We start from the raw sequence: 288,358 nt of genomic DNA on the forward strand, positions 1-288,358 counted from the left end.
GAACTCCAAGATGGGTCTAAAATATTTACATATGTTTGCAGAGTTTGGAATCCCACTTAGAGAGTGATTTTGATAGCCTGGGCTTTTTCCTTCAGTTGAAAGATTCTACGTTGACACAAAATGGCATAAGCAAGTTTTATTCTTTCCTAGCTCAGGGTTGGTTTTCCTTTCATATCACTCCCTTTCACATAAATAAAATATAAGATACAGCTAGAAATGTAAACATTAACCTGTGAAAGCATCAAAAATAAAGGTTAGTTACTTTACAGAGTATGAATAGCATAGAAAGGCGTGATTCTTGTGTCCAAGAGCTAAGACCTTAAATGAAGCAGATAGTGTAGAAGAGAAACTCAGTGCAGGGGATAATCAGCAGGTGCCTTCATCACAGGCCAGCAACGTCAATACTTGCGTTCAGGTTTTATACATATACATACATAAATACGTGTGTGCTGGATTAATACTGACAGAGAACAGCCCTGACAAAGTTCCCAGGAGAACAAGGTTGTTGATTTCAAGCTCCACTCAGTCAAAAAAGGCAGCAATAAAGCCTCAGGAATATTTATCTTTATTTTCACTGTGTGTGATGCAGTGGCATCGTTCATGGCCAACAGGATGTGCAAAAGACCTTGTTGAAACCAAGGCTTGGGGGAATATTTCAGGGTCTCCTGGAAAGTGCTGGGACCCTCGTTGTTTTGCATAGGAACTCAGGTCCTTCCTAACCTGAGGAACACGGAGAATAATTAGAATAATCAGGCACCCCTGGAGAAAATCCTGCTGCTCGAGTCTTTCCTGACCTAAAAAACCCATCTGTGTGAACCAGATAGCAGCTCACTTCTCAGCTCCATGCACTTATTAGGTTATTAGCTGAGATTGTTAACGAAGCAGCCAGTGAGCCATGGCCACAGTGTTGGGTTTTTTGGCCACCTGTGCAGTAGGAACAAGGCTGAGCCCAGCGTCCGTTCATCAGACGATGGCAACAATAAGTGACTGACGTGTTGAGCTGGATTTGAAGAGGCAGCACAAAGATGAAAGCCTCCAGAAGCCCTTTGCGATTCCCTTAGTCATCCATTCCCACCAAAAGCTTCTCTTTTGAAGTTTTAGGAGGCCTGGTGCAACCTTTGCTCGTCCTTTTGGTCAGAGCTCTTATCTGTCTAGTGCAGACCCGGCCTCTTTTTTGCTTGTCCTACTCAAACCCAGTTATTACGGGATAAACAAACTGTATTTGCTGATGCACGTTCTCAGTTTCCTTATCAGGCGAACAACACGCTCCTCCTGCATGTTGGGTCGAACTCGCTGCTGGTCCAGCTCCAAGAATTCCAGGGTGACAGCACCACAGCTCATTTGGCACTTGTTTTTACTTACCAACTGCAAAACATAATACAACAACAACAAACATAACCATGTTGTGATTGGAGCCTTGTCTTACGAGCCAAACGAGAGTTTCCCGGCATTGCAAAGCATCCTTAGGTTGATGATTGCAGGTCTCGGATCTTCTTAATGAGATATCAACGCGATGTCTAAGCACTGTTCTGGGTAGTGGTCAAGATGCTTTGGGATGTTGTCAGAGTGAAGACTACCACGTGTTTTATTGTAGAAAATTTTCAGTTTTATTGTGATTGTCTCTTTAAAATGAATGTAAATGACTAAATCATCCATATCTCAAAACCAGTTCATAGCTGCTGTGAAAAACATTGGTAAAGTTATCTGATATGAGATGCAAGACGCATATCTGAGAAGAAAACCAAACCCCTAATCCCAGCACAGAATCAGGGATTTAAAAAAGTCAGAAGGCTGGAGACTGAAGCCAGGGGCTCAGCTGTCACAGCTACAAAGCTACTCCCTGTACTAACAAGCATCCAAATCTACTGCTACAGAAAGAGAAAACACATCTTGTCACTGACATCTTATGTTGTGGAAGCTACACACAGAGTGCAGGAGATATTATACAGTATTTTAATAATAATTTCTTGGGTTATGGCTTTAAAAGGTTATTCCTCTCTCAACACTGCAGAGCAAAAGCTGCTCTCCCCTGCCCCGGTCACAGCATCCATCCCTCCTTACTCCCCGTTCCAGCACCTCCATCGAAACCAAAGCTCTTGCAGTTGGTTGCAGGCCTTGCTGTGTTACACCGAGGTATAAATGTGATGAGAATATGCCGAGGAGAGAGCAGAAATGATGGAGAAGCATTCAGCAAAAAGTGTATTCCACCTTTGCATTAAAAAAAAGAAAACTCTTTCCCCTGAAAATCTTAAATGGGTTTTTCAGGCATGATCTATTTTTCACAAAAAACAAACAAACAAACAAACAAAAAAACCATAAAACAACAACAACAACAAAACAACAACAAAAAAACATAAAAAAACCCCAAACAAAACAACCAACCAACACAACAAACAAAACCCTAATTTAACAGGAGCTTTTTGTTCATCCCTTTGTTGTTGGCGAAGAGCACAGATAAGGGGGCTCAAGGGTGCTTCAAGCATAGAGTATCGCTGCAGAATGAAATGATGGTGCTCTCTCTGTATTTGAAGAATAAGCCACAGGTGTCATCAAATGCTCTTATTTTAGCTGAAGTTCATGGGTTTTTGCCACCCATGCCCAAGTGTTCCCACAGCCTGTTAACTCCTCATTCCGCAAACACAGATGGGGTTTATAAACCAGCTTGTCTGTCATGCAGGGAGGGGTGTATGTCACTGTCAGGCATAATTCATAGCGAGTATCCAAATAAAACGCCATTTGAGACTGTTGTCCGACATTCAGAGTGTATTTGAGATCCCGTGGGACAGGTCAGGCCACGCTGTACCCGCAGCTGCTTCCTCAGCGCTTCCCAAACGCTCCTGGGTTGAATGGTCCCACTCAAGCCAAGAGATCAAACTTCTGCTCTCGGAAAAGTTTGGCCGAGTTACGCTGTGATTTTCAAGCAGGTCACGTTCACCTTGTGCCTCATTATCCCCACCTATGGAGCAGGGTCCGGAGCTTCAAAAAAAAGGAAAGACTACTAGCACTGCATCGATGCATTAATGCTTGCAAGGCACTTGAAAAATGTTAAACGGAACACAGAATGCTCCTGCAAAATGCGTTTGTTAATTAACCATCAGAGATCTGCTGGTTTATTAGGAACCTTTTGGAGATGCGCCTTCTCATTAGCCTGGTACGAAACAACCCGCAGCAGGAGGGAACAAGTTGCTTCAAACAAGGTTCAGCTTTCTGCCAGTTTAATCCTCATCTCATTGACAGGCTTCTGAATCTTAATTTAATTATAATTCCTTAATCGCTTGCTGGTATCGTATCTCAATCTCTCTGTTCTGTGTCTCTTTATAGCTTCTTTTTTGTTGTGGGACACAGGAATAGATCATTTTTTCCAGCGTCCATTAAAATTCCCTTTGCCTGCAGTGCAGTACGCTCCATAAAAGAGATGAACCTGCTGCAAGTGAAATAAGCTGATGCTGCACTGTCTTTTTAGAGCAACAACAATCTTTATAGATTATTTTTTCCAGGTGCCATGAATCTCCTTCAAAGTCACAAGTGACCGTTATCAATTAATATACTTAATAGTCACATTTTCAATTCACATTCAGGCCGTACAGTCGATGCTCACCCTGGCAGATGCTTGAAAGCTTTGCTTTTCCGAGATAAAATGTTACCTTGGATGCGATGGGGGCAGCAAGGGGGGGCGATTCGGGAGCAGAAAGACGTGTTAAAGTGCAGCACCTGAGGCCTTCTTGTTTTCTGAATTTACAGTCTCAGGCTGGCAGTCGTATAAATGAGTGATGCTCTCTGATGTTCCCTTCCAAGCCGGCTGCGAAATTGGCAGGGAGTCTTCGCTTTTGTGCTGATGTGTCCAGAATTCAAATAATTTGATTCTTGGGTATAATGACAATTGGAGGCGCAGTATTACCTTGAGAAAAAGAGATGGGAGAGACAGCTTCTGTATCCTGTATTGAATTAACAACCGATTCCCATTTACTCTCTCCGCTGAAAACTCTATTATGTGGGGTTCTTATTGCCCTTATTCAAGGGCATGGAATTAAAAAAGTGATATCGATGGTAATGCGCTCATCTTCCTACCATGACATTGAATAATGGGGACAAAGAAGGGAAATCTTGAAGGATGATACACCTTTTAAAATACTGCTGATATTGAAAGCATATAAAGGACAATGCATTTGAATATTGGCTGATGAAGTCGTATTCAGATTATTGTGCTTTTTGCCTATGCCTTTAAATCATCTTTGCTTTTATTTTCGATGTTGTTATTGAAACACTTTATTTTCTTGTTATTTTAGGAGACAGTCCTTACTGTAAGGAACATACTTTAGGTGAGGATGGAAGTGAAGTGTTGGTTATGCTAATTCCTAGAGAAATCTGTTCTCTCTTCACCTGGATCCCAATGTGGGAATCTGACAGGGATCTGTCAGGGAAAAGTCCACCAACAGATTGCTCTAATTATACACGTCAAGTAACTACTACTCACGTGAAGGTTCTTCTTCTGGCACAAACTGTCATTTTCCAGTTCAGCTTAAGCCTTCTCTGAAGTTACATAGACCAGATAAAACTGGAGGTCTTATAACAAAATTAAAATATCCACCATGGACCCTGCAGCATCTTTTACAAAAATATTCATGTAGGTTTTAAAATGTATTTTCCCGTGCAAATGATACCTTACACAAAATAACGAGTGTATTTCCATTAGGAAGTTTTACATGGTATTTTACAGAATATGCGATAATATCTCCATTTTACAGGCGGGCAACTGAGAGGCAGAATATTCACCTACGTTGCCAAAAATCACACAGGAAATACTTTCTGAGGTGAGAACAAAACACGGATCTTGCTCTTATTAGTTCAAAACCACAGGGCCTCCCTGAACTATTGACACTCTTACCTAATCTCAACCCAGATGTTAACGAGGCCCCTTACACCAGGTTTTCAGCCAAATGTCCCTGTGGGGTGGGATCATGGAAACGGGCTCAGAATTGGGTCTGAGCACGGTTAAAAATTACACTGCAAAGGGTTTAGGGAACATGCGTCAAAACTCTTACCTGTGATGACCTGAGTTGATTCTGACCACATTGATGCTGTCGTGATGCTGGTTTAACTCTGTGACTGCAGCTATTTTAGAGTCAGTCACACCTTCCAACTGCATGAGCTCAGGATGCGGCTCTAAACATCTTCATAGCAATCCTGAAAAGCCCAAATCGTGGCTGATTTTGCCAAAGGGAAGCTCGTTTTATCTCCCCCTGCCCCTCACACCCTCAGGGCCATCAGCAGATGGTGACCTGTGATCTAAAACACATGGTCTTTGTTCAGAGACCCTTCAGCTGGCAGCACCGTGAGATGGAGCAGAATTGCAGTCTCCCCAGCATATGACGCTCCTTTTGATACCTGTTTGTCCCCATCATTAGCGTGTGACTACAGAAAAATCAGCTTTATAGCTGGTTGCCATCATTTGCAGAATTTTCTTGCAATGAAGTAGTGGGTGTTCACAAAGACGTAAGCACTCGTGCCCTGCTCATGCAATACTGCTATTGATGTATATTTTTAGGGGGAAAGGAGAAGGGGTGAAAGAAGAGGGGCTCTGAGAGGGACATTGCATGACATAGCAGGACGTGATGACCTGGAGAGCTGGAAAGGCACCTGCCGTGAAGCTGTTGGTGCCGCTCACTGGTGATGCTCACTAGTGCGTATGTGCTCCGACCTGAAGATCGACTGGGCATCTCCACCCTGTGTTGGCATCCTGGTTACAGCCACCAAGCTGCGTAAAATAACTGGGAAAATGATAGTATGTTTCCTCTGGGTACAGAGTTTTCTTGCCTGTGCTGGCAGGGACACATTTTAGGCTAAGAATTAGAATTATAACCAGCTGCCTGTGGCCTCCAGAGGTCAGTGTATCACTTGAGAAGAGCTAAATCACAGAGCCCTCAGACTAAATTTTTCAGGCTTGATCTTGTTATCTATAGTTTCCAGTATCACTGATAATAAGGCTGAAAGGTTTTGTCCCCCACGCGAGTTGTTACGGCAAAGCAAGGAAAGAAAAAAATGGTCTCAGGATATCCATTGTAAAATGCAAAATGTTGTTATTGGTCTGTGCTGCCACTTGATGAGAGATCCCTTAGGTGGTGAGTTTATGGGAAATAATCAGCTAAATAGATATCCAAATGCTTAGGTGCTGTTCCTCACCTGTTAATACTGATGGAGTGAATGGACATGTCTGTCTTCTCAGTGCACTGCCTGACTTGTTCACCTGTGTTATAAGCTTTATTTTTTCAGTACATTCGAACACAATGCGCAATTCTAGTGACACTCTCAAAAAGAATAATGCAGAACCAGAAAACATGCAGAGATGAGAAACAGATTATCAGAGGCATTAAATAGCTTTAATGCAAGGAGGAACGAGGACTATTCATCTCAGGAAAAATAAGTTTAAGGGAATGTGATATAGGTCTTTAAAGTCAAGAAGAGTGAAAAAAAAAGGTGAACCATTATCTCCCACAATATGGTTGTCAAACAATGAGGCAAAGGATTTCGGAAAAAAACAGCGTAGAATTAAACTGTGAAAATTGTTGCTTTGGGACTTGCAACAAAGAATAAAATAAACTCCAGTCCAACTCCGAAAAAAAGAGAAATAACAACACTAAAATCTTCTGTTATTTTTATTAAAGCTGCAGAGTCTTGCTACACACAACAAATATTTTATCGATATAATCTAAGTTAATAAAATAGTTAAGCAACTCTTTAGATTTATATTTGTATAGAAATGATCTGTGGAACATCTCATCTTAAACAGCAGTGCCTGAAAACAACTATTCAGCAGGATTTTCTCCAAGAAGAGTTTGGGACTAGAGGATGCACTGCTCATTCTCAAATAAAAAGAATACCATGCAAAATTAACAGCCACCCTCTTCCCACTTTCTCTCCTGGCCAAAGTGTAAGGCCGTATAGAATGACCACGTAAGTGATGGCCCTTTTCTTCCAGTGTTCTTCCTCATGTCTACATTGGGAACTGTCCTCTAAACTCAGTAACTAAAACAAGACAAAAAGAAAATTCAATTGCACAATCCTAGTCTGCAGGTGACAAAGTCATCACATCTCTTTACAGAAGTCTCTACTCTTGTTCCAGTTACGAGAATTCGTTATCGTGTTGTGTTTGCTCCCCAACTCTCGCCTGCGCGGCTGATGTCAGTTATTGTCCGTACGCCCTTGTGAACAGAAGTCAGTCTACCTACTATTGCTTCGGTCTCCTTCACCTATATGTCGTTTATATTCTACGTAGCACTGCCTGCAAAGGGCCGACTCCGTGGTATTTCCCCCCCATTTTTGACAAAGCCCATAGCTCAAGTGATGATCTCCTCATCGGTGTCACCCGTGACATGTCTTCTAGACCAAGGCATGTCTTTGCTAGATCATTCCGTTGATCTTAGTCCACTCGTAGATGTCCTGTTCACAGACTATGTCCGAGTTGATGAGGAGGTATCTGTCCCCAACACAGAAATGTTTCTGGCAGGCAGCACATTTGAAGCATTCGAGGTGATACACTTTGTCCTTCACCCGCATGGTCATCTCATAGGCCCGGATCCGCTTGTCGCAGGAGGCACAGAGGCCGTCTTGGCCAAAGAGCCTAAAACAACAAGAACAGAGAGGTAAGTAAGTAAGAAGTAAGTAAGTTCCTTGGCTGGAGAGATGGGGAAAACCAGATCAAAACAAGAACGTAACATCAGTGCCCTGATCCATTAGTCATGGTATTGCCAAGGTAGCCAGAGGTCACATGGAAAGCTGAACTCTAAACTTTGCAATATGAAAAATTGAAATAGAAAGTCCAACGTCCTCAGCTATTTTCAATATAATTGACTTCTCTGATCAAACACTTTGCCCTGAATTGCTGAGCAGCTCCATAGTAAAGGTTTCCCCAGATCACAGCATAAAGTCATGCCACACTAATATTTCCATTTCTGTGATCAATAGAATTGAATTGAATTCTAAATTTCCATACTAACTCTGGAAAGAGTATTTTCCACCTCCTACACTTCATTACATGTGCTGTGCCTGCTTCATATCATCTGAACTGGAAAAAGAACACCCACTGTATTAGGAGAGATCTTGAAGGGGAAAATACATCGTTTCTTCAGTCTACCAGGAGATGTCAGTGTTTACTTCTGCCCAACAAAAGTAATGCTGAGGTTACACAAAGGTTGCCAATTTTTTCATTAAGAAGGTAAGATACTATATAGTGCATTATTAAGTAAATAAAAACATTTAATTTCTCTTCAAGAAAATATATTAATTGTATTATCACACTTCCTGTTGCTTCCATTTTAAGATGAAAAGCATTTGGAAAGTATAACTAACACTGGGGCACTGCTGGAGCGTTCTATGTGTGGAGTACTTACAAGTGGCCCCATTACCAGAACTCAGTTCTTAGTTTCTGCTTAGTAAAATTCTCATCTGTAAAGCTCAGGGACACCATAATTAGGAACTCCACTGAATTTTTGGGTTAGTTTTTATTGGCAGGTAAATCAGCCTTTGGTAAGGTTGCTGAAAAAAAATCTCAAATACCATTATTCTGTTCCACAGACCTCCTATGACATTAGGGATCTGTTAGAAGAAATGGTACAAAACCAGTACAGCAAAGATCAATACACTTTAATAGTCATCGAGAATGTAAAGATCCTTTATTATAAATTTTTGTGAAATATCTAAATGTCAGTTTAATCCCTCTAGTTACAAAAGGCTGTGATTTGAGACGCCAAGGAGCTGCAACAGCCCCGCTGGCTAGTGGAACCAAGCATCTCATGTAGAACTGATATTACTGATCAGGAAAATGAATTTAATTCAGTTACCTTGGATACCGTGTCCTTAAATGAGAGAACTAAATGATTTTTCATCAGTCGCCGATCTTGGCACCTGTTTTTCTACATCTTTCAGCTCCAAAGCAATGCTTGGAGAAGCACAGAACTTCTTAAAACCAACTGGGGGAACCAGTTTATTGTCAGCTCAGGGGGATCTTGCTGAAATTTATCACCTTTTCCCAGTTTCTATTTGCCAGAATCCCTCACTGATGCTGCACGGTTCGCCTGGAGCTATTGGGTTATGTCTGTGCAGACTGACCAATGCCAAAAACTCCAAAGTCCTGGGAGCTCTCACTATATTATTCACATTTTCAAGTTGTTCTCCTTTGTCCACAACATGTAGCAATGCTTTCATTTTCATTTAAAAATGCTTTTTTTTTTTTTTTTTCCCCAACAAGATTTTTAACATTTAACCTATAAACAACTCTAAGTGATCTAATCAACATGGACAACCTCTGGATTTATCTTTGACTTACTGAAGAGCCATAGCAGTACCATAAAGCATCTGTGCATGAACCCTAAAAAGATATTTTATATATATATATTATATTTTTAATATTTTAATACAAAAGATTGCAAATATATATATTTTATATATATAATAAAAAATATATAATACAAAATATTGTAAACCCGAGCTTGCATATGGTGCTGTGTTGCAACTGTGATTGCTATCAAAAATGAATTTACTATGGATCTCTGCTCGCTAGCTCGGCTCATTAAATGACCAAGCAAAGCCGCAATGATGGAAAGAAGGGGAGCGAGGGCAGAAGGAGCGGGTTGTGTACCTGAGATAGTCCCTCCTGCAGAGTTTTCTGCCCAGTTTGTAGTACAAGCGTCTCCCCACCTCTCCGAGGCGGCAGCCGCACAGGTCGCAGCTCAGACAGTCCTCGTGCCAGTACTGGTCGATGGCTTTGAGGAAATAGCGGTCCCCGATGCTCTGCTGGCACCCACCGCATGTCAGCAGCGAAGGGGGAATCTGCAGAACTTCATCCACCGGCTCCCTGGGGGAAGGAAAGAATCATTGGGAGAAGGAAAATGGACTCTGGAAGCATCCACATCAGAAGAAGAAGAAAAAATACACAAGATGGGTCAAGTTAGAGCAGCGATTGCATCCTCATTTTCCATCCCAGCAGAATAAATGATTTATCCAACTTTGACATGAGAGGGAGAAGGACTTCACTCTTCTTTTGCTTTCTTGGCAAAAATAACAGCTTAAAATACAAGGAGTTAATAAGAACATTTAAATATTTGCAAACTAATGTTTTTTTTTCAAAAACGAATGTGCAAACATGCCAACCCCCGTGTCACCCGTGTGTATTCATTGCTATAAAGGCATCTACTATATGAGGACATTGGTGTTTGTGTGGATACATCATTTTTCTTCTACTGGACAGAAGATGAATTGTCGGTCCTGTGCCTCAATCCACGCAGTTCTTATAAAAGAAATACCTTTCCCATAATGTGGTTCTTCCAGAATTAAAGATTGCACTTTTTCAAAAGTACGATCAAAAAGCTGCCTGGGTTTAACATTTCATGGAAATGCCGGTTATGTCTGTGCAGGCTGACAAATGCCAAAACCCACACATTTCTTACTATATTCTTCACATTTTTCCAATAAATTTGGTTCGTCCATGACGCATAGCAATGCTTTCATTTCCATTTAAAAATGCGCTTTTTTTTCAACAAGATTTTAAAGATTTACCTATAAACAACTGTAAGTGACCTAATCAGCCCAGCCAACCTCTGGATTTACCTCTAACTTATTGAAGAACCCCAGCGGTACCATAAAGCATCTGTGCATGAACCCAAACCTATATGAGCTCCTATTATAAACCTGAGCTTGCAAACTTTGCCTATTAGAGCTGCTGAAAGCGAAGGGAATTTCAATCTCACCAAGGGAGAGATTGTTGCCCAATTGATTTAAGTTTTGCTGCTGTTTTTAATAGTCAGAATTTTACCTCATAACTGCAGGGCTTCTTTCTTTCCTTCAGCTAAGAACATGAAGACCCTGGCCTGAGCCTTTGCCAAAATAGCTCAAACAATTATTTAGGATTTACACATCCCTGTCTGAAAAGAAGCACAAACCTTTATTGTGATATTAGCACTGACAAGTCATGCCTGACGTTTTTGTTCCTTTTTATTAAAAAGCTCTAAAATCTCAGATGGGTCTGGTAATACCAGGGGACAAAACATGAATTGTCTTCAAAGCTGCTTGCTTAAGGAATTCTCTTCTTGGCCTTTTTGTGTAATTTTATAAGTTCTGCAACAGTTGCGGTGACCTGGTGCTGCCACCGAGGATCTCACGCAAACCCCGGGGAAGTTAATAAAAAGACGATTGGATCAATCGGATCAATCCTTTAAGTACTTGTTTAATTTTAGACCTGGGCCTAGCAACAATGAAGGCGTTTATTTGCACATTTACACTTTGCTGGATTACGACCACAGTGCTCAACATCTGGCAGAGTGGAGCCCTGATTTTTCCCATGTATTTTGGGTTCTCGCTACACTTCATTTCTGTCGCTGCTCTGTCCTCCCTTCGGCTGGTGGGGGCAGAGGAGACCTGTGCTGGTGGAAACAAATCAGGCTGCTCCCAGTTTCCAGCTGGCAACAGGAAAAAATTCTATTACTACTGCTTATTCACCTGGTCAGCAGTTTTCTGGGCAAAAATTACTTTCTTCAGCAGGGAGGAACAACCAGCGGTGAAGAACTGTGCTGAGAAACTGATCCTGCAGTTTTTATTTAGGCAAGCGGAGCCCTAAGATATTATCTGATTATATCCTGTTCTGGTTTTCACTCTTCTGAATTTGAACTGCTGTGCCCTGCGAGTTGTGTCATAACATCCCTCCCCTCCCAGCTCTTCATCCTGGGAGTTTTCACTAAAATCACGGGGAACTCTGTATATTATTAGGCCCTAATTTTTCCAAGTTTATTCTTTTGTGCCCCATACAGCCTTTCCTAACCTGTGGGCTCCACTCTTACAAGTTCTGAGAGCCTCCTAATAGCAGGAAATGCACATTGTTTTCCTTTATTACCCTTTATTTGAAACTTCAGATGTAACCCAAAATATTTCATCTTACGAGCGTTCAGAAATCACAAGCCAGGTCTCTCTGAAAGCTCCAAAGTGCGGAACAGCCCAGAGGATGTTTACACAGAACAGAATTGCTGTTTTATGCATCAGCTTTTTGATGTCCATGGATTTCTGAGCCAGAACTTAAGTCAGTATTAATAGAACACAAGGTAGGTAAATAAATAAAGATTCCTTAAACTCTGCAGTTGAAACCTGGGCATCATCTACCTAGGAGCTTGGATTATTGTTTCTTATAAACAGTATAAAATAAGAGAAAATGTCACATACGAAACAAGAGATGTGACACGGAATGATTGATTGTATCCCCAAAAGAAACAGTTCCCATGCGCTCGCTCTGGGCTTCAAGCGATGGCATTTTTAGTATCTCACAGGAAACAAACCACGAATGACTCAGGTTTACTAAGAGCAATGTTTTAAATGCTATCTGAAAACGGAGATTTTATAATTTGGTTTTTTTTCTTCTTCTTTCTTATCATGATTCCGGACAAGCATAATCACAGTTATTAGCACGTACAGGGCTGAAGTGACTCCCTGTGGTGCCTCTGGGATGCAGAAGGGATGGGAGAGCGGTGCAAACCCGAAACACGACACGAGAGCCGGTCAGCCCCCCGAGTGGGAAACGCAGGGAGGGAAATTCTCATCCTCTGCATCCCATCAATAAAATCTTCCTATAAGACGTTTGCCAAACACCCTGCCCCCCACCCAAGCAGTTTGAACAACCTCTTGAAAGTTGCATTGTGAAAATGTGGAAGTTGGGCACCCACAAATAACAGCTCTGACCTTTCCCTAGAACCGGCTACAGCAAGCTGGGCAGATCAAAGATGGGGCGAAGAGGGTCCCTTCAAACGAAAAACACCTTCAGATTTGGAAAGCGGGGTGGTGTCCCCTGCCCTGAGCCGTTCCCAGCACCTCCGGATGGGATGAATGGGTGGAAAATGCCCGGGGTGGGAGGGGGGGTGCCGCTTCTCAGCCCCCGCACGCTGCTCCCCCTGGTCTTTCCCACAAATTGGGGTTCTCCCATCAACCGACACCCCCTCCGCGGGCCCCCCCATGGGCCCGGGGTAGCAGGGGCCAGGGCAGCGGTGCCCGGTGCTCCCGGTGTGCGGTGCCCGCTGCCGCTGGTGCACGGTGCCCGGTGCGCGGTGCCCGATGGCGGGGAGAGGAGCGGTGGCGGGGGGTAAAGGAGCGGTTGGGGGGTTAAAGGAGCGGTGGGGGGATTAAGGGTGTCGGGATTACAGGTGGGGGCTGCTGCCGGGCACACAATGCCCGTGGTCAAGTGGCTCCGGTGCGGACGCTGAGTGGCCACCGACAGACACAGGGGGAGATGGGGGGAGAAGGAAAAGAGGCCACTTACTCGGAAGGATCGAGGCTTTTCCTCTCGATGGCCGATGACATTGGCAGGGATTGCTCCTTTGTAGCGTGCCTGTGGTGGGATCTGCCCCCGCTGCCCCCGCAAACGCCGTCTGCCCTCGAAGCCTTGTCACCAGCTGAGCTCCCCCTCCGCCCCCCGATGACATTCACAGGATTTCCTCCTGCAGCACCAAAGAGAGAGAGAGAGAAAGAGAGAAATACGGGCTGAGGCTGCTGCTGCTGCTGCTGCTGCTGCTGCTCCAGCCCCGCCGGGCTGCGGCTCCGCGGGGCTCTGACCTCCCATCCCCGCCGCGCTCCGCGCCGCCCGCCGGGGCAGCTCCCGCGGCCGCGCCCGCGGCTCCGGTGCCCGGTGGGAAGCGGCGGCTTCGGCTTCCACAGCTCCCCGGAGCTCCCTGGGCTCGGCTCAGGCTTTTAGCCTGGGCAGCTGTGAACATGCTCCGGAGCCGGCTGGATGTGCTGTAAACGGAGAGATCGGCATCGCTATTATTATGATTAGTCGGTGGCTCGGCCCAGGGTCTCTGGTTTCATTTCCTTTTTCCTGATCACGATTCAAATACAATAGAAGGAAATCACACTTAAAGAGACAGCTGCCCGTTTCTTAACTGGGCTCCTGGGGGTTTAGCAGTGCAAACAGCAGCATCACGACTCGCTGGGTTTCTTAAAGAGACAGAGCTGGGGCTCCCCAGAGCCAGGGCCGGGAGCTGACGGTGCATTTTCACATAAGAAGGGCATTTAATGACACCTGCTCGGTGGACAGGGTGGGTAACCTGAGAATGATCCCAAGGGCTGGCAAAAAATAGATGCCTGGTTCTGTATTACTGGCTTCTTCTCAGCTCCACGCAGGACCAAAGCAGCAGTCGCCGTCTCTGTCCTCTCCCTCTCTTACATATATATATGCACATTCCCCCACACACGTATTTTTGTGCAGCACTTTGATTTCCACAGGTAAATAAACCTAAGTGTCATTTTTCTAGCTAGGATTCAAACTGGTCAACTAAATTGTGCCTCATTTCTCCCCCCGTGTCTGCTTCTAGACATCCCCTAGTTCTTGGCAAGCAATGTAACAAATTTATATCTTGACCGCCGCTTGATGTTAATGAGCTATAAAAGCCGAAGAGTATGAAGTATCGATCTGTAATTAATCACAGAGAAGCTAAAGATGGGGAAGCCTTGCCTGAATATCTCCTGTTTCCCCTCCCTCCTCTCCATCAGCTCAGCACATCCCGGAAAGGTCTGATTTACAGCGCCAGAGCGAAAACTGTTCCAGCAATCCAGCAATTCGAGCATTCCCCAGTCTCTGTGGCGTTCGACACCGGCCGCTGCTGCAGGCAGAGTTGCGGGTGAGATGAACTGCTTGGCCTGTTAATTCCTTTAAAAAGAGTGAGAAGATATCTGTAATAAAGCACCAGTGAATAGTAGTAGAAATCCGTCACTTCTATATTAATCCCCAGAAGAGAAATGTATTTTATGTCTATTTTTATGACTACATTCTGATTTTTTCAGCTTTTTTGGCAGCTAGGGATATGATATCTGCAATACATTAATGAGCCCGATTCAAAGATTAGTAATGTCAGCAGAAGGCTGTTATTCATTTCAAGGGGCTTTGAACCAAGTTCTCACAATACTTTAGAGCCATCACTGGTCATTAGAACACATCTTTCTTATTCTTTAAAAACATTATCTCTGATGTATTTTAAGCTATTACAGTATGACAGTCAGTCTTATTGCTGTTAAAGGAAAAGGTTCTTTTGTTAGCTTTTAGCAGGCAGGACTGAATTATGTGATGACTGTTTAATTTCTCATGTATTTACTTTGGGATCGGAAGAGTAAAATGTAAACCTTTCCAGAAGACTGAATAACTAAACTATTGCAAGACCCTCCCCACCCTATTTGTGAGGAACTTTATTATGTTGGTTTGAAAAAATCAAAAATCCCATTGAAAGGTGGGTCAAAAACATGCACAAGGGCTTCAAACGTGTTAGAAAAATATAATAAAAATAATAATAAAAGACACTTCTATAATCTTGGTTTCTCCTGGCTCTGTGTCTCAAGGTTTAATGAAGTATAAACTTGGAGTCAAAATGTCCCTGGTGATTGGGATGTTCATGTTCTGAATAGCTCCTGATGGAATAATGGGAACAATTCCATAATACCAGGTACATTTTCTGGTTTCAGATGACACAGTTGTGCCTTCACTACAGACACGCTGCCTCCCTTCTATTTATGTTTCCAAAATTCAGAGGCAATTAATATCTTCAAGGCCTCTGTCCCTTTGTCTATCTAAAAGACATCAGCTGCTTCAAAAGCTTTGGTGAGGGAACAAAAACATCTACACTGACACATAATTAATTACTTCATTCAGAAAAATAAAGACTTACAATACACAGTGAGCAAGTGATTACTGGAAAACACAATTTTTAAGCTCTTGCAAGACCTGGATTCCTTGCTTGGGTCAGACCACCCCAGGTCTAGCAGATAATCACCCTGAAGCTAATGGGATATTTCTCATATTCATGGTTGAGAAGATGCATCACTGGACAGACCAAGAACCTGCAGAAAGCTTTTCTGCATAAAAAGAGTGGAACAGTGTGCAATAGAGAAACTGAAGAGCACAATTTATTTTATTGTCATTCTTTTCAGCCAGATCCAGAACAAACTTTCTTAGAACCAGATCTGTAAGCACAGTACTTGTGGGAGTGCTGGGATCACCCCATGGTCCTGTAGACGCCACCCGTCTCCTCCTCCAAAAAGAACTGGAATCAAAATTGCAAGATTATTTCCTGTTTTTCCTCCGTTCTATGAAGCAGAGATGCCAGGCAAAGTCGTGAGCTAAGAAAAGTGAAAATAAAGCAGCCAGTTTGCTGGTATCTAAAATAATATATGGTGTTGTTCCACCATGCTTGATGGACAGTGCTCGAACTTGATCTGCTTCAACAAGGAATGGTCAGAAGATGCGGTGGGAGGATTATAGTGGTCAGAGTATCTCGAAGAAATCACGGAGCAAAGACACCAGGCAACACCCTGCGTCAGGTGGGGTTTCAAACCAACCCAAGCCCTGGCTTTGCAGGCGCTAGTGTGGAGGAAGATGACCAGAAGCTGCCAAGGAGCTGCGTCCTGGCCCAATGGGGTCTACCAAACTGCTGGGGGGTGTTTCACCCCAGTGGTGTTTCTGCAAGAACATTCTCTTCACATTTCTGTGCTGGCATTTAGTGGCAGTTCCCACTGAATTCACAACTAAAAGCCCAGCAAGAAGGTCCTCAACATGTTGACCAAGAGACGCATCTTCTAACACCTGGGAGGAACAAAGTCATATACTTTTTTGGGACAATTCAGTCTTCATTTATTGGGTTTACATATAATAAACTCTTGCTCTGGACAGTGCAATTGAGCACTTCCAGCTGAGGACACTTGTGTCTCACCAGAAGAGATGACCAGTAATCAAGAGTGATTTATTCTTTTCATCTTGGCCAAGTCCCTTAATGCCTCTTTGCCTCAGTTTTCCCATCTGCAAATGTTTACTTCCCTCAGCAGAACTGGCTGTTGATTTACTTTTGCCTCCCGCTGAATGACGTTCCCAAAGACAAAACATTATTTAGGGCTGGAATTGGTGGTGCCGACATTTCCTGCACAGGGACAAAGAGACCAGCACTATTTTTAGTGACGGCTTTTCGTTCCATTGTCCCTTGCTCTGTGAAGCTGTATTTTCCAGTGCTTTTTGCTGCAGCTTTTTTTTTCTGTCTTCATGGACTGAAAATCCCAGGGGATGAATTTTGGTTTCAATTAACTTTTATTAATAAAAATCACGCTATAGTCTAATTCCTGTCACGTCTGGGATCAAAACTGTTAGTAACTGCGTTCAGCACTCAGTGCTTGGAATAACATTCCATTAATAAATTGGATGGACTTCTCCGGATATTTAACAATAAGAAAATTTTTGTAAAACTGCATCATTTCTATGAGTGAAGTCATCTAAAGACATAACTCAATGTGCGTGTTTCCAAAGGAACACCCTCTCTTGGACTCAGTATTTTCAGCTTGGTTTTGGAAGGCCACAGGCTCATCCTCATCATCACCACCACTCAGGTTGCTCCTACTTTTACTTCTTTAGAATATCCCAGCTTGTTTCCCCCTCTTGCTTGTGGATACTATTGAACTATTTCAGGTCACCCTCCTCATTTAGAGAAGTCTGTGCTCAGTAAGATTAACTTTGCTGCCCTTAATAACCACTAATGCTGGTTGCCTAAAATGCAGTTTATGAAGAGTCTGCATAGATAGAAGAATTAAATCTCAGTGACAGTGGCCTAGATTTTCTGTTAATGCTTTGTGTGGGATAGAAAATTCCAGACCATGACTAAAGGTGACTGATTAACATGAAAGGTGGCAAAGAGGAATAGGATTTCTGTAATTTGGGCTGTGTTCTGCCTCTGAGCCACCATCTCCTATTAGAATAATCACCACTCCACTCCATTCCTCAATTTACCTCTTTGCAAAATGGGACAATCCTCCTCTTTCCTACCACACACTGGATTGAAGCTTTGACAGCACTTTTCCAGAAGCGGGAAGTTTGGGTTGGTTTGGGTTTTCTTTGATGCTGCAGAACGAGTTGGGACCTTGGTCTCTGTTAAAGAACACGGGATATTTGAGGAGGAACATAAACCAGCTCCTGCTGAGGACTTTTGACTATGCCACTGGAGAATCAATGCCATATCCACAGTTACTCACACCGCCACTATGTAATATTAAAAGAAAATATATGTACTTATTGCCTTTTCATGGATCTGGGCATTTCTTTTTTAGCAAATAATTCCATTTCTGTTGTGTGGAGTCTCCACAAGTGCTGCTTTTGGAGCTTTTTTCATATCAAAGACTCCACATCATTCTGCTAGCTAGCGCATTTTCTAACCCCTGAGCACAGAAGTGCTGATAGGAAGGATAAGGAGTTTTCCTGGAGTGATGACCACATGCACGAACTTGAATGTACTTTGGAAGCTTTTGGTAAAGTGTGACTCAGAGAGCTTAAAGACTCCTGAGCAAGGACACACTTCTCTTTTCGGGGTTAACCTTCCTTTTGAACTGGAAGAAAACAAACCAGAACAATAAAAACCACGGCCAGGGTGAGGTTTGCCCTGGCACCGTGAGGCCCAGACATTAGATAAGAAGCCTGGTGCATGAAGAAGTTTGAGCGGTTACCAAGTTTTGGGTTGTTTTGCCTTATTTTCTTCGGCAAGCAACCAAGATGAAGAAAAAAAAACCCCAACTCTGTGTTTATAGCTGAGAGATATCTTTGACTGCAGCTCACACCACGGATGATGAAAAGTAAGTTACAGGCAGTCAGATGAAGGGCTATTTCCCTGTAAAAATGTGAAAGGCTCCCCCTCCCCATTTCCTCTCTCTTCTTTTATTGATTTCTCTCGCTCCCATCCAGCCCTTGCCGCCTTCCACACAAGCCAGATCCAATTACCCTGTCATGGTTTTCATAAGGCTACCGCTCTACAGTAAAGTCCTTTTAAGTAATTTTGCCTTTTTCCATGGTAAGTACTGGGGATAATTTTTATTTTGGTGTTAGATATCTCACCCCAACCCATACACACCACAGCAGAGACACATCTGAACCGAAATGAGTCAAACCCACAAATACATTCCATTTGGAAAATAACTGGTGACTGGGAAAGCAATTCCCTCGGGGAAAATTTCAGAGGGAGACACGGAACAATAAAAAACTGTAGCTCAGGCTCCCCTGTTTATATATACATATGTATATATATATTAATATGTTTATGTTTTTATGTATATACACATATTTCTACCTATGTGTAATGTGTGTATAATTATACATTTGTGCATGTTTGCGTGTATTTGTAAACACACAGAGAAACATACAGACTTTTAAGTCATGTAGTTTCACATTTCGCTGCTTTCCAAGCTGTTTCCCAAACAAAAGTAGCTTTTCAAGGTTACCGCCAGCTCTGTCTGACACACTATTTCGTGTTATCATCTGAGAGCGTGGCCGTGCAGCTGGAGTAGCCTTGGCACTGGCTGGCAGTCCACCAGAAAGTCTCTCATCATTCCAGGAATACATTGCTCCTCTTGTTCCCATATGTGATGTTATTTCTGCTTTTAATTCCTCCTGGGGCCTTGAGATGCAATAAAGCAAACTTGCCAAATTAAACGTAGTTCTAATGAGGAACTCTGGTGTCACCTACTTCACATGGACCATCCTGGTGCCACCAAGGAGGCAGAGCAGCCTAAGTGGCAGCAGGTAGGACAGATGAGTTTTGCTGTGCAAATACACAAGTTTTGTGTGCAAGTACCAAGGACCTTGGGAAAAAATAACACCAGAAGAAAACCAAACAGCCCAAGCCACTGTTGTTACACCAGCTTGAATGAAAATAGCAGCACAGAGGAGCCAAGCTCATCTATTCATTTCAGAAGCTGGAGCTCAGCTTCAAATCTCAGCACTCACCTTCCCATATTCTTTATAGAAATCCATCTAATGTGTGCCATACTGTGAGTCTGTCCAAGCTTCATCCATAGACTGGCGTGCTGGACTACTTCATATTCACTAATTCAGCCTGATTCATTGGCCACCTTCAGCAGATCTTCTAATGCTCTGCAGAAATTTCCTCACTTGGGAATGCCTGATGCATCCTTTAAATGATTTCCTTTTCTTTCTACATAGCAAGGCTCTGTCACAGGCATACCAGCCGCCTAATTATTAACCTTGACCTTGGGGAAAAAAAAGAAGCAGAATGCATTTAATAACAACCCCAGTGAGCTGAGGCGGCTTTACAATTAGGTTGCATAATGTAGTCATGAGAAGAGGGTTACCAGGGAGATAATGGTAAACATCAGCCTTAATTCTGTCTGAAAAATAATTGGAGTGATCTACCTTTGTGCCTGGACTAGTGGAGAAAATTGGATGGGTACGTTTCCAGTTAGCACAGATGTTAGTAAAACGTGCTGCACTCCTCTGCTGACCAAATTATCAGCTACCTCTCAGTGCTGTGGGTATGAATTGTCCGGCTGCCTCTCCGTGCACACAAGTCTGAGGGTGAGAATCATTCAAATGAGAAAACAGAGGTGGCTGCAGCACAACTGGCATCTTTCTACTCCATTACTACATCTCCTCTTTACAGTGGTCCTATCAAACCCTTCTATTTGTTGGAGTATTCGTACATTCTGACCCATTTTAAGAATATATGGCCTTTACACCCCTTTGTAACCTTGTCCATGAGGGTTGAAATTATCCTGGTGCATCCCAGCTCTTCTCCTTTGACAGACACCTGACTTCTCCACATCCTGCCAGAGCAAGGACACAAAATCACAGAGTCATTTTGGGTGGAAAAGACCCTCAAGATCATCGAGTCCAACCATTAACCAACCTCTGGCACTGCCCCATGTCCCCAAGAACCTCATGTCCGTCTGTCCAACCCTCCAGGGATGGTGACTCCAGCACTGCCCTGGGCAGCCTGTTCCAATGACCAACAGCCCTTTGGGGAAGAAATTGTTCCCCAGATCCAACCTCAACCTCCCCTGGTGCAACTTGAGGCCGTTTCCTCTCATCACTTGTTCCTGGGGAGCAGAGCTCGACCCCCCCTGGCTCCAAGCTCCTTTCAGGCAGTTCAGAGATCAGAAGGTCTCCCCTCAGCTCCTGTTCTCCAGAAGAAGAACATTAGACATTTTGCTGTGGAGTGCACCCTTCCCTGGACCTCTCCTTTCTAGTTTCTTAGTCCCTTTTGGGACATTTAGGCTCTTGATGTCACTGACTTAAATTGTCACCACGAAGCTGCAGCTTCTCTTCCTGGTCAGCAGGAACAACAGCAAAGCTGGGGAGAGTCCGGCCACGCTTGTTGGGACTTTCTGCCCCAGCCAGAGCCCCCACCTGGGGCCAGGTGCCTCCCTCATCCCGCCTGTGCTACAGCTCTCCCTCCTGATATTTTAGACACTGAGTTCTTCAGCCTTTATTTATCTGTAGAACAGGCATTTAATTCCACAGCCGCAGGGCTGAGTGCTTTCCGATGAAACTGTGGTTTCAATTCCCCTTTGGCTCGGCTCTGGAGGTAAGTAAGCACAGCAACACGTAGGTGCAGCAGCTCGTATCACACACGTATCAGCTGGCTTTGACTGACTTCTTCACTCAGACGGCATCCACCAAGGTCTCAGGGTGGAATTATTCAGCATCTCCTGTTAATATCTCAGTGAAAGCAGAAAGTTGCCTGCATTTTCCAGCGTGAAGTCTCTACTGCTGCTCTGTAGTGTCTTTGGAGAAGCAGGGGCTGACATAGGAGGTGCTGGTGGATCTCCAGGGCTGGATCCCAGCAATGCAGCAGGTAGCACTGGGAGTGCTGGTGGTTATGTGGCACGGAGCAAGAGAATGGGACAACCCGTGGACAACCCATGGTGGGCATGTACTTTCCAGTGCCTGCAGCTCTGGTGTCTCCCATCTTTTAGGCAATTTGTGAGCTCGAGTCCCATTGACAGGACACAAAGACCTCTTTTTGGCCATCTGCTTCCCACTGCTTCTGGTTCCAGTTGAAAGCTACACATAACCTCAGCACAACCAAGCTCTGCTGGCTGTAAAACCCAGGCCAAGCTGGGCTCAGACAGCATCCAGCACTGCAGTCCCTCTCCACTCCCCCTCTCCATTCCTCAACAGATCTCTCCTGGTGTCGAGCCACACTTATTGGCACAAACACCTGCTTTAAGAGCTGCTTTCTACTACCCAATTAGAAGGCTGTCAGCGACAAGGCCATCACTCCTCTGGCAGCTTCTGACAAGCCTGGACACCACAATCCTGCTGCAGAAGATTAAAGGAGTCTTGCTTTTGTATTCCCCAGCAGCTGTGTGCCAGCCAGAAACTCATTCCCCTTCCCAATGAATGTGGAACAACTAATAGGCTCTGTGAGCCTGTCTTCATTCCTTATTAAAAGGAACACACTCTCTAAAGAACAGAACTGTCTAATACACATTTCTCCCCCGTTTCCCTTTTCACCGAGCCTCAAGAGAGTTGCAGTTCCTGAGAATTAGAGGCTTTTGGGGGCTGGAGGTGCTTTCTAGTAGTTACAGCAGGGCTGAGCATCAGGAGTCCTCAGTGCTTTTTAATGATTCGTTTAGAAGCGATGGTGATTGTATTTGCTCTCCAGTGACTGCTTCCTGCACTGCGCATCCTCTAAAACTGAGGAACAGATGGGTCTGCGATGCTGTTCTATGATTCTATGATTCTATGATTCTACGATTCTATGCTTTTGCCTCTAGATCGCTGGCTCAGATCTGCTCCAGGCTGGTAGCCACAGAACCTCATTGTGCTCTGAAGGCTCCTTGGCAGCCAGTGTGAAATGAGTTGAACGACAATCCCGTACATTAACTTTACCACGGAGCATAAAGATTACTGGGTAGTAGGGAAGAAATGTTGCTTTAATCTCCTGCGGCAGCACAGAGGTGCGGGGATTTGTGAGGCGCTGGCAGAAGGACTGATGGTCTGGGGGGGAACCAGATCTCAGCAGCATCCCAGGGTGCATCCGAGAGTGCACTTGGCCCATTAACTTCCAAATTCTATCTGCATTACACAATAAACCTGAGTGATGGAATATGTAGAGCTGAAACCCAACTAAAATAATTGATTACCTATAAATTCCATATAACCCCCCAAGAAGGGGAACAAGCATGTACGGACTACTTAAAGCTTGTAAATTCACTTAGTGTCAGGTAAAGTGCACCTACTTCCACTGGTGTAAATCTGCAGTAATTCCACTAAAGTATAGGAAATGTAAGGTCAGTGGAGTTGACTAGCATTAAACTAGCATCGTTGAGAATAATTTTTTAGCTGTAAAGAATGACAGATAAATGTCCTTTGAATTCCTGACCCCGCTATGAAAATGAAATACAAGATGTGGAAGCTCTTTGAAACTGATAGAAACGTCTTCGTCTTAGATCTCCCCCTGCTAATCAAAACAAGGCACTGTAATCAGCTCCGATTCCAGGTCTATCTGTAAGGAATAAAGCGAACTTTGAAAATTAAATCATTTAACACATTATTTCCTTCCTCATTTCAGCGCCGATTGAGCTTATTGCACAATTTCTGCCCCCCCATCCTGCAGCTGGGTTATTCTGCAGCCTCCCAGGGCCGTGGGTGCTGGTGAAGGGCAGGAAGATCCCCCATGTTCCTGTTTTTGCTTTGAGAGATTCTCCTTTAGACTCAAGGACTACTGCCTTCCTGACGTCTGATTTCCTATTTCCTTTTCTACCTGCTGCGTAGGAAACTTGGGGCAGACTTAAATGGGGAATATTTGCTTATTCTGTTACGTCGTACCAGCAAAATACTGATTTTGTAGCCTAAACCTTAAGCATCTTCTAGAGCAGTTTCTTCCAGTCTTACTTGGGTATAATTTTGCTATGATGAATTATTTCATGCCACGAGCTTTTGTCAGCACTGCTATGTTGATTTGGCATCACTTGATCCTTCCATCTTTGAGCCAGCCTAAGTTTGCACTGTAGACTTAGAGTTTGAGACCAACCTGAGGCCATTCACAGTGGGTGAACACAAGGCTGACTCCAAAACCTAGCGGTCTTCCCCACAGCAGAGTATGGCAGAAACAATATACTTCAAGTTTACTTTAGGTTTGTATTTGGGGAAAAGGTGAATTATTGTATTTTTTTAAGATAACACAAGTAGAATCACCAGGCTGTTAAAATACCGTGGTCTACGTTGAATTGATAAACCTTATTCTATAGATACAGGGTGGTTTAGATTTTAGATTTATTTTATGGATTTACAGTTTCCATCTAGGAAGATTTTTATGAATAGCAATTGCTCAGGGAATATTCTAAAGATCTTTTGGTTGTCTTATGCAATAGGAAATAGAACAATTACATATCCAGTGGCCTGGGCAGAGGAAAAGGATTTCCAAGGCGGGATAACTCCCATGGTATTTCAACAATGGTTATGAGCAATGTGATAGTTTGCAAGATCCGCATAGTTCTCTGTATTTTCTTCCCACCACCCTATGGGTGTTGTAGAATTAATGGCCATTTCAGTCATTATTTAGACATGGAAAATACATAATTTTAATTTAGAAGGTGGGGTTTGCTTTGCTTTCTCAGGAGAGTGTCCACTGAGATCCTGCAGATACATTCTGCACTATTGCTTTTCTGTGACTCGTTTGAAGTTTTCATCAGAATTGTCCACTAATTGATTTCTTTTTCCCCCTATTCTCTTCAGCCCTCTTTCTAACACTTCTGTGTTATAAAGAATTCACCAAAACACTGAGCATGAACTTCTGGCCAGACAAAATTACTCTTCTCAGGAAAAGTTGAATGGTTGGACTTGATGATCTTAAAGGTCTTTTCCAACCTCAATGATTCAACGATTCTGAAAGTGCCCACTGTAGTTTTCGAATTATTCCTATTTCAAATAGATTTCCTGTTAACTACGTCTACAGGAAATAAATGCAAATCTGCTACGCATTGGTTTCTTAACTAAAGTGCTTTGCATTCCACGGCTAATAATAAGTGATGAATTTCAATTGACAAGTCGCTTCCTCCCCGGTGTCGTTTAGCTAACGTGTCAAGGAGAAAACTGTCAGGGAGAGAAATAATAATAAAAAATGGGTGCTGGCCTGGCTGGGTTTCCTGCGAAAGCTGCCTCTGCACAGATGGTTTCCTGCGATAGCTCTTCCCAGGCACCGCAGCTCGCTGGGTACCAGAGAAGGTTCGATGGCTGGAAAACATCTGCAGTTGGGTCATTTGGGCCTCTCGGACCTGTGTTAGAAAAGGGATGAAGGATTTGCCGGTGTGTTTCTCTGCTTTCTCGCAGCCAAGAAGGGTTAATGGTTTAAACCTCACAGTTTGCTGTGTTTATACGGGATGGATACAAAGCAGTAAGTGAGGTGTGGAGCAACCAAGTACTTTGTTCCAGAGCAGAGGTGGGCAATGAATGATGCGACTTAGCGTGATGTGGTAGCAAAAAGCTTGTATTTCTTATTTCCACTGTGCTTTCCTGGTAAACGTCTGCCTCTTACCTTCACCATTTTAGTCGAAGGAAAGTGGGACACATCGCTGTTGTCACAAGTCTTTGTATCTTTACTCCAGGAGTTGCTTCCCTCCTCGTGTTCCTCTTGCTTTCCAACAAGAGTGGGACCACATCTTGTTCGGTGCTGTGACATGAGCATCAAGATCAGACAATTAAGGCAATTCCTCCATTGCTTAACAGTGAAAACTCTTTCTTTGGAATGATACAAGCTGTCTAAGCTATTCCTGGGACTTCAGTGGCTTTTAGCTTGGGGAACAAGATCCTCCCCCCAACCTGCAAGCTAAAGCTACTGACATGTCCTGTGATTGATGCCAAGAGGACAGGCTCAGGAACTAACAAAAATTCTGGATTCTTTGACGGCTCGGAAGTAGATCCATATCTTGCAAGCCTTTCCTTTTTAAAGGATCATTGACTCACATATTTACAGCAATATTGGAGAAATGGGAGAGCATCTGACAATCCCCTACCAAATCAACAGCAGCCGCCAGCTTATCTTGAGGAGATGTTGCTGGTATTCATGTCACAGGATCACTATTTACCAAGACTATCTCAGCTTTATTAAGGTTTGGGGATTATAAAATTACTTCCTAGTTGACATTGGCAAAATTTACTCTTCATACCGTCCTAGTTTGTACTCATAAACTTAGCAGTAGCTGTTGTCCTCCTGCCTCTGGGGTGAGAAAACCCCTTCATCCATGTACACATATTATGCATCCCTAGCCCTACTGCAATGCTTCTGCTATGGCTTAGAGAGAAATCCTAGTTCAGAAAGACTTCCCAAACCATTCTGCCAATGGTCTATGGCTTAACAGCTCTGCAGGATTCAATTCTTCTTATGCAAAGGCTGATTTCACAGTTTCCAGGTCTAAAGTGAGTTTAATTGTGCTCTCAGTTACACCTTTGGTAACTCTAATACAGAATTCATCTTGATATTCCTTGAGTGAGTGCTTATGTTTCATCAATGATAGGACAATTGTGGTCTTGTGCAATGAAAATAGTTGAAAGTTAGTCTAAGACCATGAAACCAAGCCAGATTTTCATGAGGAAAAAAAGCTTCAGTCCCACTGGGTACAGCTCCAACAAGGCAGAGTTCATTCTTTATGAAAGCCTGATTTCTCTTCCTTTTAAAGCTTTTGTTTTGTTTGAGTTTGAGTGATCTCATGATAGATTGTCAGGGGGATGCTATTAGGGACAACCCCTTCCAAGCTGCCTTGGCCAACTCTTACCTGAATCCCACCACCTCCTGCCTGTACGGGCTCACATCTAACCCAACTTACCGAAAACTTGGGGGAGCTTGGGTTTCTGGCAGAAAACACCCAGCTTGCATGCACATATGTATCATAAATCTTTACCACTCTGTTTTTCACCTCCTTTCTCTGGCATTTTAGTTTTCTAACAAGCTGCCCATTTTCCTTTAATTACACAGCAAAATCCCGTACCTTCGATATCCACACTGGACTCTTTTATTGCCACGATATTTATTGCTAGCTGACCCATGGAACCTATTCAGCATATAACCCTTTTTTTTTTTCCTTTTGACCACAATCCATTTCCCATGTGTGCATGTGTTTTTCTCTCTCCCTGTATCTCATCCCATCCCATTAGCTCTTGGTGCTGAATAGCCTGTTCCAGGACATCAAACTTTAATTTAAACAGAAGATGATCAATAAGCTTAGCAAATTGCCTATGGCAACATCAGCAGTTTGAATCAAAGGGTTTTATAGGTAATCTAAAGGGCATCCTCTTTCACTCCCACAATGTGGTATACACCTATTGCTTTGCCAATTACAGCTCAGTTGGCTGAACAAGAGGAGTAAGAGCTTTTTCTCCACAGCCGAGCTGGGAAATGGCACACAGCGTCTCTTCCAGGTGGTTGTGATTGTGTGTTTTGAAACCACAAAACACAGGGCATCTCAGGAGGGAAAAAAACATCTAACATGCAAGACTTGTTAACAAAAAATACACCACATCGGAGCTTAGAATCAATATCAGCACTAAAGAAAGAGAGATGTAAAAGGAAAATACATGTACAACCCTCTTCTGCTGTGGCTGTGGCTTAGGACCACTATATTTTCACATAAGGGAGGAGAGACTATATTTTAATCTGTTTCTAGATTTTTGCCTGTTTGATTTTCAGACATCCTGGGCAAATCCACAATGTTTACATCAGAGACTTTATGTAAGAAAAACGACACCTGTAACCACAGTTTTGCAGACACTTTGTTTGCACCAAGTTCCGTGTCCACTGACCTGGATGATGATAATTTAAATTCGCAAAGACGTTTATGTGGAACTTTCTTTGAGGACATAAAATAGCTGGTTTGGATACAATTGTGAGAAAAATGAGTAGGTGAGTTGGACTGATGGTTCAATAAAGCTGCCTGACACATGGGTGATAGTTCCCAGCTTCCTTCGTATTTCATCTTCTGTACCAGCAGCAGGTGAATATTGAACTTGTCCTACCAGTTATCTTCTATTTGGAAGAAGAAACCTGTTACTGCATATGGGAGACAAGAAATGCCATGAAAATGGGCATCATTCAGAGAAAGCAAAAGCCTCTTGAGAAGTTCTTCTGCAGGATTAGTGAAATGTTGTGTCAAGGAGCGGGGTTCTTGGGATAGGGACCAGCAGAGGCAAATGTCTCTGGTCCATGTTCCAGATTCATAAACATTGTGCCCTGTTATTTAAGAGCACAGGGGGCTGATAAGGCCCTTGTAAGCGGGGATATACGGTTCTCAAGGCATTTAGCTCCCAGGCGGCTCGAGGTCGGAAATTACACAATGGATGTTGAAATGTTGCCTCGTTGAAAAGTTGTCATTCGAGTAATGGATGCTTGATTTCCTGTTTTTGCTGAAAGCTAAAGCGAAACATAATTAGCAAGCGAGAAAGCAACCTTGGCAGCCAAACAAAAAAAGCACATTTGGGGCGCCTGAGCCAATTAAAATTGTTTATGTAGCCCATGAACAATATTTTTCTCCAAATCATTGTAACTGAGAGAATCCATCACAAGGCAGCCAGGCTGGCTGCTCTCAGACCCAGCTCCAAGGATGAACTGAGGACACGTCGCAATGGCCAAGACGCTTGTAGGGATGAAAAAGAAAAGGCTGGTGACTGGGAGGGGAACGTTCAACTCCCATTTCTCTTGGTTTTGGGTCAATCCTGAGCATATGAGAACTTTAATTTGCCTTCACGATTGAAATGTAAATTAATTTTAGATTACAAATCTCTTTTTTTTTCCTGCATGTCTTACATTGCAGAAGCTGAGATCATCTGCTTTTTGCTCTGTAAACTCATAGTTTAACAAAGCCACACTGTTCTTTTCAATACTTGAATCCATACCCTGCTTGATTCTCATGTGGATGATCAGAGACTGAGTTTCTGATGACAGATCTGGCTTCTTTTCTTGCCATATAAGAAAATAATCCCTTAGGAAAAAACAATAGGTGGACAATTACTGCTATTTAGGATGATGCTCATCTGCTGCTCTTGTAACAAACTATTATGCTTTCCATCTGTCTCTGAATTCCCAGTTTTCAGTCCTGGATATTTAGCCATTTTATGTGCACTTTTTAAAAGTATGTTTATGAATTGACCTGTTTACATCTTCTGCTTGTTTCTGAAGCAAAGTTAAATGTGGTTGTGATAATTTTCACCATCCTTTAGTAAAAGTTATACACGTCCTGAAATAAACAAAAGTGAATGGATCGATACAGAGCATAAACATTTTTTCTACCATGTAGCCCATTGCCAAGCAATAAACATTAAGTGCACACACATGCAAAACGAATGCTGTCTGTGTCTAGACTTGCCCAAAGTCGTATTTTTCTATAATTGTGTTTTGCTTGCTGCCTATTTCTGGCCGTGTTCAGCATTTGTGTGTTTATGTTACCGAGCGCAGCTTGTTTTGTTTCGAGCCTTCCAGAAAGAAAAATGAACTGGGTGTGACTTGCCCTGGGAATGTTCTCAAAACAAGACGTGGGGTGGGTGTTGGGGCTGTTTTGACTTGCCCTGGGTACAGAGTCTGGCGCACAACTGGGGTGAGTGGACTCATGGATCATAGCTGCTGGAAGCAGAAAACCTCATAGATTGGTAATCATAGAACGGTTTGGGTTGAAGGGACATTGAAAGCTCCTCCAGTGCCCCCCCTGCCATGAGCAGGGACATCTTCACCAGCTCAGGGTGCTCAGAGCCCCGTCCAGCCTGGCCTGGGATGTCTCCAGGGATGGTTCATCCACCGCCTCTCTGGCCAACCTGGGCCAGGCTCTCACCACCCTCGGTGTCAAAAAATACACAGGGATGAATTAACCATAACCTTAAAGGATGTTCCAGTGTGAGCACTGAATGACCAGGAACAATAAAGGAAAGGCCATTGTGGTGGTGATATCTGTAGGGGACAACAGGCATAAATGGTGCTGAGACCTCCCCTTCACATCTCAATCAGCAGAACTGGGACCAGTTGGCTCCTCTGGAATAACCAGACTCGAAGTTCTGGCTGACAAAAGCAGTGACATGGACCATGCTTAACCTGGCGTGAATCTTCTTAAGGAAGTCTCCTTGGTATGTCTCTCCACTTCACTCAGAAACATGTTCCTAGGTCCTGAAAATAATGTCTTTACTTTGTTGCTGCTCTGCATAGGAAAAAAAAAAGCAACATAAATTGTTAATATTTCTGTCAGTCACAATCTGACATAGCAAGAAAGGTTTTAATCCACAAATAAACAATATTACTTAGCAACAGAGTAGTAAGTATAAAATCAGTAGCGAAACACAATGTGCATGTTCTTACCTGGTCAAACAAGGTATTTTTTTCTATTAGTGGGTCTTGGCAGTTTTCTTGGATAAATACATCTCACTGAAATAGCCTGTGATGGGGCAGAGAAAGGAGCAGACTGGTGAGCCCACAATAGCCTACAAACCACTTTGAATGAAACAATTGCTTGTCTAAAAGCTAATGATTTGGCTATTGTGGGGTTATGGGTTTCATATTACTGTCATTGTGGCATTAATACACTGAGAAATTCAGATAGTTTATCAGCAACCATTAAGGAATGGAAGGAAATTAGGACAAAACCCCTGTTGTTTATTCAAGGTTGTGTTTTATTTATCCTCTGGCTTTTAAAAGCCTCTTGGTTTATGTGCCTTCTGGGCACACAGGCTTCAATTTAAAAACATCACCGCTAAAACAAACAACGAAACTGACAAAAGTCATCTCAGGGAGAGAGGAACGGAGATGTAAAAGCAACTCAGTAATCGCAATAGCCCTTGAGGTAAAAACCTTCTGCTGAGGTTGGAAGGACGGTGACCCCAGATCAGACCAAACGGGGAAATCGTGACTCAGGCAAAGAGGGTTTTGTTACTTCAGCGCTTCAGATTTTATATCCGTGAACTCTTAGTGTTCTGTGTTCCCGGGGTGGAGGTCAAGAGGTTGTGTGGGGGATGCGGGACTGGGGGATGCGATCACATCCCTTTGGGTACCACCACCATGGGGCTCAATGAAGCAGTGAGCGCTTCTCTGTGTAAGAGATGGGAAAACAACAGGAAAAGTAGAGGTAAAAGGACAAATATTGAGGTTGGGAAAATTAACCTGAAAATAGTGATGGGTTTACCAGCTGAGCAAAGGCAGAAACAGCTCTGCAAACCGCTGAGGTAAAGCCTTCTGCTTCTGGATCTGGTCACCTGCCATCAGTGGAGAAAAGACCAAGGCCACTAGTTCAGGTAACACGATCAGAAATCAGTAATAGCAAACACTGTTGACTCCTAAACTAGAGCAAATTCAGATTAGGGACCTAGAGGGTAAAGATTTCATGTTCTCTTACAACTGATGGGCACCAAGGAAATCCCAGCTCCCAAACCACGCAAGTAGCAGGAGATCCTGATCACGTAGGAACATGGTAGATAAGAACAACTCTCAGCTTCTCCTATCTCTTTGATTTTTGTCACGTATTGCCATGGGAGATGCTTGAATGAGCTCAATTCGAACCGCGGCTTAGCAAGAAAATGTCCCTGTTATCACTTCTGAGCTAAAACTGGGTTCTTCTAAATGTTTTCCCTTTTGAGGTACAGTAATTGCTCTCCGATTAGGCAGGAAACTGTACCAGCATTATTGCTCGAAAGGAGCCAGCGTTATCAAAAAACAACACATCAGGGCCTGTCCTCACAGGAAGGGAATCATAAGTAATCAGCAGTGCCATAACGCAATTGGCTGCTGGTCCCTGCATGCCGAGGGGACAGAGAGCAGAAAAAAAGCATTTTAGGACTTTTTGTTTGTGGCCAAAGTATTTTAAAAGAGCCCTGGTTCCTCTTTGCCTCCCTGCTTGGCTTCTCCAAACATTGCTGTATTTCCTCAACAGAACATAAAAGAAAAGCTCAGCATCTGCAAGAATGCAGAGCGAGGTCCTTCCACACAGAGGGTTATTTCCACCCAAAGGGTTATTTTGCAAACTGGTGCCAACCCTCCCCTGAATGCTCCACCAGTTTGCACTGGGAAAGTTGTCCTCATCGGTCAACATTAGTCAAGGGGAAGAGCTGCCCACGCTTAGCAAGATGATGATGATGTTTGGGTGCCACATCCGTTTAGGGTTACCTCCCTCGGAAGCTTTTTATGAGATAGATATGCCACAGCGTGTGTGAATATGGCACAGGAACAGTTGGTGTAAAGTTAATTCTCTTATAAAACTGGTTGACATAATGGCCTCTTCACACTGTCCAAGTGGTTAGACAGCTTTATTTCACCTACTCTCCATCCTGAGGTACCTCAATATCATTTGACTGTACGCTGACCAGGACCTACAAATCCATCCATTCATTCATCCACCCATCAATTCATCTATCCATCCATCCCTTCATGAATTCATCCATCCATCCACCCATCAATTCATCTATCCATCCATCCATCCATCCATCCATCCATCCATCCATCCCTTCATGAATTCATCCATCCATCCCACCCGTAACACACCCACCCACCCTCAAGTACACACTATGAGAACTGTGCAGAGTAGTTACGTTAGGATTAGGTGGGGAGAGCCAACCTGCTCTCAGCATGTTCTACAAAAGGGAACAGAAACACTTGACTTGGTTAACAACACAGAATCTGACTGGGAAACTCCCCATATCTGTCAAGTTAAATTTTACAGAAGGGTTGAAAATTTATTCCATCAGAGTGGTGTAGCCAAAGACAGTATTATCTTGTAGTTTTGAAAAAGGGACTGGCAAACAGAACATTTTTTGGGAAAACAAACAAACAACGAAACAACCAAACAACCAAACAGTCTCTGCTTGGACTCCTGGTGTATTTGTGGTGATTCAGTGGTTTCTTTAGGACTCAGGCGTTTCCACCTAAGGCCGAGCTGTGTGCTTTGAGCTCCAGGCTGGAGAAGCCCCTGGCCACAAAGGGTGTGTGTGCGCGGTGAGAGCAGCGCTATCGCTATCGAGCTGGAGTCGAGCAGGGAAAGGAAATGACTCAGTCATCAAAAGGCCCTTCTTCCTCAGGGAACCGTCCTTAATCAGTATTATCCCGTTACAATAATACTATTTCAGAAGGACTGCGGACCAGAGCACGGCGTAGCCATGTAAACTGCTTCCTGTATTTGCCAAACAAAACAGCATTCGGCAATTAATAGAATTTAGCTGTTAGTCCTGCTATGATAAAACAACAACCGTGGCTGTTCGTCCTGCAACCCATCTTGGTGCATTCCTTCTCCCAGGATGAGTCGTCTTCTTCTGAATCTCTGTTACCTGCTGCCCCAGGAAAGAATAAACAAGAATAAACAAGATACCTCGCGTTTTGCTTGGCTTAAAGTGTCGCAGCCATGAAAATTGTCCTCATTACCCTTGCAAGAGCTATTGCAAAGCGTCCTCCTGGGATCCCCTGATTAGTCATTGCTTTAGTATTAAGCTGGGATACTTTGTGTTGCTTGCCAGGGATCCTGTACAATCTCTACCTTTTGCTGCTTGATAATAGGCAGCTCCAGAAGTTGGCAGTGGAAGCTGCAGAATAAAGTGGTGGGTCCTGCAGAGCTCGGGGACCAGGAGGATTCCAGCGGCTCAGCTCATCATAATTAACTCTGATTAGACACAGCCACAGATGGGCAGCATGTCCGCAACAAACGGACCATTTGTTCTTCTTCAATTTGATAGGAGAGCTCATAACGCAACAAGAAAATGCCACTTGTAACTTGCTCTCCCCTCACCGATTCCCTTTTAGCACCTTATGCAGAAGGTTTGCAGGTTGACTTTTCTACATTTCAGAGGTGAAATGAAATTTTCTGTTGCCGCGATCAGGACTCTTGCTGCTGCGTTTGCATTTGTAGCAGCATCACAGGTGTGATGCAGGAACCGAGACTCCATGGTTTAATCGTCCCATGAGCAGCCAGGCTCTGGTTTGGAAAGCTTTTAAAACAGTACCAGAAGGGATGCAACAGGTGAATACAGAAAACAAGGCTGAGTAAACGCTAAATAATAATAGTGGACAGAGTAATAAGCGTGTGAAACACAAACTGGGCAAAAAATATTCCTGCGTAAGTTAATTTTGACAGGGAAGTTTTCAAATTTCAAATGACACGTGAAAAACCTGCCTAGTGCAACCTAAAGCTTCTTTATTTTGTCTTTGCAGATGCCAAAAATAAATTGAATATTTGTCAAAAATAAAAAATCATTCAGGATGCCCCGTTACCCAGGATGACTTCACCAGTGTGGGTTTTACCCCGAGAATAGATCAGCTGATAACCAAACAGACCCCCTATGGGCATTTCAATATGCGTCAGAAATATTGGCTTTGAAGCCTCTTGGTAAGCGCAGGCTTAGAGAGGACAGACTGTTAGGACAGAGCTTTGACCGGGAGCTTTCAGAGCAGAAACCACAGAGCCAGCCTTTGGGTTTGCTTCGAGTTTGTTGGTTTTCTGTGGGTTTTTTTTTGCCAAATGTAGGAATTAGATGTTGCAAATGCACAGGGGCTAAAATAGGAATAAGACAGAGGAAAAGAACATGGGTCTTTACTTTTCTTGGAAATACCGGCTACAAATTTTAGCTGCTGGTTTCTGGTTTCTACCTTGATGGGAATGATAATAATGCAAAATCTGCACAGTGTGTCTTCTCATTGCAAGACATGAAATGAATGGCTTAAAATGATGGCTGTTGTAATTTCACTGAAGTCAGTAGATTTACGCTATAGTCTAACCATATGTTTGGGCTTTTTTATACGTGATGAAGTTTAATTATGTTCTTGATATCGTGATGTCCTGTTTCAACTCCAAAATGCCTCAAAATTTTCCACTGTATAATAACCTGGGGAGGGGGGGGAATAAGTTGCATATTTGATGCTCAAGTCTGTATATTGGATTTGCAAAAATAGCATCACGGAATTTGTGGAAAACAGACTTTCCTTTAAGTACTTTGTATATGAGATGAGAGCTGAGGAAAAAAATAATCTGAATTCAAACTGCAAGGTCCAAAACGAGAGAATGATGGTACCAATGTAACCCATGTGAGACGTGGCTAATAACAAGAAGTGACAAGAAGAAATAACTGTCTTAGTACACTGGCTACCAGCAAGGGTACAGAGCTCCTGCTCATCCACCAGGAACTTCTGGGCAACAGATGACAAAAGTAAATGTTAAAATGCTTCTCTGCGTTGGATAAGGTCTTATCTTTATGTTGTTTGGGAAAACAACCATGGATTTGGGGGGGGACATTTGGGACTCAGTTCAAACAACCCTGAAATCAAAGGGTTCTTTCCATTGGCATTGGATTAGAAAATCAACTGCTGGGGTGAGGAAGGCTCGTCTTTGAAGGACTCAGGAGATGTTCATTCAGCTCTTGGCTGTGCCAGAGGTTCCCAGGGTGATTTTGGGACGACTGTCTCATCACTCTCTGGGAGTTTTAATTTGTGTATTAAATGATCCTGGTCCCTTTCGACCACCTTTTGCCTCGCTTGTCCTTGGAAACTATTTGTGTAGGATCCATCTCAGACTCGAGTTGGTGCAGCATCTACCACACCGGGATGCCAGCTGAGGTCAAATCACAAAGAGGGACATTGGAATGAATGGAATAAGTGAACTGGTGGGAAGAACATTAATTATGAAATACTATTTTTAAAATGGGTGGTCCAACTAGCAAAATGTTAGAATATTTAGTAGTGGATTAGTATTCTTCATTTTAAATCCTTGAGTCAGATTGGTCTCACTTGCTGTGCTGCAGTTAAAAAACTAGAGACATATCGACAAGAAAATATCTTTAATAAATTCTTTCTTAACATTTCATCACGTTCCAAATGTCCACCAGAGGATTAGCAAATGCAAACTTTTGGTTTAGTTCCCATCACACAAATACTTTAATACGTTTCGATAATCCTTCATAAACAATTATCCATGTCTTACATTACAATCTCAGAGGTGAAAAAGAAGGCTGGGATTTCATATTTTGGTATGAACAATATGGATCCAAATGTGCTTAATGTCTATAAACACCCAAACCAATTTTGTAAATGAAACTTTTGTTTATTATGGCAACTGATCAGGAAAATCTTCTTTCAAGATAATAACTATGTTAACTCAGAAAGAGAAGAGACACAACAAATCAAAAGGTCTGGCAATACAAAGGGGGGAAAAAATGTTGGCACTCTTGGATAAAAGCTACAAGCAAAGGTGGGCAACTATCACACCTACCATGATACAAAGCCAGTCTTTCCTGGGAGTGAAATGGTGTTTGGCAAGATAACAACAGAGTTAAAAGCTAAAATTTTACTAGCTTTAATGGCAAAGAATACAAAGGGTCAGATCCATTGCGTCTTTGTTAAACTGAATCCGCAGAGACTTTTCTTGACACAAAATTACTTTGAAAATATCTGTTCTTCAATGCTAGACTGGCTGTTAAATACCTGCTCAATTGTAGAGATACTTGAAAGATTACCCGGTGATAAAACTCAGAATGAAATAAAAGGTTTTCTAGTGCAGGCTGATATGTGTATATACATCTACTATAATAGATCCTCTCCTGATGGTCATACAAGACAGCATGAAAAGCACTCAGGTGAAATTTGTCTACGCTTAAGTTACACAGTCAATGTAAATTTAGGAAAGCTCCCTCTGGAACGACGATAATAAAACAGTTGCTGGCCTAAAGCAAAGCCCAGTCCTACAAAGATTCTCACAATGTGCAAATATTTGAGCAGAACTCAATAGGGCTGCATAAATTCTCTTGGTTAATTATGTGCCTGTGTGGCTCCAGATGAGGAGCACACATGGTACTGATACCAATAAGCAGAACATCAGTTTTCTGTAACCAAAACTACTATTTAAAAGAACTACCAACATGGAATGTCTGAGAAAGGTAAAATATGTCCAACTGTGGGCACTGTGAGTGTGAGCACCCAGAAGACATCTGGTTGTTGTTCCCACCAGGTCCCAGCTGTGGGAACATGAGAAGAAATCAGCTCCAAGTCTGGGATTCCCTTGAGGTCCTTCCTTAGAGGGTAAAAGCTTTTGAAGAGGGTTGGTGGGAGGATTAAAAGAGATTTCTGGCACGTCCCTGACTGATGAAGGAAACTGCCAGAAGGCAACGTGGTCTCGTGTAAATATAGTGGAGCAATCTCGGGACATGGGCTAGAGGTGGACTTGGCAGTGTTGGGTTAATGGTTTGACTCGATCTTAAAGGTCTTTTACAATCAAAATGATTCTATGAATCTAAAATGTGATATTGCTGGCCGAAACCTACCATCCTAGGTTGAGAGGAGTTCTCCTGCCCCTCTACTCTGCCCTGGGGAGACCACACCTGGAATATTGTGTCCAGTTGTGGCCCCTCAGTTCCAGCAGGACAGGGAACTGCTGGAGAGAGTCCAGCGCAGCCACCAAGATGCTGAAGGGAGTGGAGCATCTCCCGTGTGAGGAAAGGCTGAGGGAGCTGGGGCGCTGGAGCTGGACAAGAGGAGACTGAGCTGACCTCATTCATGTTTACAAATATATAAAGGGTGAGTGTCAGGAGGATGGAGCCAGGCTCTTCTCGGTGACAACCAGTGGTAGGACAAGGGGTAATGGGTTCAAACTGGAACACAGGAGGTTCCACTTAAATTTGAGAAGAAACTTCTTCTCAGTGAGGGTGGCAGAGCCTGGCCCAGGCTGCCCAGGGGGGTTGTGGAGTCTCCTTCTCTGCAGACATTCCAACCCGCCTGGACACCTTCCTGTGTAACCTCAGCTGGGTGTTCCTGCTCCATGGGGGGATTGCACTGGATGAGCTTTTGAGGTCCATTCCAACCCCTGACATTCTGGGATTCTGTGATTCCCACCTGAGGCCACCCTTTCCCAAAATTCTGCATGCAGGGGGCTGTAGAGCTTCCCAAATACGCTGCAAAACCGTCCCCTGGGTGAACTCCCCGCGTGTCGCTGGAGGAGCTGATAAATGACTTAACAACAGAGCTGGAAACACAGGGTACAAACGCAGGCGGGGGAGCTCGGGCAGATGTTGCCGGGTGCTTTCTCTGCAGCCAGACGATAATGAGGAGGCAGCTCTGCCTCCTCCCGTGTGTCCTGGCATCTCAGAGCGAGCGAGCGAAGGAGGAGGAAAGGGAAAGGCCGTGTGGTCAGCGGGTGGGGTGGGACCACCACCTCTCCCCCGTCCTTATCGGCCTCCGCAGAGACACCGACGCGCCGTTCACAAGGGCGTGTAAAATAGTCCTCAAAGCGATAGCAACGGAACCAACTGAGAAATGGCCTGTAAAAAAAGAACTAAAAACAAAAACTTCTTTGCTTTTTTCCTGCTCTTTAGTCATCCTGAACGCAGAGTGACCCTGCATAATAAAACATCCACGTTAAGCAAGTCACCTCTCTTATTCTTGGGAAAGGACACCCCTGTACACCCTTCCGTTGAATGCCATAGGATGTGTCACATATATATTCCACACTGACAGCAAAAAAGGGAAGTGTACAAGATGTACCGAGCTCTGAAAAACCCAAATACTTGATCTGTGAATTGTTGACCACCTTCAACTCCATTGCAGCTTCTTGAAGGCACACAGGGATATCATAAATTAGGGGTTCTCAGGAGAGAAGGGCTCTCGCAGCTCTGAAAATTAAAATATATATAGGCAGGGGAAGATGAGAAAATAATGAAAAGATGTAAAGGGAGCTAGGAGAGAGAATAGAGAGAAAACTTCAGGAATGAGATGCTGTATGGGATTAAGACAAAATATGTAGCTGGAGCACAATGAAAAGAAACCACGTGTTTTACTGTCACAGAAGTAATTGTGTGCATCTGCTGTTGTAATCAACATGTTTATGGGAACAATACACAGAAGGACTTTAAACACAAATCATAAATACTGAGTGCTAGGGTTTTTTTTTCCCATAACAGAGATATGAATAATAACGAACAACAGAAGTCACAGTAAAGGCAAGGTCATTGTCCAGTTTGCCCTCTCCATAGTACAAAAGTAAGGACACATTTTGTAACATTGAGAGAAAATACACTTTTTATGGCCAAATATATATATATATATATATATTTTTTTTTAACCCAATGAACAGTTAATCTACATAACTTGTTGCCATGATATTTAAAACCCTGTATATACAGAGATTTCAGACTGGATCTGATCATACTTCTATAAATAAGGAACGTATACATAAGGAATGTATACATACACACCAGACCAAAAAAAACCCCACTTTATTTTTAAACTGTTTGACTACTAATAGACATTGAAAGGAAAATGTCCTGGTGGTGAGTTTTTTCATTCTATAGTTGCTCCCTGAATTGTTAAGTTCTCTTTCCACCCAGACTGTTGTTATTCATGGACTTAAGGGAATGGGGCCATGGGGGTGACATTTGAAAGACTAACATAGCATTTCCATCCATTTTTTGAATAGTGTGATAGACATCACTTTAAGAATTAAGCCACACTTTCTTTTACGGTGGTCTCATTATATCTCTTTTGTTAAAGAGGATCAATAGCTGCTGAAGACCCCCAAGAAACACCTGTTAATGGCAATGACTCGGTTACTGTGAAATCAGTTTAATATTAAGCACGAAGGATCAAAGGCAGCATTGGCACGGTGAACATCGTCCTGTGTGAATGATTTAACGACACTTTGCAAGAACAGACTTGTTGACTCGTAAGGCAGCGCTGAATCAGGATTTAGCCAGGATGAAACCAACAGTCAACAGATCAAAGCTGGTTTTAATGGGAATAAGGAGAGAAAAACCACGTGGCTTCAGATCAGGCTGAATTGCATTAATCAGATATGCAGATTTTTTACAGTTGGTGGGGAAATAAAAGGAAAAATTGGGTTCAAAAGTGCTTGATATTTTCCTTGATGCTATGAAGGCATTTGATTTGGAAGGAGCCATTACAGAACACAGCAAAAATGATGCGACATTCAGCCAACCCCATTAGTGATATAAATGCTGGGAACTCCTGCAGTGCTATAGGAATTGATGGAAAATTAAGCAACTGGTTCAAACCAAGGCTGGTAGGAAACAAAGGGCTATGAATTCACCAACGTTTTCATCGTGTACTTCAAATGGACATTGGGATGGTAAATTAATTAAAGCACGTGACAGTGGAAGATCTAAATTTCACATTATGCAAACGACGTTGTCTAATTGTCAGATAAATGAGGTAGAGTTGATTGGCTTTGCTAATTGACGGAATTGCTGCAGTCATCCTGGGTTTTAAAATCTATCAGTACGAGAAAGTGTTTCTATCTTGGAAAGAATAGGCATTTTTTATATATGGCCAGGGAGCTGAGTTGGTGCTAAGGACAAGGAGGAAAAAGGGAAAAGCTGGAAATATGAAAGAGAGCACTAACAGGCCTCCGTCTATAGGTCTAACAGTCTATAGGCCAGAAGTGGCTGCATTAAATAAGAGAGATCTGAGTGCTGCTGATGCACGAGCTCCTCCAAAGGATTTATTTGAGGAGGGATCCTGGAGAAAGGACTCGGATGAGAGACCAGCAAAGAAGACATATTAAAGTCTCTGCCTTGGCCAAATTCCAACTCAATTAATTAAAATTCCCCTTGAAGTTTCAGCTAGATGATATATTCTTCCATGCGTGTCCTGGGAGGCAGGGAGCACGATTGCTGCTGCAGTGCTGGGGTCAGGTCGGGTTTGTGAAGGTCTTGGGACCCCTGGAAATGAGAAGCGCTTGGTAGACGGAAGATGGTGAAACCGGAGGAAAACAGAGGCTCTAAATCTTCCTGATGCGCAGCTTTTTGGCAAATGTGCTCATGAAACCTCAATTCTGCCTTCTAGTGGATAAAAGGCGGGACATTGCAGCAGAAAAAGAAAAAAACTGGAAGGAAAATTAGCTCTGGATTCCTCAACATCATTATTAAGAAGCGCTGAAGATCAGACTCAGGCAAAAACTTGTCATTTTTACTCATAAAAATGACTGTTGCATTCACTTCTCACCCTGACTGCCACTGATTGTGAGGGTACAAAACCCAACACCTCTCTTTTGATATGGACCAAACCCTATGTGGAAGGCCAAGGATACACAGATGTTCAATATTTGGCCTCCTCCACATGCTCTTACTGGTGAAGAAGAAAAAATAAGACCAAGTTCCTCTGGCCAATTCCACTCTTACCATCTGATACTCAGGTTTAAAGCTGAGTTTACTCTTCCTATTGCTTCCCATTCTATCAGATGATAGAATTCCCGTTCTCTCTTCAGTCCTGACTTGGAAACTCTCCCTTCTCTGGTCAAACTGGCATGGTCAAACCGATGGAAATTTGTTTGCATTTAGTGCTTATGTCATTCTTTGTCATTGTTGAGGAATAAATAGTGTCACAGGACACCAAACGCTAACATGTATTTGTATTCCTATAAAGCCGCTGGTCTGAGTGGGCAGTGAGGACTGGAAACACATTGGAAACTGATGTTTGGGGCCAGGAAAGGTGAGGGGAAGAAGGGGTTTTATCTGACAAAGAGCATAAACCTCCCAAAGGCCACCCAATATATTTGTACAGGGAGGAAGAGATCCCTCCTGAACATGCAGGTTGTGGTTCAGAGCTCTTTACTGCCTTTGCTAACGAGAAATATTTGGCTTCTTTAATAAAACCGGCTTTGGAAACTGCACTTTTAAAGTGGGAGGACAACGTGCACATTTGTGGTCACAAATTATGAGCAAATTTCGTCTCTATTGAGTTAATAAAATGGAATTGCTTACTCATCCTCAGCATATTCAATGCATATCATGTCTTAATAAAACTAAAATACAAATGCACTTTTCAGGACAAACACTTCCGAGATGATTTTTCCTTAGGGATCGACTCGGATGTGCTGGGACTGTCCCACGCACCTCAGATCTCAAGGGAGGACTTACAAATGGATTTTTAAAGCAGCTCTTGAACGCTCTCTAGTGGTTACAATCGCCAATATTTCCAATGTCCCCACCTTTTCAACTCGATAAATCACTCGCAATGACTCATGTCACCCCCGAGTTAAAAAGATTTTTTAATCACGCCTATAATTATTATAATATTTTATTATAATTTATTCTTAGGCACTAGAATAGTGTTTTTCACTACACGAAGTACAAACAAGAAGTCTAATATCGCACCTGTGCACCAAGTAACATTTTCATTCTCCTTTGGCCAACTAACAATTTTCAGCCCAGACTGCGTTGGCAAAGTCAGTGGTCACTGGAAATTCACCTTATCCACAAATAGGAATTAATTCCTTCCTTCACATTTTCCCGCAAATGTCAGTATTCCTTGCTTTCTCGAGGAGCTATTCAAGCTCCTCATAGAAGCCCTGAATGTATGTCACAGAAAATGCTAATTTTTCATTTCACAGCAGAAAGCGAAGTTGCGAAAGAACTGGGTGACCCAGTTATGGAAATGTGGCAGCTCCAGGACCAAAGGACGGATTAAAGCAAAGAACAGGCCACAGACAGTAATGACAAAACGCTTGTCTTGTTTCTGAATAATTAATAGATTGCCAGCCTGTGTCCAAGGGAATATTTGCATGAAACATTATTTACATACTTTTTCAAATGTTAATTGCAACCTGCCTTGCAAAAACAAACACACAGTTCCACAGGCATACGCTATTTGAATGTTTTCTTTTCTCTGTCTGCTCTATTTAAAGACTGTCTTGCTGTTTGTCTGCCTTTCTGATCACAGTCACTATCTTAATCATCATCAGATTAATCATCAGACTGCTTTTCAAGCAGTCTGAAGCAACCTGGAAAGTCACCCCACTAACAATCCTACACAAAATTCCTGGGTCATATAAGGCCCTTGGTAAGCAGTGTATCCCCAATATTTATCCCAATCAGACGTTGGGCAGATTTAGATTCATTGTGGTGTGATCCATAATCTACCAGATAATGGCATCTTCGCAGGCTCTTGAGATCTGGACCAAACCACCTCTTGCCACAGCACCAAACACGCCTTGAGTTGGTCTAAATTACATCAGCTCTTGGTGAATTCCTGGGAAAATAACTGGAATTCAGTGCTCCTCTTTCTCCAGTCTCATTTCACTACCAGCTTCCTCCAGCTCGCTGTTGGACCAGGCTTTTCTCTCTCTCTAGTCCTACCTCCTGCTGCCAACCGCAGGTCTCAGCTTCTGGGGTTCAACAAGGGCTCCTGTCCCCAAACAACGTCTGTTCCAGACCCGGTGACACCGCACAAAACGTACTTTGTGGGGACCTGATGTAAACCTGCTTCCAAACTTCATGTTTGCGAGGAAAATGTTCTGTTAACCAGCAAACCGCACTCCCTGATAATTCTTCGTGACATTTCCCAGCCTTCATCCCAATGACCATTTCTTGGTTGTTAAGTGATTAAAACGTGATGTAATTAATTTTACTTTCTAAGTAGATAATTGTTCTGTCATTGCAATTCTCAGAGTGTAACATGTTATTACTGCAATAGGTTAGTTATTAATGTCAGTGAATCAAAATAAATATTTTTTTTAAAACATTAAATCTTGTGTTGGTCCTCAGACAAACTGAGTCTCCTTAGGGAAAGCTCTTCCAAAATTTCTGTTTTCCCCAGCTATGGCAGAGTCATAACCTGGGTGTTCGTGGTTCATATATCTGCCTGGTGAAGACCTCTCATGCTCTTCAAAGGTGTTTAGAATCCATTTATTGCTGGGGAGTAGAATTGGCCAGTGGATTTGAAGAGTTTGGACTTGAAGGGTCACAGAATCATAGAATATCAGGTTGGAAGGGACCACAAGCATCATCTGGTCCAACCTTTCTTGGCAAAAGCACAGTGTACACAAGACGGCTCAGCACCCTGTCCAAGTGGATCGTGAAAGTGTCCGATGCTGGGGAATCCACCACTTCTCTGGGGAGATTATTCCAATTTCTGATTGTTCTCATTGTGAAAAAAATCCCCCTTGTGTCCAGTCGGAATCTCCCCAGGAGTAACTTGTACCCATGGCCCCTTGTCTTTTCTACATGACTCCTTGTCAAAAGGAGTCTCCATCTGCTTTGGAGCCACCCTTTAAAGCCTGGAACATACTGGGTCCTCTTTACCCATTTTTATGTGATTTTTATGGCTCGAGGCTTTGGTTTGGTTTTTCTGTTTTGGTTGGTTTGGTTGGGTTTTTTTGTTTGTTTGTTTATTTGTTTGGTCTATTTTTGTTTGGGTTTTTTTTGGAGCAGAAGCATTTACAATTCTTCAGTGGAATTGTTCAGCTTCCCTGGGATGCATATGGCTCTGAGGAACAGATTTGTGTATATATTCTAGAGTTTTGAGAAGCCAGGAAGGGGCCACATTCCTGAAGACAGCACGCCTTTGACAGGTAACTGTAACACCAACATATTTGGAAATATTTGTTTAATAGCACCACTGTTTTCTCTTCAGATAAACCTTTAGTGTAAGATCTGTGCTCAGTCTTCCTCAAAACAGCTGAACCTGAAATACTGACTTGCAGTGTGAGAATTATCAACCCGCGATATTAAAACAATCACAAACCATCCAGTGATTTTCTTTTACTTCGTGGTTACATTGAGAGGATTTAAAGATTGTACAGTGGAATCGTTATGTACAACTTGTATCTGTCCTTGGTTAAGTTTCAAATAGTGTTGTTTATGGCAGCTCCCAGTTCTTTTAGTCATGCTTACTAAGCACACTTTTAATTTCCACATCCGAATATTTTGTGTAAGAGATTTTAAGTCTTTCCTGTTCCTTTCTGACTATGCTGTACTGGAAAACAGACATTAGGATAAGAAATGTAAATGATATGATAAAGCCTGAGATAAGCAGGTCGGTATGAACAAGTACACAAGAGCCAGACTGCAAAGAGGTGTCTTCTCATCTCAGTGCACTGGGATCTGCACATCAGCACATTGGGAGACACTTTGCCATTTGAAAGCTCGTAATAAAGAGTTTTTCAGCTGGGAAATGAAAGCAATACGTTGATCTAGCCACTTGAAAACTGAGCTGTATACTCGGTCTTTCTAAATTAAGTGAACTCTATCCCTGTTCTGACTGTCAATGAGATTAGTCAGGAAAATGATGGATGAATAGATCTGTGATAAAGTGAATTTTCATTTTAGCTTTATGGATCTTACTGAAATATAAGCCAACAGATAATAAATAGAAGTTATGATCTTATTTTCCTTATATTATTCAGAGTAATTCTGAGTATGAACAGGGAGTAGATGTGGCATTTAAGGAGAGAACACTACACACTGTGGGTCAGAGTTGCTGCTGTGGGGAGGCAGAAAGGATTGCAACAGAGTGGGAAAGCTGACTAGATGTAGGACTGCTTGATGTTTTGGAGAAGTGGGTAACAAGGAGATGGAAGGACACAGGCTGAGAGGAACACGTCTCCTTTTATCTGCTTCGATCGCCTGCCTAGGAACGGCCAGAACAAGGCAGAGCTGCAGGGAGACACGGCCTGTCCTCAGACCTCACAAGGAACTCACATGAGACCTCAGTCTCGCTTAGAAGTAGCTCTCAGGACACTGGTGAAAAGCAATTATCTCCCTCCTCCTTTTCCTTTTCCTTTTCCTTTTCCTTCCCTTCCCCCTTCCCTTCCCCCTTCCCTTCCCCTTCCCCTTCCCCTTTCCCTTCCCCTTCCCCTTCCCCTTCCCCTTCCCTTCCCTTTCCCCTTCCCCTTCCCAACTTGAGCAATTCTGTGGTCTAGAAGTCTGTGTTTGTGGAAGTGCTCCACGTGCTTTTCCAGCAGGGACTCCTCTCCTCTCCTCTCCTCTCCTCTCCTCTCCTCTCCTCTCCTCTCCTCTCCTCTCCTCTCCTCTCCTCTCCTCTCCTCTCCTCTCCTCTCCTCTCCTCTCCTCTCCTCTCCTCTCCTCTCCTCTCCTCTCCTCTCCTCTCCTCTCCTCTCCTCTCCTCTCCTCTCCTCTCCTCTCCTCTCCTCTCCTCTCCTCTCCTCTCCTCTCTTTCTCTAGTTCAAGTGTGACTCCAAAGTCAGCGGCTCCAGAGCTGCCTTCCATTTCCACAGCTCACAAACACAAAATACAAACCCGGCTCCCTACAAATACAAATATTTGATCTGCACCGTAATTATGCCCGAGTGTGATTCCAACCAGCTCGCTAACATCAAAGATCTCAAAGGCGAAGAGGCACGAATCCGGATTTACAGGGAGATCATCCCTCATGAGGTGAGGGGGTATTTATCTCTAGGAAATGTAGAGGTTGAGACCCACATGCTAATTACCAGTTTGGCATGGTAGGAGTTGCCAAGATAAACCTTAATCATGTATCAGAAGGGGTTCAACACTCCTTTAATTAAAGGAGTTCTTTGGCAGTGGGGAATTCTTACACAGGGTTTTCTCTGTCAGGTACAGATGATCAATATTATTGGCATGGAATTATGACAAATTTATGGTCCTTTTATTTTTTGAGGAATGATATGAAAGAGGTAGATGAATATATGACAGCGTGACCTGCCTAAAATTATAAGCACTTTAAGTACCAAGAGATGTTAAGTTTGACTGTGCAGTACAGCTTGTTCGTGTGAGAGTTTTGTTTCAGTATAATAAGAAATTCCTCCTTCTGCAGTCCCTGTGTAAGATAAGTACTTAATGTTGCTTATAGTCACTTATGCTTTAGCATGTAAACTCAGCCATAGTCTTGGTTCCCTCTTTGACTCACCAAAACTGCATCCAGTGGAATTACAAAGAGCTTTGACGCAGTAATTGCCACATAATCAGTGCTCATGTAATAACTGTTCTCAGGAGCAGTATTTTAATTGTTTTTGAAACCATTAACATTCTCTATTTGATATTATGCTTTTCCATCAAGAATGGATATCTCATGTTGGTGGACATGATCGGGGCTTTATTCTAGTTCAACATGTATTCTTAATTTATTGTCATCAATTCTCCCATCAGCTCTGATTTTTCTTTTATTGCAGATTTTTTTAGCTCTTCAGTAATACAGGTTTTGAGTACAAACTACATTAGGATCCTATGACTTGGCTGAAAAACTTGCCTAAGCTGTTGAGTGCCCAGAATTTATGCAGAATTGCAATGACAATGTATGAAAAAGGAGAAATTAATAGGGATGGATGAAAGAATTCTATATTATTTTAAAGCATTATATTTTGTGGTCAAAAAGCCTCAGTGTGTTCACGAAGAAACTGCATTTGGCTTTGGAAAAAAGGTCATTTCAACCACTGTGTAAAGGGCTTGGAGAAGTAAATGAGTAAAAATTAAATGTTGTAAGTATAATGGTATTAACAAAATATTCTTGGTGAACAGAAACAGACTTCTAACATTTGAAGATATTTATTTTATATCTCATTTCTTGAACCGAAATAATTGGGTTGGGTGATTTACTACAGTTGTCTTATAACCTGTTATGCAAAAAGAGGTGATTGGGAAAGCAAATAATTCAATATAAAATGACAGAGCATTGAGCTGCTACAGGAAATGTAGGTGTACACAAAAAGTAGGAGCATAAGATGCAGTATTTACAGATGGAATGAAATAAAACATCTGACCACTCAGAATTTGCTACAGGATGAGGTCAAAGAAAGCAGTTTCTTGCTATCAAATTCCTGGGAAGCAAGAACCACGATGGAAACGAGGACTCTGTGATTATTTGCGGGGGTTTGGTGAGGAAAGGTATGAGAGGTCTCTTGGTGGTGGAGAACCATTAGGTTGGCTCGGTCGTTCAAAAACCAGCGCTTTCTTGTGTTAACGCAACGGATTGTGTGGATCCACAATTAAACAGACGAACGAAAAAATCAGCTTTAAAAAACAATGTAAAAATGTAATATTAAGCTGGTATTACAATCCAAAATCCCACCTCAAATCGGCAATTACTGGGAATTGCATTTTCAGGGCCTTATATTCCCAGAACCTTCCATCCACTAATTCCAGAAAGACAAACACTAAAACCTTTCCAGTGTTACTTAGACGCCTTGCCCACTGAAGGCTGGGGTATCTCATTTTCAAGCTGTACCTCTCTGAAAAGGCACAGGGACATTCCCAGCTCCCCCAGTGCCCCCCCTGCCATGAGCAGGGACATCGTCACCAGCTCAGGTTGCTCAGAGCCCCGTCCAGCCTGGCCTGGGATGTCTCCAGGGATGGTTCAGCCACCACTTCACTGGGTGACCCGGGCCAGGCTCTCACCACCCTCATTGCAAACATGTAAAACTGAAATGTTACATAGCATTCATGGATTATATTTGGAGGGAGATGCAGGTCACTCCACCGCAAACCCCAGCAGAAATGAGGCAACTTTCCCGTGACTGAAACGCAGTTATTAAGGCCCAATTACACCTGCGGCACAACCACCCTCCGGAACACCTCCCACAGCTTTCGGGACGTGCCCTAAAGGCACGAATAGGCAGAAAACGCTTTTTGGAGCCAGGCTTATGGCGGGAAGGACTCGCTCCCAGGAAGGCGGGAACGACACGAGGGGCTCGGCTGTGAGGAGACCCCGCGGCCGCCTCAGAGCCAGCGCCTCAGCGGGGCCCAGCGCCTGCCCCACAAGGGCGGCCAGAACCAGCTCAACGCCGCCGCCGTCTCACGGGACCAGAGCCAAGCTGGGGTGCAGGGGGTCTGTCCCCTCTCCCCACGGGGACCCGGCTCGGTGCGGAGCTCCGGGCCCGGCGGGGACGGACGCGCCGGCGGGCGGGGCGCTGGGCCCGGCTGCCCCGCCTGCCTATTGTGTCTGGCGCTGAGGCGCCCGCTGCGCGCCTGAAAGACCCACTGGAGGCGAGCCGAACGATGGCGCCGCTGCAGGAAGCGCCTCCTCCGCTTGGGCAGGGCCGGCGGGCTCAGGCGTTCTCCGCGGGCGGCCCCGAGCGGCGAGGACCCCGCGCCGCTCGCTCCCGCGGCGCCTCGCCTTACGCGCCGCCGTGCGCGCCCCCGCTCTCTCCCCCAGTAGCGCGGTGCAGCGGTAGCAGGAGCAGCGCGGCTGGAGTCGCTGAGGCGGCCATTCCTAGAGCGAGAGCGCAGCGCACTGAGTCCCCCCCTTCCCCCGGGCCACTCACGCGGACGGTGAGGAGGGCGGCGAGGCCCCTCCGGTCACCGGCGGGAGGGGAAGGGGAAAGCGGGTCGATCTCGGGGAAATGACCGTTGGGGCTTCGGCGAGCGGCCGTTGAGCGGCGCGAGGTTGCGCGGTCACGTGACACCCCCCCCCCGCCCCCCGAGTCCATTCCGCGGGTGGGTGGGTGAGGGAGAGCGCGCGCCGGCAGGTGCGGCGAGCGCGCGCGCGCGCCCTGGGCGTGGGGAAGTGGCCGCGTGTGCGCGCCCGCCCTCCCGCGTGTCCCCTCCGGCGGCCCGTTCCCCCGTGACGCGCGCGCTCTCTCTCGCTCTCTCCCTCACACAGAGATGCCCTCGGCTACCAACAGCACTATGGCGAGCAGCAGCGGGAAGGCGGGCCCGGGCGGGGAGGCCGCCCCGGCAGCAGCGGCGGCCGCCGCCCCCCCGCAGTCATCGGGCGGCAGCATCACCTCGGTGCAAACCGAGGCCATGAAGCAGATCCTGGGAGTGATCGACAAAAAGCTGCGCAACCTGGAGAAGAAAAAGGTGCTTTCCCCGTCCTGCTCGGCCGGCGGGCTGAGGGGGTCGCCGCGGGTGGGCGCAGGGCCCTCGGTCGCTCGTCCCCTCACCCCGGGAGAGCTGAGGGAACGCTGGGCGCTCCCATCCTATTTCCCCCCTCTCCTCAGCCGTGCCCCACCGGCCGAGCCGGCCTGCGGGTTGTTCCCGGCGTCGCCCCCAGGGGCCGCCCGCTGGAAGCTTCCAGAAGGTCGAGCGCCTTTCCCCTTCCCTTTTCGGGGGGTCCCCTTCCCCGGGCCGATCTCTCCCGGGAGCCCTCCGGGCGGTCCCCGTGCGCCAGCGCCCGGCGGGCCCGCGGCTGCCGCCCCCCCGCTCCCATCGAGCCCCCCGCCGGCGCGGCTTCTTCCGCCTTTTGTTCCCCTCGCTGGGGCCTTCCCCAGCCCGGCCCTGCGAGCAGCCCCCCAGTTCCCTTCTCCCCCAACCCTCCCCACCCCGCTTCTCTCCCGCCGCGGGGTCTGTCCCCTCCCCGCCCCGGCGGGGCTGCGGCTCGACCCGCTCCCCCCGAGTCCGGGCACATGGAAGCGGCGCTAACATGGCGGCGGAGGCCGCCCCAGCCTCCCCGTGGAACCGCATTGTGCCAGCAGCTGCACAAAGCCGGGGGCCGCCGGCCACCCCACCCTCCCCTTGCTTCTGGGTTGTTTTTTTTTTCATCTCTCATTTTTCATCGCCTTAAGCTCACCCGTTTCGGAGTCTTAGGTCAGCTGGAAGCGGCCTTTAAGGAGTTATTTTTAGAAATAGCAGCTACTAAATCCGTGATCCTCAGACAGTTCGAGTTGTGACAGAAAAGAAAGGGTGTTGTGGTTACTTACGGTTTATGTGGCACCTACTCAGTGCTTGGTGTCGCTGGATTAAATGAGCCTCACAGGGCTTTCCAAGCTACAGAGTGTAAGGTGTCCATCAGAAAAATACTAATGCACATGTAGCCTGAAGACTTGCTCAAAATGCTCGATTACTAAACTAAAATTAAGGAATGCTAAAAAGTAATGTTGTGTCTGCATTTTAGCCTTACATCTATTTTTGCTCTTAGAAGTAAACAGGCACAATTACTGTTTGCTTATCTTTAACTAGCACTTTAGTTCCTAGTAGCCAAAGTATTCCATATTTGTAGAAGGTGGAAATATTACCAGAAGGTTAGTCTGTACAGTCTGTTGCAAATAAAACACTCTGTGCTTTATCTGTAAATGTGTGCACAGTGTAGTGTCCCACTTTAAATGGTCATTGAATTTTCCTATTTCTTGAAAACGAAACTGCAGAAAGCAGCAAGCCAGGAGCTCGTTTGATAAGTTTTAGAATTGGAGGATCTTTCCTTGATCCTTGTCTGTGCATAGAGAGGACAAGATGTCTGTCTTAAACTTGTTGTTAATACATATGAATGTGCGCACACAAGAACACTGGTACTCAACTTGAGAAAGTGCAGATCTTTCTGTACATCTCTAGTTGTTTCAATAAAATAAAATGGTTTGAAATCATTGTTGTATCTAACATACACAAAAATACTCAAAAATATTTGTCTAGGATGTTCAAAATGTATAAAACCTAAAATTAGCAGGTGAACATTCTTCTGATATGTTCTATACTTGTAATGAAGAAGATAAGCACACTTACTGGTGTGCGCAACAACTTTCCTTTCTAGTAGCATTTTTATTTTTAAAATAAACAATTTACCCCTAATTTACACTTGGCTTAGCCATGCCATTCTGTTTGAACTTTTAGTAAACTTCGACAGTATATTAATTTCAGAGGCTGTGTGGGAGACAGTTATTCTGGCAGAAGAGAGTGAAAATTGGTGGTCTCATGAAGACCTTTGGTTTTGGTGGGCCTTTTGTGTGTCTGTGGCTGCTGACTTTTTGTAACTATGATGTCATAGGAAGTGAATACAGGGGACAAAGTGTCTTTTTTTTTTTTTTTGGAAGTGGGTTATATTGAATGATTTTCCATTAAAATTGAAGTATCTCTTTGGAGTACTCGGTGCTAGCCAGTGTGGTCTTAAAAAAGAAAAGGCAAAGGCTGGATCTTGAGCCAGATGTGCCCTCATGCCGATGAATTAAAGTTCAAAGGTTTCTCTTAGATCTTAACGGGTTGAAGAAGTTTCAAAGTGTATTGAAGTAGGACTCTTGTGTAAACACTGTAAAAGTCATGAGATAAATTGTTCTTGGGTATTAAAGCAGAGTTACTCGTTTTCAGGCTTGAGCCTCCCCTGTGGTAGATGAATTGACAGTTCTTTACTAAACTAACATGCCTTAATAAAGAGAGCATTGTGTGCTTAGGGTCCTGAAAACAAATCTTACTGTACACATGGGGCAATCAGGATTTTTTTCTTTTATTACTTGGTAAATTTATTTTATAAAATTCATTTTCCTTTATTTTGAACCTTTTGATGAGAATATATATATTTAACCATGCATAAGTTGTACTGGATACTACACAGGCAGGAGAGGGTTGAAAATCCAATAAATCTTGCTGAAAACTTATGCTTAGTTGAACATTTAATCCTTTTTTGTCAGCAGCTGGTAGTGAAGGACAGTAGAGGTGATTGTGAGAGCTTTGTATTTGAGGATGAATACAAAAATATACTTGACTTAGACATATGGTTTTGAAGGATGAAAAATAATTGCTCTGTAAGGGGCACCATTTTGGATTTTAAATGGTGTGTGGAGCTTTTAGTGGAGAAAGGTCACCCTTTATGAAGAAATTAGAAATTTTGCAGTACATTATGTGGTGTCATGTTTCCTTCTAAATTCTGAGGACAAAAATGTGACCATCAAAATACAGTACATAAGTTCAAACCATATTATTTCTTAGTTCTAGAATATTTTGACTCTGTGTATAAACTGAAAATACCAGCTTATTAGTTATGCTTTCATTTTTCTCTTTCTCAAAGTGACCTCATTATTTGGAAGCATGAGTATTGTGTTGAACTAGGAGAAATTGAACTGCTGCTCATAAATGTGTGTGCAAACATGCCCTGAAAATGTCTATTCTCTCTTCAACTCTTTCTATTTGGAAATGATAGAAATGCTGTCCTGTTTTCTTCTGTTCTTCGGTGACTAAGTATTTGTGTGTGCATGGGATGGGCTAATTGAGGGGTATTTTCTCTACAAAACTTTCAGACAAGCAAGTTCAGTATATGTTGACAAGCTTAGTTAATTTAAAAGTTGTATGGACTCCACTAGGTTTTTGTTAGTTGTCTGAGGTTAGAACCCTGCTGGCTCTCCAGGTTCGCTAGGAGACAGTTCTTCAGTAAGACCCGCGTTTTCTTCTTCTTCCTGCCCCTTCTGCTTTTTGTTTTCAGAGAGAAAAACCTTTCCAAATTAAGCTGATTGAATGTAGATCAAAGTCACGTCCTGATACAATGACAACCGAAGAAAACAAAGTTATTTTTGCTTTCAACTTGTGTAATAAAGCATGAGTTCTGTAAAAACAGTTTTTAAAACCAGCTGTTCTGTAAGAGGGACAAAATAATTTGCTGACACATGATTTAAGGTATGGGCAGGTGATCACAAACGTTATTTTTGGGCAGCTGTAAACATGAAGGAAGCATGTTAGCTTGAACTACTTAAAGTGACTTGAATGTGGCGTATACAGTTAAAACAATGGCACATTTCAGCTGTAGCTGGTAATTTAACATGCTGTTGCTTTATCAACCCATCTCTGAATTCCCAATTAAGTGTAATCCTGACTGGGTTGAAAAATGAATACTTAAAAAGTGCCTCTGTCTTTATTGGGCAAGAATTTTCACTGGATGGGTATTTCAAGTTGATCTCACTTGGTTCAATAAAATGTGGGATTTCCTGTAGGGAACAGTTACAAACCCACAGCAAAAGCCGAGGTCAGTTTTCTGTTCTTGTAGATGCAGCTAATGATGACAGGAAGCACTGCGCTTCAGGTTGCCCGTCCATCGCAGCGCTCTTAAGTGCTTTTGCACCATAATTTAGGCCACTTGGATGTTCAAGGCTTGCGAGTGTCTCTCCAGAAGCTCTCCTTGAGAAGCTTGGTTTCAGATTTAATACACGTGACATTGAAACTAAAAAATGGCAAAATTGGTATGAAACTGTGCGTTGAAAGTGCAGATCTTTCTTTGAAACCTCTTTCGATAGCGGTTTTGGGTAACCAAGCTTCATCTCTTAAACACCAAGCAGGTTTATTTGTGAAATTATTTGGTGTTTGGTACTTCCTGGTTTCAGCTTGCCCTGGTTTGTTTTTAGCTGTTGAATGTAGCATAGAGATTATTTCTCATAGCAAGTTCTGTTAACTAGATATGACTCCTACAAGCTGTGGAAGATCATCTGGTTAAGTTTTTCAGATGCTGCTTGAATGTTTTGTTGATGCCTTTCATTTTCTTCTTCTTTCAGAAGAAAAAGCTACACAGAATGTATTGGGAAACCCCAATTTATGTTCTAGAATTCACTTGCTGTTGTAAAAGTAACTCATTTTGAACATAAATTATGTGTAGAACAAAATCCAGATCTTGGGGTGTAGTCAACTTAGCTGTAGATTCCTCTTGATTCTATAAGAAATACGGTATGGTGGTTTGGGAAGAGAACATCTATATGCAGCCACCAAAACCTTTAGGAGTTTCACTCATTTGTGGCTTAAATTAGTTCAGGTTATGGAAGAAGCACTTTATTGCTTTTGAATTTAAAAGACTGCATGTACCCACCAGTTCCGCGTTTCTTTGGGAAGGAGTGGGTCCCGCCCCTGGCCATTCCTGTATCTCTGTCACTGTGTGTGTGGTGGGCTCTGGGATCTGTCACCTGCCCACACAGCTGTCCTTGGTGGCATGTGGGGAGGGCCAGGAACATGTGGTGAGCAGAATTCCCCTTTTGTGATGAGCTGATCATGAGACTGCAGTGTCAGAATTGAGATGTCACTGAAAAACTAATGCAGATATTTTTTCCGAAGCTGTCAAACTTAATACACTTTGGGAAAAAAAAAAAAAACAAGAATATTTACTAGTGCGATTTCAAACATTTAATTTAGTTTAAACAGAAGACCCATAAGTGTTTCATGTTCTGGAGTATTGATGCTAATGCTTCATTACATCTTACTGGTTATACCTTGGGACTGAAACAGCTGCTTGGGACTTGTGTTAGGTGTGTATGTATAATAGGAAGTGTACTCAGACAGTGAATATGAGAACTGTGGGGTTTTTTTAAGAAGTTCTGAACTTCTGTGCTTCATTCCTGATACAGTTTGGGTTACCTTTTTGATTTTTCTTTCCTGTCTGTTTTTCTGAGGAAATGGGAAGACTCTTTTTCAGTAATTTCTGGGCAGTCCTTGCTGACGAGTTAAACTGCTGAATGAGTGTGGAGATGATGGTGGAGTGGGAACAAATGACAAATGTAAAACAAGTTAATGCTGTTAAAAAGAATGCAGTTTTGGAGAGATCTCAGAAAACAGGCTTGGAATAGTCCCCTCCATCTTTTCTTTGCTTGTAGTGAAGTGTGTGTTACAAAATGTTTATTTCAGCTGGTTGAAGAGGTTGCCTTCTCCCCTTCCACCTTGTCATCTACACTTGTGCTGCTGTAACTGGTATAAAACACACTATTGAAATGATCTCATTAAATATAGTGCCTTCCTCCTCCTAGTCCCCCTTTTTAAGGGTTATTTTTAATCAGATCATTCCAGTGATCCAGTTTATACCATAGCACTGTAAATGATTGTAACAGCACAGCTGAGTGGTCAGGCATTTTAAAAACCAATATTGTTTTGAAGCCAATGTCATGTAACTGTGTTTTTTTTTCCCACTTAGGGATGACATTTTTGAGGCAATTCACTGAAGGTAATAAGAACTTGAGTGTGAGGGGAAGGTATCTGTTACCATAATAAAGTAACTCAATTTTGAATTCCTATTAAAATGTAGGGCATATTTAAGCAATGAACAGCACCAGCTTCCCCCTGCACTCCCCACCCTGGCAGCCTACACGTACAGCTTTTCTCCTAGGAAACTCCAAAATACTTAAGGTATCGCAGTAGAAAAAGAGCTGAAGCTCGGTGCCTTGCGCAGAATGGGGGGCTGCTGACTCATAACCTGTTTAATAGTTTATGGGCTCACTTTACCACTTCTTTTTTTTTTAAATTTTTCTGCTGGCCTAACTTTTATGCTTCAAGATGTATATCCATGATGAGCGAGGGCGAAGTTGTGTAAGGGGGGCTAAAATTAAGAAAATCTTGCAGACACTGCAGTAGATTTGTGAGCAGGGATTTTACTGCAGTTACTTTACAGCCCTAATGCTGCTCTTAGATTGCTGTTGACAGTACAGATTAAAAAGAAAGCATTTTGCTTCCTTAATATTTTTGTGTAATGCAGCATTTGGATCTCACAGTGTCTTTGGGAAAATAGAAAAATGCTTACTTGGCATTTGAAATTTTTGTGATAACACGTAACTAAATACACATTTGCTTGTCCTCTGCATTGCAGCTGAAAGAGCTTTCCCTCTTTCACTTTTACCTTTCAGATACAGATGTTTTTAAGGAAGAAAAAGAGAAGTAATTTTTCTTCTTAGTGGTTAGAAATAAAATGATCGCTCTTTGTTTTTTCATGGATGAATTGCTGCATAAAATTTAACAAAGCATCTACATTAGACCTAAGAATATTTGACCATTTAAGAAAAACTTATGCACCGTTTGAATAGTTTATTGCAGTATGATACATCTGAAGGTACCGTGCTGACGTAAGGCTGCATGGAAAAACTATGCAGAAACAATTTTAGTTATTTAGGGTGTTTTTGTCTCTTGTGCCCTTAGCCACCAAGATGGATTATGTGAGTGTTTTGCAGCTTAATTTTGCAGTATATGTTTCCTACAACAAAGTTGATATAAGTAGTGTTCTCCTAGAATTTGATGATCCATCCTGTTTGTTTTACTGTTATTGTTTTGTGTTTGAAACTGGATCACAGAAATTGTTAGGTTTTTTTTTTTAAATACAATTTTGTCGACACTGTTTAAACTGGCTCACATTAGCAGCCTGTTTACTCTGCAGCCTCACAAACAACTGCATCAGTGTGACCAAGGGAATTGTGATCTGCAGCATGGGAGTAAGTGGCCTGAGCAAGTAGGAACTTCTACAAATTTCTTTTTCTGGAGAGCCCGTTTGTCTTAGGATATAAGGTCCCTTAAGCACCAGAGGTGTTGGTCAACTGGGCTGGCTTTGCCCTGGGGCGTTGCAACGTTTTGAGCTCCTTACTCTGCAGTTTGACTTCACAGCTCAGCTACAGTCTCTCAGATCATGAAAACTACTTCTGTGATTGTCCAACCATATCATCATCTATTCTCAAATGAGTATGTAGAACAGCAAAATGACCTTACTTTTGTAATGTTTTGTGACACATTTTCAATATGCCAGATGCTCTTCCGGGGGTATTTACATATATATAGATAGATAGATATTACCATGGCTGCTGCATTTAACAACTACTGCTCCCCTAGTGTCTGTCCCCAGTGTGAAATTTCTAGTCATGTATTTTTGGAGCTCAGGAAATTCTTCTTTGACTTTGGCTAGGCCGTGACTGTCTCTGATGCGCTGAAAGATGAAGCAGCTAAGTGTTGAATCTGACCTGTAGGATTTCCAAAGAAATAACCTGTGCTGGCATTAGGTGACATCAAAAGGACCGAGTCTCTTGATGGTGGTTATATGTTTCTGTAAGGGATGCTGGGCATCAAATCCTTTGTAAGAGGAGCATTCTTATTAAACTGTTTCACAGACTTGGATCTTTCTGAAAGGTTTCAGATTGAGCATAGAAGTTGAATTAGCTAGAAAAATATCAGTAAAATTGAACTGAAACGTCCTGAAACAAATACAGTAAAGAACAAAGACCACCACCACCAAAAAAACATGTCGCTCTCTGGCAAGTAGAAACTCTGAAGTGATGGCTGCACCAGGGTTGTATTTTTTTTTTTTTACATTTCAAAATGAAGTGTTTCTGTTTGCTTTCATTTTTGTGGTGCTGTTACGCTAGATTGGGAAGATAATTGTAAAGGATTCATTTGAATGGCTTTCTTTTAATAAGACCAAGGCAAATATCATAAAAAATACAGTCATATGTGGTAATACAGAAATGGTGAAAACTTAGAGCTTAATATTTAGATATGTTATTTTTACAGACTTTGCTTCCTTTCTATTTAACCTGTAGGTTCTTTGTCACTTGGGCGTGCATAAGTTTTACCTGCTTTTGCCTAATGTCAGTGGTTTGTGTGGTTTTGTATTTAAGCAGGTTGGAGAACTGATCCTGCTGAAAATTACCTAGTGATATTTTTTTTCACTTTCTCTCTATGAAAAAGAAATCTCAGTGCTCCTGAACAATAACATTTTAGAGCTATTAATATGAATTGTGTTGGTGGGCATTCTTGCACAAAGGATTGAAAACTCTTTCAGATTCTTTAAAACTATCTTAACTGATGCAAGTAGAAAGAAGTACAGTTCTGAATCTTAATAGCATTGACTTGTTTCACAGTCATGTTTTTGTTATTGCAGCGATACAGTGGTGATAAGCTCTGACTTAGAATCCAGTTCAGCTCTGTTGTTTGGACTGAAGAAATGTGCATTGGGAGTGCTCTCCCCATCAGGAAGAATATCTCTTTCCTGTGAAATTGAGACTAGTTGTGGAGGCGGATTGTGGTAGCCAAATAACATTAAAATGTTTGTCTCTTGGGCAAAATATTTACATTTTTTTAACCCAGAAAAGTTTTCTTGGGTACTGTTACATGCTTGTGGGATGTGTTTCAGTTTGTGTTTACTCTAATACTACAGTACCTGATTTTCTTAGCACAAGTAGAATAAAGCAGTTATTTGCTTTTGGCTCCTCATAATAGCATTTTTCTTTCTTTTCAGAGCAAACTTGATGATTACCAGGAACGAATGAACAAGGGAGAACGTCTGAATCAAGATCAACTGGTAAAAAGAAAAAAAAAAAAAAAAAAATATTAACAAGATCTGTGTTAAATTGCTTTGTGATCTTTGTGATCTTGGTGGGGAAGGAAGGGATGAACTTCACTTCCACTTTCCCTTTGTTCTGAGTTCTGACTTGGCCTCAGCTTTTTATCGCCTAGAACATCTCAGTTTTTCTGTTAGTCAGAAACTGAAAGAATATGTACAGGAGCATGTTATAATGGTTTATGGTTGTTGAGGTTAGGTTGTAAATAAGCTGTGGTGAAAATTTGCACATTCTAACCTAGAACTGTTGAAAGAGCTAAATGATACCTTAGTGGTTCTGTGGACATCATCCTTTTTGTTGCAGAAGTGTCCCCAGGGAGAACCTAAGGAGCTTAGTCACTTGGTGGTAGCTTGTAAATATTGTGCAGTGTAGTCAGAGATGTAGCTTAGACCAAGTTCTGAAGGGTTCTCAAAATAATCTGCATCCATGTGTATATCACAGCTGTCAGTGCAGCAGATGTGACATCGTGGTTTAACCCCATGTGGCAACCGGGACCACGCAGCCACTCACTCACTCTCTGATCCTCCAAGTGGGATTGGAGGGACACCCGGAAAGGGAGAAAAAAACTCGTGAGTTGAGATGAGAACAGTTTAATAGCACAGCAAAGGAAAAGAATAGTAATAGACTATAGAGTATGGGAAGCCAAAAAAATTCCTTGACTACCAGGCAATAACCAAAACATCAATGTGTTACAATGTTCTTATACTAAATCCAAAACACAGCTATTAGAAAGGAAATGAGCTCTATCCCAGTCAAAACCAGGACAGTGACGCTGTATATAAGCTGGTCTTACTGGGTGTATGCTGTTTGGAGCTCGTTCTTAAAGTAGACTATTGTAGAACTTGACTTAACAGCAGCTTTTCACTTGTAATTAATATAAAGCAAATATCAAATTAAATTCACATGCATGATGCAAACATGCATATTGATACTTAGAGATTACCAGATGCTTTGTAATCAACAATATTTTGTTGATGATTTTTGATACTGAAAAGAGTGAAGGAAAAAAATGTACCCAGCAACTATTGCAGCTGTTCACAATTACAAGAATTAGCTGCTTGCTTTGGTCCATGTGATCTTTTCAGCTGTCTGGGTTTTGCTTTGGTTCTTCTGTGCTAACTGAAATATCACTAATCAGTATAATTTTATTTTTTAATGGTGTATTTTGAAAATAATCCATGAGAAGTATGAGAAGTATTCGGTTTGAGCAGGGAAGGAAGCTGCAATTTCATATTGAGGAGGGAAGCTCATGATTTGAGTTTTATGAAGACCACAACCTCACTACCACACTTCATATAGATGAAACCTTTTTTGGTTGGAGAAATGTGAAAGGATTTGTTATTTTCCCTTATGTCTTCTGCTTCTACACATCAGCCAAGAATGATGAATTTTGCAAATCATCTAATGTATATGTGTATGTTTCTTACTTGGCTGTGTTACAAATGGATATTTTTTAAAAAAGGCAAATACAGTTCATGTTCCTTGTTTTTCAAGGAAAGTAGGGCCTTACCTTTGGCTTAGATGTTCTTAACAAGAATGTATCATAATTTTCTCACAGGAGTGTAAATGTCTCAGCTGTTTGTGGGTTTTTTCCCATTATCTGAATCTCTGTAATTTTTCAGTACTGCAAGGTGGGTTAAGGACTTTGGATTCCTTTAGTGCAAATCCGAATGTTCGATTTAAGAAAACAGCAACTAATAAAGATATCTGCAGAAGGGAACGTTATGCTCAGTATAGCATTTTGATTTTGGCTCTGATTCAATAATGCATTAATTCTCAAACCTTTATCTCTTGAGCCGTTTTGAGTTGCCAGATTACTCTTCTTCCCGATTCTTCCAGCCTGCCAGTTTTTGTTAGAAACTGGCTAAAACCAAACTTCAAGATAGTGTGTCGTGCATGTGAGCATATATATGCATATGCTTCAACATATTTACCTGAGAAACTAGAGGCCCTAAAGATGTACACGTGTCTTTTCAATATTTTGGCCAATAAAAATAAAAATTTGACTTAACATTGTTGCAGTTCCATTCAGGGGTGTTGTGTTACACTCAGGAACTAGGAATGTGGGAATTTGTTTCTTGGAAGTACGTATTTTGTTCTATGATGATGGTTTACTTCTGTGTTTTTTGTTTTTAAAGGATGCGGTGTCAAAATACCAGGAAGTGACAAATAATCTGGAATTTGCTAAAGAACTGCAGAGGAGTTTCATGGCTCTGAGCCAAGACGTAAGTAAAGAGCAAGTGGTGCAATGTGGGCTCTCAGCTGCCATACCAAACACTTGGGCTTTGAACTCTCTCACTAATCTTAGATGTAGTAGTTGCCTGTATTTACAGAAATGAAATGCTTGTGATTTCTAGTGTGTTTTCCTGGTTTCTTTTACTCTGTGTACTGGTTTGCATCAGGTTTTCTGAAGTCTATTTCTAAAATTTTTCTGATGGACTACATAAAAATAATGGAATTTTCTGACAGAGTGTAACTGCTGAAAGCAGTGCGATTGCGGAAGAGGCTTGTCATGCAATATCGCAGAAAGCTGCTTACTACAACCAGTAACATTTTCTTAAAAGAAAACAGATTTCACAGGCCTCCACTCTTTGGCAAGTGGCAGAGGGTTTTCATTTTTTTATATTACCATAGGATATCAAATCTCAGCAACTGACAGCATTTCAGTTCCCTTTTCAGGATTCTTGCTGTCTTGTTAATTGCAAATACAATCTAAAACTACAGTGTGGGACATGAGTTTTTGTGTTGTCCATTCAATTGTAGCATCCGCGATGGTCAAACTGAGCATGTTATACATGTGTTCCCATTGCCTTTAGTGTCTTTGGACCACGTGTCCAAGAATTTGCTTAAATCCTTTTTATGAACCTGCTGATACTGTCTTATCTCCCCAGCCTTTCATGGCAAAACATTCCTTGAGTTCCCTCCCATGGTGTGTAAGAAACAAGAGTACTTTCATTTGTCTGTTTAAAGCTGATCTCGTAGTTTCGGTGAATGCCCGACACTGTCATGGAACATGATGAATAACTGCTGTGTTCGTGTTACCTGCTGGCCTTTGTGGCCTTTATGGAAAAAGTGGGTCACCCTTACTCTTTCAAATTGGAGAACCCAGGACTTGGGCTCCACTAATGGGCCAACTGCTCAGTCCAGTTAATTGATTGAGTTGCCCTTCTCTGTACGTTTTAATTGCTCCAAGTCCTCCTTGAGTTATAAATAGTCACAATGCTTGTTTAAAAGGTACTGAATTTTGTACATTTTTGCCACTTTCATCTAGATCAAACCCATTTAGTGCTTACAGAATAATTCCTAAAGGAAGCAGATACTAGCAAGCTGGGTTGATTTCAAATAACACATTTGTCACTGAAGCTTTAGACATGGTAACTGCAGTTACTTGACTGAACTGCTTCTAAGTCATGCAAATGAGTACAGACTTCAAGTAGGAATATGGTCGAGATCCTATATGATCCAAGGTTTATGGCATTGATTTTAAAGTTTATTTTAATTTGCAGGCTTTGTACTCTCCTTAGAAGATACTCCTTATGTTTCACGGGTTATTCTGTAATGTTAGATTGATAAGTGGCAGTTCAACATCTGGCTCTACTTAGCAAGAAAAGACATTCCTAATCTATTTTTTTCCCCTGCATCTACTACAGAATCCAAGTTTAAGCAATTTAAATTTTATTTAATTTTAAATAGATCCAGAAAACAATAAAGAAGACAGCTCGCAGGGAGCAGCTGATGCGAGAAGAAGCTGAGCAGAAGCGTTTAAAGACTGTACTAGAGCTACAGTTTATTTTGGACAAGTTGGGTGATGATGAAGTGCGCAATGACTTAAAACAAGGATCAAATGGAGTGCCAGTACTGACAGAGGAGGAGCTGACAATGCTGGATGAGTTTTACAAGCTAGTTTACCCTGAAAGAGACATGAACATGAGGTAGGCCTCCAGTTAACTACTTTATGATTGGCAGTCAGTTAACAATATGTTTGTACTGTGGTAATTTAAAGACTTGGTAAGAAATTAACTCTTATTATTTTCTTTAAGGTTGAATGAGCAGTATGAGCAAGCATCTGTTCACCTGTGGGACTTACTGGAAGGGAAGGAGAAACCAGTTTGTGGAACAACCTGTAAGTATAGTCTCTGTATTTAGAGGTAGCGCACTGAATTTGTGCTTGAACTAAAATACAGTGTCTGATATAAGAGAACTTTGGCAGTTAATTATTTTTCTACTTTTTTTTTTTCTACTTTTTTCAGACCTTAGCTGGACTGTTAACAGAATAACTTACTGAAATGTGAACTGACTGTGTGGTGTCTTTTTTTTTTTTTAATTGATGCAGCATTAGTATTTCAGCTTAGCCCGTTCCTGCTATTTCGTCAGTATTCTGCTGCTGTCGATGCTTAGTAGCAATTGTTTTCTGGAAACGTGTGCACGGACAAGGAGCTTTGTCAGTAATATGACCTAATATATAAACTGACATGGCCTTATTTAGTGTGATGTTCTGCACCCCCTTGTTTCCTGTAGAAAGCATCGTGCTTTTGCCCTATTTTGATTGATTAACTCTGTAAATTGGGGGTGAACTTGGCAACGTTGGGTTAATGTTAGAACTTGGTGATCTTAAAGGTCTTTTCCAACCTAAATGATTTTATGATTCTATGATTGAGGAATGAGACACAGGAGATTGTAGGATACTGTGGCCTTAATGCTAATAAGACTTTCCTTGTTTGTGGCAGAACTTCAAATTGTTTATGTTGTTGAAATGAGATTTTGTGAGGAGCTACCAGGTTAGGATTTTCTTTAGTATTTGTTTTGCAAGAACTCAAGTCTGAAGTGGTTGTGATGTTAGATCTTTGTGAGAACCCAAAGACAAGTACACATACTTTTTTGAAGAGACGGAGGAAGGAGAAGGTACAGGGATGGTTTACAGGAGAGAGCTGGTGTATGTTCCTTGGAGACCTGGTTATTCTCTTACTGGAGGAAGTTGGGCTGGGTAATTGTATCTGAATCTTGTGATGAGCTCTTGGTGATGCTGTGAATCTTCCATTTTGAGTCTGGTTTGGGGTTTTTTTGGCCTAGATGGTCAGTGATGCTGCCTTGCCAGTGTGGCTGATTTGTTTTGGTTTAAGACACCCCAGCATTCATCTGAGGCAGGGAGTGCATGTTTCGCTTCCAAAGACTCTTCTGAGCCACTTCACCTCAGGGGAAGTACCTTCATGAAGGTGATACCTGTGTAAATGTGTTTGTACTGAGAGTTGTTTTGTATGAAATAGACTTAGAGCAAGGTTCTTTATTTAGGAAATTACAAATAAATCAGTAGTTACAGTTGAAACTTCACTGAGTTCTAAACTGAAATCTAAGCAACCAGCGATTTTTGAAATAGCAGGAATAAAAGTATGGTAATTCAATTAATAAAGTTCACCTCACTTGGAAGTGTTTCACAAATATTTTGAAGGGTATTATATACACTCTTAAGATTCTCCTTGCCCTTCCGATTTTTCTGGTTTATTAATATAACCTGGTAGAACAGAAGTAATTATGTAACAGTAGTGTACCTGAACTAGGTTGGGGCACCAAGATCTTCCAAGCAAAAGGATAATAAAATGCATGTGGGACCTTCAGGAAGGAAGGAAAAGATAATTATGATTGAGTTACTGTTAATCTGTAACTTCTTCCTTTTTCCTAGATAAAGCGCTAAAGGAGATTGTTGAACGCATTCTTCAAACTAGTTACTTCGATAGCACCCATAATCATCAGAATGGATTGTGTGAGGAAGAGGAGGCAGCGCCCGCACCTGCAGTAGAAGACACTGTAGCAGAAGCTGGTAAGAACATGAAGATCCCCCATGACCAGCATATTTGTTTGTCTTGTACTGTAAAAATGATCTTTCCTTTTTTGTTTTTCCTATGGAACTTCTCATTATGATTTAGAAACAAAATTTAAGACCTAATCAAAATCCTACCCCCTTGCAGATGTTTGACAAGGCAACTCCTTCCTTAACCTGTAGCAAACTTATAATGTTAGGTAGTAACGTCACTCAGGGGTAAACGTGTGTCCGTTCCTTCTTAGACCTAGCTGGACTCCTTGTGTACTAATAGTTTGTAACGCTTCTTTAAAGTCAATGTTTTTGATAAATGTTGACTGCAGAAACACTTCACACTTACTCAAAATTCCACTTTTATAAGGGGAGGTTTTTTCATCTAACTTTGTATCTTCTAGGTCTGTAACAGAGGTGGTTTTCGTTGTTTGTTTTTTATGTAAATGCTATATTTTTTTCTTGCAGAGCCTGATCCAGCAGAGGAATTTACTGAGCCAACTGAAGTTGAATCAACGGAGGTATTATTCACTGGAAAGACTGTCATTTTGTATAGCTTTAATGCCACTTACTTTTACTTTCATACCCTTTCTTATTTTTATTTTAGTATGTAAACAGACAATTCATGGCAGAGACTCAGTTCAGCAGTAGTGAGAAGGAACAGGTAGATGAGTGGACAGTTGAAACGGTTGAGGTAAGATCTTGTGTACTGCAGGTAAAATCGCAATCCCTGTTTCCGCTGACTCACAATTCCTGATAGGTTTTAGTATTGCACCCCTTCTCCCCCATTAAATATATCAAAATACATATATTTAAGTAGGCTTGGACTCACTACTCATTCTTCAATTATGTATTTAGTTCAGCAGTACCTCAAATAAAAGCTACACAGTCTGGCTGAGTTTGCAGGGAACTTGCTTTGTTCAGTAGTGGCTTGCTTGGGAAAACGGGACTTAAAAGTCTTAAGCTTAAAAAGACTTTTTTAAGACTTTTTTTTTTAAGAGAACTTTGCAAGTGTGGAACTGAAGTATATCTGCACGGCTGCCGACAGCACAGCATAGCGTTGTGTTTCATTGAGCAGTTCCATGGAGAGGGAGCTGAAATCCGTAACTCAACTAATACCTACTCCGGATTGCAAATGCACACAACTTGATGTTAAAATACGCTTGTCTGCTCACCTCTGCTTTCAAGAACTGTAGCTCTTCAAGTATTTAACTTGTTACTCCTTTGCAGTTGAGTGGTGTTCACTTGTGACTTTGTGGTGCATTGCTGTTAGGATCCATTTCCAGCTTAATAGTTCAGACTCTAGACTTAATTACATGCAAAACCCCATTTTATTATACTAGAATTTGTGGTTTTCACGTATTGGAAAGGACAAGTCACATGGAGTCATTCAAATATTTGGTATGTTGCGACTTAGCTGGTATCCATCTGTTAGGAACAAGTGTGAGCAGTGTTATTTAAGTGGAGACTTAATTTTTGATTCACTTGGGCCTTCTCTAACAGCAAGTTAGAGATGGTCAGTTTTTTAGACTCTCTTCCTTGGTGTCTTCAGGCTCTTGTAAGTGTAGGAGCAGACTTAAGTGTTCATAATTTCTTAAGGTGGTGAAAAAGAGAGGAGCCATTTTGATATGAGTATCTAATACGCCAAATTTTAAATTCAGTCTGGCTGAAGTTCCTATCTCAGGTTGCTGAAGACCATCTAGAGATTTAATAATACTTAGGGTGGGAGTGAGGCTTCTATAACTAGACAACTTTGCCATGTATGTGAATGATTTTGGTAGTATCTTGTCATGGTATTCAAGTCCCTTAAAAAAACCTTAAAGTACCTTTGCTATTAAATGTGATTTAAGAAATCCTTTCAAAAAAACAACAAACCCTCCAAAAACATACATTAAAGTTATGCTTTATTGGGATATTCTTAAAAGACACAGTGTTTTAAAGTTAATGCTTGATTGGCTTCGATCTCTCTTGAAATACACCGGGATTCCATCTGATTATACCAAGTGTCCAGAGTAGTTCAGAGGTTCAGTTCTCTGCATGAAGACATGAGACGCCAGGAAATATTGTTGTAATTAAAGCCTGTTGTGATTCTCTCTGCTCTCAAACTATGAGGCTGCGTTTTGCAGAGTTGAAAACTCAGAGGCTTCCTCATGGGAATAATAGTAATATGGAGAAACTGTACTAGTATGGTAGAAGAATTCAGGTTGCATTTTTGTATCAGACTGGTGTCAAACTCCTAATTTTCTACACGTCTTCACTAGTTGGCTGAATCTGGATTATATCAGCTTTGTTTTTGTAGAACAGTACAAAGACTGTATACTTCAGTTCTCCTTTGCGTCCCGATTTCTTGCAAATGAGAAATGTAGAAAAGTTTGGAGTTGAAGACTGTTTGATAATTAAGACTCTTATTTTCTCAGATTTAACACAAAAAAAGAGGAAATTCAGAATAACTGTCTTTGAAGTGACTCTTGCAAGCACCAAAACGCCATTCCTCATGGGAATGCAACCCAGTTGTCCTTAGGGAAGATGACGATACACCTTGTGTAGAGCCCTTGTGCTCTCCAGCTCAAGGTAGTTGTGGTGTTAGTATAGTAGGAGCTGTGAATGACAGCTGTCAGTTTTGGAAGCTGATAGTATTTACACAGAAGATCTCCATAATTGTTTATGAAGAGGAAGACTATCCCAAACTTGTCTCTTTTTCAGTAACCCTCAAGTAGAAGTGATACATTTAAGGTTTCTGTGCTGTGCTACGTTTATAGTTGAAGTGACAGTGTTTTATAATGACATTATGAGCCTTCCGTAAGTTTTAAACCAAAGGATTTGCTTGTGGATTCTCAAAGTGTATTTGCATTTGGATTGTATGATGATTTAATTTGGTGACAATGGCCTTTATTGGTAATAGCAGTGGGGGTTTTGTTGTGGTTTCGGTTTTGAGGAGAGAGTCTCGTGATGGTGGCGGGAGGGGAGGGTGTTTGATTTTTAACTGCTTCCTTTGGAAGCAGTTCCTGGAGTAAGTACCTGAATCTGCTTATATCCAAAGCTGTCTCTTGGATTATGGAACTTTGTATGTATGAGGCAGGGTGTCAGAAGGTGAGCGTGCAATTGGAATCAATTCTGCAGAGAGGTTCACCTCTTCTAAAAGAAAAGTTTCAACTTGCTGCTGTCCCCACAAAATGAATGGAGATGTATGGTTGGGTAATAATTTGCTTTTTGAATAGTGAGCTTTGTATTTGAGTAGTCTGGACCTTTTTCATGCACCAGACTGTTGGAAAGCTGTTGACTTTAGCCTGTCCATTGGCAACTTCATATGCAAAACTTCAAACTTTTTCAGTAGGTTCTTCCCACTATGATTATAATAGCACCAAGTACCTGGTAGTGACAGTAAGACTCAAGGGATAGGCCCTAACCAATTCATTTTGACGTTAAAAAAAAAGGTTTGAAGAAGACAATGTAAAATATTAAGCACTGTCTGAAATTAGTACTGTACTATTTGTGAAAAAGGGAAATGTTTGATAGAATTTTGTCCCAGTTGCCTGTTGATTATTCCATCAACTTGCATTTTCTTGAAGATACTGAATTTTTATGAATAACTTGAACTTTGTAAGTTGCGTGATAGTACTCAAATAATTAAGAACACTTTTGGTAACAATTATGTAGTAGGTGCGTAGCTGCTTGTTTTACATACAAGTTTCACCTAGTCAGCTGGCTTGCTTTTTATCTTTCCTTTTAAAGCTTTGTGATGTGTGAGAGGTCTGCATATGTGCTCTAAATAACATTTTCAAAAAGGTGCTTTTTTCTACTCATAGAGCTTAGTTCTTATTTTGGAAACAGTCTGAAATCTGGAGTCTGAGGACTGTATAATACAGCAGAGCAATTGTGTTTGATTTCCAGTGTGGATATACTTCATGGGAATTGTCAAATTCCTTCTGTTTGGATGGCTGATAGTGGAGATTTGGATCTGAAGGGACTCTTGAAAAGGAATGTATGTTGTGGTCGGTTTTTGGTTTTGTTTAGAGATTTTTATTTGTTTTCTACTGCAGACAGCTAGGGATATGGTCAAGGAAAGAGTCATTTGGGTCCGTGAGGCGATTGCATGTGTGGAATGTCACCTACAAACACTATATGTGAGCAAGGAGTAGGAAGATGCTGTACGTTTCTTTGAGAAGTTTAAAAAAATGTACAGGCTTTGAGGATGGATGGGGAGAGTTCACGTTCAGAGTTCAGACCTGTAGTTATAGAATTTGTCTGAAATAGGACTGTTTGGCATCTTGTCACAACTGCTGTACAAGAGTCTGTTCCACAGCTCTAATCAGAAACCAGATATTTTATATAATTATTTTGAGCTTTCTGGTGCATGTATGCTCATTTATATCCTGTGCACCTCTAAGTTGAAGGCTTGCCTGTTTGTTTGGAAGATTATTAATAATTGAAAGCTTATGGGAATAGAGAAGTGATAGATAAGTTATTGACAATGATCATCCTTTTAAAGAACCGTTGTTGCCATAAATGCAAATTGCAAAGGGCACTTCTCTGTTGTGGGAGTTGCCTAAAGAGCAAAACTGGGAATGCAAAAATGCAGCTTTGTGCAGCTCGACTGTCCTTGTAACGGTCTGTTTTCAAACTACTTGATGCTGGATGTTATTAGATGCTCATGTTGAAGCTTTCCTAGTTGCTCTGCTCTCTTTGAGGTGGTATTTGAAAGTGTGTTGCTGTTTGTTGTACCTTTATTTCCATGCTCCATATTGGAATATGTCCAGTGAATCAGTGCTGCTGGAGTGTCCCTGCAGTGCTGTCTTGCAGTCTTCCCATCGTGCAAACCTGCCTGCTGTTCTTCGAGACCATGAATCAGCCCGTTAGGATAACACCTGAGAACTCAGGTCTAGACGTGGCTGCGAAAATGTCAATTTTTGAAATCTTAAGAAAGACCTGTAAATTCTGACACTACTTACATTTACCAAAAAGGGATGAGAAAAAAATTGTTTTCCATGTGTGCACATTTCTGAAACTTGCTTTTCCCTTTCTTCAGATTTCCAAATGTTGATAAATTGCTGTCTCAAATCCTGTAAAAAAAAAACAAACCCTTGTAATATTGAACAAAATTTTTGTTAGCACTGTTCTTAATGAGGAGTAGACTAGATGGAAAGAAAATAGAGCACGGTCTGAGCTTTCTCATCCTGTGGAGTGCTCAGATCATTAGTTGGCCACCAATATTGGCATGACTATAGAAGGATGTAGTATTTTTCTTCAAGAATGCTACAGTAATTACGTCTGTAATGAATTAAGCAATAGCCATAAATGTCAGGATTGACTGAGTCACTTCTGTGCGGTGTTATCTTAAGCTGAAATTTCAGTCGGTTGCTTGTTTCTTGCTAGGTTGTAAATTCGCTGCAGCAACAGACACAAGCGACGTCTCCTCCCGTTCCCGAAGCTCACACGCTCGGTGCCGTGGCTCAAGCGGATCCTCTGGTGAGGAGGCAGCGAGTACAGGACCTCATGGCGCAGATGCAGGGCCCCTATAACTTCATGCAGGTATGTGAACCCACCGCAGTGCTGTGAAGACAGAACCAAAGAAACAGAATAGTGCTTTCTGGCCGTTAGTCGTGATTTTATTAGAGAGTCTGTTGTAGCTTATTTGAAAAGTAAAATGGTCTTGCAAATTGTCTAGTGCTGTCTTGTCCAAAGCCCACAAACTGTGTTACTGTCAAACTGCAATTAGGATGTTATTGAGCTTTTCAGTCCTTGGTTGTACTAAATCTACAGAGAAGGCAGAACAGTGTGCATCACTGGGAGCTGTAGTGTATTCTGCTGAAGTGAGGTCAGCCATAAAATATCCCTTCTAGAAGCTGGTTCTGAATTTTGTGCTATGAAAAACATCTACAATGCATGAAGAGAATACTTTTTGGGTTGCTTCTTGAAGGCTCTTTTTTAACCTCTAAAGTCAGAGCAACTAGAAATGCGTTGGAAGATAATGGAATATAGAAAAAACCTCTTCTCAACAAAGAAAGGTAGACACCTTGGTAACAAATGAGGCATACACTTGTGTTCCTTTATTTGTTTCTTCTTACAAAGTGCTGATTTAGGGTAAAAAATAGATCACTGCCTGTTCTGCGTGGCCATTGAAATCTCCTTCCAATTATCGTTTTATCAGATAAGCTGCAATCTGTATACAGGGACTGGATTTTTGTTGTGATAAATGTTTGGGAAATTTTATTCTCTTAATTGATGTAAAATATATTGTAGACCCAACAGCTGTGGACTAAGCTTCAGTTGCAACTTGATCATTTCTGTATTCTGAATGTTAATATTTTTAAAGTACAGTAAATTAGACTTGATTTTATTTTTTATATTTTTTTTTCCCCAGGACTCTATGCTGGAGTTTGAGAACCAAACGCTTGATCCTGCCATTGTATCTGCACAGCCCATGAATCCAGCACAGAACTTGGACATGCCACAAATGGTTTGTCCTCCAGGTTTGTAATAGTAAATCCTAAACATAAATATTGGGGGAGCCTGCAAGTTGTCTCTTAGAAATGCTTCAGTTACTGCTACGTAAAAAAGGGCCTGTCTCAAGTAATAATACAATACTATTCAAGTGTGTTTATCTCAGAAATGTGATTGTACTTTTGAAGCATACTGTTTGTAGGCTTGAGATTCTCACTTGCTTCTAGATTTTGCTTGGAAGCATGAAACATTTTAAATCTTTTAAATGCACAAAATGTGGTTCTGCTGAGCCTTTTGGAAATGGCTGGGTTATTTTGGACAACTGGAATAAAACGTACTTTGCATGGAAATAGTGATCTTTTGAGTATAGTGTTGCCATGCTAAAGGCATGATCATCTTTACGATGATGAGCTCTCAAATAACTGAATTAGTTAAGATGGTAGTGAAATTCTGTAAAAGCTTTGATTGCGCTATGTAATAAGTGAAATTACTTTACTTCAGTTCATGCTGAGTCAAGACTTGCCCAGCCTAATCAAGTTCCTGTGCAACCAGAAGCTACACAGGTAACATGTTTAGTAAATTGTATTTTGGATTTTAAATTGATTTTTTTAGTCGTGATGTTATAATAGGATTTAATTTCTAACTATATGAGAAACTCAAAAAGCTGAAGTTCTGATTTTTGGGAAATAGGTTATCTCGGTTATCTCTTCAGCACATTTGCTAAAAGCATTATTATATACAGTTTTCATGCTACGCAGACATTGCATGTTTTGTGGAGTCTCACCAGGCATTGGCCTGTTTGGAAAACTGGTGGGTTCAAGGCTGAAGTACAAGTTTATTGGGGAAACTGCACTTCTAATTAGGCCACTTAAGCTGAAGGGCACAAGCACAGAAGCAGTTGTGGTTTGCGCTGCCCATTCTAGTGGCCCAGTGTGGACTTCTCAGCAGTTAACAGTTCTTGCAATCTCTGGAGTTCACCTCAGCCTTCAAATTTGGTGTGTCAGTGTAATTTTTGGTGCACAAACAGACTTGTGTATGCCTGTGTGTTAGGCTGCTGTCGCTTATAATCTGTATTCCCTGTGACAGTGGGGAATTTTAAGTGTTTTCCTTTTTTCTCCATAATGAAAAAAAATGGAATTCTGCTCTAATATAGCAGTTTAACTTGGTGTTTCTCTGTGCGTGTAATAATTTCACGTCAATATTTGCATAGTAGCATTCTCTTCCCTATTAAACTATGTGTAGAAATATAATGAAATTTAGATAGAAGCAAGTTGTCATTGCAACAGAAATGCCCAAATCAAAATTACTCAGTTAAAGGGCAGTCTGTGTCTGTTCTAATGGTGTCATACTACAAATAGATTTAATGGATTAACTAAATAGTTTGTAGTGTTGTTTTTGACTTGTTCTATTAAGCGTCGGTCCCAGTTGCTTGGATAATATTTTAATACTGGAGTTGCAGAGCAGTTGGGATGAGTTTGAATTCTGCTTTCACTTGAGCTTTCCTGAAATTTCTGTTTAAGTAGAATCTCTTAAACTTGCTTCTGCAACTTATAAATGATGTGTTCACCTTTTCACTTAAGATATGTCAGGTTCTTACTCAATTGGTCAGTGATTAAAGAACGTCCGGATTTTGTATTAAGCATGTGTGGCATTTCTGAAGGACTCTGATGGTCTCAAGTAATCAATCTGATCCCTGTGTGTGTTTAGAATTTATGTCAAGATGAGGTGGTTAAACTTCTACTTTTTAACAAGTAGTTAAGTTTTAATAGTTGTAAAGATTTGCTGGAATACATACCATTCATTCCAGAGTTCTCTGATACTTTTTTTTTTTATAAAACTGTGTGTGAGTATCAGCTGACTTTTGGGGGCTTTGGGGTTTATTTTATCAGGTTCCCTTGGTTTCTTCTACAAGTGAGGGATATACAGCCTCCCAACCCATGTACCAGCCTTCTCACACAACAGAGCAACGGCCGCAGAAAGAATCAATTGACCAGATTCAGGCAAGTTGGATTTCACAGGGGTGGGAAAGACTCTGCAAGTGTGAACAGATGTTACTCTGTGTTTCTTTGTAAATAAAGTTCTGTAATTTTTAATTATGGGGGCGCTTCGGTTCTGTTTAACTTCAAAACTTTGAGCCTGTGACCAGTAAGTCCCTTGTAATAAGACTTTTAACTTACTGGATTGTCTGATTAGGTAGAAGTAACATGCCAACATCAGCATTTGAGAATGGGTGGTGTTGGTTTAAGAAATGCGATTTATTTTTTTACATTAACTAGAGGTTAGCTCAGGAACTTGTTCATTTCCCTTTGTAGTTTTTTCTAGTTGTGTTTCAAATTAAATAGATTGGTTTTTCCTCTCCCATTGTTCTGTTGTGAATGAGGCTTTTCAGCTGAAGTAGAAAACACTTGTTGAGGTGAACCTGAGGTGTTGCCACTTTTTTTGGCTTTAAAGGGAAGTTTTCAAGTTGAATCTTTTGTGTTATTAAAAAGCTGCTAAAATGTTGTTTATTTTAATTATTAGGCTTCAATGTCACTGAATGCAGACCAGACCCCTTCATCATCATCACTTCCCACTGCGTCCCAGCCGCAGGTGTTCCAGGCTGGATCCAGCAAACCTTTGCATAGCAGCGGAATCAATGTTAATGCAGCTCCATTCCAATCCATGCAAACAGTAAGTAGTAAATTAATACCGAATCCCTTTGTTTTGGTAGTCATTCCTTTCATTGTTGGAATCAGTCGTGTAATTAATTACATAAAATGGTGTCTGGTTATTCACGTTTCTCAGACTTGCATACTTTTACAATTCCTCATCACATCATGTAAAAATGAATTGGAGCAGAGAGTTTCATTTCTGCCGTTACAGGTTTTCAACATGAATGCACCTGTTCCTCCTGTTAATGAGCCAGAAACCCTTAAGCAGCAAAATCAGTACCAGGCCAGTTACAACCAGAGCTTCTCCAATCAGCCTCACCAAGTAGAACAATCAGATCTTCAGCAAGATCAGCTCCAGACAGGTAAGCTTTTTTTAGCAAAAACTAAAATGGCAACAGTTTCAGTAGAGCAGATGATCAGGCTCTGAATTCCTACTAGTATCGGGCTAAATTTCACAGCTGTTTTATACAGAATTCCTCTTTTGTTGTGCTTCCTGAGCCTATAGCTCTTGGATTGCTTTTCAAATCCACTTCATTCCTGACGATTCTGTGACGATGCAGTGCCATACTTTACTGCAAAGATGCAGGTGGTCTCGAGTTGTCTGTTCTGCTCTTGCCTTTTCATGCACACATCCTGGAGAAAGAAAGAATCCTCCAGTCTCTACAGGCCAAATGGCAGCTCTCTTAAAACGTTCCCATCAATCTCACCATTGTCAGCACAACTATACCTAACAATTTAGCGAAAGCGAGGATTTCTTAGTGGTTCTCTGCCAGTTCAGAGGGGCGGAAGTTACAGAAGTGGGTTAACTTACTCTTACTGTTTTTTTCCAGTGTGGTGTTGATTTTTAAAGTGTTTGGAATACCACAGGAAGTGTGTACGTGCATTAGGAATACTTGTTGCTGAACTTGCATTATAGACTCCTTGAGACTGACTTAAATAAACTCTTCACCGTTTCTGGGTGGTTCTAATATTGTGGGACATCTGAGTAGTAAACTTGAAACTTAATTCTACAGATAATTTTTCTTTGAATGGCTGAGCATTTATTGATGCATTCAATGATATTTCAAAGCTTTGAATGTTGAGTTTGAAGAGTATATGTGGGAACGTAAAAAAACGCAGACTTTTTATACTTCATTTTTTCTCCCCGCTTCCAATATAGTGGTTGGTACTTACCATGGTTCCCCGGACCAGCCTCACCAAGTGGCGGGGAACCACCAGCAACCTCCCCAGCAGAATACTGGATTTCCACGCAACAGTCAGCCTTACTACAACAGCCGAGGAGTGTCTCGTGGTGGATCCCGCGGGGCTCGTGGCTTAATGAATGGTTACAGGGGACCGGCAAATGGATTTAGGGGTAAAGAGCTTTATTCAACTCAATCATTTGACTTTTATTTACATCTTGCTGGGAACACTGTGTCAAGTGTTAAACTGACCTACTGTAGTAGTATCTCTGTTAAGATACTTAAGCTCATAGTGATTCCATTTGCTTTAGCTAACTTAAGCAACTTACGTGCTCGGTGTTTGGTTAGGCTTCCTAGTAGGATGTTAAAAAAATAAAGCTTTTTTTCCTGTTCTGTGCTGAAGGCTTAGTTTGATTAGGCATCTACTGCAAGTAGAAATATCCAACAGAATTTTGCAAACATCATCTGAGGGAATTAACAGGAGTGGAGGAATGACATTGTAGTTCTGGATAAATGAGAGAACTGTTAGGATTTCTGGAGATTATTATATGTGGGTGTTAATGTTATGAAGACGTGTTTGTTAGAATGAGGGAGAGAGACCGTTTCCTTTTGAGGTATTCTGGCATTAGACTGAAGGATACGGCAACGTGTTTTTTGCCATGTTCTTTTCCTCTCGTGTGGCTGGAGAGTAGAGGAGAAACCTGTATAATAAAAATACAACTGATAGCAGTAGGGAATGCAGTGGTCACTTTTTGCCTGCTTAAAATGGATGTGGATGCAAGTGTTAGGTCATCATTCTTGTTTCTTGTAATAGTATTAGCACTGGTGTTGCAAACATTTGCTGGATTTGCAGGTCAATAGTACGTAAAAGGGTGTTTTTTTCCCCTCAGGCAAAGGTAAAATACTGCTACTGTTTTTCTTTATATGGTAGCATAATGTAATACATTATTGTTTCCAAATGAAAGACTTGTCCCCTGTTCCCTAGGAGGATACGATGGCTACCGTCCTTCCTTTTCCAACACTCCAAACAGCGGTTACACGCAGCCCCAGTTTAATGCTCCTCGGGATTATTCAAACTACCAGCGGGTAAGTTACTGTATGTTGTGACATTCTAGAAGTAGAAGCAAAAAGTACCTGTAGTGGAAGTGCTCAAACAAATCCGTTAGTGAAGACTTTTCTAAGGACTTTTTTTATTGCTAATGAAGACAAAAGTTTCTGGTACTAAACAGATATTTAAAACCAGCAGAGTGTTAAATGGCTGGTGGGAAATGTGTTCTATTTGGCCAGTTGATCTCTGTAGGAATTAGTGTAGTAACTAGAGCAAAGTTGAGTGAATTAGAAAGAGCTCTTAAATTATTTTCACAGATTTGTAAGAAAGTAACTTAAAGAAGAATGTAAATCTGTTGAAATTAATGTTTCAAACTTCTTTGGGATTGCCCTGAAATTTATGTAGTTTTGTTCAGAAGGAGGTATGTTGTTTGCTCAAAGCTTAGACTGACTGGAGAGTGTTTAACTCTGCTTATCCCCAGAAAAATATTTATGAGCAAATGAGATGACGGATTCTGATCCTGCCCTTAAATCGTCACTTCATTCATTTGTTGATGGGTCCTTTAGCAAATTAACCTGTTTGACCTCTGTGTGGTTTGAAAAATTTGAACACTAAATAGGTCATCTTAAATTTCTTATTTATATTGAACAATGTATCCTGTAAATGGAGAGAGAACTTGTTGTCGTATGTTTTATTATACCTGCTAGGTACTAGCAGGACTAAGAATTTATTTTTCTAATATTAATTTACACAAATAAAATGCTGTATGTTGAAGTCAGAGCTGTTTTGCCCAGTGCACATTGTTTTCAAAGCCCATTGTTGTATTGACACTTAACAGCTTCCTGAAAGAGTAACAAAATGCCTACGTTTTATGTTGTAACCTTTTTCATTTCTTTGCTTCAGGATGGATATCAACAGAATTTCAAACGTGGCTCTGGACAAAGTGGACCCCGGGGAGCTCCTAGAGGTAATTCCCAATAGTGAATAATTGATTAGGGCTGAGTGGAAGTTTTTGATTCAGCTTCTGGAGTTTTGGATTTAAAAGCAACCTTACTCCTTACTCAGCAGGTCGCAATTGAAAAATAAACTTACTTTCCTCCGACCTCATGCTTGACCCTGTTTTAGAGCAGGGGTTGGACTTGCAGGACGTCCTGAGGTTCTGTGGTCCTTTGAACACGCGGTGGAAGTTTAATTGGGTGTCAAATGAGGAATTCTATGAAAACAAGTTACAGTTGCTTTTGACCCTTTAAATGTAGAACTATATAATTGCCTTTTATTAATGAAAGCCTTGAGAAAGAGATTTTGTGTGTGCGAAATTTATCATGGCTTAAGATAGTCTAGTAGTTTGCAAGTAGGACTTGCTTATAAAGCAGACGTCACAAAATTGTACATTACACTAAAAGTTGTCCTTCTGCAGCTGTTGTGGAGGTCGGTTCTGTTCTAAGGATCCAAAACTTTCCTCCACTTTGATCTGGTCTTTGATCCAATGGAATTGTTGCTTTTAGCTCAGGGAGGTGTGTTGTTCTGTAGCTTCAGAAGTACTAGACACTTGTTCTTCTGAGAAACCAAAAAACGCCACATATGTGATGAGGCTGTAGTTGAACTTCTGTGTTTTATTTTCAACACTATTTCCACTGTTCTTTTTGTAGTAGATTTTTGCTAACGAGACTCTTTGTCTTGATACAGATGTTTCCATGAGAATCTTTAGTTATTAGCAGATCTTGGGGAAATAAGTATTGGGATAAAGCTGAAAACTGTAAAGACTGTTTACATGCTGATTAGTTTTGATTTGAAGGAGCTTTTAGAACCGTATATAGTCTAAACACACCTGGGAATTCTTACCTAGTTTAGACCGGAGCTTCTAGGGGTTTTTTAAAAGAACCCGACTTTGTGCATAATTCTAACGTCTTTCTCTCTGTTTTCCAGGTCGTGGAGGGCCCCCAAGACCAAACAGAGGGATGCCTCAAATGAATGCTCAGCAAGTGAATTAAACAAATTCACAGGATTACATTAAACGCCAAAAACACACTGGCCAGTGTACTATACATGTTACCAGAAGAGTTATTATCTATTTGTTCTCCCTTACAGGAAGTTTGTTGTAAAGGGACTATTTTCATTACCCGTAATGACAGGACTACAGTTGCCAGCTTTATATTACCTGGATATGGAAAGGAACAAAACAACGTTTACTCTGCATGTTCTGTCCTAAGCATCATCTTGAGCCTTGCACATGAGATTCAGATTCCTCACCCTTGCTAAGAGTAAAGCAAAAAAAAAAAAAGCAGTTTTCAGGGTGATCAAATCTCCATGGTTAACCGAAGTGGCAGGAAAAAGCAAAGACTCACTTCTGGCATTTTAAAATGATGTAACTTACAATTTGGATTTGCTGTGGTGGCAGTTGACAAAACTTAATGTTCCCATGATGGAAAAGGTGAAGTGTGGCTTGGTAAAGCAACTGCATTTCAGCTTTTTCTTATTAAATTGAAGCACTGAACAGTTAAAGATGCATAGCAATGTATATTTCCCTAAATAGACAGATAGGCTTCTAGCCAGTTTTTGACGAAGCAGCAGCACCCTTAGCTGCAGCACTCCTCTCTACTGTGGCTGAGGACTTAAAATCGCTTGTGTAACTGCTAATGTAATTGTGTAATATTTTTTAAAAAAAAAGAAAAGCTTTGATTTGGCACTTCAGCAAAATTTTGCGACAAATGTGAGATATAATCCGGATGGCCACTCTATTTGATGTGAAGTATTTAGATATCTCTCTTGAAACACTTCTCAGTTTCTTTGATGGCAATGACTTTTGTAAGGATTGGTATTCTCTATCATTCCTTATGACTTGCACATTGTCTGTCACTAATACTTGACCTTGCTGTATTCTCACCTAAATAACTGATGCCGGTACTGATGGAAATCTCTAATGGATAATCATAACACTTTTGGTCACATGTCCTTTTGTCTTTCCTGCAGCCTTGAAGGTTTTAAGAAATCTCAAATGCCCGCTGCTGCTGCCCTTTTAATTGCTCTCTTTTGAAAAGCACCAGTCTGTGTTTGAATTGATTTCCCCTTTGAAGGGAAATGACAGCCAGCAGTTACAGTTCTAATGATATAAGCAAGACAAATAAAACATGTTTATAAAAATTGTATCCTGGAACACTGGTTTTCAACGACTGAAACACATTTAATGTACCGGGTGACATTTCCTAAGGTTGGGTTGTTTCTTTGTTTTCTTTTTATCCTGGTAGATTCTTTGTTTTTTCCCCTGAATAGTTGCAAACCCTCCTCCTGTTTGTTCTCATTTTATTCTAATAGCTGTGACTTCTTCTGGGAAACTTTTCTTTTTACGGACTTTTCATCAAGGCAGCAATGTATAAAAGAAATGGCATAAGACTAGGAGCCGGAAAATACCAAGTCTTATTCACATTTTACTACATACTTGTGGTATAATCTTTGGAAACTCACTTGTGCCTACCTTTTGTGCACATGCACTCTCTCTGCAGTGGGGAGAATTTATTGATAGCTGCCTCCATAGAGGTGTTGGTAGTTGTGTTGCATTCTATAGCACGTGCAAGAAGAACAGTGCTATGGATGTTAAGTATTGCTCATTAAATAATTTCTACCTGTGGAAGGGTGAAATTAAGGAACAGCTACATGTTAACTGTGTTATGTACAAAACTGAAGGTTGTTTTCACTCAGAGGGTCATTTCTACTTTGTATCATAACTGAACTTTCAGAACTTTTAGTCAGATATTTTGACTTCATTGTGAAATGATCTGAAACTCTATACAAATACATGGCGATATCACTTTTCCATGTTCTGTGTGAAGAGCACAAACGAGAAATCTCTTTACCGAGGGAAGCAATAAGCTTGTGAAGATGATATTACACGCTTGAAATGCTGCTGATGGCTGGAAGCGGCAGTTTTGGTCAAGGCCTAGAAACATTCCGTACCGGTCCAAGACAAACTGCAGCCCGATGAGAAATTGCTGTTCTGTGTCTTTTTTAGGAAGCTATTACTGAGATAATGGTCCCGACTGTTTTTTAACTGGAAAAATATAAAAAAAGAGAGACCTTTTAATGTTGAACTGATGTAGGAAAACAGTGAATCCTTTTCTAAATTATTTTTTTGTGCATCAGCTTTTTTAAGCTATTTGGCTTTTTCCATTGCACACCAAATGCTTCTCAAGTAGCTCATTAATTGTTGTTTGGCAGTAAACCTGCAGCATACTGAATTAAGGACCGCTCAATGGATCAGAACATTCCACTTACAGGTTTGGGCTTGTGGGGGTTTTTAAACTTAAATTTATTAATGAAAGAGTGGGTAGTTGAGAGGCCTCTTAATTGAGACACAACTTTGTAAGCCTTTTGGTGTATGAAAATGGTCTTTAGAGTAGTTGCTCCGCTGTATGCTGATAGAGGGAGATGTGTTCTCATAATAACCATCAAACAAGTACGTAAAATGTGTTTAATCTGGGAATTTGCACTGATTCCTTTAATCTCAGTACATGTGTCTAATAAACAGTATACCGAATTATTGGCTCGAGTCCCAGTATGGCACATAGATCCACCAACTGCTTTCCTGGCCTGTTCAGGGGAGTTTGGAAGTATCTTCATTCTGTAACTTCGCTCTAGATCTGAGTCACATCCAGATCACAAGCACTACTAGATAAGTCTTTGGAAAGAGATTATCTAATATTGCTGGGCTGTGATCATGGCCAGCGGTATGTGTTTGATAACAAACTAACAGCTTCAGCATCTTCCTCTTGGCTGTAATACAAGGATTCTTGAGTAAATTATTTAGAAATCACTTGAGTTTCCAGATGTTTCTACCTAATGTTACTGTGTCTGAGAAACCTGGCTCCTCCACAGACATCCTACTAAAGAATTTAACCCAGAAAGTATGAGCTGTTGTCTCATTCCCAAGGTCAGTTTTGTGCTACGTTTCACCTCTCCCTTGTATACAAGCTGTCTTTTTAAGAACAGTTCACCAATGTGATTTTTGGATTTTGCTGTAGAGGGAATTGTAGATTTCAATTAACCCCTGTTTTCTTTCCAAGGTACTTTTGTGTATAGAAATCTCCAAAGCGTTATCCAGAGTAGTTGGAAAAGAAATGTTGACTTCTTGTTAGCAGCCAGGTAATATATTCTGCTGGGACTTCACAACTCTCAGAGAACTTCGTGATCTTAAAAATGTGTCTTCTGAAAACGTTCTACCAACCTTATTTGTTAGGCAGGTTCTTGGATGGGCTCACAGGTCACCCTCACACCTGGCTTTGGAGAATGGATCGAGCTTCCTTCTTTCCCCCAAGTAATTACTTAGCGGAAGAGTTATTGATTAAAAGCAAATAGGGCAAAACCTTTGTGGTCCTGCAGAATAAGATCTAAAGCAAATTGGTCAGAAAAATCTTGATTTATTTATGTTTTTTTTTTTAAGTTCTAGCATTGGCTAAGCTGAGTAGTTGACTTTTACCTTTGGTCTTTTAAATCTACATGCCCGTTTTTGCCATGTTCCATCAGCATTGAATATGGATGAGACTAGGAAGGTTTTTAATGGCTTGAAGTTCTACAGATGGGGTGGGGAGGTGTGTTTCACCACCAATTTGACCAAAAAATCAGTGCTTCACCTGAAAAGCCAGCACAAAATGGTCCTAAACAATAAAACTTTATTTTGAATTCAGAAGATTATTTCCTTATTTAAATCTGGGCTTAAATACAGTTCTGATTATTGTCTGGAACTTCACTGGAAACTCAATTGTAAAGTCGTGTAGTTTCCCTCTTAATTGTGGTTTCCTCTAGATGATGGAAATGGTTGCAATTTCTTTGTTCCATCCCAACGTGAGCATCTGAGTGTTTGGGCTCATCTTGGCTGTTGTGAAGTCAGTGGCAGAATGTAACAGAAAGAGCTTTCACACGAACTTTGGGGAATTTCCGGTATTATAATGTGTTTTATGTTTGGTCGATTTGTTTTTCCAGAGGAAGGGAAATGGGGGAAGGTCCTTCAAACTTCCCAATTTGGAAATCCTGCTTGATTTTACCTTCAAATGTTGTTTTTATCCCAGTCAGGACATTTTCCACGAGGAAAGGTTCTGTGATTCGAGCACCACGGAATTGGCATTGCAATCATTCAACGTCAAAGGGAAAGAAAACATCCACGTTGTAGTAGACCCTTGAAGAAACTTAATGTCCCTCTATGTAAAAGCAAAGCCCTGGCCCTTGTAGATTTCCTCAAAAGCTTAAAACCAGCATCTTTGATTTCTCAGAAACTGAGCTTTGTTGAATTTTTGGTGTGTTATGGCAGCTCTGATGAGAAACCAATTTTCCAAATGCTTTATCTAAGGGATGAGGTGCTCTCCTGTTAACCACTTCCTTATGCTTTTTGAATATAATGCAATTAAAATTATTTGTGGCTCTGTAGATGTAGCTTTCATGGAGGGAAAGAAATCTATGCTCCAAAATCCACATCCTGAGGCAAATTTTAGAACCGTATTGGGAAAACCTCAGCCTAACTTGACATTTTGTTCTGAAATGAATCTGTGTTGCCTCTTGCAATTATTAACCCATTAATTTTAAAAGGTAGGTTCTGTTCCCCCCCCCCAAACTCTTGTTGATGTTCATAAAACAACCAGATGGGTGTAATTAGCTCAGTTCTAATTGTGATGGCCAGTTTCTCCTTTCTGTTAAATGTGCTCGAATAGCCAGCAGTGGATCAAGAGTACACCTCGAAGTTCAGTATCAAGATAAATCTTAGTAATTACCCATTAAACTTTTAAAAAATGCATTTCCCTTTATGAAACTATTCAAATTAGAATAAATTTTAGTAATGCATCTATCATATAAAATAAGTCTTCAGAATTACGTTTTAGTTAATTGTCAGATTTAAATTTTCTGATGGCCTTAAACATACCTGTATATATGTCTTTGCAGTTCTTTAACTCAGCGTTTAAAATAAATTGGTCCGTGGCTTATGTAAACACTTGAAAAATAAATCTATTGAAATGTTTTATGTCCTTTTAAGCAAATATTTCATACCTACACCTGAAGGGATTGTCTCGCTACACTTCTGTTGCATTGGTGGTTTTGTCTTGGTAGCTGGATCTACCTGGGTTCACCTCCTCAAAAAATACTTTATTAATCCAATGGTTTGATTTAATTTTTGCTATATCTCAAAACTTAAATATATTATCCCAAAATACCTCCAGTGGTATTAAACACATTTTTCTTACAATGTCACCTAGTTTCAACACCTTCATTGTTCAAATGTTCGAAACTTTTCTCTGACAGTATTAAAAGCTAAGAATAAATACATCTATGCAAATAACTTTGGCATTGAAAGGTCAGCGTTAGAGATTTCAGGTTCCTGGGAACAGTTTGGTGGTTAGTTTGAGAAGAAATTGTTTCCGAAAACCTTCACAAAGCTCAATCAAAATAGTTTTCCTGTTGCAACTCCACGGTTGCGCAGTTTGGGATTTTGTACAGAAAACTTGCAGATAGTTGTGGTTTTATTGGACAGAGGAGCTTCAATGTTTAAAACTCCCTCATTTTATTGAGAAGCGAGGTTACTAACATTCCCTGGGATTTCGTAATTCAGTATCAGATGACACTGTGTTCTAAAGATTTATTTTTCTGTAGATGTGCTGTCTTTGCTTTCTGTGGTCTTGTTTCCATAGGAATATGGTGTATCCAGATGCCTCTCAACAAGGGACACCTGGTGACAACATCGCTAATGTAGAACTGGAAAATCTTATAAAATCATGGGGGGCACAGTGTTTACTGCACCAGGGCTGGCTTTTGCAATCACGATTTATTTAAAACAAAGCATTAAAAGAAGAAAAATAAACCAATCTTGCCGTTGAGATTGAAGTTTGGTTTATCGTGACACAAAAGTCACCCAACTAAAACACAAATAGACGTGGAAGTTCCTGGGCCGGGCGCTGAACTGGTTTGTATCTGTGCTTTTGGGAGTCTGGGTTATTTCTTGTTTTGGTGTATGTGGTACGTAACAGAGTAGTTTAAAAAGGGGTATTTTAACAAACAGCTTCCAAAACTGCATTTTTTTTCCCTTCAAGGAGCCCTTTAGAGTGAACGACCGTAACCAGAAAAGGCTTAACACACCTCAAACTGCAAATTAATAAATGCTCAACGCGTGTTTCCTCAACTCCGCTGTGGAGAAACTAGCTTAAATTGTGTTTTAATAATAATTATATATAGATATGCCGCGCAGGCGAACGGCAGGGGCAGCCTCGGGGTGGGTCCTTTTGCTGTGCGCGGCGCGCGCGCCCTGGCCCGTGCCGCTCCCCACGTGGTGCGTCGCGAGCTGCCGGCTGAGGGCGGCGGGAGCGGGAGGACGCGGGAGCGGGAGCGGGACCGGGACCGGGACGGAAAGGAGCGGGCGGCCGCAGCGATGCAGCGCCGGAAGGTGGACAACCGCATCCGGGTGCTGATCGAGAACGGCGTGGCGGAGCGGCAGCGGACGCTGTTCGTGGTGGTGGGCGACCGGGGCAAGGACCAGGTAACGGGGGCTCTGGGGATAACGAGCGCAACGGCTGGGCTGCGGTACCCAGGCCGCGGCTTTTTCCTCTGTGACAAAAATATATAGTTTTAAATAATTAAAGTAATAATTATTAAAAATAAGGAAACTCCGGTATCAGTATGGGCTGGGGGATGAGCAGTGGTGGAGTCACCATCGCTGGAGGGTTGGACAGACGGACATGAGGTTCTCAGGACATGGGCAGTGCCGGGGTGGGTTATGGTTGGACTCCATGATCTTAAAGCTCTTTTGCACCCAAAATGATTCAGTGATCCTATGAAGAGACGGAGAGCAGCCCAGCAGGGAAGGATTTGGGGTGCTGGTGTATGCGAGATCGGCCATGAACCGGCAATGGGCGCTCACAGCCCAGGAGATCGATCGGATTCTGGTCGTGATGGTTTTAAACTAAAGGAGGGAGATTCAGGCTGGACACGAGGAAGGATTTGTTGGCCCTGAGGGTGGTGAGAGCCTGGCCCAGGTTGGCCAGAGAGGTGGTGGATGAACCATCCCTGGAGACATCCCAGGCCAGGCTGGACGGGGCTCTGAGCAACCTGAGCTGGTGAAGATGTCCCTGTCATGGCGGGGGGGGCACTGGATCATTTTGAAGGTCCCTTCCACCCAAACCGTTCTATGATTCTATGAAACAAACAAGAACCCCAACATTAAAGCCGGCACAGCCTAAGGCAGAGCAATGGTCTGTCTCAGCACGTAACTCACCGCCATGCAGAAACACTATCAGAAATGCTTTAGGAGACTTTGACCTTAAACATCACCTGTTTCACAAGCTCGTGATTTAAATAAAATCTGTTACTGGCAAATCGGGATTTTTTTTTTAAACTGGGTCAAAAAATATTTAATTTTTCTGGCTAGTAGGAGCTTTATTCCTATTTCAGTCCTTTGTAAGATGTTATGTTTTTGCACTCAAGCCATGTTTTATGTACCGAGTCATCTTGTAGATGTCACCACATCAGAGCATAGACTGGACCTACCGGTAACATTATACGGGAGAAGTTATCCAATAAACTCATTTCTCATCTGAGACTCTGGGCTTGTGTTTTTTGAATGGAAAGGGGGAGAACAGCACGGCAAAACAGTAACATTTTAGGATAAGTCAGTTCAGGTAGCTCCAGTTCCTGGGGAAGTAAGATAATGAGTTGATCAGGTGGCTCTTCAATTAAGTATATATGCTCTTCGATGTTTGCTTGTCAGCACAGTTGTTCAGGAGCATTTCTGTGTGTTGGCAGGTGGTCATACTTCATCACATGTTGTCTAAAGCAACTGTAAAGGCCAGACCCTCTGTCCTGTGGTGTTACAAAAAGGAGCTGGGCTTTAGCAGGTAAGATGCCACGTGTGAAGCAAAACTCCATGGCTGGTCTGCAGGGCTTAGGTTGCGTGGTTGTGTTGTAAGGAGAAACAAGATCAGTTCTTGGAGGAGCTACAGGAAGTTTGGTCTTCCAGAACCTCAAATTTGGCTTCCATAGTGTAGTTGACACCAGCACCAGGTACTTCTGGTGTCTTTCTGTAGCTCTGGACCAATCTCCCCCCTCAACTTTTAAACCTCAAAAGACTAAAACTTTATTCCTCAGCTTGTTAGCCTCAGTATTATTTAGGACTGAGTGCAGATGAAGCATTAGCATGCCTTCATTTTGAAAAAGTGGTTAAAATTGTATTAGATTTGTGTGCGTACTTGCAGTCTGCACACATAGTCAAGAAGGAAGCGCTACCTAAAACCCCATCATTCCAACCAGGTGGTTTCTCGCAAAACCAGCTGGTTCTGTGTGGAATCCACCACTTGAGGCACATGGGAACATCTCGTGAAAGGAGCAAGTGTGATCCTGGATGTTTTTCCTTGGAGGCTGCGCTGTGACTTCCAGTTTGACTTGAACACAGGCCTGAATTCTCAAACCTTTTTCCAAAGAAATTTCTGTGCAATTTTGTTCTCCAGCCACCGGAAGAAGAGGATGAGACAGCTACAGAAGAAGATTAAAAGTGGAACTTTAAACATAAAGGACGACGATCCTTTTGAGCTATTTATAGCAGCCACAAACATTCGCTATTGCTATTACAACGAAACTCATAAGATCCTTGGTAACACTTTTGGCATGTGCGTACTTCAGGTAAGGAGTTAAACTTCTGATTTAAAAAGGATGTTGCACTAGTATAAATAGCTTTCAGTTTAAATGCTGCAGGAATAGTGTTTGTTGCTTCTGGTATTTCAGTTTTGAAGCCTTTGCGTATTTTTGCAAGTTTGTGAGGGTGAGACATCCCCGTCAGTAGAACTTTAATGTGATATTGGTTTATGCAGATGTCAAGTGTGAATTAAACTTTGAGAAATTATGTTTTTAGGCTTTCTGTTCCCTTTAGTAGATGCTAATTGCACTGATGAACTCAAAGCATCTTTGAAGTTTTATTTGTTTCCTAGGATTTTGAAGCCTTGACCCCAAACCTGCTGGCTAGAACTGTTGAAACAGTGGAAGGGGGTGGAATCGTGGTGATTCTGCTGAGAACTATGAACTCGCTGAAGCAGCTCTATACAATGACCATGGTATGTTCAACATAATGTGCCTGTTTTATACGCTTCATCGTGATTTTAAGTTTTGCTTTTATTATGGGCTGTGGTCTTCCTTCCATTATCTTTCCTGCTCCTTCATTCATCTATAATTGAATGATTAGGCAGTTCTGCCAGCCTCCGTGGCCTGAAATGCTGCAAGGTTACCAGGGAGAAACACCCGTCATTCACAAATGTAACCGTGTGCTTTTGTTTCACAATAGTTTTGGAAAGTATTTCTTCTATTTGCCCATGTAACAGAAAATTTAAGTAAAAAATAGGCCTTTCGAGTGTTTTGTGACCTGTTGCTAGGTGATATCAGCTTCACAACTACTCTATATTTCTAGATATGACCCATACTTACACCTAGAGCAGGAACTCTTTCCATTAGTAATAATGCCAGTAGGTGAATTAAAGTGCTAGACTATTTTTCCGTAGCATCCCTGGGGTGTTTGAAATGTTCTGTACCTGGCAGAGTTGACCATTAGGTCAGGCAAGAATAAATAAGACCATTGTGAAAACTATGGGTGGGAAAAGTACGTTTTTAAACAAATATTTGGAAAATGTGGATGTTTCACAACAGGCAGAAAATCAGAATCCTCTATGGATTGTGGTGTTGAAAGAAAAGCAGACTGGGATCCACAAGAGTGGAAAAGAAGTTGGATTGTCGCATGCATAACAATCGTGTAAATGTCGCTGTTACTGCTGTTCCTTCTCCAGATTGACTTTTCCCTTTTGTTTCAGGATGTGCACTCTCGATACAGAACAGAGGCGCACCAGGACGTGGTGGGACGCTTTAATGAGAGGTGAGTTATTAAGAGCGCAAAGGATCTTGTCTGGAACAACGTCATGTCTTGAGATTGGGAGAGCAGCCTGTAGATTTGCGTTGGAATGGAGCTGCTTGGCTGCTTTAGTGAAGTTTTCGTGTACTGTTCTGGAATGAGTACAGTTTGTTGTTGGAGGAATTGCTTACAAAATTGTGGCATATGTTACAAGGATAGGCCCAAATCTGTGAAGTGTTCTGAGTCCCTTTCTTGAAACGCTCTGTAGAAACGCAGGCTCCAGATGCACCCAAGTTCAGATACTTATTGTACTACTGTAAAACTGTTTAGTGTGGAGTGTTCTCTGTGGTTTTAGAAGTGTCTTGTAAAGGTGTTTTCTCTGCTTCTATCGTATCGAATAAGCAGCTCTTATTGAGCGAGTGTCCCTTAGAATGCAGGTCGGAACTTAGAAGGATGAATAAGCCAGCACTGTACAGTCTTTAGGGGTCAGTATTTGTCACAGTTTCTGTGGATTCACATCTTAGACTTTTCTGCAGCGACCTCCTGCTTAAATGCTGCAAATCACTTTCTAGTTCTCTTGCTAGATTGTTTTTAGTTAGTGTTCTTTGGAGACATCCTGCTAAGTGGGTACCTATTTTGTGTAGACGATCCTGATTTTATGATAAGTAACATAAGTAGTTGTAAATACTGTGTCTGGGTTTAGAAAAGAGTTTAAATTAACTACCAAAATGCAATTGTGTCGCTGGTGTTCTTACGGAGTTGCCTTTTCTTGACTGCTCAGGTTCATTCTGTCTCTGGCCTCATGCAAGAATTGCATCGTGATTGATGACCAGCTGAATATCCTGCCCATCTCCAGTCACGTTGCAAACATCACACCTGTTCCACCACGCTCACAGGTCAGTGAGTAACGTCACCCTTGGGAAAAACTGCTCTGAGGCAACCAGGGTGTGTTAAAGGTTTAAAAAAGGGGGAGCTTTCCCTTCACCCTGATTTGTATCAAATAATGATCTTGCAGAGAAGAAGTAGAATGTTCTGCAAAAATAACACCTGGTGCAGGTGAAGCATGGGAAGCTGTCTTTTTTTTCTTCCTTGTTTTTTTTTTTTTCTGTCACAGCTTTTGTTTTGTGCTTGCCTGTATTTATTGATTTTGCTGTATTGCTGTTTAGTCTGGCAAGGTGGAGCTTAATTGCTGTGGCTGCTGTTTCAGAAGTGCACAGAGAGATTTGAAGCTGATGGGCCCTTGGGATGAGACAAATCAAAAGACCTTTCAAGGGCTGGAGGGTGGGAAAACACTGGAAATAAGTATATTACAGGCTCAGGAGACACCTGGTGCTCAGGAGCTGTGGGAGTTGTTTCAGTTTCTGAGTTACTGATGCCACATCTCAGGAATCATTCACTGAGTATAGGCAGACATAGAGCTTGTACTGTTAGAAATGTATCCTTTGTGTCACTTTCAGAACAAAACAAACAACCCAAACCAACCAAACACACACACCCAAGCAAACAAAAAACCCCCAAAACAAACCAAACAAACCACACAACACCAAATTCCGCCGGCGTTATAACAATATTGACAGCAGCACAAGTGCTTATCTGTTGGACGGACAGATTGATGCCTTTGGAATTGTAAGTGACAATATGGAAAATCAGAATTCATTCCCTTTTAAAACAGATTGTCTTTGTCTCCTAGTTTAGTATTTGGCTTTGCAAATGTTGATATTGGTTTGAAAACTGATCTATTGCTGCTGCAGTAGTTTTTCCCCATACATGGCAATATGTACCCCTCCTATGACAGGTATAATAAAGATCATAAAATGTTGGTACAGCCTGAAGACTGAAAAATCAATTAAATTCCTCAGAAAATTTGTCCATGGTCTCTTCTTCCCAGTAATGTCATTCTCCAGCTACCATTTACTGAAAAATCCTTTCCTTTTTTCCCTCTAAGCTTTGGGAAGCCAGGATATCCACCTCTGTGTAACCATTCTCCTGAAGATGCATTAAAATTGAAGCGTTAAATGTGTGTCCATTTTTCTGTTTCTAGGGAGTGTATTCAACTTGTGGTAACATTTTCTTTCAAGAGATCTTTCTCCACCTGATAAAAGATACCAGAAGACATCATAAAGGTATAATTGTGCCAAAGCGTCCTTAACTAATCCTGTTACATTAAATCCTGTGCTGATAGGAGGACAACCTGCGGCCACAGGACCTGGAGCTGAGAGAACTGAAGGAGAGCTTGCAGGATACCCAGCCGGTGGGAGTTCTGGTAGATGGCTGTAAAACCCTGGATCAGGTTGGTGAGGTGTTGGAGATACGATGTGTCAGTCGGATGGGCTCAGGGCAGGGGTGGCACTGGATGAGCTTTCAAGGTCCCTTCAACCCAAACTATTCTATGATTCTAAACACAGCTGATTTTTGGTTTCCTTTATTATTTTTCCTGATCATCAGGCAAAGGCAGTTCTGAAGTTTATTGAAGCCATTTCAGAGAAGACTCTGCGCAGCACCGTGGCATTGACAGCAGCCAGGGGCCGCGGGAAATCTGCTGCCTTGGGACTGGCTATTGCTGGAGCAGTAGCTTTTGGGTGAGTGATCCCCCCATCTCCCAGGCTTTATTTGCACCCATGAGTTTAAAAATGGATCTGAATAGATTTGTAATTTCCAGTCCTACATCCCTCCTTTTTATTTTCATATCTTTTGATTGCTGAATACACTGATATTCAAATTCTTCTATTTCACAGTACTAAGAAAACATCAGTCTTTAAAAATCAAAATAATCACACATCAGTTGAGATGTGTCTAAAGAAATCTGGTGTGTTTTGATTATTAGGTAAAATCAAGCCCTCATATAAAGAAAACATTCTACTTAGTACATATATGTACATCTTTTTAGAAAAAGAGTTAAGCTCTTGTTTTATTTTTCTGTGCAGTTACTCCAATATCTTTGTCACCTCTCCAAGCCCTGATAACCTTCACACTCTCTTTGAGTTCATATTTAAAGGCTTTGATGCACTGCAGTATCAGGTAAGGACCACAGACTATTTTACAATACTTCACACCATTCCTGTTCAGGAGAGCTTTTGCATCTCATCTGTGATTTTATGTTTTTTTTTAACATATATTAGTTACCAGCCTTTTTAGTAAAGTTGTGCAAACATGAATCAGAATACAGTTATGTTTCCTTCTCTATTTTTAAGTTGGGAAAATCTTTTTTGTGAAATACTTTTTAACAGACATAAATAATTTAGTTCTCGGGCCTCTGAAGCTTTTGCTTTAAGAGTTTTTAAGTACAATCTGAAATAACAGCGTACTCTTAGCAAGCTTATTTTGATGATAATGGTAAATGATATTTTTCTTAGATCTCGTTCATGCTGTTTAACAGTGTTTTCTTTCAGGAACATCTGGACTATGAGATTGTTCAGTCCTTAAATCCGGAGTTTAACAAGGCTGTTGTCAGGGTGAATGTGTTCAAGGAGCACAGACAGACCATTCAGGTAACTGACCACTCTTGTATTTCTACTTTTTGTTCCTAACTGTTGGCTTTACCATTGCTGTAGTTATTTGGATTTAAGCAGGTTCATTTTGTGTGATGTGTAATTGTCCTGATTGATTTTGCTTTAAGACCTTTTTTTTTCTGGTGGGTGACTTTCACAAAACATCTTATTTCTTTGTGTGAATAACTTGAAGATTACAAAGCTCCCTTGGTAATTGCATGTGGGTTTCTTGAAACAAAAGCAAAGAAAGATGAAAGAAACAGTGAAGGAAGAACATATGTTTCTAGTGATTAGATTTCCTTTATTTTCATGATCTCTGCAGATAAATTTGTGTGGAAACGTGCAAAACAAGATGTGTGCGCCAGTCCTTGTTAGGGTAACATGAACCCTCTCCCAGCCATTTGTTTTCATGGCTCAGTCTCTGGCTTGATGATTGTGGAGAACAGGGACAACAAACAGCTTTCTAGAGCTCCAGCTTTGCCAACTGACATTTCCCTAATTCCCAGGCAAGGTGTTGCTGACAATGACAGTGTCCTCTCATTCCTTGCAGTACATACACCCCGCTGATTCTGTCAAACTGGGTCAAGCTGAACTGGTTGTGATTGATGAAGCTGCTGCCATTCCTCTGCCCCTGGTGAAGAACCTGCTAGGCCCTTATCTTGTTTTCATGGCTTCTACAATCAACGGGTAAGGCTTGGGCAGCAACTCCCTACCTGGGAAAGCAGTTGTGTGGACTATCTCTTGTCCGCAGTACTTATTATATTACACACTCTCACATCAGGTCACACTGATTCTTATCTGTCATGGAACTGCTCCTTAAAATAACCAAGAGTCAGTAGTTGCTGCTTTCCTTTGGTTCCACTGTGGATTCATGAAGTGTTTGACTTGCACCAGTTCTGCTACAAGGAGCAAATACTTAAACAGGATTGCACAGTCTGTTAGGACAGAGGGAAGAATGACATTTTCCTTCCAATATGGAAGCGACAGGGTAGGCTGCCTCGTCCTACATGCGCAAGAACATCAAAAGGCAGCGATTCTCCTGGAATCACAGCCCTCAGGATGTCACATAGCTCTGGATGGCAGCCCAGTTCTGCGCTGGAGCTTCCCTGTGGCTCCGAATTGCTGTTTGGTTATTTGCTTCAGACTTTTGCCTTCTGCTTTTCAGGTACGAGGGAACTGGTCGCTCATTGTCTCTGAAGCTCATTCAGCAGCTCCGTCAGCAGAGTGCACAAACCCAAGTCACCATGACAGCGGAGAACAAATCTACAGCTACAGCTAAACTCACCTCAGGTACTGCAGGAGCTTTTAAGGGATGAAACCTGAGCAAATAATGATTTTCTGATCTCCTGGGAGAGACCTGGGGTTCAAAGGAACCCCATCCTGTTGGATTCTTTGCTAGCTGCAACTTCCAACACCAGATGTTCTCTGAAATCTGTTTGCAGCTCGTACTTTGCATGAAGTCTCCCTGCACGAGTCCATCAGATACGCCCCTGGGGACCCAGTTGAAAAGTGGCTGAATGATCTGCTGTGTTTGGACTGTCTCAACATCACCAGAATTATCTCCGGCTGCCCGCTGCCTGAGACTTGTGACCTGTATCCTTACTCAGACGTTGTGCTCTGATCAAAATATCTTACTTTCAGGTGAAGAAAAGGGGCTTTTTCAAGCTGATTAGTAGTGGGCTCTTCAGCTAACGTGATGCCATCAGCACGTGATCTTTTGGCAAAGGTCTATTAAGACTATACTATGGGAGTTGAGCTGCCTTTGTAAGACTGGTGCTGTGTGTTACCAGGACATTGCCACACTCCCCTTTTATTGCAGAGAGAATCCTAAGGAAGGGTTGAACGACTGGAAGTCCTTGCTGAAGTTATAAAAGGTTTAGATTTACAAATTAAGGATGTGAAAGCTGGAAACACTGCTCAAAGTCATTCGTTTTTGCCGATAGAGCTGTAGAGCCTAAGAGCAGAAGCCAGCATGAGGCTGCACTGAGAAATATTACTCCTAAACCAACAATGAGCTTTTTTTCCATGTTTCCAAGGAGGTTCAGTCCTTAACCCCTCTGTTTAGATACTACGTGAATAGAGACACCCTTTTTTGTTACCACAGAGCATCGGAAGTTTTTCTGCAGAGGCTCATGGCCCTCTATGTGGCTTCACACTACAAGGTAAAGCTTGTGCTACTTCTGCCAAAGTTTCAGCTAGGAATTTGCTGGAGAGAGTCTGATTGAATTGATCTAATCACTGTTTTCTGAACAGCTTCAGTTATTGTATACAGTATTCTCCCTTCTCGGAGAAGATCTCTGCCTTGGTCTTGGCCGAATACACCAGATTTACAGACAGCTTGAATATTTTTGTCTTGAGAAATTCTGGAGACTAAATTCTAGATGAGACTACAAGCTTATCAGAGTAGTGTCAATGGTGAACCTCTTCTGGATTTCTCTTTACCCTCTTCTAGTAGCCTCAAATTAAGCAAAAGAGTGGTACCATTGTAGTGCTGAAAAGGCGAATCGTTCATCTCAAGGTTTCAAGACCATAGGTGACTAGTAAATGTGAGTGGTGAAGTCCATAAGTACCAAAAATCTGACAGTTAAAACAGAGTCATTTAAGGTTTGGTAGCTTGAAAGCAGCTATATAAAAATGGAAAGTTAAGTTCCGTGCATGTGAGAGCAAGAGGTTTCACTTGAGAAAAACAGATGCTGTCTGGTTTAACAGCCATGAACTTGCCCCTGATGTTCCTCAGCCATTAGTATTGTACTAGTTCCAAGTCTCTTAATAGCCCTGAATTCAGAAAGTGGAGCTACTAACATTACACTCGACTTGGAAGCTCCTCTCATGGAGTAATCCTGCAACTTTCTGATACATCTTTACCCTCCAGAACTCGCCCAATGACCTCCAGATGCTATCAGATGCACCTGCCCATCATCTTTTTTGCCTTTTGCCACCTGTTCCACCCACCCAGAATTCGTTACCAGAAGTACTTGCTGTTGTTCAGGTAAGAGAGCAGCTTGTAGCTGTGAACTGTTCAACAATGTACGTGCCTAGAGATGTGGAAATAGTTCAGCCTTTGACTGCTGGGCATCTGACCATGTGCTTCGTTCTTTAACGCAGATTCTTGATTGTGTTCGGTTCTACTGTTTCTTAAAAAGGCCCGTTTACGTGAAAAATAAATGACATTTAAAGAGAAATATTGGTGGGACAAGCTTTTATGTTTGCTGTTGATGGCCTGCAGAAAATTCATAGAGCGCTTTCGATGCTTTAATCTCTTGAGGCTTGTCTTGCCTCGCAGTGTAATTCCTGCTGCGCCAGATGTGCATGTCAATACTGCATCAAGGATGCAGCAGCTGAGTGTAAATTGTGATTGTGCTGCAATGGAGTGACTGTAGGAGAAAAGAGGTTTTCTCCATTAATGGTCTTTTACCTTTTCCGGCAGGTGTGCTTGGAGGGAGAGATCTCTCGCCAGTCTATCATGAACAGCCTTTCCAGGGGAAAGAAAGCTTCTGGTGATCTTATTCCCTGGACCGTTTCAGAGCAGGTGAATGATTTGGCTGTGTACTCCCACCCAAGATATATTTCAGCACTATTTTTTATTTTTAAGAGTACCCACCTGTGTTCTTTACATTGACTTTTGTCTCTTATGCAGTTCCAAGATCCGGATTTTGGGGGCCTCTCTGGTGGGCGTGTTGTTCGTATTGCAGTTCATCCAGATTACCAGGGGGTAAAGTATTTTGGACCCCGGTTATTGTGATAAATCAGCGTTGTAGCCTGTCAGCATCCCAAGCAGCAGTATACAGTCAGGCTCCAATGAGATTTATTGTGAATTCCCAAATGTTCATGCTGATGTTTGGCATTTTCTGAGTGCCAGAGTTAAGCACCAAGAATTATTACGAGTCCTGGACTAGCAGCCGGGTTCTCATTGTGATTTGGGACATCCTGTTGTACCCTTCATGGAGCTGCTGCGTAGCAAAGAAACCCTATTTTTGCAGTGACTGAGTGATCTCTGGCCTGATGATTGTTCATGGGTTCGTGAGGGGTGAATGTTGTTGCTCTGCCTTAAAAACTAGATACATTTTTTTGCTTATAGTGTATTGTTGCTGCTTCACAGATGGGCTATGGCAGCCGAGCTCTGGCGTTACTGCAGATGTACTATGAAGGCAAATTTCCATGTTTAGAAGAAGAACCAGTTCAAAAGCCAAAAGAAATTACAACTGTAAGCGGTGAGGTACGGAGCTCAGTGCATTTCTTGGATTTTCTTTTGTGCTGTTTGTTTTTCACTCTGAGCGATGATTCCTCTGTGTAAGGAGAAAATACTCGTATTTATTTTTTGTACAAAATAAGAGATTTAATTTGCAGGTTTCTGTGAGGATTGCCACTAATCCATTTCCGCTTTCTCTTTCAGACCGTTAGTTTACTAGAAGAGGTTGTGACACCTCGGAAAGACTTGCCCCCTTTACTTCTTAAACTGAGCGAGAGACAAGCTGAAAACCTGGACTATTTGGGGGTGTCTTATGGCCTAACACCAAGATTACTCAAGTAAGACATTAGGCTACTTGCTACTTACATCCAGTGCAAAATATAACTGTATAAATTATATATATTAAAATAATATATATTACATAATATACGTAGATAATATAATGTGTAAATATAGATGCAGATATTTTAGCCCTTGGACATTATCTCTGCATATTTCACTCGATTTCTAAAGCTTCTCCTCTAAGACCTTTTCTTGATGTACAGTCGGGCTGATCCTAAATGCAGTTTTTCCTCAGACTCTTTCTGAGGGAAACCCATTCCCCTCTTGGTTGTCCCTGTGACGCTTCTAAACAGTTAATTAGCTTTAATTGCACAGATTTTCCAGGCTGGAGAAGAAATAACAGCCTGTAATAAGTAGGGAGAAGTTAAACAGTACTTCATGTGACCTGTAGAATCTTGAACTTCTGCTGGTTGTTAGTTTCCCGTCTAATGTAAATGCTTTTCACCACAAACTGCAGCTGCTTCTTTTCTGACCATGGGGGAGCTGAGTTACTGCAGCACTAAATCATTTATTAATTTTTCCTAAGTTTTGGCTCCACTTTACAACATGGTTTATATAAAAACAGGACCGTATAATAAATTCTCTAAAATTCAACAAAATACCTAGATTTCTGAGGCTTTCTTAGCCGTAGTGTGGGAAGTAGCGAATCAATAGCTTGGGACAAAGTTTCAAAATAATGCAGAATTCTTCCCATTGCGAATTGTAGAGCAAGTGGTTCCAATGTCTTTATTTGAACGGTCACTCTTGGGGCAGAGGGGGGAGAATAAATTGTTCCACTGCTACTTTCCTTAATTATTTGATGGTTAGTTGAGGTGGAATAAATAAAAGGACGAGCAGGGAGAGGCTGGGGTGCAGAAGTAGGGCTTTTTGCTGAAATTTTGAGCATCGTGCGCAGCTGCTGAGCCGTCACATCACGGCCTGGGGAGGCAGGTTGCCAGTGACAGTTGCTCTTGGGTCTGGCTTCTTTCTTTTGTCTGGGACACCATATGTTTGGTCTCAGCAGGTCTTTTTATACTGGTCCTCCTTTTACCAGGCAAAATGAATAGTAGGATCAGTTCACAACTAAGATGTAGGAAGATCAGCAGGATTTTGCTGATCAGTGTGGGATTCTCTCTGGTCCACAAGTGACTGTTTGAAACCTGGAAGATTCCAGGAAAAATGGTCATTTGTTGAAGAAAAGCAGAGTCTCTGAAGTGAGCTGTAAATCCTCAGCCCCTCTCCTGGGCATCCCTTAGGAGTCTCTGAAATTATTGGGCAAAACCTGTTCGCCTGTTTTTAAAGGAGGCCCTGGAAGCACGTCAAATACAATAATCTTGTGTCATGGCTGTCGGCCTCTGACAGCTTGTTCATAGCTTGATATCACAATCATCACTTTTCACTCCTCTAAATTAGAACCGCAGTCTGATTGCTGTTACTACTTTACGTCAGTGCTCATTTTCATCAGTTGGTGGGCTGTCTTAGACACTTTCGCTTACTTTTCAACAGTTGTTCCTGTATGGATTGAATTTAACCACAAGCATTGTTGTAGAATCAACACCTCCATAATTCTCAGCGCGTTTTCTCTTTTCCCTTTTCCCAGGTTTTGGAAACGTGCTGGATTTGTGCCAGTTTATCTAAGGCAGACACCAGTAAGTAACCTACTGTTTCTGAATGAAATCCAGCCCTATTGAATCCACTGGGCATCTTTCCATTGGCTTCTGGGAGATGCGATTTGGGCAGGAAAGTTTTCTGAGGGTACATTTGGGGGTTGGCTTATGTTTGTTTTTCTCCTTTGGGCCTATAGTTAACCTAAAGGTTGTGAATATGGTCTTCTAAGTAGTTTGCACTTTAAAAATTACAGCCAAGGTGGGTGTTATTAATGAGGTTATTAGTAAAACATGCAAGTGGCCCTTGAACTGCCTGCTCTTGTTTTTCTAGGTGTTTATAAAAAATAGCACTAGAAGTTATAGTATTTTTCAGGAGAACAATCTGTTGGTCCTGTGTCACCGCATTTTTCTCTTTGGTTTTTCTGGCTCTTGAACTGTACCTGGAATTTGCGCTACTGGTTACATCAAGAAACCAAAATCCCTTAGCACTGGGATTTACCAAATTCTAGAAGCTCATCGCTTTTACATGAGGTGCTGGTGACCAGTAGCAGTTGATACCTGTGCTGTTGTTGATTTAGAAGATCTTTACCTTCTTCAGTTGTACACAAGAGTGCAAAAGGTTCATGGGGATGATCGGAAATAAATCTCATTTATTAGAATGACCTGACGGGTGAGCATTCGTGCATCATGCTGAAGACGCTGAATGAAGAGGACGCTGAACAGGAGTCTTGGCTTATTGCCTTCTGGAAAGGTAACTTTCATTTTGCTAACGCTAGAAGAATCTTCTGGGATATTTATTCTAGAGGTCCACAGGAGTAATTTATTTTATCATCCTGTACTATAGATTTTAGGAGGCGGTTCCTTTCTCTGCTCTCGTACCAATTCAGCACGTTCTCTCCATCGTTGGCGTTGAATATTCTGCAGAACAAAAATATCAAACAGCAGCCACAACCGCGTGAGTACCCTGGCTCACCATGTTCCGTCGGATTGCAGTTTAAAGTCTATGTACGTGTTCCTCAGAGTTCTCAGAAACACGCATTATAGGATGTCTCCTGTGAAGTGCCGTGAATTCCTCTTGGTCAGTTACTGTGTTGTGTTCCTATTATCCAGGAAAATGCTTGTGCTTCTTAGTGAAAGCTAAGAGGACATTTTCTGCCACTAAAACCAGGTAGTGGCTTTTTGGCATGTTTCTTTTTTTTCCCGCTTTTTTGATTGAAGATTCAAGTAACCCAAAACTGGAGAGCTCCTGACTATAACAGCCAAAGGCATCGCAAAACATGGATGGATACTGACGCCTGCCAAATCCAATATGGAATTAAAAGGGAAGTGTTGCATAGGAATGGTCAGTAGGAAGAGAGCTTGCTTAGGATCTTAGCAAAAATATTGTCATCAGAAATTTGGAAATTAGAACGTGATCTTTCTATGAGAGAGGCTTTAGTGTGTTGAAATCTGAAGCGTCTTGGGAAGTGAACATATGAGGTAGCAGTTGGAAAAGGAACGTGTTTAATACTGAGATACTGGATAGCCCTGAAGAACAGTCTTGACATTGCTGTCTTTTTGTTGTAGCCATCAGCCGTGCTGAATTAGAATCAGTTTTCATCCCGTATGACCTGAAGCGATTAGAGATGTACTCTCGCAACATGGTGGACTATCATCTCATCATGGATATGGTCCCTACCATTGCCAGGATGTTTTTTCTCAACCAGCTGGGCGATATCTCTCTCTCTGCTGCGCAGTCGGTACGTGTCGCTCTGAGAACCAGCCGTGCTTTACCTCTTTTTGGAGATATATTTGGAATAGTTTCTTGTTCCGTGTCATCTTTAAAAAAATATTTAGCTTCAGTTAATTACTCCTTTGTAGTCCTCTTCGTGGTTTCTCCTGCTTGTAGTGTTTTTCCACCTTTAGTTGGACTTCAGGAGAAAGAGATTTGTCTGTACGAAGTATGGAATGCCACCTGCTGTCTACAGAATAATTGAGGGGTGTTCCACCGCGTCTTTAGCTCATACCGGGGAAGTCTTGTATTACTTAAGTAGAGCAAGGACTTGGTAAAATGTAGGGAGTGCAGAGGGTTATATATATTTGTATTTGCTCAAAAAGCCTCTGTAACTGAAATACATGTCGTTTTCTCAGGCCCTTTTTCTAGGGATTGGCCTACAGCACAAATCTCTGGACCAGCTGGAGAAGGAGGTGGAACTGCCCAGCAGTCAGTTGATGGGCCTCTTCAACAGGATCATCCGCAAAGTGGTCCAGGTAGGAGCATCCCAACGAGCTTTGTCTTGGCTTTATTGGACCCCAGTGTAATTCCAGTACTGGGCCTGGCACTAATAGAAAGCTGAATCGGAGCTGTGTATCTTTAACATGTCCCCAGCGATTGACTGTGAGCTTCTTTGTAAGAAATCCCAGTGGAAAATCAGATATTTATAGCATTGATTTATACAGCATTTTCCCAAATAATAGTGCTTGTGCTATGTTTTTAAATGTTGAAATATCCCGACTAAAATCCTGAGCACACAGCCCATCTTGGCAGCTGAGCCCGAGCCACTTGGTTACAATTGTTCACTGCATTGTTGGCATCTCAGCTTTTCTTGAAAAAACACTTTTCGAAGGTCATTTAGAGGTAAACTTGAAGTCCAATGAAATAACTGCAAAGCTTTGGGTCTGGTTTTGTGTCTGTGTAATAAAGTGAGTAACGTGATGAGTTATCACACGGAGAGAGGGACAGAACTCGTGCTCACTATAACACCCTTACAATTATCTTGAAAAATATAACACACAAAACAACAGTGCAGCTTTTATCTGCAAATGTTAATCAAATGATGCTGTACTAATAAAGTCTGTTGTAAACTAAGAGTTCTCTACATTTATGTGAGTGACATTGAGTGCTGACCGATCTTAGTTTTATACTTTTTATAAAAGCTGTGAATAATTCTGCCTTCAGGAAGCAGCCTTGAGCTTATATTTCAGGATGATTGAATGAATGCGTCAGAAATAAACAACTGCCTGATAGTATTTGCAAGGTTAGAAGGGTTTCCTGGGGACAAACAGCATTTCTTATATATTTTAAAGTGATAACCTAGAAGAAACATCAGCAAGTCTTACATATGTTGGCTTATTTCATTCTCAGTTGTTCAACACAGTCCAGGAAAAAGCTGTGGAGGAGCAGATGGTGGCAACAAAGGATATTGTGATGGAGCCAACGCTGAAATCTTTGAATGACGATTTGGTAATTATGAACAACTTCTTCATCCATATGTAAACGCTTTGTGGAGTTCCCTTGAGTGTAGGAGCCTTGTAATCTGAATTTTCTTGGATGGAGAGAATTCCACATCGTGTCTGTCACTTTATGGTCGTTAAAACCTGACAGCTTTGCTTTACATGCTTGTAGTCAGGCTTTGTTAATCTGCAATACAGATTTTTTGCGGAACCTACTGAGATGTTTTTGGAGTTATACATTACAAGTGTATGTAGGCGAGTAACACCATAATGCAATTATATAAAAGAGAGATGCCTTTCAGGATCATCTGGTATTTATTTTAGGGGATGTATTTCTCTTTCAGTGGGAAAGGCATTTTCCTTGCATTACATGGTCACTGTTGCACTAAGAACTTAATGCATCTGTTGTGCTGCCCTGTTGTAGGAAGAAGCCGCAAAGGAATTCCAAGAAAAACACAAGCAAGAGGTGGAGAAGCTGAAGGGAATGGACCTCACACAGTAAGGATTTATCTGTATGAGTCTCAAATCCAGTTTTCCCCTCGTATCTGTTTGAATGCTGCGTCACTCGTGCATTTTGCCGAGCCTTGTGCACAGGGCTGTTGCAATATGATGGTCTCAAACCATCCTGGCTATGTACAGTATGCATATTACACATACGTAAGTTATATAGTTCTATAATACGGAGTAATAAAACAAGCTGCCTGGCTGTGCGCTGTTTCTAATTTCACAGCTTCCCGTGCTTCTAGAAATAGTCATTATTTCCTCAAAGCTGGATACCCGGCTTCTGTTGTCTGCTCTCCAGCTGAGTTGTGTGTGCAACTCAGGTGAAAATAGCACCTGGCTAATTTTAATATTCCCTTCTTTAATTAAAAAAAACAAGAACAGCCCACCAGAGCTCCTTTTACTACCTACAGTGTGCCCAGTTGCCTTTGAACTGCTGTAGAGCTGGGCAGTTTGTAGGATACCGAGTTGCTGAACCAGCAATTTACTCCAAGTGTCAGCAGATGTCTCTTTTCATGGGCCAGCAGGAGTTACACGTGCCACTCTGATTCTCTCCCTTCTCCTTCTACATTTTATCATATAAACCCTCTTTACTGTACTGACATCCTAGAAAACTTGTCTGATTTGGCTCTGGATGAATCTCTCTTAAATTTGAGGAAAGGAATAAAAGCTTCTTTGAATCTTTGGTTGTCTCATTTGAAGGAAGGACAAAAATGAACGCGACTGGAAGTGACTTGCAAGTCGGTCACATTAGGAAAACAATATAACCAGAATGTTTAAAGAGTTTTAATTCCATTTTTTCATTGGTAGTGTTACATACCAATTGGTCATTTTGGACCACGTTCCCTTTTTTCACCCAGAAATAGATTTCTGTTCTCCATGAGGAAAGAGAGATAAAAACCTATTTTGAACACTTTTCAGTACAGGTTATAGAAAACTAATAGAAGAGCCAGAGCTGTTGGGTTTGCAAGGTTTTGGCCAGCATTGTTCAGCCTCGTGTGGACAAAGGCCACGGGAGGTGGAGACCAAGCGCTCAATTCTGCTCCGTCACTCAAATTTATGTGTAATTTCCAGCATACTTGAACACCCACACCAGGGGCACAGAACACGAGCTTATTTGAATAGCAATTGTTGTCTTCATTTCTCTTTTCAAAAGAAAGCTGCAGATCTTCAGTTTTCCCAGGACTGATGCAGAAAAACTGCACCATTCGAGCCAAATGCTGGTCTACAGGCAGCTGCTAATTTAACTATATGCATATATATATAACATTATAAGCCATTGCTTTTTGCATCCTCTTCCTTTACCACCCCAACCATCCTCCTCTCTTTTGGAGGGGGAAAAGGGAAAAAAAAAAGCTCTCAGGCTTTTATAAAGAAATCCATATAGTGAATGTAGATCTGATTGTGGTTGTCAGGCTGTAGCGACTGAAGGTTTATCTTCTAAGAAATCTGGTGGCCAAAGGAGAACTGTACACCACTGCTATGGAAGGAACAAATATAACCTTTGTGGCCTCATTCTGTGCTTTCCTGACAGCTGCGCTCTGAGCTCAGCGCTCTGCGCACTCTGCTTTTTTGACAAGAGGTTTGCCCAGAACAGTTTTGTGATTTTTACAATAGAGGCTCATGCATGAGCTTCATTTGACACTGCCCAGCGTTGGATGGGGACAATTGCTGGTTGCTGTTGACCTAGTTTGGACCAAGTCTGCTGGCAGGGTCGTGACAAACCATTGTATCCCTCTGTTGGTCTAGTTTTGTGTGTATTTCCAAATCTGGGTGGGTGCTGACGCAGTGGCTTTGTTTGCAGAGTAGTGTCTGCCAGGCAGTATAATCACATTATTATTATTATTATTATTATTATTATTATTATTATTATTATTATTATTATTATTATTATTATTATTATCTAGCAGTTTTACTTGGATTTTCCTTTTTTACTTAGATATATTATCCGAGGTGACGACGACGAATGGAATGAGGTGCTAAGCAAAGCAGGACAGAACGCTTCTGTCGTCAGTGTGAAAAGGTTAAGAAAGCTGAAATACTCCACAAAAGTCTCTCTGGTCTTTCTTGCTGCCTTATCATGATATTTTTCAAAAGATTGAAACTGAACAGTTAAAAGCAGATAAAATGAACTTAGTGTCCTCAATAGTTGCTCAGTTTTCCTGGAGAAATCAGGGTGTGAGGACCTGAGAGCTCTGCTGGGTACTCAGGGGTTGCTCCAATGGCCGGGCTGCTCCTCTCAGTTCTGTTGTTCTAGAGTTTACTCCTGTCTTCACGTAACTCAGTTGCTTATTGTAGCGTTTTTCTGTTGACACGGTAAAGTCTTGATCGTGGTCACACACAGAAATTGGTGCAATTTCTCCCTTGGGTCACTTTTAAAGAAATAACTTATTCAAATTGGGTTAGAGAGTGTGAAGACACTAGAAAATCTTGGTCATGCTCCTTTTTGTACTTTCTCTAGCACCAGTTTAAATGACCTAAGAATTTGAAAGCGCTTTCCCCCAACCGCATTTCTAGACCCTCACCCCCCCTCTTTTACAAAAAAATTTCCCAGCTGGATGAGAATCACATGTGTTTTTAACAGATATTTTGTTCCTGTTTCCCAGTGACAAGAAGAGAAAATTAGAAACAGCAAGAGGACCCAAGCCAAAGAAGAAATTTCAGAAGACTAAAGATATAAAGCAGAAGCGGAAGAAATGACTTTAAAGCCCATCAGTGGACTTGAATTAACCAGTGCTGTACTTAAGAAGTACTATTCTCCTTTAAACCAAAAGACTTGCTTTTTGGGGGTGAGAGCTGGAGTGAAGAAAAAGCTTTAGAGGCGTTTTTAAGGTGTTTGTATTAGGGGAAGCACAGTGACAATGCCAGGAGCCAGTCTGGGAAGGCTTTGATGGAGTGTGGCTGCAGAGCTGGAGCGAGGCGCTGTGCACGCTGCCGCATCATGAGGGCACTTCAGCAGCTACGGACTTTCCACTCATCAAGCTGTAAACTTTCCTGCATCTTAATGGTTGGTGTCTTTATTAAAAAAGTTTGGACAACAAAGGATAGAAGCATGGAAGGCTTTGGTTTGAGGCTCTGCCTTGTAGCATTTCAGCACATTTCAGTGGTACTGCTGCTCCTTTGGAGCAGGAGGGAGTTTTTGGTGTGAACAACAACTGATTTTATATTTGGCTGTTCAGGGGGCACAAATCACACTGTCAGTTTAAACTCGTGATGTGGTTCTTGCTCACAGGGGTATATAACAAACACTTCCAGTTTGGAAGGCAGCCTGTAGTTCCTACTTACTGTCATAAAAGCTGCTCTTGTGCATTCACACTTGCAAGGTGTCAGCATCCCCCCAGCTCAGCGGGTTCCAGTTCTCGAGCAGGGTGGCACCATTCGCAGGTGCTGGGGAAGCTGCTTGGGCCACCCTGTCCCCGACCTGGAGCTGCTTGGCTTTGGTAGAACATTTTGTGTGAAGGTCACAGAAAATCAGCACTATTGTAAACACGTGGTCTGGATGATCCTGTCTTAGAGCTCAGGGCCAGCTGAGCAGACAAGTCCCTGAACTCCCCAGCTCTGTTATTGGCAATAAATACATACCAGTTTGGAGCTGGGACTTCCTGTGGCTGCAGACTGTCAGATTCCAGAGGCTTCAAAACCAGGTAAAACCTTTGACACAGAATATCCTTGTCCTAAAACTGAGTCCCCCCCATTGTCTTGATGTTCTGGCTTCATACCCTACAGATTTGGAACAGAGAAACTTACTACAGCTGCATTACGTTTACTTGTAGATCTCACAGCTCCTTTTTTCAGCAAATCCTTGAAGAAACAGTTTCTTGCTAGGGAAAAACAGTATTTCTTCTTTAGGAGGCTGGTTTATGAAACATCTGCATTAAGGATGGGCCTTGCACAGAGCAGCCTGTGTGTACCTTGGGTTAGAAGGTCACAAAATGAGAGTTGGTGGCAGCTGCAGCTTTTAAAAGCCTGATGAGGGGCTCGTTATCACCCAGCTGTGGGGATAAGGTGGTGGCTGCCCTGAAACAGCACTAAAACACTTGCAAAAGGAGCAGGCAAGGAGTTTGAGGCTCCTCACAGCTTCCCAAGAAGCCCTCGGGAGAAAAGGTGAGTGAATTCTCTCTGTTTTTGCTGTTATTGGTAAAAATATGGGGAGTGGTGGCTCTGCAGGGAGAGAAGAGCCACAACCCATTGCTTGACTTGGTCCTGAGAAACAAAGAACCACAGTCGCTGGGCAGCAGTTGTAACAGACTGGATTGGAGCGTGTTGTCCAGCCCAGGGGCTTTGCAGTACCAAACCCACATTCCCCACGGATACCTGGAGGATTATGATTTTCTGATGTCTTGCTTAGCTTAATGCAGGTGGGTTTGGGGTGTTTTTTTAATGGATTTTCCTGATCTGATCACATCCTTTCGCCATTTGAGGAAGGGACAATGAAGTTGTACTTGAAGTGATGGTCAGGCAAGGAACTGGTATCAAACGGTTACTGACTGAAGAGCGTTGGTTTGTCCACTTGATGCACTCTGCTTGGCAAGATTCCACTGGTCTATCAGGCTGCAAATCAAAGCTTTAAACTCTAAAGAGTACTTGGCTTTTCAAAACTTTGCACTAAGAAAGCAGCAGTAATTATTTCGCATTCTCTAATTATGCAAGTTGCTGGATTTGTTCACCCGGGGGTTGTTTTACTTGCTTTGCGTCTCATAGGTGACAGTATCAGAAAGGCTTTTTTTCCATTGCATGTTGTTTCTTGTGCTAAGAAAACGGTGGTTGAACTTCTTTAAAAGGTAGAAATGGTGCAAATTATAATGCACCTCTTGGGAGGGGTGTTAAACTCTGGTTCTGCTAATAGATTCAAAACTGGTATTTAAGAGAGGTTTTATTGTAGAACACCCATGTGCTGTTGGGGCTCGGGAATCAGTTTGTGGTTTTTAAGGGTTAAGCTGAGGATCAAATGGATAAGAAGTTCAGAAAAAGTTCACATTTATATGAAAAACATGTCAAAGTTTCTGTTTATTTATAAGGGCCATGCTGAATAGCCATGAAACAGTGTATGAATGCAACTGTTGACTTGTGACTGTCTGTGAATCAAGGTGGCAGATAGTAGGCGAAATTAAGCTGGGCTCTTCAAGCAAATGAGGATTTTACTATTGAGCTGAATTCTTGCAGTGATTCCTACAGGCTGTGGTGATCCTTGCTCTGTTGTACGCGAGCTGGGTGTATTGTAGTTGTAATTGTCTTGGAGGATGTGAGCTGCGTGTGCCCTTCCGCTGCTGAGCTGGAGTTGTATGTAAGGAGCGTATTCAGCCGAACTGTCCTTTCTCAGGTTTTCCATGTACATTTTATGATTTCTGGCAGCTTTTTAGATTCCTCTGCCTGTCTATTGCTCTGTGAACAGTGGAAAAAACAAACAAACCTTCAGATGCTAAAATAAGTGAGAGATGTGGATTTTTTTATTGTTTTAACAAGTCTCATCAAACCCCATTTTCCTCCGTGCTTTCCGTCAGTCGAGCTGGGTACAAATCCCAGCTTAGAGTCAGGGCTGGTTGAGTGCAATCCAGCAACAAAGCATGAACGTGTCTTTTTGCAACCAGAATTGTGCTAAAAACTCCGTGTGATGTAGGAGCTGAGGGGGGCACGAGTTCTGTACCTTTGAATTTTAGGATTTGGTTGCTTTTGAGCCTGTTTTGCGCTGCCTGGAGCTGCTTCTTCTGTACCTGATGCCCTGCGGATGGGGACGCTGGAGGGAGCACACGCTCCCTGCTCCTCCCGTCGCACCCCAGGGGCACATCTTTGCACAACCCAGTGACGTTTGTGTCTCGGGCCCCATTTTAAACCTACAAGGTCAGTTTATGGCCTTTTTTTCCGCGTCTCTTGGCTCGCTGACCTGTCACATTGCTGCAGGTTCACTCTCTCCTCCTGTCCCGTAACCAAGTGATGGAGAGTGTGGCTAATTAGAGGAAGACGGGGAAGCCCCGTGGAGCCCCCGCAGCTCTCGGCAGGTGGTGGGGAGACGTGACCTGGTTGTCAGTGGAATCATCCCACTCGCTTCGAGCCCCGTGAGCTGTTTTGACAGCTGCGAGGTGCCCGGGAAGGGGTAAAACCAGCGAAGCTGAGCATCATCTCGCCTCCCCCAGCTCTGTGAGAAGTGAGCAAAGGAAAGGAAAGGCTGGTGTACACGGTCGGGGCAACATGCAGACAGGGCAGGAGGAAGTTAAATCTTTTCTATTTGGCCATTGTGATATTCCTGTGGTAGTTTTTTTTTAATTGCTTCCACAGCTGGATTTTTGGCTGTTTTCTGTGAATCATGAGCCTGTCTCTTGGTGTGTGTTTTCTAACGACTGGGCAACAAAGGGCAACAAAGATGATTAAGGGAGTGGAGCACCTCACTTACGAGGAAAGGCTGAGGGAGCTGGGGCTCTTTAGTTTGGAGGAGACTGAGGGGTGACCTTATTAATGCTTATAAATATATAAAGGGTGAGTGCCACGAGGACGGAGCCAGGCTCTTCTTGGTGTCAAACAATGATAGGACAAGGGGTAATGGGATCAAGCTGGAACACAAGAGGTTCCACTTAAATTTGAGAAGAAACTTCTTCTCAGTGAGGGTGGCAGAGCCTGGCCCAGGCTGCCCAGGGGGGTTGTGGAGTCTCCTTCTCTGCAGACATTCCAACCCACCTGGACATGTTCCTGTGCGACCTCACCCAGGCGTTCCTGCTCTGGCAGGGGGATTGGACTGGATGATCTTTTGAGGTCCCTTCCACTCCCAAACATACTGTGATACTGTGACTGCTCCTCATTAGTGGAGGATGGAGAGAGTTGATGAGGGACCCACAGCACCTTCTGCCTGAGCTAAATGTGGTCTTGGGCAGAATCCTGTCCTTGGTCTAGTGAATTCCCCATCCAGTGAGTAGCGTACGTGAAGCTTTGTGTACAGGGGTGGTCGTCTGGTTGTGAACTGACCTGCTTGGTCTCTAGTTACTACCGGTAGGAAACTGGACAGCACTGGGATGACTCGAGCTCTGGGGCCGGGCCAGTCTGTGCTGCTCCCAGCAAATCCCACCATGCTGGGATTTCTTACCATTCCTCCTTTTCTGCCTCTTTTGCTTGGGCAACTAGTGCCGAGTGCAATATCAAATTCTTCCATGGATCATTGGGTCCCTTATACTCAAACCCGCCCTTTCAAATCTGCTTTTTGAATCATCTTCTCTGCCCCAGGCAGCGGTGAGAGCAGCTTTTCTGCCCCATTCCTCAAGGGAATCGCCACTTTCCTCTTTGTCCCCTGGGTCTCCTTGGCTGTCGCCGCTACGGCAGGTGCAGGAGGCGACGTCTGGTCGCTCAAGCAGCGTTTGGTGAGGGCAAAGGGCCAGTTCGTAGCAATGCGACATGAGCCAACGCTCACCTGCTGTGCTGAGGCTCACGTTAAAGCAATAAAAGCTTTTATTTTAGCCTGGAAGTCACCCAGCGTGTTCAGGCAGATGTGTGAGCTCTGTTCACCTCCTCTGCTCCATGAATTGATAGAATGGTGGCCAGCAAAGCTTTGCAAACTCCGCTCTGTTACTTTCTAGGGCTCCAAGGGGCAGCGCTCTATAAAACAGAGGTGATGTGCAACTAGAAAGTTCTAGTTGATCTACTTGTCAGGATGAAAGGCAACCTTGGGTGTTTGTATTCCGTGATTCTTGAGAGCAGGTTGGTGTTTGTATTGGTGGGTTTCCAAGCGTGCTGGAAACAATGCAAGAAGCAGCACCTCACTCAGATCATGTAAATCAAATGCTAAGAAATGCTTGTGAGGGTAATTTGTTATACAACAGAATTTTAAGTCTGTTTTAGACACTACTGTCTGCTGCTTTTCAATGGAAAGCAGGTCAACTTCAGCAGGGGAAAAAATGCAAGTTAAACTTCTTGTTACTTCAAAAATGTTTGAGCCTAGGAAGGGGAAATTGATGCCTATTCATCCCTTGCTTTAAAGGATAAAATATATGTTTATATGTGTGTGTGTGTATATATATGTATATAGGTATATATGCCAAAACAAATTTAAGATGCTAAAACTGCAGCTGCCTTCTCCACAGAAGCGCCTTTCAATATGTTGTTTTCTCATTGTTAGAAGAGCAGACAAGCAAAACCAAACAAAACGCAGCAGCTGTGTATTTTAAAATGTTGTTGTTAATAAAATCCTGGTACATTTACATACATGACAACAATTAATGTACAATTAACAAAGCATTGTAATATTACAGCAACAAAAAGAGGACCTACATATTTGTACAGGTAGCCGGAGCAGCTACTTGAAAATACTTTCCAAGATAAAGCCTTTTGTGGTATTTTTCAGGCTGGGCTGATGAGAATGTTGAACCCCCTGCATGGGTTTCTGATAATAAATAGGGTTATTGAAGCTGGTGATGTTCAGAAGTGGCTGCAGACCTAAAGGATAAACTAGACTGTGCCAGGACCAACGTGTCTATCGATTCCTGAGCCTGCACGGAGCGTTTTCATCCCTGCCCGCAGTTTGTTTCTGGTGTAAATCCCTTAGGAATGAGGCAATGTCAGACTTTGATGGGTTTGCTGGGAGATGCTGGAGTGTGTTCTTCCCTAAATCTACATAAACCGTGTCTATGTTGCGCTCAGGAGCTTAGGCTGAGCCTCCTCCTTTAGTTACGCCATTAACAGTTGAATTTCTAAGGAGCAGCAGTTCACTGAAAACCCGGCTGCTGCTTCTCCTTCACCCACCTATGACCAGTGAAATGCTTAGCAAAGGTTTTGGGGGTTGCTAACAAAGGTCTGTGGGGTTATCTGAAGGTCTGTCTTAAAGCTACTGGTAAGAGCAAGGTCTGTGGTTTTACACAACTGCCTTCCTAAGGTTGGGCTTATTTAAAATTAAAACCCAAACCCACACGCAAAAACATCGCTCCCAGAAACTAAACTGTAGATTGAACTGTCTCTTTTTAGTTTTAGTTTTAAGTTGTCTAAAGGACTATAATGAGGCCTTTTGGACCAGAAACATCTGTCTGCACATCTGGCTGATGTGAATCTTGGGCATTTTGAGTTGAGGCATCTTAAAGGTTTAAGTAAGTGCTGCCGCCTAAGTGTTAGACCGCAGCCTACCCACTGAGGTAGCAGGTCTGTAGAAAACAACATCATTCCATGGAAAACAACATCATTCCATGGAAAACAACATCATTCCATGGAAAACAACATCATTCCATGGAAAACAATGTCACTCCGTGGATGAGGCTGTGGAAACCAAGACCAGAAGTCAGAGCTTCTGATCCCACCTTGCTCCAGAGAGGGAACAAACCACCAAGCTCTATGTTCTTCAGGGTCTTCGGGAGACTTTTATTGCTCTTTATGCTTTTGGACAGTTTTTCAGCATGGTGGTAGCTCCTCCTACTTTTAGAAAGCATCTTTTATGGTGTCAGGTCTCACAGGTAACGTTCAGAAACAGGTGTTTAAGGTGGAAGTGACTGAGACTATCAAACCTTGATAATGAAAGGGCAGACAGTCTCTTTTTTCCTTCTCGAAGATGAATCCAGATTAACAACCAGCACAGTGAAACCGTATTTAAAAAATGCAAGAACACCCCCCAGTTTCCCCCTCCCAACTCAGTTCTTCATATTAGGCTTAAAGAGTAATTTCAGAGTTAGTATTAGTGTCTACTCAGCTTTGAACATCTACAAAATCTCTCTCTCAAGGTGCAAACAGTTTGGGGGGAAAACGTACATCGGAGTCTCTTTCAACGTATAGACACTGGTGTTTATAGTCAAGTAGTGTGTGCACCAGCCTTTGTGTTCAGACAGGATTAGAAAACTCCTCCCGTGCAGCCTTTTTACAGGTAAAACACCCATCGTGTGGGGACAGATGCAACGACACGAGGCGCTGGGTAAGTCGCCTCGCTCCTCTCCAGCCCTGCGTGGTGCTGGTTTCAATGGCAGCATCGATCTTCCCTTTGGGTTCTTCGTGTCCTCGGTTCTCCCGTGACAGTGTTTCTGTGACAGCAGTGGCACAGACAAGCCGGCTGCCCCCCTCGGCGGGACGAGGCGCCCTGGGCCTCGGTCCCTTGGTGATCCAGAAGGCGAAGGGGAAAGCGGCGCCTCCTCCTGAGCGCGCGTCCCCGCGCGGTTCGAGCTCCCGCGGGCGCCGCGTCCCCGTCACACGCGGGAGGTGACGTACACGGCGTGCAGGCGGGCGGCCAGCGCCGTCTGCAAGTCCCGCAGCGGGTCCAGCCCCTGCACCCTGCTGGTCCTGCTGGAGATGAGCTGCCGGAACGAGTCCTGCTCCAGCAGGGAGCTCATGTGCTTCAGGAAGAAGCCTTCGCAGAAAGAGGCCAGTTCGGGAGCGTTGTGAATCTGCGGGGGAGAGGAACGTCAAATTAAGCCTTTGCTGGATGTCACAGACCTAAAGGACACGCTGAGCCTCTTCTCTTTTGTAGCACTTTTCCCTTTAATGTTTTCTAAGCCAGAAGAAGGATGGTAGTGACAGTGGCAAAGCACCGAAGGTAGGACCGGTGACGGCTGATAATTTCTTCTGGTGCTTTTTTGAGGCATTTGAGGTTTTCTTTTAAATTATTCCCCCTGATTTCCTGCTGCTGGCCCCTGCTCAGTCTCCTCCTCGGGCAGGAGACACAGCAGCTGCTTGATAAAGTGGCCAAGATACCCATTCAGCTGGGCAAAAAGGGAGTTTTTGTCCTGTGTGTATATACATATATATGTGTGTGTGTGTGTGTGTGTGTATATATATGTGTGTGTGTATGTATATATATATGTGTGTGTGTGTATATATATATGTGTGTGTATGTATATATATATGTGTGTGTGTGTGTATGTGTGTGTATATATATGTGTGTGTGTGTGTGTGTATACATATATGTGTGTGTGTGTGTATGTGTATATGTGTGTGCGTGCGTGTATGTGTATATATGTGTATGTGTATATATGTGTGTGTGTATGTGTATATATATGTGCGTGCGTGTATGTGTATATATATGTGTATGTGTGTGTGTGTGCGTGTGTATGTATGTGTGTGTGTGTGCGTGTGTATGTATGTGTGTGTGTACATATATATATATATATATATATATATATATATATATATACACACATACACACATACACACACCGTGGTGCCAGGTGACACGTGCTGCTCGTGTCAATGGGGTTCGTAGGATGAAAAGGAGCTGAATGGGGGGGAAATACTTCTAAACCACATCAGGTGGATTTCTGGCTGTGACCTGGTTCCTTTGGTTTCAGAACCGGTGGGGGAAGCTCAGGAAGAGGAGGAAGTGAACCTGGAGTTCAGTGTGTAGGACTCCGTGCCCCTGTTTCTGGGACCTTTGTGCAAACAGTGATTTAAGGAAAAGTACTAAAAAGGCCAGTGGGGAATGTTCCCTTCTCCCTCTCTACCGCTGCGTACTGTTAAGTTTTAGGTCCTGAGAGAAACCAGCCTGAGTTCCATGGAAGAAGTGGCAGAGTCAGGAATGGAGAAAGAGCAGAGTGGCATTACACGTGCATCACTACCAGCCCTTCGTGCGCCCTTTCTAAGGGATCTGACCCGGCAAACTTCCAGGAATGGCAGAGTATTTCTATATTATTCTATTAGTAATGTGAGTTACTTGCTATAGGGGTGAATATCTATGCCACACAACAGAGTACCTTTGCGTATTTATAGATGTGAACGGAGTTCTCCAAGCTGATGGTCTGGGCGCAGAGGATTTCACAGTGTCGCTGGAGCCCGTCCAGCTGGAACAGGCTGGCGGCCGATAACAGCTTTGGGGACAAGAGACAAGTTATTTGAGATCATTAGTTTCGAAAGGCCTTTCCCCTCCTCACAAAAACCCCGAATAGCTGTGCATAGCCTTTAGCTGCAAGCTTTATTTGCACCAGGCTGCTTGTGCCACCTCCCCCCAGCATTTCATGGACATAATAAAACATCATCAGTAGTTCTTATTTCCAAGCAAGGGTGTTTTGAAACTTTAAGCTTGTTTCAAAGCATTAAGGATGCTGTTGGTTTGGAGTTTGGCTGTTAACTCCTGGATTTTGCCTTTCGAGCTTTGCTTATGCCCCCGTAGCCTTAGCAAGATGTAGAAGAAAACGCTCTCACCTCTAAGATATCGGTGGTGGGAATTTCCATGGATTCTGTTCCTCCGTAGTATAAATACTGCATCAGCATCTGCAACGGGCAAGCGTGGAGCTGTTAGCACTGCACTCACGAGATGCTGGGAAGGGCTGAGCTCCCCTTTTCCACCCCCCATTGCAAATCTGCTTTCTAACACGTCTTTCTCCCTCAGGCTCAGGATTTTAGGCTGTGACAGCGCGTGTGTGAGCAACACGAACCTCCCTGCGCACCCCACCAGCTCCCACCCCAAAGGAAACGGCCTCATTGTGTGCGGGGCGAGCGAGAAGTGCCACCGCCCCCGAAAACGGCACCGTCTGATAACGGGAAGGACGGGGCTTGGTGGTGGGAAGAGAAGCTGTGCTGGGTGAGCAGGAGTGGGGATGGCATGGGTGCCGGCTGCTGCTAACAGGGGTGGGAACAAAGCAAAGCTTTGTTTTAATTTCATTGTATCATTTCATTTTTAAAATTTTATTTTTAAATTTTTAATTCAAAATTTTTAATTTTTATTTTTTTAAATTTAAAACTTAGAATTTTAAAATTTTATTTTTGAAAATATAAATTTAGACTGTTAAAATTTTGATTTTAAAGTCAAAATTTGTAATTGTCAACATTTTAACTTTAAAGCCAAAATTTTTAATTTTAAATTCAAAATTTTAATTTTAGATTTTTGATTTTGATTTCCAAATGATACTCTTATCCTTTTAATTTTAAAATGTTAATTTTGATTTCAAAATGGTACTCTTATCCTTTTAATTTTAGATTTTTAATTTTGATTTCAAAATGATACTCTTATCCTTTTAATTTTAAAATGTTAATTTTAATTTCAAAATGATACTCTTATCCTTTTAAGTTTAGATTTTTAATTTTAATTTCAAAATGGTACTCTTATCCTCTTAATTTTAGATTTTTAATTTTGATTTCAAAATGATACTCTTATCCTTTTAATTTTAGATTGTTGATTTCAAAATGATACTCTTATCCCTTTAAGTTTAGATTTTTAATTTTAATTTCAAAATAACACTTATCCTTTTAATTTTAAAATGTTAATTTTATACTTTTAATTTTAAATTTTAAACCCAAAATTTTAGTGTTAAAATTTTAATTTCAAATTTTTAGTTTTGAATTTTTTAATTTTAAAATGGTCTTATTTTGTATAATGGAATTACAGGGGAGCGAAGCTGCTTTCCAGCAGAACCCTGAGCAGGACGTAGATCTCTAGTGTCTCAGTGTTCTCTGTGCATCACAACTGAGATTGCTGTCGAACACCATCATCTGATTCTATTTACCATCCAGCTGTTTAACCCCCTGAAGTATTTCACTGTTCTTTCTGACTGTTGCTCTCTCCAGTGAAGCAAACGTTTATCTTTAGGAAGGTTTTGCTGTAAAACTGTTGTTAAGGAGGCTCATTTCAGTTACATTTTCTTTCTTCTGTCATGGCCTGAGCTGCAAAATTTGGACGTTGTGCATCCAACACAAAACTGGCACAGCCCTTTCCAGCAGGAAAAAATGGTTCTCATCGTTAACTTCATTTTCTGTACATGAGATGACATTAAAATAGTTACAGAACCAATTCTGCACTTCAGATTCCCCAGTTCTGTTCCAAATCTCAAACGCTGGAATAACCGAATTATCCCATTTCACTGATTTGTTTTCTTCCTGGGATTTCCAACTTTCTCTCCATCATGAATGACCCTCCCTTAGGTCCACTCAAGACAGAGATGTCATAAAAGCCAAGTGCAATTCTCAATTTTGAGCCTTTTTTGGAAGGATTTCTGATCATCTGATTTAATACAAAGCCCGGCAGTCCACCTGCTGTAATAAGTTGACTTTTTGCTCAGCACAGCAGGCAAATGGTGCTGTAAATAGTGCAAAAATGGTGTCTTAAAAGCACAAAACTACTTTCAGTAGAAGATTAGTTTCTCCTGCTTAATGGAAGAGTCGTCTGCCTGGTAAGAAATCAGAATATAGGCTGGAGGTTTCTGCTTGAAGGTTGGTCCTTGCTGAAATACAGAATACTCCTGAAATACACGTGTGTGGAAATTAACTCCAGCTCATAACAACTTAGAGCTGATATTAAGCCTTGGCCCTTTGGCTTCTAAGTATGGGAGAAGATGGAAAGGGTAAAGAAGAGGTAGAAAAAGCTACATACCTTGAAAATATTGTATTTCATATCACTGATTTCAACCGTCTTGCTGCCATGGCTGTCGTGGTCTGTTTTATTGGTCATCAGCGTCTTAAACCTGAGAATGGTTTTAACAGATTTGTGTATTAGTGCTTCACATACTCGTCACCTATTGACAAACAGCCTAAGCAAGGGGAAATGAAGATCCTTCCTGTTTGCAAGTTGAAAATGGAAACATTTCTTTCCATTTAATACAATTAATTTAGAACTTCAGGGACAACTTAGCTGGAAATTGCTTGGGTTTGATCCAATTGCACCTTGTAATGGTTGCAAAACATGGTTATTGTGCCAGTAGGGAAAAAGAAACGAGTAACCGCGCAGGTTTTTAGGGATAATTACTGGTTATTTCTGTCCATACGGCTCTGGGAGTCTCTAACACATAGTAGAAAAACTCCTCTTTAAACTCTTGTTATTAACACAAGCACAGAAGATGCAGCTTGGTCCTGCAGCCCTGAATTATGGTCTGTAGTTGCATCCTTTGCAGGTAGGAAGCCACTCACCTGTTAGACGCAGTAACCAGCAGGACTTTGTGTGCATAGAACAGCTTTCCTTCTACCAAGAAAGTTACATCAGACATTTCTTTATTGTTTAGAAAGTGAGGATCTGTTGGGGCAAGGAAAAAATAAAAAGAAAGAGGGTGAATGTTTTTTGAAACTGAAGATGCTTTGAAAAAAGAGCCAAGAACGTCGATGTTGAGGTATCTTACCCAGCCGAGCCGGCAGCGTCTTTCGGATCTCGGGAATGCTGGGGATGGGGCTGCTGCCGTAGCAGTGGGTGAAGATGGACGCGAGCTGCTGATTGATGGAATCGTTCTGCAAGGAGGAGGGAACAGGTATCAGCAATGGGCACTTTGCGTGGAGCAGGTTTCAGAGGTGCAGTGACAGTTCCCTCGAGGCTTATAGCGACTGCGCCCCACAAGAATAACCTCCCGAGAGAGGGACAAGCGCGTGAGCTGAGCAAGGATGTGCTGGTAGAACGTTGTGAGCTACAGGGGAACAGGAGCCCAGCAGCAACAGCTCGTCCTCCACTGCTCTGTAATGGGAGCCCACAAGCACCTTCTCAGCAAGATCTGATTCATGATACCAATTTACTGTCAGATATCAAGTTCTGGGTCCTTGTTTGCAGTTTTATTTAGTTAGCCAAGTTGTATCTCTTGCTTTTAACGTAAGGGACAGTTACAATGCCCAGTACCGTGCTGGCAACTCTTCCTCTTGCATTCACGTGGTTTCAAAGCCGGTTGCTGACCTGGACTTCACCAAAATGACGTTCACCGATGTTGAAATTAATGTCTATACTGTGAGGGCTGCCTATCAGTTTAGAGAAATGCCACCAGGGCCATTTTCATACTATAACTTAGCACAGGAATTGATTTGTTCTTGTTGTGCGCTAGTTTGTACAACAGCAAAAAAACCCAAACACTTGATTTTGATACCGTTACAAAAAGTACTAATTACCTTGCTGGTTTTGAGGATATCAAACATGAGCTGCAACCCTTCGTTAACCAGTTCTTCATTGTAGTCCTCTTCCTTAATGGTGACGAATTCCCGTAAGAGGGTCTGCACGACCGAGTAACGGGACTGGTAGAAGGTTGTCCGGAGTGACTCGATCCACACGTGGAGCTTCCACGGGACTCCTGTGGCCACAGCAAAAAGGAGAGTGAAAGATGACAATTTGCTGAAGCACCTGTGAGTAGATAGTTCTGCTGCCAAAGATCTTTACCTACATCCTAACAGCACGTACATTTTTGTCTTGATGCTAAAGACGACTGAACCGGGTCATTGACAGATCAAGTGACGTATCTACAACAGCAGAGGTACCAGGACTGTAAGGTGGAACTTTCTGCTGATCGTTAAGGACCAGGGACTCCCTGTTGTGTATTTAGCTTCACGGTTAGTCAGAACTACATAATAAATTTGATCTGAACCTGTAAGAATCCCTAACCCTACACAAACAGGGTGCGAGGTGTCTTCTCCTGGTTACCTGTAACAGACTACACATCGAAAGCTTCAAAGCTCCTCCTTCCTACCTTTAGATCAAATCTGTTCTTTCAGATTAAACCATTAAATCTCTGCTGTTATCTTTGTTTTTGAGACCAGCCTCTTTAACACTGAATTTTAGGTGTCAGAGCATCGGATGAAGAGACATGGCCCTTGCTTTTCATACTTGGGAACAGAGGATCCAGCCCAAAGTAAGGGGCATCCCAGATCAGTGGGAGTTTGAAAAAACACTTGTGAAGAGCCTTAAACACGTGTTAATTTCAATGAGACAGCTGGTTCCCAGAAGCTTGGGATAGCTTTGCAGTGGGGGTCCCAGATTTCTCTCCAAGTGAAAGGGGCACAGAGAAAAAGCTTTTTGAACCTTAAATACACACAATGCTTGAAGTAAACATCTTACCGAGCGCCCTGAGCTCCATGGTGATGTCCACATAACCGTGCTCAGCGCTGTAGTACATGGCCTCCTGCAAAGCCTTCATTCGCGTTTTACAAAGCCGGACTTGGCCCTCGCTGGAGCTGCCCTGGCTGGAGGTGTCGCTCTCCACCCCCTCGGCCAAAATCTCCTCCAGGGACAGGACATCTCCCTTCAGCTGCTGCGGCTGCGTCAGGAGCTTGCGCAGAACGTTCCTGGGGACGGAGAAGAGATATCGCTTGTTAATAAACGAAATATCAATTGCTCAAACAGGACTGCGGTGATTTGGCTTAATAAATTGTAATTTCCTTCCCAAAGAAAGGCAGCTGGCAGAGATGAAGCAGCGTTGAAAACACTCATCCTTCCTTGTCCCACATGCTATAAATTGGTAAGCAATATTAAAAGATTTCAATATTTTCTTGTACTTTAGTGGTACCAGGGCATATTGCAGAGTGTTGGGGCAAACAGGGTTTTTTGCAGTCTGTACTCTGGCACAGAAGCATCTTAAGCTCTGAAGTAAGACTGGTTTTAACAGAGAGCATCTGTTAGAACCTTTGCTGCTTCCCCAAGTGACCATCTTGAAACACTCTTACATTGCTTTGGTCAGACTCGCTTCCTCTATCACTAAATAGAAACCATTAAAAAAAATGATAGTTCTGTATCACTAAATCCAGGGAGAACTTTTGTTTGTTTGTTTGGAATTTCACACAGTGTTTTCTTGTTTGTGTCCAGCCAGTTTACAAAGCTTTCATCCCCATGGTCCAGCTGGAGCCACCTGCAGCATTTGGATATCCCCATCCCAGCAAATCCACCCCAGCACCGAGCGGTGATGCTGAATTGCCACTAGCTGGTGCTCTCTTTGCACCCAAAATAGAGTTAATTTTGTGCTTTAGGATCATCCTGTGCTACTCAGTTGGAGAATAAGCCTTGAATTTCAGAGTTTGCCTGGGTAGGTGTTGCAGAATGTTGGGGGGGGGGGAAAGAATTGGGAGATGCTGCTTAACGTGCTCCTCCAAGGGCCGGCCGACCTGCTGAGACCCTGGGGATCCCTCAGCCCATCTACATGGGCGATTTTAGGCCTGGTTTAATTAATTGGTTCATTACACTAACATTTTTTTCTGGGAACAGAAAGATTTCTGGATGATTTTGTATGTAATGTCTTAGTTGTAAATAACTACCCTGCAAACAGGGTTGGAAAGCCCAGTTTGTCTTTTCAGTGTTTTAATGACTGATCTCTTGATCGACCATCCAAAAACCAGAGATGCAGTCAAGCAAATTCTGTCGCAGATTATTTTTGCCATCTTAACATGATTAGGGTGTCTCAGAACATCAACCATTACCTATAACCTGCCCCTACGTGGAACTTAGTCTGCTCACATGTGGTCTAGAACCAGCTCCTACTCGTTCTTAGTGCTGCAAAGCCAGACCAGCAAGTGAGAGAATAAGAAAAAACAAAGATATTCCTGTTTTCCTTTGTGATTTTGACTAAAATATAATCCTTTCTAATCATAGTTGCTGAATAATGCAAGCCTTGCATCACTTATTTTACAAAGTGGTGTAACAAAGAGCAATTACCGGTTTAAAGAATCGTTCCGTCCCCCAAAACTCTTAAAAGGTTTTACCTACATCCAAATCGGAATAGCCTGAGAAAGTGTGCGGTACTAAAAAATAGTTGTTCTCAGGAGAGTCTTAGCATCTTCTGAACTGCACACCCAGAAATTTGGGTATAAGACGTATATATGTATATACATAAAGTCACGGGAATACCTGCAGTGACAGCCTTAGGTGGAAACAAATAACATTCTGAAGACAAAGGGGGTTTTACCTGTGGCCGTGTGCAGCAGAGTGACTGAAGCAGTTCATGTCTTCATGCAGCGATGAGGAGACGCCGTTGACTTCCAGCATGCTGAGGAGCGGATCCGCGCCCCTGCTCAGCAGTAAGCTCACCAGCTCGTAGTTCCCTGCGAAAACCACACACAAACACAATAATGACTCCCCGGTACCTCCTTGAAAACATAGCGCTGGCACCGGTAACTTTTTACGCTGTTGAGGCTTTCAGAGCATCGTGCAAATCTCCGTTAGGCTTCGTAACACCTCGGAGAATTAAAGTGAGACTTAAACTGGTCTGGCGCTTTTAATACATGCCAGCAGAAACCAGTTTAACTGGGCGAGTATATTGGTGCACGCTCGGCCAGGCCTCTTTTCTTTCATTAGCTGTGGTATCGAGCAGTGGCAAGAGATGAAGCACAACGAGTGTCCATCCGGAGGAGCCTGGTTTGTTATCCCTTCCATAGAGCCTGGAGCAGAACAAGCCACAGACTTGTCTTAAAAATGCTCAAAAATGAGGCAGAAAGAAACAAAGAAAAAAAAAAAAGTAAAACCAGTTGGAGGTAAAAGTATTGAAAAACAACAGGTACTTTTAGGCCAGCACAGACTTGTTCACGGAATGCTCAACTCGTGACACTTCAGTAGAAGAAACGCAGAATTTGACTTGTATGTAATAAATTAATACAACTAATTTCTTTCTATAGCAAGTTATTTCTCCCCAGGCTGGATTTAAACTTGTTAATTTTTACATCTGGAAGTTATTTAGATCCAAGACATGCCCGGACGAGACAGTAGCTGGTTTATATTTCTCGACAGAGCCCTGCGCAAAGGCGTTGTAGCTTTACTCAGCGTCGGTACGACTTCCAAAAGCTCATTTAGTGCCCACCGAGCTCTTGCAACGTGACGCCGCCTCTTAGTCGCTGCCAACCCTACTAGTGGCTTAGAAATGAACAAAAAAGCTGATTTTGTTAGTAGCCAGCTCACTGCGCTTTACCCATTTGGTATCCGTGTGTCCTGGTTTTGTTAAAAACAAGTTTCTCTTTTAGTGAATTTGCCTGTCAGCTAAAGCTTCATATTAACTGCATTTTCCTGGAGAACCAGACCCATGTTTTGGTAAACCTAGCAATGGAATGCAAACTTATTGATAAGCATGGATGGAGATCTCGCGAGAGGGGCAACGAGAAACAAGTGACCAAGAAACTGACCAACTGTGTATAACATTCCATTCACGTGAATACTTCATATAAAAGTGGGAGATCACGAGGATCTCGTCCCTTTTTTCCCTTTTTGCCTTTTCCCTGCTGCTTATGGCCGACATTAGGAGAGGAGCTTGCTAGTCATCCCTGTGAACTGGGGCCAGTGACAGACTGAATCCAGCTCCGGTTGGCTGCAGAGTCCAGTCCAGGACTTCGGTTGCCGGCTCTGCAGTTGCTGAGACTTTCAAGATTGGTTCTGTATATTTTGTATTATTTTCTCTATTCTTATTAGTAGCATTAGTAAAACATCTTTAATTTTTCCAACTCTCTTCTCTCTGTCCTTCTTTTCCTCCCAATCGCCTGTGCTGAGTGGGAAGGGGGGAGAGGAGGTTAACAATACATCTGCCAGGGTTTTATTGTCACCCCGCAATCTAAACCCTCGACACCGTGATACCTCAAAAGCAATTCCTAACATGTTTTATAGGGCCGGTTGTGTGTTGGTTGCGTTAACGCGGGGGCTGCCCCAGCTTACCCGCTGCCGACGCCAGCTGCAGAGGGGTCTCGGCGTAGTTGTCTTCCCCGCTGTTCACGGCAGAGCCCTCGACGTGGGCACCGGCGTCCAGGAGCAGCTGCGGAGACACGGGGAGAGACGAGGAGATGAGCAAAGAGCCGTTCAGAAAGAGCAAACAGAAGAGGCTGGGGAGGAAGAGCAGCGGATTCACAGCAGAGAGTGCACACGCACACACCATCCCAAAGGGTAAAGCAAAATATCCATTACAAGGCAAATTTCCCATGCGTTTCCTCACTCGGAGAGTTGAGGCATCCACATCAATGGCAATTTAGAGCTTTCTTATTTTGCATTAGCTGTGCTGTTTTAGCCTCATCTGGGTGTTCCTGCTCCATGGGGGGGGTTGCACTGGATGAGCTTTCCAGGTCCCTTCTAATCCCTGACATGCTGTGATTCTGTGCTTTCAATGGTGAGTTTGTGCTGGAAAGGTGCTCAGCTGGCAGCTTGGACAACATCACCTCCCTTTCTCTTTTTCTTTTTTGTTTTTAATCTCCTTGTTGTACATGGTTTTGCAATTGTAATTTCCCAACTCTGTAGAGCTCCGCAATCACAGCTGCTCTTTAACGCAGGAATTCCCTCTCATTTAGTCTCAGGCTACGTGTGCAGGAAACACGGGTCCCGCAGGGAATTAGCCCTGGGGGCCAAACATCCCTCTTGGAACCCACTGAGCGAGGGGAATTATCCCCTCCCAGACGATGGGCAGAAGGTTATGAGATGACGGGGACATTTTACAGGTGACATTGGGTCACGCTGAGCACGGCGTGCGGCTCTGGACGTTCTCCCATTGCGCGCTGTACCCTGCAATATTGTCACAATTATAAAGTTATCAGCCATCCCCAATTAGCGACGACCTTGGCCTTGGCACACAGGGCACAGACATTTTTATTATAAGACTTTTTGCTGGTTTGTTTCTCTCTGGAGACACCAGCTATTCCATGTATTGCATGGTAGACCTTACCCACAAAGGCGATTTCATACACCATGACATCTACCCTTTTTATATAACAATAATCGCCAAATTAAAAAGGTTCATGTAATCTTTAGAAGTTTTAACCAAACAAAAAGAAACAAAGCTTGTCGGTAACGCAGTCCAACAGGAGCTTTGATAAACACTTGATTACATCCCCTGAGAGAATCAATTCTTATATCACATGTAAATTACGGCTGTCCAACCTCTGTAATGCCAAATCTAGTGTTTGTAATTATTTACAAACGTACACAAACAAAAAATGACTTTGTGCAGCTCCCATTTGCTGACATCTTATATTTCCCCCCTGCTTTAAGCAGAAGGTAAATTCAATTCACCAGTAATTGACTGTCTGCTGTAATGAGTTTTGAATTTATCTTGATATTCAGGTGGGATTTCCAGGATTCCACCCCGTTCCGCTGCCCCTGCGTTAATTCCACAGAAAAGGGAGCGGGTGGGATGCGAGGGGCTCAATTCCCACGACGGCTTAAGCCTCATTCATGCGATTCTCAAGGATTATAAAGGAGGTTACAGATGATTTGCTGCCATTAGACCAGAGATCAGCATACGCTTAATTTTTGCCCATGTAAATGCATAAACCAATTAACATGTCAGAAAGCAGCGGTAAAGCCTTGGACTGATACCGAAACCAAAGAACAACAAAGAAACGTGCTGTGCTTTGCTGTCAAGGCTTCACTAGGAATTATGTCATCACTCCCAGTTCACAGATTCATTTTGGTTGCAAGAGACCCTCAGGATCATCGAGTCCAACCATAACCCAACTCTAGCACTAAACCTCATCTAAAAGCCTTTTAAACCCCTCCCGGGATGGTGACTCCAGCACTGCCCTGGGCAGCCTGTTCCAATGCCCCACAGCCCTTTTCGGGCAGAATTCTTTCCTAATATCCAATCTAAGTCTCTGTACAGCTCATTATTGTGTGGGTTTGACAACTGAAAATCAAGTTCAGCAATTTATAACGCAGAGCAGAAAGCTCTTTGCTTACAATCTGGATAAAAACCTTCTAAAGGTACTTTTGAGATACTGATCATTTTTTTTTTTCAGACAAACGCAGTGTTAAATTATTAAAAAATAAAGAATCGACCTTCAGAGAATTCACTAGAAATACCACCACGGTGTGAACTATTTCACAGCCTTTCTCCCAGGACCGAAAGGAACCAGAGTGTTTCCAGCATCGAGGTCTCTGTGAGAAAAGCATGGGTTAGGTTCTCATTTTCCAAACGTGCGGTTTTCCCCCCGGTTTTTAGAAGGTTTCCACCAGACTGGCAGGTGTTTCCTGGCTCACCTGGACAACCGAGATGTGCCCGTGTAACACGGCGAAGGTGAGAGCCGTCCAGTGCCGGCTGTCCGGGTGCACCGAGGGGTGTCGCGGGGACGCAACGGGAACCTGTGAGAGGACAACCAGGCGGTCAGAAGCTGCTAAATTAATGTACACTGTGATTAATTTACAAAAGAAGTACCCATCATTAACCAATTTGACGTGATAAATGCTTTCCGCAAAGCGAGGGGATATCTTTCAACTTGTAGATCCTTCCGCGTGACAAGAGGGAGATTAACTAACACATTGTTTAGGAGCAGAGTGCTTAGTTTATATTTAACTAATAATTAATAGATGTATTGTGAGAAACTAAATAATCATAACTAACATCAGCAATTATTTCTTAGTATAGATGCATGTCGAAATTTTCAAAAATTGTAAAGCATATGGAATAATTATGTGAATATAAGCAACGCTAGAGCGTCCAGTCTTTGGAGCGCTGATGGAGGATGATCCCCAGAGCTGATAAAATAAAGAACGCCGCTTAACAGTAGAATTGTCTCTGCTGTTAAGTTTATTTCTCTGTTTCACAGGAACCACCGCAGCCTCTGTATGCTCTAATCTCGAGATTGGTACAGAACTGGCTTTTTTCTTTAGAAGTGACAACCCCGGGGAACAATAACTTACACTACTTAGGGGACACTCCAAGAGGTTTTGAAGGTTTTTATCCCCCTCCCAAATCCCTAAACCAAAGGTTTTTGAGATAAATGCTTTGCTCTGAAGCTTCCAGTTGCAAGGAGAGATTTCACAATTGCTCTTGTTTCCAGAGGAGTAATTACGGGGAGAGGGTTTTCTGTTACTCACCGGTATATCTAAATTTGCTCCAGCGTCTATGAGCATTTGGACCATGGCCTCATCCCCAGCAGCACAGGCGTACATGAGCGGGGTCATACCCTTTGGGAAGAAGGGAAAAAGGCATCGTTATTTTTCTATACCCGCCAACAGCGAAACTGAGTTTGAATCCTAATGTAGAGAAGATTTTGCGTGTGTAGGGAAAATGCTCAGAACGTTTTGGTTTCTATGCGGAGTGGCACGATGCACAAGGATTGGAAAGCGATGGGGACCAAACATCAAGGGACGAGACTGCAAGGATAAAGAAGGGATCGCTGAAAATCCCAGCCGTGTGTTGCCCACAGTTCTTGAGCTTTCTCAAAGCCACAAAAAAAGAAATAGCATTTCTTGGATCATTTGCAGCCAGATGAACCGAAAGCAGAAAACAACACGAAAATACACAAGATGAATTTATTTGGCAACATAGCCCCATTGCTAAAATGCTATTTGCCACAATATTTCAGCATTTCAATCCCATAAATCTCTCTCTCTTCCCACTTATCCAGCAAACCATGACGGCTCAGAGATGAATTATGAGAGAAATGAGCCTTACTTACCGAGCTCATTCCACAAGTAGCCAAGGACAGAAAGGAAATGGCCCAGTCAAATCCATTCCTGCTCACATCCTATGGCTCCCCCCAGTTATTGTGAACGTTCACATTTTTCACAGGCAGCATCTCTGCTGCTCATTGTGTAATAATACAGCTTCATCTTCAGAGAGGGACACGGATCGTGAAGTAGAATTACATCTGATGCAGAGACCTTGTATCTGCAAACACTCTTTTCCAAAACAGCCGCAATTCCAAGTTTGTGTAGACTTACCCTACTTCTATTTTTAAATTTTAATCTTTATTTTTTATTTTTAATATTAGCTTTGCATTCCTTGCTTGTTCCTCAGAGTGCAAAGGGAAGAACAGCTTGTTTTCCCAAACACCTCAAATCCTGTGAAACCAAAACGCTGCTTGGTCCCCACTGGAAGTGAATCCAGGGTCCTGGTCTAAACTCAGGTTTCTGAATATATCTTCTGAATTCTCTGCCTCTCTCTAAAATCATCTCCATATACACATGGAAGTGGGTCTGAACATACACCTCAGCGTTGGATGTGCTCATGTTCTGGGAGTGGGGAAAATCTGAACCTTGATCTAAAGTTAAACTGAAGTTAAATTAGTCCAACAGTTCTGCCTGTTACAGCATTTGCACCAAAACTTCTGCTGTATGTGCCAGGTGAGAGATGGTCACACGTATTTGCGATGCCTCAGAGGTACCTGCAGAGTGGCAAGAAGACTCACTGTGACCAAAAGAAATGCAGATATAAGAACTGAGCTTCCCAGGGACCAGTAATACATGTTCTGTCCTACGACAGGACAGACCTGCTCTCTGCTGCCATGCCCAAGGCAGCTTTCCTAAGTTTGGGCACAATGGTTTGGGCTTATCCCTTTAAACTGAAAGAAGGTAGATTTATATTAGATATAAAGAAGAAACTCTTCCCCCTGCGGGTGGTGAGGCAATAGAACAGGTTGGCCAGAGAGGTGGTGGATGAACCATCCCTGAGACATCCCAGGCCAGGCTGGACGGGCTCTGAGCACCCTGAGCTGGTGAAGATGTCCCTGCTCATGGCAGGGGGGGCACTGGATGATCTTTAAAGGTCTTTTCCAACGCAAACCAGTCTACGAAGGGCACAACAAGCCCGCTGCAAAGTTCAGATTTGGTTTCACATTCCAGCTGTTGCAGAGTCGCTGCTGGGGTTTGGATTTAACTGTGCGACTGGCAGCGCAACGCAGGACACTTGCTTAACTGCGGAGCCGGGCTGCTCCAGAAAATGAGAATTTCAGAGCAACAATATCTCCACAGGGAGCCTGTCTTGCCCTCCCTGGTCAGTGCCAAGATGCTGCTTTGAGATGTGGGAGCAGCGTTGTGCAAAAACCAGAGCTGCCAGAACACCACGATCCCCCTGGTCACAGCAGGACCAGCCGGAGGATGAGACCATTGATAAGTGACAGAAGCTCCTCAAACTATCCAATGATTTGCCTACAGAACGCAAGGTCTTTATGCATAAAAAAGCCAAAGAGTTTCCCAGTTTGCTGGCTGGTAAAAAACATCCTGCGGTGAGAAGTGATGGTTTTGGCATTGTTTTTGGTGTCAGGACCGTGATATTCACAACAAAATAATCTGCTTTGAGAAAACAAAAGGCCTCGGGGCTACATAAGTAGGAACTGCAAAAACTTATGGAAAAAATAAACACTGAAAGTGGCAGAGTGTTGTAATATAAATCTGCCACTTCTGCTGCTTTATTAAAGTGAATATCAAGGGCACCTACGTTGTGAGACCCCCACAAAGCTCCTTGTGTTGGACATGTAAATAAGGCAACTACATACCTGGATATAAGCTTGTGCAGGAGCAGTTTCTGCTTGTATTTGTGTACATGTTTGCTCTTCCTTTATATCACCTTATGGTGACAGAAAGTACCATGGAAGATGTGCCTGTTTCAGGATTTGGCCTGAAATGCCACCGCAGTAAAATGCTATCTATGAGAAAACATCTCTACTTGATATAAATCCTCCCTACTGCCAAATGTCCTATTGTTTCTGAGACACGCCAGCTCATTCTCATTGCTGTGACAGCTACCACAACTGCTTATTTGGGACAGGTTTTTTTTCTTCTTTTAAATTAAAAGCTAATTCAATGCACTGAACGATGCCCCAGAGAATGGACTCTGCTGTTACTTGATGGGACTGACAGCACAAGCAGAAGCATTAAGGACTCCCCGGACTAGCAGATCCCTATGGTTCAATGTAGCTGTGCAGGGAGCAGGTAAAAAATGAAAGAAAAAAATAGATACATCAGCACAATGGACTTTCAACAAAGCTAAACTGACCGATACCAACCCCACTGGGGTTCCCGGTGCTGTTTTGTATCTGCCAGACCGTGCGGAGAACACATAACTCACAGACAGTAACACCTTCTGGTCACTCCTCACTGACCCAGATGGGATTTGGGCTGTTGAACCAGAAGAGAGTGTCACTGGCAAAAACCACTTTGTCTTGACGTTGTCTGAGCATTAAAACACCGGAGTTTCCATTCGCAGGCAGCGTGTTGACCTGCGTTCCATCAGCGCCCGAGAAAGGGGCAGATCCACATTCCAGCTGATAAACAACTCACTCCAGGCTCTGAATGGCTTTTTGGGGGGTTTTTAAGAGATGCATTTTCAGACTAAAACACAAGCTAGAACTAGAAAAGCTTTGGAGAGGCAGCTAACACAACCTCACGCATTGATGGAAAGGAACACAGAATTTGTTGAGGCAAAACATTTGTGCGTGTAGTTACGTGACACACCTGATCATCCATCGTGTTGACCCCGTCAGGTCCCAGTGCATCGATTGCTTGGTTGATCAGGTCTGTCCTCCCGCAGTTCAGCATTCGGAACCCCAGATCCTGCTGGAATTTTTCAGTAGCAGCCTTAGCATCCAGTCTCCGGAAGGAACTGAAGCAGCATTCAGGTCTGTGAAAGAGAAAATAATTTCTAGTTTGTTGGGTTTTTTTTGTTTGTTTTAGCCCCATCTCCTACAGAAATCAGGCTGCTGAATTTTAGATATCGCATTTGTATTTTCCTGCTTGTTACAAGATAGTCCATCAAACATACACAAAACCACATTGCAGGGAGGAGAAAGAGGTGAAGAGAAAGGGTGTATAATAGAATACCAGTGTAGTTGTAGGATGAAACAACTATGCTGTCTGCCTACCAGACTAGCTATCATTTTGAAATAAAAAGGCATTCCTGAAAGAAGATAATGACCCTTATTTTTTTAAATGAAAAAAAAATCAAATTAAAAAAAAAAAATCAAAATCAAGTTTAGGTAGTGAAGCATTCTCAACTCTTTTCCAACGCCTCAATAGGAGCAAGTGCATTAACATTTCTATGAGGTTCCCTTAAATCCTTATCCTCTAGATGACTATCAAATGACCTTTATCTGGTTTGGAAGGAGCCCAGGGATTGCTGTAACTCCTCTGGTTATCTGCTCAGAGGCTTCTGAATTCCAAACCTGGCAGCGTATCACCTACACCAAAGGGACACGGCCAAACTGGAGGTGTTTCCTATCTCAGCTGGGCACTGATACCAGCGGCCCTTTGATGTTATTTCGGGGTGAATTTCTCCTCTACCGCTTGTCTGGTTTTCAGCAGAGGCTCTTGTGCAAACTCTCCGAGAGTGAGATATCAGCCTGCCAAGTTCCTTTGAAAAATGAGATTCTTTCAACAAGGCAAATGTCTTCTGGCAACTTTGCTCAGCCTGCCAGATCAGTAAAACACTCATCGCTCCACGCAGAAGATTCAAGATGCATCTTATTCACGTTTCAATTCGGCTGGTCATTTTTTTTTTAATGCTTCTGAACTTGCACGGATGGGGGATGACAAATGGTGAGCAGATGCTCTGAACCATAAGCTGAGTTCACAGAGATCCCACCGCAGCCTGGTGACCGGTCACATCATCCAGGGGACACCAGCATCTCAGCAGCTGCTTTCAGAGAGGAGCTACATCGGGGGACATCTTGGGGGATGCAAAGTGACAGTCTTGGAGTCACCAGCTCTTTGGAGTTACATCTGCAAATAAAACGTGTGTCTGAGGCAGCTGAGTACAAATGTTTGATCAGGAGACAAGATCTCGGAAGCATCTGGATAGTAGATTAGGACACGCAGAGCACAAGAGGACAGTAAGGTAAAAGGCTTCATACTAGACACATATAAATAATAAATCGTAGAGCTAGGCTAGTCAATTAATAATCTTGTTTGACTGAGGTGATTATTGATCATAATATTATAATATCATTATTATGTGGACTTTGTATAATATAATAAAGGAGAAGAAGAAGCAGGAAAAGAAGCTCACACGTGCTCAGCCGCTGTGCAGCAGCTGTAACCACAGCGGGTTTTCCGTGTGCAAGTTGTTATTCTGCGGAGGGGAGAGGTGAACGCTCGCACGCTTCCTCGGGTCAACGCTGGGCTTTCCAGCTGTGCACGTCCAGCTGTGCCCAGGGATCAGCTAAAGGTGACACAGAGACATCATGGGGTGCAGAGCCCTCAGAACGGGACAGGGCTGAGGTCCCAGTTTGGGAAGGGATGGATTGGAGAGGGAGCAGGAGCTTGGTGCTCTTTGGGTTTCATAGGCGGTAACTACTACTATAACTACAGGTAGTGAGCGATTTAAATTTGGCCTGCAGCGAGGAAAATTAATATTATTTTTAAAAAATCCAATGTGTGATAATAGCTTAATATTGAAATCTCAGCCTTTATATTTAAATAGGTGGAAAAGAAACACAGTCCTTTGCAATCTCGCATTTCGCCACTTGTATTACCATCTAACCAGCAACAAGCGCCTACTTAAGATGCTTATAAATTGGCAAACAAACTGAGAGCATCGCATTACAAGGCTTTGTCCACCAAGACACAAACAGTTGTGGGAGACTGTACTGCCCGAGCAGTCTGCGTCAGAAAAGAGGTATTAGAGGTCTGAATTTCAGGTTATACTAATTACACCTTGTTCTTCCGCACAGCTTCTCTTTCAGGGATTTCAACATACTCCACCTGATGCGTCACCACTGCAAGGAACTGTCATTATATGACTTCTTCATGGGGAAAAGCGAGTTGCAATTTGCCGACGGTCACACAGCAAGCCAGGGATAAATTTGGCTTCAGATTCAAGATTTCCTTTCCCCCTAAATGTGCTGTAATGGCTAAATACAAATAGCTGCTTTAAAGGATCATACGATGGATGCTGGAAACAAGGCATTGCTCTCTCCTCATGGTTTTCTTTTTCTGTTAGTTTAAATCTTTCACACAGCACAAAGCTGTTTTGCTTACATTACACATCACAGAACATTCTTAGACCTTCAGAAATGAAACTCGGGCAAGACAGTTCAAAACAAAGACCTGATCAAGCTTAACTTTAATTTTTGCCCCCTGCTACAAAGATGATGTGTTGCTCTAAAGCAGAGGTTGATTCGCCTGCAGGGAATGGACATGGCATACGGCCCTATGGAGGAACAGTCCGGTGAGGGAAAAGGTGTGAAAGGATCTTAGTTTTCTTGCCAAATTGCCATTCCTTCTGTAATAACAACAAACTGAATGGAAACCTCTATCACCCTCCTTCCCTGGGCCAGTACTGCCAACCCTTAACAGCCCAGCGACTGAATTACCCTCTGCCTGAATATCCCAGTGTGGCTGAGGCCCTTTCAACCTGCTTCTTGCTTTTATTTACTTATTTCTTACATTAGTATGGGCTTTCTGGGCTTGTATTGAGCCCTTCATTTCACAGCTGTGTCATTATGGCTTCAGTTTGAAGTCACTGTGATAAACCCCATTTTGACAAAGCTCGTCTCTAAGTGTCTCCTTTCAGCCTACGTCAGCAGCAAAATGCAACACCCAAAAACCAAACACCCAAATCCCTGCCCTTCTTTTTTTTTTTTAAATTATTATTTTAACATACACAATCTATAAAGTAAGGGACTAGCTGTGCTTTGTGTGTGAACGCGCACAAAAATCCAGCACAGATATAGCGTGGGACGCCTTTGAAGCAGAAGGTTTGGATGCAGTTTGGAAATCAAAATTCTTCCTAAAGGAGAGACTGAAAAAAAAAACCCCATAAAACTGACTGGAAGGGCTTGTGATTAGGTTAGTCTTCTGTGCAACTGTTCAAAGGTTTTGGCAAGCATTAGGCACGTCTGTAAAATTAATTTAGCCCCTATTGAGTTGCCTACACTACACCTACCATCCAAACTTAAGGTAGAGCAGCCTGTGTGTAGACGCAGAGCATACATACACTGGCAGAGAAAAGGGAGAGGAAAAGTGTTCCCATTGGGTTTTGTGCGTAATAATTACCCTTCAGTTCACAAATGGGGAGACAGAGAAGTAGCAAAAAGCAAAAGCTTTTTGGCTGCCAGAAGGAGAAGGTAAAAAGCAACAAAACCAGATCCAGGACTCCTGATTAAAAGCCTCTTGTTGCTTTTATTGTTCATGAAAAGGTATATCTTTATCTTTTTGGGTGATCATTTCATCACTTAAGAGCATGATAAAAGTATTATTTATTGTTATTAATGTGTCCCACCCACTCATGTAACCCAAAGGTATATGGGGGACAGAATTCACCCAAGAAACAAGAATTCACCTGGTACTAAAGTTCAGGATGTAACTCTGACATCAAAACCAGTGCTAATAGCACCAACCTAAAGAACTACAAACACTGAATAAAATACCTATGATGTGCTAATGAACTCAGCTAATAATAAATCCCTGTTCAATATATACGCGAGGGGAAGATTTTAAAAGATACTTTTGATCAAGGTACGTCAAAAAGCAAAGAATAATCTCGTAATTAAGGCTAGGGCATAAAAAGCCAAATAATTGCGTTTCAGTCTGTCTCTGCCTCATTCTTCCTACGTAACTTTTGGCAAGACAATATCTTCCTACTCCAGCTGCAGCTTGTGGCCAAAATGTCTTTATCTCTTGGAATACTAAAAGCTTAGATACGTATTGCCTGTATGGTAACTGTATGGACAGCAGGATGGCCATGAGCCAGCACTGGCCCTTGTGGCCAGGAAGGCCAATGGTACCTGGGGTGGGTTAGAGGGGGTGGTCAGTAGGTCAGAGAGGTTCTCCTGCCCCTCTGCTCTGCCCTGGGGAGACCACACCGGGAATATTGTGTCCAGTTGTGGCCCCTCAGTTCCAGCAGGACAGGGAACTGCTGGAGAGAGTCCAGCGCAGGGCAACAAAGATGCTGAAGGGAGTGGAGCATCTCCCGTGTGAGGAAAGGCTGAGGGAGCTGGGGCTCTGGAGCTGGAGGAGACTGAGGGGTGACCTTATTAATGGTGATCAATATGGAAAGGGGGAGTGTCAGGAAGATGGAGCCAGGCTCTTCTCGGTGACAATGGTAGGACAAGGGGTAATGGGTACAAACTGGAACACAAGAGGTTCCACTTAAATGTGAGAAGCAACTTCTTCCCAGTGAGGGTGGCAGAGCCTGGCCCAGGCTGCCCAGGGGGGTTGTGGAGTCTCCTTCTCTGCAGACATTCCAACCCGCCTGGACACCTTCCTGTGTAACCTCATCTGGGTGTTCCTGCTCCAGGGGGGGATTGCACTGGATGAGCTTTCCAGGTCCCTTCAACCCCTGACATTGCGTGATTCTGTACCTTGAGATCTGGCTCCCGGGGAATACAGTAAGAAGTTTTGATTACTTCAGGTGCTCATAAAGCTTATTGCACGTACTTGAGCTGCCGGGGCTCGCAGTCCAGCCCGGGGAGGAGCAGTCGGGCCGTCTGCCTGATATCATCGCTGTCCACAGTCAAACTGCGCCGGTGCTCAGCGTACGTGATGGCCACTCTCATCCACTCCATCAGCGGCGGCAGGAGCATGAAGGGGCTGGAAAACATGGGAAAAAACAATCCGACATAGTTACCGAACCGCTTCGTACCCAAAATGGGGTCGTGCTGGATGTGCTGGCTACATGAAATGCATTTTACTGGGTGGGAAATAGGGCCAGAGTGAAATTAAGGGACCTGCTTCTACTGTTATTGACTACAGGTCAGAACTGGACTAATTAGAAAGCCCATCTTAGCAGGATGCATGGAAATTTGTTTGCACAGTGCCATTTTTGCTAATGAGAATCATGAATACCTGTTTGCAGCCCTTTACGTACTCTTCCTACCCACAGCTAATGAAAGAGAAGCAATCATTAAGAGCTCAGCTACAATCTATCCCGATTTTCCTTTGCCTTGTAGGAATAGATGTACTTTAAGAACTTCCATTTTAAATAATACTTCTCATGGAGAAGCAAGCTCCACATGTCTGCCTCCTATAACATGAGTGTTTTCTAATGCATCTCTTCTCAAGAGTCGTCCTCACTGAATAGGGACTCAGTATCTTCTCTGTACAATTCACAGAAAATTATCATTACAGCATGAGACTAGAACTCAGACTACATAAGTATGTAGTCTGAATAAAATTAAAATTAATTAGGCGATTTTTCCTACAAGGGCATAACATGTCCATCCACAACTAAGTCAAACATTTTTAATATTTATGTGTCTAAGGCAAATAAAAACATTATTACTTTTAGTATGTCATCCTATGATTTTACTTGAATTCCTATTTACCCAGTTGTTTTCAGATGCCTTTAGTCTGCCCAGACGGTATATGCCCAGGCAGGCCCATATGGTTCACAGAGTACCCCCAAAACTAGGATTATTTGCAAAAAGAATTCAAGAAGAGACTGGACAATGCGCTCAGACACACGGTGTGAATTTTGGGGTTGTCCTGTGCAGGGACAGGAGCTGGATTCAATGATCCTTGTGGGTCCCTTCCCACTCAGGACATGCTGTGATTCTGTGCTCTGTGTTCTGCTGTTAACCGTTTTGCTAAGGAGGAATGAGTAGAATCAAAAAGACAACAACTAAACATGGAGACATCTCTATGCAAGAATAAATGTACAAATTATAAGCATTTTGTGGAAAAGCAATCTGTCTGTTCCTAATTTGTCCAGCAAACACAGTGAGGTTTTGCTTGATATGAAGGGTTGCAAGGCAATAAAGGAATATAAATAAGGTAATAACAACAGCAACAACAGCCCTTTTGGACTAGCTCGCTCCTGCTATAGGAACGAACACAGAGCACTGAGATTAGACAATAATATATGGGTGCCATAACACTCTCATACACAACATATCCACCCATCCTCTCAGACTGATCTATTATTTGCTTGATTTTTCCCCAAGGATACCTGCTGCCCTTCTGGAAGGCTCAGGAGTGTAATTGAAACCACCTTTCCCATTTCCACTAACAAATTTATGAATGCTGGAGTGAAAAAAAATAAAGAAAAAAAGAAAAAAAGCCCTTTTCACTTAAGCATTTGAAAGAAAATAACTGAGGGGAGAAGGTATCAATTCCTTTACGAAGGAAAAAGAGAGATATACCAGAAGATATAAAATTATTTTGGCATTAATGAAAGGAGCTGAACCCATGAAAGGCATTTTCAAAGCTGCACATCCATATGTGTGCGAGCGGCACCGATCCCGTTTGAAACCGTCCACCAATAACGGGATTTGCAAGCAGAACTCCCTCTGTGTGACTCTGAACGTCCTTCGGGGTGGAATAACTGCACTCTCTAAAGTATGACCCCCACCTGTTCCCATTTTCAAAGCTCATTCTGAACCGCTGCCATCATCTCTTTATAAACAAGAGCACTATCACTATTTTTCTCTGCTCCTTCTCCTGAGTAGTGAAGCAGCATCTACAAAACCAGAGGTCCAGGACCGCCAGCAAGGGTGTTTTTAACAGGACATCCACTTGCTGATTTACCAGTTTACTTCTATGTCAAACAATCTAAATATCAGGGTTCATCGCTTCAAAAATTACCCTCTAGCTCATCAGTTGGAAGATTTTCTGGAAGCCCAGCTTGGCTCCTCCAACCCGTTTAGGCTTTTAACTTGTCCCAGACCCATGGGATGCGATGAATTTAACCCCTTGAGCATAGGAAATTCGGTTTGACTGACTTCCCTATGGGAAGGGCAGCAATTCCCTCCAGGCATTTGGGAAACCAGAGAACATCAACCCTTATCTGCCCTACAACAGAGGCATTTACACCTTCTAAATTCAGACACTTAAGGGAGGAGCCTGAATGCATTCTTTAGACTTTCTAATTACTCAGCAGAGCTTCTCTAATGGGGATGAAGATGTCCCTGCTCATTGCAGGGAGCTTGCACTGGATGAGCTTTCAAAGTCCCTTCCAACCCAAACTATTCTATGATTCAAAGCTCCTGAGACAGAGAGTTAGGCTAAAAGAACCAGAGTTAAATACTCAAAAGGCAATGGGGTGAAAACCTCAGGAACAATGGAAAAATTCATTTAACAAGTGATTTATCTGCCACCTTTTGGGGCAGAGAAGCTATTTAGGCTTCCCTGACACCTTCATGGACAGAGAACTGTGCTGATCCAGCACAGTTCCGATCATCTAATCAGGTAACGAGCCAAATCCTGGTCATGGTTACAGCACCGAGCAGCTCAGCAAACACCAGAAATAACACGTACCATGAAGAAATTTCCACTCTGTCAATAACTGAGGTGTGCCAGGGTTATAAATGGCCTGCATGCACAAGCAGACTTTGAATGTGGAAAACACAGGTTGGGAGGAATGGGAAGGAGAAATATTTTTGTTTCTTCATTTTTTATTTTTTTTCATCTCAACAGATTTTCCCAAAGGCTTCAAAACTCCCCTAATTACCCTGTGCCCGAAGGAGAGCAGACTGCGGATTGCAAAAAGGAATAGCAGGAAGGATGTTTTCCTCATATTGCCATCCTAATTTATCCCAAACCTACCACTGGCATTGCTGTGCAAGTTGGGTACATCTTTATTCTCTCAGGAGCGACTCTAACGACTTCAATTTCTGTTTTGCTGTAAAAGCTTTACTGCTCTTAAAAATTTGTAGCTTGAGGGTGGGCTTTCTATTTTTCCCCCCAAAATGTACATATTCTTCTTTTATCCAGCTATTTCCTTTCTTCATACTTTGCTTACTGACACTACCTCAGATAAGTGATATCATTGCATGATCTGAGCAAAAGAGATGCAGTTCAGCTGAATAAAACGCCAACATTGGGTTGCGCCGCACTAGAAATAAATGCCATTATTCTTTTTTCCTAGAATATAAATGCAACTCTCATCCCTGTGGCCCTTAACCTGGGCGTCCATCTGCCTCTAGGGAAACGTTGATCATTTCACAGTCTGAAGAACACTGGAGGAGGGGAAGGGGAAAAAACCTTCATGGAAAATTAACTGGGAGATGCTGCAAGCTAAAGAATTAATTTCTGTCTGCCTTGTGCGTTTTCCTCTGGACTTTCTGACATTTAGAAGCATTTGGCAGCTCATTAAATTTTGCACACGAAGTGATCCTGCCCTGGGAAAGTGTCGCACTCACAGTGGTTGTTCACTAGGGACACAAATTCTCGGATTTCTGCAAAAAAGAATGTCACCATTGCTTTGTTTCATTTCTTGAAGTCGTCTTCGCGTGATGCCACACGTAAAATAGGAAAGTACACAGCGGTGGAGAGCAAAATGGGATTGGACCAGACTGTGGGTTTTGCCCCTCGTTTGAACTAAAACCTCTTGTTTTATTTAGAAACAATGAAGAAGGATAGTAGCAGCAGCACCTAGCAGAGAATTTATAGCAAGTTGTAACTTTTTCCTGGAAAATATACTACACTAATTTGATTAGAATGGCCTAGGACGTGATTGGCATCTGGGAATCCTGTGTGACAGCCCTTGAGGATGTGCTGTGGGATCACAGACTTTCATGCAGCACAAAGAAACTAGTCCCCAAAAGGGGCTCTTCTGAGGATTTTTAAGAGCACTGGGGCCAAGGCATTTTTGGCAGAGGGAGGTGAACTGTATGGAAAAAGAAAAGAGCTCCAGAGGAGCTAGAAAATCGTATTCTTCCTCTGTGTTTAATGGTAGGACAGTGCACTTGGAGCTTGGCTTTCAGAGACACATCTTCCCCACGGCCACCTCTCATCTCCTGGGCTATTTTTCGTAGCCTCCTGTTTTGCTGCAGCAAAATAAAGAGGGAGCCAACAGCGACAGCAACATCAGCAACAAAAACACCTTGTTCTTCTAAACAAGAATCTCCTTCTTCTAAAGCGGGAAGGAAAATATTGACCTAATGGCAGCAGGTGAGAAGGGCAGGATTTGTGTCCCTCTTGGCAGGTCCTGCAAGGGACAGTGTCCCATCCAGCCTCACCCATATTCTCCTAAATGGTTTGATGGAACAACCCTTCTCTTCATTTGCTGACATTTTAAACACCTGCAAACTTTAGCACCACAAAACACGTGTAAATATCAGAATGCTGATGGTCAGAGCAGCGTAGCCCATGATAGTCAATTTACTGTAAGTAAAGTGCCAATATTTGATTTGCTGTAAGTACAGAGAGGCTACATGCAGATAATAATCCCAAATATTTAGAGATCATTGCAGGTTCTTTTGCAAAGGACTGAAAAAAGACAGGCTTGCAGCGCAGTGAGCTGATGTTTGGGTTTAATGCTGGAACCAAACTCTACGCTTCAGTCCCATTTTACCCTAAAATGATAGAGCTCAAAGTCAGGAACACAAAGCGAATTAAAACAGCTATAAAAAGCTACAGCTCAGTTGCACCTGTTTTTTTTTTTTTTTAATAAAATAAAAGGGAATAAGTTTAAAAGCCATTTTGCACATGTGCACACAGGGAAGGGAGTTATGTGACCAGCAGGAATACTGGGAGTGATGGCTGGATTGATGGGAATAATCAGCAACACAATGGTGAATCCTATAGGAGGGTGGCCAGGGGAAGCTGCCTTGTTTGAACTTTACACCAAGCTGGAAAAACCCCAAGGATGGCAAAAAAAAGTCAAAAAGAAAACAAGTGTGAAGTCTCAGAAGTTGGAGAAGGGAAAAGACTCTGAAGCAAGACAGAGCACCCAAAATCTAAATCGTGTCACGTTGATGTGGAGAACGGCAGCACACTTACAGTTTGGATTCTCAAACGCTGAACTTCTAATTGCAGGGGAAAAACTATCTCAGAGTATGCAATTATATGTGAATAAAACAACGAGAGAAATTACGATTTAGAGAAAACACAAAATCTTTGCTCCAAAACACAACCAGCTTAAGTCAGGAGCCATTCCTTTCAGATTCAAAATATTTTTCCTGAATTTTCCAAACCCTCCCACATGTGCAGAGAACAGAGAGGAATTACCACGCTGGATCCGATTCAAGGATCATCTCAACAAATGCCACGTGTCTTTCAAAGCAGACGGTCCCAGATCTTCATAGAAAAGGAAGAACAAATTCAATCACAGCCAACTGGCCCGAAAAGAAACGTTTCTTCTGAAATCCCTTGAAACGATGACGGGGTCACATCTTAGGAGATAAGTGTTCTCAAATTTTAGTGGATCATTATCAAGTTACTAAGGTCTTGGCTTGGATACGCCATACACCAGCTTCCACAGTTTGGCAAGTTATCCTTCAGCCAGACGCTAATGGAATGAAAAACATCTGGATAATATTACATTTATTGGGATCCTTTCTCCACTGAATCTGCCTTCAGAGTTTCCTCTGCTTATAGAATATGAAATGGTACAAGAATAGTTTAAATTTAGAACTGGCAGCTCTGATCCTCCGTGGCAATCCTGGTAACCACAGACAGAAATAGCATCTTTTCCAGCCCTGTCTGCAAACCGCACTGAGAAATAAGGTGCAGCATCAGACAGGTTAACTGAAAATCAAAGTAAAAACTAAATTCAAGCTCACTAAAAAAAAAATCCATTAAGTAATAATTAGGAACCCGCTATGAATCTCAAAAAGGACCCTCAAGTCCGTGGTTTATTTGTTATAATCACATTTTGTTAACTTTGTTTTAACAACAGGGAAAATATTCTGGTTTCAGGCTGGAAACAAGTCCCTGTGCTGCTCTGGAATGTGCTATGTGTCTCATTAGAAAAACATATTTGTAACATCTGTATGCTGCGGCAGAAGGGACTCATGGTTTCTAGAAAGACAGAAAATAATTAAAACCAACTCAAATTGTATAGAGCTGATGATAAGCGTCAGATAGATGTACACGATAGTTTTAAGCACAACAATATGGCCGTGGTTATGTGATCAAGGATGTGACCGGGTCCCATCTGCTCCCCCAGACACACACAGAGCTGTTTGATCCCGGGCGGGCACCGCCAGCACCCACCTCAACAGAGCAACCGCGGAGGAAGGGAAACCACCGATCGTGCTCCTCTCGCTGCTCCCAGCTCCTCGACACCCTAAAATTCTCCATCAGCTGAAGATGGCTGCAAACAATCTGGGAGACGAGCTGCTCTTGCATGACTCCGAACCTCCCTGCAGCCTTGACCTCAGCGAACACACAGCTGTACGTTCAAATCACGCGCAAGAAGAGCAGATGCAACTATGAGGGCTTGACTTCTTGTCACATCTGCTGAATTAGGCAGAGAAAACAGCACTAACCGGTGACCTGTGTGTGTCAGCCTGTACCGCCAGACTTGCACAGGACAGTTCTACAGATCTCATCGGAAGGACCCGGGTGTCAAATCCCACCTCTGACCAGCCAAGAGCATCTTCACGTGGTCACTGAGACACAAGCTCTTCCCACCACAGAAACAGGGGTCATTTCCATGAGATCTATTAAGCCTTTCCTAGCTCTTATGAAAAGGTGACTACCCTGGTTTGCAAGCATTCATAGACCAGCACACCTTCGAAGGTACCGGTCCCAAATGCCAGCCCTACCCTAGGCCAGTGTTCTCCTCCAGCACGAGCCTGTCAGCGTGTGGCTGAGACTTGGGATCTGCATTGGGACCAAGGTAGGGATTGTCACCCTGTACTGGCACTGGGGAGGCCAAACCTCAAATCCTGGGTTCAGTTTTGGGCCCCTCATGCCAAGAAAGCCCTTGAGGTGCTGGAGTGAGTTGAGAGAAGGGAACGGAGCTGGTGAGGGGCTGGAGCACAAGTGTGATGGGAGCGGCTGAGGGACCTGGAGGTTCAGCTGGAGAACAGGAACTGAGGGGAGACAGGGACACAAAGAAACGGCCTCACGTTGCGCCAGGGGAGGTTGAGGTTGGATCTGGGGAACAATTTCTTCCCCAAAGGGCTGTGGGGCATTGGAACAGGCTGCCCAGGGCAGTGCTGGAGTCACCATCCCTGCAGGGTTGAACACACATGGAGATGAGGTTCTCAGCGACATGGGGCAGTGGTGGACTTGGCAGTGTTTGGTTAACAGTTGAACTTGACGATCTTAAAGGTCTTTTCCAACCCAAATTATTCTATGACCCAGTGCTTTCCATACAAGACCTGAGCACATCCCAGCCCTCTCCCAGCAGTCGCTCTGAAGGAACCTGTGTCCGCTCAGCTCTGCCCAGACCCACAGAAAGGACACTTTGCATCTTCACGCCCCTCAGAAATTGTCATTCTTCCTTGTGTAAGTTTCTCAAACGTGCTTGTGCTGAGTTACGCAGCAAGTCGCAAACTGCCTCTAACTTATAGCTGTCCTCCAAAATCAACTCATGTGGAAAACCCCAAAAAGTCCCTTGTTTTAAATACTACTACTTTTTCATTTATTTTATGAGCATCACTGGCTAATGGAAAATAAGCAATGGCTGGCACGTCTGGTTCCCCCCAAACCAGTTTGACACGTGGAGGCTGATACCAAGAACCAAGGGCAAACTTTGCCGTGTGTGACAATTCCTCCTGCAAAAGGAAAACCCCGGGACATTTTGGAGCAGGACGCAAATACAAACTACAGGCATTAAAGAAATGAGCCTGTAGCAGCATGCCGTGGGATAGGCAGAGATAACCACAGGCAGAGAGCCAGAACGGGCTGTCTGCTATTCTCGGATTAATCAGCCTTGATCCTGTGGGCAGAAAAACCGAGAGGTAACTCCTACGGTTCATTCCAGCAGCTACGCTGGCACTTTAAAGAAATAAAAATGAAAAAGCACATTGCTATCTGCAAGCAGATTTATCAGCGTGGCTCCTCACTACCTGGTGCTGAGACTCCTCCTTCATCCTTTTTTTTTGCCATTATACTTAATTCCCAAAGCACCAGGAGGATTGAGATAACAGGCGTCTTGGTTATGACTTCAATCTGATTTGCCAACCTGCATATGTTGGAAACATACGCCGATTCTCAGGCCAAAACCAATCTGCCAGATTCAATCGTAGAACTGATTTTCAAGGCCCAGTTGCAAAATTCTGCAGGCAGAGCATTGCCGTGTTGATGAAAATTGCCTGAAGCTCCCAAGTTACAACTGTGTGCACAAAAAGCCAGAAAGATAAATATTTTGGTGCAGTTCTGGAATGCTGAAAACTGTTTAATTATAACTGCAAAAGTTTGTTCAGCTAAACGACGACAATCCTCAGCAAAGCAAAGGGTTTTCACAACAACTAGGGAAACATTTCCCATGTACCTTGCAGCACAAGCCAAGAACTAATTAATATTTCAAAAGAGAAATTTCCAAGCAGAAAATAATGGTATCTAGAGGCCATTTCAATGCTAAAAGATGACTCTTTCATTTTCAGGGCTAAGAAAAAGTTGATGAAACCTCTCTTTTTCTAATTGCTTCACTGATGTTACATTTCTGTGCCATATCACACCACTGTGACCATGTTCTACTTGTAACATCCATCTCACCGGATGCTGACATCAGTGTTTTCATAAAAATCTAAGTAATCTTTCAGTTTTTCACATTCCTGGAATCTGAAAAGTTCCAGAAACTAATTTAGCACAAAGACATGAGGAACACACCAAAGAATAGGGATGAAAAGAGCTGATTTTGGAGCTCCCAGGTACAATAACGTAACACACGCACTAAAATCAGGCACCCGCTCCATCCAACAGCGTAATTGCACAACCCAGCTTCAGGCTGCTGTATTACAATCAAAATTTACGAGTCCGTTTTCTTGAATAAATGGCAATCAAGCCCATGGGGTGTAACATTTGTGAGTGAATAGGGAGCATCTTCTCGCTAAGACACGTAAGATCTGTCATTAATGATGGATTAGAAGGAGGAGTAACTTCACTGCTGGATAAAATAGATACCAGTATGGCATTTTTTTAACTATTATTTAGCGATAGAACATCACTTTGTCCTAATGGCAAGCTGCTCAATGAACATATTTCACCCACATCTTCAAGGAGCTTCTGTTTCATTCCTTAGTTTTTGTCTAAAATATTGAGAAGAGCAACTGTGCAGAAATGAAGAAGGTTCTGTTTCACCCAAAGATGTTTGGTACCAATGGTGAATGAACGTGTTTCTGTTTTTTACTGGAAAGCACAATGTGTTATATGTCTGCGCTTTGCCTTAGATCATTAAATAGTGCCAGGTAAGTGTATCGATATGAGAACTATAACCAACAGAAATGTCCTGAACTTAAAGAAAACACCCGGTGAGATGAAGTCAGCCCTTCTATGCCAGACTAGAAATGTCCTCTGTCGTTTTGTGTTCAATATTGTGAAATCTCCTCATTTCAAAATGTCTTTTATGCTATCACTGTGATTTTTTATGGTCACATCAATGGATATGGATGAACTACAAATGGCAGATGTAACTTCTTAAACATGGGATTCTGATGGGTGGACTAAGCTAAAGCCCAAATTCTTTCAGTTTCCAAATATCCTAAATTTAGAGTCCGCATGAATTAAATTTCAACATTTGGAGCGTCTGAGCAGATGCCACAAATTCCAGCTATTAACCCTGCTTTCAGCACAGTCACTTGGCTCTGCCGGCACTACTGCTGAACCCTCTCTCGCTTTGACTGTTATAGTGTAGAAACTTCCAGTGAATTCCAAATAATATCATCTTCCAATACCTCAATATATACCTACAGGAGATTCTTCAGCAGATAAGTTTGGTCTAATCAAGAACAATACAGACAGGACATTGTGTCAAGTTAAGATTTTACCACCTTGCGTAGTAGCAGCCTCCTGACATCTCTACTGAACTATAAAAATGGTGTCACTTTCTCTTAGAAAGCAAAGGTTTATATCTCATGTACTCTGAACTACGGAGTTGCAGATTTTATGCCGAGTTTGCAAGTGATGGAATAAAACACCAGCACGGTTTGTTTAGCCCCACGACAAGAGGTAATTAAAAAATCCCAACTGTCATATAACTCTACGTATCAAGGTTATCTGTTACCCCATCTCTCTCTCTAAAAAGGCACACTTAAATAGCCTGTATTAATAGGTTAGATAAATATTCTAATGGGAGTTAAGAGAATAGAGCTAAAACCTGTTCTTGCAACAGGTCCAACCTGCTTCTCTGTGGCCATTGCAGAGGGTGCAGCCCTGTGGTTACTACAGGAACACAGGACTCCAAGCTCCAGCTAATTACGAGCATGACAAAATGATAATTTTTGTTTCTAATACCTAATTACAAGGATATTTTTATTTTCAGCCCCATTAAAATTCCGCTGCCAGAAAGCAGATGTAAAACCCCAGAAGCATCGATGAGCGGTATGTTAAAAATGGTAAAGTTAAACACACATCACTTCTATCACCACATGCAATGCGCACTATTATTATTTTTCAGCTTGTTGAGAAAAATATCATTCAGATTCTTCGTCTGCCCTACACTTCATTACCTGTTGCTTGAATAAACCTTTCTATCAACACCCAGTGCTCTGCATTCCAAACACAAAGGAAGAGTAATTACTAGGATGTACATGAAACATGGGAAACTTTCTTCCCAGAGTTTTTACCTCAAAGAAGACAGGAGAAGCTAAATTATTTGAGAAATAAACTAGTTTTCATTTGCCTTTCTTCATGGCAGGTACCTCTAAGCCCTGACTATGCAAATAAAGCTGTAAATAGCCAAAACTGTAACACAACCACTATCCTAGCACGAAAGCCTTTTCTACATGTACCGTCAGATTAAGTTAGTTTGGCCTCTTACTCCATATTTAGTCTCAACACAGAGAGTTTAGCAGACCGAGAGAGTTTCCAAAGTGAGTTAATTAAACTATTGTGACTCCTTGAATAAGGAAGAAGGGGATGCCCAGATGGAAAGTCATTGAAGCAACACGCGTTTCTGGGATGTTCTAACGCACCGACTCTTCAGAGAAGAATTTGGCAGCCACAAGAGGGACCTGAGTCCCAACTACCCATCACGGTGCAGGTAACTTAATCACACAGTCTGGATGCTGGAAGCAAGATAATTACAAGAAGATACATTCTGAGCAGGTTATATCAGTCCTGTTATAATTTCATGCTAATGTCCTTACATTCCTTTCAACTCTTAGCTTAAGCATCTTCTCTTAGTACTGCTCCATGGGCAACTCATGCTTTTCTGCTGAGAAATCCTGGCAGTTCTGAAGGTCTCAGAAGGACCCCGGGTTTCTCTGGAAGAATATTTTGCATTTCTGAAGGAAGGCGAAGAGGTGAGGAATGGCTGAGATCCTTAGAGCAGCAGCAGAGAGTTTTCCAGCAAGCCCAGGAATCAAAACTTACAGCTTCTGTCTCCCCCCTCTATCCTCTAGCCATGATGATTGTGGGTTCTAACCCATGGAAGAAAGAACTTCAAGTACAAACTCTTCAGTGGAGCTGGACTCCAGACTGAAAATTCCCCTTTCAGCAGCATTGCTCCTGATTTACACCGATAAGCAGTAGGAGCAAAACACAGCTCGGGCTCTTTCCTCTCAAAGCAAACACGTTAGACCAGCGTCGGATCAACACAAGGTTGTTCAGCCCCACGGACCAGAGCTGAATCAGCTCAGACATGCAACTCATTTGAATAGGATTTGTCTTGCAGAGCAGACATGCTCTTTAAAACAGCCGGTTCAGCGTTTACTGTAAAAACATGTGATGAAAACAGCGCAGTTTAGCTGGTGTGTGACCACCAGGTCACGGCGGTACATGCACTCGTATGTATAGGATGAGAAAAGTGCAAACTGCTGGGGTTTGCTTTAAAATGGAAACAAAGCAGAGACATACCAACCTAGGATTACCCCGGGGAAAGCTTACTTTCTAATCTCCACAAGGTCAAAGAGAAAGAATGATTGTTGCCATTATCATAAATTATAGCCAGCAACATTTACTCTTCAGGAGAGCTGAGCTCTTAGCTCTCGGTTACAAAGATGTCAGGAACAATCAGAGCAAAAACCCCAACAACCTGCCAGCAAAAGCTCAGAATTGTGTCTTTATTTAGTGTGGCCTTTGTTAAAGCACCGGGTAACTCCTTCCTCAGGAAACCGGCAAGTTCTGCAAGCGAAGGTCTGTAATTCAGCCCAATAGGAAATAATATTAACTTCAATTGGAAACAGCCATTACTGAACAAGGAGAAACTTGTTGGCTTGTTACCATCGTCGTTGCTTGCAATATGCTCAGGACCTTTCATCCACGGAGTTACTGCTTTTTACTTATATGTGCTACAAGAGCACTATGTTGGTATCACAATATTGTTTTTAAGGAACTATGCCTAAGAAAAATGGAGACAGGCTGATATTAAATGACAGCGAAGCAGCCAGAGTCAAGAAGAGAAATTTAAACTCTCAGTCAGTCCTCTACTATTTCAATGGGCATTGCCTAAAAGGTGAAAAAAGAATCCAGGAGACCTTGTCTTATTAATTTTTAATGCTTTTTTAGTAGCACATGCTGTAACAATTTTGTTCTAAGTTTCCCTGGATTGTTTTTCCTTCATTTTTGATGCTGGCTTGCTGCTTAGTCTTCTCATCATGCAACAGCAAACAATAAACACAATGCAGGTACCTACAGGCACTGGAGATTTCTGTTGGTACCAGCCCAGAGAATCCAGGCAGAGAAGTTGCCAGGCTCTCATTTTCCTGCACCTTCTTTTTTATCTGAACAGATGGAAACGCAAGAGCAGAAGCCAAGAACTCACCCTGGACATCTTTACAGTAGTTACAGTAATTACTGTAGCTGTGGTTATAGTAATTGCAGGTGTGTGTGTATATATATATATATTGCACACACACATGCACAGTGGGTACAATCTCTTCGTTGCTAAACGAGACAGCCAAAGATCATCTATCTAGTTTTCAAGCATTTTTACAAATAGGGGGTATTTGCTAGAAATGGGTTAGGTCAAAGAAAGGCTTTCTAGGGGTTTCCAACGTCTGTGAAAGCAAAAAACTGTGGTTTTCAAACAAAAGTTTTGTAACTGACAGGATAGACTGTCAAATGTCTTATTAATTCCTATAGGTATGGGGTGAGGATCAACTACCACCTGAAGAGCCCATTCTAGGAAACAACATATTGATGCTTATGGGTGATTAGGAACTTATTTACCAGGCTGACACAGGTAAAACAACTTTAAGGGGCAAATACTGTAAGTGGAAGCACAGCAGCAAGGTTTCAAGACAGCCTAAGACCCCTTTAGTCCCATGGATTCACATATAGCCATTGCCATCAGATTTTTGTTTCACTGTGTGCTCTTTTTTACCTGCAATTCTTTCCCTGGGTGCCAAGCCAGTCAATTCTGCACACAGTGAGATTCTTCTCCTCGCAATTTTGCGGAGAATTTAAATAATCCGTGCTTGCACCACACCCCTGCTCCAATACAGAGAGATCAGAAGATACAGGATGCTTTGGAAACACTCCACCACTACTACAAATTGCTTACAGCTAGTAAAATGGGAGAAAGGCTAGTCTGTCCCAGGTGTGAGACACACCAAGCTAAGAAAATAATTAAGCAGTGTGTGTTTATATGAACAACATAAAAGACAGGAGAAAAAAAACCACCTAATTCAGAGTAGACTGCATTGGCAGTTTCAGCAGTTACACTTGGATAAATTTGATCCTTGGGGTTTGCAATTAAATCCCTTCGCTACTGCCAAGGTCACCCCTCACATTCCAATTCTGCAATGTTTGAACTATAAAGAAATGCACAATTAAAGAAAAAAAAAACAGACTTAGAAATACCTCAATAAATGATGCCAGGCAAAGGCAGGAATATTTCTAGGAATGCAAACATCGTTACAGGTTGTCACCTATAGACTTTAATGTGACTTGGTTTTAATTCACGTACCCAATGCTATAGTGCTCAGAGCATCTACAGATATGGAGTAATAACCAAAAAAAACCCCAAATATTTCATCCTGGACCACTCTTCAGTCCTTCAAGTTTGGATACCAGGGACACATGTGCAGGAGTTCCCGTAGCACAGGATCTGACTTTTGATAAAATTGGCAGTTTCTAAGTGTTTGTGGTTTGTTTTATTTTAGATGTTACTGCTGTACCATGTGCTGAGATGTCACCATAAAGAGAAGGGAGGTGATAGCTGCACAGCACAAGTGTGACAATGCTACTGACTCCTCCTCTTTAATAATATATGTTCTCAATTCTCAAAGCTATGAAAGATATTAAATATATCGCAACTACTTAGGTTGGGCTCAACAAATACATGATCCTGCCCAAGGTCAGGAATAGCACTGACAATTAACAGGCAATTTGAGTCAATAGATACATGTTGATTGTGGATTATTGGCCTCTGGAATAGGGCCATTCACTCCATCTTCCCAGTGAATGAATATCTTCAAATCATGATTAAGCCTGAAACAGGCAAAAATAAACTGTACCCGCTTCTCTCCTTACTGCTGGTGAAGGGAGCTGATCTTATCTGTTTATAGCCTTCTTATTCTTCTAATAAATCAACTAAATTAATCTTTCATTACAGCAAATAACTTATTTTTTCCCCTTCAAAACAAAGAGGGGCACATTTTTATGTCCACTCTGAACAAGCAATGCCAGAGCGGCACAGTTCAATGTAAGGTTTCTTTCTGTTTCCCTATATTTCATCAGTATATTTAGATTAAAATAGCTCTGGGGGAGAAAAAGAACGAAATAAAAATCAATGGGACTATTGCAAGGGGAATACGGTCACCACCACATCTTTCTGTAATCACCCCATTGACTTCATGGATGCTCTGCGTGGATTTAAGTACCGTTAAACATGAATGTATGATTACAGCATTATTCTAAAAGCAAATCACTTTTATTATTCCTATATACCTATTTTTGACTGGCGAGGCAGTTCTGACAGAATATAAACTTATTAAGGTCTCTCAGACAAGAGATTGCAGAACTTATTTTATTTCAGACCTTTTCAAAGACCGAGGTCATTGAAACTAAGTGGATCAAGTTCTGCTCCTGACGTGGCATGGTAACAACGGGATATGGCTGTAAAATAAAAGAATTCAGACACAAATATATTAAATTCGAATGAGGAAAGGCTAGCCCACAGATAAATCTAAAAGACAGACAATGATGTAGCTATTGCACTTAATAAAATTCCATAAACCTGCAGTTAAAGGGAGTAAAGGGGGGAAAAAAGCCTCATGACAGATGAATGAGAGTCTGGAAACATCCATCTGGAGAAAAGATTTGTCCTGAAAAGCCTTAATAGCTCTGCAAGCAGTGATAATTCTCCGGGATGCTGAGGATGCAGCTCAAGCAAACGCAGATCTCAGCAGCAGGAGCTGCAGGTTATTCCTGACTTTCCTTCCTTCCCTGCCAGTTTGATGCCCGTTTAACGCAGAGGCAATTCACATTAATAACCAGGATGTTAATATTCTCTTTAATATGAATGGATATCGTTGTGTAAATTTGATCCGTGCGAACAAATCGCTCCCATCTTGTGCAATTTCAGAATGAAGATTTAGTTGTGCCAGGCGTTCCTCTGAACTCAGGGGAAGAAAGCAGCTAACCGTGAGGGAAAGAGCTGAAGGCGCTAATTATTTCTAACGATGCACCCATAGATCATCAAGTAAAAAGGTACAAAGGAAGATCAAAGTAATGCTTTTTTCAAAATGTGAACTTTAGAAAATGTGATGAGGCGGCAACCTGCATCACACGGTCACCGGGGATTTAGAAATATTTGCTTCAATCACTGCAAGGTTCTTGACAGGGAAACTGCACCAGAAGGCTCTGGAAATCAGTGCTTTGCACTAACTACTTGGAGATTATTTTTCTCTCAGTAGAAGTCAATGCAGGTCTCTGATGTAAGTGCAGACAGACTGAATTTTACGAAGTATGAAAGGTAACAGAAGGTCATAAGGCCACTGCCCTACTCCATCTGGTCTGAGCATGAGTTTGGGAATCTAAGAGCCAAGACACAAACTTGATCACTATTGAATCCAGGGATGCCTGGACAGGATTTTGACACTCTGTCAGGAACTATTAGTTTAGACCCATCTCTGGTTTCCATGCAAGCCAGAGTAAATTTGGATTATACACCACAAGATAAAAAAATATCAAGTGTTCCAAGTAATGATGATTTAAAGCAATAGCTCAAATATTGGAAGAATATATCATTTGAGCAAACGGCACTAGAAAAACAGCATGAAAGCACTACAATCTTTTCTTCCAGCAGTATCAGATGCATTTTTAATCCTTTCCCAATAAATAATGTTTCAGAGCAGGCATTGTAAATACTTTACAGAGAGAAAACCCAAGCAGATAACTCAGCTCCTTCCTCCTGCCCAGCTAAGGGGGCACAGGAGAGCAGGCACTGGTCCATCTCTCTTGCTTGACCCTACTGAAAAATACAAGTTGGATGTTTATCCATGGGCTCTGGATCGTGTTAGGTAACAGATACAACGGGAAGACTCCTGTTGAAGGTAGAAAAAAAAAACCCTAGGTCACTGTGCATGGAAAAGAGAACGAAGCTTTTTCTTATGAGGTGGCCCCTTGTGTGAGTGCGAGTTGGCTTCTTGCGGTGTCCGCAGCTTTTCCAGCTGAAGAGCTGTGAATTTCCATCAAACTGGCAAGCCTCAAACCTCACTGTTGGCAGCTGACGAATGCTACATCAGCTCTGGAATTCACTGGTGTTTTACTGGATTTTCACCGGCAGAGTCAGATGGGCACAGTCTGTGTGCTTCTGCTGATGGAAATTGGTTTGTACTCACATTTGGGATAAAATAATGCATCAGTAAACTCAGGCAACATGTAAAACTTGGCACGCCTGCAACGTGGATGGCTCAGAAAGGTCTGACATGGCCAGATCCACAGGCGCTGATGGACAAGCCCAGAGTTACTTTTAGAACATTCTACAGACCAACAAGATCAACAACAGGCAAACATAATTTATAGTTTTTTACACAGGGAAGCTGGAAGAGGAGGACGCTCAGCCTACCAGAGACACACATGATCGGCTACAAGGAAGCAGGATCCAACTTTTTTTGCCTATTCTTAGGTATTAGATCATGCGAACTTGCCTGCAATGAATGCTGTAGGCACATGATAATCAAAAAGAGATAGGATGAGGGCAGTCAATGGTTCCTATTTCTAGCTTTAAGGCTGGACCACTGTCCTGGCCATCAATAAACACAGGGTAGACTAATCCATCCAGCTGTAAAATGAGACTACAATATTGACCTCAATTTGTGCTCTATAGAGAGCAAATACTCCCTCATCTAAGTATCACTTAGAGCATTCTTGCCATGATACACCATTAAAAACAAGGCAAAAGCTTTATATTCCACTTGGGAAAAAGCGAAGAAGGGCGAAAGAAACTTCGTTTACCTTTGGATGGCCCTGCTCGAGTCGCAGTATCCCAAGCAATGGCAGCAAACACGCTGTGGTGCTCTGGGACATGATCTAATGGTGTGGAGCGCTTCCAAGCTCAGCCAGCTTGACATAAGCGATGGGAAAGAACCCAGAGCAGAAACAGAGCAGAGAGCGGGGGAGTGCCACGCGTCCTCACTCTCCGCGCTCCAAAAACATATTGTCTGCCCTCTGACAATACAGACTGTGAGCTCTGAGAAACTCAAAAATATCTTACCGCCCCGCAGAGACAGTGGTTTCTGCAGTGACAAATACAGCTCTGCTCTCTGATGGACACCCCTCAGCCTTCGGGCAGGCAGGTGGAGCATTACTGAGTAAAGCAGCTTGTTGTCACCTCAGGGGTTAGTTTGTTTGCCAAGTATTGTGCAAGTGGCACTCTCTATTTGCAAAATCCTTCCTTAGGTGGCCCACTTGACACCAAACAGCAGATGGTTTACTGTCCATGCAGCAAATAAGGTCATTTTGGGGTTCCGAGTGGGTCATTGGCTCGGTCACACAGCAATTCATCCTGGAAATGTTTCTAATATTTTGCTTAAGATACCTGGGCGCTTTCTCTCTAATTCTGCTTCCTCTGCTTCTGCTGCTTCAATGCCTTCAGCTGGAGATAAGTATCAGAACCAGATATAACCAACCCACAAACTTCCCAGAGTTTCAATCTATTGGTATCCAAATCATTCACATGCCGGAGGCCAAAACAGAGAGCTCTGCCAAACTCTAGAGAGGCCACTATATCCACCCCATTCCTGCAGGACTCTGCACTTGACCCACCTCAGTTCTTTAGCTGCTGAAGCGTTTAGCGTGGATAAGGCACACGGTTTAGTTTAAACTGGCTCTGTACTTTGGGGTGCCTCGCAAATGTGTCTGTTTTCACACCTTGTAGTTTGCTGCAGAATACGTTCAGAAGCTCGTCTGGGTTTTTAAAAGCCCCTTCTGGCATATGACACCCCCCCGTTAGGCACGGTTTCACAACCTGAATTCTGTGCTTGCTTTCGTGTTGAAGTGAATTACAGTAAAGACCTTCCAGACCCTCCAGTGTTATGATTTTCATAGCACTTCGCATCGCAGTGTGACACACAGAACGCTTGCAGACAACAGAACGCCGAGCAGTAGGTTGTCAGGTCCCCAAATATACCAACAACTGCAGTTCCTGCCACTGAATCAATGTGGCTCACAGACCTTCCTGAGATCAGGTTTTACTCAACCTGCAGCTCTAACACCCATCCCTCTTCCTCGCTACATTTCAGATTAGTATTTAATGCTGATAGATTTATACAGGAGCCCGGGAAACGCAACACAACCAAACGCAGAACAGGTCAGCGCTATTCATCCTTGTCACTGAGATTTTTTTTTTCAGTAGAAAACAAACTGCAGACGTAACAAGTATATTCCAGAGAAACAGCATAAATGTGCAAAAGAGCAATACCAAGTTTGCAGCTGATTTAGCACAAGAAAGAGTAAAAGAATGGGGCTGCCCGGCTTTGCCAAGTCGCAGTAGGTGAACCAGCGCCCTCATCTATGATGCCACGAGTCCGACATTGCACATGCAGCCTCAACCATCTCTGCTCTCAAGCTACCAAAGAGTAAACTATCCCCTGTATAAAGTTCTGGCAGCAAAAGTTATCCCAATGGCCATGCTAAATAACGTGCACAGGGATCAGAACGGTAAGACACATACAAACACATCTTGGAACAAACGAAACGTGGGGCTGGATGTTAATTTCTGGTATACTGGGCGGTATTGATTTAATTTCTAAGTTTTACAAGCTTTTCAAAGCCAATTGTTACAACCGATGGTCCTCAGGTTCTGTTGTTTTTACGTTTATTTTTTCTTTTTCCCAATGTCATTTTTTTTTTTGCTCCATTTTAATATATCCTCTTTAATTTCCTTTGCAGTTAAGTACTGGTCAGGAAACAATGGCAGAAATTTCCCTTACGCCAGCTGTTATGGGATCTAGTGCGGATTTCCAAACAGAATAGAGTTGCAGCCCACACTCCAACAAAACTCCGGTGAACCATGCGAGGAGCATTGTTTGGGAGCAATTGCAGAGATGACCACACTCCTGATTTAACTCATTTATTATCCTCAGTGTACAAAACAAGTAGCTGCGGTAACGTCGTTATACTGAGAGTACTGAAAAGAACACAACACAAAACAGAAAGCTTAATCTACAGTTCTGATACAAGCTGTTTAGCAGCTTCAGCTGTACGATTGTGGGAACAAGCGGCACAACTTTAGAGAATCTGGCCCCATGAAAACTCATTTTTTGCACAGTGTGCAAACTTTAAATGCAAAATAAAACATTTTGCACTAGGTAGGGCATTTGATTAGGATTAGGGAGCCCCAAACCAGAGCTACCAACGGGCTCTGAGTTGTCCAGTCATTCCTACTCCTATTTTATTCAACTTCGCTTAATTCCCCTTAGTTCTTCACACGTTTATATCAATCGCCTCTAATGCTACTCACAGACTGCTCTTTCTGAAAGGATTTTGGGGGAGGATCAGACAAACAGAAACACAATCTTTTTTACTTTGTAAAAGCTGAGCTCCCACTAGGCTGAGGCCTCAAAGAAGTCGGGTCCAGTACAAACGACACCGACGTACAGAAAGATGGTTCAGCAACCAAGAGAAAATGCAAACGAGTGACCAGCAGAGACAGCTACACACACCAGCAAAATATTATGGCAAAGCAGGCAGCTTAAGAGTGACAGTTAAATACTTTTCTCCTTATTTGAAGTTTCCCTTAACCTAAAGTAACTGAAATTCTAGATGCTGTTTTTCTGCACCCTTATCTGAAAATTCAGAGCCTTAAGAGCAGAAGACAGGAAGAAGAGAGGGAGGCTTCACTGTTGTCTTTTTTTTAGAATGAATTGCAATAATTACTTATTTGTATGTTACCGTGATTTTATACCAACTTTAGAAGCTGGGGCTCAGTACAATAAAGCCTAAGGTGGGAAGAAGAAACTATGTTATCTACAAAGCTGCAGAGATGTTCTCCTTTCCCTGCTCACCCATCCAACAAGCACCTTGCTTTTTTGGGAATGTGGCCTCACAACGTTATGAAATTTCCCAACCACGGGCTTGTTTTGTGAAGGGCCAGGATAGAGCTGTTGGCAAAATGTCCAGCAGGCTAAAATAAATCCAAAGAATAAGCTAGCGTGAACACTGGACGGGGTTAATCAGAAAGCAGAATTTCGCACTTATTTTTGAAATAAACACGAAATTGGATGCGCGTTTTCAAACTGGGGGGAAACCTGACAGTCCAGAGAGGTCGGGGCTGAGGAGCAGGAGCTGCCTGACCCATCAAGGAACTCAACGTGCGGCCAGGGCTCTGGGGGCTCCTCAGCAATCGCTACCACCAGCCTGTCAGGCAGACGGCCAAGGAGCTGGGCAGGAAGGAAACCAGGGAGGTTTCTAACAGAAAAAACATCCCGCTGGAAAATATCTGCCCCGCTCTAATAATGGTCCCACTCTCAGAGTCGGTGGTGATGCTGGCAGAAGTTAGGGAGACCCACTGTCTTCCTGTATAAATCTCTTTCTATACCAGCCGCACTGCACCAACTGAATTAATCCCCAAGAAGGACGTTCGTAAATCCCTCCAAACCTCTCGACGGCGCACGACGTTGCTTTTCCCGAGAATGATGACAATTGTTAATTGGCACTATTCAGAAGGTAACGTTTTCTTTGGTTTCTTTCAGCGCTTTAGGCAACCACACGTACTTTTGGCAGCGTCTCTAGACGAGCCTCGTTGGCAGCGTACAGCAAATGCCTCGCTCGGAAAGACTGCATGAAAAAAACAGCTCACTTTCCAGTCCCAATTCCAAGGCTTTGCAAACTTGGCAAGGCTGACAACATAATCTGGCCCGACTGCAGGAACAACTGATGCCTGACAGGTAGCATCCCGCAAAGCTGCCCACGTTACTCCACGGTTACTCCACAAAAGGCGACTTTCTCAGCCTAACTCCTCGACTACTAACTTGACCGCCCTACATACCGTTCGTTGTTGAGGGTCATTCTCGGCGGGTCGAGGTTGGGGTTCTCCATGGACTCCATCTGCGGACAGCGGAGGAAATAGTAGAGGGTGTGGAGAGCGTCGGGGGACCAGGAGATGGGCTGTTGCTGCCGGGTTTGCCGGACGGGGCTCATCCCGGGGCGGACGGTGTTCAAACACTGCATGTGGTGCATGGCTCGGGACACCAGGTCACCTGCACGAAGAGAAAGAACGCAAAAGCCATTCATCCACGGTTCTCCCAAGTGCACTTTTTCAACTAAATAAACTCTCTTGCAGCTACGAGCAAGGTCTTTGTGTGCACATATTCTTTTTCCTCCACAAAGGCATAAGATGGCCCCAAGTTGCCCCTCTGCAGGTTGTCGTATAGGAAATTTACCTTACTTTCAAATGAGTAATTAGTTAGAAAATACACAATTAATCTTCTTTCAGTCATCCTACATTCAGAACAACAGCTTAACAGTGATTTTTCCACCCTGTTCTAATGCTGGTTTTCTCCTCTTTCCCACCACCTATACCACTTTCTTGCCTGCCTACAAAAATTACTGATACTTTTTCAAAATGTCCACTACCCAATCTAGGAGCCCAGCTTTCACAAGCCAAACACAGTAGCACCAGTACAAATATTTTCCTCTCATCTCTGGCATCATCATTTTGTTATGGGATTGTTCCCACTTCTTTCAACTGCGTTATGACGTTCTACCCTCCCACCCCGGCACTTGTGACAAATTAATGATGTTACGGTTAATGTAGAAATCCCTTCTTTTACGGGTCTGCTAACTGTAGCTGCAGGCTTCTCCAGAATAACAAGACCTGACTCTCTTATTAAAAAGCCGATCTCTATCCTGCTGACTGTCACAAGCTTGCCAGAAATTTGCCCCTGAGCCTTGTAAAAGCTCAATCCAGGAGCTTTCTAGGCTGTTGAGTCCTCTTGGTCTTCGAACTCCAGCCAGCGTGCCTCCGTGTCAGGGTTCTGGTGGACCTGAAGCCTGGAAGAAGGTGACCAAGGTGACCCATATCACAGTTTCTTCTCAGAAAGTATGTTAAGTTTGCGGATTTTTAGAAAGTTCACAGAGCAGCGACCCCAAGACAGCAGCTCTGCAGCCACATAAAGCTTGGTTTTGCCTAATAATCTTGGTTTGGGCACACCCTGTTTACTTTTATTATGGTGCACTACAAGCTCTCAAGAGCTTTGCAATAAAGACTTCAGACTCTACACCTTTGAGTGGTGCGACTACCATGCCAGTGAGCCGAACTATTACTATAGATTACTATACATAGCTAGGATCTATTTTTTTCCTTGGGAGAATCCTCTGTTGCTTTATGTTTTACAGTCCCCTAAAATTCTCACAGGAAACGCTACTCTATTGTGTCCTACGCTTACAATACTGGGAAAGGATGGAACCGAAATAGTCGCCCCATCACAAAGCTGGTTCCTGAGAAGGCGCCCTGAACTGAGCTGTGCCATATATGAATGTCACCACCCCCGCCCCAAAATTCTCAAGAAGTTATTATTTGTTCACTTATATCTGACAAAAACACACTAAATTTGCCAAACAACCACCAGCTGAACCCGTGAGGTTCTAGCGAGAAAACCCAAAAAGCTACTTTATGTCTAAACTTGACAACATTATTAGTGGTTCAGATTGATGGAGTATTAAAAATCTCAGCTTGCAGTGTAAAGCTTGTTTGTTACACAGTATATTTAGTTTAAGGACCTGTTTTGGAACGGAAAAACCCTCTAACATCTCTACCTTTCTACTTCAGTAACTTCTGGATCTCCAGGATCCAAAAGTTTTACGGGAATATCATGAATCCTCTGGTGCTGGTACTAACACAGAAGTCTGTGCAGTTGGAGCAGAAATGCATCTGGAATTCAAATTTTCTGCTCAGAAAAACGTTCCTTCTCCTTTGCACACTCACTCTCTTTATTTTTCTGGCAACTGTATCAGGAGATCTATTCACTGCATGTAATGACCACGTTGGCCAAAGCAGGGACGGGGGAAGAGAGAGAGGAAGCCGTATTCAATCTTAGCCCCATGCTACAAACGTTCTCTTGTGTTCCAGGATAAATAGAGGTGTGTTAAAGGAATCTGAAAACCTCAAATTAAGGCAGGTTGCAACATAAATGGTGAAAGCCACAAGCTCCTTGCTGGCCCTGACGTTCATTAGCATTCAGATGGCGGAGGCTGTGGAAGCGATGCCAGCAGAAACGTTGCAAAGGGAAAAGCAGACCGGGAAAACACAAATCATTTCTGTTTACTTTAAAGGGGCTTTGTGAGTAGTCTAGGAATGGAACGTTTCAGTTGGTCAGCGTTAAAAAAGAAAGTTTTGAACAAGTTTTTGCTACCAAAGTGTTCTCGGATTTTTGTTTTTTTCCCTCCACTTTTTGTGTTTTAAGTAACCAAAAAGCTTTTCCTTTAATATCCTGCAGCCTTGACACTTCCACTGCACAAAAAGAACCCTCTTCGCCATCTGAGGGAGGTGCTGCTGCATTCCACAAACGTACCAGAAGCCTCCAGAGGCATCTAGGTAAAAACATCTATCTTCTGTTGGCACTAACACCACTAACTAGCCAAAAGGCTAGAAAAGCCACACCTCCAGGGTGAATCAAGTATAACGACTAATGAAAAAATCTGATTTTAACGAACAGTGCCACAAGTGATTAAATCTCAGCTCACGCCGTCAACAGCGGCAACATTCCCACTGACCTCAACAGCAGAGGGGCTGGATCTCCGGCTTTACTAAAGGAAACCCACGTTTCGGTTATATCCCAAACTTACTCAGCTCCGAGATGCTTCCAACGCAAGTTGCCAGCAGGGATTGCTCTAAGGTTCGGAGCTCCAGCTGGGCGTAAGCGTCGGCCCGTCCATTGCTGCACATGGAGCCGTCGTTGTATGGGCTGAAATAGGCAGGTAGAGACAGCACACCTGGGAAAAGAGCAAAGAACAGACCCGTCATGTGGATGGAAAAGCAAATCTCTGCCCCGACAGCAGCCATAGGGAACGCGAACACATTGGCGCCTTTCTCGGGGGACTCGAGGTCTTTTGAACAGCTCAATTAAAATCAAACGGTGCTGTAAAAACAGCGAAACTAGGCTCCGGGGAGTAAAGCTGGATGTTTCGACAGCCTTTAAAAACTAGAAACAAATTGCAGGGGAGATAAAACTACATGAAAAGCTTGAGCGAAGCCTCTGATGTTGTTTACGCAACAAGCCGGCTGCGCGCACGCAGCGTGGTTCTGAACAGCTGTATGCAGATTGCGAGATAGAAAGGCCTGATTTTCAGAGGTGTGGAAGATAACCTCGAGTCCGACTCAGGTAAACGGTACCTGCAATCTTTGCAACTCCGAAAACAAAACCACGGGCTGTGCCAGTTCTTTGAACCTTCATGCAGTTTCAAAGGCGCAGACTGTGGTTTCTGCATGTGTGAACCTTTGGATACGCCAAACTACACCCACGAGTTTTGAGGTTGCCTATATTTTAATCTCTATAAATGACCCCTCTACGAGAGAGATTAGAAAGATAATTGCACCATACACATGTATTCACCACACACACACTCCTTGCATTTTACCTTCCTCAAATGTGAGCATTAATGCACAGTAACTGAGCAGAACGATGGATTTACAAGCAGCTTTGTGTAGCTATTGGGACCCCATCCCGCTTTGTGTACACCCCTCCAACTCATTTGCATTGTTGGCAAATTAGAGACCATTGGAGTGAATTGGCCGGGAGTGGCAGATACAAAAAACCCAATGTAGTTCCACGTTAAGATGCAGACGATCTCTAAAAGGGGCAGCCATTCACCTCCTCCCCATCATCCTTTTCACCCCTTATCTTTGGTCCAGCATTGCAGATCTGCAGCCACACTGCAAATCAGTGCAACACAGAGATCAAAAAAACCAATATTGCCTCCCCTGCTTTCCTCCCAGAAATCCATTAGCTGAATAGTTTTCTATAATCAACGAGCTGAATTGTGTTGCTCTGTGTGGCACAGAGGGAAGGGTGGGAATGTGGGAGCTGGGATGGTGGATCTGATGAAACACGGCGCGATGCTGCATCTGCAGCTCAGGTGGACTCTGAAAAGCCTTTTGCAGCCCACGCCCTTGTTGCTACCACGCATTCAGTTGTGTTCAGCTGCAACCATGTTTTAATTACGGATTTACCCTGCAATTCCAGCCGCACACCGTGGCCCAAATTCCCCATTATTTCAGACAAGGACCCTTATGGTCACGAGTGCCTGCGCTCTTACCCTGCTGCATCCTGTATTTTTGATTTCTCAGCTTTGATCCATGCACAGCCAGACCAATATATTCCAGCTTAGACCCACGTTTCCTTCCCACCTTCACCTTCTGACCCCAATTCAGCCCTCGATGTGAAGATACTTCTGCTCCTATTCCAGTGACCTCCCGTCATGTAGGTGCCGCGTATTCTTGTCAAACAAAATCCCACCGGCTGAACGGCGGCGCATTGTGCGGGAGCTTTGTTTCTTTGTCTTGATGTTTTCTTTTGAAATTGTATGCCGAATCGATCTTTCCTACCCTTTTCACATCCTGCTCGGTGCTAAAAGCCAAAGGCTGCATCCAAAAACTTCCTGGGCATTTGGAGGATAAGGGAATGATTTGTCCCGCTGTGCTTCTTCACTGTACATCACTGTTAGTTAATGGAGAAAACTCTGCCAATGGCCTCTGTAACCTGAATAATTAGGAAGTCGAGGCTTTAAGAGCTAATAGAAGCGATGCATGCAAAGTAGAAGAACTTGCTTTAAATAACAGTGTGTCCTACACAGAGCCTAACCCACTTCCTTTGCCATGTTAAAGCTATGAAAGGATGTTTTAAAGACATATGGATTGAATTTACGGCAGAGGGAGAATGAAAAGAGACCGATTTGTCAAAAGTTTCAAATAGAGGTATATAATTCTACAGGGGCAAACCCCGAAACTGTCAGCTACATTACTAAGCCAAGCAGAGGAATCAAAACCAAAAAAATGGGGCACGCTTCCTCTGGCAGCCAGTTGGTTCTGTTTCCTAACGAGGAATTAAAAATAAAGATTTGTAGAATGATCTAAGCTGGCTCACAAACGAAACATTTTCTCAGTTTTTCAGTTCACAGTTTGCCAGGTGCTGCGGGTGAGAGGAAACAGGGAAGATTTATTTACTTTTGGAAAAATGACTCACACGAGATAGTTGTAGACGAGATTTATGTTGTCATCTGCCTTGGTATGGCTGTGGAATATCCCTGATGTAGGAGAGAGAAGTAAGGAAGTGACCGAGACACTGGCCACGGGCCAGAGCCCAATGATGCCACCGGGGATTTCCCCTGGGTTGGCAATGGGGTATGAATCAGCCTCTCATGGAATAAGATTTCACCAACGCCACGTCTGGCAGGTCTCGGTAGGTACGAGCAGACCTGGGAATGAGAAAATGCACCTCTCGACACTGCTTTTGTGATAGAAAGTCATTAGGGAACGGGCAGCAAAGGAGAAACATCGCCCGTAATTATTGCGTCTTGCAGCACGGCAATCGGGATTTCCTCTCCAATACATTTCCAGTGACTGTGTAAAGTTGGAAACGCATCACCTTTGCTCTTCAGATCAGAAATTCAGGCACAAGTACATCTGCAGTCAAGCTTTGCCCACTGGTGTCATCAACAGGAATGTGATTTAATCTCTAATACCAATTAAAAACCCGTTGTTTGGTAACAGAGAAAACTGCATTGTGATGAAGACTTGTACCCCAAATGGTGGTACCCGTTCTCCTCCCACCCAAATCAAGAAATTTACAGCCAAAAAAGACATTATACTGGTATAATCCATAAGGGTAATTTCTATCCGGCATTTAGGTTTCTGTATCTTCGCATTTGTGGCAACGCTGGTTTTAATCATGGCTAGCTAAATAAGCAAAACTAACTGAAATAAATGAATCCATGTCAAAACACCCTCTCTGCTTGAAATCGCGTTAAAACTGCCGATTTATTTTCTGACGCTCAGGAATGTGTTTTCCCCACAAAACAACAATGCGAAACAGCACGTAATTACCGTGCAGGAACGAGCCATTGAGGCATGCACACCACCACTCTTACGGCATTTTCTCTGATGTGGGCTATGTCGTGTTTCCTACACATTCCTGGCTGGATCCTGGCATGCTAGTCGCAAATTTTTCTTAATTAATCAAGATTTTAAGTATGGGATCCAAGCCCAGGTGAAGTCAGTGAGATCCTCTAGAATGGTGTTAGGTGCTAGCAAACCCAATTGAAAGCACCTTTGTAGAGCTGTGATTAAGGTCTGGCTGGCTAACAGTTTATTTCTGATATTTCCATAGTCTTTGAAATAGCAGCTGGAAATAAAGGCATATTTATTCTACCTCGGCTAATACACAAAACGTTTTCACAGGCACTTGCTGTCAATGATCTTAAAAGGCCGTCACAACTGGGTGAAATTCCAGTTATGCAGTTCCTTAAATTATTCTTCTTGCCTAAAGATTTTGAAAACGGTTGTCTGTAATTTGATGCTTTTTAATAGCAGCCAAAAATGTTTCCACGGGCTGAGGTAGATCCAGGGAAAAGTCTGTTCGCACTCCTGGACGTCATGATACAAGCAAACTCAGACTTTTACCTGAATTTTGTATGTTTAAAAACCTTATTTCAAGTCATTTTTAAAGTACGCATGTTATCTTCACACTTTGTGCTGTTAAATGAATGAAAAAGGACTGGCCATCATTTTTACCTCGCTGGAACGGTTTTCTCTGTGCTTTCTCTACTTTAACCTATATCCATCATGTTGGGAGACAACGTCCTAGTGATGGACTCCTCAGTCACTTGATGATTTTCAAACACTTAGATGATGTCTGGGGGTTACGATGGGGCCACTCGCAAGCGGCAAAGGGCCAAGGAGACCTGTCTGGAAAACACTAAGATTCTGTGGTCTGGGATTCCTCATGGAAATCACCCAGGGTACTAATCCCTTATTTCAGAAAGGCACTGGCTGTGTTTGTGACAGGTTAGGCAAGGAATCAGGAATATAATTAGGATGGGGTATATACTGTAAACTCCTGGCACAGAAAAAGTGCCCCTTTTGTTTTGCTGTTGTCTATGAGACAACACAATGTATATTGATTCCTGCTTGGGCCAGAATAAAAACAGGTTTTTCTGGGCAAGGAATCACTGTGTGGTGTGTTTGCATTGCACCTAAACCACTGGCGATCGTTAGTGATCGCTACCATAATACTAATTAGCACAACAGGGAAAAAAGGATCTATTCAGCAAAACAACCCAGAAATTAAAGCCCTCGGAAAATTCAGGATTGTCTTAATGTGTTAGAAATTGTTTCTAAAAGGCCCTAACGCTGCAAAAAGCTTCTTGTGTGAAACCAGAACTGCTGTGAATACGCTACAAAAATGTATTAGGAAACCAAGTAAGAAAAAATGGCCTCGGTCTCCAGCATCAATGTGATTTTGCAATGTTTGGCTTGTGCTAAATTCCATAGGAACCGTTCTGCGGGGTGAGAACGATAGCTGATCCCAATGATTTGGAGAGCCAAAACGTTGAAGGCAGGCGGTGATGAGCTGAGGACCCCGAAGCGAACAGCCAAATCCCACCGATCTCAAGGGACTCGGGAAAAGCCTCATCCCATTGCCACTGCGGTTCCCACATTGGAATCTGGCCGGGACATCGGGATGGCTGTCACCTTGCACAAAGTCCTGTAATTCTTCATGGCAAGGAGCATTCAAGGCTCTCCTTGTTCTTTGTTTCCCGTTTGACCAAGTAACACAATGCCACGCAGTTCCCTCTTGCCAATCAATTCAGAGTACAGAGAATTAATGCCAATTCCTGGGGCTCTGTTTTCTTCTCGCGGACCTACCGCTGCCAGGAAAGCCCAAACCTCCTTTATTTTATGAAACGAGACAGGATCACTCTGACAGAATATAAACAAATGTTCCCCGCCACCCCAAAAAAACAGGCAACCAAAGTGGTTTTGATGTAACTCGCTCAAATCTAAACACATCAGGCTCTATAATCAACTACAGTCATGCTATAGATTGTGAGAAAGACGTGTGATCAGGAAACAACGCACATAATTGCTAACATATAGGAAAATAATGTGGCTTCTGCTATAAGGCAGGCAGGCAGGCATCTCTTTCAGTTTGTCTCTGTCAGCAGTAAGAAAAATCAAACACAGTTGCTTGTATCTGCATCCACATTAAACTGCAATTCTGTAATTGAAAACAGGAGGAAAAGCAGAAGAGATTCAAGCAGAGAGAGAAGATCTTTAAATCTTCTGCAAGTGCTCAACTCAATCCACTGAAGAGCCGCTGTCCTAACAAACACTTCTGGAAGGATCTGTGGGATTCCACAGCCCTCACGTGGGCTCCTCTGTCTTGGTCCAACTGCTCATAGAGACAACGTCCCCTTCAAATTAACAAAATGCACCTTCTGCTGTGAAAATGGTGGAATTGTGCTGGAACTTGGAAGGGAGAAGGTAGGAAGTATCTATAAGAACTATCACTATAGATTTGAATCCAGCTGTGATATACAGGATTGCAAATGACTATAAATGTAGGAAAAAGGTCTTGGTTTAGTACCGAGTCATTATTTATTGAGTCATTAATCCCACTTCCATATCCCCTGTGGTCTTCTGGACAACCACTAGCCTGGCTTGGCCCCAAGCACTTAATTGAACATAAGCTCAAGGGAACATATCCTTGGCTTATATTTTAATGATCACCAAAAAACACAGTAAATTTTATCTCTAGCAGCAGCAAACTTTACGAGATAAAAGGTATCAGTGCTTTTATGAGATGGTGATTGTGCTCATCTCCATTTCCTAGTTGGAGGAACAGAGACGAAAGGAGAAGAAGTAACTCCCAAGCTCCTGCATCAGAACCAGATCTTGGCAAAGTCCAGATCTCCCACTTCAGAATCCCATTAGATCTCGCCTGTATCAAACTGGCCGACATGGAGCCGCTGGTCTCATAACCCAGATCAAGAGATGTGAAATAAATGGCATGACTACGAGGCCTTAAGCTAGGTTTGTAGAACTTTTTTATAGGACATAACAAAAGAACTTTGAGAATATAATCTATAATTATAACCCGTAAATGTTTGCTAGCATTATGACTACAACAACTTTTTAAAATGAGCCTGTGTGCTAATGTATCAACAAGTAGATCCATAAAACTAGGTTGATCCATTACAGTTTTGCACGTGTGGTTTTCCAGGCGTTGGATTTTCTACACGGGGTCTCTGGACACGGAAAGACCCGCACTGGACTGGAATGTTAAGCTAAGAGATAACCACCTATGTCTCTAGGACTTTTATTTTCAGGATCCAGTAAGGTGTATTTAAGAGAAAACCCTGTATCAACAACAAGAACAACAAGTTTAAGGAGGCATGGTATAAATAGATCATAAATACCGTGAAAGGAATGCAAAACCAGAACTCTCTGCCAAAAAAATGACTGTGGTCCAACAGGTAGAAGACTAAGCATTACATAGTTGTGTAAACCCCGACCAGTTTACTCCATCTCACTGTCCCAGTTTGCTTATCTGGAAAATGGGTCTATTGCTTCCTTGCTGATAAGAGCAGTGTGACAGCAGCAGCGTTCTTGCTTCATTTCTCATTCTCATCTTACTCCCTCACGCTACTCAGCATCTCAGCCGTGTCCCCATTTCCTCTATGTGCCAAAAGTACATTTTTTGTCCCTTAGCAACAGTCCACCTTTCATTTATATTGCACTTTTTGCTTTCTAGAACCCCAAAGCTCTCTGAGACTCAGCTGCTTCCAAGATGAAAGGACACAGCATTGTGACAAAGTAGAATTCCACCTCAGTGGAACTTATAGTACAAGAAAAGAAGATCTACCTGACTGAGAAGGTTAAGAAAGGCAAAATAGACTTAAACGTAATAGACATTCTGATGTGGGTGCAATATGGGGACAGTTATTCTGACAAACATAACAAAAACACCACAAGAAATTATAAAGAAGAAATAATATGTATATACACAAGAAACAATATAGGAAAGCTAAAACATAAACAATTTTTTAAAAGAAAAAAGAGATGCGACAGGTAAAGAAGGGCAACCCCAGAAGCACCAGGTCCTTCAGTAGCATTACTGTGGGGCTTAGAAAGCTTAGAGAGAAGTAGTTTATATCACTTTCTCCATTGCCTTGGAATTCTTTAGAAGTCTCAAATTCAGATGCTTCTACAGTAAACCCAGCGTCATTTGGGGTAACCAGTGGGACTGGAGCATCACAAAACCGCAGGCACCAGCGAGAGCCCTCATCCCCCCGACAAAACTCGCTTCTAATCCATTCCCTATTGTTCTCTGTCCTTCCTGAAATATGGTCTCTGAATCATGCCCAGTTCTCCAGATGTGCCCTGACTGAGCTCTTTGTACGCGCCATAATGACCCCTCTTTACTCGCCTTCAATTCTTCTATTTATACGTCCCATGATCTGTGCGCTTGCCAAACGCAAAAAGAGGGGAGTAAATTTATATCCTCTGTCACTCCCAGTTCCTTTTCTTAGGGAATGTCTAGATGGAGAATCTTACCAGAATAATCCCATCCCAGCTATTCCAGAGAAATACTTTGAATGAGTTTAACTCTACAGGACCCCTGTCCATCGGTTTATCCAGGTGAGCCCTTGGCCTGAAAAAACCTGCCCTGGTTAAGACTCTCCTGGCTGTAGTAAACATGCAATTAAAACAAAATTGTAGAAATTGTGGCCGCTTAATAATAAACATCAAGACTGCTGTTACATCAGTTAATGACTTAAAATATCAGAGCATGGTAAGAGCTGTTTATCCTATATTTATTTTAAAAAAATGGCACGAGGACATAGGAACTCAACAGTAACCAAACCACTGCTCCCAAAGGACTGATCTTTTTTAGATGGCTCAAGGATTGTCTCCATTACCTGTCAGCAACACTGATGGGGAATTGTGCGCTTCTGGTTTTGTCAGGGGGAAATGTGCATCTGTCACTCAATATAAGATTGAAATTTTGTGTAAGCGAAACATTGCACAGTCCTGAGCCCATGAGGTCCGACCTCAAGAGGGCAAGGTCTGGAGTCTTGGTAGGCTGGTCACACGCATACACAGAAAAATGATTCAGGTTTTAAGTCACTGGCCATAAACCACAAAATTTTGAGTGGGTAGTTCACAAGAAAACACACAGTATATTGTAAATTTGATACCTAGAGTTTAATCTCCAATATCGTTGTCAGCGTAGCTACAGTGAATGGCTCACACCAGTAATGACGTGCATGAGTAGTTAATGAATTACAAGCTTTGTCATTTTTACCCCAAAACTACCCAGAGCCCAATATTAGCTTTGTTGAGCTCAAGTTGTTGGGACAAGCATAAAACCAAACCTCCACCACTCAGAAACCAATGCTTGTGTTTGACATGCACCATTAGGCAGGGTTTACAGCCGAGGAGTATTTTGATAGCGCGAAAGAGCAGCAACAATTCAATCTCAAAACAGAAGCTATTCCTCTTTTAACATTTATTTCCTCAAACACACACTTGGAAGTATTTGGCAGTTTTTTCCCCCACAATACAGCAAATCAGCCTCTTACTACTGATAGTATTTTGCAACTTCCTGCTTCCTCACATCAAAGCATCCTGGAGATCTTGCCAACAATGACCGATTGTCTAGAGACTCAGAAGCGGAGCTGAGGAATTCCGCTCATTCACCGACCGCTGAATTTTACCCTTTATCTTTGCAACACCTCAGCCTATTTCTGACACCATGTGTGGTTCTAAAGGACCATCTCATACCATCCACATCCATGTTTGGTTTTGTTCCAAGATACATGCGCCTTGCTCGGGCTTCTAGCACTTATTCTACTCTTCACATCTCCATCCTTCTTTCTTGTCCTCTCTATCACACACTCATGATCAACTCTTTCCAGGATTCAGCCTTTGAAAATTCAACGTCAGTTACAAACAAGAGAAGAAAAAATATTTACCCTTTAGGGGTATAAACGCTACAAGAATTTGGCAATATTTGTAAAGTTAGCAGAAAACAACTGACCAAACCAACCAAACAAAATAAACCAACACAAAACAAAATAAACTCCAACCAACCCACAACCAAAACCAACCAAAAAACCCCAACAACTCCACTACAAGGCTCTGGCCTGTCCCTCACGTTGCATAAACACCAAATGCATTTCAGAGTCAATGTCTCTTGGTTGTAGCCATTTATAGTTTGTATAAAAAGCATAACTTGTACACTTCCATTAGAGCCCTAAATATAACTGCCCCAAGCAAGTATTTGCTTTCCAAACAGTACCTCTTTGAATTCTGTTTTCAAAAGAATGTTGTTGCCACTATATTATTTATAGACATTTACATTAAGATCTAAATACTTGGTCAGGAAACTACTCAGATTAATGGATCCCCAGCGCTGATTTGTAACTCTAAATAGGTCAGAAGAAAAGCAGCTTGCCTACATTTTTATTCTAGAACAGCATATTTTTTTGCATAAGTATGAAAAGCAGCAGCGTTTGGAGGGCTCAGACTGGGTGGGCTTTTTCTTTGAAGAATCTGGAAACACGACCACGTGTTTCAATTTTTTAACATGGCATCTGTGTGGAGAATGAAGATTAGAATCTCAGTCTTGTATCTTTTTTTTTTACCAGGGAAAACACGCTTTGATATCTTTATTACACCTGTGCACCGTATCTCTAATGGATCCAACCAAGTCGATTCCGTGGGTGTGCTTTCTCGCACCTGAGTTTCCAATTACACCATTTCCCAGCACATAATTATTTTCTTGACACTTGGAAAATAATGATTTGCAAAGGTGACTTTCCTTCAGGTGAGATGAAAGAAGAAAAGGGAAAAATTGCCTTAAGGCAGAAGTAAAAAGGGAACTATTTTTTAGAGATGAAAGGTTCTGGGTGCTTTACAATCCTGTGTAAACGCAGGGACCCTGACAGTGTCCCCAGGAGAGAGAAATGAAATCTTCTTCTTTAAATGTTATGGAACCCTTGTTGCTTATTGCAAAATAAAGCAGCGTTTCTTGCACTTTTGGCCAGGGGAGCAGCTCAGCCCCATCCCCATCAGCAAATTCTATAGGGAGCAAACTCCGGAGTATCTACCTGCTTATCCGCAACTGTACATCCCATCCTTCTAAACACCTCTAAAAATCAGCAAGACAATTATTTTTGCAAGCAATCCTGAATTATCCCGCTCTAATCTAATTATCCCGTGTTCAAATGACTTGCCCACGGTCACAGGCAGGTGCTATTTGAACAGCAGGACCCACAGCAACACACCTATTGGAGAAGAGGAGCTGAGGAAGGACACAAATTGACTGCAAACAAAAGAGCATTAGTGTTTGGATTATTAGCGTTTTGGATTATTAGCGTTTTGGATTCCTCTCCCCCTTTTCAGTTCGCACCCATTTCCAATGCCAAACACGCCTGCTCCTAAATGTGAAGATGTTCCTGTAGCAGCATCTCGCACGCTCCTGGGAAAGACTAAAATTACAGGGAACCTTCGTACAAGTCTCAGGAAAATAATAGAAAACTGGCTGCCAAATGAAACAAAGATCCTTTTATCGACAAAAAATAACACAGCTGGAAAAAAAAAAAAAAAGAAAACTCAATAAATTATCACAGCCTATCTGTTGCTAAAACTTCTGAATTCGATAGGCGACAAAACCCATATTTTTGCTTCTCTGCTGAACCCAGACCATGTTGCTCTATGCTGTGATTTTCTCCCTGGCAGCAACAAGCAGCATCTCTACTGCTGCAGGGAAGTCCTTGAAAAACAAAGGTCTGTACCACATAAATAATCCCATACCACATAAGCAATCACTTTTTGGATCCAGCTGTTTGTATGCAACCACTATATCCTAGTAACACTAATACATTTGACCACTGCCAAGAAAATATGTCTTAGATGGCTTTTTATATTTGTCACGGAGGAAAGCAAGCGCTAGAACCAAGGCAGATGCTGATTTAGGGAGGCTCACCTATTGAAAAGTACTTTTTACCTCAAATGGCTCTGCGCTCCTTTCAATAAATTATTGAAGCAACAGTTGGAATAGAGACTGTTCTGTTAGGAAAAGGACAAGCTGGTAAAGGCTAAAACTAGACTGAAGTTCTACTTAGGAAATTTCAAAATAGATAGGAGACAAGACTGGGGTAGGAGATGGGACACATCACTCAGATTTGAAATCCAGCTGTGCCACAACATAGACTTATTTGAAGTAGAAATTTTACTTTAGACCCATTTTTCCCTAAAAAGAAATAAAACGGTAAGAGGGAAAAGAGCACACAGAAGACTCAAGCGGGGTTGCGAATAGATACATGGAAGAAGGATGATGGGAAAACAACAGGAAAAAAACCCCAAACATTCCCTGATGAAGGAATTAGTGAAAGAATGGAAAAAGTCCAATAAGAGCCACTTCTGCTTTCTTACCTTGGACATATTTGATTTTTTTCCCCATGAATTTTCAGGGTCTTGAGGAACTTAGAACACTCTATATCCTTTCTTATAATGCTCTATATCCTTTCACCACTGACATAATTTGTCTCCCTTTCCCTCACCTCATTCCCTGAAAAATGGCCCAATAAACCAAAGGGGACCCAGCAGAGCTGGAAATGCCTCTTAATACCAATGGAACCCGATATCCACTGTAGCTACCTGGGCAAAGTCATTTGCTTTCCCCATGTACCTTCACGAGCTCATTTCAAGATCACCATAATAAGATACAAAGATAAAGCAATTGTTTTTTTAATACTGTGCTTTCAAACCTGAAGATTTTTGGGTTTGATTTCACTGTTTTGCAGGGCAGAATAATCAGACAAACAGGAACAGAAAAAGGCAAAAGCCTCCTAACTGCCTATTTCCTTCAAGATCCTCTTCACCTTCCTGCCCTATTTCTTCCTAATAAATCACTGATTTACTTTTATGGCCCTGCAGGTCCAATCGCCGCTTCTTCATCTCAGTAGGAGCCAAATGATGATTGAGATGCCAATATATTAGGCTGGCCGGATTCAAAGGAGGGTAAGGAACAAAGCATTTGTGCAGAGCAAAGATAAATGAATATAAATCAAGTGCCGAGGCATTTTCTGTGATGGATTAGCACCTTGCTTTGACCTAATAACGTCAAGGGGTCTCCATGCTGACAGCAACTAATGTGGAAATCTCTGTGGTGTGTAAAAACAGCAGGAATCCTGATTTCCAGCTGCACTTTTACTCTATTTGTATTTTGCTGGGTGTCTCACTCAGGTGTAAGGAATCCATCCCACCTTGAGGAATGTCACTGCAGCACCCACCGAACTAGAGTACAGGACAGAGATTCCTTCTGCTCCCCTCTTGGAGTTCCAGCCCATAATCCCATCTTCACCAATAAACCAGCAGGTCACGGGTAGTACTTACTGCACAGAAAACCCTTCTCAGTACCTGGGGATGTTGCTAGAACATAAAACCATACAAAACCAGCAGCAAAAAAAATCAGATGTTTGAAACTGGCAACTGCATTTTTACCAAAAACAGAAGATAGCAAAGAAATTGGTATGCACAGAGAAAACTTCAGTGGGAGTAAAGCGCAAACTTCGCAGTTTTGGCCACATGCAGTAGCTAGAGTGATATTATATAGTGTTTAAACATCCAGCATGTCACTGGCAGGTGGCAAAAACCACAGCTTTTGAGAGAAGGAAATGAATCAAAGCCCTGCAGCTATTGTAGCCTCTGCTATTCTCATTTCCCAGATGCAAAAGGGTTGTGTATTACATATTCCAAATTGTCCAAAAAAAAACCCAAAAAACCAAAAGCAATGTTTCTCCTGTGTTTGTGTTTGCAACATGAGCCTCTGTGCTGTGTCTCAGATGAGGCTCCTGGACACTTGAGCGAGTAAAAGCAAGAACTGGCATTTGTGCAGCTGTATCATGAGATGCTGCAGGAAACAGAGGGACATTTCTCTCGTTTTTTGTTATCTAGGTTTAGCTGTGGCCACATCAACTCCTTGCCTCAGCATAGGCACTGTATAAACACAGAAATGCAAGTGCAGGCATAAAAGGGGCAGTAGGAACATGTTTGGGGACAAAAGGTGAGACTACAGTAATTCCAATTAAGTTTAGCTTAAGCTGTCACAAAACCATACCTTATATTGCCACTCTGCCTTGTAGAAACTGCTGAAATATTGCAAATCATAATTAAGATCCTTAAATTTATCTGTTCTGCTTTTAGAGAAAATAGTAAAAGACTTACTTTTAGAAATCAGCAGAAAACTTACCCTCAGTTTTGGCATCCTGAGACAAACTGAATTTGCCAAGTGCGAGGAGTTGTTTATAAGAAAAGAAACAGAGAACTGGAAATGATTCCAGAAAATTTATTATGATCCACCTGATCGTAGCCAAAATATTACATCAGCCTAGATAGCCTGAGAACTGGAACAATATTACTCTCAAATTAGCAAGTTGCTTGGTACAACAGGCAGGGAGCAATGGTTTTGCAGGAGGTCTGGGTTCTCTCCTTAACTCTGCTAAGGACCATGGGCAAGTCCACTTCTCGCCTTCCAAACTTCCTACCTGTGACCAGAAGATATTTCTTCTCTTTACTCCTTAGGTTGTTTCTTAGGTTGGTTGATTTTTTGGGGGGGGAAGGAATAGTATTTGTTTTTAACATGTCTTTGGACAGTGAGCATCTCTTAGAACCACTTCCAGAATTTGCAGATCTCAGACATGAGCTGTCTTGGTTGACCTTAAAGATGGATGAGGGCAAGGTAGTTCCAACCCAAAAGCCACAGAGCCATGGGGGCTGATGACAAGTTAGACTTAAATACAGCACCCGTGTGCCAAGGAATTCTGTGCTTAATACGGGAAAAAACAACACATGCAAAAAGGTCAGTTGATACTTGAATATTTGAAGATCATAATCAGAGAACGCTTTTTCAATATTTAGACAATTCCACTCTGAAATAAGAGATTGTGCTGATCTAGTTACAATATGACAGTTCGTCTAATAATGGGCTTTTCCTCTCCCAATGCACTCAAAGCATTCATGTGCCTGACTTCAGCTGGAGGGTGATTTCTCTCATTTAGCACAGCTGATAAATTACCTATTTTATGAGAGTCTAAGAAGCCAAGACTCATAAACTCTCTGAAGGAGCTGGCATGGCATCATTAATTCTGAAGCAGCGTTATGGATGCCTTTTATCTTCAAGTGTCTGAAAGAACATTCTTGCACTTTAAATAAGGTAGTTCACAGGGAAAATTAAGTACAGCCACAGCTGGGGTGAAGGGAAAACTACCACATGTAGCTGTGCTGTCCTACTCATTAAGAAATTAAAACTACTGTCCTTCAGACTGAAAAAATGTTCAGATGTTCTTAGGAACAGATCTGGGGAATGCTGAGACGTCAGGGCTGGACTGGTGCATTGGGCAAGTCCAAAGCACTTCCCAGTGCTCATTAAAGCCCTGGTTGGGATTCTTCTTTTCTTCTTGCCCACAAAAGGGGTCACAGGGAAGCGAGAAGCGCGGAAGGACCCGTGTTTGTGGCCACAGCACTTGTGCTGGACCAGCCAGCGCATCGACTGACAAGCCAGGGGCCTTGGCTGCCACGTGTACTCAACACCAGCGTGTGTTGATGATGCTCTGAGGGTCTTCGCGTTGGCCTAAAAATCTCAGGAGAGAGCAATTATTTCAGAATCTCTTCAGCCAGGCAGATGTTCTTATCGTGTTTCAGTCCCCGAGGCCACAATCTGAAGCTCATTCTTGCACCGTCGTTTTCAAATGAAAGGCAAAACTTGCATGGAATCGTGCAGAGACAGGATTCACACAAGTGACTTAGTCTGGCTACGCTCGCTGAGGAGACAAACCCTCCAGAATTAGACATAACCCACAGGCTACTTTTTCCCAGCTTCAAATGATTCATTTATTTACTAATGTGGTGACTTTGCACAGCACATTCTCGGAGGTACAACTGTTCAAGCTCACATTGCTTGTTTTCTGAAAGCTGAATGAAACATCCCGATAGAGTTTAATGGGAACGATATCTTTCCAACTGCTTTAACTCACTTGTGACACCTGGAGTTTCATTTTTTTTTGTTTTTCCTGGCCTAAACTGTTGTGTAAAGTCGCTGCCGTGTGCTTTTTAACAGCTTCCATATTCAGCCCTGAAGGCAACTGTTAGGGAAAACATCATCGCTGAGCACCCTTGATGTTACTCACAGATGGGCTGATTAATTTTTCTTCTGAAAATGTGTTGCAATCCTGGGTAGATCCTGGAGACCTACAAACATTACTGATACTTTACAGAAAAAGCTAAAACTTTTGCAATCGAGGAAAATAAGGTGGAAAATTCTCTGACATGCACATAAAGATTATGGTCCCTGTATAGCACAAACATCAGGACATTCCATGAAACTTGTTGACTCCTTCTGTGCAAGATTTTCTTAAGATTTCTGTTTATACATCAGCAGTATTTGGTAATATGTTACCTTTTCATCAAGAAGATCTTTAGGGACATGTAAAGGGGATTTTTTTTAAAGGATTTTTCTACCTTCTCCCTCTCTCCCCACCCCATACACACTGGAGCATCCTGATGAAAGGAGACCTGAAACGAGGTTCAGCTTCCAAATATTCAGTTCTTACTGGAGTGAATCCTCTTAAACAGCTCCAGTAATCTCCCATTAATCTCCCCTCAGATCTAACATTCTGGGAAAAAAATATATATTTATCTCTTAATCCTTTTGGGCTGGGAGAAGTTCCAGGATACAACACTGAACTAAAAGCATTCAGTATAATGCACTGACTTGAGCAAGAACTGGACAACAAGTCCAGCTTTTATAAGCTGGATCACATCATCCCTAAGGTCCATGTTAAGTCTAAATTGTACCGTAGCTCATATTTGATTTTTTTTTTTTTTATCTATATAGTATATAAATCTCATAAGCAAATATCTAGTGCAAAGTAGAATGTGGGAGATTTTACAGGGCAAACAGAAGTCACCGATCTCAAAGAGAAACCTCTTTTAGGTTTGTCTTTTTGATTTCTGCTACCAAATGTCTTATCCACAAATTAAAATTAAGTGCATTTGTTGTACAAGGTTTTATTGTCACTTTTGGTTTTTTGTATTTTACAACGAAAGGAAGCGCACTTTAGATATATGAGCATTCTTCTTCTCCCCACCAAGCACTCAGAAGGAAAGTTGGTCTTTGTGTTTGGTTTTTCAGCTATACCTGCACACTGCCTGACACCTGAGGGCTGGATTTCAAACTATCACAAAAGGCTGTGACGGAACATGTGGGTCCACTATACCAACACAGTATAATTGTCAAATTTTGGTTCAGATTTAGGCTTTGCTGAAGACATCATTATTAGCTTCTTTTTCAAACATGGTTAAAGTTCTGGTCTAACTGGGACCTTTAGGAACTGTTTCCAACTCTACATTTCTTATGTAGAAAGGAAGAAGTCTCCCTGAATCTCTTCTCATTGAATGTACTGAAAATACCCAACCAACCAACACCAACAAACAATTCCTCCTGCCCTTTCTTCTAGGATGTACTCAATAAACCTAAACCACTCTTTGCAGGAGCACTGATTTATGTATTTGAATCAACTTAGTAATAACTCCTCTCCTGTTTGCGTAGTTACTGGTGAGCACAGAGCACCTGCCCGGTCTCCAGGTGAAATACATCTCCACCCAGCAGTTTTACACAATGTCACTGGTTGACAGCCGAAAAAGCTCAAGGCATTTCCACAAGGATATAGTTTATTCAGTGTCTTCAGCTGGAAGGTACAAAGAAAGATGCAAAAAGTCACGTCAAAGCTAGAGTCTACTTCAGTATTGCTTTGGTTTGCTTACTTTATGTTCACTTTCTCCTAAGGAATAGGGCCAACAAGACCTGCACCACCACCAAAAAAAAAGTATGCAAAAGAGTCTAGAAGGAACGTATGGATTAATTCTGCCACCTCTCATATTCTCTCCCTTTGCTAAACAAGTCACTGTTTCGCTTCGTTGCTTCTGTGCACCAGACTAACGGCTTCCAAGATTTTTCCACAACAATATCCAACCCCCCGTTCCAGCACAGTATTCTGGATGATTTTTCCAGTGCGCACACATTCCCCCAGCTGACTCCTTTCATTTCCAAGTTATTGTACCATTAGGATGACAACACCAGATTTATGACACCGTAGATGTATCTTAAATAACCCAGAGAGGCGCTGACATTCCCGGCTCTGGATGGGGCCAATGCAAACCCCTCTCTCCTGCTGGAAGGACAAGCTGAGACCAGATTGATGTGGAGTTTTTCAGCAGGGGATGATTAAAAATAAAAATCTGGGGGAGGGGAGGTATTTTAGAAGAAAAACTTCTCTATTCTCAGAAGAAAAGGAGAACTATTTTGAGGCAGCATTACACACCATAAGGCTGTGCTGTGACGGAGGTTAGAGTGGGAAAAGACTTAGTAGGCTGTAAAGGCAACAGTAGGTTTAGTGCACAGCTCATGGGACCCAGCAGCAGAAATATTGAATTTATTCCAGTCTGCCACTAAATCATGTGACTAAGGCATTTCCCTCGCTTTTCTCATCTGTTAAACAGTTAAGAAAACTGCTCCTTGCTTATGATGCCTCAGAGATGCTTGGAAAACACTCTAAGATGCAGGGGAAGGGAGCGGTAGAGCTGACAAAAGCTCTCGGTCTTCACAGGGACAAGATCCTGTCATTGTGAAAGGTAAATTCACGACCCACTGAGATAAAGGGCCAAAAATTAGTTTGCTGCTTTATAGAAACACAATGGTCTATGTAAAACACAATGCTGTGTATCAGCCTTCAAGTGAAGCTACTTCATAATTCTGTTTTTTCTTCAAAGTACTCTCGGGAAAAAAATACAAAACAAAACACCAAAAAAACAACAAATGAACAAAAAAACCTACATAAATAAAACAACAAGCAAACAGCAAGACAACCCTCAGCAAACAAACACAGCCATGACAAAGCGGCGTTTTCAAGAGAAGTATTAACCCGAAAAGCAAGCAGTTTATTGTCTATGGCAAGGTGGGGGTTGATGCAATGACAGATTTCCGGTATTCACAATAAAACCCTAATTCTCAAGCTCCACAGGCCACGGGGTTGAGCAAGGGAACAATCCAGGACTGTTCTGTCCGGATCCACCACGTAACCACACGGGTTGAGTGTTGCCTTTACATCTGTGGCAGCATCTCTGTCCTTATCAAAGTGTAATCTTTTTATATTGATAGAAAACAATTTCAAACCCAATTATCCAGCAAAGAAGCTCTTTTACGACAAATTATGAGATAAGCTAGGATCTATCTGCGCTCTCTTGAGCCTTTAAAAGACTGGAGATGAACGGCAAGTCCAGGCATGCCAGTGGGAGCTGACAAATGACTTATAATACCAGTTACACACATCGGAAATTCCCTTTATTGCCAGTGTCTAACCAGAGAGGAAAAAACATTATATATATATGTATATATATAAAATCTGTATATGTATATATATAAAAATCAATCTGTTGTGGTTAGATTAAAAGACACACAGCCCCACCAGCCATCTTCACTTCATGCTTTATACAAAGATTCACTTTGTTTGAAAGCTCGAGTCTTGCAGCAAGAGCTGAGCTCAAGGCTTGGCCTGTCACAAGGTAGACTGGAGAGGATGTTGTTCCAGACACATAAAAAGGACATTACACTGCTCGGATTATATCCCCAGTTGTGCCTTGTGTTCTGGGTCTTTAGGACATTCTGCTCCATGCCTGCTTTTCTACACCTAGGAACTAGGGAATAATACGAGCGGGTTTATTATATATTTGCATTTTCAATGTAGGAGAATGTATTCTTTATGCTAGGACAGTGTTCAAGAAGCATTTGGACAATGTCCTCAGATGCATAGTGTCAATTTTAGGGTTGTCCTATGCAGGGACAGGAGTTGGACTCAATGGTCCTTGTGGGTCCCTTCCAACCCAGGATAGTCAATGATTCTATGATTTCTGCAGCACAGCTTCTCTCTTACCAGAAATGTTTTTCTGTTCCATAATTACTCTGGTTTCAAACACCAGAGCAAAATAAGGAGAGAGAAATGAGTTCCCGGGAAGAAAGGCCACAGGTGGATGAAGCAAGAGGCAAAAGTAGAGGCTCCGGAGAGGACAGTTCACCATAATTCTGCAGTGAGTAATGAATCTGCACGCTTTCCAGCATGCAATCAATTTAATTTCTTCATAGGAAAAGGCCTTTCCCCACCAGCCGTTCTCCAGACAACGGAGCGATGCTCACGTGCTCCATCACCACCTCCCGCGTGGAACCCGTCCCTGCCCAAATTGCACTTACCGTTCTCTGCGTTACATGGTTCGTGACTCAAGTTGTCATCTTTCCTTCTTTCCTTGCAGCTTTCCCCATTCCCTGCCTGGCTCTGAGCAACTCTGACTTCATCTGACGTTATTGCCATCACATGGGGGGCTCTGGCACAGCAAGTCCAAATTGCACCCAAGTTTGTGACAGGCGGAGCCGTCTCCTCTCAGATGATAGCCCAAGAAAAATGGCTTATTTCGTCATGTAAAATACACTATTTATTTTTTTTTTTTTAATTTTTAATCCAAACCAGCTCCTTCCAAAAATAAAGGGCAAGTAAACGGTCAGTTCAGCCTCTCTGCTCCTTTTCACAAGGCCATGACTAAGGGCTGGCAGGATCACAGCCCGACTCTCAAATGGATGAACTTCCCCTCCTTGCTCTTCTAAAAAGTGTAACATCTTGGCTCACCCTAATGCCTCTTTAATCTCTTTTCAACATTCATACATTCTCCCAACCAACCAGAATGCGCCTGCTGCTGCAGAGTCTATTTTTTTCCCCAAATAAACATTCCTTGTTCATTTTATTATTCAACATCATCTGTCTGATCCTGCACAGAGCGATTTTGCAACACTCATAAATCACACCGCATAAACTAGCCTGAAATAACTTTTTATTATTATTGATTTGTTTTACACAGCCTAACGCTGCAACCAGCTTATCCTGCCACGTATAAAGTCTGGATAGCTGTTTATTTTTTAATGTATATATATATATATATTTAATAAACAAAAGAAATAAACAAAAGACCCAAGGTGGCAGCTGCAGCTCACACCACTGGAAGCAAAGGCTGAGGGACAGCCCTTCCCATCACTTCTACATTTGCAGGGCTCCAAAATAATAACTATTTTAACAATCATTTACCATACTATAGCAGAAAGAGATCAATTCTATGTGAAATTATGAAAAATCAGAGCTATTTCCAAAACTGGAACTCTGACTTCCTGCAGTTTAACATAATTATACTTGAAGGATGTCAAACTTGCTGTGTTTGGCACAGGGAATGCCCATCTCTCTTTCCCAAAGCTTTGGTGTGGAGACTTTGCTTTTAAGCTGCCACTTTCCCCAGAAGTCATACACAAGTAGAATAAGTGTCACAGCACTATATTCCACTTAATACCACTCTCAAAGCAATTTTACATGAGCTTCACTGGATTATTTTCTGCTGTGTACTGGTCAAGAAAATCCAAGTTGTGTTCCACCAACTAAACCGTATGGGGTTGCACGGTTCAAATTATTAAGGCAATGACTACAAGTGAAACAGTTTCTTGAAGATCTCTCTAAATCCTCTGAAAAATGAACCCTGGGGTGACCCTTCAAGCCCACCTGGGAGTCTGTAGTAATGCCAAACTAGAGGGATAAAAGAAAGTATTACAGCTAACAAAGAATCAGGAGAAAAATAATGATGATTAATATAAGTAGAGGGTTGATGTCGAGCTCTGTGGGTGTGGGAGCAGGACACATATGACATAAGCAGGTATCACAGCGAGACTGTGAATCATATGGGAATCAAATGAGAAGGATAAACACAGGGTTGGACTACGGGTCTTGCAGGTGACAGCGCTGAGCTCACAGATCGAGAGCTACAAAAAGCCAACGCGGCTGAAAAGTGGGAGCCCCCAACACACACATTGAACGGCAAAAAATGAATGACGTCTTGGGCTCTACAACAGTCACATTTTAGCCGTCTCCAAGAACACAAGAACCTCAAACCTACAGACAAAACTTTTGATCCTACATCACCCAATGATCTCTCTGCTGAAAACTTGCACATAATGAATTCAATTAAAAAAAATATTTCAAGATCTTCTCAGATGCCTTTGAATGCCATCAAATTGCTATTTATTATATTAAGTAAACTCCTAAACACCCTAACTAAAATTACCAGTTTTCCAGGTTCTTTTTCTGCCGAAAAAAGTCCCTGAAGACTGAGGATTTGTCTCAATATTTTCTGTGGAAAAGTCATTTCCAGAGTAGGACTTGCAGCTCAACCCAAGCGAGTCTTCTTTGGAAGCTTGAGCCATTTCCACACTGCTCAGTGCAAGTTGCCTTTTCAGCCAAAACCTGCAAAATCCACATTCCTGCAGAGGTTACAGATCCCACTGTGGCACAGATATGTGAGAATTAAGACAGATCCATCACCTGTGCCGTTGGGCAATTACAGGGAAGCTTTGGCCCCAAATATCTGTGTTTTTCAGCCTTTACTCTGGCTAACCCTTCCAACCGCCTCAAAAGATACTTCCTCTTCCAATTTCTTTTTACCCCTCAATCATTAAATGCTAAAATCAGTTTGCGATCGGTATATGAAACATTGTTCAAAGCCAAAAGACCGTGGATTTTCATACTTTCTCAGGTTCAGAAAAGCAATGGTAACAGGAAAAGGTGGCAAAAACCCCAAGTCAAGGAGATGCCAAGTCAGGATCTGTCTCTGACTAAGACCTGGACAACCAGTGCCATGGGCTCAGAAGACAAAAAGAAGACGACAAAAGCCTGGATGTCACCTCAAAACAATCCCACAGCTCAGAGAAGTGACACTCAACAAAACGCAAGGAACATGCAAACTTAAACAGTAAATGCCAGAGCAGAAGATTAAAATAAATCACAGCTGAAGCAAATCTAGAGAAAACCACAAGCATAATAAAAAACAGGCAGGAAAATACAACATAGCTGGTTCACTAGCCATGCGTTTTCTGTGATAATATTTCCAGTAAGGCCCAGAAAATAAATCTCGTTGTGGAACCCTGAAGAACAGCCTTTTATGAGTTAAAGGAGTGGATACGCACACAGATGCATGAGACTGAGAAGCGGGTTTTAGGAAGCTGCATAGTACATGATTTCTACGAACCGGTGTAGTTGCAGTTTTCTCCGAAATAACATCTGTATGCACCAGGGGGAGGCAGAAAGGAAATATGCTCCTTAAAAACACGCTCCAGCTCTTTTTACAGGCAAAACCACATACACACTCCACCACTGTTAGTCCGCACTATAAGGCCAGTGTGACCAGCAGCCCCCTGGGGCCTCAGGGTCTTATTTGAACACTCAAGAGTCATGAGAGACCTACAGGAAAGGCCACGTCCAGAAGCTACAAAAGCTAACAAATCCCAAATTGCTATGCTCTTTACAGCAGTCCTGCCTTTCCCTGTGGCACAAGCTGGAGTTGGATTCGTGGTTTGACCTCACTTTTGTCAGCACAAGCGCAGGTAATCAGGGGACACCCACCTGCCAGGGGCACAGTGGGGACCAATTTCTATTGTCAACAGCGATCCGAGCTGTTCTGCCAAACTCAGCAGCCAGAATTCCACTTTTCTGTGCCTGCATCACCTCTTCTCCTTAGGCCATGCCCATCCACCTTTATTACTTATTTCTTCTTCCATGGTTGTCATAGCTGCTTATCAGAGCTCATCTCAGACTGAAAGCTCTTTCAGACAGAAAATGTGGATCTTAATATATAGAAACAGTGCCCAGAGGTGAGCTCTGGATTTAGGAGAAAGCTTATGATGGGCTGGTCCTGCTTGCAGTGCGTAACAGCTCATCTTTTAAACAGTTGCGGCCATATCATAGAATGGTTTGGGTTGAAGGGACCTTCCCAGGTCCCCCAGTGCCCCCCCTGCCATGACAGGGACATCTTCACCAGCTCAGGGTGCTCAGAGCCCCGTCCAGCCTGGCCTGGGATGTCTCCAGGGATGGTTCATCCACCACCTCTCTGGCCAACCTGGGCCAGGCTCCCACCACCCTCAGGGCCAACAAATCCTTCCTCGTGTCCAGCCTGAATCTCCCTCCTTTAGTTTAAAACCATCACCCACCCCTTGTCCCATTGTAAGACACCCTTCTAGAAAGTCTGTCTCCATCTTTCTTATATGTAGCTAAACTACTGATAGTCCCTTCTCCACTGTAACAACAGAGCACATGGAACTATTAAACATTGTGCCTAACTACCCAAATGGAACTATGGATGTATTTAAGTTGCCCTACTAATTGCACTGAATCTGTTGTTTCTCCTCTCATGTACACCAGGATGCTGCGACACCGCTGACTTACACAACTTACGTACCGACATCAGTATGAGCAAAAAGAGACTAAGCCTGGAAGATGAAAGGCTTTGCAAAAAAGCACAGGCAAGAGTTGAGCTATGCAGCACATGCTATTATCTGCAGACGTGCTTATTAAAGCTTTAGCAGCCTCCAGATCTCTTACCTTAAAGAAACAGCAACAACAACATGCAGGTTTGGTGATTGTTGCTGCCCAAATGAAATAAGGACAAGTTAAGCATTCACTTTTTTGTCTTCTCAAAAGCAGGAGATTCCTCCTCCCTTGCTGTTAAACAGGGAAACAAAAATACACGTACACATGCCCATCTTTAATGCCTCGGGTATTCAGTCAGTGCTACGCTCCCGGGCCAGCTGTTGTCAGGTTAACACATCTGGCTTTTGATGGCCTATATTCATTTCTGCCTTACTTACACACCACAACCCGGGCAAACCTCAGCGAAACCCACTGAATTTCCCAGTGACCCATTTGTTCTTCTTGAAGAGACGGAGAGTCTGGGTTGTATTCGTAGGAGGAGACGGGGAGCGGCTCGCAGAGCCAGCCTTGCGTAACCTCCCTGACATCAAAGCCTTGCCAGGGCTTTAAATCAGATCAAAATTTGACTATGTAGCATTTGCACTAGAAACAATCAAAACTCGGATATCCTTAGAAGCGATTTATGATTCATGCTCAGATTTTAACTTTTATTTACAATTCCCGTGCCTTTAGTTTTGATTAAGCAGAACAATTTAAGATTATTCCCCTATTTAGTAAATCAATTTATAGGTCTTCTAAAGCAACTGCTTAAAATGTCTGAGCCCATGCAGAGAACACTAGAATACCAAACATCTGACATGTTCAGCGAAGCATTTCTGTAGAGAATTAAGAATAGATAAGAAGGGTATGAGGAAAGAGGATAAAGTGTAATCAGCAGAGGGGGGGAAAAACCCAACCTATTTCTTGCTTGTTTTTTTGACTGGCAAATAACTGACCTGAATGAATGAATGAAAACACAAATACCTGCTTACTGCGTTACATTTTGCATCATGAATAATACATACACCTCCCCCCGCATTGAAAATAGAACTCACTTGAGCTTTCACGGCTACCGTGCAGCTGAAGAGTCTCCAGATTAAATGACATCCTCAGGTTACAACTGGAAAACATGTAGTTTTGTAGTTTGTGAGCGGAACAATTTTGTGTTTTAGCCGTTGTCCCAATTCAGGAAAAGCATGAGGTGCATCTAAAAGACGTTCACTGCCCGCAGAGGGAGAGGTTTTAGCAAAGAGAGGCCACATTCTTGATAGCCAACCCAACCTGAGCATCACGACAGCTCCCAGCCTCCAAACCCAACGGACTGAAGTTCCCAAATGTCTTTGTTCTTAGTCACCCAGGTAAGACAAATTTACTCGGATGGAACAGATGCATGAACAGCACCAAGGATTAATTGCCACATAATTAATTAATGGAAACATCTGGATGAAATGATAAACCAGCAGAAAGATTAAAAAAAGAAGTTGAACTGTGACGTAGATCCTAAGTAAACAGATCCATTTATTACCATTAAGCATTACTCTGTTTCTCTCTCTGCCATATAAAGTTATAATTAATTATGCAGTATGGCCATTGACACCTGAGCTGGATTCACTGTCAGTTATACTCTTACAAGGCCAGACTTTTGGAGAGAACTTTGTATAATAGATACCTGATACTATCTCAGCATCTGTTACATTGGCATCTGCTTAACATAGCACCCATCTCATGTGGCTTGGTACAGACAGAGGGAAAAAAAAAAATATATATATATATATATATATTTAATTTAAAAATATGCACCTCATAGTTTAATCACATCCTTTTTATGGATAAATACAGCGAGGCACAAGGAGGTCAATGACTCGTGGCAAATTGTTTGACCATGCCCTACTTTTAGCGTGAGTTTAATTTTGGACTGGAAAGCCCTGGAGTTCGTGAGCCAAAGGTGAATGGGCTGTTCTGCACATCCCTGACACGAGGCACTTTCTGCAGCGGCAGATACAACTTTCACCTCAGAGAGTCCCAGAAAGAAATAATAAAAGGGCTGTGAGATCAAATCAGCCCAAACTGGTAATGAACTCCAGGTTTGTTTTGAACTGAGCTCACTCTTAAATTGTGTCCCTTGCACCAAGTGACTCAGGGGATTGGTTTGGAATCAGGAATGTTTTGAATTGCAATGCTCTGGATTTCATTATTCTCCTCTGGGCAAGTGGATGCACTTGAGAGCCTGAAACTTCATTTGCAGAAATCCTGCTATAGCTGGAAAAGCAGGAATCAAACCGAGCAGGACGCAATACGTGCTGACGCCTCTGAGTCAGCATTCAAATTCCACTTCAGCATTTACCAAGGCTGGAAGGGTTAAAGGATTAAAAATAAACAAAATAAAAAGGGCAAGAGGCTTTGCTTACAGGACGAGCAGCGCACAACCACGTGTGTGGGACGGGAAACGGCCTCTGCTTTTCAGAAACGTTCTTCTACATGAAGAAGCTCATTGTATAATACTTACAATTTTATGCCTGTTCCTGGTTTATTCCGTTTCTCACCTTCCTACCAGCTGGTGGCTGCAACTGCTGGTATCTCATCAGTTTAGGGAGAGGTTAATATTATTCCTTTTGACAGCAGACTTGTTGCTGCAAGTCTGATACATTTAACATTCCTTCTACCAGGTTCATTTACTAACACACAATAATTGGCTTCCAGAAACAATTGGCGTAGCTCAAAGGACTTGTTCACTGAGGTTTGTAACCCAAGTTTTGAGTTTGAGCAAATGCAAAGGAAAAAAAATAAATAAAATAAAAAAGACGGAGTGTGCGTTCAAGACGAGACTTGCAGCAAAGCCTCAGCTCCCTGCGCGGGGCTGAAACCAGGTGATAACAACAAAGGAATGCAGAGCAGCAGAAAGTTACATTCTGCTTTACAAGTGGACCTCAAACGCCATGGCAAGTTGTTTCTCTTGGCTCGCTCCCAGCAGGAGTCATAGAGGGCAACTCGCATGTGAGACCAAAAATTCATGGAGATATTGACCACTCACATACCATACATTAAAGTGATTTGATTTAAAACTATCAGCGTTCTTATTTCTACAGCTACCTGCCTTCCCAAGAAATACCCAGGAGGCAACAATTAATGATATTGGGGTTCAAAGAACAAATTAAGAAGCAAGAAGCCTCGGTCTTCTCCCCCACCTCAGGCACATTTTCATCTCTCATTCTATCGCGACTTGGTGAATCTTCAAAACTCCTTCCACACAGCATTTACAACAGTAAATGGCTGTTGTGAATCAAGAAACTCAAGATCTTGCTCTGTCCAGCTCTTCACATTTTCATTTCTAGGGGCAATAAACATCTCGTGACTTCAAAGAACTGAAGAGCTTTGAGATCCTCATAATGAAAACAGTAGGTAAACTACAGTCACGATCTGCTACGGGATCACTATATGAACAAGACAAGCTTACTGTCTCAGATTTGCAGCTCCTTTACAGATCATTCTTTTATTTATATTTTTTGTTATAACTGAAGTAGCCAATGACTAACTTACTGAATGCAGAAACGCTACTGTACTCCTTGGAGTATTCCTTCCCGCGTCTTTCCCCACCCCCAGACATATGTTAGTAGTTAGAAGCAGCTTGCTGGAGCTCAAAGTTTGACAGAAGAGGGTGGAAAAAAAGGAAAAAAATAAACATAAAGTGCTCAGAACGCAACAGAATACCTAAGATGACCACCCGTGTCTCTTGAGCTACGTACACACACACTCATTGCCTCTACGTAAGGTTTTTAGTTAAGACCAAGGAATATCCAACCAAGTGAAGCAGTAAATAATTGAAATGGCCCCCACTATATACACGTGTCCTTGAATAAAAATAATGATTAAATGATGAAAGGAATCCTGAAAGACAACAAAAAACGTTCTCCTGGCTTATGATTTCTCTTATGCCACAGACCTGAAAAGGGCAGAAGGTAAAGACGGAGGTAGAGGAAAGAGACACTGAGCTCTCTGGGCCATACAGCCATCAGGAGAAAGAAAGAGCTTGGTTGGCACTGAAGATGCCACCAGGGCAGGGAACCCCATCTGCAAAGTGCTAATTCCAATCGTCATCGCTATGACAAAACCAGAAAACCCAGTGCTCACAAGCACCGGACGGCAGCCAGCCATATACATATCACATATACATATCTATACATATCACTTCAGAGCTGTAAATGATGGGAACCACAGGAACAGACACCAAATCGCTGCCTACTGGAAGATGAATTCATATCTCATCCACTTCCTCAGCAGCACGTCTGTTACGCCAGGTCCCAGAAACACTGGCATCCCGCCCAAAGAGCACTTATTCAGCCAATTCAATTAACGTTATCATTAAGTCACAATATATCTAATGAATGGGACAGCCAAGTTACTACTTATTATCACGGCATTTCTCTTTGGAACAGTGTTAGTGACAGGATGCAGAGAGCCCGCTCTGCTGTACGGGTGGCAGGGAACGGATAAGGAAAGTTAAACCAACCCAGATTAATCAGCTGTTCTGCCCCAATTGCCAGAACTGATCCTGGGAACAGAATTATCACCGTGGCTTTAATTTGCATAGGCCCCACACCAGACTTTCTTTTGGTAAGAACTTTGAAGAGTTCAACAAAACCAAATGTATTATGGCTTTTCAAATTTTTAATCAGCTAATTAATCAGAATACTGCTAACAGTATACTGAAAGCTTCTATATGGCATGCATTGTTTTAACTTCCTGCATCGTCGTAAATACAACAAGAGAAGTCACGGACCAATGTGTTAAGAGTTGTTCTGCTTCGGCTGGAGCTTAATACAGCAGAAAGCTGTAGAAAAGCAATTAAATGCTGACAGGGAAGGGAATGGAACTGGGTTTCGAGTCCTGAACTATCACTGTGTTACAGGTTGGGAATAAAATCCTGCGGGGTTCATCAGTGTAGGTAACGGAGCTCGGCAGAAGCATTATAAATAAGATCTCGTGTGTGTTTTTACATCGCAAATATAAAAAGAAAAGGCTGACACATCCCAGGAATTGCAATGAGTGGTGACAACCGAAGGGGAACTTAGGAAAAAACCTGTCGCTAAACACTTTATAGAGGTTTTTTTCCTGAAGAAAAAGGAAGCTCTAAGCACACAACTATGGGATGGTGCAGGGTGTGCAGCGGCACGATTGACAAACTACATTTAGGCAGCAAACTTCCCATCTCATTGCAAAATGACAGTGAAAGAGGCTGGTGGGCTTAGCAAAGCAGCAGCTTGTCAACAAGCAACACAACACAGATTCTTTACAGTACTCTGCACTCAAGTCCCAGCTTCAGATTTTCTTCAGATATTTAAGCAAATAACGTATTTCCCATGCAACATGATTAAGGCTTCACAGCTAGAATTTCTCACATGCGGTTTCAAATGTACTGTTTTGTTTTAAAAAGACATTTGATCCAGTTCTCTGATCAAACCCAGTGCCTGGCAACTTAAAAGCCATGATCAAGGCTGACTTCTTAGCTCTACAGACCAGAGCTCAGGATTTGCCCGATTTCAATAAACTGCACAATCAGAGCAGTTTGATTTTAGGTCTCTATCTTATATAACTGGCAGAAATGCTGATTTTTGCTGATACTGTTTTCTAGGAAAAACGCTTAGCTGACTGCTGAGCATTGCAGAGATGCTCGTGATAAGTCTAAACAAGTTATTCTAATCCCTGGAAGCACAGTAATTGCAATAGCACAGCACTAAACATGGGTTAATATACCCCGCTAGGACTACCAGGGCACCACAGCTGCCCTTCCTCAAATATTCGGGTCAGCTCTGGGATATAGTGCAGCACAGGGACACCTGGAATCTCAGAGAAACAAAGCCATTAAAGAATGGGAAAATATGCTCATAATTAAGTGGGAAGTTAAACTGATTTTCCTTGAGATTTCCTACTCTGTAGTCTCTGAACCTTCCAACAGTTTTTATGATTACAGAGATCAGGAGAACTTTGGAAGCCTGGGACAGTATTTTTGCATTTATGAACTGAACAGGAACGGGCAGAATATCCACAGCAGTGTTGTTGCTGCCCTTCAATACCAACTTCTGGGTCGGTCTAGACCCTGATTGCTCTACAGATTTTCTAGCAGATACAGAAAGCTTGTTCATGTGTTTCTACAACACGCATCTGATTTGAGCTCCTGGGCATTGCTGCTGTATCAATAATGGCAGCTGAGTCTCTCAAATTACAGTAATTGAAACAGATAAGGCTCACCGGGTTTTATCTTTATCTCAGTTCAGGAGTTCTTCCTCATCTAGGAGGCTTTAGTGTTTCAAACAGTGGGGCTTTCAGCACTTCCCCGCGAGTCTGCTTGACAGAGCAACAGATCCACGGTCAGGAAATTCTTTTCCCTTGGTATTCAACTCAAAGTTCCTTTTCGCTTCCTCTTTTCTCTGCCAATTCCCTCTCTCTGGAGCACACTAAGCAAATCCTTCAGCATTTACATCTTTAAAATAATACGGCGTAATTAACTCCAGGGGAACGGCTTTCACCAAACTACATCTATTTATCTCTTTTAATCTCATGTTATTAATTTAACCCCTCCAGCCAGTCCCTGAGTTGTTCGGGTTGCTCTCCTCTGAGCTCGTGCCAGTTTGTTAGGGCTGTTTTGTTGTTTGTTTTCTGGCGACTCAAATGAATAAAGCTGAGAGCAACGTGGCAGGTGTGGTCTCTTCTGAGCCGCGGAGAAATATTTCCATGGTTTAAGTCCATTCCGAGCCATGAAGAACGACAGCACATTAAAATACTTCACAAACAGAGGCTGATTCCCACACCATCTCTCTGAGGAGGGGAAGGAAGCCCCTGACCTGTTTTACAGATGGGAAACAAAACATTTCACCTGGGACCACAAGGGAAGAGTCAGCATGAGAGCAGTGCCAGAAGTTCAGCGTTTTCCCCTTAATCTTGAGTTTAGACCATAAAACAAACCGAAGGAGTTCCAGAGAGAAAATGTTCAGAAAGAAGTGGCTTAGTTCCAGTTGTCCCGTAATTCTACTCCCAGCACTCTGCTCTTGTATTATCATATTGGCTCTGTTACCGAGTACCATTTTGCTTCCCAGGGTTCAGATACTGTTATGATACTTGACTTCCCTCGCTCATTCTCATCCATGTGAAATTGTAGCCCGAATCTACAGCCCCCTGGAGCCCAATCCACTTACAGCTTTGAAGGAGCTGTCAAAATACAGTACATCAAAGCAGAAGACCGAGAACGTGCGACATCTCAGAAGACCCACAGTGCGAGCGAAATATGTTTGTCCAAAACCAAGAGTCAGAGGTATAGGTTGGTAAGAAGAACTGAACACTAAGCAGTTCAGCGCAGGAACCCTCTGTTTGGATAAAAACTCTAACGTTATAAAGCGTTGGCACCGTTCGAGTCGAGCTTCATCCGTTTCTGCAGAGCTCTGTTGTTGTTGGTCTTGACAGCCCGAGCGATGCCAAGTCCTCGGGGAGAGCTGCCCTGGAACTGGCTGGAGAAGCAACGGAGTGAGACCATAGACTAAAGAGAACATGTTTCAGCTTGAGCCGTTTCTACACCTTCTACTAGTTTGGTTTGCACTAGAGACTGGAGATGTGCTCACACTCACAGAACTGCTCTTTTTTTGTGTTGGTTTCTGTGCGTGACTACTTCTGTAATCTGCCGTTTGCCAAAAAGTTCAACAGAACTCTCTAAAACACAAGTATCACAGTCCTTCTGTATCACTGTATTAGTGACAACTACAAAGAATCCAGTTTACTACAGTTTAGAGGTGGACTTGGCAGTGTTAACAGTTGGACTTGACGATCTTCAATATCTTTTCCAACCAAAACAATTCTACAATTCTATATCTACAAGCTTGACAACTAAATAGGATTTAAATAACCTGAAGCAGCCCATAAGGCATGAGTGCGCTTTGGCACTCGCATGAGTTTCCAAAGAACGATGACAACGTAAACACCAGTGCTGAACGGTCAGAATCAGTGCCAGATGCACCATGCTCAGGCAGATACATATTTCTTTATTGCAGATATTGGTTGTACTCAGGAGTTAAAAAGCAATGTCAAAAAAGAAAAAAAAAAGAAAAAAATCCTCGGATATTATTCTAAGATTTCGGAACTTTCCGGTTTTTGCATTTTTAGACTACACTCTATGGTTTTTAACACTTCTCGCTATCACAGGAGCTAAAACCAACTTCTTCTCCAGCAAAAACTGAAATTGTCCTGTAACTTTTTAATTATAGCAGCAATCACTTAAGTTAAAGCCCCCCAAACGCAACTGTCAAAGTAAACAGAGCTTACCACTATGTCACAAGAACGACATCATAAAATCCTTCAACTTTAAGGTCTTGGAGCAGGTTGCAAGAGACGTCCCATCTGTTTCATCCCTCCTCAGTCCCGTGTACGCTTCACAACAACCTTCTTAAGCGTTCGTACATCCCGTCTGTACTCATTTGTGAGTTCATCCAAGACAAATACTCCTAAGGCTTCCGACGCCAGCACTTCTCCATTCACACCCCCTTCCCAAAGCAGCTTTTTCTTTCCACAGAGCTGTCGCCCAATTGCTCCAGCACCTCCCACGTGCCGACCCACAGCCCAGCCGTACACAGCAGGCACCTCCAGCCCCTGCTCCTCATCTTTCTAAGGCTTAAAACAGGGGTTCCAAGAACAACAAACGCGGCAGAACCTTTTGACCTTCTTTGGTTGTTCCCTGGTACCCACAGAACATGGAGAAACACCAAGAACCTTTCAACCTTCTTTGGTTGTTCCCTGGTACCCACAGAACATGGAGAAACACCAAGAACCTTTCAACCTTCTTTGGTTGTTCCCTGGTACCCACAGAACATGGAGAAACACCAAGATACGGAGACTTACAGAGTGCTGACTCCGTTCTCTAGGTAGTTTTGCAGTGACAGTAGAAAAAGCCTATATCTGCCACTTAAACTATGTATGAAAAGCTGGAAGAAAAAGAAAAAAATGGAGGAGGTGCTTGAGAGATGCTAGAAGAAAATATTTTCCAGAGGGGCAGAATCTCCAGAGGACACAGCCCTTCCAGTAAATAAGAAATAAGACACTTGTAGAACTGTGTAAATTAGAAGTTATAAAGACTCTGTTTCTTAATAGGTAATCACCATGCCTGTATCTGGGCAGGGAAGAACACCATTCGAGGGGAGATTTCATTTATCCTGGAACCTAACCTTTCCCTGGGGAACCCCCCTCATGTAGCCGAATACAATACCTCTATTCACTGCCCACTTTTTCCATTAGTCGCTTTGCTTCGGGGGGTCCGTTCCCTGCTCAGCCTTTTTCTCCAGCTCCCCCTCCTCTCCCCTGTACTATCACACGCTCACTTTGTGAGCCATGTTCCTTTTTTCCCCGCTCTGTTATCCTTGCAATACATATTTGATGTGCTTGGCGGACAGAACTGATGTCTGTTTAGATTAAAAGCATGTTGTAATTTGGAGGAAAAACATACAAAAGCCACGGCTGAGCATGACAGAAGAAAGCTATTCCCCAGTTCTGGAAGCTGCAGCGTGTCCCTACTGGGAATAACCCAGGACCATGTTTATTACGTTAACCAAAAACAGGGGAAACAGTTGAGATTTTGCTGGTCCTTCCGCTCCACGGTGCTCATTCCCCCAGCTACGCAGGGTGAACATTTTACACGTACTCTCATTTCTACTTAATGGTTCTTCCATCCTTTCAAATAACTCTCTCCACTCCAGCAAGCACGTGATTTATGGAACCGCAGCAGAAACGAATGGATTACGCAGCTAAAGAATGAACCAAACCAACCCAAGAGGCCACAGCGTATGATGAGCTGAATGGGTTTGAGTTTTTTCAGTGGCGCTTCCACTACTGACATCTTTGCGCTTGGTTATACCAAGGTTTCAAAGAGCCAGAGCCCAGACAGACGCTGCATTGTTTAAAACACATGCAATTTTTCCACGTGGATCTGCCTTCACTGGCATCTTTGAGCAGCGTTGTCTCCATCTGATTTAGCTGCGATCGATGCAGAACTTCTCTATGACAGCACACACAGAGCTTCAGACAGAACAACTCGGGAAATATTCTCTCTCTCAAATACAGCTACGGCACCTGGCTTTAAATATCTCAAATTTAATCCTACTTATTAGGCCTACACTCTGAATTTGATGAATACTCATTTTTAGCTAAAATTAAATTGCACTTTTGGGGGATGAACTGTTTGATAAATATTGTCATTACTCAGTATTTCTTTCTTTCTGCCAAAGAAAGGTCACCAGAGGGAGCAAAGAGATCTAGCTGAATATTCATTTAAGATAATTATTCTACATTTTTCAGGTTCTTTCTGTATACAGGAGAAGAAATATTACAGAAACAGAAGTCGTCTTATAAGCATAATTTGATAATATATATTGTAGAACAAGTGAAATTCCTGCATAGGATGTTGAAGCTCAGCACAGATGCAGCAACAGCTTACAAGCTGTTATCTCTGAGTGTTGCCTTGTATTGATGGGAAGAGAGAAATAATCAAACAATTTCATACGTGATACTACAGAATTTGCTTAATTAAACTTTACTACTCTAAGCTGAGGCTCATGGCAGCAATTTAGCCCTAAATACCTCACCAAGACCAGCCTTTTCACTGCCCAAACACTAAACTGGTTTTTTACTTAGCAGGTCTTGTGAGATTCAGCTTTTTGATATCAATCATATTTACTGATTAGTTACCAGCACCAAAATGACAAAAATCACTTCTGTTCTTGGAGACTAATACAACTGATGGAACTCTGCACTTTATGCCATGTGGAAAAGTAAGTGGCAAGTAGTATTTCTCCCTTCCTCTCCCCACAAAGCCCGACATTTCATTTCATCTGAGCGTTTTATTGGTTCGCACATCTGGATTATATAAATTCAAAGCACAGTTTTCAATATCTGTGTTGCTTAAGGTTACAGTATTTGACAAATCCTATTCGCCAGGCTGTCAGATTAAATTATTATAACATGGGCAACAGAAGGGGAAGAAAAGAATAAAGACGCGAAGTTTTCTTCCCTTGTGTTCAGAAAGTGAGACAAAATTAACCCCTTTGAAGGGGAAGCACCAGTGCCAATAGCCAAGAGGGGTAACAGGCAACATCACGTAAATCCAGATATTATGTTAATTGGCATCCCAGAGGTCAACTGGCCCTTATTGGCCACCAAGTTCCTATAGACATAAAGGACATTTCAGCTGCTGAGACCTTCCCATCCGACACACTCATCATTTTGTTGGATCATCAACTAAAGCTTTAATCACAAATCAACAGCAACTGCACTAGGTCAGATACAGCCAACACTTCTTTCAAGGATTCTTGTTTGCATTCAGACAGAAACTTCTAAAAGATGCTGTGAACTCACCAGCGGGGCAGAAAATTCAACTGGTCCCATGCTCGTTGGGAGCTCGCTGGCTCATCAGAAGAGTTAAGTCTCAAGGGATGCTCTTCACATCATTCCTTTGAAGGTTCCTATGTAGTCGCCCACACGGAATCTTTTTTATCTTGTCCTGCAGGGTGGTTTTCGCACAGCCATATGCTGTGGAGGGTACTTACCACCAGCAAACAGAAAGGCAAACCAAGCCCAGAAAAATACTGTAATAACAACAGGGGACTGGGCTGCGTGAACCAGCTTAATTCATAACAGATGCTTAAAATGTAGTATAGTGCGTATTAGATTTGCAGGTAAGACAAACTCAGACCAGCAGTATTGCACACGAGCAGCAATTTTATCTGTTAGGAAAAAGCCTTGGATCACAGTCTGCATCAAGATGGGCCAAGAGAGAGAATTCTTCCTCAGAACTACACGGGGGCTCTGCAACCACTACTGCATTTCTGAGAACAGCTCGGGAAATTCATGCAAATCCAAAATCTTTGCTAGTGAGGTAGCTGACCTCATTTACCCAGAGGCTGAGACCGGGTAGTCTCATCTTCACTTTTCCCACAATTGCATTTTTGCCCCTCTGGCTTCCTGCATCCCTCTCAGGTATGGATGGATGAACTCCATACATTATCTTTCCCTGGGTGAAACTCTGCAATTCCTGTTCAGAACAGAGAACACAACTCACATGTGCTCCGCAATGCTCAGCTAAATGGAATGCAATGTGCTCAGGACCCGAGTACATGACTGTCACAAAGAAGCGACAAGAGAACCCTCTAACATCAGACCTTGGCGGTAAAGCATTTTGGCAAAAAGGACTGAAAACGTATGGCAAGACAGTTCCACTTTCTGCGGGCAGTTCAGCATAACGGGGCTGTCAGCCCAGCTCAGCTTTGGTGACTCTTTTATCATGAGATACAGGCAGATTTTAACTACTTACAGTGAACTTGACTGCCTGGCTCCCAATATTAACACATTACTTACTTAGGGGGCTTTGGGCACAGCATGTTCAGAGCTGTTATGGTGTTTCTTCCTCCTATCTGCAAGTAATTTTGGGGAAAGCAACTCTAATTCTTCTTAAGCTCTGTGCAAATCATCATTAAACTTGAGTAACATCTTTGTATCTTAAACATCTTCATGTCCATAGTACATATGTTATATAGACTCCCTATTGTGTAGCCCCATAAAATGGGGACTTAGATTGTAGGAAAAGAAGAAAACGACATGGCTTGGTTATCAGGATTTTTATGTTGTTGTTTTTAATAAAGTACATATATGTATAGACTGAATCTCGTTGCTTCATGCAAAGACTTACGGGAAGTCACTTCACGTGGTATCATCACTGTCAATTTCACTGAAGAAAAAAATGCTGTATAGTAGAAATGTGCAGAAATGTGCACATTTAAACATAGACTTTGGTAATTTTTTTAAAAGCCACCTCTTTATGGCAAAACTAAGGGACTGATAGGAAGTAAAAAGAGCAAACATTCCAGCAGTGACTTTGTTCCCCTGAGACACAGTAAAGCAAGACGTACCTGGCACAAGATCACAATAAAAGTTTAAAATCTTTTTATATATATACATACATACACATTTGACACCATACTGGGTCTTGTTAAGCATCCTTATTTACAGTCATCATGATGTCAAAACGGTACCAACGCTCTCCAGGAGCCCCGAGAAGAACTGGCACGTCTCCCAATGATCAAAACCACCTCTCAGCTGAGATGAGTCAAAGCTACAGCCACTCCTTGGGTATTTTTCTAGATTTATAATAGTGACATGAACTGAGACATGAATCATGCTTTTGATCCTCTCAACTCATCAAGTTTCTGCTTTTACAAACAACACAACACACTCCTGCTCCCCCCCAGACTTGTGTATTACACTGAGTCATCTGAAACCCCAAACAAACCAGTACTCATTGAATCACTGTGGATACCTATTTCCTCAATAAATAGACAAGAAGATTCAGATAGAATATTATTTGGTGTACAGTCCAAAACTGCACAGTGCCAGCTATGGCTGGAATCCCATCATCACTGTCCATGTCCACCTACAGAGACACAACAGCTCCTAGAAGTTGTTTTATAACAGGCACGTTTCACATCAACATTTACCAGAGGCTCTTCATTGGCAAAAGGCCTCACTTGGGAAGAGACAAAGAATAAAATACAGCAGCAATAATCCAATATACTAGTATTTGTGAGTATGTGGAAAGGAGCAATGAAGAGGGAGAAGTCAGGGAAGAAAAGGAGCCCAGAAGGAAGGAGAATGGCATCTGAGCGAGTTTTAAGAATGGAAAGAGGATTTTGGGAAGGTCACCGAGGTTGGTAAAAGGGAAACCACTGAAGAGTTCTAACTATGGAAAAGTGAGACTGAAAACAGGGAACACAACGATGTAAAGGGTTAGTGGGCAGCTCCTATGTCAAGGAAGCCATCTGGCCCGTGTTCAGTATCACTGTGCTTCCTTAGACCCCAGGCCAGAATTAGCGCAGGCAACATTTTGAGACCAGCCTATCAGATTAGATTTTTCTTTCCCAAAGGGAATACAAAGTTAAAAACTGACTTCAAAATGAGGCGAAATCATGCTTATTTCTTATCAGCAATCTCTTATCTTTACAAGGAGGAGCAGCACGCTGAACTCGGAGCCTTTGCCTCTCACTGATACTGCACTTCAGATGCTACAGCTCAATTTCTGGTGTCAAGTTTTGCTTTGCGCATCGAAGTCCTGCCTACGTGCTCTCCCTTTTGCACCTCTTCTAATCAATGTAATCCTTTTGTGTCCAGAAGCAGTCCTCCAAATCTTAGAGACCAAATTGACGCATGTAAGGACACAATAAAGCTGTAGGTAAGTTGTTTGGCGTTTACTTCTCTAAAGGTTTGTTTCTGATCCAAGAACAGAAATCCTTCAGTTAGGAGCAAAACACAGACTGTCAAGCACCCGCAGAAGAAAAGCTGATTGATTGGTATCTGAAATTATTGGGGATGTAAAACTTCAGAGTGAATGAGGCAGAGCACTCAAGCCAGATACAATCAGAGTTACTCCTACGCCCTGGCGTGATGGATTATGTTACACAAGGGTTCTTAGAACATTAATAAAGCTCAACATAACGATCATTTATCTGTCCAGATCAGCAATTCTTTGGGGGCATTACATTCGCTTGGCAAAAGAGAATTTCCATCTCCATTAGTTCTAGAGGAATACATTATAAGAAAAACAACACATGACAACACTGATACTTGCTTAGAAGGAAAGATTTAAAAATTAGATTATTTAATGGGATATTTATTCTAGGGCAATTTATTTTTCCATTAAAATCAGTTTTATCTTAGATCACTCAGAGAGGAAATCAGCCTTTCCCAAAGCAATTGGAAAGAGCACAAGCATAGAAAGCATATGATTATTCAACAAGGGACTGAACAACACAACTACAGAAATCTACGTTTCAGAACTTAGGAATGACAACAACCTCAACCGCTGGCCCTGGAAACTATTAAACCTAAATTTGGATATTGAAAGAAGAAAAAAAAAATAAACTCGCAACATCCAACACCAAGAACAACCTGCACTCCTGTTCCAAACCCTGAGCAGCAACACAGAGCAGCGCTACACATCATAGTAGCTACTCCTGCGTGTCCTCTTCCACACTACTATTGGTCTTGCTGTCACAGGATCATCAATGGGAGCAGGCAAGATTCGTTCTTGTGTGGCTACCGACACCAAATGCTGCACATATGGCAAAGGAGAGTAAATAAAAACCTGATCCCATCACCCTCACTTTGAAATCAAAGTTCTTCCCAAGTCTGCTTTGTGTGGTTTGCTCCGGTCCTAAGGGAAACCCAGGAAAACACACATCCTGCAGGAAACAAAACCAACCACAAAACACCTTCAATGGTATTTGAGAGGGATTGAACCAGGAGAAGAAGGAAGGTCAAAAATGCAAAGGAACAATAGAAATATTCCATACACCAGCTCTTTATCCTACAACGCACAGATGTCACAAAAGCTCAGCGCAGCACCATTAGGCATTTCCCATTTCTCCCAGACATTTATTATTTAGCCATCATTTCTCTTTTATGGCTTCCCTGGAAGGTCAAGACAAATTTTCTCCCATCACCTCCAAGGCCCAGGTTGGTAATGAAACACCTACCCAACAAAATAATTGCTGCATTATATGCTGTAATGCTCCATTTGAAAAGGGGAACATGAAATAGCTCTATCCTTCGGGGAGCAGGGCTTCCACTTACAACACCAACGGCTTTCACATTTCTCTCATTTTTTTCCTTCCTTTTTGGCAATATTAGGCATTTCTGGCTAGAGGTTATATGGAAAAAATCAAAACAACTTTTATGCTTTCTATTAATTTCACTGATCAGACCTGAAAACTGCAGATTTAGAAATCTGGTCACGGTAAAGGAAAAAGGCTCAAGAAAGAGACCTGCTAGGGAAAACTACAGTTTCATACAATAATCAACAAGATTTTCTGAATGTTACAGTAAAACGCAGTACTGGTAAGCAATATTCCCAACTATTCTGGTGTGTGCAAAGGACCAAAAAGAATTATCCATCTGAATTTCCTATTTTCTTTCAAGAGTCAAAGCGCACACTCTGCTCTTGCTTAAAATATTGCGACTGATTTCTCTCCATTCACAATTTTCATAAAGAAGCCTGGAGCGTGGCCTTCATATTTGTACTTGTTCCCTGTGTATTAATAAAGAACTACACTAACATTAAAACACAGCTTCAAAAAAAGTGCTTGCGCACATCAATGAAGCCGTGAGAGGCAGTTTATTGTTGTCACCCCCTTTTCTGTAACTGAACAAAACCAAGCAGGCAAGCACAAGGATTTTTAGTATGGCTGCAAAATATTTTTGCAAATATATTCTTTACACACCATTCTGATTTATAATAGACAGCCAGCTTATATTCGCCAGCACGATTTCGACATTTCTTAACATTTTTTAGCATGATGTATGTGTTCAATTAAAATGGGTCCTCTGGCACGGGAAATTTGCAGCATTGTATGAATAGATGGGAGGAAAGAATTTACGGGTGAGGTTTCATTAGATTGTTTGGTGCAAATTCCTATTTGTGTGATATCTGCACACTCGTGTTGCCACCCAGCTGCCCCCGCAGCCCCAGGACTGGATTCCCCTTGCAGTAAATGGGGAAAAATGCTTAACAGAGACAGATGTAAGAACCAGCCACAGAGCAAGGTAACCCGATAAAGCCCTTTTTATTAGCTCCTGTAATAAAGAACATTGATCTGTAGAGTGCCAGCTCCTGAATGCACAAACCAGAGTGAACTTCTGTCACAGTCCCCCTGAAAATGTACAAAGGTGTGTTAAGTGCAGCTTTACTCCTTGGAGCAATAGAGTTGGTGTGGGGAGCTGCACAGACTGGCTCTGCTCGCAGGTCCGGGATAGACCCACTATGGCTATTGCTCTCCCCAGGGTGGAAAAGTAATTTAGTTCTTCTCCTTTCCACTGTCAAGGAGCAGGAGAGTGATACAGAGAGTATTTATGGCAGTGCCCAGTTCTAAGTACTATAACACATCTGTTCCCACCATAAATACAATCTGGTCCACGAAACCATAATTGTCACTGACTTCAGGTTTGATTCTGCAGCACAGATCCCACCAGGTTACTTGTAGGGACTACTTCCAGGAATAAAACTAAAGGATAAGGTTATGCTCGATAAATGCCTCCACTTCAAATGGAGTTACTCCTGAGCTATATCAAAGGGAAGGGAAACCAAGTGGATCAGACTGAGATGAGATCTTGCATAAAGCTTCTAGCAAGTGTGTCCATCCACTACTTCATGTATTATGAATCAGAAAGATCAGATTATTCTCTCAACTCTTGTAGACTAAAGTGTTTCTTTTCACCCTGGAATTTGTAGTTTCCTGCTGATTAAGCCAGCGACCAACTTGCAAACAGAAGCACCCACCCAGAACACTAAACCTGGGCTGCAGCTTCTCCGTGCTTGTCCCAGTCAAATAAAGGTGTTTAAAGACACATCCCAAACCCTCTGATAAGAGGTGATGCTGCTGGGAAGTTTCATGTTTATCTCTTCTTCCTCGAGGAAATCCCCATGATGTAACAGATACTTAGGTAAGGGCTGAGTCAGTGATACCAAGGGTGTTGTTTTCACCTGTTCAAATTCCACCTATTCCAGTGTTTCGGCACACACTGCTATAACCATCCAGGGTAGTTCACATCCAACAATACAAAATTCGGGATCTTACCCTGTAGGTGCCAACTGATGCTTGAAAAAGATCCTAACTATTCTGTATACTTAAACTAGATGGAGTCAGTTTATCACCTTAGGTCAGTTTTACATCACACTGGCTGCCGTTAAAAGGTGAAATCCTCACAGCATCCCAGAATGTCAGGGGTTGAAGGGACCTGGAGAGCTCATCCAGTGCAATCCCCCCATGGAGCAGGAACACCCAGCTGAGGTTACACAGGAAGGTGTCCAGGCGGGTTGGAATGTCTGCAGAGAAGGAGACTCCACAACCCCCTGGGCAGCCTGGGCCAGGCTCTGCCACCCTCACCATGAAGAAGTTTCTTCTCTTATTTAAGTGGAACCTTTTGTGTTCCAGTTTGAACCCACTACCCCTTGTCCTATCACTGGTTGTCACCCAGAAGAGCCTGGCTCCATCCTCCTGACACTCACCCTTTATGTATCTGTAAACATCAATGAGGTCACCCCTCTTCTCCAGCTCCAGCGCCCCAGCTCCCTCAGCCTTTCCTCACACGGGAGATGCTCCACTCCCTTCAGCATCTTCGTTGCCCTACTAATCCTACTTTTCTTCCCTGCAGTACATATCCTCACTTATTCACTCTTGCGTCTCAGGTCAGCAATGGAATCCAATGGAAAACTTGCTTTTATTTTCAAAAGCAAGTTTTTCCATTAAGTCAGCAGACTGATCCAACTTGCCAGAGCAAACACACACGGTGGAGCACGTGGCCGGCCCAGGGAGACCAGGATCTTATTTCACCACCACTGTAACAAAACTGCACCCTGAATCATCCACAACACCGTCTCCCAGCTGTGTTCTGTGACTGATGAGTACTCAATGATATAACATCTCTGGACATCTATGACAAAGCAGTTGTTCGTATGTGGTTGATTCCTCTTCATCCCAAGTAAAAAAAACTAAATATATGTTATATATTTTGCTAGAATGGTTTGTTGTATGTGAAGTGGTTACAGAAGTTGGCACAAAGCTCACGATGGAGAAATAGAGGCGAAATCCATCCGGAGAGCGATCATGAGACATTCTGGATGAAACCTGCTCCACATACTGTAAAAACAACATCTTTTCATCTCATAGAAGCTAAAAATAGCAAAAGCAAGACTTACCCTAATTATTATTAGGGCTATGGGAGCTCTTAACAGCCTTCAATGTGAAGTCAAGACTCCAGTGCAGTAGTTTTACTATTGCAAATCAGGGAGCTTTTGTGATTCTCAAGCACATCTCCCAAAGTTTCAGTATCAATGAGCAGAAGAAAGCTTCATAAAACACATTTAAAAAGGCAAACAAAACATCCTTCCATTCTTTACAAACAAGAAGAATAAGTTAAACAGTGCAGGCTAAAAATACCAGAAAACAAAACTAATAAAAACTGCTTTTTGGTTTGTTTTAAAACACAGGTTTTAATTTTGGATAGCCAGGTTAGGATTTTGAAACATAGAAAGTGCTAGAAGAGTTCTTGCTCCTGGAAACTAGAATTTTTTAATGTTTCAGGACTGCCTTCAATATCTAAACAACATATAAAGTATTTCCTGCTAGAAGGGCCCTTCTAAGTCAGCTGGATTTGAGAGGCTTCAGTAATTTAAGTTCCTTATATTAGTGTTCCTTTCTTCTATGGTTAATAACTTGAACATTAGGAGGATCCCAAGAATAAGCATGGCTTAAGTGATACTTTACACAAGTGCTGGCCTCTTCAAAACTGGGCAAAAGGTAAAATGGGTGAAGATGGTAGTTTTGTGTGGTTGGAAATTTGGTTGGGATGCTACAGCAAAGCGTCACAAATCTGTAACCACGGTCTGATGGCTCCAGCCTGGACCATGTTCTGCCAACACACCAACCTCAGCATCCTCTGATAAGCGAGGAAGGAACCTCAAACCGCAGCACTTGTTCAGATGTCTAATTCTGTTACAGAATATTAAAGCTCTTTTTTTAAACTCAGCTTCTAGAGATGAAAAGAACTCAAGATCAGAAGCAAACCAAGTCCATCTGACAAGAAAGTCTGATTTGGGGTGTAACTCTAAAGGACAGCAGTCTTTAACACACATGCAAGTTCTGCACAGGCTTTGTAAATGGCTTTCACATTTATTTTCCCTCCACATCACTGACAATACAACGCAAAACTGTCTGTATTTAAAAATATGCATTTCATTTCCACTACAATAGATTCATCCTTCTAACAGACGTTGTTTGGAATATCTAGAGACTGTAAAATGTCTTGATCTAAAAATGAAGACTAAATGTGTACCAATACCCCTTTTTTTTATCCTTTTCTCCTTTTTATAGCCAGGTTGGATTTTTGCAAGTCTCATTCGCATCACTGTGCACATCAAATGCATGAAGCCCTTTGTGGGACAGGCTGAAAACTCCAACACCAGGCACCAAGAGGAGATGTCAGCATCGCTGTACATCCCAAAGCAAAACCGACTTGTGAATGGTGCTTCTGATCTCCAGGCCAAGACTTCTCAGCACATCACTTTTCCTTATTTGGAGAAGCAGCTTATTTAGAAAAATGTAGCGATATTCCTCCTGGAAAACAAACTTTTCTGTTTGAAAAGCAGAAGCTGAGCTGGATTATCTGAGTGTCAGGGCAAGAACTTCAGCTGCCCCGTGTCATTTTTAGTAAGCAGCCCAGGAAAGATGCAGCACATTTGTAATAATAATTGCACAAACACTCTATTAATTTCTTGTCTGCTTGGCCTTTGAAAACCTCGACTTCAAAACTGGAATGTTTGAAGCCGAACGTAGGTATTAGTGTAGTATATCTCATATTAACATGATGTATGGCTTGCACTGACTATTCTAGCAGATTTGGACAATCCTCTATTCACTGCAGCAACAGAAAACCCTGAGGCTGAATACTGTACAATCATGATTTCAAAGATTTCACCTGTAAGCAGCTTCCAGCCTACAATAAAACCCCCAGTCTTGTTCACAGACTGACCTTGCTTTTATTTCACATTCAATAATGTGTCTTCCAAACCCTCCCACTCATCATCTTACACAAATAATGGTTATTTCACCTCTCACATGCACAAACCCGTAACTCTGCTTCTGGTCTCTACCATTACACACCATTCAGGAAATGTGGTATCTGTTCTTCAAAAAAAACCCCTAAAAGCAGCTTAAAGATTTAAGAAAAGCAGTTTGCCTTTTCTTGATAATTTTCGGTTTTTCTGAGGGGTTTTAATTGCTTTTGCTAGTAGCTATTTGATGCCTCTGCGATAATTCATCTTTGTTCAATATTAGTTTAGCAAGTTCTCTTCAACAGACTGCAAATACCAAAAAAGAAATGTGAAACGAATCATGCTCTTGTTTTGCAAGTTCAAAGCTACTTAAATAAAAAGAAATCAGACTGAAATCAGCTACAGCCATGATCAGAATTAAATTAACTTTCATCAAGAATTTAACATCTGGATTTCAATTAAGCTTAGAGTTAATTGTTAACTGTCTTAACTCATAACCCATCAAGAAGTAAAAAAAATGAGCCTTTGATGCCAGCTTGAGAGCTATTAATCAGTAGTTATCAGTTTGCCTTAGATGACTAAAACTCATTAATATAAACGAGAAGCCTGAAAGGATCCCATTAGTGCGCTATCAGTTTCACCATTTACAACACTGAAACAGCTCAAACAGTCCAGCGATCACACAGAAGGACCGTTCGGTACCATTCATTTTATTCTGCCGTTTGCCAGATATAATTGGGAACGATTGGGGGTTTAAATCTGAGTTCCAGTAGCTTTCGCCCAAATCCCCTTATCTCCCCCGCTGAGTCCTGGAGTTTAATGAAATCGCACCAAAAGCATCCAAATGTTTTAATAACCTGAATTTTGGCTATCCACCAGTGCCATCCATCTCTGCTCCTCTTCTGCCCATCTCCAGAGGCCACATTATTCTGTATTTAAGCCTCTAATCCACAGATACTCGTCCAGCGAACCAAACCTACTGTTCCCCGGGGCATGAGAAGATCAGGGATCAATCACAGAAACCATTCAGCCCCAGGAAAGTTCTACATTCCTTTTGATTTCAGTGAATATATCCTACATAAAATCAAGGCAATTATTTCCAAAGCTTGTTTTTCTGTTCCTATTGCCTTTCTATGAGCAGGGGAGAATTCTTTTCCTCTCATCATCTTCATTATGTACAATATTCCAGTTCTGAGATAAAAGGCTATTAAGTGCTCGCCATTACTAGCCAGCACACAACTTCACCCTTCGCCAGATCTATTTAATGTTGCTCACTGGCCAAATTGTTCACTCTGAAAGGGACTTCTGGCACACACAAGGAGTATTATGAAATGGAAACAGTTTCTTCCTTTCTACTTAAATTAAAAATAAAAACAAACTACTCTTTAATTTTCAGTTTCTCAATTCAAAAAGTCATACCTCAGAATTAATTCTGAAAAAAAGGCGAAAATAACAATATGTACCTAGTCATCAAATGGTTAATGCGCTAGATGTTGAAAGCAGTGAAATAATTTCTCTCTTTTGCTTAGATATGTGCTGGGTTTGTGTATGTGGCTGATAGCGAGCAAAACAGCCTCCTGCACTCGGGCTCTGCCTTGGAGTGAGAGCTCAGTATTTAGCCAGCTCATCAATTAAAAAGTAATCCATAAACATGAGATATAACTAATTTAAATATTCAGATCCAACCTACCTGTGATTTGAGGCTTGCCAACATTTAGTTAGTTGAGGAAGAGCAATTCTTAAGTAAATTCATGCATGTATTCTAGTTAATCTTTGTTCCCAGTCACTTTAATTTACCCAGAAGTATAAGCAAAGGCAAAAGAAGGTGTTCCAATTCTGGCGGTAGATAGCTGCATCCTGGATCAGGATTACAATTACTTATTTACACTTGAGATCCACATTCAATCTAAAACCGCATTCGCCTTCAACTCTGGACAGATCCCTTGGATCCGAAATCATTCCCAATTAGAATCACCGCTGGGGAGGAACAATCTCTACTGGTGCTCTCTAAAGAGATGCCATTGACTACATGGAAGTAAAACATTCATCTTTCATGTTTTGTTACTTCGCAGATAATCCCTTTAGCCTTTAGGTTGACATACCTTATAGAAATTCAAAATAACCACCCCCTAGACTTATTTCGCACTGCCGTCTTTTATGAAACTCTTCAAAGAGCATCCTTATTCCTGCGAGATAAGAGAGTTCTTTTGTCACATTGATGTATAGAGTTTATTATCCTTTAACAGAAACTTCGTAATCTGCGGCAGTTTTGAACCTAAGGAGGTTGTGCCATTAGACACAAGAGCCATGCTGCTTTTCACCCCCAAAAGTTACATTTCAAACAGTTGTTTCCACTCTTCTTGATATATTGTGATGTTACAGAAGATTTTTCTTCTTTTCTTGGAGGCAACTTTCATCACAAGATCAAATTAGAGTCCTCGTGCAAAAACTTCTTAGTGAAAATGAAAACATCAAGATGATGGAAAAACGGAGGCTTTTCAGCTATGGGTTCCGAAACTTAATATCATTAGCCCCACTTCCCACACAGAGAAATAATGACCTATAAGCCAATAAAGCACTCAGTCTAAAATGGAAGCTTCTCCAGGGGATGGTTCAAGTGGAGCTGATGGAAAAATCCCTCTCCGAGTTAAAATTCATCTTTGCGAATATTTCCTTCAAGCCCCAGGTCAATGGTATCTTTACGAAGCTTGTTGCTTTAAGAAGCGAGGATCAATCTGGCAAATTTCATGTCACTGAGATGCTGGAAGACCCACACAGTATTTTATTTTCATTAATATAATCAGTTGTACAACCAAGAAATAATTCATCTTCATGTCCCATTGATACACCGGAGTTCCTGCGACTTCCCTAAGCCAAACCCTCGTCTTTGGGAGCAGCACATATCAGGGCTGGATGTCCAAAGATAAAACCAAGCCTTGCCAAACCTGCCTGCGCCCGATCACGCTTTACAACCGCACGTGCACTTTAAGCCACGGGGATACCACAATAGAAGTGCTGGTATCAGAACCATCAGGGCTTAAGAAATAGGCTGAGAGATAAGTGCTAATTAGCATGGTCAGAATGCTGTCCACACCCATTATTATTTTACACAGCATTGGCAATTCCCCATTACTTCTAACCACTTTCTTCAAGAAACATGAAGCTTTTGATGCTTCTTTAAAATCACCTTATTTTCCTGCACTTGCACAGTAGGTTAAACAGAATCAAAACTCCTTGGCCCACACAGGTACATTTGCTATCACTAAATAGGGCTCACATCCTACAGGAATAGAATAGGCAGTGAGAAATTACGATTATGCCATGGCCGTGCCATGTAAATAAGGAGGTTTTGGCATACAATGGGCTAAAACTCAAGTTAGATCCAAAGGTAAGCTTACTACTTGGCCACACAATTAAAATCTTTGTCAGGAGATGAAATAAAGTTTAGGATGTATGACATACTGCAGTAAGGAATACAAGAGGAAAGTGATATATACTTTCTTGCAGAGTATTTTCTGAAAAGTGATGTAGCAGACATGTTATTTACGTAACTAGATTCCCAAAATACAGTTCAGCTATGGTTGTAAAGTAGTACCAATGTCAGCTTTTCACAACTTTTGAGTCTTCAGCTTTTTCAAGTTCAAGGAATGTATAACAGGTTTTGCTACATGAAAAGTACTTCCTCATATGCATGTATACTCAGTCTCACACAATATATATACATCAATAGTATGAACAAAGAAACTTTCAGAGATAAAGCCACCAAATTGAGATTCCAAATTTCAGTCAATAAAAGTGTCTCATTTTTTAAAAAATTGAAATATTCACAACCAAAATTTCAGTACCGAGTTCCCCTGTGGTGTCAGAGAAGGCAGCGGGTCTGCCATAGACATCAATGCAGCACGTATTCAACTCCAGAGATGGCATTTAGAAATGGCTCACATAATGTGCCCTGAATTCTTCTATAAGTCTGTTTGGAGCATAAATCCATTCTGGAAACGCACCTGATGATAAAAGATGACAGCATGGATTTTAAACGCAATTATTATTTGAAAGGTGCTCATTATTGCTAAATGATCCCTCTTTGATAGAGCCAGTACCTGCAACACACACTGGTATTCAACTCTTCCCATAGCGAACAGTTCTCTAAGCTGCTAATTAATGTGATAACACAACCGCTCCTCTCAGATACACTGTAATTAAATTTAGGGTCTAATAACGAACAAGCTCTACCATCTGTATCTGTGGAGCGGGAAGTGTGTTATTTGGACAGTAATAGAGATTTTTGCATCTTTAGCCAAATGGGGAACCCTGTAACAGGCGATGGTTTGCTGAGAACTTGAACCCAACGTGCTTATGCTGACGGTGGGTTATTCCCTGTCACGCTCAATGGGAAGTCTGTCAAGCTTTGTCTGCAATACTTTGTTTGCAAATTCACTTGTGCCACTGTTTCCCCTCCCAGCAGTTCTGAATAATTGATTTATTTTTACAAATTTTGTAATTGAAAGACCTTCTGGAGTTACTATAGTAACAGGGGCCTTTAGAAATCAATTGAATAAAACAAAAAATGGGGTTGATTGGTTGGCTTTGATCTTTTTCTCTTTGTTCAGTGGTATTAAGAATATTCTGACAGATAATATTTTTTCTCAACTGTTCTATTTCAGGGCTTACACTGTGTAAGGATTAGTGTTCATCAGCAAGGCACGGCATTAACGTAGACAACTTTCTGTATGATATTTTCTTTCTGGGGAAAGCCCTGACAAATGCAAAGTAGCTCCACTTTTAAGGTTTTAAAGGTAGTCTTAATGAATTTTTACCACCTCTTACTTAGCACTGAAATCCCCACGTGGAAAAACTCCGAACAACGATGCACAACGATATTCCTCCAAAAATAAACTCCAATTCAAGATACAAGAGCAAAGCTCAGCGCTCCTTAATTTCAAAGCAAGATTCAACTGGACGGTGCAGGTAACTTGTTTTATTGCAAGTACTCTATTTGCTTTGGGTTCCACTACAACCTGACTCTTCAAGTTTCGGTCTGAAGAGTGTTTCTCTTTGAAAAATTCCTACTAAGCAATGATATCGCCTTGCTCAACAGCCCTGTTCCTTCTCATGCTGATCACCGGTTCCTTAGGGCACAGATCAAGCCTTTCTTGCTTTTCTGTTCTGTTAGCAGTTCAAGAATCAATGCAAAGGAGAACGTGTTTATGCTAATTATCGTACTTTAACTATGCTGACAGACAATATAAGCCCTTGCATAGCAACATCACAGTATGTTATCTTAGAATAACTCCTCCAACTCAGAAAAGGAGCAGTAGTACGTGTGCATTTGTCTCATTACTTCAACTTGACCGGTTTGGTTTTTTTTCCAGGTCACTCAACTTCTATCTAGTAAGACATCAGCAATTTTCCCCAGCAAAAATATTCCACCAGATATAGACTACAAGTCCCAAAGACCACAACAGTCTGGATCACAGGCGCCTGAGAAAGATGAGATTCTGTTTACCAAGTTCTACCTTATTGCACCTAAACACAGGTATTGTTCTCTTTGGGGTATCAACCCGGCCACAGCGGCATCAACACAACGCAGTCGCCACCCACCTTGCAAGGGCATAATTTGCCCTCCGTAACCCTTCTTGGGAAGGGATGAACTCGGTTCTCGGAGCCAAGTTTGGATTCTGTTGCAAGCGGCCACCTACAACGTGCCTTCAGTTCGCAGTGATGAAAATGAAACTTTTTTCCCCCATAAGAGACAATTGCCTTTCATGTTACCTTTCAATTAACTCTTCATGTTATTTATTGGTATCTGCTTGGAAAACGCCCCTTTTATGAACAATTGCCTCCTTTCCTTGCAGAAAAGGAAACTATGAATCTGAGCATCAAAATCCCGCACCTACCCAAAGATGTGGAACGTTTTGCACATCCCTGGTGTAACCACAACCCTATGGTCTGCATTCGGTCCTCAGCATCACTCCTGCCCAACCTACAAACCAGGACCACTCCAAGGACTTATTTACCCAAATATGCAGCTGTAAATCTACTAGAAACTCTCATTTTCCTTAGAAGAAAACTGAGGTGCCTGGGGATCGGGCGGAGAGATGCACAACTCAAGTCCCATCCTGCCGCGCAGTAGGAACATCAGAAGGTGTTAGACCAGATCTGCAAGGAACACCGGAGAGTAAATCCACCCCACAGCTTCTGCATAACCAGCAAAACCAACCGTTTCAAACCATGCGGAATCATTCTTCTCCAGGGGAACAGAAGCCTTAGAAGAAATTTAGCAATGAGGAAATTCAGCCACTTGTAGATCAATAACATTTCCAGAGGTTTAGCACATCTTATGTAAAATCTGTTCTTTAAAATGTGTAATACTATTGTAGCAAGTTTACCAAAGCAGGTGAATTTATAGTCACATACATTTAAAGAATGAGCCTATATTTCCATGCAGCATTTGACTTTTACCTTAAATAACCAATTTAACTAATTTTTTATCAGTCTGAAAGGCCATTGCTTAAAACAGTTTTCATTGCAGACAAGAGAGATGAGTCCAGATCCTCATTTCGGAGACACCGCTGTAACTAAGATGAGCATCCAATGTATTTTATGAAGTCTGAAGGTTTTTGCATTTTTATATTTATAATTAAAAAAAGAAACATGATTCATAGCTCATTAGTGCCAGAACCTGGTTTTACCTGAGCTAAAATGGTTCTTATTTAACACTTAATTGTGTTCCAGTTCTAGAAGGAGCCATAAACACAACAAAGGATCGGTTTCATAAACCAGACAGCAGCGAGCCCTCCCTGCAGCCCCACATGTGCAATAGGCATAAAAAGAGAAGAATGCAGTAGCAGGTGTATCCCACTTCAGCATCTGCCATAGGGCAGAAAAGATTAACCATTTGTGGGAAGAATCAAATGGAAACAGATTGAGATTTCACTTCCAACATGGAAAGGAGTTCAGTAACCAATTCAGGTGTGATGCACTGAGAACGTGCTCAATGTGGGAAGGTGACTCACTCGGCTACAGGAGCACATCTCTCAAAAAGAAAAATCACTGCAAAACCTCTAATCATAATAATCTCTCAAAAGAAATGGTTAGCACTCTATGGCCTGAGCATAGCACATTATTTGTCCACAAGTCTCAAGCAAACCATCCTCTAATCAAAATCAGAAGGAGTTCCAGGCAGACAGCATCCCAATTCTTGTTTGGAGATACAGTGAAATGCTGAAGATGCTTTGCTGTGTCACGTCCCCCGTCCACTGTCTGGGGGCTCCAAATTCACGCAGTCCTGGCCTTGCACCAAAACCTTCTCTGTTTTGCTGCCACCTCCCACCAGCTGCCGGGCTGGACAGAACACAGCAAACACACTCCTGCATCCATTCCAAATTTTCCTTGTAAGTTTGCAACATTTTTCTGCCCTAACGAGGCTTTTTTTTTTAGTATTTGGAAAACAACAAAGGGTACTTTATAAAAATCACAAGTTATTTATTATAATAACAATAAGCTTCCCAGCTCCTGGCTCGAGTCCTTGTGCTATTTTGTAAGCAGGGTGTGAAGCAGCAGCAGCATACCGAAACTCCTGGGTGTCATCTTCTTCACAAGAGCTTCTCCACCTCTCATTACGCTGCCTACAGCGCTCGGTGATCTGCACAAACACACAGTGAACTAATCCAGCTTTTCAGTATAGCTGAAAGGGAAAAGAGAGAGGGTTTCCTCATGTGTATGGTATGCCCTAATTCTACTCAGCTGTATAATATTTAAAAAAAGAATGATGACAAGCTTTCTGACGTAGCCGGCAAGAGTCAGCATGAATGCAATACAAACCGAATCCAAAAATAGATGACTATGTGCTTCGGAAAGAAAGAGAAAGAGACTTCCCATCATTTGCAATGAGGAAACCACCGTGGCTTATCATAAACCAGAAGTCAGATCTCTGCTGGGCTGAGCAATGTTGGTCACCAGACGGGTACGTGTGGGTTGGTGCTGGACGCAATCGACGGTGAGCTGTACAAACATGTTTCTGTAATGAGGATGCACGGGGGTTTGCTCTGCCACAACATGGAAATGGTACTCAAACGTGGGTCAACGCACAGTGGGAAGTATTCCTTAAAATATTTCCTCATGAGCCAGCTGAGCAGAATGTCGATCCTTCAAGTTAACTGGCTACTTACACTTCACTGCTCTCCTTGACGACTGGTCCAGCCTGCAAGGCTAGAGGGAAATTATCAAGTGATCAAGCTGTTAGAAGTAGTTGTGTAAAGTACTTCAAATACCGGTGATTTTTACTGTTATTGTCACTGAAGGCTCGATACTCATGGTATAAAATCCCTGGTAAAGAACCTTATGGCCAAGCGGTGCTGTGCTGGGTGCATCTCACCCTCCAGGTTACAAGCTCTAACATGACACCTGGACAGGGAGGGAGCACAAAAAGCTCTAAACCTGAAACAGCCAGAACATCTAGAATTCAATCCCAGCTCTAACACTGGCTTAAAAGGCGGTCTTGGACAGTTCAATGGAATATTCTGTGCCACATCAGTACAACAGGTATGGTGCTGTACTACTAGCAGCAATATTCAAATGAAATTAAATCAAGCCTTGCTAGAAAAAGAATGGTGATTCCAATACAAGCAAAGCTATCTCATGATGCATTTTTATTTTCATAAAGGGATCTGCTTTCCTTTTCCTTTTTTCCAAGGGGATCTGCAGTGAATGCATGTCCCATATTTCACGCCTTGGCTATAGGTTGTCAGGTTTATTCCCCCACAACCTTCCACATACTGTTCCATTCACGTGGGAACAACGGAGCCCAACCCAGAGAGATTTGCAATATTTTGATTGCATCCAGCGATTAAGTAATACCGACTGGCCATTCAAACAACACAGAAGCAGGAATAATAGCTGATCCTTCATTTGGAAGGCAGGAGACACCCCCAGGGTCCCCCCTAGTTCTGTGTTCTTCATGAGATGCTACTACACAACTCACTCCAGTGAGTATAGTGTACTAATGGTATAAGGTTGCACTGGAAATCCTATCAGTGCTGGGTTTCCTTGGCTTGTTGGCTTGTAATAATTCTCATTTGTAGTCATCCTTCCCTTTTTTTGGGCCCAGGATTATGAAGGAGGGGAAGTATTTTGACCAATTTTTTTTGCAGTCTCTACATCCTCGTGGGTTTCCAAGCTGCAACCTGTATTCACACATCAGATCTTATACAACACGTAAGAGTGAACATTTATAAAAGAACTTATGTATCTCTGTTTTATTCAACAGAAGAAAATTACATTTGCTCTAAGTGTATGCAATTTTTTGTGTTTAGTAAGCACAGGTTTAAAGTTAAGCTGTTGTTAGTAGACTGTTACCGGTACCAGTTAAACAGGTTTCTCACTATGCATTGTAATACGCTTTGCTATTGAAGCCTTTTAAAGTACATATTATTACCAATTTCTTAATGTTGTTATTTATGATAAAACCGTAAAGATGAAACATTTTCAGTGAGACCTGAAGTACATACCCAAGTTCATAAGCTGTTATGATCAAGAACAGCTGAACTGCAAAGAAAAAGCTACAACAGAATGAAAGCAAGGGGTGCCCAGCCAGATCAAAGGAGTGGGGAACAAGCCTGGAAATACCTATTTAGGTAGGAATCTCAACAGCTTCTCAGACAAATATTGAGGTCTCACTGCAATCACACCCACATTTAGGAAGTAACGCTCATACGCCAGTTGCCCAGGCCAGCTCCCTCCTGTCCTGACCCCAGGACTTGTATTTGCAACTAAAATGCTTGAATCTCTCAATTTATTCCAACATGTGCATAATGCACAATAAAAGAGAATTTTTCTCCTCCTTTGCAATCCAAAGCCTCAAGCCCCACTGTCTCAGCTTCATCACTTCAAGATTCGAGTTTTGGGGAAGGCTTTTTGCTTTCTCTGCTTGCACACAATGAGACATGTTGCTGATTTTACAGTAGTTTTAAGTATACAGCGTGCTGGATAAAACCTGACAAGTTCCCTCTTAATCTTAATGCTTGTGAAGGGAAAGGAATTAGCAGCAAGACTCAGTTTTGCAATGAGAAAGGTTTAATTAATAGGTTCCAGCATAACGCAAAGGTGGTTTCCCTGTAATCCCTTTGCTAAAGTCTGGGACCAGGAGCGACTGGGAGAAGCTCAACTCTTTCCGTCTGGTTTTACAAGCAGGAAACCTGTACAAACCAGCAACTGAGACTCACCTCCCAAACATCCCACCAGCTAAATCCCAGGACACGGATGACTTGTCGTACAGGGAGTTTACATGAGGCTGTATTGCTTTATAAAAGAGTTTTACTAGCACGCATTTCAGGCGACTCGAAAACTCAGTGGCTGGCCCGTACTCATACCAATAAAACTTTTATATCGGACCAAACTGCCACCTAGTATTTTAACATCACATATTACGCAGGGAAGCTGTTTCAGAGAGCTTTAAGCTTTAAGTATTTCTTCTACTTCTCCAGTGATTCCGCAATTGTCCCCCAGCTGTAGGGTTAGCAATACAAATACAGTTCTCAGGTCACCTTTAGGTGCTCGCTATCGAGCATAAAGACCAGAAACCTGCTGGAATCTCTTTTTCCCAATGTGCTCTGTCTTGCCACAAAAAGCAATAGCCCATTTTTAAGTGTATATATTGCATATAGCACTTCTCCGTGGCAAATTGATGGTACAGCCCTGGCTCAGCCCTCTTCAGCTTCCGAATCCGCGTGTGCAAGAAATGGAAGAGCCGGTCACACCCGCGGGGTGGAATGAATGAATTACTCGCAAAATACAACGTTTTACTCGAGAACATTGTTCACTGAATAAGAAACTGTTGAAAACGTCCGAGTTTCTATAAGGCGAGTGTGTGTTTAAGAGCCCCCTCTGGATAATCTGCATCTAAATGAGGCGACGTTAGTTGCAAGTATCTCTGGAAACTTAAACCGGCTACACATTCTGAAAGTTAAGTAAAAACAGAACCACGGGAGAGAACCCCTAATTACCACATAGCGAGGGCACTGATTAAAACCATCAGGGCAAGGATCCTGTGTTTCATTAAATAAATACACCAAGTTCAGCTTTATTGTTATTTTAGCTGATGAAGGAAAAATAAAGTCTACCTCCGCATGCATGAAATTACCTAAATTCAAAGACTCACTGGGAAAAGACTTAGAATAGTGCAGGGGTTTTTTTCTTAATGTTTGTATTTAAGTAGCTCACTGAAGTTACTTGGGTTAATGTGAAATAGTGAAGCACAGTTAACCTCTGGCATTTTAACATTCTATAAGGAGCCATTTCTTTGGATTTCACATGGCTGGGTGGAACTAATAAATGCAACATTAGAATAGGATTTTAATCATTTTTTGAACCAAAAGGAGAGAATAACTAGAAAGCATTTTGGTATAATGGACACCACCAGATCATTTATCCTCCAGCTTATAGGGGTTTTGCTGATTGCCAAGAGCTTGAGCAAACAGCCCCAGTGAGCTCGCTTCTGGGGAGCAATTTCACAAAGGATTTACCTCAATTAGAGAAAGACAGACGTGAATTTGTATGTACGGAGCAAGTGTCCTCTTGCTACCGGCAAACTCAGTCTAGTAGTACTACTCAAGACAGGAGAACATCATTTGGGGTATACCAATGAATGCCAATATACCAATATTTGCAGTCTAGACCTCATTAGTGAATACAATTAATTAGCCAGGATTACCTCTGCTGACATTTCCAGAGTTAGTGAATATGTCAAATAGACGTCTTGTTTCTTTTTGTCCTGCCACCCCAGAGGGGACTCCACAACCAGAACTGATACTGCTGGCTAATGCAATCCGGCCTCTTGTAGGAACATTTCAGCGTAATCTCAGCATTTTCACAGAAAAGTGACAAGTCTCATCGTGTTAAGAGCTTTGTTCAAGAGCCGAACAAAGTTAACAGAGAGTAACTTTCTGGTCTACACCCCCCTCTCCCTTCAAATGTTTATAACCTAGAAGCAAAATGAATTAAACATGGAAGAAAAGCAGCGTGAGGTCACCGAAACTTGCGCTGTCACCAGCGCTGTTTTTCTAATTGGTATAAAATTCTCTCCAACTGCTTGCCTACACATTATTAGCCCATTAAAAACAGAACATCACCTTCAAAAATTAAGGGTTATGCGAAGGCTAAAACATCACCCTGTACCTGCTTTCCTGGGCAGCTGCTGCTTAGAGCCACATTTTCCAAAGGGATATTGAATGAGTCTTTGGTTCGTGAGCACTTCACACCATAATGCAGCGGGCAGAGAAACTAAAATATTTGCTTCTCGGTTCTCCGCTTGCACAGAACAGAGTGACTCCATTTTCCAAGTATAAATAGGCAGCATTCATGTAAGTGCAACTTTTAAAAGGTCAGTCAGTGATGACAAAAAATGAATGGCAAAAAATCTAAGCCTGTAATGCAAGGATCAACAGATCCTTGATTTTGAAGGTGTCTGGACAGTGATAATACTGATATATTCTATACACTACATTGGTGCCATAGATCTAACTCAGTCGAGAGAGCTAAAGGCATTTCCAAGAAGTGTATAGTAACATTGGACTGCCACACGGAGGACTTTAGAGTTGGTTTCTTTGGAGTGATTTCTGTATTATGTTTTAATTATTATTGTAAAATATCAGAAATAGTTTTGACTGTACAAATGGCTACGAGGAATCTCAAGAGTCACCGCTTGCAGGAGCAAGAAGCTCACTCTAGTAATGAAGTAATTTCTCTTTGAGACACCACTTGCTCTCGTGAGCCTCCAGTTTCACGTTCTGGCAGAAACCAAGTTCTGCATTTGAAACCTCTCCTTTCCCGTATTTCTTCACCACGTGCAAATCCATCAAGTCCAGGACTTCAGCGACACCAGGACATTGCATGGGGTAAGCCTGGACCAAATTAGTCCGGGCTCATTCTCGCTTTTGCCCCAGGGTTGTCAGATGACACTTCATCCTCCCACGCTTGTTTCTGTCCGACCGCGCTGCAAGTTCTCTGGCCCAAAGATGATGCCGAATAAAGCGTTGGCACCCAAGCCAGGGCAGGCTTGTTTCAAAGACAGGGTTTCCGGGTGTTTCTCTAGTCCAACACCATGACAAATCATCAAAGACCATGTGATGCCAGCATACAATGCGAGGCATTCTGTAAGGGACGGGGGACATGACGGCTGCTGACAGCTAAGTATGAATATACGGTCACAAGGCGCTGGAACGCACTCGTTCGCAAAGGTCTTTCATTCACTGAACTTTAGATGCTGTCCAAAAGGTTAGAGGCATCATTAGCTTCATTTAGCACATAAATAGAGAAAAATCACGTGGTCAAAAAGTTATACAACAGCGCAGTATCGCAGAGAAACGTCGTCAGAAACTAGACAGGAGTTGGAAGACCTGGGATTGCCAACTGCTTTGGAGAGAACCTCCTGCTCGCTGCCTCCTCCTCACCACACTTCTGTGCCTTTGTCCCTGGAGCTTTGTCACTGCTCCTCTGCCCGGGCAGAATTCAGCAGCAGCTTCTGACCAGAAAGGCTTTTCCACACTCCAGGTGAGGCAGAGATGATGGTAGACCATATAATACACAGTACTGTACAGAACGTCCAGTATTCGTTTGGCAGAATGATAATGAGCAGAGAACGCAGGGGATGATATTGGGGTCCATAAGGGTCAATTTGAAAGAACCTTGCAGCTACAAAAATTACAGAGCCAAATTCTTCCCAGGAGTGCCTGATGGTGCACCAAGGGCACTGACCACAAACCATTGCTTGGGAGGCTCAGGCTGGACATCTGGAGAAATTTCTTCTCTAAAGAGTGAGCAAGTTGCTCAGAGAGGCTGTGGGATCCACCACAAATCAAGATTTAGGGAGGCAAAGCCATGGCTGACCTGCTGTAGCCCTGGCAGGGGCTCAGCTGTGTGTGGGAGGTTGGACTAGATGACCCCCAGGAGCTCCTCCTAACCAGCTTTTCAGTCATTCTAATGTCACCAGCGCAGCCAAGATTTCCAGCTCCCAAACTATTCATTTATATCCCTCCTCCCACCCTTTCTTGGGTCTAATTCATAAGCTCGCAGTACTTTCACAATGAATGAATCAAAGATATCCAAAAAACCCCAAAACACAGGCAGCAGTGAACTCCCAGCCCCTGCAACCTCCCTGATGTCAGCGGGGACGCCGAATGTAACAGAGCATGTACCCATGACTAATGAAAATAAAGCCTACAAGATATATCTATATGAAACACTTCATTCCTTAAGTGCTGCTTTTGTCTTCGCTTGTCATAAGCTGAGGAAAAGACGGGGCAAGGGGAGGGAGGAAGCACATAATTCACTACCCATAAAAATAAACCTAGTGTTCATTAAAGGCCTGAACATTTTGAGCATAACCAAATACTTAAGCCACGCTTAATGCCTTCAGCTCCACTGCCTGCTCTGCCTGTTGTTACCAAAGAGCGGCTGATTACTTGCTTTAGGAAGTTAAGGCCAAAGAATAACGTCTCCCAAAGCGGCCAACTGGGAAAAAAAATATCTGCGAACAGCTGTGTGATTGCAGCACAACAGTTGTGGGAAAGCAGTAAAATAAGGTCAGATTCTGATCCATTACATCACTGCGCATTGAGACAAGCTCTGCTGCAGACAGAAGCCGTTACAGATGTAAAATAAGCTCTGAGTCCAGCGCACAATCTGTAGGATCGACAGCAGAATACAGCTCATTAGCATAGCCACATGAATGCCATTATTCACACAAAGTTATGACTCCGTCGCTCCCGACCTCAGCACTCGCTGCGACAAGCCATGCGTGCCTTAAGAGAAGAGGCAACGCAGACCCCAAGAGACCTCATTCTGCTTCACCTCGTCCGCTTCTACTGTTACATCCAATTACAGCTGCCAGTTATACGAACTACCATGTACTAGAGAACACCCCAAACGCGACCGCACCTTCCCAATGAAATGAAAATGCTGGTTGACGACCTTCCTCAAAAGCTCAATGATCCCGTTTTTCTGATTTCGCTTCCGTTTGTAGGAATAGCCAATTATATCACTCTCATGTGTAATCATGGAGCGGGTTTCTGACCAAATCATTCAACCTTTTTGAAAAGGCATCTGCTAGCCCCTTCCCTCCATCTCAAAACTAACCCGGGGTTTAACGGCTGGTCCATTTCCTCACACCACTCAAAAATCTCTGCAACAAGTTAACACGATTACAATTAGTAAACTCTTCTGATACCATTAGGACTACGCAGGGATATATAACAAAGACACTGCACCAAGGAACTTGGAGTCTAAATACAGAATATGTTCTCTTGTAAAACAAGAGTTGGGATTTTTGAGGGGAGATGGAGAAATGGATTTCTCTCTCTATTTTTCCCCTCCTCAATGACAAGAAGCAAAGGGGTTTGTGTTGGCCAGGACTGAACAAAGAGAAGCCACTATCCCAGGACAATCATTTACACATGGCAACTATAGAACAAGATGAGAGTTTACAGCAGTTCGGAATTTGTGCAGGTGTTTATACAGCGGCTTCTGCTCCTTAAAATGAGTAAAAGGAGAGTCAACGCTCCAACAGAAATCCATAGTGGTTTTGCTCCCTATCAAAACTTAACCTCATGCTCTCAGCTTGTAGATCTGAATACATAACATATTTCTTCGCATCCCTGGTGTTCTGAAACAAACAATAGATGCAAGAAGGTTTTTTTTAAGTAATAAAGAAGGTCAAGCTATGTGATTAATGAGTTCTTTAATGTGCTGTGCTGGTTTTGTTCCAAAATAAGCAGCTGCTTTATATAAACTGCTTCGTTTCTCTTCAACAGCAAGTCACAAAAAGTAGAAGAAATCACTCCCACACGAGTCTTTTAAAGCTCATGTTGTTCATCACATCACAAGCACAGAAAGGAACCTGTTGTCCCTGACCAACAGAAAAGCGTCCTCAGATGAACCAGTCCCATACAATGAATACTATACATTTTGACAAATATTCACCCAGAAAACTCCTTAGTAACAGTTAAGAAAATAGCAAGGTTAGGCAAGCAACTGATCCTTAATTCATATCCATGTTCAGACCCAAAAGTCACATCAGAATTTGTCTATCAATCCTTAATTAAGACAAATCAGATACAACTTCTCTGTCGTCTTCTAGAAATCACTACAGGTGACAAATCATTTGAAGCTCCATCGCACAAGCTTTGCGAATATTTTTAAGCAAGAAATACTGTGTGTCCCCCCACAACTGGCTCAAGGGACTCGACAATGAAAGATCTTGTACCTGTAAGCAAAATACAGATTGAAAATACAAATGACAGCTTCTTGATATTGTGGAATTTCATAATCCACAATAGATGGTTCAAATCAGCCTTACCCAGTCACTCAAGCACTACTTTGCTATACACTCTCATCAGGGAAATACTTGGCAGTGTTCACATGTAAATCAGCAGCAGCTTTTTGGATCATCTCTTCTAATGGGGAATCAGCTCAGACTTTTCAGAATTCCCGTGTTTCGCTAGAATGCTTTTCAGAAACACAATGCGCTGCTGAAGACTCGGGCAGATGGCTTGGCCGACTTAGTTCACAAGCGGAAAATTCAGTCGGATTTTATTTAAAATAAAAAATAATAATCAGCAAGTCTTTTTGAGACTATATTACCCATAAAAACAGCAGCAGTAACTGGAAGATACAGGGTCACGAAATGGACTGTTTCATTCACAGATCCCAGCCCCAGGGTTAAACGCCACTGAAGTTATTTGATTTCTAAGTGGGATTAATTGGTAGCTTTGGCCTGATTGTTGGCAGATTCATCACCATCGCAGACCTCACCTCACTCCTGTTCACACTTCCCCTCTTCCATGCAGCTCTAAAGGGACTAGACACACAGGTAAGGCAAGCGGCAAGCAGTTCTTACAGCCAAATAAAAGCTATGGATGGAAAATGCCCAGCGAACAAACCACCCTCTTGTACGATTCCCTTCAGTCAGAACCAAAAGCCACAGATCAGTCCGTTCCGTCCATCCAGAACACATCAGTAGCATGACGCTCAGTGTAGGCTTGTTGTTATTCATCTTCTATACAAAGATTAAATTGGCAACTGATGGATAAATTATTCTCTCCCATCATCCATCAAGGGAGCAGAAGCTGACCGGTTGCACGCTACTCTTTGGGAAGCTTTGCAAACAAGGCGGCTCGTTACCTGTAGATAATTACGCGCACTCTGTCATTGGCAGATAAAACTGATCACCAAAGCAACCCACCCCAGTATTCCCTGTTTCAAACTATAGTTCAAAGAAAACACAGTGATAACTCTGACCCTATAGATTTAACTAGAAAATTATCCAGCTCCATGAATCAAACACCTTGGGTGTCTCTGTCCCTTGATGGACCATACATGGACCCTCCTATAGCCATACTCTATACATCTCTGAACTCTATATATTTGCTACTACATACAACCCAGACCTTGTTCCTGAAAACAAAACTAAATCCCAAAGGGGTGGTGGGTCCAGGGGAAGATTTAGGGGCTGCTCCTCTGCTCGACGTACGGAGACAAAACTCCGGTTACTCCACAGGGACCTGCCTCTCCGCTGCTTTCCTCTTCTCTCAGACCAGCACGGCCAATTAAGTGAGGGCTGAATCAGGCCCCTCACGTATAAATGGATCATTTGAAGCTACACATGTTACTTTACACGGAAAAAATTCAAGCTTTTAAAAAAATGAGCATATAAAATGACGTTTAAACACGCACGCGCGCGCGCACACACACCCGAGCCAGGTTTCCTTTGCGCTGCCTGTCGAGCAGAACAGATACCCTGTTCTCCGAGTCCCTTTTAACTGCAAACCTTCCCCCGGCCGTGTGTATTTTGGAGCCTTTCCCACCCTGCCATGATTTCCTGTCTGAGTCTGCAGCCCTTGGCAACGGCACAGAATTGGAGCGCAGGCTTTGCAGATGCCAAACGCCCCGTGCCAATTTAACATCTTCTGCCAGAATATATATACATTATCTAAGTCTTGGCTATACGGCAAGAGTTACCTTCATGCTAATAAACTATATTCATTTTCATCGATAAATTGCGCTCGCCTTAGGGGAGCTCTGGAGTTGTGCAGTGAATGTAAAAGACCACAATCACACAGCTTTGCGTCTACATCATCACACTAATTGTTATAAATTATATTCTGAGTTGCTGGTCGAGGTAGAAGAAACTTCACAGTTTCACCACTCAGTTCCAGTAGGTCACAGTGTTAAAAAATACAAACAAAACCAAACACAAACTAAGCAAAACAGCCCCCTCCCCAAACTGATTGGTGTGCAGCACATACATCATCCCACAAGATAACCTGTGATGCAAGCTGCACTTTCATATGTCTGCAACAAATACATGAGACCCAAGACGATACACACAGGAAAAAAGTGCCAGAAAAAAAACTTGCTTTCCATCAAAAAATGTCATGTTAAATATGAATCTTCCTCGAGTGGCTTTAATAGGAGACTCTGCATCTGGCGTTGCCCTGAAAGAACAGGGCGAATTGGGTGATGGAGGGAAGGACACACTTTTTTCAGGGAATAATATTAACCAGAACACACCAGTCACCCCCATCGCACCCACCACTGCAGCTACAAAGCGTCCGCAGCGTATAGACGCTTTACATCCCCCCTGCCCCAGCGCACACACCAGGACATCCAAATTTCCACCATCAAAGCTTCTCCCACCTCGAGGTGTAAAGCCTTGAAGTTTATTACCAAGTACTAAACCAAAACTACCGCGGACAAACACGCGGCCTCAATCCACGTGAGTTCAGCGGAAGAACCAAAGCAAATGCTTCAGAAGGAATCCAGTCTTTGCTCATAAGCAAAATTATTCCTTTGCTATTGTGAGGAATCACAGACTAAAATCCGTAAGCCGATGCTTTATTCCGTAGTGAAACTCTCTGGTCTATCAGCACTAGTAAATAAACACACTGGATTTTTCCCCCCTCAAGCCTAGTTCAGAAATCTGACCCATTTTCTTGACTTTCTGCCTTTTTCTCCTACCCACCCCACCCTAGGTAGGAGCACTATTCAGAACTAAGAGATTCACAGACCTATTCCTGATATCAATCAAAACTCCCTTAAAGCTAATAGAAATTATTCCTTTTGCACCAGCAAGATTTAGCTTTAAGTTAAGCACTTTTTGCATAGATTCCAAGTTTGCTTTCGGTGGCAGCTCATTGACAACAATTCTGACAACTTTACTACTTGACGATCTCACTGTCATCACCCTCAAGTATAAGTTCAAACAAAACTGATACTCACTCCAGCCAAAATTTCCACGTTTACTGCCAAAGCATAAAAGAAACTTTCATAATGCTTCTTGAAAAATAAAAATAGCCCACAGACAAGCTTCAGAAGTCTTTATATACTGACAACAGAATGAAATGGTTTATTAAAAGCAACTAATGAAGATGATGTGTTGTGGTCGCTACTATTATAGTTGTCCATCTTCCTCCCTCCACTCTAAGTTAAACTATCACTCCAGTGAAAATATCCAAAGACACCTTATAAATCTGATATAATACCTTAAAAGTACCAGAAACCATACTAAGACCATAATAAAACTGCATGAGTTCAACTCTGGAGCAATTTTTATGATCTCTAGACTAAACAAGACTGCCAGTGTAAGTTGAGCTCAAAGCCGGATGGGAGGTGGATGGAAGATAACATTCAAACCAAAGAGTAGAAATTCAACGTCCAATTAACCAGAAATTATATCCACCCCCACAAAGGAAATACATTTCAACATATATTATCTCTTGTATTATTAAAACACACATACAACCCTAATGTTTTGATTAGAACACACCGATTCCTGTCCCTGGTCCTCATCCTGACACCTCTTCCTCACCCACCACAGAAGGCTGAGACTCTATTTTAGGTTAAAAGAAGCTGCGGGATCATCAGTCCAAGTGGACCATAAATCCATAAATCCAAGTGGATTTGAAGATGAGTGAACTGTCTAAGAGCAACTAGAAAACTGGGGTTTTGCTTTCATCTAGCAGGTGTGACATCTGTGCTGCACGGAGCGTTGGGTGGTCATTTAAAGACAACAAGCCAACAAGAAAATGATTTTTACTAAGTTCTATTAAAAGATCAAGACAGATTGAAGAAAGAATATGAGGCAAAACTGGCCTAATTCCCTACTTTAGCTATTTGCCAATATTCAACTCTTGCCCTTCAGCTGGCAGAGCAGTGTGTTTTATTCACAAACAACAACATATAAATATTAGAAGAAAATCTATTCGCTGCCACATTGGAATTAATCAGGGAAAAAAAAAAAAACACAGACCTATATAGGATAAAGAAAATAATAGATAATAATTAAGCCTCTGCATGTTTATCTCTTTAATGTATAAGTCCCAGTGTAAACACACAGTCATATTTTCTTCTTTATTCTCCAGGTTCCAGGCAACAGATTGCAGATTGGGCTAGAAATGAAAGTAACAGAAATATCCAACATGGACTGTAATGTTATAAACATTCACAAATGGGACAAACACATTATGTCTTCCATAGTGTTCCTTCCCCCTCATCCCCAAAATATCATAAACAACTTTTACTTTGATCTTGCACAGCCCCATAGCAAATGGATCCGTTGTTATAAATCTACATGCACGAACTGAAAAGCTGCTCTGAAATGTTTATTTGGTTTCAGTCCTGAGTCTTTATGCAGTGATTATACCACAAATAGCCTCCATCATCTCAAGCATTTTGGTGTCACCACACAGAAACTTCAGCAATTAAGTATATTTTCTACAGTTTTCCTCTTTTTTGCTTATGTCAAGACTTTTTTGGACAGGGACAGCCAAATGTAGTCTTAGGTAAAATACATGAACCATGTAGACCCAAGATGATTAAGAAGATGCTTTGCCTCCTTCTGTCCCTCATACTGCACAGCCTGAAAGACTTAAAGAATTGAGTGAAACCTTCCCCAGAAGCTGCTGTTTTTCTCAGTTCCGACACGAGTAGCCTGGTGAACATTAAACAAGTTTTAAGAAAGAAATGGTAGAGCTGTAATAATTACACAACCAGAACAAGACAGACAAGTGCTCATGTGTGCAACTAACCCAGGAGCCATCTAGGTCAAACCCATGTGAAGAACACTGGGCAGTTTTTGCTGGGTGGACAGAAGAAGTGTGCACAACAATCCCTGTGACCTGATTTAATGATCACCGCTGGTTACAGTCACAGTCTATTTCAAAGAAACGTTTCATGTTAACATCATAGTGAAGCCCGATCCAAACAACGGCCTCCTGGGCGACCACCACAAAAGACATCAGTTAGACTACAGCTAATGAAATCACGTCGTTAATAACAGGTTTTGAGCAGATGAGGAGGAAGTTTACAATACTACGGGACTTTCATCTGCAAGCAACACACAAGCCAGTAGGTTTTAACAGACACGGATTTTCGAGCTCAGAATTCCATTGGACTTGAGCTGGAGGGACTGATCCTCAGTTTCCTGGAGATGGCTGCAGTTGTACCAGTGATATTCACACTATAAACTCTGTCCCACGTTCCCCAGAGCTGCAGCCACCACCCTGTCAACCTGCAGACACCTCAATTACAGGCTGACGAACCATCCTGCCCAGACCTGGCCCAGCACTGGTCTCTCCAGTTGCCCAACGCACCAAGTCACACCCACCACAGCCCAACGTTTCCTAAGGACCAGGCTGAGCTCACAGGCCCGGCTTGGTTTGTGACCTAAGTCGGAAGACAAGTCTGGATGCGTTTGGGTGAAGGAATGAACCTTTTGGCATTGGTGCCTTTCCTCTTCCTATTATTGCTTTCTCGTGGTAAGACGACACCATTTAAAATGTTCTCCTTGCTCATAAATGCACAACTTTATGGAACTTTATGGAACCCTTAAGTTGACTTAGATGCTCTCAACAAGCACTCGTAATTATTTTTCTTAAACGTAGCTCTTGTTCTGTTAGGGAAGGAATCAGAGTTCTATTGAAATATTTTTGTCCCAATTTGTAAATTAAGAAAGCATGAAGCCACCTTTGTACTGGTTTTACCATTGCCTCAGGCTTGCTTACAACCATCATCCTACACACTTATGTTCCAAATGACATGTAAATTAATCCTATTAAAACAAGAAGAGCATCAGAAATTATTGTTATTTGTTTGTCCATCAGCCTGAATTCCCATAGTTCAATGTAAGCAAATGAACATTTTCTTACGTTGAATATGTAAGAACGTAATAGGTGGAGTAGAACTTAGTCAATGAGAAAGGTTTTCTTAATGCTCAGAGTGTAAAAAGCCTTTAACAGTGTGAAAATGTTAATAATAAGGACTACATACATTGACTTGAAAAGCTTAGCACTGACTAAATGCAAACTGAGTGCTAAAACATAAATAATTATTTAGACCTTGTTTCCAAACATTCAGAAGAATAAAGATTGCTGAGGGATTTGCTGGGTGGTTTTACTGTTTAGAAGCCTCTGTTTCTACAATGGACAAAACGCTGAATATAAACACCTGTTCATTTCACAAAAGGACAAACAGCAGCTTAGCGAGGACCACAGGATTATTATTACCTTTGGCCCTATTTCTCCATTTTCTTGCATTTCTGCAAGATGAGTTCTTTTAAAGAAACGAACTTACACCTAGTTCAACATTAAGATCTTGGGTTTAAGCTTCCAAGCGCAAACGGGCACTTTTGAGCTTCATTTCTTTCTGAAGTTGAGTGCTTGTGCCCTAAGTCCATGCCCTTCTGCAGCTTGATAACTCTGTAAGAAGTTAATTTTATGCAGTCTATTGTAAATAAGTCTTTTCAGTACTTCTTTTAAGCTTAAGCATTCCCCTGGCAATGTCGCATCCCCGTGCATTACACCACCAACCTGGGGAAAGGCACAGAAAAATGAAGCGGATAAGGAAGGATGCTCTAAATGTGCCATTAACTAATTGAATCATACCAGGTACGTGAGCAGAAATAATTGATTACAACGTTAAAATAACATTAACAGGCAAGTGAGATCCAAAACACAATTTATTCAAAACTCACTGCCGCCCTGTCTTGGTTTGGAATAGCCCCAGATTAGGTAGAACTAAGATTTCAAACCAGGTAGAATATTTACAGCATCCATGCGCTGGGCCAGTGCTGATCTCAGAAAGACGAGGCAATTTGTGATGCCAGAGATCAGTTTGGGATGTTCACTGAGAACCATCAATTCCCCCCAGATCAGATGAGTTTTGGTTTCAAATCACGTGAGAAATTAGATGAGGCACATGAAAAATAAAAGAAAACCAAACACTTTGTTTGCTCAGTTCAGAAAGACCAGCTGACTATACGCTCTAAGGTCTTCAAACGGGAAATTAGAGGATTTCATTTGAATTATTCCAATATCAGAAGACATGTATATCAACCGTATCATATTCTATTATTGAGAATGCGAACACTCAAAGCTCATTCCTCATTTTATGCAAGCACACACAAAAACCCCATGCAAGAGCACCCCAAATACCGCACACATGTTCATTGAAAAATTAAAACTAACTAAACAAAAACCACAAAACCCTGTATAACTTTTGCTTTTCCATACCAAGGGTAAATTTCTATCCCAGCCTCAGTTCAACCCCCTTTAGCAGCAACAACAGATTCCAGCCTCAACACAACAGGTCATGGACTTTTCTCTCCAAGAGGTTCCTTCCCCACACTGATTCCACTTCAAATCCAAATACCAGCATTTGCTGCCCGTGGTTACAGACTGAGGGAGTCCCAGCACTTGTTCTTCAACCAACTGCACTGAAAGGACCCAAATTTTATCACCAGGGTGTAACATCAGCAATTTGAAGTTTTCTTTTACTATCACCAAATTAAATATATAGATAAACATATAAAACCCACTATAAGGCAAAAAAAAGGGCATTTTAGCTTTACTTGATCTACCCTTTAACATAAGCAAGATGCATATCTGCAGATGTTTGTATTTTTACCCGTGCATCCAATGGTTTGCATTAGTAGGAGAGGTGAGCATGTAGATACAAGCACTAACATTTAAGCTTAAAGAATTGGTGCCTGTGGGTCTGTGGATATAAATCCGAGCTCTTGGATGTGTAGGAGTAGAGCACACAAGGTGTGTTGGGGGCGAATTAATAGAGAGGTGAACGAAGCTATAGTTCACATAGGATCCTACCTATGGAAATGTAGGTTGGTCATGTTCCTGACCAGCAAACCCCTGTAAGCAACGATACCTCCAACTGCTGCTCCAGATACAATGACACCAAAGACAGAGGTGTTTGTGCAATTTTTTAAATGATTTGCAAACCACCTGCACCCCTTCCAATGTGCAGCTTTTTCCCCAAATAGCTGTGAAGCTGACGGCTTATGAAAATCAATGAGGCTCTTTATGAGCACACCAGTTTGTTCAGTTCACATAACAAAAGGACACTCTATTTATTGAAATGTCATGATTTCCCCCTCACCTGGATTTCAGTGCACTACCATGAAGCAAACAAAAACCAACCAACCTTATTTCAGACCATTTTGATAACTGTAAAAAGGAACTTTATAATGGCCTAGCTCTAAAAATCCTCAATGTTAAAAATCAGCTATAATTTCAAATCTATATCAGATATCTATATCAGAAATATAGAGGAAGATGGGGGAGTTAGCGATACTAAATCCAAAGCCCATGCTTGACGCTTGCTGGGTTGTGCCACAGCATTTAGGATCAAAGAGAAGAAAAATCCATCCCTGCTCTAACTTTACTGAGTCCAAGTCATTCCCTCCCACCACGAGGGAAGATTACACATTTCCCTCTCAACCCCTTTCTAAGAAACAGGTCCCAAGACACAAGTTTCTGTTTCTATTACTCATCAGCTGAGCAAACCACCCGGCTAATTTGTGCATTACTTCCTCTGCAAAGAGCTCCGAGTGTTTCAGCTGGGAGGTGTGTAAAGAAACTGCGTTACCAAGTTAAATTCCACCCCCCTTTTGTCTTTGCAAAAACATCTGTCAACACTTATATCTCCAGAACACCAGGATGTGCTGGTGCGTTAAATAGCACAGCAGGTGTAGTGGCTGTCGCGGGAGCGTTGGGCGATAACCAGATAGTTAAGTGCAATATAAGGGCTGTAGTTAACACTGCAATAATATCAAATCGTATTTGCAGCGCTGACAGTTCAGATTCTAATGAACCGCGCGCCAGTCAAACACAGGAACATCAAGTACAAGAATCGCATCTCCAAGGTAAGTTCATATTTCTCCTCGGCTCCCAACAAGCATTTTAAATTAATAGACTCTTACTCCACGTTAGCACGTCGCAAAATCCCTGTGGAACTACCAGATGCATTCTCTACTTCAGCTGTATCAAGCTAACACATATCTCCATCTAATTACAAAGTAGAAAATAAAACTTACATTCCAATTTACACGACTGCTTTATTTCTTCACTTTCTAGCTGCTATGTAGCTCAGTGGCTGCTTAGGTTTGATTTTATTCCCAGCATTATTTTTGCAACATCCCACGTAGGCTCCGTCTGGAAAGCCTGAAGCCACCCGGAGAGCTCGCAGAGCTCACAACCACGAGCTCCGGTGCCATTCCTGCTCCCGAGCTCCAAGAATGAGGTCAGACCTCACACCAACAGCAGCAAAACTCCCCTAGAAGCAGCGAACAGTTGACTCAACAACAGCCTCACAGAAAGGGCAAATAAATAGATAAGCCACAGATGATTATTTATTAAAAAAAAAAAAATACTATTAAAATTCCCCTTCAGCATTCGCGGGGTTTTAAATTTCACCCTTCGCACACCAGGTGTTGATTAACACACATTGGTTGCAACGCAGCATATTAAGCTTTCAGCCTCTAAAACCTTCAGAACAGTGACCGGACTGTGGTCTTTGATGGGAGATTATATCGCTGAAGAAACGCAGCTCTAAACCTCAGCCCCTTGAGAACTTACAAAGATTTATGTCTTTACTTACTGTTTCTTAGACTCCAAAGAAGTACGCTACCCTGATCTAATAAGGAAAATCGTATTCAATAGATCATAATGCCAGAAAGGTCCATTATGATAATCCGGCGCAATCTTCTGCATGGGACGCTGCCACGGATCTCAGCCAGAGATTGCGATGCTTGACTGGAGTTGGAACTCAACCTCTAAGTGCTTTTTATCTCCAGCATCAAACCCAGCGCTCTAAAAGCACACTCAAATATACACCAAGTTCCCAATTTATGACTACTCCATTAAAACGTCCTCACTGGAAAAGAAACAAAAATGACACTAAAGGAAGACTTTCTGATCCTCATACTGAAATAAATTCAGTTATTTCAGTGCTAGATCCATCTCAGATTTAAATGAATGTAAAAGACAAGATCATTTGAAAGCACTGTGGGGAATGATGTGAATACTACTAATTTACAATTCCTACGGGGAGAAAGAATAAAGAAGTTATTTCAAGCTTTTTGCATCCCTATAAAACCATTTGTGGTCTTACAACTGCAAGAAAAGCCATTTAGAAGATTCGCTGACTTGTGTCAGGGAAAAACACTAGTGACAGACTGTCACAGGAAATCACAGGATACCTTCATGTGCGGGTTTATTCAATTTTCAGACTTAAAAAATGCATTCAATTATTGACGGAATTGATCTGAAAGACAAGAACAACAGAAGAGGCAACAGAAGCCAATCCCTGTGTGGCCGGTGGCTGCTCGGTATTGGGCTACACAAGCGTTATCGTAACTGACCATTTGGTGCTTTGAATATTTATAAGCATTTCCCTGCACAGTGGCTCGTGTTGCCCCATTGAACACCAGCTTCCATTCATCCATTGCAATTTTTCCAGGGGGATTTCTTTTAAGGCAAAAAACGCTCCGCAAGGGACCGATTCTTCCTCCCCATTTCACACACAGAACCCGGGTAGCAGAAGCGCTGAAATGCACATTTTACTTTGCAGAATCACAATATTTTACTCCAGTTTGCCCAAATAATGAACAAGAGAGGGAACCGAAGCCTCTTTTTGGACCTGGTGACAAACACCCTCATGGTACACAAAGAATTATGGCAAGCGGACAGAGGACAAAACATCCCCATCCCTTTACAGTCTGACATCTAAGTATCTCGTAATTTAAAGAGTAGATGTCTATGCTTGACAGCTCTTGTACCAGTGCCAAGAGAACATCCCAAAGGGCTCTTAACATTTATTTCACATACATTGAGCAACATTGTCAGTGGACAGAGGGCAGGCAGAGCGCACAAGAGAGGTTTTGTGAGCACTTTAATAGCGGCCAACCTTGTACGTTGTCATCTGAACCCGGCTGACTCAACGGGGACATCTACACCCATCTACCAGCGACCTGAATCACCACTTCATTGCTTTGCTGTGGGATGGCTACAGGAAATCAATGCACCCAAGGAGCAGAAGTTGAGTCAGCCCTTCTCTGACAAAGTGGTTTGCTACTAATGTTCACCTAAGGTGTACTTTTTCCCAAAAAAAAATCCCCTCCTTTACTCGTCTCCCATTACATTATCTTTTGAAGAGGTTCAAGCCACTTGGTTTTATACAGTTAAATCCAAAAGGTACCACATGTGGAATATCTGACTGTAACAACAAGGCCAGCAAAAGTTATGAAGCTGTGCGCGGTACACAGAACAGTTTCCCAAATTGAATGTTTCTTTAAGTTTTCCATGGAAAAATATGGTACTCCTCAGTGTGACAGCGCAAAATAAACAGGGCAGCTTCTTAACACAACTGTCATGACTTAAGCCTTTCAAATGGCTCCTCAGCCTCAGAGGAAGACGCCAACATTCCTCTATCTGCTTATTTGCTTAACTGTTCAAAAAGTCTGCTTTCTAAACAAATTACAGAGGCAGGTACCTTAATGCTATGTTATTCTCATCACTGAGGCACCATCCTACATGCTCGCTCTGGCAAGCCCAGCACAAGCTCTTGTTTATTGCACGAGTGTAATTACAACACAGGTTTCTGCTAAACCAGAAGGAAGTCCAAGTACCATGTAGTTATGTGTTTTTGCTCAGAAACTGACTTTACTACCGCAAAGAAAAAAAAAAAGACATTAAAAACTGTTGTTTTCCCTCTCCAGGCTGTACATGGGAATAGCATCTTTAAGAGGAAACTGCAAGATACTTACTATAGTTGAAATTTTGCTTAAAAACAATAGTGGTATTTTCTGAAGAGCAGCTTGTAAAGCACATTTTGCCCTATGGTTACAGAGACACGTTTACACACCAGTTATAGTAAAAACGCTTAAAACAGCAGCTGGTAGAAAGTCAGGGGACGTTTGCGAGGACGACGGGGTTTGGTTTCCCACAGCCCCCGCACTTTTATGAACTGGCACATCTTAAGGATAACGCAGGATCCTTCTCTCCTGGTAAAACCATCAGGTCTGCTTTACGCACACACAAACCACAACCAAGATGCAATTCAGATGAAGAGCAAAAGCAAAAAAAAACCCCAAGTCTACAGAAATCAATGGATTTACTGTAAAGCTTGCCGGTACGAAGCTTAGAAATGGTAAAAGCTGGATCTTACCATTCGCATTTTTCCCACAGATGAGATGCTCGTAAGGTTGCAACACTCCCCAAAGTTCAGCATCGTTGTTGATTACCATCTCCAGGATTTCAGCCGAGATCTCCCCTCCTCCACCATCCGGGCTCTGGCTTGCCAAAACCCGAGCCTTAATCTCTTCTACAAGGTTCTCCATACACGCGGTTAAAGAGATGGCCGCGTATTCATGGATCCGAACCGAGATCCTCGTGTCCACCATCCACCTGAAAAACCTCCCCACCGAGAAGGTGAGGCCGCACCGCGCCGATTTCCCTTTCCTCAGCCCGTCCCCGGCGCTCATGCTGTACAGAGACAGAGCCTTGACGGTGGCCAAGACGCAGCTTTCCGACAAGGACCAGCTCTGGATGAGCTTGACCGCGCTCTGCACCTCGAAGCGGGTGCACTTGGAGTGCATCACGCTGAGGCGCTGGGCTTCCCTGGACACCCTGATCAGCGCCCGTCTCAGCAGCTGCGAGAGCCGCCGGACGGCTTCCTGAGAAAAGCTCCTGCCCTTGCCATCTCCCTTCCCTTTTCGGAGGATTTTTCCGATGTCTTCATCAGTCCAAGGGTATTCCTCTAGATCCGGCAGCTTAGGGCACTTGGAAAAGATATCGGCGACCTCGGGGTCTTCTGGGAGAACAGTGTTGACGGTGTCCCAGCTGTTGTTCCTACTGTTCATGGAGCCCGAGTAGCACCACCAGTTGCCTCTGTGCTGGGAAGAGGTGAAGGCTTGGGAGTTGGACTTGGACGAAGAGAGACTGAGGGACCTGCAGGAATCCCCTGCCCCATAACCAGAGTCCAAAGTTAAATCCTCCAGGGTCTTCAGAGTAGAGCTGTATATCCCAGCCATAGGAAAAGACGGGCGAAGCCAAGCGCGGAACAGAGCACGAAAGGTGAGGCTGGCGCGGATCGTGCGCCTACCGAGCGGCCGCCGCCTGCCCCGCCCGCGGCGCGGGAGGTTCCGCAGCCCAGCGGGAAGGAGCGCTCCCCGCACGCCGGCTCCGCCGAGGAGCGGCTACCTCCATCCCGCGGGGCGGCTGCGCTCGGCCATCTTCTGCCTCGGGAGGGACGGGCGGCGGCGGCTGCCCGGGCAGGTCGTGCGAAGCGGGGCGGGGCGGGCTCGGTGCGATCGGCCGGGCCGGGACACTCGGCGGCGGCTCCGACTCAACTTCTCCGCCGCGGCTCCGCCGGGCCCGGCCCCGCAGCGCCGCATGCAAATGATGTGCGGGGAGAAGCACCAATCAGCGGCGCCGACGGGGGGCGTCTCCGCCAGTGAAATGCGAGCTGGGGCGGAGAAATATGCAAATCGCGCGGGGTAGGCGGGGCGAAGGGCGGCGAGGACCGCGGCGGAGCTCCGCCGGTTCGCGGCACCGGGCGGGCGCTTCGCTGCCACCGGCCTGCCCGGATCTCCGCGGCGGCTCCTCGGGGCGAGGGGTCGCGCACGGCCGGCCCCGCGGGGATCAGCGCCTGAATGGGGGATTGTGCGGGCGGGCGCGAAGCCGGCGTGCCGGCTGCTGAAAGGAGCCTTTGTGCGGCAGTTTACACAGCCCTGACCTTGAACCGTGAGCTGGGTACGAAGCGGAGGTGTCTGGTTTGTTTCTCCGCTCCCTCCCGCACCCCCCGCCGCGATCGTCCTGCCCGGGGTGCGCGGGACGAGGGCGCCTCCTGTCGGCTGCACCGCGCCAAAGCGCCGGGGACCGGCGCGGGGGGGCAGGAGAAACCTCAGTGCCCCGCACTGAGCAATTCAGCTTTTACCTGCAGTTTTCACATCTTTCTGCAAGGTATAAACCGTCCCCAATGTTCACAAGTCCACTACTATTATTTTATACATATATATATATATACACACACACACACTTACAGACATATATATATATAGAGAGAGAGAGAGATAGATATAATATTTAGGGCCACCCAAGTATCAAAGCATCTGGGCAGACACGTTTTCTCCGGCCTTGGAGCCCAAAAATCACATTTGCAGTAGGTGACAAGGATCGGACACAGAAAGCAAAGGTGGCCAAGGGTCCATGTTAACGCTCAGCTTTGTTTAATTTCTCTGTACAGGAAACCGCAGTGGCTACAAATATCTGGAGGGTTTTAAAAGACACGTAGACGAGGTTCTGATGGACGTGGTTTGGTGCCAGAGTTGCGCTATGGTTGGACTCTATGATCCTGAGGGCCTCTTCCAACCTAAATTATTCCATGATCTGTAATTCAGCATATTTCCAGCACCGATTTTTTCAACAGCTTTCTTATTTACAAACACAGCATTTCACTTCTGCTCTTGCAGACACATAGAAGCTCATTTCGCTCTAAGATGATGTTTGATATTTAAAACACTGGGCTGACCGCAATGACACCCACTTTACAAGGCAAAAACCAACATGTCAAATGCTTTGACACTTGTTTTGTTGTTTAAAAAAGTGCATTTACAACTCAAAAGGTAAATATTTTGCAGTCACACTCATGGAGCAACAATCTCTTCTCAGCATTTGATACTTTCCCTTAATAACTACTTGCAATATAGGAAGTAAAAGAGTTGTGTTTGCATACAACCTGATGTAGAGTGCGGTGCTCTCCTACAAGGGCTGGAGCCAACAAAGACTTTGAGCAGTGTGGCTACTGACCACCCAGTTGCACAGTTGGCAACTCACTGTTTCACTGATTTTTCTCTTAGCCAGGATACAGGAGATTTCCTACCTCGAAAGCCTTATAGAACCTCATTTACTATTTTTGTACTGTGTTATGCTCACTGCTTAGCATCAAAGAAAAATATATCAGAACTACTACTAGATACTAATTAGATACTTGAAAATATATATTTTACTTATCTCTTCTGCTCACGGCATCAAGCATCTTCACTTTATACTAAAAGACTGAACAGTGTGTATTAACTTCCCACTAGCTGACCCTCAAAACCACCTTTTTTTAACATTACATCTTTTATCTTTCTTAGATCCAAGCCTGACTATAACTCAGCTGCTGCCCATGAAAGCATGAACACGAAGCACGAGTTGTCTAATAAAACCAGACATAGTCCTCTCTAAGTCATTCCAACTTATTTGCAGATCAGAACACCTCAGCACCTCATTTGTGTTCCACTGTCATTTCAGAAGTGGGTATTTTTACGGCACAATTCTAATACCTCAGTTGTTATGTTACAGATCAAAGCCAACTCTGCTATTCCATCATATTTCTCAGGGTTGAGGACTATTTTTAAGTTTCAAGCCCAGCAAAGACACACAGCTGATAGTACATGTGGTGAATAGGTACCTGAATGTAAGACAAGCCTTAAGTCTCATGCGTTCAACCAATATACTTCCCTTTTAAATATGATATTTTCACTCTTACATTTGTATTTAATCCTATATATTAGGAACCAGGGACTACTGTAGACCTCTGAACCATGACTTTTGGTTAAGTTAACATGTGGTGTCCATCCCTCGTGTCCCCACATCTCTCCATTACCTCCTCAAAACAAGGGTGCTATGTTTAAGTTCCTTGTCCAGATCCCTAAGATCACACACAGAAACATCTTTATTCCCCACTTATGTCTTCACACTGAACTCTGTCCAAATGGGAAACAATAAGACCAATCTCGATCACCTTTTTCTTACTAAAAAAAGCCTTTGTGCTTTGTTTGTGATGCCCCTAAAATTCATCCTGTTCTGTCTGCCTCTCAGGATTAAATTTCAATCATAAAAACCAGCATAAATTGCCACCAAGAGCCGCTACGTAGTTGGCCCATGGGAACTTGACATTGTGAAAAATTTGGCTGTGCAACTACTGTATTTCTACAAATCATTTCTATTCTTTCCCTTTATCACACTTCTCCAACCCTCCCGCACAGTTTGTTATTCCTACCATTCCAAGTAGTTTAACAACACAAAAATCATCTGGCTTAACAGCAGCGGCTGCTTTCTCACTTCCCTCATGCTGTTTGCTCCCTGTGAGGAGTTACATTACTTTCCATTTTTAGAACCTCACATGTAATATTTCCCAATACAATAACTCTTTGCCCAATAAATCCTTCTCTGCCTCCACTGCAAAATGAGCCCCAGCCGCCCCCAAAAGCAAACAGATCACAGAATAGAAGGGCATGGAAAGGACATTCCTGCCCGAGGATTCAAACCTCAAGCTCCAAGACATCCAACAACTCAAAACAAAACTGGGCTGTGAGGAAGAGGACCAGGCAAGGAAACGATCTCTACCAGCACTTCTTAATTACACACATGTCACTGGCAGAACAAGTTCATCACGTGCTCTGTGCTCCTCAATGTTAATTTACTACCCATATCAGAGCACTAGAAATAGCCAAATTTCTAACGGATTTCCAAGAATAGCTAAAAGAAGCACAAAGAGTGGAAGGAAATAGTCAAATTGTTTGCTTTCTTTGAAAAGTTCACTTTCAGCCCAGGCGCGTATGTTTGCCGCAAAACCTACAGACTATATTATGTAAACTAAAGTATATTTAGAGAAAGCAATTGCTACACTGGACTAACACGAAACTTCCAACCCAAACAATCAAGATTACAAGTCATACATCAAAACATCAACAAGAACAGCTTCACATTCCTTGATGTATAACGCACAATAAGTATTGGACTCTTTTTGCATATGTTTCAACTGGAGCAATTAGTGATTACAAAGTATTTTCATACAACAGAAGACAACTTTTCATAGACAAGTTTTCTCCTCATCATTTCCCCCTAAAATTAAAGTGTTAAGAAAGTAGAGGGTATCAGAAGACTTCCAGGAATGTGGGGAAAACAGATAAAGGAAAACCAATAATAAATAAAAATACAGCACTTTAGAAGCCCCATTTTCCTTCATGTAAAGAGTGCAGATCCAAGTGTTATTCTAACTCCAATACACTGCAGCCTTTGACAGAGTTTTAAAACTGTCATTTTAAAGTCAATTAGAATGAAAAAGCATCAGTACTATCTGATAGACAAACAGCAACCAGAGAAGCAGAAAATCCTTTTAAAAGATAATCACTTGTTTCATCTTTTTCAAGGAAATACAGCAAAGCAAAAGTAAAGCCCCCATAAACTCTATCTGTATCAAAGACTCCAAATTAATACTTTTTAGAGTTACTGATAGCTGTTACTTGTTGAAACCGCAAAGTTCAGTGTATTCCTAGAAAATAACATTCATAAATATATATAGAGCTGTATAATCAGACCTTACCTTTAGGTCCAATATGAGATTCACTCACTTGAAGTAGACTCCAGCTGTTCCACCGGGAGAAAAACATGCAAATAAATAAAATAACCCCCAAAAAGCATCCAGAGCAGAGCAAGAGGTGCCGGGCTGGGGCAGCCCCCTGCAGTTCATCAGAGCACCTGCCGGAGGAGCCCTTTCCAAACCTCATGGGCTGCACCTGCGCCGGGACCGTCCACCAGCATGACCACACATTCCCTTCTCCAGCTCCTGTCTCTGTTTTGCCCCAGTGCTAATTCTGCTGTGAAAAGGTGGCATTTTTCCTTATATAGCTACTTAATTTAACAATGTTTTATCGGCAGCATTCAGAACTATGGTTTTTAATAAACTGTAGCTCCATTAACAGTTCCTACCCAACACCTGTAAAATCAGGTGTGGGGGGAAAGCAGAGATGAACCGTGACTAGAACAGGTGAATCATATCAGGTTTAAATCCAATGCAAAATGAAAAGTTTACTGCAGTTAATAGAATACATTTGCAACACGGATTAACAGATGTTGTACATACATGTGTTTTCTACACTGCAGCAAAAGGCCTCGATTTTTTGTCTAACTTGAGTTTGGTAACTTTAACAAGTTACTAAATACTTACTCACTGCTCACCTCACCAGCTACTGAGTATTAAGGGAGGTACCAGCTGGATCTTCTCAGTGAACAGAGGTTTTTTTCCCAGTATGTGATAAATCAGCTGCTTCTCCCATTCGTTTTGTGCAGAATGACCTTTTCGAAGGTTACACCACTTACACTTCAGAATGTGTTAATTGCTAATTCATCAGTGAATTTGCTTGATGGCACTCATTATAATTTGAAAAGAGAACACAGAATCTTATGAATGTAAAATTTTGGGCCAAGCCTTTGTTATTCAAAATCCTCAGAAATAATACTATCCCTTGTGTAAACTTTACAGGTAGTTAGAACTCACTGCAATCTTCTACAGAAAATACACTGAAAAAATCATTAGGCTTGTTGCTAATAAGTGGCAATCTTCCCTTCTCCCTGTCTTGGTTTTATCTGTGGTTTAGCACAGGCTAAAACTACCCTTTGCTTTTAACAATTCCACAAAGTGCTCCTGCCCAACAAATCCTGCCCAGTTTTTAAATTGTGCCACTTAGTCTAATAAATGATGTTACCTGTCCTTACAAAACTCGCCTCACTGATGCTCTTAGACTGTCAGCTAAAACCGAATTTTATTAAAAAACAAACAAAACCAAACCAAAACGCTCTTTATTTTTCTCCAATAAGGTTGCTTAGCATAGGAAACCAGCACAGATCAGCTTTACTATTATTTATCATGATAGATAAGATGTTACTCAAACTTATCACTGAGGAGAAATAAGGGGTCACGCCTGTTATGACTAATAAGGACTGCTAAGCAAGACCATTTAAAAACTTTAATTTGTGATGATTTTATACAACAACCTTATTCTGACACACATTTTCAGCATCAGAAACATTTAGAATCTATCAACAAAAAACATCATTTCTACTCTCAGAAGCTGCCTCTTGTAGGAGATATAATTAGAGAGATAAGGAACTGTTGTGTATTGATAAGGATCATGGCTGAAAACATTGTGGCGAAACTAGTTCATCCAGCCACAGGAGATGACACATTCAGTTTGGGGGGAAATGCGATTTACTTGTCGACGACAAGCTAAGAAGCCACAGATCAGGCTGGCTGGCCGATACTGGAGGTGGGGATGAGCTGGAGGGCACATAGCTCCATCTTCTGGCATGCCCAGCTTGGCAAACAAAGGGGAAAAGCTGAGACCCTTCAATGTGGCCCGGGACTTGTCAAGACTTGTCGTCGTTTTGCAATCACCCCTTTCCTCCCCCAGACTTTTCTTTACTCAGAGAGCTATAAAGAAGCTCACCTAAAACAGCACTGATGGGGAATCCACCACCCCAAGGACCCTCAGCCCACCAGACCCCAGCATCCTCATCATGGGACACCAGAGGCCATACACTATCGTACAAGTCCTGTCACCCATGCTGCGGAGCCATAAGAGTAGATGGATCCCTCATCCTTTTCTTTTTTCTTTCTCTCTGCTCTTTCCTTATCTCAGTTTTTCTATATCCCTATTTCTTTGTCTCTCCTTCCATGATATATTACTATCTCTCTCTCTTATACCTTAATTTTCCTTCCCCCTCTACCACTCTCTTTCTTTTCCTTTTGAACATATAACATCATCTTAAGCTCTGCTGTTGGATTCTTGTTAAGTTTCGTATTATAGCTACTAATGGTTGCCAATACATTGCTTGTAGAAGGACTCTGGCTGTTAATGTATTGATAAGTTCTGTGATACCATAAAATACTTTTGCCAAGCCACTATTCACTGTTACTAGTATTCTAACATGTACTTTTAGTAAAACACATAATTGAATTGGACCCCTGGAGTGATTGTCTGTCATTCACTTCGCATAACCATGCAGAATTAACCCAGAGTTAACTCACACGTGGTCTCATCTGTTGAGTCAGGGCGCATGTTGCGTTCAGAGTTAACTCGTCCCTCATCCATCTGTTGGGACGGGACAGGAACGTGGAGTGAAATATCTGTGCACACGTACAATGGATTCCTGAGATGAACAGAAAAGTAGTTTGCTGCTGCTCTACAGACACCTTCACTGTTTTGGGCTGTACTGTGCTTCTCCAGAAGTCATCCAAAGCAACTATTATAGCTACAAACCGGGCAGCCTCACCTTTATCCTTGGGAAGGGGATGGAACAAAAACCCTAGAAACCATTTGCAAACACATTAAGGACAAATAAAAAAAAAAAATGAAAGGGAAATGATGCCTGACTTACTTGACAGCCTCCTATGATGAAATCACTGGTATGATGGATGAAGGAAGAGCAGTGGATACCGTTCGTCTTCACTCCAACAAGGCTTTCGACACTTGTTCCTGTAACATCCACACTGACAAACTGATGAATTTTGGCCTAGAAAAGCGGGCAGGGAGGTAGACTGAAAGCTGGGCTTAAAGGGTTGTGATCAGCATCACAAAGTTGGACTGGAAGCCAGCTGGCCAAGTTTTCAGGTGACAAAAAATGGGAAGAATGACTGATCCAGCAGGTGCTGCCATTCAGAGGGTCCTTAACGGGTCAATCTCCTGAAGTTCAACAAAGGGAAGCACCAAGTCCTGTATCGGGGGAGGAATAACCCTATCAGTACATATAGTATTGAAGACCCTTCCTACACTTGTTCCACCTGGAATTGGATCAAATAAAGTGGATAGAAGGGTATTTGTTTAATTACATGACACTATTAGTGGAAAACTTACTGAGACATCTTTTCCCACCACTTTTCTTCTCATCTCAGTTCTTCCTGTTCATTAACATTTTAGAGTGCCTGCTTTTAATTATGCAGGGATGAAACAATTAGAACATTCATGGAGTCATTAGGCATCACCAAAATAGCTGCAAAGAATGATGCTGTTCTTCAGAATTTAACAGCCGTGAATTTAAAACATCCAGGTATAAAGTTACAGCAGGAAAACCTTCTCTAGTCACCCAAACCTTCTCTAGTCACCCAGATATCCAGCTCTGGTACAATACCCGGTCTGACCAGTCTATATGTGATTTGCCACCAGTGTGAAATAATTCATTGGAGGCACTTGCAATGATCTCAGTTGTCTGGTCACGGGGTCACACGTCATGTTTTCACTGCTATATCACATATATGTGGAAACCTGCTACAGTCCCATGCGCCAGAGTACTCACATATTTGGATTAACTTCATGTCAAAATTACAGTTATTACTAAGGCCATTCACTGGCTGTGATATTAACCTGTCTCATGAGGCACTTGATGGAGTAAATTACACGTATGGATTACAACGGATGTGTGTCACACTTCCTGGCACGTGTGTACTGAGATAACGTTTGTGTCCTCAACTCTCTTGTATTAGCCCGTAATACACTATTGACAATAACATTATCAAGAGTCAGTCACTATGATCACAGAGCCGATGGAAAGAATAGCTGGACATTTAGAGTTAAATGTTTTATTTTTTCTAAGCCTTAACAATCAGGAAAGTGTCAGAAAGCCAGATAAAGTATCTCTAACAAAGTGACGCCTCAGAGAGTATCAGCCCATGCTGAGAATAGAGTTTATGCACCATGGCAAACAATGCTGAAAATAATTCAAGACAAATGATAGAGGAAATGCAAGGGCAAAGCCCAACACTTAAAAATGTCCTCTACCTTGTCTGGAATCACTTATTTATTGTGGTACTGATATACATTGGTCTAGCAACGGCTTCCCAGCTGACACCACATCTCATTCCACAAGGTTCTTACAAGCCCTTGTAAGGGCTACTGCTGCATCAATATCACATAATGCTATTTTAGTAAATAAATGAGTGATTACCCAAAGTTAGGTTGAAATGTTAATAAAATCATATCTAAAATGCATAAGGCATATGTGAAAAGTGCTCTTTAACTCACCTAGCATGACCATTACTATTGGTATTTTTATGAAAAACAAAATGGGAAAATAAGCTTTGTAACACTAAGTAGGGCACTGAAACATTGAAGTTTGAGATAGAGGTAAAATTTTTGTTTCTCTCTCAAAAATTCTGAAACACAGCTTCAAAGAAATCTTTTTACTCTATGTAACACCATAGCAGCATAGTAACTGGTGTTCTAGTGTTCATCAGCATATTATATTGCTCATATTAAACATTTTAAGGAATGTTCTCCCATGAAAAGATTGAATCTCACTATGTGAGAGCAGCAATTTCTAGGTTGACACGGCCCAAGTGAGTGTACTAATTCATGAAAACTTGCAGAGTTTACATGATGGTCAAAAAGTACCTTACACAACGCATTGTTCACACCTTTGCAGTGTGTTTGTTCCCAGTTCTTACGTGAATGAACAGTATTTTATGATCTCACTATTCTCATTGAGATGCTTAATGCATATACCACTGTACTTTTGCTACAGCAGAACAACGTACCTACTTGTAACCTAAATAGTAAAATAACACGAAAAACAGTAAGGAAGCAATCATATAATAATGTTCCAAAACTCATTGTCGGATCGTGCACATGTAGTGTTAATTAGCACTATTGGCTCAAGAACCACCTGGTTAATGTGTAGTCTTAATCAATATAACACCATCCACCTTCTTATACACCAAATTCCAGTTATGACCCAGGGCTGCTTGTCATCATATAACCCAGGACTATTTTTTCCAACAAGGACAGTGACACTGGCCAATTTGTTATTGCTACAGGATGAAACTTATGATATAAGCAATGAGTAGATAATTACCAGCTCCCTTTTCTTTTACATGCATCATTGGGAAGCCATACCTGTGACATATCACCTGTAATGAAAGTATCACATATAATGCTCTGTGCGCAGCACATCTCAGTAAGTGGTCCTGAAAAAATATACATATGTGTGTGTATATATATATATATATATATATATACATATGTGTGTGTATATATATATATATAAGAATAGTCTGTATGATTCAGTAAAAGAGGGGCTGGCACCAGGATTGTAAAGTACGGGATCCATCAGCGCTCAGTAAAATGATGATTCAAGAATGGTGGGTGGATGACATAGGGTAAGTCATTAGAATGGGGTCACAACAAAAAACTCTTTGTTCAAATGCATTAAAGTATGGAGGGATGGACCAAGTTCTATCACCAATCCATAGGAGAACACTTGACAGTTTATTTTCTAGTATAATGGACCCTTTTGTGAATTGGATATATTGGTTACGATCCCTATGACTGGTAAGAAGGAAAAGGAGCAAAACCACCAACATGGAAGAAGATGGTGAAAAGCCTCTGGAATGTGCCAAGCAGGCAGAAAACTAATATATCTCAGCCTTCCATATCTTGAAACATTTCAGGAAAGTGTATGGATAACAATACCAAAGAGAAGAAGTATTAGCACACTGTTAAAATAAATATGACAACCAGAGGACTACTGAAAAATAGACCAGAAGTACTGAAAAAAATATAAGGTAGCATATTCAGTGAACAATGTGTATTTCTCTTAAAATTGTATTGATCCACATTATGGATCAAGACTCAACTGTGCTGTTCAAACACAGAAAAATCACTGCTCTTAACCCAAATAGGAAATGTGCACAAACAAAGCTGGATAGGAACACTGATAGATACTGCAGATCTGGTTCGAAGGTTTTAGCTGGTTTGTAAGTTATGATCTGCACTTCATTTTTATTCCCACAGTGGATTAGGAAACCTCTTGTAAATACTTTGTAAATGATCAGCCAATGTGCAGGGGAGAATTTGTATTTAGGAAGAAATGTATCAATATAGTTAACTTGGTAACTTTGTATCAATCTCCGGAAAGAAAACCAAAACAAACAAATAATTTGTTTGGGTTCCCAGGTCAGTTTCACCACTTCTGGGTTGCCTTGAAACCGCTGCTATATCAACAATAACTATTAGCTGTCTCTAAACTTTTATATAGCATGCACACATTTAAGAACATAGCTGCCCATAAACAGAGAGGATTTTAGGATGTCTAAAACTAACCCCAAAGTTTAACTAAATGCTGTAAAGAGTACTGCAGTTACAGAATTATTTTGCTTTCTTTAGAAGATTAGATGCTTCCATAACTTCCATTTACCTATTTGATGCAAAACCTTGGAAAACCTGAGAAAAATGAGGTCAATTGGAATTTTTTGTAGTTCTTTTCATCTTAATTTTGACAATATGTATGAGATGATATATAGACTTTTTACTGGGATTTCAGCCTTTGATGCCTCCTATTATGATTTAAAATATATTGAGAATGACAGCTACATAAAGTGGGAAAAAAAGGCTAAAATACACCTCAATAAAAACAGATTTTCAAAGGTACTGAGAACCTACAAGTCCTATCAATTTAAACAACGCTAATTTGTATGCTAGTGCAGTAGGATTAATTATTCCCTTGGTTCTATTTGCGACCGTCTCAAGGGACAATCCTCAATCTTAAGTCTATTGCTGTTATTCCTCTTAAACAGGGCAACTAAAGAGACAGCCACAATTCTTCTTCTATAATAAAGCAGATTTTTAAAACGGCATTTATTTCACAATTCATTGCAATTACCTTAAAAAATCTGTGTTATGTTCAGCATCTATTATTCAGCTAGTTTAAAGACAATAAAAATTAATCAGTGATGAGCTAGCTTCCAGTAAATATTTTAAGTGCATTTGTATATTCAGGAAAAAAAAAATCCACATCTATTGAACTAGATGTGGATTATAAGCATGCTAAACTTGGAAAGTATTATTATCTCAATCTCTGCACTGGGGATTTGCAACAATAACCTCAGGGTGATCCCACGGGGAACTGACCCATCAAGTCAGCACACAAGATTATTATATACGTAAATTCTTACCGATACTCTAGTACACAAATATCACATGGACCTATTATGATTGTCACATGCATTGTAATAGTCTTTGATGTATCTCTGCTTGCAGAGCATCAAATAGAAAAAGATCAATCCAGCTTTTCTTCAGGTACCTAAACATTATTTGGATGCCTAACTTAAATCTCACAGGTTTAACAGTTTTGACTTAGTGACTAGATGATGTATGGAGAATTTCTAGCTACTTGGTGACGTTTTCTTTTTTCATACTGTACAAACGCAACGTATCTTCTTCTTTGTCCTTCCTTGTTTCCCAATGGCCACATTTGCCGTGGTGACAGTGAATCCATCTCATTTGTTGCTGCTCCACTGGCTGGTTTGGTTGTTTTTTCCCCCCATAAGCTTCCTGTGGTCACATTGGTGTCTCTTCCACTCATAACTGTGACACTATATTCAGAGGAAAATTCAGAAATCACCGCTGTAAAGAACAATAAGTGATTAGCTGACACATTTTAGCACTGGTATTGTACCAAAACTAACTGAAAGTTGAGATATGAGCCATGGCTACATTCATCATTAGTGTTGTTATTCCCCTTGCGTCTTAAATGTCAATCATGCACTCAAAATGCCACTAATTAGGGTTTTCCTTTCAAAATGGAATGCTCAGATGATCAAGCAGCATTGATATTGTTAGGCATATACGCAATTTCGTTTGTTCCCTTCACATTCTGTAGACCTCTAATGAAGCATTTATCCCATACACCTTCCCACTTGCAGCATGAAATTCTACATTTTAACCTGAAATATCACACCACTATTTTTCAGCGCAGCATCAGACTGTCCTTTCTTCTGCTTACATAGAACATATATAGTGGGCAAACAAATTCTGCTTATACATCCAAGTTTTTACAGGTTGCGTTTAGTTCATTTTATCAGCACATTAATGAATTGCATGAATAATCTGTCAGTCCAGAGCCATACCGATGCATTTAGCTATAGACATATATACAAAATTTTCGAACGTGTGTATCTAATTTTAACTGGTAATGAAATAACGGCCTGATATTCCCAGTCTTGCTGGGCAACCAACATTTTTAATTGCCTTTAAGTTTCTGAAAATTAAATTGGTGAGAAAATCCAGTTCATGAGGATTCTCTTTTTTTATACAGAATTAGAACGTACAAAATGACATCTATTGTATCAAGACATCTCTTGGATCAAGCACCTATACTTATATATGCAAATATACTTATATATGCAAACATCCAGTGAGCCAATTAAGCACTTGACTAATTTAAAACACATGTGACTAAGTCATACTGGATGGATGACCCATTTAAAAGCTTAAGAGCTTTGATTTTAACAACAGAAAACAATATTGCTGTGTCAAGCTTTCAATCTTATGCAGAATGAAGTGTCAATGGGCAAAATCACATTTCAAAATACAGGTTTTATTATATGCTATTAGCTAAATGCTTCAGACAATGCTGTTAATAATACGGAGAACAAAGGCAGATAAACATTAATAACCTCTAACTTGAAAGAAAATAAAATAAAAGCAAATGCATTAACACAATAAAATTGTATTTATATGCAAAATCATTTTAATAATGTTGTTTCTAGGAATAAAAATACAAAACGGAGATATCCAGAATTCTAAATACAAGTTTGAATAACTTACCACCTGAAAAGTGCTGCACTTCTTATTCTTTTATTCTTATTCTTCTTCCAGTTATCTCAAGAAGTGTATTACCACTGTCTTTCTAGCACTGAATGTGAAACACAACTACTTGATGATGGAGAACTGTTTATGAAAATTAATACGTTATTGCAAAACATGAATATAGACAAATGAAATTCTCTTCTTAGTAAAAATACTGCAAAATATCCTTTATTCTGGCACCGGTGTATCCGTTGACATTTACTAACCACATACGCTATTAAAGTCTGAAGACGTCTGCTCCAGAATCATCAAAGTCTTAATCGTTTATGTAGAACAGAAGAAGAGGAAAAGAAAAGTATGTTGTTTGAAACATGTAAACCATTATTATTATTTTAACACGCTTTTCTACCTCTGAGGTTAGTAGTTTTTTCTAGTGGTTTAAATTAAGACCATTCCCAAACAACTCCAGCAGAAAGTTTCAAACACACACAAAAAGAGGTTTCCTACCTGCATTTTCCTGATTTTCTTCTACAAATGTTTCCTCTCTGCTACGTATCTCGGTATCTGCGTGTGAAACTGATCTCATGATGTGTGTTTAAATTCACTTTAAATACAAAAAAAAAAACCCACCAAAATACAAATGCTGAGCGTTACGACTTTGAATTTCACAAAATCTGAGTTAAGGGTGAAGTGTAGTTTGGATTATGCCTCAGAAAGACAAGCAGCAACATAGAACCTGTCTCCCCAGGTAAATACGATTAATTCCGAGTTGTTTGAAGTTTGTTTGCTCAATGCAAATATAACAGGAGGCTCACGCAGGCAAATAAGATGCCACAGGAATCAAATATCAAAATAGAAGGGGAATGTAAATAAATAAAGATATCCATGGTAAGGTTCCTCTGGAATTTCTTCACTGAAAAGATACAGGATTAAGGCAAGATGAGAGAAAAACATTATATTTGTTTCACACTTAGCTTTGCATCTGACTTTTGTTATCGAACGCAGTTGCTAAAGTGCGAGCAGAAAAGCCAAAGTGCAAACATTTTGGAAAAATACCTGCCCTTGATGTTGCCACCTGCTCGCTCTTGGAATCTGTGTTGCACAGGTTCTTACCCAATATTTAATCTCCTCTTGTTTTTCTAGGCACAGACGTATATATACACATATATCCTTCCCTTTAGCATTACAGTCCTAAGAAGAAGCCTTTATAGGAAATGAAAGAGAAGCAGTTTTTGCAAGTTACTCTGAAACTGACTTGTGACATGTTTACCTACACGCGTTTGTTGACAAAAAGTGTTAAACTTTAAATGAAAAGCAAACAATAACTCTTCATGAAAATGTCCACATTTCCCCCATCTTGCTGGTTAAACAAACTGAAATATCCATTACTTGATTTTGGAAGAACATGTGTATGCACCCCTAATATTAAGTCCATAGGACTTGTCAATCAGTGCTTTCTTATGAAAACACCGTTTTTTTAATAAAATAGTCACCTTGAAAAATAACCCAGCGTGTTTTCTTATTAATTCAGAAGTGGGTTTTTCAAGGTTACAAGCTCAGGCCTCCAAAGAAATGTTGTTTACAACTGGGTGCATATGAATTATGACCAAAGTTAATGCATCACCTGTGTCGCATTTGAGGTACAGATAGGAGAATAACCATTTAACGATACACTTGGCCACCTCGATTCTGCAAGCGAGACATTTTTTCCCGCTGAACCAAACCCTCCCTCCGAAACTCCCTCAGTAATTGCAGTTTCCACAGGTTCCATCCTGTAATTTCCGACGCCACTGGAGAAATTCCCCCCGATCAGCAGCTTTAGGAAGCACCGACATCTCGAAATTGAAAAGGCATACCGAAAATAAAGTTGTTTACACAGCTCCGTAGGGTTAATTACAGACATTTGGACTCGAACAAGGGCAGCCTCCAGCCGCACTCTCGCCCGCCGCCGCCCCCCGGAGGCTGCGGGAACGGCTGCACCAGCACCCCCCACCCCTCAAAGCGCCTGATTGATGTTCCTCTCGTCCACTCAGCGCTCGCGTTGCCCGCTGGACGCGACGCTATTGGCCAAGGAGGTGCGGGGGGTGGGCGCAGCGCTGGGGTACAAGCCGTGGGTGTGGGAGCCCCTGCTTCTGGCTGGGGCTGCGGGGCGAGGGGCAGCGGCGGCTCCCCGGGGAATCCTCTCCCGTGCTGGTAGCGAGCGCAGCCCCGCCGGGCCGCCCTGTGACTGCTTCTCTCCGCCCTTCCTGCCTTGGGGGGGTCGCCTAAGCTTGCAAAATGGCTGACAGCCGGGACGACGCCTCGGACCAGCTGAAGCAGTGGCGGAGCCAGCGGGGCTCGCAGGTACCCGCCGGGGCTCGGGGGCTGCGCCCCTCGGGACCCCGCTCACCGCCGGGCGCGCTGCGCGGTAACGGTCCGGCCCGCCGTGGGGACGATGGGCCGGCGGGCGGCACTGCCCCATTAGAGGGGCCGGGGGGAGCGGGTGAGCCCGGTGCTGGAGCCCGCAGAGCCCGGGGGTTGCCCCCCTTGCAGCCCGACCCGACCCCGTGGGAACTCGGGGTGCCGGGCGGAGCGCTCGGGAAAGCCCGAGTGGGGCCGCAGGGCCCGGAGCGACACGGGTGGTCAGCGCTGCCGTGTCCGCAGCCCCCCCGGGGCAGGAACGGGCTTTGTCTGCGCCCAAGCGGGCAGATCCTTAAGCAGAGATTTTTATTTTATTTTATTTTTCCATCTCAAATCGAGTATTCCCGTTTTCAGCTCTGCTGTCGCATCGATAGGACCAGTAAAAATGTAACTAGGGGATAACAGAGAAGATAAAGTACATTTGGCAACTTACAGAGACTTGTTTACCAGGTTCGGGTGGGTTGGGGTGTGCGGTTGGCCAAAATCATAAGAACGTGTGATCGCCAGCATGGCACTTGGTCTTCTGAAGACGTACAATATACCCCCAAAATATTTGGGTGAAAGTGTAAATACTGCGAGAGCTGATTTTCCCCCTTCTTCATCGAATCACTGTGACACGTGCTACTCTGTATTTTCGGACAGAAAAGTGTATTTGACAATAAGTACTTCTGCTGCTGGTTATTCTAAACATTAGTGTTACAAGACAGGAGTGCCTCAGTTCCCACTGCTCATAGTTGAGTGACCTTGGCTTTATTCCTTTCCCCCCTTCCCCCGCCCCGATTCTAAAAGGTACTGGATGAAAACTACCTTCCAGGTATGAATTGTGGCTTCATCATAATCCAGCATGTGTTATAAGATTTTCTTTTTGTACCAGGAGTTATACTTTTTAAAATGGATGATGGCTTTTCTGTAACAATTGTATTTGAACACAGGCCAATTTGAAGGCTGGGACACAACCCAAAGTCTGTGTTGCGTAAGGGCTCATGAGACTTTAAGATAGAAAGTAGGGATGACTTATTAAAATTTTAAAGTGACTTGTATAAGGTGCAAAGTATCAGTAATGCCTGGAAGTGTGTACTTTGTGTGGTGTTTACAACAGCTGTAACTAAAATTGTGGCTTTGTTTCCCTTCATATCTTTTAAGGTTTTGACTGTATGCAGTGCCCAACCATATGAATGTATATAGGCATCAAACAAGTGCAAAAGTAGTAAGAGAATTCTTTTTAAAACTACTGTGGCTTTTCTTCTCTCCCTTCACACCAATGGGACTTATTTTATGTGCACCATGTAACATTATCCTGAAACTAACATGGATATATCCTACCATTAAAAAAAGTTTGTACTTCTAATGTGAACACCAGAAAGAAACTTTCAGAAAGCGCCTACGCAAAAGAGACCGTACAGCCACAAAGCTTTTGGATAGGTTTGGTTTCAGAATTTGTGGTTTTAGCTACTACTTTCAGTAGCCTTAAACATTAGCATTATAGAATAAATGGTTTGTAGACAACAATATAGCCTGTTGGTTTGGGAAGGGCTGTTTTGTAGAGGAGAAGGTGAATTGAAGTTGTACTGTTGGGTGGTTAAACCTACTGGGCTGCTTAGAATTTATGAAGAACTCCAGGATGAACTGGGCTCTAACTGAACATAACTTTGGGGTTTCTCTTAAGAGGAATTTCTTAGAGTGATAATAGAATTTAGAAATGGTGCTGAAGCTGTAGATGGGTTTTTGTCACAGGCTGCCTTGGGTGGGATGAAGTGGAAATGTCAGTGTCTGTGTAGAACACGTGGGGAGGATGGGAATGTCTGTAAGAAATGGCAACACAGGGAGGCTGGAGAGGAAAATGCACGAGCATAGGATGCCATTGGTGGGATCTGTTCTTTTTCATCACATTTCAGCGAGAGAGCTCATTTTAGATGAGTATGGCAGAGCCATCAATATAAAAAATCAATTTATGGTTAGGAAAACTAATACACTGGGCTTTAGCTGTGAGAAACTTGAAGCTTTTAATCAACAAAACTAATGAAAGTAAAGGAAGAACTCTGGAAAAAAAAAAAACCACATTGACCAAAAAGTTCTGTTAAAACGATTGGGATGTGTGAGCATTTTATATTCTGATCATCTGCAGATTGTATGTGTTCTAAGAAAGGGTTTTGCAAAGCAGAGGCTTGGAATGGGTGTCAAGATGGGTTGTTTGGAGCATTCGTACCTCAGTATAGAAAATAAGTCTATATAAGGAGCTGATAATATAATGACATTAATCTGTGCTTGGTGAATATCTGGAAGTAGAATATTTTACTGAATCATGGAATGGATGAATGAGATTTTTCCTAAAGTTCCTTCAATATGGTAATGTCCTCCTAGTTTATTTAAATTTTATATTAAAGTAAATTTTAATTCAAGAAGTTCATTTGTAATGGCAATTTACGCACATTCTAGTTTAAGCTGATAGCTAGAACATACGTATTTAAGGGTGTTAAATCATGTGGGGCCTGTATGTTAGGGGATCGTTTGGAGAAGGTGAACTCTGGGATGGGAGAACTTCCCTTGTGCTCTAACGAGGTGATTTCTCAACACGAGAAACAAAATCATTTCCTTTGGCTCATTTAAAATGGAGCAAAATAGAAGGTAGGAAGCGTGGGATATATAAGCAGTGAAAAGAATACTGAGAACAGTTTCTACTCTTGAGTTTTCCCTTGACAAACTATAATGTTTTTATTTAAGCAGATATTCATTTGACTTTAGGCTTTGTTTTAAGTATTCTTAAGTGGTAACTTTCTTGTCAGTTTCTGAACATCATTTTCCTGTTTGTTACTAGATATATTTTGTCTTTTGTAAATATTTGTACAAATTTCAGTGCAGGTTAGAGTTTCAGGCATCCCAAATGAGGTGATTTTATGCTTATAGCTTTATGGTAAAGAAGTGGTGAGTGAAGAATAAAGAACACAGGTATTTTTGGAATTCAAGCCAGCTAGAGCAGCGTGTGTTGCGGATTAGGAAGAACACAATAAAAATGCAGTTATCCTGTCAAATGGCTTTCATGTGGTTATTCATGTACTAGAGTAACACAAAGGTATATATTAATATAACTCTCCTTGTATAATCTGCCTCATCCAGAACTCAGGCTGTAGATGGGAAGCAAAACTGAGACTGTCAGTATAGAAGTTGGAACCCCATAAAGTTGCTGATATAATAACGAAGACGTTCTCATCGAGAATTAAGTTATTTTCCTTCTCTTCACCATCCCTTTTCATTTATAGAACTTTAAAAGAAGGAGAAATAGCCAGGAGGGGGTGAGTCAATTTATTCAGGTGCGTTCACCATGTTTCAGGTGTGTGGATGCTACTGGCAGAAGAAGGTAGGATGGTATGGATAGAGTCCATATGGACATGTGCCAGCTTAGCGCAACATCCAACTGGTCATAACCTGACTCAGATAATTGAGCTTATCCTGTTGCAAACCTTTATTTGTTTTTTGGTTGGTTTGGTTTGGTGTGGGTTTTTTCTGCCTTTTTTTTTCCTTTTCTTTGTACTAACTCTCATTCTGTTCTTCTAAGTCCTTTGCAAACATCCCCCTGGCTCCTAACAATAAATGTGCTCCGGGAAGAACTGACACCTGCAACCATCAGGTCTCTTTCTTGCTACATTTTCTACAGTACCCAGTAAAATAGGATTCTCACCTTAGAGGAGCATATGACCCCAAATGTGATGCAAATAACATCTTTTCTGCTGGATTTTTTTTTAAGAAAGTGTGAGTAAACTCAGCTGTGGTGCTATAGAATTCCAGCAGATTTTTCTTGAAATTGTCTTGGAGCAGCTGTTTTGTTTGGGTATAGAGTCACTTCTACCATACAAGATGCTGAGCTCTAAGTAGCCTTCAAGAGTGGTAACCTAAAGTTCCTATGGAAGGGATAGGAAAAGAACAAGTATGGACTATGTTGGGTAATTTCTTTAAAGACAGTGATGTTAGTAAAAAGAAAATAAAGTTCTGGTTTGCTGTCCTTCTGAAAGGATGTTTATTGGTAGTTGGTCTTCTTGGGGCTTTTGTTAATCTTAGTTCTTCCATGGTATGAGAGGATGGAATGATGATTCTATGGAATGATTGGTTATAGAATTATATTGGTTGGAAAAGACCTTAAGATTGAGCCCAACTGTTAGAGTTATTTTCCACAGTTCTTCCAGATCAATGGTAGTCGTGGGAAGGCATTTTCATCTTTATGCTGTGTGACTGTAGCTCTTCCCTTTCGCCTCCACCTCTGTACCAGCGTTACCTTCTTCATCCCCTTCTTCCATCCTCTCCTGTTGAGTTGGGGGGCAAACTGAACCCTAACTCATGTTTTAAGGTCAACACTTCATATTTTTCTTGAGATAAATACTCTGAACTAGTAATGTTTCTAAACCACAGAAAGCACTCTTGGATTATACGTGACTCGAGCTCCTCTTCTTAAATAGTCCCAGACATAATTCTGTAGACGTCTATTTTCTGTAACCTGTTCCAGAATCTTATGCCATTTTGCTATATCCTTGTTAATGCGTCTTTGACACATAATGATTGAACAGACATGTACATTGTGTGGCTTAAGTACAGAGAGATTTGAATTTCTGGTGGTGTGATGTTGACTGTTTCTCACTTGCAGAACCCAGATGTCTTGACCACTGGTGCTGGGAACCCCGTAGGGGATAAACTGAATATCCTGACAGTGGGGCCGCGTGGACCTCTTCTCGTTCAAGATGTTGTTTTCACCGATGAGATGGCTCATTTTGACAGAGAGAGGATTCCTGAGAGAGTCGTGCATGCAAAAGGGGCAGGTATGTTTAAAACACCTACTTTTTTCTCTGTATAGAATTGGACTTTAAAAAGCTTTAGAGTTAACACGTACTCTGTGACAGAAAAATTGCATCAAATTATCTATAATGTTATAGGTTGTAATAAGTAATTATATATCAACAATGGTAAGACCTGGGTTAAAAGAACTCGATGCCAAAACTTGAAGCACTGAAAAGCTTTTGTGGTTTTTCTTATAAAGAGAAAAAGTAGTTATATGCCTTAGATTTTGACTGTATTTGTTGTAATCACTGCTTCCTCTATCTGTTCCTCCATAGCAGCCCATTCCTCTGGAAGGGAAGACTTGCCCATCTCTGTTTTAATGTCTGTTTGCATTTTATTTGATAGAGATTCTTGTTTTATCATCCAGTGGATGTGTTTGCCAAAGCAAGATGATGGTCTAATATTTCAAATTGAAATAAAGACCCAACTCATTTTAAAATTTGTTATTGATCTTAGCAGTGCCAGATCTACCCTATTAATTTTTTTTTGTTAGGTGTTGCCCTGGAGAAAGAAGACATAGGACTCAGTTTTATTATAATGTGAATGTACATGGGAAAAATTCCTGTGTGGGGATGGGAAGAGCTCTGTTGCTTCACCCAGCTTACAGGTGGACCAAAAAGTTGTGCAACACATATGCGGATTAAGAAGAGCATCCAAAGAGCTGCTGTTTGTTTGCACAGTAGAAATAAGGTCTGTGTTATGATCAGTCAAGGAGAGGAGAGTGAGCACTGTGCAAATAGTAGTTTGTGTTACGTAAATTTCATTTTGTGAAAAGAAATGAGTGGTTTAGTGCATAGTCAGAAACTCTGTTTAGACTGGTGTATTTACATGTTTCCTTTTGCTTTAAAGTTGTATGTCGGGCCATAATGGAACCCTCATTCCACTCACAGTGCACCTAGATCTGATCTTTTGAAATTCCTTTTCTTCAGGAGCCTTTGGCTATTTTGAAGTCACTCACGACATCACCCAGTATTGTAAGGCGAAAGTGTTTGAACACATTGGCAAAAGAACTCCGCTTGCCATACGCTTCTCCACTGTGGGTAAGGCTCTGAACTGTGTGTGTGTTTTTACACATGTACCATAGCGATGTTTGCTTTGCGGAGCACTTCATGTGCTTAAGGTAGTTTGCAGTGCTTTCTGCCAAACCATTCCCCTTCTGTGGGTTTTATTTAAATTGCAAGACCTTAAGCGGCTTCTGCATCTTTCTGCCAGCTCTCTGTAGCCACTTTCACTCGGGAATGTGGGAGAAAGGAACGTCTGAGCTGTTTTTCTTCTTCTGACAAGAGAGAGCTTGCTTTGTTTCTGGATGGGTCGGAATCAACGCTTGGATGCTGCTGTTTAATACTTGGAAGTTCAATATTTATAATCTCTTATGCTGTAGGGATGTTTGGGGATGAATGCTGTAAAGTAAGCACTAGGCAAAGAAGAATAAACAATCTTTAATAAAGAAACGCTTATTTCTTGAAGAGCTGAATGCATAAGGAACCAAAATCTTAAATGCTGTTAGTTAAAATATGCATTATGATTAATATCTTGTCTGATAGAAAATGATCTTTTGAAACTTCTGTGTTTCAACTCTATTTAAAAGAACAGAAATCCTAATGAGGGTTCAGTCCTGGAAGTAGAATAGGAGAGAAAATAGTCCAAGGAGGCTGACGGAGCTGCTGGGTTTGGCCTCCTGGCTTTTCCCTGGGTCACCGAACTGAAGGGCTCAGGGGATGTTCCCCAGAGGGGAGTTTGGGCTGTAACTCTGTGCTCAAGTGGGTTTTTGCATCGTTACTTTTCTCTCCCCTCTTGTTGGCTCTTCCGTAGTACCCACTTCTTTTTAATGAGAGAATGAATGTCCTCGTTATCATGATGCTTAGCATTAGCTGTTCCTGAATACCTGTGGAATGCTTTGCTTAGGTATTGTGGTAGGTACTTTCAGTCTGGTATAAAGTTACTGTTTTGGATAGGAAGGGGATTAAAAGGTTTACAACTCTCCTATAATTTCCCTTTTATATTAGGCATGTTATTTAGGTTGCTGCCTTCCGAAACAAAGGTTTCACGCTGGGATTTGATGCACAGAAACAAAGGTGTTTTTAGGCAAATCAGGTTTATAATCTGATATTGTCGCTATCAGCGATAATGCAAATTCCACTTTTAATTGGTTCAAATGGATATACTTGGGTTTCTTTTCTTTCTCTTTACTGTGGCCCAAATGCTTGAGCGGGTGCCTGTTCACACTTTGGAACCTGCCAGTGCCTGAGGTGTTGTTGAAAATGCGCCAAACATTCCTTGGTACAGAAAAGACTTAAAACCCTCCAAGGGCGGGGTTTATTGATTTATTGCATATTCTCACGTCCTACATCTTAATGCTTACAATTTGTATTCGTTTCCTATTGTAACGCTTCTGTACATTCATGTTTTTCTTCAAGCTGGAGAATCTGGCTCGGCTGATACAGTTCGTGACCCTCGAGGCTTTGCAATGAAATTCTACACAGAGGAGGGTAATTGGGATCTCGTGGGCAATAATACTCCCATCTTCTTTATCCGGGATGCACTGTTGGTGAGTGAGCACCAAAGGTGAGGGTATTTGTGAAAGAGGCCAAGAGTTTGTTCACGTTTTGTTCTTGCTTCACTGGGAAGCAAAAGGTGTTCACTCTCTAGACTTTGTTAGATGGTCTGGATGGTTTTTCGATTTGAAAAGGTGTTATTTTTAAAAAAAATAATAGTTTAGAACTAATGCTTGGTTACTTAATGTGGTTTCTTGCCACAAATAGCACACACATTGAGTTGTTTGCTAGTGTATCTGCCACAGCAGAATAGCCAGCGAGCAAGTACATTATCAAGTTTTTAACTTCAGATCTAATCAGTTTCACTAATGTTCAAATTAGCTGTTCAAATTAGTTTGCATTCTCAGCCTATTCTTGAGGGGAAGACTTTGCACTTCAAAAGCTTCTTGCAAAATCTTTCTATTGAGTCTCTTTTTTTGTCTTTCAGTGTAAGTTTAAGTAGAGGGGCTTTCCCTGAGCACATGAGTTCTGCGCAGATATTGTATCTTTGTATTATTTAGGAGTCAGATTCAGTAAAGTTGAGATATACGAATTGGAAAATATTTTCCTGTCAGTCTATCAGTGACAAAATTAAAGCATTCTTTAGCTTTGAACAGCCCATTTATACTAAGTGTGAATGTTTCACTTGTCCAGACCGGTAAAATTAATTTAGTTGCAGGAGGGGTATGACAATACAGAACTTTTTTTAATTGATGCTACAACTTCGTCTCATCTTTCAGTGTGCTGTTCCTTTTGTAGTTAACTGTACTGAAAAAAGCAGTTGTCTTCTTTTGTAGCAGGAGTTGCTCAGTATACTCTATCATTTGGAGGTGTTACAGAATGTTTTGTTTTGTTTTTCCCCCCCTTCTGGACAAATTAGTTCCCGTCCTTCATCCATAGCCAGAAGAGGAACCCTCAGACTCACTTGAGGGATCCAGACATGATGTGGGACTTCTGGAGTCTCCGACCAGAGTCTTTGCATCAGGTGAGGTTCTCCTTTGACTTCTTTGTGTGATTAAGAAAATCAGGTTATGACAGCTTATATTTTTAACTCTCTCTTCTGCAAGTTTTATATAGTCCATGTAATTTCTAGGTACAGTAAAGATAGAAGGCCTACAATAACTTTTAAGGCTATTAATACATGTATTGAGCCTTTTTTTCTTTCAATGGGTGGGATTCTTCTGTTTTCATAATTGTATTTTATATAGGGATGAGGGGAAGTTTAGTTTTCTAACCGGAGATAGTGAGGAACAACAAACTGTTAATGTTGGAGAACAGTAAAGTACTGGAAAGTAATGCAACCACGTGTAAGTTTATTTAAAGCTGTATATTGTGTAGCATGTTACATCAGCTCCAAAAAAGACTACGATTCACAGTGCATTCTAATTATTCTGAAATGCATTTGTGTCTAAGGTTGCTGTTCAAAAAAAGCTGATGTAAAATTAAAAATGCACCTGTATTGGTTTTTTTTTAAAGAAAATGGGTTCATATAGAAGCCTTCTAGTAATTAACTGAAAAAAAAGAAGCACCACAAGAATTTTGTGCTCACAAATCTAAAGAAAAGCAGCATTTTGATAGTTTGCATGGTGGTGTGTTGAGTGCTTGAAGACTTTGAAGTTAAGGACCTCAATTTTCAAATTTTGTCTTTAATGTGGAAAGAATTCGTATTTATATTTGTAGCTTAAATGATCCGTGCTTACCTGTTCTGTGCTTATAGGGGAAAACATAAAATTATGACTGGTTAATGCTTTGTGCTTCACCAGCTATTTCATGTGGGCATAAAACTTCACGTCGGTTTAATTCACAGTTGTTCTTTGTGCAGAACCAAAGCAGTCTTGTTTCATTAACGCTCTTAAACTGTAAACTAGAAATTCCTCAAGGAATTAATAACATTAAGGTAGCTTGCAGTGATGCAGATGATGGAATAAACTTTGTCTCAAATGGTCACTGCATCACTTCGATGAGTCCCTTCATGTTGTCTGATCCTTCTCTGTAGGTGTCTTTCCTGTTCAGTGATCGTGGCATTCCCGATGGTTATCGCCACATGAATGGATACGGATCGCACACTTTTAAACTGGTTAACGCTAGTGGAAGAGCAGTTTATTGCAAATTCCATGCGAAGGTATTGATATTTTTGTTTTCCTGTTATCTGTGGGAAGTATACATCACATTGGATTAAAAAAGTTTAGATATTGTCTAAAAATGTTGTCTTTGCAAGTTTAATTAAGACTTGTTCGTGCACAGACTCAGCAAAAAGGTGTGTGTGTGTTTTATATGGGGTGGATGCCTCTAACAAATACAATGGACATCACTGTTCTTGCTGTGACACGTTGGGCATTTACTAGACTATGAAAAACTCTTCTTTGGGAAACTATTTCTTGTTAGTGGAGAACTCAGTTGCATTTCAGCCTCATCCCGCTGGGTGTTTTGGGCATGAAGCTGTGCAAGAACATCCTCTCAGGCTTCCTTGCTATCACCAAGTGCAGATGCAAGAATCCTCCAGCCCCTTCACATGTGTTTTATTCAGTGTGCCATATGTTTGTGGCCGTGCAGTGGTTTGGATTCAACAGGTGCTTCTCATTCTGGATCTGGTTTCTGTTCCCATTTATCTTCTGGAGATGAGCTGCATCGATCTCATTTTTAAGGTGGCCTCAACTGTCTGACAAAATATAAGGACTCTGTTGCAAGAGCCCTGCGGTTGAAGCTCGCAGAACCTTGTAGAACTTCCACACCTTTGTGGAAAAGTGTATCTTGCTTGAAAACAACTTCCCTTTGAAGTTTTCAAGGCCATACAGCTTCTTACCTCATTACACTTCAGTGGAGGCTGGACATCTATCTTGGAAGCAAGACTGGAAACAATTATGTTAGACTAAGAGGGATCATATAGCTGCTTTTAGCCTTCGGGTTGCCAAAAGCTTATTAAAACGAGATTCTAGTTAGTGCTGAAGATGTCACAGAAATAGGGGTGGGAAATTGAGTTTCATGTTGCATCCCTCAAGGCTGCAACTGTTTTATCGCTTTATATTGGCTTGTGGTCTGTAGGAGAAGGGGAGATGATGGGACAGTAAAGGAGCATTCTGTCCTGTCAGGGGAGAGTAGAAATGCTGCAGGGGTTATACCTTCATGTTCAGTACCTTCCATTCTGCAGTATAGCGTTATGTATTTATTTCACTTTTATTAGAGAACTAATTTTTACCTGGAAGGCACCTGTGGAATGTACTGTTATTCTTGACTCAAATTATGGAGACTGGAACATGAAGAGTCAGGTTCTTTTTTTAAGTCGTTTAAAAGTATGTAATTATTAATGATTTCTGCAGTACTTTCTGCGTATTGTAACGGGTGCTACCGCTTTTGTTGCTTTTAGACTGACCAGGGCATCAAAAATCTTCCTGTTGAAGAAGCAGGGAGGTTGGCTTCTACCGATCCTGATTATGCAACGCGTGATCTTTACAATGCCATTGCCAAGGGGGACTATCCGTCCTGGTCTTTCTACATTCAAGTTATGACCTTTGAAGAAGCAGAGAAGTTTCCATTTAATCCTTTTGATGTAACTAAGGTATCTCTGATACTGTTGTGACTATTCAATTAGAACAAGCTTAAGAAAGGTCATGAGATGTAAATGTAGCAAGTCATGGAATAGTTTGGGTTGAAAGGACCTTTCCAGGTCACCTGGTGCCACCTGTACCATGAGCAGGGACATCTTCACCAGCTCAGGGTGCTCAGAGCCCCGTCCAGCCTGGCCTGGGATGTCTCCAGGGATGGTTCATCCACCACCTCTCTGGCCAACCTGGGCCAGGCTCTCACCACCCTCAGGGGCAAAAATGCCAGAACTGAGCTCATGTATAAAAGAAGTTTAACAGTTGCCATGGAATAGCACTATTTTCTTACTAGTCCCTATTAAAGTTTAGTCTGCCCTCGTTATTTTTTAAGCATACTCTTTATTATAAGGTCATGATGAGTCAGAAATTCGGGAGATGAAATTATATTGATGTTCTATCTGATGTTATTCTTCCTCAGTGAAATAGGGCTTGATTCCAGGCCTGCAGATTACAACTGCCCTGCATTTCTGAAGTGTGATCTCAGATCCTATAGTCACACCCTGAGCTCGTTAGCTTTAAGTGTTGTTGATTATGTAGCTTCTGATTATTGGTCTGATTTTGTCAGACCTCCAGTTGCTATTCCAAGGACTGGCCTGTTGAAAGATAGTAACATAAACTTGTATTACTTTTTTTCCTTTAATATTACTCTCCCAAAATGGCTAAAGACTTTTGAACTTGAAAGTACAGGCTATGATGACAATCAAAAAAAAGGCTGATTAAATTGGTTGCATCTTGAAGTAGCTGAAAACAATCGTGCTACCAGTTCCACCTATGATATTGCATTCCTAGGCAGCTTTTCAAGTGCAGGTATTTAATTTAAGCGGTCAAGTGCTGGGATTATGTTGGGATGATGAAATAAGTTGCCTTAGGACTCTGTTATTCATTGCAAAAGACTTCGTAAAATAAGGCATTTCTCAAAATGTTTGCTAGCAAAAACCAGTAATGTGTTTTCTCAGTGAAGACTTAAGTCAGGCAAATGTTGCCTGGTAATTATTTAAGCTGCATAACACTATAATAACATTGATTTTAATGTGTGTGTGATGTCTTATAGGTTTGGCCACATGGCGACTACCCTCTCATCCCTGTGGGAAAGCTCGTCTTGAACAGGAACCCCGTGAATTACTTTGCGGAGGTGGAACAGATGGCGTACGATCCTTCCAACATGCCGCCCGGTATCGAGCCCAGCCCCGACAAAATGCTGCAGGTGAGCTACCACACACGTGAGATTTCACCCGAAGAGCGTTACGTTTGCTTTGCTGTTAATGAAAACATCCCTGTCCCTCTCTGTCGCAGCAGTGAACCTGACAGATGGTTGGTTATAATGATTGCCATTTGTGCTTATCCAAAATTTAAGTATAAAGAGAAAAGGAAAGAACTAAAGAAATGCTCTCTGAATTCCAGATTTAGTATATACACATTTTTGCCTTTACAGCATATCTTAGAATTATAAACTCTTATGAGCGTGAGAGGTGGACTTTAAATGCTCTAAATTACAGGCATAACTAATCCCTGATATAAACTGCAAGACTGTTCTTCAGTATCAGATTTCTTACAGGTCAAAGTATCTGATAATACTTCCTGTAGTAGACTGTTGTCTGCAGAGTTTTGGATGTTGGCATCTTGTGCTTTTTCACATTAAAAGCAGATTGTTGTTTCAAATGATACCTGTAGCAAAAAGAAGGTACCTTGACAGTTTTAACTGGATAAACTCTTGAACCATCATGCAATTATCTTCTTTTTGCCTCTCTTGACTCCCACAGACTTTGTGGTGAGAATCAGTCCATCTTCTTGGCTTCCAGATGTTACTAGAACTGCTTCAGATTCAGTTCAGTATATAAATAAGGGGCTATTGTATTTTAGATGTAATAATTTTAAAATCTGAGGTTGAAAATAAGTAGGAAAGTATTATTAGTAACATTTAGCACTGTTGTAGTCACGTTCCTCTCCACACGTGTAACCATTTTCCTGCTTCGGAACAGGTTTAGCATCCTGAAGTCTGTAGGAAATACCCAAGCAGCGTAAATTCAGCTCAAGCTGCTGTTTTCACTGGTATTCCAGCAGAGTTAGATTGTGGCTGAGTGTCACTTTGGACATAATTTGGAGTATGTCAAGTACATAAATGCAACATTTTTCTCCCTTTCATTACTTAATGTAAATCGAATTGGTGTATGCCACTTAAGTGATCTCTTTCGGCAAGCAGTGGTTAATGCTTGTGCTCAATGTTGTAGGGTCGTCTTTTTTCGTATCCCGACACTCACAGACACCGCCTGGGACCCAACTACCTGCAGATCCCTGTGAACTGCCCCTTCCGAGCTCGTGTGGCCAATTACCAGAGGGATGGGCCCATGTGTGTTTCTGACAACCAAGGTAGGCATGAAAAATATCTTTAAATATAATGATACTTACGCATGTACTGCCAAATTCCTTTCTGTTCATGGGAGATTTAAGATACAGGGGAATATTTGGAAAGCAAACAGCTGTTCCTGTCCAAGAACAGATAATAAGTTTAGTTTTATGCAGTGCTATAAGTTGATTATGTGGTTAAAAGAAACCCCCTATGTAGTTCAGATTAATATAATACTTCAAATATGCAGATGAATGTGCATTTTTGTGCTGCCTTGGACTAAAACTTTTAATTACTTCCCTGATTTTGGTTATTAAAATTGTTTTAGCAGTGTTGTGAGAGTGGCCAGACCCTCTTATTTCTGAAACAATTTTTTCCCCAAAAAGCACTTACTACAAAGAGAATTTCAATTGCTGTTAAGTACTGACTTGAGGACACATCTCTTCAGGATGGGTTGGTTGTTGGCAGAAAGATGTTGACAACTGTTTTTTGAATCACAACTGGATAATCGATTTAGGTTCTTCTAAGCAAAGAACATTTTCTGTCTTCTGATTTAATCTGGCAGACCTGATATGATTGCTTGGCGTTTTTTTTGGGGGGGGTTTGTCTGTTTTCAGGTGGTGCCCCAAACTATTATCCAAATAGCTTTAGCGGTCCGGAGGATCAGCCCATTCTGAGGGAGAGCCGCATGTGTGTCACGGGAGATGTGCAGCGCTTCAATAGCGCTAATGAGGATAACGTGACCCAGGTATGATGTATGAAAAGGCTTTATGTTGCTTATTAAATCAGATTAGATTATAGGATGAGTTCAGAGAATATTAAGAATCATTCAGCCAGGACTCTTCTCTGAAGTATCTGGGATAACCTGAAGTTCAGCTCTCATGAGCACTTGGAATATCTCCATACAGCTTAATTATAACTGAATATATAACTGAAATAACTCAATTTCTGCTGACAGGACAGTTAGTGAATTCTCACTGCCCTTTGCCATCCATATTCTGGGCACTAATATCTTGAAGTTGTGACTTTGTCTTCTTGTGACCAGTGTCTGCAGATACGCAAACTAGAGTCCACATGTAGTCTCGTGATCATCAGTTCCTGAATTGGACCCGAGAGCAATATTCATTTGCATTAATTCAATAAGCAAGTTATTTCAAAGTAGAAATGGGCAGAGTTGTTAGTGAGTTTGCCAAAAAATAAACCCTACAGATTGGTTGCCTTTGGAGTTTTAAGTATTTTAAGTATTTCAAGTGTTGTCTGATTCGTAAGTCAAAACTGTTCTTTTTCAGTAATATGGTAATTCAGTGGATTTCAGGATTTATTATTGGCTGCTGCAGGTAGAATGACTTGCTTTTTGGAATTTCAAAATAAACTTCTGTTTCTGATCATAAGGTGCGGATGTTCTACACCAAAGTGCTGAACGAGGAGGAACGCCAGAGGCTGTGTAAAAACATCGCTGATCACCTCAAAGATGCACAACTCTTCATCCAGAAGAGAGCGGTGAGTGGCCTATTTTGGTTTTTAGCCTTTTGCTCTTTATTCCAGATTTTCCTTGTCAGAATGGCAATACGCTTGTGGAAATGAAGATCAGGAATTCTTCCCTGAGAAGGCAACTCCTCGACTTTTCTTATGCAGGAATTATCAATAGAGGACACTTAAGTATGTGTGTGTTTATGTAATGTAATAGAATGTTAAAGGAACTTCTTCCTCATGGGAAGAATGGGACTGTTGAACATCAAGGATGTCTTGATGCGTTTAGCTTGGTGTTTCAAAAACCAGGTGACTTCCATGTCATGTTTTGCTGGGGAGGGATTGGATCTTCACCCTTCCCAGTGGAACTTTCTTTAAATCAGGAGAGAGCTGTATGTTTGATCATAAAAACAATGTTTGAGGATGTTCAGAGCTCCTTTCTGGCTGGTCAGAATTAAACTTTTAGCAGAGTTTTCATCTTCCTTTTCTCCCTTGTGTGCTGCTTGCAGAGCAGAAAACATGGGAAAGAACATGTTTCAAGTGGAATTAAAAACTTCTTGTCGCCTTTTTTTTTTTTGTTCTGTCTTCCTGTTCAGGTGAAAAACTTCACTGATGTTCACCCTGACTATGGTGCCCGTGTTCAGGCTTTGCTGGACAAATACAATGCTGACAGTGGGAAAAACGTATGTTCATGATTTCTGTAGCTGAATTTTGGCTGTATATTATCTTTGCTTCTTTTTGTAAACCCAACAAAGTGAGAAATTCATCTCGATTCCCATTTGGTTTAAATGGCAGAAGTCAGAGCATGTGGAATTACAAAATGAGGCAACATGGATCTAATTACTTGTAATTAAATGTTTGTTAACCAATGAGGTACAGTTCCTTTGTTTCAGCTGGGGTTTGCAAGTCTCTGGGCAGATAACTGTATATGATATATGATGTGTGCAGGTTGATTCTTCAGACCAATGGTTACCTGCTCTTTGTGATGGGGATGAAATGTTTCCGTGGGCCTTTCTTGGGCTCAGTGTTCACTACACAGACAAAACTGTTGCTTCAAGTCCTTGTTGTTCTTTGTTTCTGAGCTTCCCCTGACTACTTTTAACGCAATTCACTCTGAATGTTTCTTTTGCCTTGTTTTTTAGGATGTAATCAGGACGTATACACAATCCACATCCCGTGTGTCTGCCAGAGAAAGATCCAACTTGTAAAGTGCGCTGCAGAGATTTACCCTATGGATTTTACGTCCTTATAACTGCAGGACAACCTGATGAAGCTGTTGATGAATGTAGCCGACTTCCGCACAAATAATGAAGCGTTTTACAGGCTTGATTTATTAAGCTTTCAAGTGCCTGTATTAGAAACTAGATAACACAAGCTAACAATCCTAGTGCCTTTCAACACTAGTGCTTTACTGCTTGTTAACAACATATGGTGTTTTTAAGGAAATTTATGATTAAAAATTGTCTTCATTTCTAGAAGCAAACATGAGTTTAATCAAAATGCTGTTTCTTTTTTGGTCAAAATTTCCTGACTAAATCAAACAATAGCACTTCTATAATAATACTGTGATCATCCTTATGGATAAACTTCATGCTAAAGTTGATGTTGCTCAGTATTTCTAATAAAACAGCTGTCTGTATGTATTTGTAGACAGCTCCTTTCAATTTCATTTTTGGCCTTCTGGAAGTTAAACAATGATATCCAGTAGTTTGAGTAAAGTGTTGGTTTTGTCTCATTCCTTAGGACAGAAATGAAGCAACTAGGAACTTGAATCTCAATATATGTGAATTTATTCCTAATACATATTTTAAGATAATCTGTGCTTATTAATACTAGGTTGGATATAACTGACCTAAGGGTGGTAGGCAAGGGTATTTTCTTATTTCATACACTATCCAACTGAATTGATTCCATCTTAAATTCCTTTGGGGGGGAATTATTCTTTCCAATCTGTAAGAATTTAAATAGAAAAATATTAATTTTCCAAATGTCTGAGAGATTCACCTCCAAATGCATGAATATTTTTGTTGGTCAAATTTAAGCTCAGGCATTTTTCAAAGCTATTCCAAACACTTCCTTAAATTCTGTTCTTTCATTGCCATAATCTGACATCGGTATCTATTGGTCAAGCCAGAGCTAATTTCAGAGTTAGACTTCAATTAAAGTGGCGTGTTTATGAATGTGACTGTCTATAGCTACATATATGGATAAAACCTGATTTTAGGCATGTTTTCATGTTATTTAACTTAGTTAATCAGTTGAAAAGATTTTGGAACCCTTTGGACTGACAACTGTTCCCTGTTATAATTCCTTAGATCCAAAGGAGTTTCTTTAGCTTAGGGATGTTTTGTTTTCTTTGCAGTCTTGCAGCATAATCTTTAATCAGTTCTTACTAATAGTCACTAATTGGCACAAAATGAAAGTGTTTATATTTGAGAGTTTAGAGCAACAGTTAAGTGATAATTTTGGTATTTCTGGATTTATCTTGGCTGGATCTGGGTAGTGTTGGCCTAAGAATATTATCTGCATTTTAATGCTTTATTATACAAGCGCACAACAAAACCAAGGTTTCAACTATTGTTTTATGAAGGCCAAAATCCCACCTAGTATTTTTTCTTATTTGGAAGGTATTAGCTAGTTATGGGGTAATTAGTATCCAAGCTGACTGGTGGAGTTCTGAATAAAAATCTGTCATAGGTGTTGCATGTCAAATTTAATCCTAACAGGCTAAAAGAGAAGCTCACCTCAAGTTTTAATAACTGCCTGTTTGTTCTTCTTCCTATGCCAAAGATCAGTGCATTCATTTAATTAGTCCAGATCCTTGTTGTGCAGCATTAACCCTCATTTGCAATATTTGCTTTCCTTGTTTGCCTGCTGATACTGCCTACAACATTTGGATTGGAAAAAGCACAAATATAATACATATTAAATTAATTTAGACTCACATTAAATACAAAGAATTTCAGAGCCCACCTACTAGCTTTTAACTCAAGTAAATGTTAAATTTCCAATCATAGCAGGTTTGGATTTTTTTCAATACTTTGTGCATTTTTGAGTCTTAGATTGTGTTTTGAATAGGAATATTCCCTGGTTCGGCATTTAAGTGTGAATTGGTGTTCCAAGAAGTGATGGCAGATACTAAGTGCTGCTCCATTAAATTGTAGAAAACTGCTACTTCTCCAGCTTATTTATCCACTAACCTATTGTGAAAAATTAGCTGTGGTAAAATAATTAGATGCAGTAAAATAATATGAACTCAATAGCCTGTTCTGGGATTCAATTGGATTTTCACCTGATGACGCAGGTTGGAGCTGAAAGAGCTTTGTGAATGGGTGGGAATATTTCTGGCTGGAACATAAAATCCTAATGAGTTTTGGAAAAGAATAAGCAAGGCTTAATTGTTAAATTTTGGCTGCGTCTTCTAAATGAGTTATATTGTCTTCCTCCTATTTCTGAAATAAAACTGAATTTAACAACCTCTCGGCAACGTCTGTTTTCTGTGCGCGTGATTTCAAGTGTTTTAATCTAGGAAGTTCATACCTTCATCTAATTCTTTGTTTTGGAGGTTGTGCAGAAGCTACTGAAGTTCTGAGTAACTGGGATCTATTTCAGAACTCAGTTATTTGGCTTTGGACTCAACGCTGATGCCTGGAAGGGGCCAAGCACTAAATTCTGCTCAGCTCTATGTGAAATTCCTCGTTTGGAACCTTCTCTTTAATTTCCTGAGCTGTCAGAAAAGGAAACACTATTGCAGTTATTTTTTCCCCTAAATCACTAATTTTTGTTCTATGGTAAGGAACTGTGTGTCATGCCTCACTGTACGTTGTAGGGTCACCTTTACAAGAGGATGGATAAATACACCGATGGACCTTGCGGGGGTTTTAGTACAATATTTAACATGGGAAGCTATTTTATTAACTTGGTCCTGGTGGCCTTTATCTCACAATATCCATAAATGATTATCACTAATAAATTCTACGGTAGGTTATACTCATTTAGTGTACAGGTTAACCAAAAATTGCCTTGGTGTCAAGTCAGAAAACAGACTCGAGCAGCAGGGAATGAAGGAGAGAGGACACATCTTGTGCAGTAATGCTGAGAAGACCAAGGATGGACAAGGTGGGTATCACGTACCTTCTGGAGCCGCCTCTGTTTTGAAAACTCACAATTTCAGTGTAGTTGTGCTTAAAAGACTGACCTGTGCTGCTAAACTGACCATGACAGGTATTATACAGTGAAATTTGGCCTTTTCCAAAGGTGCTGAGAGGGTTGGGCAACACTGGAAGAACAATAATGCTATTTCTTCAAATAACAAGATGATAAATTCATTGACGGCTACTTACCGTGAGAATAAAAAGACTGTTTACCTGACATGACACAATCTCTCTTGTGTTTTAACTTTGTGTTCTGCTCATGTAAAATCAAATATTCCTTTTACAGGTTGCTGCAATACAACTTTCAGCTGTGAATAAAGGAGAATTGCTCAACGTTTTCTTACTAGCTTTATTTTAGCTGCACATCTGGAACAATAGAATTTGGGAATGAATTTGAAAAGGTTTAGAAATGACAGCTTCTGGAGTACCTCTCCTTCTCATGGGCCCTTCCTCTTTATTCCTAGGTTGTTTTCCAAACTGTTTGGAAGCAGCAGCAGATTCCAGAATCTCTGGATGTTTTCTGAAGCGAGCTGTGCCAGGACATGAGTGTGTGGGATTGCTCAATCTTCTCCATGACAAAGGGCGAGGTGGGTCTGGATCTGATAGTTACCGCTATAAACATGTTGGAAAAAGCCCTGAATTCCTTTCTTCAACCCAAAAGCCATTGAGAGACATTGTCTGCTGAGCCATGTGTCTGTGGCTTTAGTGTCCCTTAAGTTAATCATGTTGACTTGTCAAATAATGTTATATCCTGTTCCTCATCTTGGAGGAAAAAGCTGTTTGTTCTCCATTTGGTGATCTGAGACGTGAATTCACAGGCAGGCACGTGAGTCATTGTTTTCTCATAAAATTCTATCAAAGCAAGAATCTTTCCTCATCTAATTCCACAGCAGAAGGTGATTGTGGTCTGTGAAGGTTCAAACCCATCTTAAGCCTGAGAAACCACATTTCAGGTATGAGAGCCTGAGCATATTTTTGTTTGGGGCTCCATTCATCTTTAGATGTAAGGAAGAAATTGTTGGCCCTGAGGGTGGTGGGGGCCTGGCCCAGGTTGGCTAGAAAGGTGGTGGATGAACCATCCCTGGAGACATCCCAGGCCAGGCTGGACGGGGCTCTGAGCAACCTGAGCTGGTGAAGATGTCCCTGCTCATGGCAGGGGGGGCACTGGGGGACCTGGGAAGGTCCCTTCAACCCAAACTATTCTATGACTCTTTCAGTACTTTGAGTTTTGTTTTCTGTGGAGTTTGGGACATCAAACCAGTGCTGCAGAAGTGGATTGATCCATTTATACACTCCATGTTCTTATCTCTTGTTGATGGTAAGTTACATGAAGATACACATTGCTTGGTAAGGCTCGACCTTTCCTCCCAGTCAATACTGCAGAGCTTACTCTGATGTTTGGGCTCACAGCTGTGTGATCATGATGCAGGTCGTGACGTGCAAAGCTGGACATGAGCACGGCCTTGACTCAACTGATGTTGAGGATGGAACTCCAGCAGTTGCATGAGGCCATTTTGGACAGAACTGGGAAAAGAACTAAGGCTCTAGTTTGGTTGTAAATGAAATAAAGGCAGTTTTGCCACATTTGTGGTTTGTCAGTAATTGCAAGATTCCCACCTAGCTCTTGAATCCAGACTAAGAACTTAAGACCTTTATAACCTGTGGTGGACATCACCTCACATGTAGGTGTTTAAGGTACCTGCAAAGCATCTGTCCCATTCCTTTTCTTGTGAAAACTTCTCCCTCTTCTCGTTCAGGATGATTTCAGTTGTGGGATGGATCACTTAGATTGAAGAAGATTGCTGGAAAAGCCCCATATTTGCAAAAAGTTGTAAAGAGTTGCATGTTTATATAGTCTGGGAAAGCTAATTGAGGCTAAACAAGGAGCCAGTGGGGTAAAAATAATAATGAAGTAGCTCAATACTCAGTTCACTGGTCATTATGACACTTCTACAGCCTGTTTTGCTGTGTAGTGCCTGTATGATTTAGTTATGGGATAAAAAGCTTGAACTTTTGTCGTGGTGGCTTCCACCCAAAGTCAAACTTCAACCCCAGCGCAGCTGGAAATGTCACTGCACTGCAGTCTGAGAGCAAATGGTCCCTCAGGAGCTGTGCTGGGATTTATTTTCAGGTTTCATATTTTCACATGTTAAAGTTCGGCAAACCGATAGTTGCACTTTTTAAAATGAAATAAAAACTCTTTGCATCCTGCTCACCAGAGCAAAGTTGCTGGATCAGGGAGGTCTAGTACGCTTAGGTGATTAATGGGGATGTTTTTCAGCCTACAAGTTGCAGTCTGACCTGATTCATTAAATAACGATCCATTGCTTTTTACCCTCAAAGAAAACAGTACACAGTGGTTACTTTGTGTTTTTTGGAAGAACTTGCAGACAATGTCTTCATAGTTTGTTGAGAACCTCAGAAATGTTCACCTTGATTTCAAGCCATCTCATTCAGATCATTATGACAATCAAAAGGTGTTTTACTTGGTTGCTGTAATCAAAATTGGACCTAATGATTCGCTTCCAATACTGAAAAGCTAAAATGGAACAAGTCAGAAGAAAAATTTCATTTTCCACTTTGTAGCGTGTGATAAATCACAAAAATGTTTTCTATAGATTTGTTGTCTGTTAACTTCAGTGTTTATTCTTTGCTTGTTCATGTCACATTTCACCATTTTCAAACTTTGACCTGTATTAGGAACCTTGTTATCTTTTAATGATTTTTTTTCGGTGCAATAAATCCTTGTCTCACGGTGACTGTTGATTCAGGATCGATGGGGAGTGGAGAGACTGGTACCAACAAACAGCTGGGGGAGAATCGTCCCTTTCCTATTTTCCGCACTTGGGGATCTTTACTTGACCTTGTGCAGATATGTTGTAAGAATTAGTGAAGAAGAGGGATGACAGGAGATGCTGTTTACAGACTAAGCTACTGTTGCAAAACACCCCAAACAGAATGAAAATACTAAATACCTCAAGCAGCTTTCCCTGCCCCTGCGCCAGGGTGAGTTTTCAGCTTTAAATCTGGTTCTCTGTCCCAGATGCCGCTGGGGTTGCCATTAAAATGTGTGAAGAAGCAGGTAGCTGAGTTCTTGTGGAAGTCGATAGCTCATTTTCTATCCTCAGATTGTGTTGGTGTGTAAGATTGTGAAAGGGTGAGGGTGCCAAGAGACCTGAACGCAAACACCGATTCCTCACCTCGCTTTATTCTATAACTGCGGTTACTTCACCCTCATAGATCAAGTCCAGCCGTCTTTGTGCTTCCTCCTCGCTTTCAGCAAACAGCTCAATTAAACGTGTTATTTCTTCACGTTGGCATTGTCTTGACATAATAGATCAAAGGAAAATACGCGGAGCAAATTGCCTGGTTGATCCAACACCCTCTTTGTTGGCTGCTCTACCGAACATCTGCCCAAACGACGCGCGGCTGCTCCCGCCTGAGCCCGGGGCTGCACGACCTGTTCCCGGACCCGGACCCAGTGCCCAAAGGTGTAATCTTTAACAGAAATCTGACGTATTTTTGCCTCCCTTGTGTTTTTCCCCGCTATCTTTCTGTTAAACCTGGTTAAATAAGGCAATAAGCCCCTTTTTGTCTAGCTTGAGACGAGGGGGGGAAATAAAAACCAGCAGATATGAAGGAGATGAAATGATGTAGCTCTGCCTAATCATAGCTCTTTGTTGTCTGCAGGGTCTTGACTTTGTGAAGGGGTTTGGAAGAGCAAGAATGAAGAAATCTCTGCTCGTTTTCCACATTTTATTTATGGCGTCTGTGCAGAGTCCAACGTGCTTTTGACACTCGTTGCTTTTCCTAAATGCTGCTCGCTCTTTAGATTTAAAACAAGTAAGTTACAAGTGTTTTTAGTGAAGTTCTGCATTTGACTGGCTTATAAATACAAGTTTGGAGATGGCAGGATGAGGAATAGTTTCAATGCTTGCATGAAATAAACAGTGTTATTATACTATAAAAAGCTTGGATAAGATCTGTCAGCCTCTTAACAGATTTTTGTTTAAAGAGTAAGGGTTTTTTTTTTTATTATTACCATTCAGCTTTATAACACAGAGGACGCTGAACATGCTTATTTCATTTACTTATTATCTACTTATTAATATGAGATGCCATTAATAAGAAATAGCGCTTGTGATAAATTTCATCTTAAAACATACCTTTTTTCAGAGAGAATTTCAGAGAAAATACTTCATTTTAAATCCAAACTCACAATATTATTTCCAATGGACATTATCTGTCCTGGACTTCCCATTTCATGATAGAACTATTAGAAAAAAAGATAGAATTTGCATTTCAGAGTTGCAGGAATGAAGTCTGTATTTTAGAATAAGTGAGTTAACATTTTGTATTATTTCCATCATTCTTCACATTTAGAGAAGACACACTGCTGATTTTAATTCCACTCTATTTTCGTATATCGTAACTCCTTTATGTAAGAGTCATTCTTTATGTTTGCCCTGTGAGTTGTATAACTAATTTGTATGTTTCCTCCTTTGGCCCTCATAGTGATTTCTTCTGTGTACAATCTCACCAAGCTATGAAATATTTTGCTGAGGTAATACAGGCCTTTCATCTAAACCTGAGATCCCTCCTGTGCTGATAAGATTGGGCAAAGATACCTGGGGAATATTTGGCAACTCCTGTTTGCTCTGGCGTTGCTCCATATTGTTTGGGGTTTATTCCACATTTATGCACAGCCCTTCATACCAATCTTGCTCAACCTTCTCACACACCTTTTCTTATTTACACACTGTTGGCTGCTCAACTAATGAAAACATTTGCAGCTTCTTTTTATATCTTGATTTTCAAATTGCACTACAAGACCAATGATGATGCTGTTCTTCCAAGTTAGGCTTCTCAGCTACCCAAAGAAATAGTTTTAAAAGGCTTTTTAAAAGAGTGAAAATGTGTGAATAACAGAGTTCTGCTTCATTCCTTACGTCTCCCACAGTGTTTTCAGGAACTGCTGCTTTTACCCCCATGGTTCTGGAGTCGTACTTTGTGCTGTTCACCTCTAACCACAATTGTCCCCTTTCCAGGGCAGAAAATGGTTTGCCAAAAAGTCTTTTACATGTTGACTGTACTGGGTGAAAGGTTTTGAAGTAAAAGTCAGTGCAGAGCGTGGCATGCAGAACTCAATCAGTGCACAAACAATACAAAGTCTATTCATTATCTAATCAGTGACTTTCTTATATTTTTTTTTTAACCTGGCTAGATCTCTATTTATTAACCTCATAGTTCTCATTATGGTAAGAAAGCACTTAACTGCTGATACTCAAAGGAATTTTTTTGTTCCCAAAGTTGCCTTTCCGAAAGTTAGTCTTTTATTTCAAGGTCTGAGAATGTACTTGTGATGGTACTTACTTCAAAGAATACATTTATTTACTAATTAATGGAAAGAAACTGCCTGCTCTGAAGGCTGATTCCAAGTACCTGGATTAGCTTCTTTCTCTGACTCAGAGCAGACCCAAAATCTGAGCCCACTCAGGAAATTCAGTTTATTCTTGAACTGTCAGAACTGTCTTAACAAGCTTGAGCTTAGTAAGCCTTGCCTTAATAAGCTTTAGCACACCAAAGTCTGTGGCTCACTTAAAACCTTGACCCTCTGCTCTTGTTCCCGTGTCCATATGGCTGGCACTTAACCTGGTGTGATGCTGATTTAAATGTCTAATTATTTTACTTCATTATCTTTCTATAGCATGATCACAGGCTTCTGTAGGTAGCAGTAACAAGCAGTTACTTGGTGTAGAATGAGATATAGCTGCTTGATAACGTAATGAAATACAGATTTGGTATTGTAGTAGCAGCTTTGAGAAGTGAAGACAGAGGATGTGGCATGAAGTGTTCGAGAAGCATTTTGGGGACCTCATGGTTATAAATAACCCAGACAGACCAGCATGGGGAGTGTACACATGGCCAACTCAAAATGGGAAAAAAGCCACCAAACAAACCCAATGAACAAAGAAACTTTGAAGACAGCAACAGTCTTGAGCTGGTTGGAACCTGCATGTTTCTCCCTGCCAAGTGGGGATGCCTGATATTGTGACAATGAGGATTCTCTAGAGAACAGTAATAGCAAACACATTTATGTTGTTATTCAACTGCATATTGCAATTGCCACACTCTAAGTGTGATATGTAGTTTATTATAATTTATTGCGATGTAAACACATTGCTGGAACACCACCTTAATTCAAACCCTGTACAATTTCAAATGGCTTCAAATAAGCAAATTTCATATTGAGCTTTAAACCATTCACACAAGGAGTACCGGAAAAAAACAATACAACTGGTCAGAGGACTCTGACATGAAGTGTGTATAGCTGCCCTAGTCCATAATGTGACTTGAACACATACTCAGGCTCAGAAATGCTCTTGGCCATATTTACTCGGATGCAGTTAGTGAAGAGTTTCTCCTTGTTCTAACCATTCGTTTCCTGCTCGTCCTGTCCGCTCTTAATGTATCTGAACCAAAACACCAGGAAAGACCAAAAGTAAAATTCAAGTAGCTTCATATCTATTGGATTTAGATCCTTCAGTTTTTATCCATTTTCTTCTCCCTTGGAGTCTCTTGTGGTCCCTGTTCCTCAGCTTGCTGGGAACGCCAAGGTGTGGCAGGCTGTGAATGGTGCCATCAAGCCTTGTCTTATTTGTGTAGGTAGGCATCGAGCCAGAGCTCCCCCGAACTCTTCAGAGAGCTGAGAAAGATGGAACACAAGAAACCACGTTATACAGGGTTGTGTAGGGAAGCGTTGAGGGAAATTAGGGTTTCTGTGCATTGATTTGTAAGAGAAGAACAAGCCAACCCTTGTTCTTGGGCTTCCAGTCTCTCTCACATCCTTCTGCAACGTTTTTGCTGGTGTGTTGGTACTTACTGCACAATGTCTGCGAAAGCCACGAGCAAGGGCTTGCACTGGTACTCGATGCCGTGTTTGGCACACAAGGACTTCACCAGAGGAGCCACCTTCCAGTAGTTGTGTCTGGGCATTGTGGGGAAGAGGCTGTGAAGAGAAGCCAGACAGATTCTCTTCCAGTGCCCCATAGGAAATATTACCTTTCCCAAGCTCACAGTCATTATTACTTCCCAGGAATCACACAGCTCCCACTGAGCAGGGTCTTCAGCTGCTCCCATCCCTTCTTTCCACTTGGAGGGCTTTTAGCACATGTAACTCAAAAGACCTCCCTGCTTTCCCCCTCTAGCAACATTTCTTCGAATTAAGTGATGCCATAAACTGGGAGAAACTACCTGTTCTCCAGAAGTTACCATCTCCATAGCCCAGAAAAGGAGATACGCCCATCCTCTAGTTGCATATGGAATAATAGTGTAAGTAGTAAAGTATAGGTAGTTAAACTGCTGTGTCAGACTATAAACAGGGTGCCTTAGAATGTACATTTTCACCAACGCTTACAAACTACTGCTTTGAATAGTATCACAGTATGTTTGGGATTGGAAGGGACCTCAAAAGATCATCTAGTCCAATCCCCAATAGACCCTGTTGCTGTCTGTGTGGTTTCACAGAACCTACCCACATTCAATTTTCACTTGGCGTTCTCATCTTCCTGGGAGTCCAGTGAAGGTTTTGAATTATATTGTGATTCTCTTTAGGGTTTTCAGTCTTTTTAAAGATAAACTCACTGGTGCCCTACAACTGTTTGTAGAATTCAGAGCAAAGAAGAATACAGGGGAAAAATAATAGATATATTAAAAAAAGAAAGGAAATTCTCTCTGAGGGTGTGTACTCACTGATGTTCAATCTGGAAGTTCAGATGCCCAGTAAACCAGTCGTTGAACAGAGACTGCTCGACATTGCATGTTGCCTTGAGCTAGAGGAGGGGATGGGAAAGCAAGTCAGTGTGGATTGGTGACCACAGCCTTTCCGTTTGTCTAAATTGCGCTGTGCTGTGCTGCTCTGTCCTATTCTGTTCTTTTAGCCTAAGGGATCATAATCCTTCAGTTTTGTGGACCAGCAGAGGTACGTAGACTGGCTAACATGGACCATGGTACAACCAGGAGCTGGCTCTGTGCTCCTGTGCACAGTCAGAAGTTCCTCCTGGGTCTCCTCAAACCTACATCTGCAGAAAAAGGAGAGGTGGCAGGGAACTTCTGTGGTGGTCAGGCTCTACTGCTGGGCCCCAAGAAGCCTCTCTGCAAAGAGGGGACAGCACACCAGTGTTCTGCAAGAGCAGAACAGAAACTTCCATCTCCACGTAAGCAGAAAAGGTCCAAGACAGAATGATGCAGTAAGTGGGGAGGTGGGTATGTTTGGGAAATAGCGTTGGGACCTAGCTTTGATTTTAGATTGCCCATGAACACATCATCACTCTCCTCCTTTAGTGTTACCATAACTGAATCCCGTTATCCTATGAACCTTCACTTCCCAGGTACCAAGTTTTTCACCCTTAATGCAATAGAGGACTTGCATGTCTTATGGTCGGAATTTGTACCTGTGTGGTCACAATTCTTAAGATTGGAAAATATTTCACCTGTGTGGACAGCCAGTCCAAGTTGTTGTCGTAGTAAATATCCATAGGGATGTGGTTCATCTGTGAAACCCAGACAAACCAGCTGCTCTCCAGCATCCTGCGCAATCAGACAAGAGGCCAGAATTCAGGTGAGCAAGTCAATGGGAAACCATTGAAATAACAGCATAGCCAGACTTAGAAACACATGGCTGAACACCAGCCTTGCTAATCCAGCAGCTCAAAGAACCTTCCAAACCTGAAAGATTCATATTTCCTTATGAAATTCATCATTATTTAATATGGTTTGCTATTTAGCCAGGTATTCATCTTGTTTTATGTGTAGCCAAGGACCAAACTGGTTAGAATCAGTAAAACCATCGAGGTGGGGAGTCTATTGTCCATTCAAGCCAATGCTGCTGGACAATGCCTGGCTGAGCTGTTTCTGGTGAATGTTCTTTTTCTCCAAGCAGTAGCAGACCCGACACCCAAAGCACTGACGGCCATATGAGGTATTTCTCAATTTGTTCAGCACCCAGTGAAGCCTCTTTGCTGCCAGAGCCAATAATGCAATGTAAAACTTGAACCGGCAATTAAGCAGAAGAGTTTTAGTTTAACTTTACAGAACTAAAAATGTACGCAAAAAAAGAGATAGTAAAGGAGAATGTGGAAGGATAAGTGAAGGCAGAGAAAGACAGGCAGGCACAGATGGAAAGAACAGGTAGAGGAAGGCTGAAGAACTTTCTAAAGTGATATCACCTGAATATAAAATAATACGCCAGGAGACTCTTTATTTCTAATAATGATCCATAAATAAAAAAGAATTTGATATAGAAGGTCATCATCCAGGCCAAGTCCTACCAAAATCAGAGACAACAAGAAAAGAAAGTAATTATCATTTATAGTTGCTTAAATCTTTTTCTGAGCTTCATGATATACGTACAAGAGAACAATCAACATTCAGCTTTTATAGGTTTTTGCTGAATTGAAACATCTGGAGCAATCCAAGTTAACACAAACCAACAATACTTTTTCTCAGCTTGCTACGATAGAGATGACTCTGAGCATCCACCCCTAGTAAGCAATTGATATATTTGCAAATGACTTTGCATTCAGAAACAGGAGTTAAAGACTTGTATGAAGTCACTGCCCAGGACTCCACCCTGAACTAAGTGCTAGACCAACCATCTCATTTTGGGTGGAAGTTGCTCTGTCCTCCTCTGTGCATAACACACCCAAGAGAAGGCAGAATGAGGCATTAATTCTGGCTTCCTGGCATAGGAGGTGATGCCAGATATATGTGTATTGCCCACAAATCGAGGACAAGCTGGCTCCATGTTCAGAAGAAAGGTTGGAGGCCCATGGCTGACCCCTTCTTGGTTGCACAAGCAGCAATACTCACCACCCAGTACCTTTTGGTGTACGCAATGTAAAACGTGTGGCACTGGAAATAGGTGGGAAACAGGAGCGGAGGAAGAGCTGTAAGGGAGAATTCATTGTCACTGGTGATGTTACGGACCAAATGATGGATAATCAAACTGGAAGCAAAGGATCCCTGAACAGCTACTCAGTATAGAGAATATTCCGAGAGGTTTTAGGGCTGCGGAATTTTCTGGGTGATGTCGGTATGCATCAATGCAGACTAATGGTAAGTGATCTAGGAGCCTGCTGACCTCAAGAGGTAAAACAGAGGTAAGACAAGAAGCTCTCTGAAGCTTCATGGAGGACAGTTCCTGCTCTTCACCACGACAGCCTGGTGCTCCTTGTGGCACCTGTCAGCACGGGTGGTATTGCATTCCATTGACCCATGGAGAGCTATGACCAGGGATCCTTTTAGAAAAGAGTGACAACAAAAAGGGCTGTGGAGAATCCTGAAAAATAAGTAGGACAACGCCCTATAAACTTAATAATCATTTTGAGTACCACAGTATCCGCTTTGTAAGAAAGCAACTGACCGATGCTGGTTAGGATGCTACACAGGGCTCTGAGCAACCTGATCTGGGTGAAGATGTCCCTGCTCATGGCAGGGGTTGGACTGGATGAGCTTTGAAGGTCCCTTCAACCCAAACTATTCTGTGATTAGTGCCTCTGAACATTTCTAGGACAGTCCATAACCTGATAGTGCTTGCAAACCCAAGGTTTCATTTGAGGATTCTAACTGAGGAACAGACACAGAGCAATATTTCAAGTGGTTTCCACAGCCCCAAAGCTTATTGGGCTCCCCATTTGGTTGTTCAAAGCAGTGGAACAGCAGAAATGCATAAGAAATCCCTTGCCTGCCAGGGATTTTGGGTTGCAAGGAGAACTCAAATTCAACCTTCCAAACAGACATCTCTGTTGTACTTAAAATGAACAAAACCACACACAAACCAAACCCCCAAACCCCACAGACTATTACTTAAATTTGATTAGTACTGACAGATATGGTATGATATGGTAACATGGGGTCACCTTCCTTAACTAGGGCATCTCTCAGTTGCACATCTGAGACATGCAGATCTGAACTTACCCTGCTAGTTTAGTGCAGGCACCTTAGTCCTGCTCAAGTTCTACAGGTCAAAAGGAAGATCTACAAGCCCCGTTTGCACCCCTCATGGTATTGCAGGGGAATGGAGATACTCACTGATGAAGAAGTATTTGTGTTGGTGATTGTATGGCATGTACTTTTTCTTTTTGATCCCAAGCTGGGAAAAGAAAGAACAACAACAATAGTACTGGATGGAAACTAAGCAATTTGCACAAATAATCGCTTTCTCCCCCAAAGATGCTCTTCTTGCACACTTCCCACAACCCTCATTTCTACTGTCTCCCTCTCGTGTACCTGCCCTGTTAGTCCACATACATAATACAACTTTTCTATAAGTTCTTATTCTATTAACGTAAGTCTTTAATGCCTTACAGCTTTGTAAAGTCCTTCAGAGATAAACTGTTCAGTAAACATGAGATTTTTCTCCAGTAGGGGAAAATAAGTTAAATAAGCAGTTGCTGAAAAATAGTTTCAGATATGACAAGCCAAAACAGAGGTAAGGGCCCATAAGAAAAACCTACATTGGTATATGGTAGGAAGAAAACAGCTAATCACAAATACCACCTTTGTCTGGGTTAGAATGGAATGATGCAGTAAAAGCTGTACCAGAACATTTCATTTGTAAGTTATGATAAAAATAACTTTGAGGACAGATAGAGGTGAATTTTAACCGGTGATTTTCCTTGGCTTTGTGAAATGATTAATTTGTGAAATGTTAGATATTCCAAGGCTAAGTTATATTATTGGTCAAAAAACCCATGATGTATGTGTTTTCTCTCTTCCACCCTATATATGATGCACGTACATCACGTCTAATTTATTTACAACTACTTGTCAGCTGTGCAAGAACTTTTAAAAGGAGATTGATGTGAACTGTGACCTGTTTGCAAAGGCTGAAGAGACACAGATGAAAGCAAACTGTCATCGCATCTCGGTTTTAGACCTTTATGGCACAGCGTTGGGGCGTTCTTCCCAGTTCCTGGGACTCGAGCGCACACACACTGACCTCCACAGATAATTTCTTCCCCAAGGTGAACAAGAAAGGGTGCATATCGACATCGGGATCTTTCTGGACGCAGTTGGGTTTGGCGTGGTGCCGCGAGTGCAGAAGAGTCCACCATTTGGCTGATGCCCCCTGTTTTAGTGAAGAGCAAAGTATGAAAAGTACAGAGCTTTCAGAGCCAGATTGTCTCCAGTTCCCTTCCTTCGCCCAATGTGGGACATGGAGCCTTCAGAACATGCACTTTTACAGGAAAACCATCAAATCCAGGAAGTTTTTCCAGGGTCAGATACTTACAATCAAATGGCACATCACGAACTTGTGCAGTAAGTGGTTCCACTTGGTCTTCCCAAATACTGAAAGATGCCCAAGATCATGTTGTAACCACGCGGCCTGGACCTGGAAGAGGAAACAGAAAACAGCGGGAGGGGAACAAAAGATGAATCCATATCAGGACAGTGGTACACCTGTCCTTCGCTTTGAAATATCAAGTTTTATTTCTTGGACAGTGCTCTAAAATCACAATAGGAAAGGATCTATAAAATCCTGATGCTCTTGAGGCTACAATATGTCTTACTTAAAGAAACCCAGACTAGGAGTAGTGGGAACTCCCCACATGCAGAATTTCTTCTTTACATCTCTGTAAACATATGCCGCATAGTATTTGTCGTCTAATTCCAAAGGAGAACTATGTCAAGGTAAGAAATGAAGGACTACAAAACTGCAATGGTGTTATGTGTATGAAAGTTGATGCAAGTCCATGTGTAGATGCTATGGGCTTAGTCGCTTACCTGGGAAATGGTCAGCACCACCAGAGAGACAATAAAGGGCATTAAGGATGTCCCGAAGTAGAGCAGAATGAGCCAAGCAGCGGTGTCCAACAGGAGGATGTGAGCGAGGAGCAGGAAGAAGAAGAGTTGATTTGGCTCCAGAAGCCCCATTTTCTCCACAGCAGCTCGCAGTTCTCGGAAGTCTTTCACCAGCATTTTCTGTGGGAAGCACCAGTGTTACATGTTCCCTGTTTCTGGAGTGTAGCGCTGCAACCTCCAAAGCCAAGGACCACTTTAATGGAGGAAAAAAAAAGAGCAAAGAATCTGGCCAAATAGGCAAGAGCTGGGCTTGCACACTAGTGAACTTCATCATTGCTCTCCTGCAGCTTCTCTGTGTCTTTGCCTGATAAGGTAGTAATAATAATAAGCAGAGAAGCAAAAATCAGCCACCACAGAGCACAATGTCTATGCCTCCAGACATTGGTATCTTCGATGCTTCTTCCATCATTTTCTTGGCAGGCAACAGTGTGGAAGTTTTATCTAGCGGGAGGTGCACTGTGTGTGCATGACCATAACATGCCACCTTGTGGCAGGTCTTTTGGATGAAATTATTCTTCTGCCACCAGTTCCAATAGATCATTCATTATACATTTTTACCCTTTCCAAGAGGAACAGGGAGGGGAAGATGCGTGTATGACAAATGGCACCTACAGCCCAACTGGCCTCAGGCTGGTGGGCACTGAAGAACGGGGATGGAACAAGAAATGGGCAGAGCACCTGTGCTAAACCAACTCACCTTTGTCTTTGCCAGTTCTGCAGATGCCTCCCAAGCCTATTCCTGTCTCCATGCAACCCACTTCACAAAGGAACTTGCCAGTGAGCTTTTCCCAAAAATTGAGTTTGCATAGCTCAAGGCACATGCAGGCACTGGTGCAGGCAAGCAATGGGTCAATAAATAGGCAAAATATGGCCACAGATGGGTAAGAGGGCTCAGGAAGTTCCCACCTACATAGGAAACTTAATTAAGGATAAAACACTCTACCATTCTCTTCTTACAGGTACCTACAACAGAAGGGAGGACAGTCTGAAAATTCACTATCAGCTGGAAAGCATGACTCCATTTTTTGGTTAGCTCTTTCTCAAAGTATGGGGAAGAAGAAAAGGTGATAGCTGTGATATTCATGAGAGCGAAACAAGGCTCTGCTATTCGTGGAGAGTTGCTATGACAAGAGGTATTCATCTTCAGGAATCTCAATGACATAATGTGGATTTAGACATATTTGTGTATTGTTTCTAAGTAGTAGCGCAAAAAAAAAATGTGAAGAACCTACAGAAGAACACGGTCTCATCTCAGAATATTTCCCTTTAATCTACCTTTGATCTGATTTCCAGGATAAACTTACATTTTTAGTGGGCTCAATACTGGGTTGATCCGGCGCCAGCTCCCCGATCTGCAGTGACTTCAAGTACTTGCTCACCAGCACCTTGTCGACATGGAATGCTTCAAAAGCATCCTGCAAATGCACAAGAGCAAAGGAAGGGGTAAGAAAAACACATTCTGTGTTACTAACCTCAGTCTGCTGTGCAACACAGGACATTGACTGTGGAGAAACCACAACGGCAAAGGTGACTGGTTTGCCTTTCTATCATCCCCTCAAGCTTGGGTTGACCATTTTCTTCTCATGTTTATCCTGTGCTCTTAAATGAGATCTTATTTCAGCTGGCAAATGGAAGGGGTCTGACTTCCACTACTGCAATTACTACAGGTATACAAGCTCTGTAAGATAAAAATTGAATGAATCTCCACTATAAGCCAACGGCAGTCTAGTTCCCTTGTCTTTCTTCTTCCCACCACTTCCCAGCCCCAATATTAGTGACTTTTCCATCTTCCTGGACACCCAGGTGCCCAAAACACCTTCTCTGCTCCAAAACGACAGAGGCTTGGGCAACTGCATGGCTATCACTGAGGCATATATGTAACACACATTGGGTTTAAATGTTGTGCATATAAGCACTATCACTGATGAATCAAAAGAATCAACATGCAGTTTCTCTATAAATATCCTACTGCAAGTTCCTGGTTATTTCATGATGTTGCAACAGCAGATGTTTTCACGGTCTCCAAAATTCAACCAAACTTTGCCGAATTCAGGTGAAAATTCCAGTCTTAAGATTGTTGCTCCTGTTTTCTAAGTCACCTCTGTTTTCTAAGTGCTTAACTCTGTTCTTCTACCCTTTGTGAGAACACAACAAAAAGCGGCAATAAAAGGACTCGACAGTTTTGTGCAGCGTCACCCTTGCTAATACTGTGGCATTAATCACACTCATTTGTACATTCCTCAGGTTTCTTACTGAGAGCCTTCCATGGTTTTCACCCTCTCCAAAGTTACCATCTTTCATGGCTATATGCTCTTGGTAACATCTTCCAGTTAAACTAAGATCATTTCTTTTTTTTTTATAGTATGCAGTCAAAAGATTAAGAAACTGACCTATTCCAAGATACTCCAGCATCACATGGAGCAATTAGCCTTGGAATAAATACATATTCTGAATATTATGCCTTGTCAGTAGTGATGATGCTGTTGTTATCCAAAAGTGCAGACTTGTCGAAGATTTGGGTGTTCTTTAACATCTCTGGAGCAAAGTAAAAACCCTTACAGCCCTTGAGTTGGAGTTTTCTTATATATGCTTGAAAAGAGAGAAGGGGAAATAGCCAGGCATTTTTCTTTTATGGTGCAAAGCCTATTTAATGTGCTGTTGAGCCGGTGTCACACAAAACTGGCTGAAGTCTTGCAGGTTTAAGGGTTTGGACATGGAAACAACCTATAAGAATCAAGTCGGACCCCAGAAACAAAACATCTGTGTTTTCCAGGTTCATCCATTGTCTGGAATAGTCCAGCACCCTAAAATGAGAGAAACCTGATGGTGCTAACTAGAGGAAATGAATAACAGAAAATATAGAATGCAAAGTGTAGCTAATACAGGATTTGAATTTAAACTTAGTGGACTTAAAATCATTTTTAGTTCAATGAACCTCAAACATCACTTATATATGGAAGACCAGTGAACTATTTGTCTTGGGGTTTTTTCTTTCAAAATACTCAGCCAGGAAGCAATCGCCTTCAGGATGTCTTTGTATAGATGTTAATTTACCACTATTTTCTACACTTCCTGTGTATACCTGAAGGCAAGAACTCCAGGGAATTTGCTGAATGTTTTGGTGTGTGTGTTACCACAGGTTTCCAGGGCATCAAAACAGCAGTCAGACATGGAAACACGATGAGCAGAAGCCTTTTAGCTCACAGACTAACTGGCCAGCAGCTGGACACTTGTTAACTGGCTAATTCTTTCAATTTTGTTCATCTCCAGGGTCAGAAGGGCCACACACAGTAACTACAGAAACTTTTCCGGAAGAGTGCTTGGGAAAGCACCTTGTCTTTGCTTTCCCTTCCAGTGATGCCGAGCAGCATTTAGGAGGGAACCCTTTCCTACAGGTACATTTCTGGAAGGAGCTGCTGTTGTTGCCACAGGGCTCTCGGCATCTTCCTCACCTCACCCCACCTGTAAGCAATCACTGCAGCTCACAGCACCTGCTGAAGCAAGATCAGCAGATAAGAGTGATCCTAAAGACTCCAGCTGGATAAACACAGTCTGCTTGCCCTGCGGGCTGAATCTCTTTATTTGCCTGGTTCCATAGCGGGTTGGAAAGCTTGAATGATGCAGTGACACTACATGCCCTCGATCCTGCTATAATACATACCCCTGACCCTGCTATATACCCTCACCCTGCTTTCAGTACTTAAAAGGCATCCATAAGAAAGATAGGAACGGGCTTTCTAGTGTGGTGTGTTATGACAGGACATGGGGTGATGGTTTTAAATTAAAAGAGGGGACATTCAGGCTAGACATAAGAAGTTGTTGCCCCTGAGGGTGGTGATCTGAGATCACACTTCAGAAATGCAGGGCAGTTGTAATCTGCAGGCCTGGAACCAAGCCCTATTTCACTGAGGAAGAATAACATCAGATAGAACATCAATATATTTTCATCTCCTGAATTTCTGACCTTACAATAAAGAGTAAGCTTAAAAAATAACAAGGGCAGACTAAACTTTAATAGGGACTAGTAAGAAAATAGTGCTATTCCATGGCAACTGTTAAACTTCTTTTATACATGAGCTCAGTTCTGGCATTTTTGCCCCTGAGGGTGGTGGGAGCCTGGCCCAGGTTGCTCAGAGAGGTGGTGGCTGAACCATCCCTGGAGACATCCCAGGCCAGGCTGGACGGGGCTCTGTGCAACCTGAGCTGGTGAAGGTGTCCCTGCTCATGGCAGGGGGGGCACTGGGGGAGCTGGTAAGGTCCTTCAACCCAAATTGTACTCCAGATCCTGCCCCAAGCTGAACCAATTCCCACTGAGGTGAGCTCCCTCAAGCTCTGCCTAATACTTGCTGGGTACCAGCCTCTCCCTCCTTGCTGCCCAAAACCAGACAGCAGCAAACCCCTCCCCACCATCACCCCCATCCCCAGCGCTCACCGTGGCGTCCTGCCCAGCATAGCTGGTGATGAGCTGGGCCCCTCCCGGGTGCCTCCGGTAGAAATGGCTGATGTCATACACCTTCCTCTCGATCACCAGCCACCGCTCCTGCGTCCCCGTCCCCCTCCCATTGTGCTGCCCAATCTCCTCCCAGGTGAAGAACCGCAGCCCCGGACCCGCTGCAGGGTCTCCATCCCGATCTTCACGCAGCTCCTCTGCCCCCCGTAGTGGTGCCATCCTCCTTCTTCCTTCTCTTCTTCTTCCTTCTCTCCCTCCTGCTGCACCAGCCCCAGCGCTTTGCTCCCTCCATGGGATATAAGGGCAGGACACACCCAGGGCCCCCGCCCTCCGCCTTTCCCCATCCCTGGGATGTCGGCAGGGAGGTGTTGGGAAGGAGGAGAGATGCTGGCCAAGCCCTGGGGCTCTGTTTTGGGCAAAGCTCCCACACAAGCTCCAGCTGCTCTGGGTTTTATCCCCCCACAAACTGCTCCTTTGCTGCTGTGGTGTATCTCAAGTATGCAAAGCACAGCCTGTAACTATAGGTAAGGAGTTGCTTTTCATGTTTTTCCCCTCAAATAGCTCATTCTGTTCCCCAAACAGGTTTACTGGGCTCTGACAGTCAGGGAAAACTTCACTTAAAATACGCCTCTGACTTACCTGTTGTTTAACCAGAAAAATAAATCACTCTGCAGCTTAATTCAGTTGTTACAGTCCATGAACCCCTTTGGAAGAAATGTGAGTTGTGCACATTCTTATGCCTGTTTAAAAGAAAAAACCAAAAACCAAAAAACCCTGCCAATCTCTTGAGAACTCAGTACTATATTTAGAACCTGAAGAAAACCCATATTTCTGTATTTCCAGTTCTCCAGCTCTCAAAGCAAGAACAGAGCAGGGCGGAGGAGGATTCCAGAGTGCCCTTTGCGGCAATAATCACCTCAGAGCTCTGCGCTTGGTGCTTCTGCTACCTGGGACAAGCACACACAAAATGGGATGGTAGGTTGTGAAACTGCTTTTTCTTCCCCTCCTCCTGCCCCCTCCTTGTTCATAAATTTACTAAGGAAACTATTGACTTGGGGACTCCAGGAAATTAGTATTAATTGCAAAACAACACTTGGTTCAGCTTGTCCTGTCATTCTGAAGCAGTCATAACATTCACATAATTTTCTCTTTTTATAACAAGACTATAAAGTCTTGAAAATGTTATGAAACCATGACTGGGTCAATGATTCTTTTTTATTCCATATAAAAACAAAAGTTAAAACCCACATCAGCATCAACCCAGATGGAGAAGCACGCAACTAGGATAGAGTTTTCAAAGCGTGTGATCAAAGGTGAAACTAATTTGCCTGTGTTACTGTCTTTTGATGGCTTGCAGTAGTTACTTGGAATTAATTCCTACACACTTGTAACATTTGTCACATATATACTTTCATGTTTTTATCTTGGTGCTCATTTGCCCTTGGGTCTGCTTGGGCTAGTGAAGTTTGGACTTGATAATAACTCTGCAGTCAGTGTTTCAAGTTAGAAATGCTGATCCAAAGAACCGTGAGAAATCCCATGTTAAGTTTTCTAAACAGTCTTTGTGGCTCTTCTCCTTTATAAGAAGGTGTGAAAAGACTACAGTTGATTTCTCAACACAGCTCCCAATGACAGCCAAGGCACTAAGATGCCTTAAAAAGAAGTTGAATAGTCATTAGCATCGATCTCTTTCTTTGCTTCTCCCTTGCCATAGCAGGCAGTAGGAAAGCATCTTTTCCTTCTCCTTCCTGGGCTTTGCCATCCCTTAGGTTCACATTTGGTACTTTTTTACAAAATACGTTTTTATAACATTGGAGCTAAGCTGTCACCAGTACACACCTTTGGGAGCACAGCAGAACTTGTTCCTTTTAGCTTCCCTCCTACACTGAATATTCAACATTGAATATTCAGCAGAAAACAGCCTGAATACTGATGGACTCCATAACCAGTCCCTGCTGTTGGAAAATGTCCTAGTGAGTAATCCAAGGAGATTAAGGCTGTGCAGTGCTTCTATTCAGTGCTTCTGTTGCAGTGTGTCTCTGTTTGCTAACACACTATTTTGTGGCATAGGCTTGTTCTTTTACTCTGGCAGAAGGGGCAGCTATCAATATATTTGCAGCAATTTGCCTCTGAACAATATTTTGAATTGTGGTGAATAGTGAGAAAGAAGATCTTGTTTTGCCTGATAAGCAACGTGTCAGACTCAAGGTTTGCTGCTTTGGCCCGGTGGAAGATCAATCCAGTGGATTGCACAGGCTGCTTCCTTTGTTACTGTAAGTCAGTAAAACCTTCTAATGGATTCCTCTTTCATTACACTTGTGTGGGCAGCAGTAAGAATTTCAGTAATAGGCGACGCTATGAATTTCAACAACCTAAGTAACAAAAGGATGTAATCGGAGCAGCCAGCCACAAAACAATACCCCCAAATCTCCATAAACAGGGGCCTCTGAAAGCAGCATCCAGAAAGGAAAAAGAAGTGCCAATTAAGATAAGTAAGAAAAAACCCAAAGTGCTGATTAAGCTGAGTAAGCCAGAACAAAATATAAATAAATAAACCAGAGCATGATTTATAAAAACGCAATATATAGGAGGAGGATGCAAGTCGTATCCATAAGTAATTATTCGCAACCTGTAACTCCGGTTCCTTCTTTTTCTTTCCTGACTCTTGCTCATGCGGCGCAACACGTTACAGGAATGAGGAGCAGGATCCATGTCACTTCTCAGAGTTTACAGCAACAAGCTGGAAAGTGCCATGGTAGGGACTTGAGAAGGTCCTCATGTTTTATTAAGGATTCTGATGTGGGTCTGCTCAGCCAGAATGATGCTGTGGATAAGAAGTCACTGAACTTCACATGGGTCTGAAAGGATTTTTGACCTCTTGATGCACATACCTGTAAAGCTTTATACTGGTTGACTATCCCCAAAATATGCTTTAGTCTTTCTGCTCCTCTACTGGCTTCATGTCACAGTGTAATGAACCCAAGATTGGCATCTATCAATAAATATATGGGGATGTTGTCTACAGCCTTTCAATACGTAAAGGAGGCTTTTAAGAAAGATGGAGAGAGACATTTTACCAAGGTCTGTAATGACAGAACCAGGAGTAATGGTTTTAAACTGAAAGAAGGTAGATTTAAATTGAACATAAGGAAGAATTTTTTCACTGTAAGAGTGGTGAGACAGTGAAAGAGGATGCCCAGAGAAATTGTGGCTACCCCAGCATTTTCATTGGTCATTGCTCAAGTCAACAAATGTAAATAGCAATGGAAGTGTGTAGAAGTAGAACAGAACATCTTTGTAGTTTTCCTGAAAGATGATTACAAGAACACTGCAAAAATCCTTGGAGGTGGCACATCATATGCATAAAAAATGAATCCTAAGCACCCTGGTCCATATTACCCCCCAGTGCAAAACATTGCAACTGTTGTTGTTTCCTGGGACTATTTGATGACCATGAACTCTCCCTGTTCTGCTGAAGATCATGTTTTAGGGAATAGACCACCAGAGACTTAATCCAAACATTTCCTCTGGAGCCAAACAGCAGAGTCCCATTGCTGGAGCAATTACACTTAGTCGATGGTCCCGAACACTGTTCTAGGAAAGACTCAGGTGAGCAAGACGCCTACAAATAGTGTTTGAGTGGAGCAGCTGATGTGGCACAGAGCTGATGCTGACCATATTATTTCCAGACGTTCCCCATAATTGGGATGTTCTCCACTGTTAATAAGCACGGTGAGAGGTCCTCTTGATAACAACATAGCAAAGGGCTTTCTGTTTGTGCTACTTTGCAGAAATTTCTGGAAGATTAGGTAACGTAAGCCAGCGGAGGTCAGTAAAGAGAAAAAGAATGTTTGGAAATGCTAGAATTCAGAGGAAACAAACCCACTGTATTCTGACTGAACGATTTCTTATGCCCATACCATGGTCACATAAACAGTTGTGCTCTGGCTGCCGTGTTTGCATGGGATACCTGTGCTGAAACACAGCTCTAAGGTTTTACAGTACGGATGGAAGGGTGGCACTGACAGAATTGGATCCTTGCACCTTCGGATGAAGCAACGTCGTCTTTCATAATAATAGATCTTATCTACTGGCCCCCAAAAAGCATCAGCTTATGACTCAAGATTTGCAGCACAGACTTGCTGAATAGAAAAAGTGATATAATCTCTTTTCTGTCGTACCATGTTACACCCTTTTTGGCTAGTACAGCTGCTCATGCCCTGTTTTGGACATAACTGCACCCACGATCATGGGGTGGATGCCTTAACCCCTTGAAGAAATTATGAAAACATGTGGAAGGATTCTCCCACAAACTTTTCCTCACTTTTAACAACTTAAGCTCTTAAGAAAACCTTGCATTATCCTCATTTACTTCACTCCAATTTGCTTTTCAAAGCAGCAGATCACTATATTTCTATGTCAATCAGATCAGAAGTTCCCTGTCACATATTCAGGTGCTAAAGAGCCACCAAATATGTGGCTCTGCATGTCTGAACAAGGCAGGTAAGAATGTTGAGACGAAGGAGACCCTTCCCAGAGCCATGGGAACTCAAAACCTATCTGAAAGTTATTTGAGCCAAGCTATGAAGAATAGGCCACAAGAATAGAGAAGAACATGAACAAAATATACAAATATGTATATACAAAGAGTGTATGTACAAAGAATGTGTATCCTTTGTATCATGGTGGGTTGTGGGAACTATTACTCCATGTTACAAGTGGGGAAGAATAGCTCACTCAGTACCCAGTTTGACTTAAGTGTTCCAGTTTCTCTCCAACTCAGGCAACACAGCAAAGGAAACAGGCATACACCAAATATTCTGCTTCCTAGGGCATGTTAACATGGAATAACTTCTAGGACTGTTGATAGAATGACTGGAAGATAAGCTGAGAAAGACACTGGCTACAAAAGTTATGGAAATGTCTGTACTCACATGCTTAAAGCTGCTGCATAATAGAAGAGAAGTTATAACATTAATGGGCAACTGATTTCTCTTGTCAGCCTTGTTTCTCACACCTCAAACTCTACAATGCAGGACAGCAATTACCTTGCTCCTGCAACAGGGGACACAAAGGGAAGACATAATAAAGAATCACACACCGCCTCTGCTCAAAACCTACACATCAAATGAAGTGCATGACCACTGACTGCCAGGGGGAACATTGCTCTCTTATTAGAACAGGAAGTGGGAAATTCAGGAACGGAAAGCTTTAATCTACACAACTTTCCTCGTGTTGTCCTGTTGCATTTGGAGAGTGGCCATTCTAAAAACTTAGACACCTGAAAAAACAGGCAATGGTTAAAGTATTTCAGACGCAGGCATGTGAAGGATTGAAAACAGAGCTCAGATTATGCCCAGATCTTTACATTATTTGCGTGATGTCCTAATCTACCAGGCCCTCTCTTCCTCCCTCTCCCCTATATACACAGACACACTTTATTTTAGAATCGTAGTGAACAGAATTTGTCTCCACTTTCCCAACAAGGCCAAATATTTAGGTCTAGATTTACGATGGTTGACTCTAAGTATTTAACTTCATTTAGCTGCCTACGTTAAGAATTAAACTCCCTGGCCAGCACAGTGAGACATCCACTTTGAGTGGGTGATCCCATTTTATGTGGCCATACCTCACCCCATATAGATTACTACACTGCCTCAACATTCGTATCCTTTTAGTCTCTTGGCCAGGATCCTGGCGCTGCATTTTCACCACCCTACCATTAAATACACAAATGAAACAACTGCTTTACTCCTGCTAATCTCCACAGCAAGAAATGCCCTGTTTCCTGCTACTTGATATGATCTATGCAAACTAGCACAGACATGAGTTACAGCTGAATATTTGAAAGGATATATGTAACACACAAAAGGGTTAGA

The 288,358-nt window shown here is 42.1% G+C and overlaps 6 protein-coding genes and 3 long non-coding RNA genes across 11 annotated transcripts; 4 read left to right on the plus strand and 5 right to left on the minus strand.

Annotated features, from left to right (window-relative positions):
* Window positions 1–6,637: 6,637 nt before the first annotated feature.
* Window positions 6,638–13,927, minus strand: LMO2 (LIM domain only 2). Its single transcript, XM_082059380.1, has 4 exons — window positions 13,585–13,927; window positions 13,292–13,469; window positions 9,635–9,850; window positions 6,638–7,618 (listed from the first exon to the last, which is right to left on the minus strand). Exons 1-4 carry the CDS (start codon window positions 13,589–13,591, stop codon window positions 7,399–7,401), a joined length of 621 nt encoding a protein of 206 aa, XP_081915506.1. The 5' UTR covers window positions 13,592–13,927; the 3' UTR covers window positions 6,638–7,398.
* Window positions 13,928–16,468: 2,541 nt separating this feature from the next.
* LOC309442971 lies at window positions 16,469–26,109 on the minus strand. Its single transcript, XR_014184713.1, has 4 exons — window positions 25,326–26,109; window positions 19,772–20,034; window positions 17,789–17,926; window positions 16,469–16,600 (listed from the first exon to the last, which is right to left on the minus strand). It is a non-coding gene; the product is annotated as an uncharacterized lncRNA (long non-coding RNA).
* LOC309442970 lies at window positions 24,985–36,054 on the plus strand. Its single transcript, XR_014184712.1, has 3 exons — window positions 24,985–25,229; window positions 29,781–29,893; window positions 35,293–36,054. It is a non-coding gene; the product is annotated as an uncharacterized lncRNA (long non-coding RNA).
* Window positions 36,055–48,600: 12,546 nt separating this feature from the next.
* CAPRIN1 (cell cycle associated protein 1) lies at window positions 48,601–78,053 on the plus strand. Of its 2 annotated transcripts, XM_082058991.1 has the most exons (19): window positions 48,601–48,760; window positions 49,092–49,291; window positions 58,152–58,214; window positions 60,393–60,479; window positions 61,948–62,186; window positions 62,295–62,377; window positions 63,932–64,069; window positions 64,529–64,581; window positions 64,668–64,754; window positions 69,434–69,589; window positions 70,422–70,530; window positions 71,003–71,064; window positions 72,391–72,501; window positions 73,022–73,171; window positions 73,364–73,514; window positions 74,312–74,506; window positions 75,319–75,419; window positions 76,285–76,348; window positions 77,308–78,053. In XM_082058991.1, the coding sequence occupies exons 2-19, from the start codon at window positions 49,094–49,096 to the stop codon at window positions 77,370–77,372; spliced, it is 2,112 nt and encodes a 703-aa protein (XP_081915117.1). In that variant the 5' UTR covers window positions 48,601–48,760; window positions 49,092–49,093; the 3' UTR covers window positions 77,373–78,053. The 2 variants fall into 2 exon arrangements, with proteins under 2 accessions (XP_081915117.1, XP_081915118.1); XM_082058992.1 differs by lacking the exon at window positions 64,668–64,754.
* Window positions 78,054–83,702: 5,649 nt separating this feature from the next.
* On the plus strand, window positions 83,703–103,688 carry NAT10 (N-acetyltransferase 10). Its single transcript, XM_082058109.1, has 28 exons — window positions 83,703–83,890; window positions 85,153–85,244; window positions 85,854–86,025; window positions 86,331–86,453; window positions 87,201–87,262; window positions 88,020–88,134; window positions 89,421–89,528; window positions 89,684–89,817; window positions 90,163–90,256; window positions 90,628–90,726; window positions 91,277–91,413; window positions 91,892–92,016; window positions 92,169–92,319; window positions 92,792–92,888; window positions 93,599–93,715; window positions 94,154–94,255; window positions 94,364–94,438; window positions 94,826–94,942; window positions 95,120–95,253; window positions 96,837–96,885; window positions 97,501–97,594; window positions 97,688–97,798; window positions 98,410–98,582; window positions 98,974–99,093; window positions 99,968–100,066; window positions 100,481–100,554; window positions 102,497–102,580; window positions 103,164–103,688. Exons 1-28 carry the CDS (start codon window positions 83,783–83,785, stop codon window positions 103,255–103,257), a joined length of 3,060 nt encoding a protein of 1,019 aa, XP_081914235.1. The 5' UTR covers window positions 83,703–83,782; the 3' UTR covers window positions 103,258–103,688.
* A 1,188-nt stretch (window positions 103,689–104,876) lies between these two features.
* ABTB2 (ankyrin repeat and BTB domain containing 2) lies at window positions 104,877–230,797 on the minus strand. 2 transcript variants are annotated; one of them, XM_082059647.1, is made up of 17 exons: window positions 229,599–230,797; window positions 156,857–157,003; window positions 154,059–154,269; window positions 132,227–132,379; window positions 127,307–127,472; window positions 123,947–124,036; window positions 123,110–123,211; window positions 120,803–120,899; window positions 119,073–119,208; window positions 117,236–117,462; window positions 116,296–116,474; window positions 115,548–115,653; window positions 115,342–115,444; window positions 114,809–114,899; window positions 112,645–112,713; window positions 112,197–112,310; window positions 104,877–105,939 (listed from the first exon to the last, which is right to left on the minus strand). In XM_082059647.1, exons 1-17 carry the CDS (start codon window positions 230,461–230,463, stop codon window positions 105,874–105,876), a joined length of 2,922 nt encoding a protein of 973 aa, XP_081915773.1. In that variant the 5' UTR covers window positions 230,464–230,797; the 3' UTR covers window positions 104,877–105,873. The 2 variants fall into 2 exon arrangements, with proteins under 2 accessions (XP_081915773.1, XP_081915772.1); XM_082059646.1 differs by lacking the exon at window positions 104,877–105,939 and adding an exon at window positions 107,289–110,894.
* A 9,501-nt stretch (window positions 230,798–240,298) lies between these two features.
* LOC309442199 lies at window positions 240,299–245,795 on the minus strand. The gene is made up of 4 exons (XR_014184562.1): window positions 245,697–245,795; window positions 244,348–244,444; window positions 243,859–243,981; window positions 240,299–242,624 (listed from the first exon to the last, which is right to left on the minus strand). It is a non-coding gene; the product is annotated as an uncharacterized lncRNA (long non-coding RNA).
* A 144-nt stretch (window positions 245,796–245,939) lies between these two features.
* CAT (catalase) lies at window positions 245,940–264,489 on the plus strand. The gene is made up of 13 exons (XM_082059099.1): window positions 245,940–246,183; window positions 250,874–251,045; window positions 251,994–252,104; window positions 253,482–253,612; window positions 254,479–254,583; window positions 255,595–255,720; window positions 256,963–257,154; window positions 258,249–258,401; window positions 259,426–259,564; window positions 260,159–260,289; window positions 260,934–261,041; window positions 261,608–261,694; window positions 262,154–264,489. Exons 1-13 carry the CDS (start codon window positions 246,118–246,120, stop codon window positions 262,217–262,219), a joined length of 1,587 nt encoding a protein of 528 aa, XP_081915225.1. The 5' UTR covers window positions 245,940–246,117; the 3' UTR covers window positions 262,220–264,489.
* Window positions 264,490–271,801: 7,312 nt separating this feature from the next.
* On the minus strand, window positions 271,802–282,698 carry LOC309442912 (acyl-CoA (8-3)-desaturase-like; the record flags this gene model as incomplete). Its single annotated transcript, XM_082059245.1, has 12 exons — window positions 271,802–271,871; window positions 272,049–272,174; window positions 272,918–272,997; window positions 273,658–273,754; window positions 274,393–274,490; window positions 275,036–275,112; window positions 276,257–276,317; window positions 277,167–277,295; window positions 277,458–277,559; window positions 277,952–278,149; window positions 279,334–279,444; window positions 282,462–282,698. 12 exons carry the CDS (start codon window positions 282,696–282,698, stop codon window positions 271,820–271,822), a joined length of 1,368 nt encoding a protein of 455 aa, XP_081915371.1. The 3' UTR covers window positions 271,802–271,819.
* Window positions 282,699–288,358: the final 5,660 nt, after the last annotated feature.

This window comes from Streptopelia decaocto (genome assembly GCF_964273445.1).
Source record: "Streptopelia decaocto genome assembly, chromosome: 7".
Taxonomy (NCBI): domain Eukaryota; kingdom Metazoa; phylum Chordata; class Aves; order Columbiformes; family Columbidae; genus Streptopelia; species Streptopelia decaocto.

Bases quoted from the DNA above. Each gene is read 5' to 3' on its own strand.
- LMO2 (XM_082059380.1), bottom strand. The intron at 9,851-13,291 runs GTAAGTGGCCTC...TCCTTCCCCCAG, and splicing joins AAAAGCCTCGATCCTTCCGA to GGAGCCGGTGGATGAAGTTC. The intron at 7,619-9,634 runs GTACACAACCCG...TTGTTGTTTTAG, and splicing joins TGCAGGAGGGACTATCTCAG to GCTCTTTGGCCAAGACGGCC.
- CAPRIN1 (XM_082058991.1), top strand. From the start codon at position 49,094: ATGCCCTCGGCTACCAACAGCACTATGGCGAGCAGCAGCGGGAAGGCG. The intron at 64,070-64,528 runs GTAAGAACATGA...TTTTTCTTGCAG, and splicing joins AGACACTGTAGCAGAAGCTG to AGCCTGATCCAGCAGAGGAA. The intron at 69,590-70,421 runs GTATGTGAACCC...TTTTTTCCCCAG, and splicing joins GCCCCTATAACTTCATGCAG to GACTCTATGCTGGAGTTTGA.
- NAT10 (XM_082058109.1), top strand. From the start codon at position 83,783: ATGCAGCGCCGGAAGGTGGACAACCGCATCCGGGTGCTGATCGAGAAC. The intron at 89,529-89,683 runs GTTGGTGAGGTG...CCTGATCATCAG, and splicing joins GCTGTAAAACCCTGGATCAG to GCAAAGGCAGTTCTGAAGTT. The intron at 96,886-97,500 runs GTAAGTAACCTA...CTCATTTATTAG, and splicing joins TTTATCTAAGGCAGACACCA to AATGACCTGACGGGTGAGCA.
- ABTB2 (XM_082059646.1), bottom strand. From the start codon at position 230,463: ATGGCTGGGATATACAGCTCTACTCTGAAGACCCTGGAGGATTTAACT. The intron at 127,473-132,226 runs GTACGTGCAATA...TCTCTTTCACAG, and splicing joins TGCGAGCCCCGGCAGCTCAA to ACCTGAATGCTGCTTCAGTT. The intron at 123,212-123,946 runs GTGAGTAACAGA...GTCCTCTCACAG, and splicing joins GAGCAAATTTAGATATACCG to GTTCCCGTTGCGTCCCCGCG.
- CAT (XM_082059099.1), top strand. From the start codon at position 246,118: ATGGCTGACAGCCGGGACGACGCCTCGGACCAGCTGAAGCAGTGGCGG. The intron at 252,105-253,481 runs GTAAGGCTCTGA...TTTTTCTTCAAG, and splicing joins CATACGCTTCTCCACTGTGG to CTGGAGAATCTGGCTCGGCT. The intron at 260,290-260,933 runs GTATGATGTATG...TCTGATCATAAG, and splicing joins ATGAGGATAACGTGACCCAG to GTGCGGATGTTCTACACCAA.